Genomic DNA, 288358 nt, shown 5'->3' on the forward strand with positions numbered 1-288358 from the left:
ATTTTATTAGACCTTTAATTAAATGCATTTTTGTTTAGGTAGTTTGTTCCCTGCTGTAGGAAGCAGCTCTGGATACATTAAAACAACAACAACATTCAAAACAAACAGAAAGTGGTTTTTTTTAGGTCATTTCATTCCTTTGTGAATAAATGAAAAAGCTTTTACAGACTGGATTTGTGTGTATGTTCCAGGAATCGAATAATGAGGTTTAAATGTATTTGCAACATAAAGGAGAAACAGGCTTTTTCAAAATGAACTCTTTATTGGCATCGAACACGTCTCAGGAAGAATGAACCGTGTGTGTGTTGGTGTGTTTGTGAGACCAGCAGAAGGAGAGAGAGAGAGAGAGAGAGAGAGATGGCATATTAGGCCTGAGGGCACATCATTATTAGAGCCTGGGTTCCCTCCCTCTCTCCTCCTCCCTGCCTCTCTCTCTCTCTCTCTCTCTCTCTCTCTCTGTTCCTCTCCACCAGACTCTCTTCATCCAATCACAGGGCGGTCGAAGGACAAACAGAGCCAGCTGTTGTACAGCAGCTTCCGTATGGGGCAATGCTCTCTAATTACACCATGATACAATGCAATATTCCTCTGCAAATATTCCCACATAAATTCATTTCACAACCCATTAAAGATACAGCTAGTGAGATCATTTACATCGCTGTGTCCCAGTACAATACAGCACGACGCCGGCTTTTACAACGCTGCCAAATGTGGCATGTCCCCCTGGTTGAACGGCAACCTGGTAGGCATTAACTCAACATAATGTCTCACAAATTAAAGTATTGCTGGGGCTACCACCATGGCGTCAGATAAATGTGCTCTATTAGGAGGCCCCTAGCTGTGCGCAAAACAATTGATTGCTTGTTTGTGTTTTCATATGGCGTCGGTGAACACGCAGAGTGATGGATGGGAGCCCACCATCTCCAGTTGCTGTTAGTCGATTGCTGTTGGTGTTTTTCTTCCTTTGCTCTAATAGGAGTTGGTCACTTCACACACACACACACACACACACACACACACACACACACACACACACACACACACACCTTATATTGCTCTTTATTGAGGCTGCAGGAAGGCTGAGAAGGAGACACTGTGCAGAGGAGGCTGATGGGAGTTGCACCCAGGCCAATAAGAGCAGATGAGATTGTAGAGGTGTGAACTGCAGCTATGTTCACACTGCGGGACTTCATGTTCACTTTCTAATTGCAGCTTATGTTTTATTTTGCTGCTCATTGACAGTCAACATCTATTTTTATTATTGGAGTATGTTGTGGTAAAATGACCCCACGCTCAAACTGTCACAGTTGTTCTGTAGGTGAAGAGTGGCTTTATTAAAAATAAGCAGGAAATGCAACGGATAGTTTATTATTATTATTATTATTATTATTATTATTATTATTATTACTAATGCATATTTTTACATTTGTTTTTTGCTGATAAATATTCAACATAAGAATGAGACCAGTTATAAAAACCAAGCTGCGTTGGCCGCCTACAGTACTTGAGAAAGAATTGAACACAGTTTTACAATTTTATCCATTTATTTAATTTAGTAAGAGTTCAGATAGATGTTCAGTGTAGCCCTAAAACGCTGACTGGACAAAAGATAACCAGTGATTTTAAATAGGCAATTTGCTATTACCTTCCTAATGTTATAGTGTCTAATTGTGTCCACATCAGAGGATCCAACATTCAGTTTTCAATAACATCAAACTAAATGTCAGACCTGACTAGAATTTGACTCCTGTTGCAGATTTAATCAAGTGCCACACCACTTTCATGATTTTGGAGCCTAAATGCAACTGTCAGAAGTAAAAAGCTGTTAGACTTCAAATCTCCTGGCACTGGACCAAAAATAAATGTGGGATTTTGCAGAATCATTTATTGTCAACATTTATATCTAGTAACTGAGAATCAGTGACCAATAATCATGACACATGAAATCAAACCTGTATCCTCTGATTCTCAGGACAGTTGAACTAATGAGGAGGATCTGTCTTACAATACATGATCCAGTAATGAAAACCTGAAGCTGTGATCGTCCACTTAAACCATTTGAATTCACAAACAAGTAATGTGATCATAGGAAACTCATTTTCCATTGGGCTGCGTCATCCTCAGCGCTGAGAGCAAAATCATTTAGTGTTTTAGAGACACAGTTAATGTCATACAACACTTCCCTTTGAGTTTACCTAACAAAAACAAAAGTATTCTTATAATAAATGTAAGAATATTAATGACCTGTACAAAAACACCATCTTCCATCTGTGTCCCTTGGTTGATCATCGTCATTACTACAATCTGAAGGCTGCTGCTGAGTCCAGGTGAGAGAGTGAGCCGGGCCTCCCTGAGTATATTGCTGCATTAATTGATGTTTAGCTCGATCAGTCTCATAGGTGCTGATTGCAGGTGCAGTTGCAGAAATGATGAGAATGCCCTCCCTTTGCTCGGTGTCATTACTCACTTCCACCAACACTGTTATCCCCTCTAACCCTTCGCCTACCCCTCACACACCTCTAGCTTGTGGTAAAAACAACTGTGGGCAAACTATGACCTTGAGTACATGACCATCATTAGGTACATAAGAACCAAAATGAAGCAAATTCAATAAAATTTTAAGGCATTTCACATAAATTTTTAATATAACTCACCTGTTTTATTTGACTTATTACCTTTTTTTAATGAAAAATGCACCAATACACATCATCTACCTCCCCAAAACAAGGAAATAAAGATTTACCATACTGGTGAAATAAGGAAAAGGACCAGCTGTAGGTTTTCTGTACTAGAAACGGAGTCTCTTGTTGTAAACTGTGTGTTTTATCCTGGGGAAGCGATCAGCCAAGAGGAGGCCTGGCTCCAAAGCCAGCCAAGACGGCTAATTACATTTTCCATCTCGACAAGAATGGAGGATCCCTTCCTATGTTATTAATCATAATGAGGGGAATATAATAAGCTACCATACATCATGCTGTTGACAGTCATAGTTTGCCATTTGCAAGCCCAAGCATTCTTCTTCTTTTAATGGCCGTAAACTGAATTAATGTACAGTCAGTTCGATGCCCATAATCAATTGTGGAGGAGATTTAAGGCCTTTTAGCCTCACCCTCCACGATTTTGGATGGATATCAAGAACAACACTGTCCAGGAAATTGCTGTAGGTGTTTATATGTGTTGTACATGCATCAGTGTGTGTACGTGAACCAGTTCCTCCTGAGGAGAGTGTGCAAATCTCATGAGCATCCATTAACTGTAGTATTGACTAAAAGGTTTGTCTTTTTTAAAAAAACATATCAGACACAAGATATGGCCCGAAAAAAATTAACCAGGTGGCGGCGTCACACTGCACCATGTCCTCTGGATCTGCAACTGTTTGCTAACACATGTCAGAAGGTAATGTCTAGGATGTCCGTCATCAGAGATGTTTTATTTATTCCATTAGTGGCTAAAGAGCGAGTTAGCTAAAAGTTCATTATTCATTAAAAGTCCTGAAAACATTTACCTCATCAGATGTCGCATCGATCCGTCAAATCAGATGAAATTATCTCCATACATACTAAACTCTATTTGTCCAACCTTTAAAGGAACAGTTCAAACACTTCCTGAGATTCACATAAGAAGATTGATATCAATGTCGTGTATACTTTATCATAATGGCGGGAAACAGAAGAAAACATCGTTGACAGATTAACTTAATTTACTGGAAATCTCTGTTTGCATGCACGCCAGTTGACTTGACATCCACAAAAGTGCTTTTGTCTTATATCTGATGTTGAAGGCGACAGTGAAGTGCAGACAGCAGGCCATATTTCTTCCACTGTTGTCAACACAGGCATTTCTGAATCGACCGGGGGAAGCCGATTCTATCACTGTGTTTAATAACGGCACGAAAAATGAAAAGATCCTGAAGGTAGCTATACCTCCTGAATGGCTATCTGGAGAGAGAAACACCACTGCAATGTAATTTATCGTGACTGAGCTCATGGCCCTCGGGCTTCTCCTTCAAAAGAAGAAATTCTCAAAAACTAGCAAATAGGAAATAAAGGCGTTTCTCCTCTTAATCCTCCTCACCTCAAGGGTGAAAGACACAGGTTAAAGACTTCACAGCCGTATACAAGAGAGATAAGCACCAAGTCAGTCTGGTCAGTATTTCGATAACTTCATCAATCCTGGAAAATGCAATCAGATACAGTCCAACTCTAAGCTGCTGTTGCCCTCTGGGAAGCTGTGAGAGCCATTCATTTTAGAGGAGAGGGCACACAATCTCCCTTTTGTAATTAAGAGTGCCCAAATAAACTGTGTGTGTTACCCCTGAAGTGGAACAGTTAGAAACAAATAAAAGGCTAATGAAGAAATGATTGCTCTTTTACAGGAACGGGGAAGCGGAGGAATCTTAAGGCAGTGAGCTGCTTATATGCAGCGGCTCAAACCAGCTTTGCTCACGGTAGGAATCCATGAAAACAAATGAGGATGGGTGTGTGGAGGTACATGTGCATATGATAGTGCGTTAAGTAAGAGCCCATTGAGCTGAACTGTGATGAAAGCATTCATCTCTGTTTCTGTTTCTCCTAAAGAACCAATGATTATTTCTAGTGACTGATGATTTCAGTCTTTTCTACTGTTTATGTCACATTAAAGGGGAACTGCTGAGTACTGAGGGGATGCTGAACTATCCACACAAGGAAAGCTCCAAACGTTGTGTTGATCTTTTGTGTCTTTTATGAGTGAACAGAAGATGTTTTTTCAGTGAGAACAGTTGTGCTGTTGTTGTTTGTGTACAACCATTGTACTGACAATACATTAATACTGTGATGCTGAGCGTTTTCATTGTGTTGTTCCTACTTGTTGAAGGATTTTAATACTTCTTCAAGCACTGTCAGTGTCACCTCCCAGATTCATGAGCTGTGAATTGCTCGAACGCACAAGCGTCCAGAAACGTCCCATAATTAAAACATTTCTCTGCGTCTCTGATACTCTAGATTTCTTTAAGTCTTTTGTTTCGTGTTTACTTTTCTTGGCAGAAAACTGACGGCAGATCAAGATGTTGAGCCGTTTGCGATGAAAGGTTTTGACTGCAGAGATGAAAGTTTGTGAATTCCAAAGTACAACTACGTCTCCAGTTACAAAGCGAGGTCAATCCACTTGTGGTGACTAGATTTTTGTGGTGAGGGCACCATAGGTGAATAAAAACAAATAGCGACACCAGACATGTCAGCTATTTCAAGATTTCAGCTGTCTTGCCCTGTCCCCCTCATTTAAGGGTTTGTTTTTGGGGAGGACGCCCAGAGAAGAAGATGAACTTTATTAATGTGTCAGCAAAAATGTGATTGCCCCTGGAAAGTGTGGTGCATTCCTCTGTGCAGAGCTGTTGCAGAGGCTTGTTGGGGCTATTGGTGTATCAGCGTTCATCTGAAATGTGATCTTCCACATCTGCGTCTTTCCACCGTGGCCAGATTCTTGGCTACTGTAACTAAGGGGATTGTTTTGTTCCACTGCAGTGCAACGTCTACTCTCCTTCGACTGTCCACCCATAAAAGTGTCACGATTGAAATATCTGGATTAGGAATGAGTGAAGTGGTTGCTGTTTTCAGCAGCTTGTGTGAAATGCCTCTGTCGTCGGCAATGCAGCCTTCCAGCAGGAGGAAAATGCATTAGTCCCAACGGATGTAGTCCTCAGGAAACCAGATATGCTGCTTTTATAAAGAAGGACACAAGTTAATTTATGTCAGAGCTTAAAATGAGCCTGGTCTTATGTTAATCATGAAGCAGGTGTTGTGGGGTTTAACCTCAAGACAACAACTGGCAACTCTGATTCAAGGTTGTGTCTCAACCAAAACGTTCTCTTTCCAAACATTATTAGCAGTTCGCAAAGCTAATATCAATCAAAGCCATGACGTTTCTTTGGAACCAACCTCACAAACTATTTAGAAAAACAAATACAAGAACAAGCAGGCACAAGTTTTCATCACTCATAAGAGTTACTGAAGGAAACCATACACAAACATTACACAGCAGCAGTCAGACAAGGAGTGTGACACTATTGAACTCTGCAACAAGCCTGAGCTTGCTGCAGGCCTCTGCTAATATCGAAGCATTCCCATCTGCCATTGTCTTGCAAAAGCAAAAGCCTGAAGACCACAGTTTTGAAAAAAAAAAAAAAAACAGCAGCCCAACACCTCTCCCCCTCTCACACTGACTCGTGGACTGAACACTTGACAAAGGCAGAGAGGAGGTGTCTGGACAGCATCTCTTGCCTCGATCCTCTGAACTATCAAGCCTCTTGAAACGTGTTGTCGCCATGCTGTCCAGGCTGTGCCATTTTCATTCCAGTGCAGCCCTCTGCTCTTCCACCTGTCATCTGCACTCTGAGCTCCCTGCAGCCGACGTGCTGACAGCTTCTGAACGTGACGGGAGTCACAACACCAGCAGCACAGAAGAAGTGTATTTATATTGTGCCTGTCAACTGATGGTGCTCAGTGTTCCTGCACAATTAAAACCAACTTTGTGGGGCACAGTACATCAGCGATAAAAGTTATAGCTTAAGCCACAGATATTAGAATGAGGTGACAACTACCTAGCACATTATTTTATGTCAGTATTTAGCCACTAAAGAAAAACCAACTGGTGAAATGGAACTGTGTACATTAAGCACTAGTTTTGTGGCACTTGCGCGTTTTTTTATTATTATTCCAATAATTGGCAAAGTAAAATATTTTACATTTTGTTTGAATTATATTTTCCATACAGAATAAACAATCAACTTTACAAACATCAGTTATTTCACAGATGTGATAATATTTTTTATTTTTTTTTGCAGAACTCCAGTATAGGCACATTTTACTTTATATATTCTAAATTAATTTACCATGAACCTTTTTTTTTTTTTTTTTTTTTTTTTTGGTTCCACAGTGCAATGCTTAACTTACACTACTACTTAAATCACTACAGTGTGGTGCAGATTGTCTCTATGTCAAACAACAAAGATGCAAACAAGCATCATGCAAACAGATAAGATCCGTCTGGTTGGTTCATTCTTTATTTATTGTCTTTAACATATTTGACATGTTTAACGTCCAAAATGCACCAATTCTTAAAAATGTTCTTCTCCGTGTGAGCAAACTATTTAACAAAGCTGTTTTTGAGCTTATGATCCATTAGAATATTAGATGTGTCTATATAAGAATAAAATAAAAATTTCTTTTGACTTATTAAACCATTCCAGGATGATACGAACACCAGATTTTCCAGGCCAGGTCTTGTGGGCACTATGAACACTCATGCACTGCTGGAGACAATTTGTATTTCACTCTTAAATTTCAATTTGTTTCTTGCTGTTTTCTCAAGTGCCTATGCTTGATGCTATAATTACATTTGGGCAATAGGGTCTACAGTATTTCAATTAGCAAGAATGGGGCGCCTTTCGCTGTTGTAGCCCCACTTTGTGAATCTGGCTGACATGAATGCAGGGTTGTCATGTGATCACATGGTAAGGCCAACCAAGCAGGACACCCAGCTGGGTGTAATTTTACAGAAAAATATTGCCTACTTAAAGTCCTACAACAGCGAAATTTACCTTGGTGCAAAACTTTAGTAATGAAGAAACTGCATTACATGGCAGTCTTATTCCAAATGTTCCATGTAGGAATAATTAGTAATAGAATAAGCAAAAAATTAATGTCTGTCTCTCTGCAGGTGACAGTAAATTGTCTCTGCCATGGTTCCTCAGTGAAAACACAACATATAAAAGAAGAACCATTATAAACATAAAACAACTGCATAAAACATCTGTTTAAGCTTTCTCAAGCTCACCACACAGCATGTAAATCTGCAGGGGTCCAACATAAATTCAAGAATCTCATAAGAGTATATCTGATACATCATGAACAGGACAAGATTTACAGTCATTAACGTTAGCTTGGATCAACAGGGAAATAAGTTTGACCCGTTGCAGTTTTGCTACTTTTATAAAGCTTTGATACAGATCTCTGGGTTTCCACAGGATGTCTCTTCACAGCATGTGAGAACGCCCTCAGCCACCATCGCTGAACAGGTGATATATGGGGTTTACACCATTGATGTTAGCCCATAATAATCCCAGGACAAAGCTGAGCGTGTTCGGCGAAACACAAATACTACCACCATGGCTCTATTTTCAATAGGACCGGCCCAGATTCATTCATCAGCCTATCTCTGATCTTCTGCTTGAGTTGCATTACCCTCACCCCAAAGGATGCTGAGGGGAGATCAGGTTAATGGCCATTAACAGTAAAGACGGTTCTACTGATGTAATTCCTTGATGTTTCTTGATAAGGCAACGGATGACTGCTTCGGCTTTTCTTGTAAACGCCAGTGTAACAGCTGTGTTATATAATGAAGAAAATAGTTTACCAAGCTTCACAGACACCGAGGATTGTGACTCACCACGCTAATAAGAGGGAAATGTGTTTTTAACATGTTGACTGGAAACATTAGCTAATGTTGGCCTAGATGTTTGTTAAAGGTACAGTTGGACCTTTTATTTCTTCACGAGTTTTCAGTTTCAGCACACTGGGTTGCGGGTGAGTACCTTTGCCAAAGCTTTATTAGATACTAATGTTATTTGTCTTTTCACACCAGAGCTGTTTTGTGAAAAACATAAATGAGAGTTAAACTGTTTTCATTTTTGTGATGCTCCTTAGATAATTGCAACAAAGTTAGGGCTCTTAAATAGAAAGTATAAACAAGAAGGATTCAACTGTGAACTGGAAGTTAAAATGTATTTATATCACTCAGCCTAAGCTGCTGTGCTGGTCTTACCTGGTGCTCTCCCTTCTTAACATGTTTATATTGCACACTGATTAATCTGAAGAATCTACTGTAGATAAGGAGAAAAGCAATACTTAGAGAGGAAGTACCCTTATGCGATGATCAAACCAAGCAGCCAGCATCCACTGGCTCTCACATCTGCAAACCACTGTGGATCTAAAAACTGAGAGGAGATAGGGGTCAGAGGAAGGCAGATTCGTTGAATTACACATTTGACTTATGACTCGCCTGAAACCTGTGATCTACTGCGTGACTGATGGTGGTAAATGGGTTGTGGATGGTAGTTTCTCTCTAAGTGCCATCATTCATACATTTCAAGCCTCAGTGACTTTGCTTCAACTGTCAAAAATGAAATGCTTAATTGAAAAATGGTGAATGGATGGATGATGAGCCACATGGTGCTAGTGCTGCAAGTGCAAGTATTTTCAATCCTGAAGTAGAAGGTGAGTCCAAAGGATTGAAGTCAGCTTCCTCTTGAGCAATGCTGATCAATGAATGTGTGATCTAAAACTACCTTAAAATTATTTTAACATAGATAACGTCATGCACAAATTGTTCTTCTTTGTTTACCATTGTTATAAAAGGGATGCATACAAATGTATTGCTTTTAATGCTTATGATGTATATTAGTTAAATCCATTCTGTCATTTCCAGTCATTTTAAGACACTAAGGATAAAAAGTAACAGCTAGGAGCCTGAAAAACGAGCACACGTTTGCTGAATGGTAAAGAGTCGAGGTGGCAGTTTCCAGAGGGTATGAATGTGAAGTGAGTGTCGCTAGAAGTAATAATGCATAGTCAGCAAAGCATTCCTGAATAAATAAAGGTTAAATATACAGTAAGAAAGCAAAAAGGATTTTGTTCATTCATATTCCTCATATTGTTTTTTCTATATCTCTGCTGTTGCTGTAAAAAAAATGAAGCTTCAATTATAAAGTTTGTCGTCCTCCCTTTACTTGAATGAATGAATAAGTTTTGTCAGTCCTCAGCACAAAGGGCAGTACAAAACGCATTAAAGTGACAAACAACAATACCGTATTTCAAGTGCCGAAATCCATATAGAGCACTTGACTCACATTCAGGTGAAGGGAAATAAGACGACTGAGAACTGATTCAAAATAGACACCAATCACAGCAAATTACATTTATGGAAAGAAACCAATTACACCACTCTCATTCTTCATTGTCATTTTTTGTTTCACACTTTTTTATTTTTTTCTGTTTGGAAATGTTATCCACAGGAAAACTGTGGCATGTTTTTAACATTCTCGTTAAGATAAAAGTTTGACAAAAACACAGGGAAACAAACACAGGGATCTGTGCAAACATCTCATCAATCAAATTAACCTTTTTCACAGAATAAAACTTAGACAAAATAAAAAGTGACATTTAAAAAACAGAACTATTGTAATAAATTTCTTATTTAATAAAAACAAATATATATATAATATTGTTAACTACCATCTGATAAAAGCTGTGTCATGGCTCAATAATATTTGTTCTTAAAGCTACAGCATGTTTTCAATATGTGCTAAAACATAATTATACTGGAAAAGTCAGGTCGAAGTCTCCCATAAAGTCGGTCTTACAGAACATCACTGCAGCGGTGCTGAGATCTTTGCTTCTAAAGGGTTTTTGAGTGAGGCTCTCCCTTCCAAACAATCAGACAAATTCAACTATTTCTGCTTGATTAGTACATTTTGCAGCTTCTTATTTATTCTAATTTGATAGCGACTAATACATGATGATCTGTGCAGAGTGCGGCAGAGAGTAGCAGATGGTAGAAGCACATAGTGAAACAGGGAAAAGGAGGGAAGAGTGGATGGACTAATAGTTTAGTTACTTGACGAATGCAAATTTTTTTAATGCATCCCATTTTTGTATAATTGTGTAATTTAAACAACACATGTCTTTCACGGGAAAAACAACCATTCATTTTCCATTTGTTTCCCAGCAGCAGTAAGTACAGTTCACTCAAACCACATGATTATCTTCGAACAATCAAACTCATAACAAGGTAAGTAAAAGCAGCCGTCTACTCCCTCAGTTGACTCCCGCTCCCATCGCTCAGCATCCCATGTCCAATAATTGAAACAACAGCCAACTAACTTTTTTGTCAAAGTCAGCAATATGAGCACCAAACCAATTGCTGCGGTGGCGGGCTCATGCTGATAGGGGCTTCATGTTTAAATTGAACTCTGATTTTGGCTTCTTTCTTCTTCCTCGACTAAAGAGCTCTGCTACTCAAGAGATGTGCTTCAAGAAATGTTTGTGCGACTGACAGTTGATCTTTTTATCTTAAAGGATACAGTAGGTTCCATATTTATTGCATGCTCCTCATTTTTTGCAGCGTGTTCGATGGCGTACAGTTGCTGCCTAAGCAGGCAGATCCTCTAATGAAGCAGCGGGTATCAGCAGATGTGGGTCTATAACTTAATTTACCCCCTCAGCTATAGAGCAGATCCTATGGCGTGTAAGTGGTCTTGATGGATGAGCACCACAACTCATCATACCCCCACCACCGTCAGCACCAACCCCCATCATCCAGCATCCTTCATCTCCATCTCTACTGTCCCACAGTTATAATGTCACTGCATATTTTTTTCTTATTCATTTTAAAGTGTACCATTAATTATTTTTGCAAGGTCTTGAGACACCAAGTGAGCAAACTGTTACAGTCAGTGCTGTTTTACAGGTGAAAGTTTCACACAACACTATGTTGTAAATGCAGTTTTTTTTCAAAGTCAGGAATGAATATATGTGTTCAAGGATAATGTAAGGTCCCTTCAAGTGATATATACCCAAAGTTAAACACATTCCAACACATAATGAATATTTGGTTTTTGAGAGATTTGCAGCATTTGCATTACATTTCATTTAGTTCAACAGCCATGCGCACGTCAAGCATGTTTCTAGATGCAGTAGGCAACTGGTTTCTGCTAAAAGCTCTGATAAACCCACTTTACTATTACCTACCCACCCTATATGACAGGTTAGCAGCCAGTTAGCAACAAGGTGATAAATGTAGTGGGGCATTTAACAGCTGATAAGCCAAATATCTCTTCATCTTTACAGTGTACAAAAGCCAACAGGCCCTCCAACTTTACCATCCATACAGGTTGTTGTTATTTTTGCACTAAACTTACAAAAAAACACTGGACAACAATTGTACAAACAAAGCAATTTGGTTGGGATTGGGCGCCAACACATCTAGGTTAAAGTTAGGTTTAGACACTAAATACAAATATCAGCTTTTTAGCCTCATGGCTTTCATCACGTGACAAACATGATGCACTGGTCCCATTGGTCAATCGTAACAATAAAAGCAGTAGAAAGTTGTCTTATGACTCCAGTCTCCTTTGGGTAAGTCCTGTGTTTTGTTGCGCCCTCAGTCTCACAAAAAGACATAACTTTGCCTTTGTTGATATTTTGCTGCTTCAAACCTCAGACACACAAAGTTATTCAGATAGCATGGCAGCCTGCTGTGTGATTGTAGCCTGAGAGGTGGTAGACACACCAACACACCAACCAACCTACATATACACAACACACGAAAACCCAAACACACACGTCCTCTAAACAAATCCTGTGTCCCCCTCAAGGGCAGGGAGCTGTGGTTGCTGCTGGAGGCCCGATGGGACCATGTGGCGAGGCGTCCATATGGGGTAACTTGAGTAAAGGCAGGGTAAGGCCACCATGCGTCGGTGCACTCTGTTGACTGTTTCAACAGACATGTTTTCCCAAAGCAAGAAAAAAGTACACTAAGAGGGATGCCTCAAGTCATGGCTCAGTTCACCGAGCTATCTCGCTGTAGGAATCTGATCTCTCACACTTACAGACTGCAGCTTCCCCCCGCTGCACTTCTCAAAGCTGCTCAGTGCAGAATTTACCTTTAACTTTAAATGTGACAATACAAAAGAGATTTAGTTTAAATCAAGAGTTAAATCAAGAGTCACTGCAGGTTTGTAAAACAACAACAACAGCACATGTAGATTGAGCTGACGCTTTTTTTTTTTTTTCTAAATTTTTAACTCCATTTAATTCACCTGCGAATACAGTCTCAATCAAAAATGCTAATTACCCAAGTGGCTTAATCAACATTAGAATAATTACGCTATTAGAATACAAGCATGCTGCGACAAATGTAAGACAGTAAAGTCATGTAAAACACATGCTGTTTATTTGATTAACTTCAGGATACAAAGATGAATCCCCCACTAACAAAACAGGTGATTGACTAAGACAGAAAAAACAAACAGAGCAGATATTAAACTCCTGTAGAGTGAACAAAGTGGATTTTGTTCTATGTTCTTTAGTACAATTATATATGTTCTTTAAATTATTTCCTTCATGTTGTTTGACTTAGTAACACTGGACTCTTCCACCATTTAATGATTTAATGTTTCTGAGATTCTTTTATCTATTATTTCTTTCTAAATACTACAATATGCAACACTGGAAAAGAAGCCAGCCAATTTAAAATGCTTAGTAGAAGTGCATCATTGTAATAGCACAACATTATTGACATTAAAAGAACAGATATAAGCTGTAGATTGTAAAATTACTTTTCTCATCATCATAATTTTGACTTTAACCTGCTCTTAGTGCACCACATGCAATAAGGACATAAATTCTAGCCCCAAACTTTTATGACTTGAAGAATCAGATCTTTTCTAAAACTGCTTTTGATCTTCTAGACTTATGATTCTGCTTGGAGAGCTGCACGCTGAAGTGCTCCAGCTGTGACTCGTAAGATGTTTCATGATCAGACAAATTGGCTGTTCACCTCCCAAACCAAGTGATTTTGGAGAAAGGTATTTTTAAAGTAGAGAATATTTTTATATTGAACAGAAACTGTGTTAGGTTAATCTGAAAAACTGGTAATTACCCCCAAGTTACAAAATTAATGAGTCTCCTACTTCTCAGTTGTGCTAAGGAAGGTAAAAGAATTGATTTCCATTTGAATGAGACCTGGTCAGGGCCACTCAGAATAACATCAATATTTAAGTAACCAGTGAATAAGTGGAACTGTTTTGCTGATGTTTTGACCTTAAGTGTCTCATTTTGGAGATGAGGAGGAAGGCATTTTGGAGGGGGAAGATAGGTCAATAATGATACACACAGAAGTCAATTAATGCCATAAAGTGTCTTTTCTCCTCTTTCTCTGTTCTTCCCTAGTGACAGACTGAACTCCAAACACCATCTGCTAAAAAGTCTCCCTAAACTTGACCCCGTCGCCCCAGGGGCGTGCCTGACCTCCACTGCCACATCTTGCTCTCCGGACCATTCAGACAACCGAGGCCTGGACGTGAGTCGACTTGACGCGACGTTTCAGTGATTTATTGTGTCTCAGCCTGGAGAATCATAACCTGCATTCAGCACCGTCACAACAAAAGCAGCAGGAATACAGACGGTGAAGGGGGAAGACATTAACAGCCCATAAATCTGCCAGAGAGGTCCACAAGTGTTCTGTCTTTGTAGCTATTTAAGATGACGGACATGAGGGCTAGACAGCATGTTACCCAGAATGCATTCCACACAGGCGTCTGAGTAAGGTGCACTTTCACTGACTCGCAGAAGCGTTGTTGATTATGCAGGATCTGTTTTTCATCTTTTCTCACAGTTTGAGCTGATGTCTGAGATGCCCAGGGGCCGCAGACCAGCTTTTAATTATACAGGGAAATGTTTTATTTTTCTTTATTTAAAACAGGAAAATGATTCATTTTCTCTTCAATATTGTTTTAGAAACGGCAAAGATGACAGGATACTCATTAAATATACAAATATTTGCATATTTTCTCCTCTGGGGGGCCTGTGGGGCAGAGGTCTCATACAAACATTAATATACAATTCTTTTTATTACTTCTGTTGATGAAAAATGAGAGTTCCAATGTATTTCACGCTAAATCCTTGCTTATTGGGTGTGCCCTCAAAACGTTTGAATAAAGTTTCAACAAGCATTAAGCTCCTTGAAGTTTGTAGCACCAAATAAAGGAAACGTTGTTGTTTCCAAAGCAACAAGATGTCGTGGAGTGGCTTCTTAGAAAAGTGCTAATGTGTTTGGGATTTTAAGCCATTTTGGTTGATTGTTTAGGAATTTTTTAATATACAAGTGCTGCAATATGTGTTTCTACAAGTACTACTACAGCAATTTAGCAGGAAACTGCAACCACATCTGTAAGAGCCAGTCACTTACCCAAGAGTACGAGATTGTGTGCAGGCTCTGTTTGTGTATTAATGTACAAAAATGTGTGACCTACCAACTACTTAGGTAAACTGTTGACTGATTTAATTGTTTATCTGCATCCTTATCACTGCTCTGGTTAATATACTGGTCATGCACTTTTCTTTACGTTGTTGCTAGTCAGAGGTGACCATCGCGTTTGTTATGTGTGGACCATACATCTACAGAAATGTAGCATGACTGTCCAACAGCAAATGGAAACCATGACTTGGTCATCAGATTTTATTCACACAAACGAACATTTGTTCTGTGTTTATTTTGAAATCACAACCGAAGATGAAGCCACTCTGATGCAAACCACCCAAACCCTGCTTACTGTGTACATCAGACTGTTGTTAGAGTCCTACTCTGTGTAGGTGGGTATCTATCTTGCTGCAACACTGGGACCTTCTCCTGCTTCACAGACAATAGATAACATGTTGCAGTTATTGATCTCTGCTGGTATTTTAAGTTTTGGGTGAGGGAAGCTCTATCAGGTTTCCAGGCACAACTGCTCAGTCTGCCCGCTAGCTGCCCCATTTTTAGTGCTCCCTTATGTTCCCAGGGTGGAGCAACAGGAACCCAGGGGGAGTCCTGAGGAAGCAGTTTAACTCTAATTCTTCAGAGAATAAAGAAGAAAGTTGATTCACAAATAGCCCCATGCTCTATCGCACATTGTCATTGACAGTCTTGGAGTGTTAATGGAGTCCGTTTTCATTTGTTGTTCATTCATTTGTAGTCAGATTCCATCTATTGAATGGAGAAACACTGACAAAAACACAAATTATACCTAGATTTTTTTCACAAATAAGGATATTTCTCAAAGATGGCTCCATTTTGGGGCCCTGCATTGTGTTCTGCTATGGCATTTCGTCTTCTCAAGTACAATTACAATCAAGACAAAGGGAAGAACAGATGTAATGGCTAATTTGAACCCACCATATCAGCTACCATTATCACAGTAAGACACAGAGACCCTGGCAGCAGGGTGATTACAGATACTGTGGTGTTATTTGAGAAATTGCTCATTTGGCAAATGCTTATGTTGTCTGAAATCTAAATCCTCATTTTCATCGATGCGTTTCAGGGGATTTGTTTTTTAATTTAAAGAGACAAAAGAAAACTAAAAAAAAGACATATAGTGGGACACATAACCGTTGACACATAACCAGTAACAGTACAGTTGTGCCTCACATTCAACCTTGATAGACACATCCCTCAAAACAAAAACACGACTCACAAGGGAAATAAGCAAAAGCGAGCCTAATGATGGAAACAACTTAATGTGGCAGCAACATCGCCCAGACTCCTCCCCAACAGCACGGTTTGGTGTTGTGTGCATGCGTAATGTCCATTTGGGAAGGGAAAGCTAATTTACCGCGGCCGAGAACAACACCACAAGGCTTTAATGATTACCTAGCCGCCAATGTCGGCCCATATCGCAATCAAGCTCTGGTCCAGTCGCAAAGCAGGCACGAATTAATTTGACCAAAGTTGAAAAATGACCTTTCCCTGAGGTTATGCGTCAACTTGACGGGAAATATGTGGATGGCAAAGTGTCCTGACGCTAATAAGACACTTTGCAGTGGTGGGACAGGAGTTCTGCTTTATATTCTCTCTCAGTCTCTTTGACTCTTTCATTCACACATGTACGATACACAGTCACATGCAAATCCAAACTACTTCATGCACAAACCCCAAATCCAGTCCACATTGAGGACAGACATGACAAAAACCAAGATGTCTGCCAACAGCGAGCTAAATCACTGTCTCATCCATTGAACCATTTCAGAGGATACTGTTAGAGAAAGCATGACGCCTCCAAAATGAGCACTTTGCTAAGGTGATGTAACTGATCGTGTGAATAATGAACCCCAGGACTGGAGTCTAGGCTGGCGGTGGTGGTGTGTCTCCAAAAGCCTTCTCTGGGGAAACATCTTCTCCACCTCGTGCCACTGGCCTTCTTGGTAACGCTATATCCACATCAGAGAGACTTGCCCCATTGATTTAGCACTTAGCTCCATCGTCCCATATGAACAGTTATCATTTCTGGCTTGGGGCCATAGTCCAGGCGTCAAAGTTACCGATCAATTATCTAAACTTTGGAATGGGGGTGGAGTTTAGGATAGGGTATAGATTACAGAGTTGCATGGACGTGTGAGGGGACATTTAATGAGGTGACATGGATGAGTAGAGTAGTGAATAAGTAATTTTGAGGTAGTTAAGATGAAAAAACTAAAATAAATCAAAGATGATTCTGTTTTATTCGCTGCTACAACGTGCTGTGATGTCAACACCACCTTTTGTTGGAGCCAGAAGGACTTGAATAGCAGACTTGACTAGAACCTGTTCAACTTGTTTTGCTAATGTGTTCTGCACAACTTAAACTGAAGCCTTGTGTAATTCAACATGCAATCCTGGGAGAGTACATAAGCAGATATTCAGTGTTAGCAAGGTACACAAACATCTCCTTGGTCGTAAATGACAGAACACATGACAAAATAGTTTTGTTAAAATAAATCAAAATAAATATGTAGATTTTTTTACTCCACATGGACATTTTATTTTCTCTCAACACAAAAAGATCAATTTATTATGATTACAGTCAGTCGCAACTCTAGTATGGTTGAGGAAGAGACGATTTTAAAAGCTGAAGTAAATTTCCAATGGTTACTTAAAGAAAACATAAAGTAGCTCTACCTGAAATTTGAAAATCCAATATACAACATACTAATCCACTACCTTGTTCTCCACACACTTAGTTTCAGTTGTGGTTCTCCACTGAATTTTGATCATGATGTCACATCATCATTGGCACATTATGTATGTACGTGTATTCTGTGTCACATGAATATTTCCTGTGTTGTAATAAGGAAATCTTTGTGACTTATACTAACAATATCTGTTCAGCCTCAACTCACGTTTATTCATGCACTACGCTGCCAAGCACACATGGGCTGGGCACTCGTTATTTATCTGTTGTAATAGCGTCAGTTTAGAAACTGGTCTCTCACAATCAGATACGTTTCTCCTTCCTACTTGAAGTTGTGGTTGCACTCCTAATTTCTGGACAGTCTGTTTAAGCACTCTCTTGGGATTGAAGGGCAGCATGGCCAAGCAGATGGGACGTTTTGCTTAAAGATCATCTGCATGAGATTTGAGATCTGACCTCTTTCACAGGGGCCACAATTTGTCTACATGTTTTCACGTCTGAGTTACTGAGTCGCTCTGTGTGAGCAATACTCCCGTAGACAAAGCCATCTAACCCTAACCCTGCAACACAAGCTTCTCTTAACGAGTAATGAATTGGAGAAAACTGGTGAAGTTGGAGTGATGAAACAAGCATCATCAGAGACTTCTGGAGTATCTTTCTCTAAACACTAAACTACTAATGAGCATTTGTAGCAATGAAAAAGCAAATTTGATCCAAACAAAGACAAGATGTGTAACAGGCCTGTTTTGAAGAACATGATTATTCCCCTCTAATAGACCTCGTCACTGTCAGAGCAGACTTCATCCTTATTGAATGCTCAGACACAGAGAAGAAATACTGCAGGAGCCCATAGATATTAATGCCAGGCTCCAAAGTCTGCAGCGTTCGGCATCATTTGAAACACACTAGATTGAGTTACACAGGTTATTTTTAACTCTGCTTTATGGCACATTTATTATTCAAATGGTTCGCATTTAAAGCATCAAATTATAGTTCACGTGGTATATATTTTCCCGGTGTTAGTGCTTCAACAGTGGTTGGCTCAGTATTCAAGAGAAGAAGCCGGTACATAGCATTTTTCCCGCCTGGATAAATGTCTCCTTTTATTCAGTTTAAAAATAAACACATTTCTCAACCTAATATTTTTCTCCCCAAAGGAAGTACATCTTGCTTAATCAAACATTATTACCCTTTACTGGAAATACTATTAACAGATGAGTGGTTTCTGAGTGGAGTAATTTAGCATCTTCTTCCCACGTTGTCTAAAATTGGGATGGGTAAATGATGTTATCATTGCCTCGTTAATTCACCTAATAATTTCTCATTTATTTAGATGATGAGATCTATAACTCAGCTCACCCAGCTAATTGTCTACCTGTGGATTAAACAAATAACACTTTTGGAAATGCAATACTCCAGAAGTATTTTTTTGTTCTGTTAAGTAGCCTGCAATTTTTCAGGTGTCCCCAGCAACTCAGAGATGATGAATGAATTCATATATGAAAATTTAAATATTAATTATGTGCTTTTTCCTTTCAGCTGTTTCTCAGTGAACCCTGAACTGCTGCTAAAGATTTATGTTTCCACCTTTATCAAACTAAGTGCTTTGCATGTATAAAAGGGTCTGAATCACTCCCCCTCCAGCTGCATGGCGCTTACACTGTCTCCTCTGTGTCACAGTGACACAGCTGAAAACACTGCTGACGGTCCACTCGTACACTCTGGGCTAAGATACAGAGATCATATAATGTGTAAAATACTAAATGAGAAAGCAGATCACAGCATGCTGGCTGCTGAACCGGTTGAAGTCGGTGGAGCCGGTCCAAAAATCCTGTGGCTGGAGACTGCAGCTCATCAGTGGCCAGCTACAGGTGCAGCTAATTAAGTGGCCACTAAGTTTATCACCCTACACAAACCAAATTTTGACTAGGGTTATAACATCAACAAAGAGACTAATAGTGAGCAGCTGCACGCATTAGCTTATGCAACATATTCAGCAGCCGGAACACACATACTGTACTGTTTGTCTTGGTTTCTACTTTAAATACCTACTACAATGGCAGGAAGAAGCGCCTCAGTGAATATGACTAATAGCACTCTTTAAGTGGTGTTTGACTATGTTAGTTAGAGTTTAACAGTCTACAGGCCAGAATAAGCTGTGATCATTAGTCTTCTTGCTGTTGCCACCAGCAAATGTGCCAATCACAGTCGTGAGATCCGTTCTGTAGGCCACTTGGAAACTTTGTCATTTCACCTGTTGTCATATGTTTTTTACAGGCTGGCTTGTAATGTGTGTTTGTGTGTGTAATGTGTGTGTCTTTTTGTCAGTAAAAGAGGATATCCTTATATGAAGGTCAGGGTTGCAAAGACATCTTAACTGCTCTGAATGCAAAACAAATATTTGCTTTGCTGTATTTGCATAAATTTGACGGCTGAATTATGTTTCTGTTCCATGTTTGTCTTTGGTCTATGTTAGTAAATGCATCATCCCCTCATTCTTGTGTGTGGGTTTTCCCAGTAAGTGTGTTTGTGTGACAACTCAGCATCTGACCGATCTAAAACTTTTCCAGGAACTACATTTAATTATGCATGAAGTTTTCACTCAAGTGAAACATTTTTAACTGGCGCAAACACATTTCCTCCTTGGTTCACACCACCTAAAGCAAATTCTGAACTGTTAGCATCCACTCACATGTGTCAGTTAACTTTGTACCCAGTAATATCAACTCTTTCTTTCCTTTTCTAGTGACATCAGAACAAAATCTGCCTCTTAAAGTTTGCATTTAGGCAAGCTATAAATTCATTTTTGCACATATCCAATATAGTATAGCCTGCAGTTATGAACTAAAATGCATGCCATTTAATGTGAAACAAGTAATATGAGTAGTATGAGGCGACAGGAGGTGAACATCATTGTGCAGCACTTCTAAACTTGGGCCGTTCATCTCAGTTTAAGAGGTCTTTGTGCTGCAAGCCAGGACAAAATTGGGTGCCATTGCAACAAATGAATACCACCGTGTCTTGGAGGCAAATGAAAACCCCTCACTCTGAGTGGATCTGAGCAGCCAGGAGTCATCGGCGGTTCTCCCTGGTGTCACCTCTAGCCTATTAGTCTCTATAAAGGATGATGAATTAGAGAAAGAGGGGGAGGAAAGCCTCAGTACCGATGCCGAAGATGGGGGTCATAAGAATGATAAAGTGAACAGCATGAGTACTTTAATGGGCGACGCCAGCAGAGAGGGTGGAAAGAAGGAGGAACATGAAATCTTAAAGAGGGGATTTCCATGGAGCTCTCTCAGTTGTGGAGGCCAATATAAGCAGGTTGGGATTTCATAAGAGTTTTAAATCAGTTTTTCAGGTAGGACATCTAGAAATCCATTGGCCCAAGTTGAAATTGCTGTTAATGTTTTCTCTGAGTTGAAGTGCTGCTGACAGATTGAAAAATAAACACAGTTTATTATAAACATAAAGAAAGACAGGGGGTAATCCATCTTTGATGAGATCTAACAAAAAGAACAGTGACATATTTCAGAAGAGATATGTACTGATGAGCCTTTTCACTTATTATGTGTGAAAACAAATATTATTATTGTTGTTGTTGTTGTTGTTGTTGTTGTTGTTGTTGTTGTTGTTGTTGTTGTTGTTGTTATAATTCTGACATCAGGGACACACAGAATACCTCTACCAGAGGATCTCAGGCTACGTACAGGCCCACAAGGCTTTAACAGCCAGGAACAGGTCATGCAGGGCTTTAAAAGTTATTAATAAAATCCTAAAATCTATTCTAAAACATGCTGGGAGCCAGTGTAAGGAAGCTAAAACAGGAACTCTTAGTTTTTATTGATTAATTTTAAGTTCTAATCCTCAAGATTGTCATGAAATGAAATATCAGTTTGACCCAATTATACCAATCATATGATAGAAGAAACATTTAGTCTATTATGGCTGAATAAAACCCTGTGAAGGAGACTTGTCTTGATGAAGTGAGCTTCATGCTTGGCCTGGTCATTATCTTAACAACTGATGCTGACAGGTCAAAGCAGTCTTCAGAAATTCAACATTTGCCTCCTCAGCTGAGAATCAATCATTTGTTTACTGCTTGACACGGTGAAAACAAATGTAAAAATTTTCTGAATGACGAATCATTTAGTTTGAGATCATGACGAGTCTTTGTCTTACAAAACCATCCTCATCTAACACAGACAAATGAGGCACAGTTCTACTTTGAACATTACGTTAGTGATAATGACCACAGTGAATGACATTATGTGCTTTTATTTTCTTTTTATTAACGTTGCAGCTAATCTGCTAATCTGTGGACGTACAAAATACTTCTCATGTTTAAATTTGTATAAGGCTGAAATCTGCAGACATCACAATTAATCAACATATAAAGAGTTCAATAGATTCTGCATCATAAATCTGCAACTGTAATCAATACAATTAAATATTCAAACACGAGGACAGACTGTCAGTGGCTTTGATGGACGCTCGAAGATGCTAAATCATCTTCCTCTGACAGCTGATAAGAGCGTCGCTTTTTAACACAAATTCATCAATAAAAACTATGAGTTGCTGTAATTATATGTAGTTTATCATTGTCAGTGTTCTTCAAATCTGTGATTTGCATTTTTGCATTAATGTTTGCTTTTAATGATTCTTGCACTGCGAGGGAGAGTATCTCAAATGGACAGATGTGGTTAAAGTGGCATGTCCTCTTTGCCTGCGTATTAACCTCTGCTTCTGCTCCTCTGCCATGTGAACCTCCACTATCCTCTTCCCTGCATGCATCACTGACAGCTGAGAAGCTAAGTATTGTGTAATTGCAGGAGCCGTGGCAACATGCCGTGCAATAATACGCTAAGTGACTATTAATCATTTTGGTGACAAAATAAAGGGGAGACGTGGGAAGAGACCTGGGTTTGATTGATGGGCTGTAGAAAAAGTTCTCTGTGTAATTGCTGATGAGGCACTCTTCTTTAAAAAGTAAGTGTGTGTGTGTGTGTGTGTGTGTGTGTGTGTGTGTGTGTGTGTGTGTGTGTGTGTGTGTGTGTGTGTGTGTGTGTGTGTGTGTGTGTGTTGCTGTTTTTTTATCTGTTTTTGCAAATCCAGTCTTTGTCAAGTGTGACACACTTGACAATGTAATTGCGGCTATATTAAAAGTCATGATTGAAACAAGTACCTGCAGCTGATACTACCGTGTGTGGAAGTTGTTCCTAGTGTGTTAAATTGATATTTTGATAAAGTGTTGAAGCTCCGTTCATTTGTCATGTCAAGATTAGGAATCCGGTGCCAATCACCTCTGGAAATTAAATTGCTCAACTGTTTTCACCGCTGACAAGCAGGTGAGATTATAGCATCATCATTTATGTTTGACAATCAGAAACACTATCAGATGACCAGATATGGGATCCAAAATATTTCAGCTGCACCCGAACCCTGCACGACACAGAGTTGACATTAGTTCTATGTTTTACAGTGTAGCTTACAACAAATCTAGAAGATTGACCTGAAAACTCCTGATCTATAAGGCTTGGTACCCTAAAACCCATTACCTACAGTAGTCATGTGCACATCACTGACTACAGTCTCCAAAGCAAACCCCTCTATGTCCCATTAAATGTTCTCACTCTACACAGTATCATCATGACCTGTTACACTACAAACTGCATATCACCCTCATACACCCTTTACAGCTTCTGATTGCTCCTCTTAATATTTATGGCTCCGTTACGCAGCATGAAGACGCACAGACGAGACAAGAGGAAACAACTGATGATCTCCACAATTGTTACAAATCACTTCACTTCCTCAGACAATATTATTCCTGCGAGATGAGGGCTTAACTGTGCGATCTGCCATGCTGTGACAGATCATCTTTTCTCCACAAACCTCCTCTGGATAAATCAAGGTTGAGAAGAAAGTGGCTCACAGCAGACGGCTGAATTGCTTTTGTTGTGCCACAAACACATGTCTATCATCCAGAACTCTCTCTTCTTCCATCCTGTACATTCTCCATCACTGGGTGATTAGGGCTCGGGGATGATGGATGGGGGCAGAGACTAACACTTGGTGTGCTTCTGCTCAGACCGGTGTGTCACGGACACGCTCCCCGGCGGCCATCAATCTGGTTCCACGGGCTCTCAAACCTGCGCGCAATAACGCGACAGCACTTCAGACTAAAGGAGAAATAAGAAGCGTGATAGGGAGAGGGAACAAGTGAGGGAATCTGAGGGAGAAAAGGAAAACAAGCTGTTCACACTGACATCAAATGTACCTCAGAGGGTCGTCAAGAGGAAGCGCTGAGCGAGCGTCCCGGTATGAGCGCCCACAGACGGGAAGTGAGCTAATGCACCGGGGAGAAGGAGAGAAGCATCTCTTCATCCTCTTGATTCGACTTGATTTATGTGACAACTTTAAAAACAACATTAGGCACAAATGAAATCACTGCGGATCATTCTGATGGTAAATCAAAGACTGATTACTGGGATCCACGTGATGTGAAGATGCCAAGAAAGCAGTTTCCTTGTGGTCCCAGGCCATGAAGACACATGTGCATCAGAATTTACTAAATTCTCCCAGTGAAAATGTTGTTCAGATGATGCAGAGGGGTTGAAAACCTCGATGAAGCCTGAATATACTTCAAATGCATCATTTGGTACATGTCCACATATAATTACCATCTCAAAGAGATAATAAAGTCCATCTATTATTTTCACTTTGTTTTCTGCACATTGTAAAACTACACATATCAATTCTTTGCTATTTGACAACTTGATCTAGTTGATTATTTTCCATAATAAATACATGCACAAGATTCATTTGAGCTTCTTCCTCCTGATATAAAAGAGTAAGAAAATCTTTTCTCTGTAAAGTCACTTGAGCTGCACAGTCGATCATATTGAACATGAAGTCTCTGCGTTCATTTTGTCCGTGTTACACTTTCATTATGTGGTAACGACGTTTAAGAACTGATCTGATTTGATTTGAAACATCTGCACTGCATTACCTCATACTGATAATTTAACTTTGACAAAAAGGAAGTCTGTCCTGATATTCACTGTGATGGATGGGTTGTACATCTCATGCAAGTTTTAATGTCCATTAAATTTCTGCAAACAAATAGAAAAGAATGAATGAAACCAGTCTGTGTTTGGAGCAACTGAAAATTCAACAATGTTTCCAGAAGAGGAATAGTGAAGTTTAGGGTAAGATCTACAGGACCTACTTTACAGTTGGTTGTAAAATGAACTTAAACATCTGAGGGTTGACTCTTAAATGTCACCGATTTTGTTTCACGTCAAAAGCAACACGGTAGAAAACAACCAATCTTTTAATAGATTATTGAAAGTAACTCTGACACCTTTTCTCTCTGATTCCTTTAATCTAAAAGGCACGACACAGTGAGAGGAGAGGAGGAGACTAGCGACAGTTTGACCAGCACATATGTCATTATTGCCCTCATGTCGTGGATGTGCCTGTCACATTGTGTCACTCTGAAGACACCGTATTTAATTGTAAACTGTCATCTTTAGGTCAAAGTAATACTGAAACAACACTGACACACATCTGACAGCAATTACAGATGAATCCAACTCTACGCCAGTTTCATTGCTGATGTCTTCCATGTCAGATTGATTGTAATTATCAATCAAACTGTCGTTTGTAAAAAGATGTTAACATGATGAATGTTAGTCAGTCAAAGATTATCATTAGACAAGATAAACTTTATTAATTACTGAAGGGAAATTCAGGTCGTCTTGTAAATAAAAAAAGAGCAAAAATGAATTCAAATCAAATGGATAAATGATGATCTTCATCCCTGCTGCTGACTGGCAGAACACAACACAGATATAAACTCACCTTTTCCCTATAAACTGTCAGCTGGGAGAATGTTTTCCTACAGGGGAGGGACAGTTCGAGCAGCCGCAACACGTTTATTAGGATTAAAAAACAACAATAACTCCAGTGGTTAAGAAGACAACAAATAGAAAGGTAAGGAAAACAGGTTTTCAAGTGTATGTTAAATTTAGAGAGTCTTTTGAACTACTAATCATTTTGGACCTGCACTTATCAAACATATCCAGCCTCGGCGCTGACTAATAGAGAATAAACTCAGCAGACTGATTAAACACCTCTCCGGTGATGGCTGATCCCTGAGCCAGACGGCGGTGACGATAGCTAATATGCAAAGTGTTGGAGGAGTTGGATGGATTCAGTAATTGATGATCGGATGTGTTTTCCCACCGATAATGTGTCTTTGCTGTCATGGGGTTGCTGCTTTCCTTCCTCTTGCTCTGTCAGAGCCCTTACTGTCAAAACAGCACATGTGTCTCCCCAATGAAGATGGATGACTCTCTGTCGGGTGGCTACTGAGGGATGCCGAGGAGAAGAGGAGAGAGGAAGGGAGGGAGGCAAAAAGAGGGAAAGAGGACAAGCAGAGGAGGAGAAAGGAAGCCAGCAACAAAAAAATCAAAAATGATGAAGACAGAAAGAAAGGGAGACTAATGGGCAAAGGAAGGAGAGAGTGAGAGAGCAACATAAGGAGACAGAAGAAGAGTGACAGGAGATAAAATGATGGAGGAGGTTGGGGCACATACTGAGGCATTTCCTATGCAGACTGAGCCTTCAATATGCTGTGTTTCCTGTGTGGGTGCATTGGCCCTGGACCAAAACTAAAGAATGAGAACTTTTATTTTGATAGTCTCCCTAAACACAGGGCACAAAAAACACATCGGCTGTCAGCATTTATTATTCTTTTATGTTTAAACTATCTAATCATGCATCCTATTATTAATATGTCCGTCTTTATTTCATTTTATTACTACTTAATTTCAGTAATTAGAACTTCAGTGAGTTCAAAACAAAATATTTTTGAAATAAATTATATTATATTGATTATATCATAGCAAAAAAACATTATCTAACATGTAGTCCACATATTATCGTCTGACACACTTGAAAATGTTATTTTCACTTCCATGTGTTAAGTCACATGGAAGTATTATGAAAATAGAAATTTGTAAGTTAACACACACTGTAACTTTCAAAAAGATGTTTAATAGTATTTTCATGACAACACAAACCCTGCTTTGTTAGTTGATATACAACATATTAGAACACAGTTTATTTTAAGGAGTTTATTAGAAGGTGCAGAAAACCATGAAATTCCAAAGGGTTCACATACTTTTTCTTGCCACTGTATAAGGTGCTGTGTGTCAAACTAACTGCCACAACAGGAAACCTCCCTCAGCTTTTTAGAACAGTACAGCTTTAAAACTCCACTGCATCACATACTTAAACCCACACTCGCACCCTGACGTAAAGCTGCTTCCCTTGCTACACCATCCATTAGCATTGACCTTTGACCTGACCAGTTGTGATCATGTGATTGTGCAACACAGAGGTCACGTTAGCTTGTCAAAACACCAGAGCTGATGCGTGACAACGTGGTAACCTACGAGCCAATGTCTTTGAGGTGATGTTTTTGACGCACTCGCTCCTTCACTGCTTCTGTGGTTGTCGGTGGGTTTTTGTGTTTTTGAGACTGAGAGCCAGGAAAAGATTAAATGAGTGCAGTACTAGAACAGCAGAGAGGGTGTTTGCTTCTGCTATAATGGGAAATATAGTTATGCATAATGCAACCGAAGAACATTTTGGAAAGCTCTGAAGCATTTATAATACATCATTTTTGTCAAGTGATTTATGAGATTCTCAGCCTGCGTTTTCTGTGTGTTTATTGTTTTCTGCACCACTTCATTTTTATGTAGCACTGGACACTATGGCACAACAAATGGTTGGCAAATACACTGTTTCTATAAGAATTATTATTCACAAAGAGCAACTCACAAAGACTTTGTATTTATTTGTGTATTTTCTCAAAAACAAGAGTGTATGTGTGTAATGCGATTCACATGCATTGCCAATCTGTATTGTTTTCCAGTTCAAAACATTTTCATTTATTTTAGGATATGTAGCCATATGTTTGTTAAAACTGTGACTGCTTGATCATATTTCTAGGAATTAGTTTCTGCTGCAAGGAAGGATGGATTAGGAAGGATGTATGTATAACTCGACCCAGTTTATTTATATAGCACAAATCATGACTAAAGTTAGCTCAACGCATTCTACATCGTAAGGTAAGGTTAAGACCCAACAGAATTATATAGAAAATGTACAACTATATAAAATTATATGAAAAAAACAACAATAAATCCATATTAAACGAGACAAGATAAACTAACTTTACACAAAAAACCTGCAGCAGAACCAGGCTGAGGGTGGGCGGCCATCTGCCTCGACCGGTTAGGAAGAGTGGAAAGAGGAGAGAGAAAAGAGCAACAACAAGCAGCAGACAAAACACTGGACAGGTTGGTTTGGCAAGTAGCTGCTCTGTGGAAACATACATCGCCGTCTATAAGAGCATGACAAAGAGATGGTTCAGCATCAGCTGAATATAAGTTTTAGGCCTAGTCTTAAAAGTAGGGAGGGTGTCCGCCTCCTGAACCTAATAGCTGATGGCTCTCTGCAAACTCCAGGAAGAGCTGCACTCTGAAAGCAAAGTGTTCTGACAACATGTTAAACGATATGCTAGATGTTACAGGGAGTGGAGACACAACAGAAAATAAGAAAACAGATAAAAACTGAATTTTGCTCCATGCTTGCAGATCATTTTAATATTTTATGATGTAGAAGAGTAGATATGTGGCTTTTTACCCACCTGTGTGTTGTTTTATGTTAAAGTGCACACTGACCATCTTCCTGACTGCTGAAGATTGTACTGTAAGTGATCTGTCATTTACCCAGAGCATGCGTTGTTTACCTTGTCAGCCATGAAGGACAACAGGATTTGTTTGTGTACCAGCCGCGGTGATTCAGGTAGCGTATTAGTTTGCGGAGATTGGAAGCAGGGAATATTCCCTGACACTAATGAATATCAGTTTTATTAGGATATGATTGCGGCCATCAAAAAGGTTATTGCTTTCATAACATTGTATATTAAAAACAATTTAATCTCATCCTTGTAAACAGTAATTCAATCTCTTTCAAGCTGCATCTCTTGTGATTGATGGCAAAAGGAGAAGTATATCATCCATACGATGTCACTGGGAGACAGCTGCCTTATTTCAAGACGCTATCACTTGATGGTGGAAGTATCTTTTGACAACCAGAACAATATTTGGAGTATTTTTAGTTTCCTTTCTGTATGTTCTTTTTAGAGAATAATAATAAGTAATGTTAGGAAATATAAATAAGCCTCATCTTAGACAATGAATACAACTCATGTAGGGCCACAGATTATCTACAAGGGGTTTAATGTAGTTTTCCTGAGATGATCAGAAGATGGCCGTTGACCTCAGTTGTTCTCATTCTGACCACCGCCATGATAATGGGTCTTCCTGCCACGGCTGGCCTTAAAACTCTCATGATAAGAGTTTTATTGTAGCAACAGTGTCCCAAATTGACCAGAAACACGAACGAAGAAACAGACTGAGAGTCACAGAGAAAGAGAGAGATTAAGAGGAATGGAGAAAAAGAGACAGAGAGAGAGAGAGAGGGAGAGAGAGAGAGAAGCTTTTAAAAGGATTTTGTCGGTTATTGACTGGTTGCACTCTTCAGCTAATAGCCATTTAAAGATTATGGGCCTGCTGGTGGAAATCAAGGCCTCCATTGTTTGCCTTATTGCATTCTGGCAGATGGGGGCTGACACAACAACACGCAGCATCCCTCCGGGCACGCTCGGCAAGCACCGACCCTCCATCAGCAGATCTCCTATTGAACTGGCCCTAATAACTAGCCATGAATTATTAATCCACATACCATATTGAAGACAGAGAGGGAAGAGGAGAAAAAACAAGGGAGGATTGTGGGCCGGGTGCAGCGAGTGTGATTGGCGTACAGGTGCCAGTCGAAGGAAAAAAGGTTCGTTCGAAAGAGTCCCAGGGCAGCCATTTCTCGGAACGGGGAGGACATTCCGATAACTGGCACGGGAAGATAAAATATATATTCATTAAATGTCAGATTGCTGATGAAATGGGTCCGATCCATTAGTGGGTAGCGGAGCGGCCGGTTAATGTTTCCCGGTTGTTGTTGGGTTGGGTGGCTTTTAGTGTTGCTCTGGGTTACTGCTGGAAACAGAATCACTTGATCTGGAAAAAAGGAAAAGTTTGCAAGAGTAAGAGCAGGTGTTGTTCAAAAGAAAAGGAAACACTTTGGAAACATGAGTCAAATGCACCTGTTGGTGAAACCCAAGAACTTTGCTGTGTTTCAAGCAGACTGAACCTGATCACTGATTTACAGTCTATCTGTCTCCCTTCCTCCCGTCAGGTGATTTATTGGCAGGGATTGATTGCTAACTTTGGCTAGACTCCCCTCACTTTTCTTAAACTGCCACATAAAGGGCTGACAGGAAGATTTGGTCAAAGTATGCTTGGAGATAAAATATTTAGTATTTGCTATCATTCTACAGACAGCAAGAAAAGTCTCATATGATTTATTAAACTTCGTCAACCATCTGTTACTACACATGGAGCTTTATAAAGCTCTAGCTTGTGGGACTGAAGGCAAAAGGACAAATACATCACAAATTAAATGTCACTGGAAAACAATTGCTTTATTCCAGACATTGTCGCTGTTTCCTAGAGAATCAAACTGAAACAGCAATGACAACAAGACAAAAACCTCCTTCCCTTTGTTTCTATTTACGTGTGTTGAGAAAAAACAAACAAACAAAAAACATTACGTTGAAATGATCTGAGACTTCTTATGGTTATTAATTTAACTGCCACTGCCCTCCAAAAGTATTGGAAAAGTGAGGGTAGTTCCTTTATTTCTGCTGTAGACTTAAAATATTTGGGTTTGACAACAAAAGCTCAATATGAGTCAAAAGATTTCAGCTTTAGTGTTTACATCTGGATTCAATACAAAACTTAGAACTTAGCACCTTTTGTTAGTTAAACCTGTCACTTGGTGACTTAAAAGATAATAAGACTTAATATTTAGTTGCAAATTATTTGTTTGCAATAAGTGCATCGCGCCTGTGACTAACTGACATCAACAAACTTGTGTATTTTTCTTTTGTGATGCTTTTCCAGACCTTTACTGCAGGCCCTTTCAGTTGTTGTTTGTTCTGGGGGGTTGCTCCCTTCAGTCTCCTCTTTAGCAGGTAAAATGCTCTATAGGGTTACTTGGTTAATCTAAAACCTTCTGCTTCTTGCCCCTGATGAACTCCTTTATTGTTTTAACTGTGTGTTTTGGGGTCTCCCAATCACTGTGAATGCATCTTTCTTTAAATTGCAGACAAAATGTTTCCATAGGCGTCTGAGTCATCATGTGTTACATCATCAATGAAGATTATTGAATCTATCCCATGCAGCCCAAGCCTTAACATTACCTCCACTGTGTTTCACATGAGAGTTTGTATGTTAGTGGTCATGAGCAGATCCTTTCCTTCTCCAGACTTTAGCCTTTCCATAACTTTGGCAAAGGTTCATCTTTTTCTCATCAGTCCATAAAACTCTGTCAAAAACTTCGAGGCTCATTTCTGTACTAAATAAAGGAGCTGGCCTCACTGTTCCAAAGCTTTTGGAGGGGAGGAAGGTGGTATGAGAGAATGAGAGGGTACAAACACTTAGCATTAAAACATCAATAAACAAAAGGGAGGGCAGAGCTCATTCCTGTTTGTCCAGAGGTGGATCAACAAGGAGGCAGCTGCCCTCCCCTTTAAAGTAGTAGCTGTCCTCCCTACCTCCAGCCAGTAATACATGAAATATTCAATTTGTAATACTGTAACTGGACAACAGCATTATAAATAAGCTGTTCAAATCACTAAAATCAAATAACAGGGAGTCCTAACTCGTCCCACTCCCAGTCACCATGCCAAAACCCTGCAAACAATTTTTGCTGCTGTTACAAACTGTTAGTAACATGATATTTTACAAGAAATACAGTCTCATCAAAGCTAATAGAACCAACCCAAGTAATGTTGTTTTGTTTTGTTTTTTTATTAATAACTTTATTTAATTTAATTAATAACTCTACATAAACTAAATCAAGCATCAAGAAGAAGAACATGTGCCAAGAATATGTCAAATCAGCTGTTTACAGGTTAGAACACAAACCACAGTGACAGACACTCCTAAAGTCTCATTTGATCTTAACTAGCAAAAGTCTTGTTTTCAGTGAGATATCAAAGAACATGAACGTGAACAATAAGACTCAGCCCAGTGGCTCTGTAGCCCACATAGAACTGGTTAACATTTGGAATTTTTCCATCTCTGATTTTTTTTTTTTTTTTCTTGTTTGTTTCAGAGTGTGTCAGCCTCAAGCACCCAGCGAATTAAAAAGCCTTTGGCAGGGCTGTTCTCACTTCCCGTTGATTCAAAATGAAGTCTACCCGGAGCCTGATGAATTGAATTTCCTGTGTCAAAAGCCTGCGATTTCAAAGAAAATAATGAACAACGCCCGAAGAATCCCCTTTCAGATTTCATTATGAGGGAGAGGTTCTAATTGCGAGGAAATTAAATTTCCATTGCTTTCTCTCTCTCTCTATGAGTTACTCAGCTGTCGCTGATGATGTGGTGAGGGTTGTTTCGCTTTGACGCTTGGTATCCTTTTAAAGGTCATTCTCATCAGCTCATGTTAATCAAAACCACAACAGGAATAATACAATCAGCTTGTATCAAACAAACGATGAGTGTGTCATTCTTCAGCTGCTGACCAGTCAGTCAGAGAACAATGAAACTGCTGCAGGTTCACAAACATCAAAGAGACAGTGAGACGAGTCTTCCCTCATCTCTCTGCCTGAAAGCTGCTCTGTGGCTGAGTGCCCCCATTTCATCAGACACACAGACATGAAGAGCATGAAGGAAAACTGCAATAAGCACCTGAAAAAGAGCCAAGAGTGAAGACAAATAGACCTGGATCTTTTCCAGAGAGACGCTTCTGACACTTTCACTCAGACTTACTCACATTCTTCTTTGCTGGGTATATGTGAGTGTAGGTCACAGAACTTGTTAGCAGCACAAAAATGTATGGTGGCATTCACACTTTCTTTCTATGTAGACCGCAGCAAAAAAACAACAGCAGACACTGCTGTGCAAGAAAAACATTAAATGTGTCATTTCCTGTGTGGGTTTTCCTCAGGAAAGACACAACATGTGTAAAACTCGGTAGAATAGTTAATCTATCAACCATAAATACAGTACAGACAGCAGCTAATTCAACCTTTATTCACACAAACGTAGTTACCATCACACTCCCTGGATAAGTGTCAACTAATGTATAATGTAAGATGTAGATAAAATCCAAATCAAATTGAAAGAAAGCAGAAAAATCATCAGGCAAAACATGGTATTACCTTCTTTGTCCCTTATTGTATCTGTATCTTATCTTTATAATTTACAAAGACAGCTCTTCCTCCTGTCTTACGTCTCTCTACACTCTGTGAGTGGTGAATGTATTTGATGTAAAATAAATCTAATATCAACTTTTTATTTTTTTACTCTATATGTTTTAAAGCAAAGTGACTTTTACGTCATCAACATGGTGAAATAGTGAAAAAGTCATGATGTCATTTCCATACTAGGAGTGTTGCACTGTAAGATATGCAAAAGCCTTTGTCTTCGTCCACCTCTTCATTTTGCTGTTCACCTGCAGGCTGTCGACTACAGGAGGTCTGAGCAACTGTTGAACACGTTATTGAATATTCAGCACATCAGCATGAGTTTACTTTGGACATTCAGAAAATCTAATAATATTTGTGCAAATAAATCATCTGCACACAAACGTGAAAGAGCTCAAAAGAGTTTAATTGTGTGTTGAGACACAATTATGTGGGTAAACACGTGTGTGTGTGTGTGTGTGTGTGTGTGTGTGTGTGTGTGTGTGTGAGAGAGGCAGAGTCAGAGAAAAACGCCTGCAGACACAGAAAGAGGCGGGAAGGGGGGGGGCTGCAAACACAGAGCAGGTCAAAATGAACACCATCTGGGTACATGAAAGGGAGACGGGTGGGGGAGGCGGTGGGGGGGAAGCAAAACAAAAGCACCAGCTCTTCCAGCATGTAGCCAGCAACGCCACAACAACGCCACTTTCCCCGTTATAGCACCCCCCCCCCCCTCGCTCTCCGGTCAGGTGGAAAAGGAGCAGTACGAGTCACCATCACTCATCCAGCACCTCCCTCCCTCCTCCACCCTCTTCTCTTATCCCCCTGTGGGTTCAGATCATTGCCAAAGGAGCCACAGGCCACTTGCAGGCTGACAGTCAGCTCCTCTAATGGGCCTGGCTGTTTATTTTGTACCGCTTGGAAGTGGATTAGCTGGAGGTAATTATGGTTAATGATCTGCTCGCCTCACCCCGCTGATCTGTAGTCACCCGTTTGCTTGGCTAGTAGCAGCGTATAGCTGCCGGCACCATTAATATGAGATAATGTTACCTATTAGGGCTAAGAAAGGGAAAGGGGAGAGGGGGATTTGTCAGATGGATCACAGTGTGAAGGGCTTCAGAGCAAAAATGACATGGATCCATTTTGGTGCTTGGTGAGGTTCACAGAGCTTTTCAAATTACAATCTGATCACATCCTTTGACATGTTGTTTTGTAAAGAAAGGCCTCAGTGCAAAGACTATCAACTCTGCGATTAACTCTCAGAGTATTTCACAGCAGGATTTAGTTTGAAAGCAGCACTTTTTTAATTTATAGAGGGATGTTTTAATTTATTGAGGGTTTCATTTGTGAAAAGCCAGAACATTTACTTGGAGCTAATTACTTATATTCCATTAGGTCTGCTATGTGGCTGTCAGAGGGGTGAGCTTACTGAAGAAGTCACAAACTGTGTGATAATATCATATATTAGTATTTGAATGTGAAACCTAAACAGTGCAAAACGTCTGTGGGTTATATGACCTTAGCTACAGCATGCTAATGATGTGCTCTGTCAGGTTTACACCAGCTGACCAGGTGAAGCATTATTATTTCTTAATGTGTTGCCAAAACAGTCACCATTTCAGGTCATTTACAAATTATCTGCATGTGGAAATAACGTATCTGTTTGATTTATTTATATATAGATGTGATTCTCTGGATCTCCTCTGTTACAGTATTCTGCATCAGCACAGATGACCAAAAAACAGAAAGAGATTTACTGTCCAGGTAAATCTATGTCCTTTCAATAATGTCCATTTTTCATTAGCTAAGATGGAAACAACACTGATTTCTTTTAAATGATTTTTTTGTATATTTAGTTTTACTTTAAATAATAATAATAAAATTGTAAAAGTCATAACCGATAGGAACAGTTATTTTTCTTAACTCTAATTTTAAACAGATTTAGCTCTTACATTTAGATATACAATGAAATCAGGAAATGTTCCTCAGTTATGGTCTTTGTGATTCACAGTCATCCTAAACACTTTTATCTCATATTGCAACATTATGTATTATGGGAACGTGAGACTCTTTTAAAATGAGACACACACACACACACACACACACACACACACACACACACACACACACACACACACACACGAAAGTAAACCAGCTGATAGCGACATAAAAAAACGACATCTTGTGCAGCCCACTTTTTTTTTTTTTTTGCATTCATCCATCTTGAAAATGCACCCGTAATAGCAACAAAGTGGTTTTTCTCCCCAAAATGAAGTTTTACTTAATCAAATCAGGGGTCAGAGAAACATATCTTCACGTGAAAAGGACAGGACACATCAGGGTTAAACCGATTACGTCCTGTTAAACAGGCATTTCAGAGTCTCCATCTCAGACACATTTTCCTGCCTTTTCCAGTAATTTTTGAAAGCCTTCAAGCTGTAATAAAATATCACTTTTTGTGCATTTGTGCATTAAACACTCTTGGTCTCATTGCATTTTTCTGATGATAATCGCATTTCTCCCGAACCCTCCCCCTGGCCTATTCCCATCTCCCCTTTTAAAGCACTTTGCTCCTGTTTCAGTGAAGATGACACTGACTCAGGGGTGGAGGGGAGTGGGGTGGGAGGGGGTGCAGGAGGCTTTGGCTAACGGTTTCAAATGGAAAGCTTTAGCTGGGGCCTCGTTGTGCAGGTTACATGGCGTCACGTCTCGTTTTGACTGAGCTGCAGAACAGCCCCCACCATCACCACCATCACCCTCTCAGGGACCCTCATAAAGTGCTCTGATGCTTCATAATACAGATCATTACCCAGAATGCAGTGGAAGACCCCAAGTCCCCACTTAGATGCGAAGCCTCCCAGAGCCCCCGCCGTGTTATGTATCCCTGCAGATCCCCTGCAGACGCTCTGATTGTCCATTGCTGCCTGCCGTCGCCTTGCCAGCAGCAGGGTTTATTCACACTAAGTTGCCCCCACAAGGCAATGTTAATACACACGACAAAGACGTTTCTTTTCCTCTGTGTCATCCTGAAGGTGCTTACAAGCCGGAGGTTATTGAAACACGAAGCCATAAAGCTAACAGAGATATGACTTAAGATGTGATTGCACCAGGTGACAGATGCATGTGCACAATCAAGTCATAGGCAATGATTTCAAAGTGAGAACAAGGGGCTGTGAAGCAGGGAGGGCGCTAAAAGCCTTATGAGGCTGCTGACTGATGCAGACAGCAGGGGGAGGTGACTGAGCCACACAGACTCAGGTTGGACTCTGGCCTTCAAGACACTTTAATCTATGTAGACACTATAATCTGAGTCTGAGTCTCATTCAGATTATTTCCACATACTGGCCACAATTTGTCTGTTGCTATGTTGATGTTAGTAGCTACAGTAGGTAGATTACTAGCTATGTTTTCATTTTTAATACAAATCTCTGACCGGTCAATTCTCTGACTGGGCAAACAGCAATATTGGTTATTACACCTGCACATAAGAACTATTTCAGTTCTTTTCAGCAGTGGTTCACAGGCTACAGAACAATTCATTTGTATATTTTTATCATGATAGTTTTACTCTGATCCATTTCGTAAAATCTCTGATTGCACAGTAGCTTGTGTTCAGAAAGTTTGTCTACACTGAGTGATGCCTCATAATCGTATGAAAGCCACTGAAAATAACTAAACTTGCAGTGATAGCAATGTGATATGTTAAGTGAAACCATCTAAACATGGTACTGAACTATATGGAGCACAGAAGTAACACTTGATCTGAAGCGTCCGAATTGACAACGTTATAGAATCTATTAGGTTTCTGTAAGATATCTGATCTGAGCACACGGTTCCCTCGGCCTCCATCACATCGTCTTCGAGTAATCAGTTAATCATCCACACAATTAGAAACAACACAGCCACTTCTCTATTAACTGTTTCTTCACCTGGTCACTTTCAAGCAACACAAAGATGGGCTTCAGGTGTTCAGAGAGAGAGTGGGGGGGGGTGGATTTAATGAAAGCTCTGGCATCTGTATCTGATTCATCTTGTCAATGTTGCACCTCAATCTCTGCCCTAAACCAAACCCCCAGCATGCCTTGCCAGCCACTTTAATTACTTTTCCTTTTGCCTGTAATGGCGACCCGCAGAATTGACAGACAGGTGCAGCAATCCTGATTAATTAAAATAATAAAGACCGGGAGATGAGGAGGAGGGGGAATATCAATGTGTGGACAACTTCTCTTGATGGGCAAGCGGTGAGGGGACGTCAGACTGGGGCGGGAACATTGATTTACTTTGTGACAACAGGGTGGCCTTCGGGCTTGACAGGGATATGGAAGAAAAGGGGAAGAGTGGGCGGGGGTAGGAGGAGGTGGGATCTGTCCCATCCACATCCTCAGGGCCTCAGTTTGCCTCCTAGTAAAGGGACATGAAACCCCCGGTGGCTCGGCAGCTGCAGTGTCCCTCTCTGGAAGCACTGGTGCCATCACACCAATCAACATGAGATGGAGTTAATAAAAACCGTCCCCTGGGATTCATAAGCTCTAACAGCTATATTTTATTTCACCAGACAAAGGAAACATTTTTTTAATTATAAGCCCTCAGAGAGGGTAAACGCACTGTTCTGCTGGTTATCTGTTCTAGTGGACTCAAGAAAATGTAAATGACACCAGGCTGATTTTATTAACTTTATGAAGTGATGTTTGCAATTTTTAGAAAATAATTTCTAAAAGCAAGTCATTAAAAATAACTTATGGCTATGTCACAATCTGTAATCTCATCATCTTCCCAACAGTGACTTTTTAAAAGAAGCATCTACATATTCATCACGTCAGCATTTCATCTAGGGCCAGCGAAGGGACAGCAGTAACATCCACCCATATTGTGGGTTGAAACGTGAGCAGTGTAAGTTTGTGTGTGTGAAAGTCGACCTGCAGTGCTCACATCCTCAAGCTGACACTTTAGAGCTGCTCTGTCTCAGCTGAGCGTGTCAGAACAACAGAGATGTGGAAAAGGCCGGCATGTTTACCACCTCTCTGTGAAATCAAATACAAGCTGCTCGCAGCGCCCGGCCTTGTGAAAGCAACAGATTGAGTCACTCTTCAAGCTTCAAGGGTTGCTCTAATAAACTGTAGAAGTACACAGAAAAGCCTCTTTGATTTGTTTTTACAGGTTCTAAAGTACTAATGTACTCACAAATACTACAACACAGGCTACAACTAAATAAAGTAAAATAACCTCCACTGAAACCACCAGTATCTTTAGTTTGGCCCTGTTTTGAACTGGTACAGCATGGTACTGACATGCTCTAGCTCAAGGGCTTCTCACCCATGCTGCCAAAAAATGTATGGAATTCATGATTCTGTAGAAGCTGTTTGCAGTAGTTGGAAGTAAAAGAGTATATTTCTATTATTATTATTATTATATGTTTTCTTTGGTGTAATTATACATGATGTACACATTTGGTGGTTTATTATTCATTGTATGGTGATTTGAAGGCACATTCAAAATAAATGGACGCTTTTTGTGATTTTATTTTTTGAATTTCGGAAAGTAGACAAAGTTCTTTGTAATGTTGTATATAAGAAGTAACACTATAAATAGCTGGAAATAAAGTAAAACTATTTTAATTAAAAAGTATCTGCACTAATACAGATTAAACTAGCACAACATGGACTCGCTGCAATATTAAAAGCTGCTTGTCTCCTGATTCATTCTTTAGATTTTGATTCTTGAGTGTGTGATTAAAGTTCTTTACTTTAAGTTTAAATCTAGAGCTGTGAGCTGTGATGGAGTATTTTAACACATCTCTGAATGTGATTACTGCTTCTCCCCAAGTAAAGAATCCAAATACTTCTACCACCAGTCATCCTTTGGATAACTCTATCCACCAAATGGTATAAGTTGCTTGTCATTCATGCTCACAGCTGAAATCTCTGTTAGAAAGAAACGAATCTCTGTGGGCTTTGACAATCGAGAGCATGATACGCCACCTTATGGACAAATGATGCTGAGTAGTGATGCCACTCACAGTCACTCATGATCAGTGAGAGCAACTGTTCAGGATCATGATGACTGATGGTAACCAGTATGAGCTTTTCTGCTGAATGTGACTTTTAGGGATATGTATGAAGACCTTATTAGTAGAAATTATATGTTATTATATGTTTTCTCATTCTGTAGAAGGTGATTTTCTTTATAGACTGAAAATTGAAACTGAAATAGAAAAACTACCATTAAATTAGGTTTAAATAATTCATTTCCACATTTGTCATTCCTTAGCAAAGGGATACTACTAAAGAGAAGACATTGATTTTCTTTGCGCTTATTAATGCAGCAAAGTCAAAAGCTCTTGAAGCAGCTGGCTATTTGATATATTCATAATCAACTGCACTGATGTACTGTGCAACAGTCTTAAACCGCGATGGCTCGGGCAGGAAATGAAACAAATTCTATTGGATTTCTGCTACGTGTCTGAAGATTGGCTGCTTTGTTTCCTTTTGATTGGTCAATTAAAAGTGCGCTTCCATTTCAAAGCCAGGACCCATTATAGAAAGTAATTTCAAGAGCCAAGCTGTTTGGCCTGCGCTGTCTCTTACGAGGAATTCCCTCTCCACTTTGGCAAAGTCGGGCTAAGGGAGAGAGAGTTGGTAATATTAGCTCCCGTTTTATTGAGAGATCCATTAATCGTAGCCTTCTGCTGCTAAACCTTTGACCCCTTCCGACCCCTGGACATCATGTTACCAGCCGGGCAAACTAGAGTTAAAGCCAGCAGGGTTCTGCTCAGCTCAAAACAAAATCAAAAGCATTTCCAGCTTACTTGTAACATTCTTGTCTCTTTTGTTGTTATTATTATCTTTTTCCTTTACTGTATTTTTGTATTTTTAAGAATTTTTTAAAGAAATTTCACAAAAAACAACATGAATTAACAATTAATTCAACTATGAAAGATTAATATTTTTAAATATTGCATTGCTAGTTTTTAAAAGGTCAAATAGAACCATATGTGGGGAACCTTCATGACCACCTTCCTTGACACCTGAAGAAAGTGGAGGCCTTATTCTAAAGGACTTTGACAGTTTTACTGTGTCTGTTTGTTTTATTATTTTGGTTGGTGCCAAAATATATTCACATTGTAATATAAATAATTCCTGGGCTGGACTGAAGTTATTAATAGTACAAAGTTTTTTATCGCCTTCTTGTCTTCTTGTGTTCAAAAAGTTAACTCGCTGCAGCAGTCCTGTCTGCTTTAATTAACATATGCAACCTGTCAAGCACCTGGAAGATGGTAAATCATAACCCAGAGAGTTGTATGAGAGTAAAAGAAAAAAACATTAAGGCCGCTTACAAGCACATGCATTAGGCAGTGGAAAAACATCCATTCAGGTTGGTTGGGTGGGGCCATGTACCATAAAGCAATACACTCCCATTAAGTAACCTACTTATCTAATGCTACCATTAAGTATGTCATGTCTTTAGCAGGAGTGTAGAATTTCATTTAAATAATTCTGACACGACTTTGAGGATTGTGCAAATTATGCTAATAATATGTGTTGACAACGAGAGCATCTTACGTAAGGATAAGAGCGCTATTCCATTTCCTGTTCTTTGACAGGCTATTTTTGAAGATGATCACTGAATACATTTACTGCAGCTTTATGACGGGTCATTGAGGAAGTATCATTCCTGCAGTACTTTACAGAATCTCTTTATCAGCTGTTGAGCGTCACACAATAGAAGACTTGTGTAACTTTATATACGCCTTTTGTCTGATGGCTACATAAACTGCACTCTACCTGTTTTTCGACAGCTGAGGCCTGGGCTCAGGACGAGCATTGAAAGCAAATACCTGATTGTATTAGTGTCTCCCCTTTAAGCTGTTGTCACCTAGCTGGCCGATTATGGGCAATTACCTGCTCTGTCGGAATCCTAGCCGAATAGATTGAATTCAGATTGATTTTTGCCCAGGAAAGAGGAGGGAATTTAAAGCCTTTTTTAATTGGGTATTTGGTGTGTGCTGATCTGAACACCGTGGCCTTCCCGAGGGATCCTTTATGGGCCAATAATGGCATTGGAGTGGGGGGGTACTGCAGTCTCGTCTGCCGACTCCCTCCCAAGGCCATAACCCTGCATTTGCTCTGAGTGCTTTTCTATTATGCATTGATAGTTGAGCATCAATCAATAAGAGGGGAAACAGAAAACCCAGCGAAACCAACTTCTTAAGTGTAAAATGCCTCTTAATACCCGAGGCCTTTCAAACAACTTAACCTGGACGCTTTTTACCCTCGCCCTTCCTCCCTGTGCTCTTTTAGGGACACTTACCGGCGCCTGGCGACACAATGTTTTATTTAGGAGGGCTACAAATGTGCAGCTCTCAGGTGAAAATCTACCACAACCCTCTGGTTATAGTTCAGCAATACATCACAGAGTGTGTCCAGACACAGAAACAGACATACAGAAGCAAAATAGATCACTGTATTTCTAATATATTTACCTGTGTTGTTCTTGTCCTCTGTCAAAATACTTTAGTGGCTCTGGATACACGTCAGCAAAGAAAAATAGTCAGTGACCTTCCATTAACTGTATTTGTTTTATTTTGCAGCGAATTATAAAAATGTTGAGGGTTGAGAAGGTCAGCAGAAACCCAACTGATTATATTATAAATGTACTGTACAATAGCATGTCTTGAAATCAAATCCCACAAATGATTTGATGATACTGAAAAGATGGCTTCTTTACACGAAGTTTGCAGTTGGTTGAAATAGGAAAAAAAAGGCTAAAGAGTCACCTTTCCCATTGCCAATGCCACAGTTCACTAAACTGGGATGATTCCGGGAAGAAAAGAGGGAGAAATTAAGTCTCAACCGCAGATAAGAGAAGTAGTGGGGATCAGACCCCCTCAGTGGAAGAGATAAGAGCGAGACAGTCACAGCAATGGCCAGCCACATAATACACAAGCCCACCTCGGGCCGTCTAAATCTCCCATCCGCACCAATCCCCACAGGACCTCCTGTCACCACTAATGCACCTTTTCCTATAGGACGGAGCCCCAGATGCAGTAAGGTTATCTGGGGCTTTGCGGGATTTCTCGGAATTGGCAAGTTCACCTTTCCTTTAGTCGAGATGACAGGAGAAGATACAGTTGGGGGAGATCGATTGTTGCTTGCACTGTGTGTCTCCGTTCAACATGTTCGATCTTCATCAACCGCTGATTACTGTTTTTACACACAAACAGTTTAAGGTACAGTCCAGTGTTGAAGTGAATTTTACTGTAATCTGAAGAAGTATCATTTCCACATTGCCATTCTAACAGCAGAGTAGTGATTACCCAGAAAGCATTAGTCCTAGCCATCTTCAGTACTCCTTGATGACATCATAGCCCCAGCTACACCATTTCTGTGAGAATGATTAATTGTCCTAATAAAAAATGCCACATTCTAATGGCCAAATCATTTTGTAATCAGTGCTCAGCATATTAAAAGCCATCATTTCCTCCCTTTGAAAATGTCAACATCACCGCCATGAAGAGACAAAAATAATATGGGCTGGTCGGGGGAAGGCAGTGGTGGGAATAAGCTGAGAGAGGATGCCCCCAAACTACTTTGGTTACACAAACTTTGTTTTTGGGCTCAATGCATCAGAGCCCTCTCCCTCCGTCTGCCATCTGCTGCTGAAGAATCTGTTTCACTCGATGAGCCAAGCCCAGCCTTTATTGGTCCTAATGGCACTATCAGCTGAGCCGCCAAACCCAATTACCTTTTAAAAAGGGAGGCCACCCCAGCTAATCATGGCTGCCTAACCTGATTTGCCTGTGATGAAGAGACGGGATAAAGAGCAGTTAATGGAGGGAGAATGATCTCACAAATACAAAAAACTCAATTCATTTCTCCGGGAGAGCAATCTGTCCGATTCAGCTGTAATGGAGTGGAGATTCATTAGTCCTCGGGCCTTAGTAGTAGCACCGTCCCCTTATCAACTGAATGACAAAAGAACATTTAGTGTGCACCTCTTATAGACTTCATGATGATGAGGAGGGTATATATATATACTTATATAGGTTGGTGTGGGTGGTGTTTCTATATCTTTTCAGTTCCATATTACTTACCACGTACCACAAAGCACTGAAAAAAAGAAGCCAATGGTGCTATTTGACACGTCTTAAATGGTAAAGGCCTTGTAGTAATTGTGATTAATGTCAACTCCAAGTAGTATTACATTTTATATTTCTGTATTTTTCAAAGAAACAATAACTGGATTGGCACAATTCATAAATCTCCTCATTTACTGTCTGCGTCCGCCTTGTGTGAGAATGCTGCAAATGGTTGGCACATACATATTTAATAGGCTGTTTCCCAAACATTTAGTAAGCTAATATTACTGGTAATGTGACGTACTGTAAGCTTTTTATTATGTTGAAACAGAGTTTAGGCAAAGTAGCCACAATCATTAATGTCAGCTGTGTATTCTGCCATGGGAGATCACTGACTCTGGAACAAAACACGAGCTTCTGGGACAGAAGTGTCTGTTTGCCAAGTCTGAGTTATGTCCAGGCTGTCTCTCAAAAATCAGCGCTCTCTTAGGTCTTTTTCAGTTTCAACTTGAGCTACATGTGAACCAAGGACGTCCAACATCCGCTCCGTGCTCCAACAGACTCCAGTCTCAATCACACACATGTTCCCTTGATGATGTAAGTAACACGCATGAATGACCAATTGATGCCAAGAATGTCATGCAGGGGATTAGTCATTGAGAACATGGGACGAAAGGACTGCAATGACCTGACCCCCAACCCTGCCAAATCCAAACACCACTGCAGCTTCAGCTTGGCCAGGCCCAGATATGATCCAGAGGACGTCGACTAGATGGGGCATAGGGCCATAGCCAGGGTTTGCAGACGGACATTAGGCCAAAGCCAGAGTTAAAATCCTATTAGTTTGAGTTGGGAATCGGATTATCGTCGTCGAGAATCACTCGTCTGGCAACTAGGGTCTAATTTACGCCAATCAACGGCAATTATTGAGGGGAAGGGAGCCCCTATTAGAGAGCCTCATCCACTTAGTCTAATGAATGGGGAAGATTCAATCTTGGCTGTGGAGACGCAATGGAGAGCTGCAGCTGAATGCGACTGCACCAGCAGGATAAAGACGAGCTGCTGTTATTTATCAATGGTCGAGTGCTGTCAGACCAAACATGGGTTAGCCATGGGGTGTTAGCTTCTGATTTCTGATGGTCTGGGACAAGTCTGTGCAGTAAAGTGTTTAGTGCAGCTCTTTGCAGCCTATGTGTGTATATCATGCTCGTAAAGAAATGTGCCTATGTGTGCATCATACGTTTAAGCCTATAGAGGTAGATCTATTTCTTCAACAATAAACTTGAAACTTGGTTTACAATGTTCACTTATGTTCAGAGCCAGGCCCGGACTGCATTCACATAACAGGATAATATCTACAGTGAATACTGTCAATGGTGTATTAGAATCAAAAACAGTTCCTCAGTGGGAATTAACATGTCTTTACATTGTTTAACAGAAACCTAACTTAGATTTATAAATATGTCTTACGTGTTATGTGTTGGTGGCATTTGAGAATGTGGTGAACAATGAAAATATTAGCTGATATCATCCTTGGTGACACATCCACTGACATATCACGAAGGTCATAGTCACTACCCACCAATATGTGACAGTGCAAACTTCCTCTTATTTTACCCACATGATGTCAGGACATGTTGAGTTGGGTCCACAGACCTTTGCTTTATCTCCACTGTTACACTGCCCTCTTGTGTCAAAAAAGAAATCGCCATCAGTGGCAGCTGAGCTGTGGATAATGGATCAAAGAGGCCAGTCCCAAGCATGAGATTAGGTAGATTAACTTTTTTGGTAGTGTTTGTTAAATGTCATTCTAGAAATCCCATTATTAGTCTAATGACATAATTATTGTTGTGGGTGGAAGCTAAAAGAAGACTCCCACCATGGAAGATTCATTTACATATTAACCATGCATGTGCAAGTGTTTGTGGTTATCTCCAAATTACATCGGCTCCTGTGTGATATGACCTCTTATGTGTCGCTCTCATTCTTCAGTCTAGTGCTTTTTAAATATTAATTTATTCTAAACATTGGTCTTATTTTTGACAATGAACATATTGAAATGAATGTCTGAGTTCGATTAGATGGCGTGGTCCGGACAATCTCACTCAGTCGGGGAATTTCCGCTGCCTTTAATGGCTTTCTGTTGGGGTTCAGCTTTTCCAAACCAGTGAGAGGATGCAGATATGCACAAAGTTATTAATAACAGAAAATATTTTCAGTGTTGAGGTTTTCATTTCCGATCGAGGCTGTTGTGATTTTTCCGTGGTGAAAAGATAGATCAAATTTTCTAATTTCTCTGAGTGATTACGCCTTCATTGTTTATGTACATATGTCCCTTACAAAGATTGTGCTGTGGAAACATAGGTGTTCTCTCCAGTAGCAGCTATATGTGTTTCTGCAACCATGCAAATTCAAACTGAACAGAAGAAATTTTGAAAGATGAAGGATGAGGTTGTAATCTACAACATAAACGGTCTCTGTGGGAAGGATTTTCCCTCAAATGAGAAGAAAGACAAACACTAAGCTGTTTCTCTTCCAGCTGCATTAATGGGAAAACTGGGTTGTGGTTGAGGCCGCACACTCACAAATGAGTGACTCATAGTTTTTCCTTTATCTTAGTGGTTCATGGGAAGATTAACAGGAGGATGGAGCATACAAAGTCATTTCAGACCACGTCCTTTCCCTTTTCAAGTGTGACTGATTAGAGAAGTAAATTCAAACTTTGTCCCTAGATGCTGCGGGGGTGTAAAACCATAAGTGTTCCTGTGGTGACCTTCACAGCTACTGACTGTAGGCTGCTTGTTCCATTTTACTTTTACGTTCTTGTAATTGCTAATCGCTGTCCCCGATGAGGGCACTTCATGGATTCAAGGGGGTGAATTGAAACCACAGACACCAATAGCCTTCCATAACGACCCTTGACACATGAAAAGTTTCAATTCTGGCAATTGCCATTACCCAAGCAAAGTACCTAACCACAGGCATCACCTCAGACCTGCTTCACTGAGGTTACACTGCCATATTGCTAATGGTAGACAGCAATTAGAAGAACAAGATACACACTGTATGTACAAAACATACTCAAAACCACAGTGTAAAAATGAGATATTGCAGTTTTACTGTGGCTCATGCATGTGAGTATTTCTGGATGCAGGAACTGAAGCATCTGCTGGTTTCCTGGCAACGTTATGGTGTCAACAAACAGTTTAAGTTTTTAGTATCGGCTTTAGTTTAAACACACAGCTTTTACCCTTTACACTAAGGTAGAATAGCCAACAACTGGCAATGACTTCATTTATACAATTCAAGCGTGACAGTGGAATCTATTTTATTATCAAACTCAGAGCAACAATCAAACTAGTAGTTTCAATATGAAATAATGTGTTTAAAATAAGTCTAAGTTTCAATTGAGCACCAAATATAATCACATTTCTTTTTATACATAATACAAACAAGAAAGTGACCCCTCTCCAGTGCCCCTGCAGTGAGAAACAAGAAAAGAAACTCTGCACTGCCCACACGTTTGCTCACACGGGTGTATGATACTGAATGAAATGAAAGAAAAATTGAGAAAACATGACTGGGCTTTATGTTTTTATAAGTGGGAATAAGGGATGTATAGAAAAATATAACGTTTTGTTTTTGTGGATGTACCAGTTCAGCTCTTCAGTGCCAACAGGCATGACCCAGATCAGACATAAATATTAGTCATCTACTTAACTCGAAATGAACAATGAAAATGCAAGTATCCAGGTTAGCAGGGCACTAGGTCAGGATACAATTGTTATTTCACTTTATTGCCTTCAGGCAGTAAATGCTACTGTTCATTTAGGATTACTAGCTTTGTCAGTCCGTGATGTCAACAGAACCAAATACAATCATCCCCACAGCCGGATATTGAGTCTGGTGTTGCTACAGTGACAATACTAGGCCAAGTGTCCCGTGACTTGTCGTTTTTCTCATTTTTTTTTATCTGAAACTAAGCATCCTCTATAAATAACAAAGCAGGAGAGTGTGAAAACCCCCAAAACATTAGCAAGAGGTGACAAAACAGGCTAGTGCACACAAGCCATCCGGATGTAGGGAAATTCCTGTGCAGCAAAGGACACCTGAGTGATCATCTTTATTTAGTGAGGATGTATGAGAGCCTGCAGACAGTGGGAGTAGGAGTGTGATATCTGCCGTCAGCAGATGTGAGTCTGAGAGGAGGAGGAAGCTTCCCGTGTACCAATATATCACAACAGGCAGCACGTCAGCGGGGGGATGGTTATGAGAAAGGAAGCCCCTTTGCAATCACCACTCATTTAAAGGTTTCACCACTTGCACTTAGTTTCACTGGAACAAACTAGAACCTGTCACCATCTGAGTAGTGTCACATTTCTGTTGTTATCTTCAAGCGAATATTTAGGCCGCAGCTTTGTACAAGAATCATACACTTTTAGTGGATGACTTTTTCTTTTCTTAGATAATATAAGATAAGAACAAAATGTCATCTTTAGTTGTTTTAAATATCCCCTGACATTTACTAAAGATGGAGATTAGCAGCATCTCAACATCAGGGAACCCCCTGGGCTGTAACATGACAGTAGTCGAGATGTTTGGTGTAAATTTTAATAATGTTTAAATTATATTCTGAAGAAATAAAGTTTTTGAGGCAACGATTTGATTGAATCTTCTGCCTAACAAGGCCTGGACATTGGTGTGGCTTTTACTTGAGGAAAGATTTTCAAGTAGCACTGTAGTTAAATACTTTTTAGGCAAGTTTTCACTCTCATTTCAGTATTACATTGGTGTAATTGCTCCACCTGTGTGTGTGTGTGTGTGTGTGTGTGTGTGTTTTGGCAGAGGGTTAACATGTAACTTGTAGTTTTTCCAAATTTCCAAACCGTGTGGTTCACTGTGCCCAATAAACGATCTGTGGTCGCTGTCAATCAAACGACCTCTGCGTTTCACACACCTGTGTAACACAAGCTTCACCTAAACGGTAAGAGTCCATCCTGTTTCAAACGTTAATTCAGCTGACAGTATATGTTAGAATACGTTTTTATTGTTTATTTTTTTAATGCTTCCATACGCAGGGATTTTAAAGTTTAGAACTTGCGTTAGGCGTCTAGCTCAGGTAGCTAGGCTATGCGCTAAGCTAACCTTAACTTAACAATCAAAAGAAGCAATAACTCAAAAATTTCCACTCTGACTGAAGTAAATTGCTGCATTCACTCGACTCCACATGGCGTATTAGAAATTTAGGGACTTTTGGTAACGTAAACGCAGGAACTGTGACACTCATCATAGTAAATTCCTCCTTTAAAGGTGCAAGTTAAGCTAGCGCTAGCATGAGACTGTCCTGCAGCACCCCGCTCCCTCAGGCTCTGCTCGGTGCTTCAGGTAGACTTCATCTGAAATTACAATAAGTAAACACTTAAACGCCTAAAGATAAGTTTGGGAGCAATGATTTAGTTTAAGACTTTTGTCTTACATAACTTACATACTGTATCTGTAACTACCACATTATTGAACTCACTTTACTAGCTAGCGCTAACATGAATTAAATGTGAGCTAAAACACAGAAATTGTCGTGATTTGGAGTATTTTGATTTTGTAAACAGCTCAAGCCTACAGTATTCACATCAGGAACACTTGTTTGTATTATGAAGTAGTTTTGTTTCTTAACCAGAGTGGTTAAAGCTGATCAGATGAGGTTAGCCACTGGATGCTACAATTAGAAGTATTGGAAACCTATGTTAAACATACAGTAACCTTACAGTTTGATGGTCTTCTGTGAAGTTTGATGTTCTTCTGTTCTTTGTGACAGCGTTCAGGATGATTCCAGTCGGTGGATCATTTCGAGGCTCCAGAGGAGCCGGCTTTGCACAAATTCTAATGAAAAATGGTCCTGCAACACCAGGACTGACTGAATCATACGAACCTCAGTCTACCCTGTCTGTGTCAACTGATTATATCAAAGAAGCTTTGGTCCAACAAGTAAAAAGTACATACAATCCTGGTGAGTTTGAGAATTTTAGTTTGCATTAGCTTAAACTATCAGCAACCTTTATCACCAGAGTTAATGTACCAAACTAATCCATATAACAACTTTAAGAATACAGAATTCACTTAATGTTTTGCTTTTGTCTACTACCTAACAGACACCTATTTAATCTGGCCCTTTTCCTTCTTTCCCCACCTAAAGGCCCTGCTGTCAAACCAAAAACCTCACCTAAAATATTGATTGAGAAATACATGCGAGGCGAGACGCATGCCGTCTCTTTGCTACATCAGCTCGCCCAGACTTTGCAGTTCCACCTGGAAATAAGGGAGACAGTGACCACAGGTAGCCCAATTTCTTATAAATAAAATATCATTTTTGAATGAATGAATTAAATGGATTTTTATCAAATGTTACAATGATGAAAAGCCCCTAACACATTCCTAAAGCGCAGGGAGACATCAATGTAAACATTTCACCTGCTAAAGACCTGTAGTGGCTGAGAGAAGGCTGGACAGCTAAAGATGAGGATTTGGTTGTAATCAATTTCTCATCTCTTTGTCAGGTGACACACCAGGGCTTTATTTTGCCTTTTGTGTGGTGATTGATGGAGTCAAGTACAAGACTGGCATGGGAACAACCAAAAAGGATGCTCGGTTAAAAGCGGCAGAGCTTTCTCTTCAAGACCTTTTACCCACCTTGGGAAATCTGAAGTCTTTCCTCCCTGAGCCATCAGGTTTGTTGACATTCAAATTACAGGAAGTACCGGATAGACATTATTTCTGATGGTTATTCAAAACGGTCAACGCTGACAGGTAGTATCTTATAAGGCACCACTTACCTTTATTACTTTCCATGACTGTGTTTTTTTTCCCTTAGATGTCCCTCCACCACTGCCAGTAAAAGAGGAACTCTCCATATCTGACATCCATCCTCGGAGAGCTGTTCGTGGTAACTCTGGATTTCTATAAGATTCTCTCACACTGCTCTTCTTGCAGTATAGTAAGAAAAAAGACCATTTGATGATCTTCTGAAACATTAGTGATCTGTGATTTGTACAGTCAGTGCCTTGGCACCTCCTCGTCACAGAATGAAACCCTCCGCACAGAAACTCTGAAAACTCACTTACTCAGTTGCGTTTTCAGTCTGCTGTCAAAGTTACAGTAGTGCATATTAGCTAGATGGGTAACTGAAAACATAAGGCCTGTTCTCCTTGTGTGAGGGGAAAGAACCGAGCTAAGTTTGACTACTGTTGTATTTGTATGTGTTGAATGCGCTATAACTTCTCCACTCGCTGGATTGTGGTGTTGTTTGCCCACACAGAGGCGACACAGGAGGACGTAGCAGGACGAGTGGCCAAAATGATAATGTTCATTCTTATGTCAACAAACCTGCATGGAAACACAGTATGCAATAACTAGGTCAGATGTGTAAAGTAAAAACAGGAAGTGCAGGAAATATTGTACAGTGGAACATCTCCCTTTTCAACAAGCTCCTCTGGCTTTGAGAATTTTTCTTTTTTCTTTTCTTGCTGTTCAGAAAGGAAGAATTCTGTCAACCTCCAGATTCTACACGCTGTCAGGGATCAGCTTACTAAGCTGATGAGCATTCACCCAGAGTTCTCTGCGTGTGCAGGCACCACAGCAGCATTCATCATGCAGACTTGTGAGTTGGCTCTTACAAGCAAATGAGATTGCCTGTAATGTTCCCTGAAGCTTAGTTAGGTAGTTACATCTAACATTACCTTTGTGCGTGCTTGGCTTCCCTAGACAGTGTATTGCATAGACATTTACTTAATGTGTCTCTCAACATAATGTCGTTATCAGATGACTTAATTTATCATAAACAAAACTTTATCTGTGAAATATATGATTTGAGATATATATGTATATATATTTCTGTTGGGTGTTACGCTGTATTTCTAGGGTCATAACAATGAAAAGCACATATCTTATCATATCATAACTTTAGCTGGCTACATACTTTGTATTTACTCCTGTCTGTATTTTCTCTCTCTCCCTCTAGCCAGTGGATGTGAGGTGGTTGCACTTGGCACTGGAAACTACAATACAAAAGAAAATGCCTCAAGTGGGCGAGTTCTGCATGATTCGCATGCAGTTGTAACCGCCAGGAGGTCTCTAATGAGGTTACATTATATTTTGAAATATCAGTTGTAGAAACATATTTTCACCTTATTATCTAAGTCACTGTTGTGGAAATCACATTTTTATAAAACACTTGGCAAATATAAACGTATTTTATTTCCGTCCCCCCAACATCAACACCTTCAAATACCTTTCATAAAATGTGGTCACACAAATGACACATTTGTTGAATTTGTACCTTCTGCTAGTGGTACAAGTAAATGTTCTTCAGCACATTTGCAGACCACAGTAGCCTACATATGTCTAAGAATGACTGAGTTTGCATGTGGGTGCATCTTCCCCTGATGCCTGCACCACTATATACTGTAACTATGTGTCAAATGCAGGCAAGTCTCACCGTTAATCAATTAATGAATTAATTAATGCACTAGGAACCTAGATTAAAAATTATTACTATTATTTACTTAAATACAATGGATACATACTATATAAAGACATTTTGAAAATATAGACCAGATGTGGTCATTTATATAGATAAACTATGGAAGTTTAGTGCGAATGTGAATTCACAAACGGATATTAATAGAATATTAATAATAATGGATATGCATTGTTTCTCTGGGTTATTTAATAGATGAAGACATGATGGCTTATTGTCTTGTAATACTGTCCTTCTCCACCTGGAGTTGTCTTATCAAAGACTGCACATATTTTGGAAATGATAATATTAAAATGAACTGTTCCACTTGTGTTGTCAGGTTTTTGTACCGACACCTGCTGATGTTCTTCAGCAAAACAGCCAATCTGACAGACAGGTCAATCTTCCACCAGAACAGTGGCAGCAGCCTCCTCTCTCTCAAGAGCGGGATCACCCTTCACCTTTATGTGAACCAGCTCCCAAAGGGTGCAGCCCAGATCCCTTCCAAGCTGTGAGTGCTTCATTACCAGCTTCAACCCTTTTAACTGGAGAAATCTGTCCTGTTATTGTATAGTTTATTTATAATTTTGTAATTAAAGTAATAGCAACCAAATATTAGAAGTAATATCAGGAGGATTAGTGTCAACCTGTGTATGGAAGCATAACGTTTTTACAAATGGAAAGGTTTCAAGTGCTTCAGCTGAGTGCTTTATATCCAGACGTCTGAACCCGCTTTCCATTTCGGCATGGCAAGTCAACAGCGAGATCAGCCTACATCTGTCAGTGGAGGGCAAGGTATTGTACTGTTACGTTGTCTTATATGGGGGATTTAGTGTGGCTTGTGCAGCTTTTACCTTAATAACTAACTACAACTCGATTTGTTTCTTTTCAAAGGTGTTCTCAGTTTTCTCGTCAGCCTTCGATCAGTCTGCATCAAAGGTGGTCAGCATGTCCACCGCTGACAAGATCACTCAGTGGCAAGTGCTAGGATACCAGGGAGCCTTGCTCAGCCACTTTATCGAGCCAGTCTATGTCCAGAGCATCCTTATAGGCAAGTGAATAAGTCAAATCATTCTTCTTGGGCTAGGCTAATCAGGGATGGCGTTCAAAAAACAGAACTAGAATTACAATAGCAGAATCATTTCAGGTGAGGTAGTATAGCTAGGGTAATGGTGCAGAATCCTGGACGTCTTGAACTCGTGTTGGTGTTTATTTTTGGTTGTTGATTGTAGTGAAGCTTAAACCAACCACAACATTACATTCCCCTGTCAGTTTGAATTTTGTCATTGATTGGATATAAGGACACTCTGAACTTATTGACACCCGTCGATCTAAACAGGCATTACTTTTTTCACATGCTGACGGCTCACAAGGTTAAAACCACAAGTTGTCACATGTGGCCACCAGTCATTGTGTTCTGTAAACAGAAAGGTGTTCTTTTTTTTTTTGTTTTGTTTTGTTTTTTCTTTTTAATGGTGGTTGGTCATACACAGATATCACAACCAGCCAATAAATTCCCCAACATATATCATCTAATTATGAAATATCCTACTCAAGTTTCCATGATAGATTTTATAAAGGACATTTGTGTTATATTAAATTTTTCCATCTGACTGTGACCTCTCCTTTTTTCATAATCGTAATGACTCTATGACCTGCATTTGTCCAATTGATGATGAAGGGAAAGTCCAAAATTGGTTGTTTGATGTATGTAAAAATATAGCAAACTAGGTATTCTTCTCATAATCAATATCTTTATTTATAACTGTGTATGATTTTTGAATTTAATTCTTTCTTTGTGCATTTTTCCTACCATGTTTATATTATTAAATGACGTGTCATTTTTTAACATAAAAGCATGAAGAATGAAGACAGAAAGGTCTAACATGGTATGCTTCTACAAGGAGGCAAAAGCTAAAATCCCACAAATAAATGACAGAATGAAGGAATGATGATGATAATAGTAATATTATTCCATAATCAGAAGGTTGTGCACAGGTCAGACTGTTAAATCTTACAGGTGATTCCAGCTGCAGTGATATCCGTGGCATGGAGATCTCTGTGAACCAGCGCGTGGAGGGGATCACATCTCAACTGCCTATGTTCTACTGCATGATGAGGCCCCACATCAGTCTAGTGCCATCTGTGGCTACTAATAATATCTCCGACAGTGGCCACATGACTTACGGTATCAACTGGAGTGAAGGAGATGGTTCACTAGAGGTTGTGGATGGTCTGGACGGCAAAACGGTCGAGGAGTAAGGATGACTGGGCTGGAATTTGGCATTATGGTGTCATACAATTAGCTCCATAACTATTTGACACAATTTTATCAGTGAGGCTCTGCCTGTCACCACAGTGGATTTAAAATAAAATAACTGTCAGCTTTAATTTAAGGGTCGGGGTAATTAATTTGCGTGTTTATTAATATAAAGTAAGAGTCTTAACAATACAGCCACTGTGTTTTTAGTTAATTTCAGTTTCTTAATTGATGAACTAAGCCAGATTTAATTGCTCTTATTTGTTTCTAGCATTGTCTGTTTACTTGGCAGATATTTTCTAACACTATATGTTACAATATGTTGTTGTAGATCTCCTTTTAAGAGTGGCTCTGCTCTGGCAAGCCGTCTTTGCAAAGCAGCAATGCTGCACCGCTTCAAGCTGGTGGCCAAAGAGGCACAGAGGAAGGACCTTCTGACCACAATCTCCTACAGAGAAGCAAAGGTAACCTTTAAATCTCCTATAAACATTAAAAATGTCTGGTAATTCTATTACCTCTATTATTTACTGTTGTTTTGCCATTAAAGAGGATGGCGAAGCCGTACCAGGAGGCCAAGAACGTGTTGAGGGCATACCTGTTGCAGCAGGGTTTTGGTTCCTGGCTGGTCAAGCTGTCGGTTAGTGATAACTTCAACATGTAAATAAAACCAAGTATTGAATGGAGAAAAAGCTACATAATGGAAGAAATTGTGTTGAGATTTTTAAGTTTAGTTAGTTAGCACTTGTTAAACTATAGAACTATGTTAGTTATAGGATGTTTTTGTTGTGGTTTCTAAAGGGATTAAAATCAATCCCTGTTCATATCAGTTTTGAGACTTGCACTTAATACAAATAATAATAATTTGTATAGTAGACGTCTTTTGTAGAACAGTTTTGAGTTGTAGCCCACCACAGGCCTTTAACTGTGGTGACAGGTCTGCTTTCTGCAATTAACATACTGATGAATATGCCACATATTTGTTTGTAGTGAAGAACATTGTGTAATGAAAAGGAGCATTCACATTGTGCGGTGAAAGCCTCTTCTCTCAAACTTTTGATCTTTGCCTTTGTGGGGTGCGTATTTGATATAAAGTCGAAAGTGTGACAGAAGAATTATGTTACTATTGTTACATAAACAAGAGATTGGTCTCACTGAAGTTGCTGTTTGTTTTTTCATCTGTTGGAGAACGTTTTACAGTTTGATTCATTAATCCATATTTTAAAAGATTAGAGCTTTAGTAACCCATGGCAAACTAAAGAATATAAATCAGAAAAAATATTAAGAGGACACTACATGTTAATTTTTTCAATAAAAGCACTTGACACTTGTGACAGCTCTCAGAAGCTAAGGTAAGATGGCCACAAAGAATTTGATAGAATTCAATGCATAAATAAAATGGGAAAACCAAAACAGGACTCCCACGTAATAGTTGAGGCAGAAGTTTTGTGAACATGACGCGTGGTGAGTGTATAGTAAAATGACTGGACACTGCTCTCTGTTATCATCATTAAAAACCATGGCTCACTCAGCTGTACCACTACACTACCACTAATAGTTATGTTAAACTACCACTATTTGCCCGAGCACCTTTAATATATTCTTGGATTTTATAATTACCAGGAGTAGGGCAGAATGAACACTTTATAGTTTACCACACATGTTAATGTTATTAATGCTATCTGGAGAAATTACACTACATTAACTTTGCTGTTAGATGGCAAATGGCAGGAAGAAGCAGGCGAATTACAATCGATTTGACTTTCGATAGGTTGACCAGCAGAGAACTAATCACTGAATATTGTGCTGTACTTGCTGATGTACTGGGATAGTAGCTGCTGCTTTCATGAGTACTCTGCAAGTGCATTTGTGTGTTATGATGGCTCTACTTTTTGTTTTAATATGGCAGCCTTTTAAGGCTCTGAATGATGGACGTCTAAATGGACAGATCATCAATGAAATACCAGTATTGAAGGCAACAATATACATTCTGGTACAAGCAACATTCTTTCAGATTTTAAACTACTTTGTTTAGCTCCACAATGAGATTATACAAAGGGGGCAGTGGGTAGCAGCCTGTGGTGTATCTTGCTACATACTCTGAGGTGAAGCATTGGTAATTATAGAGAAAATATGTCAGCTGTGGTGATAACTAGAGCAATACCTTAACTACAATATTGTAACTAGACAGCTTTTCCACTAATTTGAAGTCGCCCCTGCATTTTCAGTCTTCGCAGGGATTTTACATGGTGCTTGAGGACCAGGATTGGACACCTAGTCCTCAGCAGTATAGCTGTTTTTTTATGGGATTGACCCCCATTGTTGATACAAACTGTTGATTTGCCTCACTGCTATAGCATCTACGCATACAGGAAATGCTTTGGTTTCCTGTGTATGTGATGCAGCAGATCATTTAATCTTAAGTGTTGAACAGTATTGTGAATGGAGTGGTATGTATACTTCCTACTGGTTTGCTCAGCAGAAGGAATTTCCAGTGCATTCAGGGAACTCGTGTCCAAGGATCAAGCTTTTCAGTAGTATGTATATGTCCAGGTTTCATACTTCTTTTACTTTTTCAGATGTTACTAGTTCTAAGTCATATATAGTGCTGTGTGATCTAAAAGCCTAATGCAATGCAATGCAGTATTACCTTTTGATAGAACCTCATACTGTTTAGTTTTATCAGTATAGCAGTGCTTTAAAATTACGTGCCGATTACATTAATTTTGAACAAGGATATCTTTGAGTGGTTACATTCTTCTCACATCTCATGGTTATGTCTTTGTTTTTGATCCTACCTAGACAGTTATGCTTATCTCCCACACTGCTTTAAACAATGACAAAGCGGGAAAATGTTTAGTACTCATGTGCTACATGCATACATGTAAATTGCATTTCCTACTCCTGTAGCTTGTACATTTTGTTGCAATAAATTTTTTTCACTTCACCAGGAATCTTTAGATAATCAAGACGATTAACTTCTGCAATGTAAATCAAAAGGAAAGTCTCCCAGAACGTAATAACTTAAAATAAATGATACCACCCACTTTTTAAGACTATATTAATGCTATTTTGCATTTGTCAAACATCAGTTTGCAAGCTCAAAGTTACCTTTTCTGTAGAATGGCACCATCCACAAAATTGTAGAATTGTAATCTTTACAGATTTTGAATGTCTCTGAATGTCCCATGTGAAATTAAACATTTTACTTTCTGCATTAATGTGTTAATGCAGAAAGGGAACTATAAGTAACATTTCTACACTTTTTAGGAAGTAAGACTTGTGAAAATATATTAAATAGCCTTTTTTTTCTCTTTTTCTTTTTTCTATTGGAGGGGGAACATGAATTCGCTGAGGTGATACTAGTAGGTTTAGAGATAAACAGGATATGCAACTCACTTGATGTGGTTACGCAGTGAAAACATTTGAGACCTGAGCTGTTAGAGGCTGTAGCACCTATACTGAGGTGCTGTGCAGGATGATGTGTAATATGTGCTGCATTCTTGTAAATTGTGGAACGTCATGTGTTCCAGGGTTCCAGGTTTATTTTTTATTTTAATTTTAAATTTTTTTGGTCAGCAAGATTTTAAATAAAAGATGAAATAAATAATTGTTTATACCCATGACAACGAGAAAGTGACATAACAGCAAATATAATAGTTCCATCTATAATATGGGCAAAAAACAAATTTAAAAACATGGAAAGATGCCATTTAAAAGAAAACACACTAACTGTAGCTTGAAACTATGTGTTTTCATAGTATATTTGACAAACCACTTTACATGGATGTAAATACAGTAGTGCAGTACCCATGCAATTTGGCAACCGTTGCAGTGGAAAAACCATTAGTCAGAATTGTAGCAAATTCATAACATAGTGTGTGTGTGAAGCTTCTCTATTAAGGCAAGACAGTGCAAATTCAGCAAAGAGAGCCACAGTGGTTTAAAACAATCCACAGAATGAACCAAGAGCTAAGTTGTGCCATCTTTAAAATTTTATTAAGAGAATTTTGCATTGGCCTACTGAGGGTGGTCAATGCCAGAGGCATTACTAAGCATGTCCTAACATTAACCAAATAGTTTGCCTGAACTTAAATTCAGATGTTGCATATTAAAACGTCTTTATTAGAAATTGTTTTTTTTTTTTAAATAATGGTCATATAGGTTGTTCAGCTCATACGTCATGAAGTTATCTACCTGTTGTTGTCCAAATATCTTTAAATATAGAAAATTGAAACAAATGGATAAATCTGTATAGTGAAAGACACGTTGCTTTGGCATGTGTTTTTATGCCAGATGCCCTTCTTAATGCAACCATCCCTTTTTATTTATTTATTTATTTATTTATTAAATCTGGGCTAGGGACAGGTCGATTGCAAACCTGTGGTCTTCTGTATCCCAACCCAATGCTCTACAACTGAGCCACCAGGGTCCCCTAAATTCATACGTCTGTATAACATACAAAAATAAAATAAATTGTGATGTAATAATTAAAGCATTGTTCTCTTAAGGTGAAATTTAAAGCCTAATGTCTTGGCTAACATTCTGCTTGATTGTGCTACCAAAAAAACGACTAACCCGCAAACATAAACACTGTCTACCAACTATTTGGGACAGACAGCTAGGCACTGTGGTGTTTTACATAATCTATATTTGTACCTCACTTTCAGGCTGACTTCACTATGACGTGACACTCCATATTCAAGCTTTTAATAGACGGCTTGACAATTGTATTTGCCCTTAACGTTGAGGAAATTCAGCGTCCTACAGCAGCCACGCATCTATTCTGCCACCACATTATTTGCATTTTTGCTAAAATTGATAAAATCTGCTTCTAAAACTTAATTTTTATATTATCTTGTGTGTCTTACACGTAAATCAGTTTAAAACATGATGTAGATTTGCATTTGCTTTGAAATCTCCATGAAAGCACATAAGCTAAAGTACAGTAACTATTTTTTTGTAGTCACTATAACTAGCTAGTTTTCAATAATTGAAAATAACGTGTTCTTAATGGCAATGCACAAACTCTTTATGATAACATTTATTAAATTAGGGCACCAGTATACACCATATTAAATAATAAATAAATATATAAATAGAAACTTGGCTTACATTCAATACATCATTGTTTGAAGTTGAGAACCATCAAAGTAATAATCACAGCTGTTGTACATCATTTAGAAGTCTTAACATAGTAATATTTAGTTACAAAATAAATAAACATTCAATGTGAATAGTTGCTTTAGCTGTACATTAGTTACATGCCTGCTAATGTTTCAGACCAGTGTTCACAGCATCACTAAAAATGATATACATTACATAAGTCCAACATGTCTTCATGTTGGTTGTACATACTGTATATTGCTTCAGATTTGGTGGTGACTGCAGTGTTTCGCAGCTGTTGGAGAAGCTGTGGCAAAATATGCTGCCCAAGTCTTATTTGACTGAAGCTACTTTTTTTAGCTTTTAGTAAGTGCGCTGTAAATGTGCTCACATAAATCTTCTGTTTTGTTCAGAAACTCTGAGAAAGAAGTTTCGGACCATCTCTCACAGGAACATTCAGAGCTGTTCAGTGCCTAGGGAGAAGATAATATGTCCCAATCAATTTGAGCAAATTTTATGCTTTCATCCATTGGCTTGGCAACATAATGTGGAGAAATACTCACATGGTTCTTTTCCTGTGTTTTCTTGATCATGATCTGCAAGACTTTAACTCCTTGGCCTATGTAGTCATTGTCGTCGTTACATTCAGCTTTAACTGTTCCATTAAGTTCCTTCTTTAGGCATTCCAGTGCTGTAGTAAAGCATTCCTCCTGTGTGCAAAAGAGATGTTTTAGCTTCCTTTTTGCTGCTCTGACTGTGGCAGACTTGTGGCTGCACACGGACAAGTCAGCAAGTAGAAACTGTTACAACTGTGACAGAAGCTGCGTATCAACACCTGGCAAGCTCATTTCCTGTACTAGAGAACCTTTTGCATGTGGTTTATAAAAGCTCAAATAAGCCCTGAAGCTTGATGCAGGGGAGTACCCAAATGTTGTTGGGTTTTTTTTTTTGTTTTTTGTTTTTTCTTTTTTGATGTGAATGTTGACAAGTAAAAAATGTCAAAGTAGTATTTTAAAGAAATGCCAATGTAAAAGTTTTACTATAAAATGTTCTCTTACCTTCACATTGTCTGGCGTATAGAATTTTGAATCTGCTGGCTGTATGGGCAGAAGAACACAGAATTTATTAGCAACTGATAGAAACTTAGCATAAGAATTCACAAAACATATTCAGCTCAAAATGACTTACGCAGGTGACGTTAATCCTCATTTTGTCAGTTTTTAAGTTTTTGCATCTAGGAATATCTACCGGATATGCGTAAAGGAAGCAATGAAGAGTAGCAATCCATAGGACAGTCTTCATTGAGAGCTCCATATTCAGCTTAAAGTCTTGTCCGTGTGATAAACAAGTTGCTTAGTGGAGGTATTTTATTGGTTTACTCTACCCTCTATGTTGTATTGAATTTATATAGCTGTGGGGTGGAAAGGGTGGGCTGAATTAGTTATATATCACCTAATGCATACAGCGTTGTTTTTCCTTTAGATGACTCTTGGAATTTTTTTTTCTCTCTCTTCATGATGCTACTAGAAAATGGTAAAATCCCTCAAGTGGCCTATTGCAGCACAGCATGTTACTTCGCTATTATGAAACTAGGTTGACTGTCCCTAGTTGTGGTGTGTGTGTGTGTGTGTGTGTGTGTGTGCGTGTGTGTGTGTGCTTGGTTTTTTTTTTTTTTTTCTTTTTTTGGTGTGTGATCTCAGTTGGGCAAATGTTTGTCATGACATACCTTTTTGCAATTTGAGAATGTTAAAATATATTTTAAATACCTGCCATTCACTGTCATTCTGATCAGATCTGATAACTTAGGCACAGATCATTGAAGAAAACATATTTTAAAATGTATTTTTTTAAATAAGTTATGTATTTAGGGTATCATCATCACAATTGTTGAACGTATCTAGTATTCCTATTTGTTTGCATCTTAAGCATGTATTGTCTACATCCAGATGTTCCAAGTAGATATTTAAATGTGTGATAAATCTTTTATTATTTTATTGGTTTATTTGCTTCCTTGTGCGACTAACAGTCTTTGCTGTTAGTTATCTTTCCACTCGGGGTTTCCACACAGTCTATTTCACTCTCTTATGTCAGTGTATCCCCACCGCCTCCACCTTGTGTTGGTGTATTCCTGCTGCATCCACTGCCACTTAACACTAGTCACTACGCTCTAAATAGAACATTAAATATTAATTACATTTATTTAGTTTAGATTGAAAACAAAGGTGTGGTGCTAGTTCATATCTGCGCTTTGCCATTGCTCGAGCCCCCCAGTTCAACTTATTGGTAAAGAGAACACCATTTTCAACTGTCTCTGCTTAACTAAAACAGATGTACAGAGAGATGAGAAATGTATTCTTCAGGGATCAGTTATGATTTTTGTTTTGTTCATGGTCTATAAATTATTGGACAAGTAGTAAAAGTATTTCCTTGTCTGGTTCCCCCCCCCCCCCCAATAAAGATTTAAAAGGCCCATCATCAGTGTAGCATTTCATCAGTCTAAAATTACTGTGATGACTCACACAGTTAATGTCATGTAGTGTGAAAGGACGCGGCCTTGTGGTATCTTCTTTTTTTGAATACAGGTAGTAGTAGTAGGATTACAATGAAAGACATTCTATTTATTTGTCAAGTAAATACTTTTTATGTCTTTTAAGTAAAGACTGTATTTCACATTTTTATTTATGCTTTTATTTTTTTTATTTATTTTTTTTTAACTTTATGTCCACCATTTTTTTTTTTTTTTAATGGACATAATTTTAGATTTGATCCCACTGTACAGTCTTGAGTTTGAGGTTCCACTTTGTCTTTTTATATTATTTAAATGTGTTTTCTTGGATCCAAGTAAGGGGGGAATACTTAACCAGGTCATAGTTTTGATTTTTTTATGTGAAAATTTGTTATTTTTCCATGTTTGGGATTTTTTTTTGTCATGTAGGAAAGTTCCTCTCTTGTCTTTCCCTTTGAGACTGGGAGTCATTGTTTTATTCAACATTTGGGTATGCATATTTATAGGGCAATTTATAAATGCCATTTCCCCTACACCGTTTGCACTCATGCAGCCCTGTATCAGCACACTCCCACTACAGTTTTTCATAGTTAACACTATGCAGTCATTGGGGTAGTTCTGACCCCATGTACACCAAACATGCTATCTGATCCCATTTATTTATGATAGTCTAATCTTACTACGGAATGCCCCACCAGTTTTTACTAGGCTTTTTTCCAGTCTTGAGCCCAGTCACTGAGGTGGTCTGATTACTGGTCACTAAGCCACCAGTTGTGCTAAGTCAGAACCACTTACCCATCTATTTTTCAGTGGAACATTGTGTAATTACATTGCTTCAAAAATAACTGAATAAATAAAAATAAATTAACAACTAAATCACAATGGATATTGATGAAGTACTCAATGAATGAAGTACTACTTCATTTGTTCCAAATAAAATTACATAACCAAAATCATCAACCCTTGTATTCAAAATCAAGATTTAAAAGTAAAGCTTCTTCCAAGTTTGGTGAATTTCATCACCTTTGCAAGTCCGTAATAGCTCCAAACAACACGTGGCCATGCTCATGCTGGCTCCTGGAAGAATAGGCCAAATTCCTCCTGAAGGTTTAAATGATCTACAGCTAGAAAAAGCACTTGTTGGCTTGAGTTGATATTTGTGACTTTGAAGATCAGATCAGAACAAATTTATGTAGAAAACCAGGAACAGTGTCATAACTAATTCTTGCAACTATATTAAGGTCAAGATACTAAAGAATTATCTCGAGACACCCAGAGAATCCCTTTTCGCAGCAGCACTAGGCGACAGTGGAGAGGAGGAACTCTCTTGAGCAGAAGAAACCTCCACCAGAACTAGGCTCAGGGTGGGTGGCCATCTCCCTTGACTGGTTTTGGTGAGTGAAAAGCAAAGGGAAAATGAGAGCAAAGAGACAAGTAGTTGTTGCAGAGTTAACTTTATACTTCCCAGATTGGGTATGTGTAGTATCTGTACAGTTTGTGATGTGGTAAAAATCTACTCAGACTGCTTGTGGATTACATTTGTGAGTCAAAAGTAGGACTTTCCACAAGATACTAAAAAGTATACCACCAGCCAACAGTTGGGGCATGCTGTCTTATTTCAGTGCTTTTTCTTTCTTTCTTTCCTTATCTATTATTTCAAAGTTGTAATATTGAAGACATCCAAACTATGAAAGAACACACATAGAAATGTGTTAAGCAACCCATAATGTGCTACATTTAGCACATTTATGACAGGTTGGCACCTTCGTGGCAGTCTCTCATCAGATTTACATGGTCGTAAAATGTTTTTGTGGCATTTCTTGCCTTTTTAATGTGCTTTAGATCATCAGTTTTGTTCAGATGAAAGTTGGGTCAATAGTCCTATTAGTAGTACTACAACTTCCACATTAACAGTTAAGAGAAAAGACGTCTATTGTTACTTTAAGAAATGAAATCCAACCTGCTGTTGAACGGATGTAGTAGATCTGTCTACTGTTGAAGACAGATAAGACAACAGGAAAAACTGTACACATATTGTGGTGATAATGATAAGGGTTGTAATATAAATAAACACTTTTCAAAACTAAGTTACAATGTGCTTTACATTAAAAACAAAACAGTGCACAGATAAAACACTTTAATGATGCTGTTTTTTAAAGTAAATCCAATCCCAGCAAGTCTTGATTTTAAGATACCTCATAGGTAATTGTATGATGTCTAGCTTCTGTTTAGCTTACAGTTCACTTTGAGCTACTGCAAGGGCTTGATGGTGGAAACCAGTCTCAATCTTTCCCAATTGTATTTCTCCAGTGTATTTTGAACACGGTTCAATATTTAATAGACCTGTTAATCCTTTTCTGATGGTAGTTTTCATACTTTTAAAGATATAAAGGATTTATCTCGTCTCTAGTTTCAAACCTGGTGAAGTTAATTACTGATAAGTATTTTTCTGTCAAACTCTGCTAAGTGTCCACATTGAGAGGGAATTGACAAAAAAGCGTTTACTAGTAGCTACCAATAATTTACCATTTACATGACCAATAAATGCAATAATACTTCAAGACAGTTGTGAATGATTTTTGCAGTTTACATTTTATTAGCCAAATTTCACATGGTGTATAAATAAAAGTGTAAAATAAATAACAACAAACAACAATAATCCCCTTGGGGGACATTCTTTTGGGCAGGCAGGCCCCTTAAGGCATCAATGGTTCATGTTTCAGTGTCTTGTCCTGGGACACTTGACATATGGTCAGGAATTAGGGGTAACTGTGAGTTGAACCACCAACCCTAGGGTTCATAGACAACTGCCTTACCAGCTGATCCACTGCCAATAAGAGAACTTCATTTCAGTGTTGTTGAACTTTTGGTTAGACAGCATCACATTTTAGTGCAATATGTAAATTAAGTAGAGGAAAAATCTGTAGACTCAGTGTAAATTAATCTTTAGCTGTACGCGGAGTTGCATTACTCATGAGAAGTTTGATGAAATCTTTAAAGTTATTCACAAATTCTGCAAACTGCTTGCGGGAACCCTCATCTTCCCACTTGCACTCTGCAGAGTTGGTCTGTGGCTGTGAAGAGAAGAGGTTTTGTTTTGGATCATGCATTTTTAGTAAGGGACTTCAAATAGTTTAAAAGGCATATACCAATAATACTTACATGTTGTGAGAACTGTATTTTTTGACAACAGTTGTTCAAAGCTTTTACTGTGTCATTAATACGCTCGTCATCATCATCATCACGACAGTTACATGCGGCATAGTCCAGTCCTTCTTTGAAGTGCTTCAATGCAGCAGTAAGACAGTGATTCTGACAAAGACAGCAATTCGTAGGATCACATTTGTGTATTAAATGAATTTAAAATGCTAAAATAGTTATTTTAAGGTAAAGTTGATAAGTATTAAGAGCACATGCAAACATTGACTTCAATTTTTTACTCCATCTTTACGAGAAACGCAAGCAGTGAAAAAATGACAAAAGCATTACAATGACGTAAATACAGAGGTACTGTAAAATCTTTTAGGACAACCTTGGTTGGTAAGTCATGCAGAAGGATCAACTTCTAAATAAATATTTAAACCTTATTTGTAAAATTCTCTTACCTGCACGTTTGTTGGAGAAATGAAAGTCACATTGTGTCCCTACAACAAGAGAGACAATGTACTTGAGTGCAATTCAGTTTAAATATTTCTTTCACTCAAATTAGTTGCAGACAAAAGAATAAAAGAAATAGAGTAGTAAAATCTATAATGAACTTACACATTCCACTTTATCTAGACGTCTGACATGCAGGCTGGGGCACACGACGGGGTTTGCTTGAAGATGCTCTGAGAAAGTGAGGAGACAAAACACCCAGAGGACCATTCTGAAGTACTGTTGCATTTTAAAGTTTGATTGTAGTTTTCTGTAAGGATCTACAATAGTTATGCTAACACCTTATGTCCCTCTTCTGTATAGTTTGCCAATTTATAGGGTATAGGGATGAGTGGGCTCTGATTCTTTCCTATTAATCATGCAGCACTTTCCCTTTATCAACTGCAAGGTAAAAACCCAAAGATTAAAAAAAAAAAAAAAAAAATTCAGGTGGCCACAGGATAACCATCCCTCTTGACGTAATTTTCTGGTGACATCAAATCCATGTGGTGACTTCATAGAGGGCAGTTGTGATTTGAATTGCTAAAACTATTTTTAACCGGTGGTAACTGGTTTCATTATTATTACTTTGTTCAGATTTATAAAATGGTGACATTTCCCGTGTAAAAGATACTTGCTGGACACCTATGTGCTCTTGTCTATGTGCTGGCTTCCTGTTTTCAAAGAAAGTGTGTTTTTTTTTTTTCAACATGAACAGCGTGCAAGACCACAAACTCATCTCTACTTTATTTAGTGGGAGTTGAATTCAGTTCTGTTCAGTTTTTACTTGTTCAGTGTCAAGTTAATGAACTTTGAGTGTTTTATCAGCTTAGAAATATTGATTTCTGACTTGTTGAGAAGTTGTTTTTATTTCAGGACCAGAAGACCAGAAAATTGCAAATAGTACACTTTTCCTAGCTGTTGTATATTGGGCAGACATTTTCTAGAAACTAGAAAAACGGCAAAAAAGACAACTTTCACGTAATTCAGCTTCATATTTCTTTAGTAAACTATTCCTCTGCATGTTTTGTTTTTGCATGTCAGAACAGTGGGTTTCAGTAAAAATAGACAGCATGGCTGGCTGCAAGTAGCAATGTATGTTTTGTGTATGCGTGTTACGTCACAGTCATACGCCTACGCTCTCACTGGGGATTCCCCACAAGAATCCCAGGTTACAGCCGTACCAGTGCCAACAATGCCTGCTTAATGAACCTAATCGCATTGGACATTGTCAGTGTTTTTTTTTTTTTTTCTTTCTTTCTTTCTTTTCTTTTTAGGCTATAGTAGTTTACTGGTTAGGTTTCAGTTTTGCAGTTGCATCAGGAGTCACCAAAAATAATATATGTGACAGGATTTTGACGTGAGTGAAGAGGGTGGGGAAATTTCTATCCATAGAATTTGTCATTATGTAGGGGCATCCCTGCTGTTTCCATGTCTTATTGACAAATCCTTGCCCACACTGAAGATTAAACATTGATAATAAGGTGCATGTGTCTACCAGGCAGGAAAGTAACATTTCACTGATTGCTGATGTGTATATTTTTTCTTAAATGCAGGTTATTGATGTCTTCCTCTGTGCATCAGTAGTATCATAAACCAAGCCTCTATTTGTTCGTTAAGCGTTGTTGCACGTGCCGAAGTCCAGCGTTTAACTCAAATTTGACCCTGTGCAGATTTCCTGTTTTTATGTTCCTTCATTTTCAGTGAGATTTAGTGTTGCAGGTTTTGTTTGAATTTTGGGACCACAATCTTGATGAAAATTAAAGATGCAGTTTGTTTACACCCTTTCTGTGAACTACCATGCTTTACGGTACGTTAGCATTATTAGTGCCTGTATTTAGTATAAGAATGAGTAACCACCTTAGTTTTCTGCATCCCTAACATGTTCTTTTGCTTTAATCTTCTTACTAGTTTTCTAGCACCAGTAGCTCACATTTCTTGCAGGCAGACAATTTTAATGAGTACATTATGTTTCCATCCCTTAGTGGAAGTATAACCAAGATTCGTGCTTAACATAAATTACTTGAAGGCCTTTGTGACAGCACTGTCTGTTTGTTCTTGGTGCAATCTCAAGGTCTCTAAAAATACTGAGTCATTTTTCCCACAAGCACACAAACGCCTACAGTAGTAAATCATGCATTCATATTTAGTAGCTTCGTACTGCATTTTTCCATTAATTATTTTGCATTTCCTTATCTGCAGATATCTTCCTTATCGTCACAAATAATAGAATAGAGCCCTGCGATATTCTGTGACAAAAGGAAACCATAGAAATTAAATTCTACCCAGAATTTAAAGGCATCTCAGCATTTTAGTGGTTATGTATTGAATTTTATTTGTAATCCAATGCTTCAGTGATGCAGTTCTTTGCAGTTGTTTGCAGCTTTGCATTTTTGCCAACAAAACAACAAAAACTGCAGTATTCATTAATTTAGGTTCATCATTCCAAACACAGTAGTTGTTAATGTTCACATTTTTTATACTTGCATGCTTTTCCAACTTAGATAAAAGTTGATATAATACTATGCCTCATAAAATTTTAGTAATTTCCACGTTTCACTTTCTGTGACGCTTTGTATGGGGGTGGCGTCATGTAAATTGCATGCTGACCAGAAAATACAGTTCATGTCCCAAAAACGAAATGTCACAGCTCACACTGATCTTCACCAGTCAAACAATGAAAAAGGAAATAAAATCTTCGGTTTCCGTGATAGTAGTGATGTCAGTGGAGACTGTGCATGTTTAGTTACCACAGGCCACAGTGTAGTATCACACCCATGTAGTGGCTTTGCTGAGTTACTATATTGTGCTTGAGTTAGTATTAACTAATACATAAATAAAAAAATAATGTCATTTTTTTCTACTTTTTAATTGTATGCTAAACATGAATTTGCATCAATAAATACCCTTATTATTTATTTATTTATTTATGTTAAAACTAGTTGAATTTTCAAACAAAAGTTGGGTGTTTTCTCTAGACCTCATCAGACCAGCTGGGGCCCCACCACCACTCTTCCTCCAACGCTGATTTCTCCTCCACGTATCTCTTCATCTCAGCAGATAAAATCTCCTAAATCTCAGTCTTCCCAGTCACCATCTCTAAAGATTGTTAATAATAAGGGATTTCATCATCGGTGATGTTCAGTTAAAGTCTGCAAAAGACATTCGTTTTTCAACCTAGACCAAGACCTCATCGACAAAATAGATGAAGAAGATATATAAACATGCATATAACTGTCATCAGTCACCCAAAAAGACAAATGCCTCATCGTCGATCTCGCGGTGCTGTCTGTAGTAAACGACCAGTTTTCTGAAATTGCTGATAAGTTGGTTCATACTGCAAGTGTTGGAATCTTCTCTGGTTTTGAGTATAATGCTGTATTTATGATGTCTGCCTTTTTTAGTAGTAACAATTCATAGACCCCCAAAATCCTGTCAACCTTTTTGACGTCCAAAAACGCTAGGTTAATCGGTCATTCTAAATTGTCTATAGGTGTAATTGTAAGTGTTTATGTTGTCTGTCTATCTCTGTATGTCAGCCCTGTAATAGACCTGTCCAGGGGGTACACTTTGTCTCAACCAATGACAGCTAAGATTGGCTCTAGGAGGACAAGCGGTTTGGAAAATGAATGAATTGTTGGATGATCTTTGAACGTCTATTGTGATCCAGTTTCTATTAATCATAAAACTGATATAGTCAGACACTCTTGTTAGACAATCTTTCTAATACAGCTGGAGCAGCCAGGTGTTGGTGTTCTACTCATTGGTGGTGCAGTGGTAATTGGGGGAAAAACCATGACTTGCATTTTCCACCACAATGTTGCTCGACCTGGCCAGGTGTTTGTCAGGCAACCCGACAGGCTGGGCCCATTGTTTCCCATATACATGCATATAATGAAAACACGTCTCGCATGGTGACATTTATTTTTCTTTTTGCATGTAGGCACTTAGGCTAAAGTAAAGGGGGCACGATGGCCACTGTGAGTGAGTCATGCATACAGCTTTCTCTGTGAGTATCCTGTAGTTAACACCTGTTACATTGACAGGCCTATTTTACACAGATAAAACGAGCTAATGGGTTCTTCAGTGCAGTCTACCACACCACATTTCTTGTGCTTCTAACCTGTTTTAGTTTTAAGATAAGAAAATCATGACGTTCAAGCAACACTTAAACATGTGCACACTGTACAATATTAAAGTCTCTTAGTATTTAAATTAAAGCTGAGGGAGATGTATCTTTTTAGTACATAGCGCTGAAATATCAGTATTATATTTACAGTAATATGTGTTTTTTTGGTGATAATGATGGGGTATCACCAGATACTTTATATCTTCCTTGGTGATTCTCTCCCGGACAGAGCTTGTGGTATACTTGATTTTCAGTAAAAATGAATACACGCAATCAGTTGACTGACTTGACTTGCTATGGTGGTATGTTTTAGATTGTTGTTTTGTCTGATGCGTAGTTAATGAATAGCAGTCTGGTCTTTCTGTTATTGGGGGGTTTGTAACTTGTGAAGAATCCACTGAAGTTATGGTCATGAATTCTTCTTTCAATAATTAACAGGGAAAAATGTAGGCAGTCATAAATGGGGGTTTTTCTTCACCATGCACAATTTCCACTCATCCACCAGCCTTGTGCTTCACTGCCTGCTGGGTATTTGCGATTTTCTCGTTTATGTTTGCTCACCTGCTTTTTTCCCCACATGTACCCAACTGCTGATTTTGTCAAACCAACTACCTTTGATACTTTTCTGATAGGGGTTGATTTAGTCTCACTGTTGTTGAAATAGTCACCTCTAAACTCTTTATACTGACTACTGCACCCTGATTTTCCTTTCGCAGACTTGCATTTCTTTTGATTCTTTTTACATATATTACACATTTTATGCTAACCACTGAGGAAAAACCCTCAGCCACTACCACATAACAAATGGGATTCACAAAGAAGACACTTGTGGACCACAGATGCAGCTGTTTGACAGCTGCACATCTGTTTGGCTGTGAACTCATGCTATTTTGTTTACATTCAGTGCATGTGGTTTTAGATGAAAAGAGATGGTAATTCCAGCCTGGTGTGCAATATTTTGCACCCAACATTTTACTTGCATCTTACTCTTTTGTGTTTGTGTGTGTGAGAGAGTGAAAGATCAAAAGAAATCATGTTTTGTAATGAATCAGCCTGCACTATGTTTTGCTTGAATTATTCCAGATTAGTTATGTTAACTGTTTCATTTACAATTAAACTGCATCAGATTTTAAAACCTGGAGATGTTGAGAAATTTAGAAAAATGTAGAAAAAAAAAAGATAAGGCATAAACAAAAATGTTTTGTGTGGTCGTAAATATTTATGTAACTTTTGCTCTCCTTATAGCATATTACAGAGGCAGTAGTTTCAGTTGTATACTGTATGAGAAGCAGCTTCAGCTTTTTTTACATTAACGCGAAGGGCAGTCTGTGGGGCAGTATATGCTAATGCTAGAACCAAGTCGTGTTATGTGTAAGCTGTGCTGTAAAACTTTTAACATTTCAAATATGGATGAGGCTGCCCTTGTTAGCCACATGAAGGGTGAAAAACCCGAAACATCAGCAGCTACTGCTAACACAACACACAACTCAGTGAGTTAGTGAACGCTGGTGCCTAAAATACAATGAATCTACCAATATATAATATACCAATGAATCTAGTGCAGTTTTGACAATGAAGAAGCAGACAATTAAGGATGTTTTTAATAAAAAAAACTATGCCTTTAGTGCAGAGGTACTATAGGTGCCGAAAATAATTAATGCGCAACTTTCAGGTCATCCGATGTTCCTGGAACGCAAGATTGCAGTAAGATTTGCCTGCGGTGAGGGAAAGTGTGCATACGTATCAACATTTGATCTTGCTCTGTATTTGAAGGAGCTTGTTTTGACAGAAGAGTCCCAACAAGTGGCTAAACTACTGAAATGTAGTGCTATTTGATGAAAGTCTTAGTTACTTTTGTTCATGGAGATTTGTGAAAGGTTATGGAGAAGTCATGTAAAAGTAATATAAAGTCAAAGGTGAAAATGTGTACCAACCCTGTCGTGTGCTTTTCTTTTTAAAGACGTTTTCCAAAAGCAAAAAGGTATTTGGGCGGGGAAAGTTTTCCTTATATGATTCGATTAAATTCAATTCAATTTTATTTGTATAGCGCCAATTCACAGCAGAAGTCATCTCAAGGCACTTTAAAGTGTAAGATTTAAGACTTACAGAGTATAATTATACAAAAAATGAAAACCCTACAATACCATTTGAGCAAGCTTTAGGCAACAGTGGAGAGGAAAAACTCCCTTTAGAGAAAGAAACCTCCAGCAGAACCAGGCTCATGGTGGGCGGTCATCTGCCTCGACAGGTTGGGGTGTGTGGCTTTGAGGCCATGGCTTCATGGAAAGCTTATCATTAATAGAACATTAGTAGAAAAACAGCAGCAGCTTTGGCCCTGCATGTGTCTACTTACAAGGTGGTTGGGTCAAATACAAAGTTTAGGTCACACACGTTGTGTGATGCAAATCGCCCCAGTGAATTTCTCTTGGAATTGTTGCTCTTGCATTGACATACAAACTTCTTCCAACCAATGTGGCTCTTTATCAGGAAGCACGTAGCTTGCAAATATATTAAGGTACGACATTGTGTGAAAGAGGAAGGAAAATGTAAGATAACTGTAGCTTGATATTCTTTGTTATTTAACGTTTTCCTTTCTTCAGAGTTTTAGAAGTGATGTTTTTTCTTACCCAAGGCAAACCTCAATGCATTAAGGTTTGTTCAGTGGATCAAGTCATCAGATTTATTGGGTGGTGCAGGATTCTGTATTCACAGGTGTGAAATACATTTTGATAATAAACTTTGACGAATCTGTTTGTGTGCTGAAATCCCCTCCTCTGGGAAGTCCACAGCAGCGGACATCTGCTTAAAAACATGTTGCACCTGTCATTGTGAGAGTGGTTCGTGGTATTTGGATTATGTGATGCTGCTCATTTGTGACACAAATGACAAGTGTTGTTTGTGGTAGTAGAAGCTAACCACAGAACTTAATCATACACTGCCTTTTGTAAATCCACCTGGTTTAAGGACGTAAGACCAGAGTGAAGAAAATATTTAAAATTTTGAAATTGCTGTAACTTTGATTTGATTTCTAGTGAGAGAAACCTGGTTTTTATTTTATTTATTGAACAACCAAGACACTGTGGGAATATAAAGCACAGCAGAACAATATTGACGTCTTAAGAGAAAAAGTTGAATTAGCAAAGTTCGTCTAGTTCCAGCCTTGTTCACATACTGTATAATATACACAGCACTGCCTAAAAGATGACTCAAACTTGGTGACCCCTGGCGGTGGGTGAGGAAAGTCTATAGATTGTTAACATCTATGCATGCTTCAACATTTTTCTAAAGGAACTTTCCTCTGTTAGATTCTCAGAAACCAAATAAACCAACTCCTACTCTTCTTTCTAGTTACTGGGCGTATTCATGGTTTTCGTAGTGTTTCTGGATCCTAAAAAAATGTATTTTTGAAAAGTGCAATACATAATTGGGACTTGAAAAACCTGGCATGGACATTGAATTTATGTGTGTATTTATGAAATATTAGTTGTTGTTTTTTTTTTATCTCCACATAAGTAGGTTGGAGGACAATAATAGAGTTGTATACAGACATGCACACTTTTTTCAGTGAAGTACATCAGCATAGGTTTTGAGTGTGGTGTCTTGTTCTATCAGATATGATTTCGAAATCGGATTTTCCATCCTGTAGTGTAAAGCTTTCATCAAGATCCACATACAAGACAAGCAATACAAAGTTGTGTTTACCATACTGTACTGTAGCTTTAATTGTCGGCCACGTCTTGCATTATTATGGCCAAATGCTTATAAAGTTGATGCAGTTTCTGGGCTACCTTTTCTCATTTGTAGTATAACATGTGACAACATAAATCTTGGTACACTGCCAGTGTACATCTTAAACATTACATCATCATGTGTCGAGTATCAGCTGGGATTCCTACTGCCACCTAATGGTGAAAATGGAGAAATATATGTTAATGATGTTATGCATTTGCTTGGTTTAACTGTGAAATGCACGCGCTAAAAGAAAAGTCCATGTTACAGTAGTTCTTTTATGGTAGAAATCCTTATAAGGGATGTTAAAAACAGCTCTCGCTCCCACCACTTAGTTTGCTCCATGGAGAAAAAATGGTGAAAAGGTCAGTTTTAGGCTTTAAGACAGATGGGTACTGTATTAGTGCATCAGAAATATGTATTTTATGATGAGTGAGTGGCTGAAACCAAAAGCACGCGCTAAAAGAAAAGTCCATGTTACAGTCGTTTTTTTGGTAAAAATCCTTATAAGGGGCGTTAAAAATGGCTCTCGCTCCAACCACTTAGTTTGCTCACTGGAGAAAAAGTGGTGGTCATAAAATTTTTATTTTAAGATGAGTGAGTGGCTGAAACCGAAAGTTTAGTAACTTTTGCTGTTAATGTGAACTTAAAGTGATGGGAGATCCACTTCTGCTGGAAGCTTTTACAGTGTTATCTTAAAAAAATAAGCAACAAAAAATGACTGTATTGTTAATTATTTAATATTTTCAGAAGACACATATATTGAAATTAAAGAATTCCTGTACTAAGAGATGTCATACATAGTATACATGTGGTTATATACTTTTTATTCTTTGAGAACTATAAGATATAAATTAACTTTCACCTTAAGTGAAAAACAAAAAAATATGTGAACCATCGAGTCCACTGGGTGGCAGCAAAAATACATTCCATAGCTTAAGTGGTTGAATCACCACTAACTAAATAAATAAATAAGTTAAATATATAGAAGGTTACAACATTTAGATTTTTCACTTTAGTGTCTTCTCTACATTCAGTCCTTCATCGCCCCCTCTTCTCAGTTGATGTTCAGTTTGCTTATAGTCTGAAGAAGAAGAAACGAGTATAAATAAATCATTGTTGGATAGACTCACATCATCACAGTCATCTTATGTGGGAACTATACACATTCAGGCAGCTATTCCTAATGTAATGATGAAAAAAAATTATATAAATATATGTTTTGTCAAATGTGTCGAATAAGAAATGAACACTTACCCTTTGGATCAGAGTCTCCAGTCTGTTGAAAAACTCCCTGCCATTTACCTTAGGATGCAGGTCACAGGCTTGGCAGGTAGACTAAAGGGCAAAAAGATGCACAACGTTAATGAAAAGCTATTTACAACAGGCACGGTTAATACATGTTATTGTGATCAATTATGTAACATATGCTCATTTATAACATTTTCACTTACGTTGCTTTCTGAATTACTGTCCAGAGCTTTTACCTGAAAAAGATCATAGAAATGGGCTTTTAGAAAACGCTCGGCACTGGAAACTTGAGATTATACTTGAGATGCGGAGTAGAAATGTGTATAATACTAAACCAGCCAACAGTTTACTTACAGTGAGTTGGTTCCTAAGGCTTTTGAACAGCTTTTTTAGTTTCCTGTTGGCACTGGTCTCAGCATTGAAATGCAGCTCTAGGTTAGACCGAAAACACTGCAACGCTGAAGCATAGCAGCAGTCCTGTAAAAGAAAAAGTTTGTGAATAAAACTTTTTCAACATAAAAACCGAGAAGAGCACATAAGAGATTAACTAAAAAAGGGGGAGTTAGAATGTTTGAAACCATAGGTTTAGTTCTCTAAAAGTCTATAACATCATTCTACATATCGGTCTATTTAAGGAAAGTGATCCTCTCATTGGTGCCATGAAAACATTTCCAAGAAAGATGCTGTTTCTAGTTTCATGTCATGACTTTACTACAGTTCACTTTCCTATCACATACACTCACACACAACACTTTTACCTAAACTGAAACTTTAGCAAATACAGTTTCCACTATTTTAAAGATAAGTTTGTCTTCCCTAAAGTGTTTTGGACATTTTTTCTCTAAATTGTTTTTCCCCACAAATGTTAATGAATATGTTGATGATATGACATACTTTTTCCAAGTGAAACTGTTTGTTTCTGTTTAGATACTCACACTACGACGTGTGATGCACATGAACCCAACTAGCCTGGGTCAAATTGGGTCAAGGTTAGAGTATTAAAATTGAACAGGAGGAAAAATAGCAGCAGCCGACTCAACACCTTATGAAATTCCTCACGATAACGTTTGCATTTGACAGGTCACATTTTGATCTAGTTATTGTCATGATTTTCTTTCTGATTTTTAGGCTCCTTTTTATAAAGGTGACCTTATACCCACTCGCACTGCTTATCATTATCTGTTAAAGTCAGCCGTAATCTGCCTGTTTTTGAACAAAAGATTGAGTCAGATGTATTCTAGCATGCTAATAAACTTGTCGAGCTTGTGCGGTAGGGTGAGGAAGTGTCATGGTTTTGTCTGCTCTGCATGATTACTCATCACATTTCACCATAGTGTAACGGAAGCTGTGAGAGAATAAACTAAGCTGAGTTGGGTTATGAGAACACCTTAAGCCTGACAAGAAATAAGCAGATCTGACTTTAGAAGTGATCCAGTGGATCTTAATAAACATTTCTTTGAAGTTGGTGCACATAATGCATGATGCACTATGGATGTTATGGAGACTTATTCTGGCCAGCTGCATTGCTTAACTTTGCAAAATGTAGCATTAGCTTTCCACAGAAGTAGAAATGGATGTGAACTCATGCTATTTTGTTTGAGCATGCACTACTCCTACTGGTGTAGTGCATGGTCTGTCTAAATATGAGTGTGGAAGTGGACATAAGTTTAAAACATATTTAAAATAAAATACTTTTGCCAATTTGTTATTATTTAAACCAGATGTTACATTTGCTTTGTCAAATACAAAATTAATTTGTTTTAAACTGGTGTATGCACATCTTTAGATTAATCTGTAAATTAACTGTGAGAAATGGTTTTAGGCTTTAATCTATTCATGTCTAACTGTTTCTCTGACTGTACAGTAAACAGAAAGTTTTCAGACAGATATAGTTTTTCTCATGTGTAAGAATAAAAAAGATAATATACTTCAAAATTCTGTAAACCTCAAAGGTGTAAGCAGTTCATTTAAAACCTTGAATGCTACGTACACAACACAAGTTTTGTGATTTCTCATATCATTTGATGTACTCCTACAGTAGCCGGCACATGAGAATTAGCAAGTACAGTAAGTGGGAGAACAATGATGACTAAGCAACCACAAATATAAAGTGGGACAGTGACCATACTGTCAACATTATTTTAAATATAAGTTAACTTTGCTTACCTCAATATCCTGTGGTGGAGTGTTGATCATCTTCTCAGTGTTCTGCATGACACAAACCAAGAACATTGCCTTTAGTAACAATAACTGCTGCGTTACATGGTCAAAGTTGGGAAATAAATGTAGTCGAACATACCTGCAGGATGTCTTTCACATCATTCAGTTCCCTCAGAACTTCACCTAATTTTCTCAGCTGCGTTGATTTAGCAGACACGGTTGTCATCGCGTTGACCAAAGACGAGCAGCAGACTGCAAAAAGGCAAAGAGCAACCAGCTTCATATTCTCAGTGTCAGCAGCAGGCAACAGAAAGTCACTTTTCAAAAGATTTACTGGAAATGCAAACAGTTGTGTTGCTTACCTTTTTATACTTATCCTAGGGGACACAGGAAAACCACTGATACTGTTGGAAAGCTGCAAAAACTGATGTGTGAGTAATGAATTTTCCTTCCACTGGCAGTCACCACGACGTGATTCGAGAGTGGCGTCAAGCCGCGCGTGCGTGGGGCCTATACGATAGTGTGAACGTAAACTTGTATGAGTGCACCCGACAGGAAACGGCAGGAAGACGGCACTTCCCATTTTCACTTTGAATCAGTGGAGCTATACCGTGTCATAGGTAGTCTTCGTAGGTGTGGTATTGACAACCTGTATGCATTCACCGCATTATGGCCACCTACACAAACTTTTTGCAACAACAGGAAACATTTTTAAAATATTAATGTTGGGCCAAGCCAAAAGGAGAAGTGAGGAGATGCTATGCTCTTGGTGTGGGAGGAAGTCCAGTATTACTGTACATCTGTGGCCATTGTAGGCTTTCAATTCTCGCCATATTGAGGAATATTTCTTACGAGCATTTCGGTGGACCTTAAATCTGCATGTCCGTTCATGAGCCAAATATGGCCTTTCTTCATGAAAAAGGTCCCGTCAAGTTTCAACTGTGTGGGAAATGCCCACTGATGGTCACATGCGTTCATGACAAATGGTGATGTATCAGTACCAGACTAATTTCACATGAAACTTATTCACAATAAAAGTCGATGAACCCCTTTAGTCTTGTGACACATGAAAGTTGCTAAGTATGTTTTGGGAAAATCAATCAGTAATGCTGTGCAGGAGGATGATTTATAGTTCCAAATAATAAAAAAGAGCAATAATCTGGGAGATTATGCAATTGTAAAAATATTGCTGTATCAAAGAGTTAAATAGGAATCAAATTTTTTTTGTTTGTTTTGCATTAAAGTAATTCTTGTTAAATATTTAAATAGTTGAATTACTTCTTATGTGTTGTAAAGAAATCCACATTACAAAGAAATAATACCAAAATTCCATGTGTTAGGTTATTAATGTCAAACGTAAAATGACAAATTGTGAATACTTTACATTGATTAATGCTTCATCTGTCCAGGTTGTGTATTGTGATTTGACAAGGTGAAACTCAACCAGTGCGTGTTGCGCACAAACCCGACACATCGAGAAAAAACAGCAGTCACATTTTTAACTCCCATTCTTACGCCTATACAATTATCTGTAGGTACTACTACAATTTTACAAAATCCTTTTCCTTTCATATCTTTTTACAAAACAGCCCACCCTGTAGCCACTGATAGCTGAACATTTGCTTATGGTTTGCAGGTTGCATGGGTTATGTCCCATGTTGCTACCATGTTTTTGGCTTAAACTGAAGGCAACATGCAAGTTTGTATGCAAATATGCAGAACTTCTCCAGTTATGGTCCTCTCCAGCATGCATCACCATTACACGTTTGGGAAATTTAGGATGCATCATATGTTAGTCAGTGCATCCATGTACCTGATTAGCTCAGTGTCTCTGTCCCGTCAGCGTTCACACATATGTTCCCTCCACACATAATCTCTACATCTAGCTTCTGCAACCAGAGGAGAGGAAGTGAGAGTGACACTGAAAGAGAAAACCCCTCTCGTCTGTTCTCTCTGTCAGCGTAAGGGAAAGGGTGGGTGGGGGCTTCGACTGGTCTGAGAGGTGCATCACCCTCAGACTCCTGTCTTATCAGGAGTCCCTTCTGTGATGCGCGCACACAAGGGAAAATGCGTCCACAGGTAGATTTATAGATTCAGAAGAATTTTCCTTGTCTGGCTGCCATCAAGGAACCCCTCCTAACCTACCTGTGGTCTGTGTGTATGTGTGCACATGTCAAAATCTTACTAAGCAGCTTTCTCAAAATGAGCACAATGTCTCAAAATGAAAATTCACAAAATGAGAAACATTACCTTCACCACCACAAAAACATAAAGTAGACGCACAAAGGACGAGACAACAGCACAGTGGAAGTTAAAGTGCTGCTGTAATCATTTTGCTTTTAGCATGAATTGTATTTCTATATCCTATGTACTTACATGGAAATTTCATTAACTATGAATTAGAGGAGTCTAAAACTGACAAGAACTAGTTGGTTGGACGCTGAGATAAACGGACATGATCCATCTCCAGCACCAGCAGGACACGTTTGTCTTTTTGGGTGTTCGTTTAATCATGAAGGTCTTAAGTATTCATAAGTGACCACTTGCTTTTGGTGGGGGAATACCAGTAGAACATCTGAACCAGATACCGTGAAGTGACGCAGTCCAAACATCACTCATCAATGTTATATAAAATACATTTTAATATATTTAGAAAATGTTGACGTAATGAAAGAGGGGAAAAAGAAGTTTTTCTGCTGTCACAACCAAACTCTAATGCACCCTGTCCTTCACTTAGCCTCATACACAAAAAAAGTTCTTTCGCGGTGGAGAAATGCAGTCGTCACAAATGTCTCATCTACATTTGAAAGTTCTTTCTTTTTCCACTAAATTTTGCTAACCGATGCTGTAGCGAGACATATATTTTGGCGATGACTAAAGCTTTCGGTCAGAGTTGAAGACACCACACTGTGAGAGTTGCTGTTTGTGGTCAGCCAGAGTGTTAAACGCAGTGAAACAAGTGTGACTTGAAGTGAGGCTGCATTTGGGATTAAAACTGACGGAGAACAGGTTGAAGAGTCGCACTGGTGGTTGCAACACAGTGAACAAGCCTTCTGTGCAAACAGTCGTATTGTTTTAAAATGTGCATTTATCCCACTTACAGATCTGAGCATACAGTATTTAATTTTTGAGTGTGAGTTGGAAAGTTGCAAAAGCCGTGACGACGACTTAAAATCAGGTTTATATGACGTTTATGTAAATTTACATTTACATTTACAAGTTTGTGCAACGCCTCATAGATTTCTCTTTTCTCAGATTCAGAAAAATGTTGAAAAACTATTAAAAACTATTTTGACTGTTAGTTTTAATTTTCTAAATAAAAAATAAAATGTTGAATAACATTTGTGTTTTTTAATGAAGAATAAGAAATACATAGTAAAAAAACATTTGACCGACTTCTCTGCAGAACTGTTAAGAAATGATTTTCATCCTATTTCTGATACGATTTCAATAAAAGCTAAGTATTGACTTGAGTAACACTTGAATTTTCTTACATTTATTACATCTTCAGGCGATGTTGGTAGGACCGGTTCTGTAAAACTGTAATATTTCAGATGTTTATCCCTCCGTCAGGAGAATTGAACGTTGTTGGTGCTATATTATTAGTGTTGCTTGGTTTTCCACTGCACTGTATTTCACTATTACGTGCAGATGTCTCAGTCACTTGTTGCTCATCAATATCATAATTTTGTTTGTTTTGTTTTGACTTGACTAGTCATAATGCAATGATGTCATTTTTGTTTTGTTTATTCTCTGCACGATGTCGCTGCACTGCCAAATAAAGTCATTTTAAAAAACAAGTGGACTGTTGCTGTGTATTTTGTCTAATTTTAAGTCTAAGTCTCTAAGTCTAAAGACTACTAACAGTTAAGTTAAAGTTAGGTACAGAGGTAGAAACGTATGTCATACAGTAACTTTGTGTAATGAAAACTATAACACAATCACACAAATGTATTTACTCCATCTTATTTTCTTTCTACTCCCACTTGCAGTAGTATAATTTCCGACACTGCGGTCTTCCCTTAGTGAACACTGTGCATTTCCGGGTTACGGGGCGAGTGGGCACAAGGTTGAAAGTTTGCATGAAACGTACACATGCAACATTAGAATATGCAGAATATTCTAAAGATAAAAAATAATAATACTAAGTGAAGTGAAGAGTCATCTGCTGTTATTGTGCAACAATGATAAAAACAGAACAAGTGTAAATAAAGTTGAACTTTAGCGATTGAGAAAACCGAGCATGATGTTACCGTAAGTCTACAGGAAGAATACAGAGAGGGTGTGGGTGGGGGATCTCCTGTTTTGGTCCTCTTCACCAGTACCACAAGAGGGATGACACAGCTTGTTGATAATGATTGAATTTTTTTTCACAGTCATGATTACTGAATTAAAAGACCTCACAAGTACTTATGTATAATAAAACACATACAGTGCAACTCTTGTTCACATTGTTAGTGTTAAATAGGCAAACACACTTTTATACTTAAAACAGAATAACTATGGGGGCAGAAACCTGCAAGATGGGAATTCACCACCAGTCAGATGCAGGTGAAATCTGCCTCTATCTGGTGCATTGTGTACATTAGGCTTCACTGTCTCTGCCAGTTTCCAGTTGTTGCATGGAGGTGTTGTACAAACTATCTTCTCTATTATATTAGGCTTCAAACTGACGCCACTGCCAGTGGGCAGAACTCGCTTCTCCCCTGTCGTGTTTATGACTTTATTTTTCCGAATTATACAACTTCAATTGCGATCAGATCGCACATAAAAGTGCTGAATTGATGGAGATTCTTTTTCAGTGGCTTTTCAACGTGATCCGATAAAACCCGTCAGAAAATTGTCCACATTTAGATTCTCGTCTGAACGTGTGATCACACCCATAGTTTCATTTCGTTGTTTAAATAACAACATAGAGGTTTACAACAATGCTCTTAAATAAGTTTGAATCAGCTGCATTTTAAAATGTTCTATTATTTGGAAAAAGAGTTTCTTGAAACGTGCAAAACAAAAAGATCTCTCATGTAGTTCAGTAGAAAAAGTGCTCTCTGATGGTTCAACACTTACTTTTTTAGGGCATTGAATCTCAGTGAAAATATAAAACATAGTTTTTAATGCAGTTAGTGCTGAACCAGTATCCTGGCCACATGTTACAGTACATCATGAAGACAAAAGAGCACTCTGAGCACCTAAAAAAAAATGTTATTGAAAAGCACAAGTTAGGGGAACGTATGGTGCGTGTAAATGTGCCTGCATCAGCTGTCTTTACAAACTGAGTGACCCAGCAGGAAGTGGACTAATGAGGGAGGTCACCAAGACGCCTGTGACTCCTCTGAAAGTGCTGCTGGTACTCAGGTGTCAAGGTGGATTTTGCAGTTATTTCTTTGTTTATGTCTTTAAAAAATAAATTCTCCCTTTTTCATGTTGATACTAAGACGACTCTAAAACACTGAGTTGTAAATTCTAGACATTTGTAAGTTTATGGACCAAATCTATAGAGTAATAATCATCCATCATATCATTTAAGGTTTGCACAGGTGCTGAGCCAAACCTAGAAGACAGGCCCCCAACACGTCGCCGGTCTGCATATACACAAATAAAACCATCGACACTTTGCGGGTCACCAGTTAACTTAAGGGCATTTATTTAGATTGTGGGAGGAAACCAGAGCACCAGGAGGAAATCCACGCAGCCATGTGGAGACCATGTAACCGCCTGGCTAAATTTGAACCAGGTGCTGTTGCTGCAGGCAGCAGCATTAACCCCTCCAGCACCGTGCTGCCCCTTTTATAGCTCAATGCAGAGTGAACAGTTATCAGCTGAGGCTGCAGCTGCTGACTGATCTCAGTCCTGTTGAATCACACTGTACAGTGAGATTCTTGGAAGAGGAGTGAGTCTGAAAATAATTCATCTTCTTGTAGATGCTTAATTTATTCTGCAGCTTCTTCGTGACCAACAGTATAATGACTCTATTACTGCTGAGCTCTGTCCACTGCTTCCTTTGGACACTGTGTATTATAAACTAACATATGTTAAAATAATAAAATACAGCCATGATACTATTAAACAGGATATGATGAATAAACACATTCCACTAATATACATACAGAAAACATCTAGAATATAATCTCTTGGCCCACTTTGCATGTAATATCTGATTTTATTTAAAGTACCACTTGACGCGAACTGCGTCGACTGAGGGTTTTTTCCCCCCTCGTAGTTTGGCTACACCTGATTGGCTAAGAAACAGCTCTTCCTAATCAGGTCTAGCATCAAAATCTGGGATGAGTCAGCTTGGCTGCCAAGGCTGATCTATTTTTTTTTCCTCTTGGAATAAAAAGGACACGAAACAATAAACAGACTCAGCTTCAGAAGCACTGTACAAAATAACAAAACACAGACTGTAGTATACTTTAGTGCTAACATACAACACATAGAAATGAAACATTTAATAATGATAATAAGCCTCTAATAAAGCAGAACTGATATCTAAGCTGTTTTACTGAAGATAAAAGTCAAACATACCACTGATGCAGTCCCTCTTTGCTTCTTCTAGACACAATGACAGTTATTAGTTTGTCTTCAGCAAGTTTTACTCAAAGGGGGCTTGTGAAAATAGGTTGCCTACATAACCGTGACACATTCTTGACCTTTAAAAGTTAATATTATAATCATCTTTTACCAGCAGCGACCAGGCTCGACACGCTTAGTTGTTTTGGAAATTGATCATTTTATGGGAAAAGACAAACGAGCAGCGGAGCAGTGGGAGTACTGAAGAGCCTGCGAGATGTAACTGCTCTTTAACCACAACAGTAGGGGAATAACAGTCAGCTGAGGGGCTGTGGGGATTTGAAAGGCCATGAAACTGTTATTGTACAAAAACACTGAGCTCCAACTGGAAAGTTTTCTTCAGAAATCAAACATCCAACATTTGAACAACACCCACTCTTCTAAACACGTCTGTTCAGACAACAAGAGCTCCGTCTCCTGTGACAAGTTCTGCATCTTTGTAGAAATCTTTATCTTCAACATTTGAGTTGTGTCTTAGTGATATGAACTGTGGTGGTTTTCACCTTTCACACCAGCTGAACCCGTCTTCAAGGTGGCTGGACACGGAGACCAGCAGGACACGCGGTGGTTCGCCGGTGTCCACTCAAACCGAATGTCGCTGCTGGATTTCAGCTCTCACCTGGCGCGTGGTGCACTTTGATCTCCCAGAAGGTGGATGGATTTGAGTCATAAGGGGTGACATAAAAGCAGCCTTTGCTTTTTGATCTAGCTCATCTATATCAATTTAAGTTTCAGCTCAAGAGATTAAAAAGAAAAAGATGCACTTTAATTTAGTATAATAGAAAAGAAGGCTTTCCAATGTGTTTCATCTTTTTTATTAATTAATTAATTTATTTATTTATTTTGAAAGGTTTATTGTTACTATTGTAAAAGCTACTACTGTTTAAATTTAGGAGTTTTCATGGGAAATTTAAAAAAAAAAAAAACTACTTGGCATAAGGAATTAAAAAGACAAAGAAATCTTATTCAGCTCCACTGACATCTTGACCTACCACCTAGTTCACTTGTGATTTTAGAAACCCACAGTACTTTCGACATGCTCATATTTTCATGCCATCAGACATTTTATATGTGGAATATTTTTCAAAAAAAAAAAAAGGACAGAACTTTTCATATTTTCCACCTGATGTTCCTTCGCCGTCTAGAACAGGTTATCACAACTTTCACAATCAGTGGCAAGCATCCTCAAAATAATAGACAACCGTTGACGGCTCGGAAAAACACGTCACTACAATATCCTGTTTATTTTAACAAGGTATGGTGTTTTGGCCAAAACCAGACTTCCGCTGTATATTACAATTAATCAGCAGGAGCATCTTTCCTCTAAGATGATCAGAGCATGTAGGTAGGACAGTGTTGTACAGTGTGTTGTGCAGACAGAGACTTGAGTTGAGTAACTCAAAGCATGAAGTGAGAGTGAATCTTTCTGAGTTATTCAAGTTCACGCTTGTCATTTCTGTCTACTGTAATAATTCTGGTTCATCGACATCGACTTAGTCATATAACTTTCACTGTCTGTTGCCTGACATCTGACCATTATTGGTGTGATGTGCTTTGCAGGATGCACTGCAGCGACCACAGTGTTCTGAAATTAACTTCACGGAGACATTCATAACCATAGCTTGTTTCTCTTTCTACAGATCAAATGCTCTGAGTTTGAATAAAGAGACATTGAATAGACATTATGAATCTGTAGGGGAATATTTTCTACATGAGTATCTCACCCATTAATTTTGATACAGAACGTTTACTCACTTTTTAAATATAAAACCAGGACAGTGTTTGGCTAAAGTGGAAACAACAACTGACACATCGACTGTGATGAAATATATTTATTTTTCTTGCATTGTAGAAAATTTTGTGCAAAGATATGGTATGTTAAAATACTTATGTACAAACAAAACAAATCTGTCCAAGTCCAGGAAAAGTTAATTCTAAACTACTGGGAAAGAATCCAAATATTAACAAGGTCCCGGGAACAAGGTTCAGTAAAGATTGGTCTTCTTCATTATCCGCAAGAACTCCTGCTCGTTGACCTCCCCGTCTCCGTCTCGGTCTGCCTCATCAATCATTTCCTAAACGAGGTGCGATTAAACACAAAAGGTTACAAGTGAATTCAGCACTCAAATGTGAAACAGCAGAACAACTCTCACTCGGCTGACAAAATGCGTCACACCGTGTTCCTCAGAAATAACGTATTTCAAAATCTATGGAAGAACATTGTATTACACACGTAATCATTCTACAACCCTGAAAACTGGTCGTAATGTTTAATGCATCTTCTCAGCTAAAATTACATCTATTCAGGTCACATTCTGGTAACTTCCCTGAAGCTTGGAAATGACCTGCAGCCATTTATCTGGATGTTTTTACATTGTCCTGCTTAAAATGTTTAACAGCTGCAGACAGAGACATGTAAAACATACTGTTAATTCCTTATGAGTGTTTGTAACATCATATTAGAAACGACTTTATCATCAGGCATTTGAGCAATAAAATCATTTTTCCCACTATGAGAAAAAACAGGTTTAATATTTGCCACAGGTTAAGAATTTATTTCTGGTCGTCTGTCTTGAGCAATGTATGATCATCAAGAGCCTCCAGCTGAAACCGATCCTCTAAGAAAGAAGACAGTGAATCGCAGGAGTTAACTCTGAGGCACAATTCACTGATCTGAAGCAAGCTGAAAAGGTGGCGTTCCACTCATTTCTGTTAATCTGCCTTAGCCTGAAAACACATCGTAATAATGTTCTGAAAAAATCCCACTGTAACACCTCAACATTATATTATTCATCATTCATAGAGGAAAACATAAAACAGCCCCTGGTTTCTTTTCAGCTCTGTAGCCAGACTGCGTCACAGATCTGTGGAGTCTAGTATCCCCTCAACTCTCAGTGACTCACTGACTTCATGAAATTCTTTAGAAATAACACTGTAACTACTACAGTGTCAAAAACAAAAGACTGATCTTCAAGTCCAACAGCTCTAGATTCATTTGTAAGACGACAGTCTTGCTTCTTTCCCGTAGATGATGCTGAACTCATTTCAACAAAGAATTCATCTAAACCATCAACATGTCTCTACCTTCAATCAGCACGTCCTTATTTTCAGATCAGATCAGTTTTACTAACGGGCCTCGTATCACAAGCTGTTAAAGTTATTGTAGTCTGTAGCTTTAGCAAATTAAAGACCATAATTCAATCTGACTTCCAATTTCTAAAACCCTCTAAATCAATTCTTTGACCACCTGCACATGAATAAACTGTATGCAGAGTTCTCTAGATGACACAGCACTGGGCTCAAGAACTACTGTGAGGAACCTTCACCAGGATATCTCCTTCAAGGAAAAGAAATCTCCACAGCAGAATTCTTTCATCTGAGGGAGCTCAGGAGCATCCTGTATCAAAGTGATGCTGAAAAACTAGTCCATGCATTTGTTACTTCTAGACTGGAGTATTGTAATTCACTATTAATAGGAAGTCCCAATAGGCCCTTAAAAAGCCTCCAGTTAATCCAAAATGCTGCAGCCAGAGTTCTGGCTGGGATTAGATAGAGAGATCATATTTCTCCTACTTTAGCTCTCGATTGGCTTCCTGTAAAATCCAGAATAGAATTAAAAGTCCTCCTCTTTATCTACAAAGCACTTGATGCTCCATCTATCTAGACCACCTCCCTTAATGCCCTGAGCTCCCCTCTCTTCTCCTATGCGCCTCCATTTCATGTCATTGTGTCTTCTCTTCTCCGGCCTCGGAGCTGCATGTTTCCAACGTACAGTTAATGGCCCGACCAACCAGCTTGTTGTTGTTGTTCTGTTCTCTCTCTATTTTCCATTCATCCCCCCAACGGGTCGCTGATAACCACCCACCCCGAGCCTGGGTCTGGTGAAGTTTTTCTTCTTCTCTGTCGCCTAGTGCTGTTCAGTGGGGATTTGTCGGCTTTCTACATAATTACATTTTTATAGGATTTTCAAATAATTCTATAAGGTCTCAACTTTACCTTCAGATGATTTGGCAATGAACTGAATCACAGCTGTTAACATGGTTGAAGTTTGATTCAATATATCAATGTTTTCACTCTAGGTCTCTTTAAATAATAACAACAATAATAATAATAAGGAGATACTTATTATTATATATATTAAATCTCTTGTATCGTCTTAAACTTGCACGTCCCCGTATTAGGTAGGTAAAATAACAGAAACAATAACCCAATGAAGAAATCAAAAAGTAAAGAAAAGAAAAGGTATGTGAACCCTGAAATGTTCCGATCATCTTCTAAGTGAAGAGTAACTACAGATATAACGTGCCTAAAACCCTATGTGAATTTTAGTCCATTCTTCAGGCAGAACTGCTTTAGCAGAGTGTGTGGTAGTGTTAAGGTCGTTCCATAGCATCTCTATTGAGTTGAGCTTCATTCGTGTTGTCCTGCTATAGACACTCTGCAGGCTCAATGTTTTACGTACTTATAAACACATATGTTAGCCAGTTCCAGTGATCCTTTTAAATCTTTGGCTGTCACTGTGGGTTGTTTCTTTAGGGGCTTCACATACTTTTTCCACTCGCACTATGAGAGTTTAATGGTTTTTCTCAATAAAGACATGAAAGAATTTTGTTGTGTTATTATTTTAGGCACTTTATATTTGTTAATACTTTTGACTTAGATGAAGATCAAATCACATTTTATGACAAATTAATGCAGAAAATCAAAAGATTCTAAAAAGGTTCCTATACTTATTCTTGCCATTGTAACTCACACATGAATGAGTGTGAATAACTAAAACTCAAAAAATCAGTAGGTTGACAGAACAGTCTAATGTTCACAACCTGCAGCCACAGTCTGAACCTGAGATCAGTCTAAAGTTCATTTATCCTCAGATACAATAAATGTTTGTGGAAAATATGTTCAGCATACACATAAAAAAAGGCTGCATGGCAACAGAATATATGAAAATCTGAACAAACATTTAGAAATATGTCTCTAGTGGTTCTAATAGACACTAAACACTCATTTAAAGACCTGTTATTGTTGAATTTAAAACCTTTTTAGAGTTCTTAGGAATTTATTAAGACTTTTTAAGGCCTAAAATACAGACCTGTTGAATTTTAGACTTTTTAAGGACATGCAGAAACCCTGTTATAGGTTCCACCTCTACGATAAACCTGCACACACACTCTCGCAACAGTGCATTCACAAGCTAATGAACAGCACATCAACACACAGGGACACTCAAACACCTTCCCACACGCCCTTGAAGACTGTCCTCTCTATTAAAGGTTTGTTGGACACCTGTCACCAGACTGTGAAATGTCTTTTTAAAGCAAGAAAAAAACAAAACTGAAAAAGCTGGAGAACCAAAAATAAATGATATAAAGGCAAATGGGAAACTTTTTGTCAACTACAATACCTGTAATTCTTCATCTGTGAGGTTTTCACCCAGCTCCTTGGCAACTCTCTTGAGATTTTTGAATGAGATTTTTCCTGTGCAGTCATCATCAAACAGTCGGAAAGCCTTCATTATTTCTTCTTTAGAGTCCTTTTCACTCTATTAACAATAAACCAAGACATGACAAACACATAATTACTTGCTAGATATTTGCATGGATACTATTTAACTGAGAGAAGATTCATTTACAAATGTCCTACATTATGAATTGTATTTTAGGAGCAATTTTTGCAAATTTCTAAAAAATCAAAGCTCCATCAAATTGCATGGAAAGTCTCTGTACACTTCCAACGTCATGCGTCTTCACAGATGTTCTGTGAGGGATGCCCCTAACCACACTTTGGAGTACCACAGCTAACTCTGACATACATAACACTCACCATTTTCAGAGTCATCATACTGAGAAAGTCACTGAAGTCGATTGTTCCAGAGCCCTCTTTATCAATGTCTGCAATCATCTTCTTGATTTCTTCTTTCTTTGGTTCAAACCCAAGAGCCCTCATTGCAACCTGTGGCACAAGTACACAACAAGTCAGAGCCTGCTGCAGCTCTAATGTAAGATTATTTGTTCCTTATAACCTAACGTTGTACTTCACTAGGTTTGATGCATGGTGCATTAAATCAGGAACTGACCTTTAACTCCTTCACGTCTATGGTTCCACTACCATCTGTATCAAAGAGATCAAAAGCCTCCTTGATTTCTTGCTTTTGCTCCTCTGTTAGTTCGATTTTGGGACCTGGCTTCTTTCTTTGGCTAGCCGAGGGAGCTGGTTTCCTGTAACTTGAAGCCTGAAAAACAAACATTAAAAGTTGGTTACTACTTCAAACATAGTACTTAGAGTTAAAATGAAGCACAAATAACTAACAGGTGATTTGTTTCAACGTCTTCGTCAACTATCATGCTAACTTAGCTTAGCTTCCATTGTGTTGATCGAGAGTAAAGATACGTTTTTAGGCTTAAATAAACAGGCTTTCACAGCAGATCTCGAAATTCTTTATAACGCCAATTCAGCGGCCAGTTCTTGCTAAAGGTTTGTTGAAGACATACCATTTAATTGAACAATTCCACAAGTGAAGCTTCAATGGTGTGTTTGATGTTCGGATGTCAACAAAACCGAGCAACGGCTGTACTTTTTTCCACTCGAATGACATGGAAACTGGCCAATGGCAGGCACGACAGCCCTGTGACGCAGACATAACAGCCTATGAGAAGAAGACAGGGGTGGGATTTAAAGGTGCCTGCCAATCGTTGAAATAGTTTCTTGTCTCCCAGCAACCAGGAAATGTGACGCATGCGCAATGCTTAATCCTTCGAGTCGCTGCAGCTGAACAGTGTGGACGGAGAGAAGCATCATATATTAATAAATTAAGGTAATATTGTATTCTTTGTGATATAAATAGTGTTTGTATTGCAGGAGCCACTTTCAGAGACACCCCTTGGGTATACTTCATGTTTACTTTGTTACAAACAAATATGTATGTTCTTAAGATGCTAGCTTATTAGCTTAGCCACAGGCTGCTGCTTGTTTGCTAACTTCAGTCAGTTGAACAGTTTCCTTCAATGTCACTTTCTTATTTTGATTCTGTGGCGAATAAAGTAGTTGTAATGCTAAGATATTTAAACTTTAGGTAGGGTAGAGACATGTGTATGCGAATTAATGCTTTGTTATTGTGAATAGCATTTAACACAATATTAACTTTACATCTTTACAGCCAAAAAATAAAAACCTTTCCTCCATTTCTTTTCCATTCAGGCACCTGAGGTAATGCTGGAAGGTACAATTATAAATCAACTGCAACATGTTGGACTGCAGAAGCTCTCAGCACTGGCAGGAATCACACATTCCTTGTTGGGCCCTAATAAAAAGTACAAGTTTATTCAAGATGACATGAGTGGAGATTCTGCTCTTGTGTGCTCGTGTTTTCGCATCTTTCAGAACGTGGAGCTGACCTGTGCAGTGGGACAGCTGGTTTATGAGACTATCCAAGCCCACCAGAATGTATATCATACAGGATCAGGATGCCTGTTGTTCCTTGCAGGAGCATGGGGCCGTGCTGCTCTGGAGTGCCTTCAGAGAGGAATTTCAGTATCGCACATCATCTTGGCCATGTCTGAAGGTATGGACATATGCTTGGATGTTTGCAGTAAATGCAGCATCTCAACAGAAGGCCTTGGTGAAGCTCAGTCAGGGAGATGTGCGGTGACACCTCATGGTTTAGAACTTCAGCTGTCAAAGAAACCCATCATGGAGGCTTCACAAGCATCATCCCTGCACCATGGAACAACAGAAGTTGGTCTTAAGACTCTAACCACAAGTGCACAAAGGAAAATAAAGCTCAGCAGACATTTTTGTGAGGCCAAGTCTGAAAATTTCACAAACTTATCACAGCTCTCTCAGACCAAACTTCCTGATATTGCACACATTGCTGAGGGATTGAGCCATGGTTCCACTGATGCAATGAATTTAGCTGTCAAAGTCAGCTATGTGCAGTCAAAAGACAGTGACTTCAACTTTGAAATTACCAAAGTAGTGACTTGTGTGCTACCTGGTTTACAAGAGGAGCATGCATGTGTTGTACCAGGCTGCATTGTTCTTTTATCTGATGAACAGGCTTCTGTTGCACATCACTTAAAAGAACAGCATTTAAAGATTGCTCTCATTACTGGAGATTTAACAAATAGCTATCGCCATCTTGGCTTTAGTAGGCCAGTAGGTATAAAACGGGTGTGTGACCAGGCAGCTTTATTACTTTCAAGCAAAGAGGAAGAATGGATTGTAAAGGTTGTGGCACTTCTTCTGAACTTGGAAGTGAATGTGATACTTGTCAGTGGGCTTGTGAGTGAGAAAATGATCCAACACTGTAGTAGACATCATATACTTGTGGTGGAAAAAGTGAGGGCTTCTGTTGTGAAGACATTGGCTGATGCAACAGGAGCTGTTCCAGTGACATATGCCACACAGTTGAGTAAGCAGTGTGTTGGCACTGGGGTGACAGTTATGATATGGAGGGACTTTAGCAACCATGAGACAAAGTCCTCCGTAGCTGTAAATATTTCCACTCATGGACACAGTGGGTTGGTCACCGTGATTCTCACAAGCTGTGTAGAGGGCAAGCTGCAGGCCCTGGAAGACCAGTTCTGGGCCTGTGCTTATCGTTTACACCATGCTTTGAAAGACAGAGCCCTCCTACCTGGTGCTGGAGTGACAGAACTGCTTTGTATTCATCACCTTCAAAAGCAAGCAGAGCACCATGCCAAACACTGCACAAAGAGGAAAGGTGACACTGTCCAACAAACCAGACCAGGCACTGCAACTAACCACTACAGGGGTGCAGTGTTGCAGCTCATGGCAGATGGTTTATTAGATTACATATGCACTATAATGGTTAACACTGGAAGGTTTTCAAAGGTCGAAGCCTGGACTGGAGTGCACCAACAACTGCAGGACTGTAATGGACATCCTGCAAAGTTCTCACAACCTTTCCCGAAGGGTGAGAAAGAAGAAAGTGCATTTTCCTCACCCATGGAATCTGATGAAGCAGCAGGAGTGAAAATCTATGATAATCTGAGTGTGAAGCAAGAAGCATGGAGGAAAGCCTTAGATGTGGTTTTCCTGGTCTTACAGACTGATGCAGAAGTCATCACAGGCATAGACCAAAAAACCGATACTGCACAGGAAAATCTGATGCTGCTTTGACCTTAATGCAGCATCTTGTGGAATTATTTCACTGCCCACAACTTTCTGAATGTTTTGTTGTTCTTGAATCAGTTGAAAGGTTTATTTATACTTAGATATAAAATATCTTTTGTCACTTATACAAAAGACAGTGGACAATATTTAAAGCAGGAATGGCAAATCCAACCATGCTTCACTTATGCCGTTCAGTTTGATGAACACACCTGATCCAGGTAATGAGCAGGGAGTAGGGAAAGTATAGTTAAAAAACAAGCAGGACAGTGGCCCTCAAGGTTCGGGGGTGGCCACTCCTTTATAGAAATAATAGTGAAATGTGTGAAATGATTCTACCTATTTTCTACCACATGAGGGCGACAGATTATTATTATCACTCTTCTCATCCAGGCTCATGCCTATAAAGTAAAGTAAGAAAACACAGTGCTATCATAAAGTGTAAAGTGCTATCATTTGATCTATTTTTCTTATTTAGGGAAACTGACAATTAAGCACAGGTTGTTTTTTGTACTGAAAGTTCAGTTCTTTTTTATTATTAACCAAGGCTGTCTCACCTGACGCTAGTTCTACATTAACTTCTACACACCTTCCTGCTCAGTTCAGTCAGGGAAAGCAAATGTTCAAAACCACAAAGTTATTTCTTTGTCAAAGTCCAGTGGTGCTGCCACGGTCAGAATGGGAGTAGTTAATGTAGAAGGAACACTTCCAGATAGATTCAAGTTAATTTTTTTAAAAGTTCATACAGCTTAAACATCATCAGCTTAAATATTTTTGAAATAATATTAAAATATTTTGTCAATCTGTTGCAACTTTAGAAATATCTACTACTCTGAAATAAATGTATGGTTTGCATTAGTACAACGCACCCTTTTTCCTATTGTGTGTACTGTATTTTGCAGGTGTTAGTTTCAGCAACACGTGAGACCTTCCATTTCCTCTCAGCGAAAAAGAGTTTCTTGTCACGTTGTAAAAATAGTCCACAGAAATAAAAAATGCTACGAAGGTGTTCTGGTGAAGCATAACAACCTTGACTCGTGTTGCAGTGGGAGGGTGGGGTATGACATAACAACTGCAATAGTCAGAAGGAAATTGGAATAGTAAAGCTGGTGACACATCTAAGAGGTCAGGCCATGCTCATGATGCCCTATGCATCATATTCACAGAGAAAACCATTGTCTGATGCATATACAAATTTATAGATTACCAGTAAATGTAAAATCCCTAGAACTAGATGAGATAATCAAATGTTATGTAATCACTACTGTCTGTCAGTATGTGCCATAAATTACATTTTCACAGTGTTATCATATTCAAAGTAATTATAAGAAGGAAAATGCCTGTAGATTATTTACATTTACATGTGGTCCTTAAACCACATTTTAGTTAAATTTCAAAATAAAAGTCTGAGGCACAATTTTAAATTATTTCTTTTTAAATGCCAGCAGAACTCCCAGCTAGAGAGTGCCAGGTGTCCTGAATGGTCACACTATTTTATTTTTAGAAAGCTGCCACTGACAAACCATAAATTTAGTTTTTTTACAGACACTGCTCTGCTAAATGTGAATTCATTTTCTGTAATGGCTCAGTTTGCCTTTTCTCACAATGTGATGGGCCATTTGTGAATGTGGCCAAAGCTGATGGTGATTTCATTTGATTATTATTTCTAAATATTGTTTCAGAATTCTCTACCAGGAGAATTTGTAATTATTAAAAAGAAATTCTACAGTATCTGAAAGATTAGTTTGAATCTAGTCCACAAAGTGTTAGTGTTTCCTCCATATATGTTTTTTATCAAGTCATCATCATTTTATTTATTTGTGAAATATCTCAATCAAGATGTAGTTTGTGAATGAGAAGCCCTGATCAGTCTAACGCTAATTGAAAATGCCTTGATTAACATTCTCACTTACACTAATTGTTGTGTCTTGTTTGAAATGTATACCTTCAAAACGGGACATTCTCAGCACAAGATTACCAAACAAGCATTGGGCCTCTAAAAGTTGCTGTGGGCCACCGGAGTACTTTCAAGGAAGTACAACTGGTTAAATGTGTAAAACCTGGTTGTGGAAAATGGAACCCTGCATTAAAAATAGATCAAACTGTCCTGCCTTATTAGGGGCTGATTGATATGGTCCCAGAAGTCCTAAACCCTCACAACCCTTCCTGTAGTTCTCTCCCCATTCACTACAAGTCTTTCAACTAGTCTCATCGTAGTCGCTGTAGTGTCCTGGTCAGATGTGTGACTGATCAGTTTCGGGGAGGTTTCCCGACATGACGTCAACCAAGAGCACAGCTGACTTTCTACTGTTCTAGCAGAGTTTCAGATGTGGTAACAGTTACCCGGAAACCCAGACCAGCGAGTGCCTATTTTGACAAATGCATGGTCCTGTTGGTCCAACGGAGAGGAGAAACAAATCCAGCTCTCAGCTGGTTCTGAGGAAGTTGAGAATAGCAATTAAAACGACTCACGATGAGAACGTTTTCATCTCACTCTGCTGGTATTTCTAATTCACTTTTTTTTACCTATGAATAGCACTAGATGAATCACCAACATGCTTTCTTTATATGTCTCCTTTCTTGCTATTGAACAGACTGGATGAATGAAACACTGGTTCTGTTCAAATGGTTGCTGCTGCTGCTGCTGCTGCTCTGAAGGGTCTAGGCGACACGGCCTAAGTTGTGCGTCCCCTTCTTTGCCCTCCTCTCCTTTCTCAACTTCTGCTGGGTTGGTTGCTTGAATCAGTGAGCATTAGTGGGCGTGAGCATGTGAATGTGTGTGTTGGTGCTTCTAAGGCGCATGCGAACTGAGGCCCAAAGGGGAAAGCCTTCCACACAGATCTAAGCCAGCTGCTCTGCTTTAAACAGTTCATTGCAAGAAGAGTGGAAGAGAGGGGGAACCTGCATGCATCCCCGCCACCAGTGTGTTCAAAGTACACTGGTAAAGAAGCTCCCAGCTCTACAAAGAGAAAACGAAGCAGCTACAAATAGTAGATTTCAACGTTTGCTGTTAGTAAAGGCTCATCGAAGAGGCCTTCTGCTTCAAATTTACAGGATACAAAGGGCACTTGCTGCCCTGAGAGGGGGGTTTTAAGCAACCTGACCTCCAGGGTTAAGTAGAATCAGTTTCTGTGAAGCTCTGTGGAGGAAGGGAGGAGGGAACAGTTAGTGGGAGGTAGGAGGCCACAGTGGGGCTTCGGCACTACTGAAGAAGGAGACGAAGCAGTCGCCAGGAAGCGGGAAAAGAGGAGGAGATGGCCACGGGAGAAATCACAACACTTCCCTCTACACCTGAAGACGGCGGCAGCGGCGGCTTTCCTCCTGGGGCCTTCAAGGATCCCAAAAGGCTGTATTGTAAAAACGGGGGCTTCTTTTTGAGAATAAGGTCTGACGGGGGAGTGGATGGAATCCGGGAGAAGAACGACCCCCATAGTAAGTACTTCCACCCTCTTCTTGCTCTGCACATCTCACAAAGCTTCTTCATGTTGTTTTTTAATATGCAACAGAAAAGTGAAAGTTTACCAAAAGAAGTCGTGGAGGTACGATGTGTCTGCAGCTTTCTGAAGTTTATTCTCCGTTTTGAATGTGCTTAAGTCTGTTCCTGGAAAATATTATAGTATACTTCACATTTTCTTAATCAGTGGGAACTTTGATGGAATATGCTTGATGTTTTTGATGTAGATCACCATGCTGAGTCACAGCCATTCACACTGCTCACTCTGCGGCTTACGTCACACAAGACAGCACAACATGGAGTTAAACTTCAGAAGAAGTGAATTCCTGATTTGATGTCCTGTCAGAGTTCAACGTAACTTAAATTAAGAAATAAAAATATTATTAATATAATAATTTGTATATAAGGAATCAGTTTATAGGTGAACACATTAGTACTTGTTTACCCTGGAAAACTGCAATACCCCTTGGTGCTTTGATACAACTGATTACTTTTAAGTGTGTGTCCTCAGTTGCATCAGTAAGTGGGAGGAGAGTAGGGGGAACATGAAATTGTGATTTTTCCTTGGAAAACATGTTTATTAGTACAGACTATTGCTGACGCTCCAAACAGGTGTGTCCAAAGAAATTCCTGGTATGGGATAAGTTCATGGAGAGAGGAGTTATTTTTAGAATAATTCAATTATCCTTTAATTGAAAGGTCTCCGTCAGACCAGTCTCAGTCATATCCTAAAATGTTAACATGTTAACTTTGTGGAGGTGATGTCAAAAAGTTGTAGTTTAACTTTGCATTAAAAAAACTACATAGTAGTTATATCATGGGTTCAGAAAGGAATGTATCCACAATGAGTCATAAAACAGGAATCGACTTTCATTAAGCTTTTTACCACAATGGTTTCTTACAGTTAATGTGACCTGAGCTGTGCTTCATCAATGGTCCTTTTGTTAAAGCTGTAATAGCTCTGCCAGCTTTGTAGACACCCAGATATACCTGCCAGTTAGAATTGGAAACATGCAAAAATGTTACCAAGTATAAGATCCTCAAACAGGGTGAAAAATCTCTATGTTCTTTTTCAGAGCATAGTCATTTTCAAATTGTACTGCCCTTACATCACTGACCCAGGACAGTTGCAGATAGGACCACACTGTACACAGAACAGTCGAGAGAATGTTTTTCAGTATTCACAATCACAGAAGGACGGAATATCCTTCGTAAACATCGATCACACCACAGCACACTGAGACCAATTATGCTTTTTTTTCAGGGGAGAACACTTTTTTGATCTGGGACCAACATTATTCAGGCATCAAGCTTAATTGTAGACAGATGTGTGTCTATCTGAAGTTTTAATGTTTGACAGATCCCCTAATTTACCTTATGCTGCTCCTGCTTCCTGTTTGTTGTTTTGACTTCATGCAAGGTCTGTTAGCAAGCTGCATGTCTCTACTCAACAATGGAGAGGTTTCTTATGTATCTGTAAGTTGATGCAACCAGTTGCTGATTCAAATGATCATGTAAAGTTTAAAGGGTCATTCAGAACATTAGAATCACAGATGGCTAACTCTTCTAATTTTTGTCTTTTTTAGCATGTTGTTTTGGTTTAGTTTGCTTTATCAGGAATTCTAAAAAGTGCTGATGAACCCACTACATACTATGAGCCCATCACCAAACAGCTAAAGGCCAGATACCTTCCTCAAGAGTTCCAAAGAGACCAAATTAGTGCTAAACGAGTAAATATTGGTCTTACAATAATTAGATGGCTAGAAAGAACCACTACAAAAGTATAATAATATGTACATCAGGTGTAAATGGGCAGTTGGTGCCAACATAAAAGCCTCAGACACAGTATAATCCAATGACATGATGAGGGCTGTGTAGGTCAATTTGTATTCAAGGTGCTGCCCCCTGTTGGCCTAAAATCAATGAATACAGCTTTAAACAGTGAGACAGCATGAAAATGTTTGCTCTGTTTGCTCTCAAAATGAATGCAGCAACTTAAAGACTTAAACTTAAAGAGTTATAAGAAACCAACCACAACACGCTGCACAATTACTTTAATAAAAATGACTACTTCATTGTGCAGGAATCTGGTCCTTAGATGTTTATGTACTTTAATTAAATATCCTACACTCAAACTAATAATGTTTTATGCTTGAGCTTATTTTAAATAAGATTTTATGTTGTTTTTTCTTCAGTAAAGCTTCAACTCCAGGCGACCTCAGTGGGAGAGGTGATCATCAAAGGAGTATGTTCCAACCGTTATCTGGCCATGAACAGAGACGGACGACTGTTTGGAGCGGTGAGTGAGCTGGATTTTCATGTTTCCATTAACATAAGAAGTTAGATAGTTTTTGTTCTGAAAAGAGTTTTTTTGTAAGTGCACAAGTGCAGTTCCACGAATAAAATCAAATAGCATTTACTGAAATACTGAAAGTTTTTTTTTCTACAGTAAAGGTTCTTGTAGGCAAAACAGCATACAGCTTACATACAGCTTCTAGCTATTTAACTATTTACCAGTCATTTGACAAAGGTTTAGGTTAGGTTAACACTGTCACAGTTAAAAACATTTGGTAGTCCCATGTCAAAAAGCTGTCCAGTATGTAAATGTGATGTGAGTGTGAATGAGTTTTAAAATGTTCCATATTTTGCTTTAACACTGTTACTCAGTCGCTGCGAGCAACAAAGTCCTGACACTCATCATGGCAATGGTTGTGTGTGGTTGCAAAAACAATTTGGTGATCTTGCTTCATTAACATGTAAAGTAGTTTGGACTCACAGAAATAGCGTTGGAGATAGACCAGGATTTCTTCAGAAGTATAGATGCTGGTCATGGAGAAAAGTAAGCTAGTGAATTATTAATAGGGATGGGATTTGGGATTCATTTGCATCTCTGTAGACAACCTGACTATTATGGGAGTGATATGAATTAGAAATAAAACACAAAACTCACTAACTTTACAGGGCTGCATCCCCCTATTGATTGGCTCATAAATGGGGGACAGATGTGACACAGTGTAAGATTCAAGATTCAAAACACCTAATTAATCCCAGAGGGAAATTGTTCTCGGAGGGTCTTTTTATTTTTGTCCTGCAACAGAACATCTGAAGAGAGAGAGAAATTAAAAAAACTTTTATCTGACAAACCAGGTTGTGAACATTAGAATGATTTTTTTGAGTTGTACTTATTTACAATGAATCATGCACATTGTGGTGCGTGAGATACAGTGACAACAAAAAGTATGTAAACCTTTTGTGCATTAATTTGTCAAAAAATGTAATCTGATCTTTATCTAAGTCAATAGTATTAACAAATATAATTTGCTAAAATAAGACAACAAAAGTCTGATCTTTCATGTCTTTATTGAGAACAACCATGAAAACCTCTTAGTGCTAGTGGAAAAAATATGTGAACCTTTACATGTGACTTATTGTGAATATGTTTCCAACCTAAACAATTTGAAAATTAACATTACAATAATATTTTTGATTTAATGTCTTGTTTCATCAAATAGCACCTCGCAAAACTGAACGTGAAAGAACGTGAAAGGTTGTAAGTGGCCTGGTAAACCTGTGATTCAGTTTTCTCAAAAATCATTGTTGTTTTCCTGCATATTTTTAGCAGAATCATTCTCTGTTGGAAGTTACGTATTTTGATTTGCAAATTGAAAGCAAATGTCCTCTAACTAATAGGTTTATAGCTGTACAGCCAAGGTCGCACACGGCATATAGAAACTAAAACAAAACCCTCGCTTGACAGGGTGTGGGGCAGAAACTCCCAGCTCGACAAAGAGATTTTGGCCACAAAACATAATGTTTTCTTCATGTCATTTACAACAGATAAGGTTAAGAAGAAGAGCTTGTTTGACCATTAAGATAGAAAGTGATCAATAACATGGCAGCAGAAGATGCTGTTAGTTTAGTTTGCACTTCAACCATTTACCCTGAAATCAGAGTTTATCTCTCAGTTACTTCTTTGACTTGTTGTCCGGCTGCTTTAAGGCTTCACAGTAATCAGGGTTTCGTCCGTTCATTTCTGTGTTTAATGTTTACTTATGATTCCAGGGAGCTGAACAAAGAATAAAAAGGGAAACCATGTCTGGTCAGACTTCATTAGTGTGAAACAGAGCTGAACGGTTTCTAAACCAGCAAGTCTTTCAAATAAAGGTAGCATTTAGTCCAGAGGTGTTTCATGTGGTTGTTTAATGTCATAAAAATGTCATCATTACAATTTTTCCTCTCTGCTACAGCAAACAGCAAATTAAACAGATTCAATCAAATGACATTGAAACTAAATAAATAATTTAATGAACGGACATGTGCAGTAACCAGATGGGCCTCATTTGGACTCCATACAGAAACTGAATATAAACAGGGAATTATTGGCGTTGTGGAAATACTTACACTTCTGTCTATAAGAAATACTGTATACAGACTTAATGACCTGACTTCAGTTTCCATTTGTTTAAGTATTGAATAGTATTAAATTGAATTGAAGTACTGTTCTCTGAGGAAGGACTGTACTTGCTGTAAAAACTAGAACCTGACAAAACAAAAGATTTCAGTGTTGTATCTTAAAAACTTAATTTTATGTTCTAAATATGAGCACATTAAGAGTTTGATGCCTGTGATACACTGGCTGGGACACATATTTAGATAGACCTGGACTACAGACAGACCGGTCAAACACATGCACTCTGTGTCTCTTTAGCCTTTACACAAAGATGGTGTGACTGACTGATAATAATCTCATGACGTGTTGAGCCACAGATGCTCCTTTTATAGCACATCATGACACCCTCAGCTCTTACCCCTTAATCTGTTAAATCAAAACCAACCAGAACAGTACTTTAATATTTTTTTATAATTATGAGTTTGTTGTTTTACACTTTTCTTGTATTTCTTCATTTTTCAAGCGGCATTGGAGCGACACCCACTCGTTCTTTGTTCTGTGACTAGTAGCCCTCTCTCAAATTCGCTCAACAGCAGATTAACTTAACATCTAATAAAACTCATTTGTGATACCTCTGTGTGTTTCTCTCTTTAGAGACGAGCAACAGATGAATGCTACTTCTTAGAGCGGCTTGAGAGCAACAACTACAACACCTACCGCTCCAGGAAGTACCCAACCATGTATGTGGCACTGAAGCGAACTGGCCAGTACAAGTCTGGAAACAAAACTGGACCGGGTCAGAAGGCCATTCTCTTTCTTCCAATGTCTGCCAAGTGCTAAGTCGTGATCTGGTCAAGAAATATCAACGTCTCGGCAGCAATGACGAAGAAGAAGATGTGACGGCAATGAAGATAAAGTGTCCCATCAACATTGCCCCAAATAGCTGTGACGCTTTCAGACTGTTATATATATTATATATTATAATTAACTTTCTTTAAATCCTTAACATGTCTTTTATTATTCAGCTTTACTTTCACAACAAATACAGACAATGCACACATTCACACCAGGCTGTCTCCAGGTAAAACCAGGATTTTAATGTGGACCAACAAGCGGCAGCCTTTTATTTTGCTGGTTCAGGATTCCCTGCCTTTACTTTTCACTAGTCAGGTGCCCTTAAGTAAGACATACAAAAGAAATGAAACACAGCATTTTCTGTTTATTTCAGCTGTTTAGTATAAGTCAGAGTTTAACAACAAAGAACCTATAAAAGGATGTCTCCTATATAATTAGGATTAAAAGAGCACCCTCAAATCTTAATTTAGTATAAATTAAAGATAAAAAAGGAGAATGGAGAGAACAAAGCAGCTGAACACACAGTTAACTGGTACATAGACATACATCATACATCAGATTTCATTCCCCATTTGTTCTTGCATAATTTGAGATTTTGTGCAACACTGCATGGCACTGAAACATCACGTATAAATCTAAGGTACTAGTGGTTGATAGGATTCAGTTCAGTGACAATTCAAAGGTAGTTATCTTGAGGAAAACAATATTAATATAAAGTTAAGATTAAGTTCAGATAAAACTAGTTTAACTCAACACTTTGATTGTTAAGTGAAAACGCAGCAGATCTCAGAACAAGTAGCTGCTCAAAGCTACTGCTGCCAAAGTTGTGGACCTCCAACATGGCTGCTCTGTGAGCCAGTTTCACAGGTACATAGAAGCACAACTCTGTACAAAGTGAATGTAGTTCACAGTCTACTGCACCAAGTCCCTTCAACAGTAACATTTAAAGTTGTGTGTGAACACTGCAAACATTCAATCTAGCTTAAATATAGTGATACTGACCTCTGTGTGTCAACTGAGTGAGGCATGATACTCCTCAACCTCATCAGGTTGATGATGTCGTGCTAGGATTTTAGTGTAGGAGGAAGCTGCCTGTGGTAGAGCTGGTAAAACATCCCCGAGTAGACGGCAGGTAGCTCCTCCATGGTGAGGTCGATCTCACCGAAGCCCTTCTCCAGGCCGTGAAGCAGCAGCCTGGCTACGCGCAAGGTGATGGGCGTGGTGTGGCTGGTCTCGGCCAGCTCAGTGAGGTCCAGCCACTCGCAGCGAAGACACTCCTGAGTGCAGAAGTTGATGTCGTAGGTGAGCGGCTTGAGGCGGCAGATGATGTACATGTCCGACATGCCAAAGGCGTTGGGGTGGTTGTGCTGCTGCCGGATGCTCAGCAGAGACTTGAACTCAGAGCGAATTCCAGTTTCCTCAAAGACTTCACGAACAGCCGTGGCCCCTGACAAGGATTCATTAAATTATATGTATACACTATATATGGAGGCATTCAATAGACCCTGGCAGAGGGAAATATATTCACGTTCCCTTTGCAGAGTCACCTTGTAGACTGTTTAGGATGAGTGACGAAGGGAACATCAATCTATCTTTTGTAAAGACATTTGACGCTGCTTTTTGAGTTGGATCTTGTAAGTAAAATTAAAGCTGCTTTATAAATTTAAGGATTCATTTGGAGAAACAGATTTAGTTCTTTGCATATATATTGTGCTCCTTATTTTGTATATTTCAAATGAATGTATATGTATCACCATGCATTATACTAAAACCTAATTGTTTTTAGCTAGATGTACTGTATTAGTTTCTTTTTTGCTCTGTTGAGCGTGACACTCACCAATATTTTCTCCTGGATCAGACAAACCACCGGGGAACTTCCAGGCATTCTTTGTCTGAAATTCAAGAGAAAATTTGACATTTAACAACAGGTGTGGTAAATGGCACTGCTGTAAATGTGTCTTGGAGTAATATCAATATGCACACTGCAAAGAAAATTACTTTTAAGTCTCGTATAACACTTATTTCTTCATGTTTGTGACAATATTTCAAAGTAAAACAATAACCATTATTCATCTTTAAAAAATGAGTGAGTAGTAGATCATACTTAGATTAACGTCTCACATTTTTACACTTGATGAAGTAAAGTGTGCATTTTCCAAAACTGTCTCACCACTTACTCTTGATATTTAATAACAGTATGCTGCTGGTTAAATTATGTCAGTGTTGTGTGTATATATATATTTTTGTAGTTACTTAAATGATTTTTTATGCTATGCTTGTTTTCAGAATGGCTTTTAAGTGTTAATTAAGCAGATCCTCTCTTTGTGAGGAACACAAATGCACTACAGCATTCATTTTCATGTATTGTCAGCAAAATGTATTATTTGTTATATTTTTGGAGTTGTTTTTAAAACGAGTTAGTAGAAAGAAATAAAGAGATGTTTTGGAACTCTAATGAGAGTTGTTTTTCAGGGGGACATTTATCATCCTCACAGAACTGTCAGAGCTAAATGTGAATATAATAATCCCAAAGATTTGCTGGAAGGACGCAAACTACTGGGAACAATTGTGTAATTGTCGCTGGACGAAGCGTACGTTTCTTACCATTACGTCATTCAGTCCACGGGGATCTGTCAGTTGTCTTTTTTAAGGATGGATGCATTATGAAAGCAATAATGTCCTGGTTCCTTTACAGGAAGTTCATAACCCTTCGTGAGGTCTGAACTGGCTCGGTCTGCCAGAGACGCGCGACTGCCAAGGGCCAGACTGTTACTGTATAAAGCCCGTTTCCCGTAAACAGCTTCATGGGGAGGAGGATAAGGGGAAGAGATAAAACACTACCCATATTTCCAGGCAGCTAAGTGTTTCACTCTGCTTCTGGACAACAGCCATCGAGATACATTATACCCCCTCAGGACCCCCGGCTGGGACACTGCTCCAATGAAAGGTCAGCAAGGAGGCCTGTTTAAATTGTGTGAATCGTAGTGGGAAGTGTATTTGTCATAAGATCCTTTTATTACAGTAATAACATGTCCCTCAAACTTTTGTTGTACTGAGACTGGTGAGAAACGAGTGAACAAAATTAGTGTTGTGTGATTTAAACTGCTTTATTAAATGAACATTACACGTTCTGAGTACCAGTTTTTGGTGGCTGCTGTCCAAGGTAAAAGAAAATACATAGATTTATATCAATGGCAGAGAGACTGAGGAAATATTTATTTTGCAATTCAGGAGACAATCTGCGACTTGGTTAAGATAAACAATACAAAACAAACTATTTCCAGCAAACACTTCAAATATGATCTTCCTCAGCCTCTTTTTTTTGCCAGTTTATGTTTCTCGTTTACAATAATTATTCCTATTTTGTGTGAAACAGATTCATACTAAGCTCTTTAGTTGTTGTTTTTTTCATATTATCTATGAAAGTATAAAATGTTTGGTAATTAGTTTATCAAAATTAGGAGAGAGTGAAAACCCAGATGTGCGGTTTCCACACTCGGGGCCTGTTCGTACGGGTTCACTTACCTGACACCTCTAAAAGAATTCTTGTTTTCCAAACGGCTGCATCATTGTGTAATCACACTTTTAAATGGTAGCAACCTCCTCCTGGCTGAGTGCAAACAAATCTGTGCGGAAAGGCTTTAAAAGAGGCTTGTTGTCAGCGAACCCAGACCCCGAACATGAGCACTACAACAGGGCTCTGTGAGAGCGGACGCAGCAGAAACACACGCTCTCCAAGTTGTTTGAGTGCATTCAGCTCATGTAAACACAGTTTGCTTGAGGTCAGCTAATGTTGTGTGGACGGGACGGGGGAGCGGGCTGAATGCCTGAGAGGATTTTCACCTATGTTTGGATCAACAGAGGCGACATACAAGTCACTAAATAAACACAACTAATCACTGACATTTTAGCAGCAGCTTCAGAACTGATGGTTAATTTTCCCCATGAAGACAGAAGGATCAGTGACGGATAATTTGTCCAACAGATGTCGCTTCACATGCTCGAGGAAACCAAAAACTGAACTTTCACTCATCACAACTCTCATTAGAGTCAACAGCAGCAAAAGATTCTGTTTTATTTACTACATTTAATGTTTTATATCAATTCAATTTAATTAGTGTAATAAGGGTTTTTACACTTTTACCTTGTTTCTGTCTTGGACAACCAGAACTTTTCCTCTGGACTCATCAACTACTGCACCTGAACAGAACGAAAACCAAAAAACAGACACTTCAATAATCACACAAGCACCTTAATCACTGGAACGTTTGCCTAACTCTGTCTTACAGTTAATTATCTGACTCAAAGTTAATTATTAGGTTTGACACAACAGGAAAAAGCCTCATGTCAGACCTCAGACAACACAACAGCTGCTTGGTCCATTTAATGTCTCATAACACGTCTCTGCAGGTGAAGAACGATCAGGTTTACAGACAAACCAGTCAGATAAAGGAGAATAAAACAGTTGGGCTCCTTCCCCATAATTTAAGAATCTAGGTTGACACCAGTCTGACCCCGACTCGGTGACTTGGTTATACTGAGGATTTAAAATTAACCCGACAATGATTCATTATTTGTGGCCGCCTGAGGGCAGCAGAAACAAGCTGTAAAGTCAACACTTGACTTTGGAGGTGTCCAACCAGTCAGTGAATTTAGTCTGAGTACATTTAATCTCTGTTATGTTGACTGTTGGAAATATCTGATGCTTCAGTAGCTAAACGCTCCACCTGTGTTCACCGGGTAGATGCTGGTGAGGTGTTATATGTAACATGGTGAACAGTGATGATGGAGGTGGTCGGAGTAGATTAAATACGTTTATAGGGAGTTTTCTGCTTTGAGTCTACACAGACTCTGAGTGACTCAGCTGTCCTTGTGAATGATGTGGACATCCCACTTCAGCATTTAACATTTTTCTCTACTGTTTGAGCACATTTTTTTCAGCAAATAGTGACTAAGAGGGGCAGCTATTTACTGCCCGGCAGCTCAGGAGGAGGATGAAGAGGAGGGAAAACAGGCCACTCTCCTTTCCGGTGCCTCCGTCTGACCGACCGGGACGGGCCTCCTTAAATGAATGTCACAGATGCATGAAGAGGGATGGGTTGTCTGAATAGCCTGACTTGGACTTCCAAGTGGAAATTGATGTCATCCCCAATCTCTGTGCCATATGGCACTTCACAGGAGGAGAACTGTTTGCTGCCAAAGGAGGCTATCATTATGTAGACTTCAGGCCAGGAAACAAACTGCTCAACAGGAGCAGCAGAAGAAACTGGACATTATGAGACAATTATGAGAAAGCACGAGGGCTGCGAGTTATTTTACTTTATGTTGGGTTAGTGGATTTGATGTCTCTTCATATTTCTCCTGTTTCACTACAATAACTACAGGTTATTAAAAACAGCACTTAGAGAGAGATTACAGCTTAGATTAGTGTCAGAATCAGGCCTGGTAGGTTTATGTTTTACACAGTAAGGTGGGCAGGAGGCTTTGAAAGAAAGAACCAAGCGTAGTTATTAACGGTTCCATGAATCATCGCGTGTTCCACTGAACCAAACCTGCCAAAGAGAATTCTCCTTATTTTCATTCTTGTTATGTTTCTTTGATGGGCAGCTTACTCCGTCTGTGTTTGGGCAGACGCAGGATATTTATATAGATACGGCTCTGCTGCTGACCCTGAGAGGTCAGAGGTCAGATAGAATGGGTGGTGTTTCCTGTTTAAGAACAGAGTATTAGTGACCTTCTACCTACTGTGACTGTTCTGTACTGTTATCGAGGGCGAATGTACAACCAGTGCTCCTCGTCTCCTAGAATGTGAATATCTTACTGTGGGTAAGGTGACGTGAGACCATGGGTCACGCCATAACTGGGGAAAAATGCAATGTGGGAACATAACTGAACTTTCTGAACCCCCTCCCTGACTGAAGGATGCTCTGGACATGTTCTGACATGACACCGTTTGAAAAAGGTCTTAATGACACTCTGCCCTCTGCTGGACCATCAGAACCATAACACACAACATCAGCTCTCATCACGTCGGTGATGTGGGTCAGAGTTGAAAAATCAAACAGCCCGAACGACCAACATGAGGCTCACACCGCTTCTATTTTTACTTCTATTTAAGTGTCTGTTGAGCAACAGGTTAATCAGTTCAAGTTGGTTAAATGTTGCATCATGTTTTTCACTTGGCTGTAATGTTTTTGTGTTTGCTTTATAATCCTCACAGACACAGATGATTATAACTTGTTGTTTAGTTTAACTGAAGATTTGTAGCTTTAACTCGTCTGTTTTAATACTGAAGAATGCTTGAACACAGACAGATCATTTACTTCTACTTTCCAGCTCAAGATAAAACCTCTCAGTGTAAGAGCTGCCTGTTCTTGCACATTAAAAAACTAAATATAGTATTGGTGGTTATGATTGTGGTTGTGTTGTGTGCTGCACAAGAATTCCAACATGCATGTTCAGCTGCATCTGTGCAAATAAAGTTCTTGGCTTCTGTGAGAGCTAGTTGAGAGGTACTAAAATTATTTTGTCAAACAACTGCTTCCCAAGTCCATAATGAACTTCTAGGCTACCTGCCACTCCAACTTGGTGAGTTGCAAACCCCGGCAGTCGGCTTTGCCCTTCTCCCAGCCAGAGCGCCAACACAGCGTGGTCGTGTTTGGCGTGGTGAAACTGGAATCCGTGAAAAGAGGCGGCGGCAGCGCATCGACTCAGAGAGATGGGCACTCGAAGCCACACTGCTACTTTCTGCTCTGCTTTCCACTGGACCAAAGAATCTGTCGAGTCAGAAATCAGATATTAACAAGTACCCACAACATTTTATCAGTTTTATCCATCGCAAACAGGAAATATGTGGAATGTAGGGTGTAATTGAAAGCTGGTTTTAAATTAGCCCCTTAATTAGACTAGAGAGAGACTGAATACTTTAAAAGATAAGAGAGAAAATAAAAAAACAACAGACTCAGTTTGAATAAGAATAAAATAGAATAGCCTTTATTGTCATTGTACATCATGTATACAATGACAATAAACAACCATCCTAAATAAAGAAGCTGTTAAATGTAATTAATTGTAGCCAATAATTTATGTTTTCAGTAATTTTAATACACATCCAAACCCTGATCACCTTATTTAATTTAACACTATTAACACAGTTTAGTTTAAACAGGTCTGTGTATTGTGCATTTCTAAGTTTGTCTGTTTGACAACAAACACACAGTAAACATATCGGTATTATAATGCAACTTCTTATTTAGGTACTGTGCTGAAATGATTGAATAATAGAAATTATACAACTGGATTCTAAGTTTTGATGGATTCATGCGTGCACATCAGAGGTGGATTCACAATAATACATCATGATTCATGATAAATCAATCATTTCTTTAGTTTAGCATGAATCTTCTGAATCTGCAGTTGAAGTATTATCGAACACTGATGGTGGAGTAAAAAGTGTAAAGTGATGTTTAATGGAAGCAGCTGTTCTTCAGTAGCCTGAGGTTTCTCTTCCACACCCTGGGTGCGTCTCAGTGACTCGGGATGACCTCTTATGGTGCAGCCACACTGGCTCCTATCCCACCTCACAGGTCACTGACCCACTGCTCAGGGGTTAAAGCAGGGTCACAGGAACCGGATTCTAAGGCAGCATACCTCGCAGTAATCTGCTGAACGCACTTTCGCTGATGTCCTCTGGTAGACCAGTGTCCGCCAGGTTCACCGTCACTCCCCCGAATCGGTCCTCGGTCCCCGTTAAACCCGTCCCGTCCTCCGTCCTGTGCAACTGGCAGCGAGCTGCTGTGCGTGACCACGCACGGACAGTTGTGCGTGCGGGAAAAGACGCGTGGCCACAAAACCTTCCTCTCAGCAGCGGTAACAGTTTGGAAAGTGAAGCACAGGTCGCCATGACGCGGCTCTCTCGTAAACAACCGGTTAACGGGAAAACTCCGTTTGCAGCCGGCTGCTGCAAACTTCCGGTAACGTAACACTCCGTCCTGGAAGTTGCGTAATACCGTAATGCTCTGATGAAACAACGATCTCAAGCAAGCTGACAAATGTAGATTAACAGCGTAAAACAAAGAGAAAACACAGCGTTTGGCTTATTAGATACACGACGAAGCGATTATTGCGGTTTAGTAATTGTTTATATGGTTTTACTGACATTAAATAACCTGTTTTTACTTCACGACAACAAAGAAAACCTTAAATTGTGCGATTTTTCTATAGAAATTGGCGTAACATTTTATCGATGAAAGATTGCTTCCAGGATGTTATAGGCAATAATTCAATAATACTAAACATCTAATTTCTTTGTTAACGAACATACTAAATAAATACACCGACATGTTTTTGAATGCATTAACAGCATTATTATAAAATATGACAACTTCCGGCACGACACTTCAGAACGCGAGGGTTTACGGTAAAGGGGGCGGGGTCAAATCTCAACCAGGAAGTTTACAACACCGCTCCGTGTTTACACATGTTAGCACTTTCACGTGGAGAAGATTTCCCCTGTTAACATGTCTTCAAAGAAGAATAAAGGCAAATCGAAAAAAGGGAGTGATGGAGATAGTTCTCTCGTGTTGAAGGAGGGATCCAGTGACTCCTCAAGTCTGCAAACATCTGGCCACGACGGGGGAAACAGCAAAAGTCCAAACGGCAACTCATTCACTGTCATTGATTTCATTGAGAAAGGTAAAAAGAAATGAGGCATGAATCTAAACGTTTTAACATTCATGACACAGAAATCACTTTCAGTGTGTGCAGATGTGTGGATTTCCCCCAGTGCCTGTTGCACTCGGTGCTGCTGCAGTTTTTATATCCCAAAGACCAACTTTGGAATATGTTTGCTTTATTTGCCTCATTCAGATTTGTTCAATTATGCACTGACCAGTACAGTGACCCATCAGTCAGACCCATATTAAAGCACCGTTGTGTTTTTAAACAGTTTCCCACAATCACAGCCTGCAAACCCTCGTTCATATCAGTTTACTTCAAGTTCTGAGATATTTGTTTGACAGTCTTACATGTTGAGGATGTTTAGGAAGCTCTACCCACAGATTGAATCATATTAAGATTCACTAACGTTCAGGACAGAGGACTGTGGAGGACCTTCCCACCCAAAAACCTTCTTGAAGTAGTTTGTGGTGGATTATATCCTGTTGTTGAAGTCTGCCTCTTTTCACCTTCACTGTCTTGAAACACTTAATTAGATTTTTATTCACAATTTAATGAAACCTACTAGGATTCATCCCCGTGTCTGCAGTGTGTCCTGTCACACAACTCTAAAGCAGAATAGTTTAACCTCTATTGCTTAACAGTTGCCCAAAGAGCTGCAGCCTTGATTTTCCAAACTATTGTACAAGATGAAAACATTCAAAGTAACAGTGCATTAACATTAGTGGTGATTTCTACGGTGCTGCAGTTATTTAATTTAACTAAAAACTGTACGTTAATATGGGAAATATTCACAGCAGGTATTAGACTGCACACCTGACTGTTTCTTTAGCACAAACAGAACGACACCATACATGTAAACAGGTCAGTTTTGTTCATAATTAGCTGTATTTAGTCACCTTACAGCACATTCCCATTATTCAAGGTTAGCATCAAAAGTTACCATTTGATTGCATTGACACAGGTTTGTAAAAGTTGAACAGTCGTTTTAGTTTTGGCTTGGTTTCCTGTCACAGCTGTGGAAAAGTTCAAACTTTGTTTACTTCAATGAAGGTTTGAAACATGTTTTTAACATTAACTGATTTCACATCATATTTTTCTCGCAGCTGATGACAAAACACCCAAAAGCTGCAGATTGACTTTAGCCCAACTCAGTCTGAATTCAATGAAGTCAGTCGGTGCAAGCATTGGGAGACCAGTTCTGCTCTCAAGTCGCACAGGACGTCAGGAGGTAACCTCTTCTCTCCTCTCCTCTTCTCTCCTCTCCTCCTCTCCTCTCCTCTCCTCTCCTCTCCTCTCCTCTCTCTCTCTCTCCTCTCCTCTTCTCTCCTCTTCTCTTCTCTTCTCTTCCTCCACTAACTAACATAACGATTGCGATCTGAATTAATTCACTCATCATACACCTGTTTACTCATCATACACCTGTTTTCTTCTGGGCTCCGTCAGGTGTGTCTCGGGTGGCCTGTGGCCTCCTTTCCCGGTGGTAAAGTTGGTCTTCAGAAATGTGCCCAAAACAACCTGAGAGTGAAGTCAGGCGATCAAGTGACGCTGCAATCTGTAACCGGCCCTGTGCTTCAGGCTGAAGAGGTGGTTTTATTTAACAGGTGAGGATAATTCGCTTCTCTTTATCACAGATAAGAGATAACACTTTATAGTAACCCACAGTATTTTTTCATTATTGCTGGATGCACTTTCTGTTTTAGTAACAAACTTTGTAACGTCAAACTTTTCTTATTATAACAAGATAAATTCATTATTTCCTACAAAATCATTCTAATACATATGAAAACATTTAGTTCTAAAACAAAACAAAACAAACCAAAGACCTGTTTACAGACTGGCTCTGTGGTATTAGTTCATCTTTATGTTGTTTTCAAATAAATGCTGCCACCTGCTGGTTCTCTTTGGGAACTACAGTATAATTGTCAGTAGTCAGTATACTGGATATCATCTACATTTAATTCAAGTTAATTAATTAAAAATAATTATCATATCATTCCTATTGTAGATGATTGAATGGTGTAAAGAGATATTTGTTCATATTTTTGAGGGACTCTCCTGGATGTATAGATTCCTTTATGTTATTATGATGTTATAAATTGATTAAAACATAACAATGTATTTAAAGTTTACTCAACACGCACTTGACTTGAATTCAGGTCAAAAGACAACACGCTTCAGACAGACGAGTTCAAGAACTTCTTCCTGAGATCTTTGGGTAAGTCACTGACAGTATGTCTCTATGTTGCTGCTTAATTTTACATTATACTGTTTTCTTGCAGCAAATACTTGTTTACTTTACTCCACTGTGCACAAAAGATACAAATAATTTCATTTTGGATTATTCTTCATTTACTCCTTTGTTACTGACCCGACCTGCTTCCTCCATCTGCAGTTTTTTTGAATTCTTATTATTTAATTTTAATCACTCCTTGTTTGCCTTGTGTCAGTCGGGAACATCGTTCTGCCAGGAAACGTCCTCTCGCTGAACTACTTTGGCCGATCGTGCAGTCTCAGGGTCGAGAGCGTGAGAGGGGAGGATGGCATCACCCTTGAGAGACCAGCTCCTCCCCCAGGACTGGGTCCTGACACAGAGGAGTCCTCTGTGATGAACTCCGTGCTGGACTCCACATCAACTGACCTCTCCCTGCAGCTCAGCTTACTCACTGTGGATGACGCCAATGCTGAGGAGTCACCAGGCACCCCTGGAGAGCCAGGTCCTGCAGTAAGCACCCCACGCCGGCCAATCCAGCTCCCCTCTCTCTCCTCTACCCCAGCTCCATGCAGCCCTTCCTACATCACCCAGAATCCTCCTGTGGGGTCAGTGGAGGATCCTGTCAGTCAGGAGAGCATGCTCAGCTCAGAGCAGGCGGGGAAAGAGCTCACAGCTCCACCTGGTGGCGTACTGAGTACTGACACCTTCTACTGCCTCTCCTGCTCCACTAAAGTCAGTTTCAGAGACAGAGCGGAGCAGGAGGATCCAGAGTCAGAAGCTAAAAGTTCAAAGGTCACATACAGCATGATTGGTGGGCTCAGCAGCCAGTTGGATGTCATCAGAGAGACCATCGAGCTTCCTCTGAAACACCCAGAGCTGTTCTCCAACTATGGTGAAAAAATACGAAAACTCAAAAACGTCTGTAAAGAATCAGTTTGAATATTATTTGTTCTTCAGTTGTTACAAGTAGTTTTCTGCGCAGGGATCCCACCTCCCCGAGGAGTGCTTCTGTATGGTCCCCCAGGCACGGGGAAGACTATGATTGGACGAGCCATTGCCAGTGAGGTCGGGGCTCACATGATAGTGATCAATGGCCCAGAGATCATGAGCAAGTATGACGACATCTGTCAAAAACCTCACAGCACAGTTTTCCCCATTATAATATAACATGTGAATGAATTCTACTTTGACAGTTTAACAGTTCTCACCATCATACAGCATGTTATCGGAAACCAAAGATGAAATAGTAGTTTTTAAATTAGTCTGTTTACATTTCTGCAGATTCTACGGAGAAACAGAAGCACGGTTGAGACAGATATTCACTGAAGCCTCTCAGAGGTAAACTCTGCCTCAATATCTTTTAATGTGTTTATTTAGGTTTTTTATATGTAGATGATGATGAGTTGTTTGGTTAAATTGTTTTTGTGAATTAAAAAACCTTCGCAGTGCACATGAAACCATCACATTAGCAGGACAAGACAAATATTTATGTGCTTAACGATGGTGTTGAACTCTGTTTGTTAGGCAACCTGCAATAATCTTCATTGATGAACTCGATGCTTTGTGCCCAAAACGAGATGGTGCTCAGAATGAGGTGGAGAAACGAGTGGTTGCTTCTCTCCTGACTCTGATGGACGGGATTGGTTCAGTAAGTGTCTCTACTCTTCTAATTAGTGTATTCTATCTCACAGAGGTTTGTTTTTTACAACACGATCTGTCCTCACAGCAGCTGCTTGTCTCGTCTTTATTTCATCAACTAACATCAGTTTGGTTAATGCAGACTTTTGACCTCTGAGTGTGACTTTGTGCATCACAGCGTGGCTCTGTCAGGATATGTCCTCAGTGAGAATGCAGATTGTCATGCAAAAACCATCTCTGCATGCTGGACACCCTTCAGACACTGTGAGTTGTATCTCAGGGGTGTCATTTGTCCACTGCACACTGTTTGAGAGTCTGATGAGAAAAAAGAAGACTGCCCCCACACACAGCGAATAGGAGCCTGGGAAAGAAATCACCTAATGTGGCCATGGCCTGCCAATTTACTATAACTTTATCAGCAAAGTACTACTCCATGTCCCCAGTTTGGATCTGGGATGTTCCACAGATAAACCAACTCCCTGCCTTCCACCAGTGTCTTTTCCAGACCAGGGGTTCCAAGGTCTTTGGCAGATTGGTTTGTGGAATGTGGAGAAAACACTTAGTGCTCGTCAGCATTATAGCTTACACTGTAATTAATCTGTTTCAATTGTCCCCGTGCTATCAAAAGGTGGAAAGGAAATATTTCTCATCTTGCAGGCAGACCACCCAAGGAAACACAAATTAGTTCAAGTTTAGCATCAAACATGGTCAAGAATTCTCTGAGGTTTCACATATGAATCACTGAAAACCAGTGGGATGGAATCACAAATGTGTGGTCATGAAGTCACTGTGTACACGAGGCTGGAAATTAGCATACCAAGTGCCTGGAAATTAGAAATGGATGACTCAAAAGCAACAGTTTGCACAACATTAGTTGTTTATAATCTCAGTTAGCACAGCGCCGAGAGGGAAAACAGCTCAACAAGTACACAGACAACACACAGAAAAATGACCACGATGACGAGAGAATACTAGTAACGTAAAGTCATAAAGTCGTTACTCGTATCGAGTGCCGTAGACGCTGGACAGTGTGTACATGTAGAATTAGAAAAGTGAGCACAGTAACAGGCAAAACGGATTTAAGCCTGAAATGTGTTTCAGGGTTCATCTAGTGTCTGTGTTGTGTTTCCAGGAGGGTCACTCAGGTCAGCTGTTGGTTCTGGGGGCCACAAACCGGCCCCATGCCCTCGATCCTGCTTTGCGTCGGCCAGGACGCTTTGACAAAGAGCTGGAGGTGGGTACTGTCCCATGTTTTCACAGGTTTCCTTTCTTACATCCACTTATGTTTTTATTCACCTTGATCAGTGTGATTTGGTAAAAAGTGTTGACTGAGTGTTTAAAATGTTCATATTTAAATGTATTTCTTTCATTGACCATTACTGAAAAAAATGTCATGAGCTGTGAAGTACCTACTACTCTGGTTCTTTAAAATGTTCCACCACAGTAAATTATGTGAGTACTTTATCGTTCTGTTAATTGAATTTTCACAGGTGGGTGTTCCTGGCGCAGCAGAGCGTGCAGATATTTTGCAGAAGCAGATGAGGTCGGTAAAGTGCAGTGCCACCACGGAGGAGCTGCTGCAGCTGGCAGACGCCGCTCACGGATATGTTGGAGCAGACCTCGCAGCTGTTTGCAAAGAAGCAGGCAAGTAAACGCTTTGATACTGTCACAAAGGAAGGTAAAGTGACATTATTAAACATACGTCCTAGTTGAAGGAGCCTGAACGTGAAGCGCAGTGTTTACATACTTTCCTTCTCTTCTCTTCTCAGTTTCAAATCAAAACATTTTTGATTATTATAGAATCTTCTTAGATTCCTGTCGCTCAGAAGGACGTGTCGCTATAGATTGCAATTAAGTTGTTAAGTTAAGTCTGTATCATAAAAATGCCTGAAAACCAACGAGCAGATCCACAGCTACTCGTAGCAGTTATGAAACATCTTTGCTTTGCATCACTTGCCTCTTTGCACTTCCCGAAACCAACATCATTTGGGAAACCAAAACAAAGTTGCACATGGCAGCCAGCCGAAAAATGTTCACTCACCATCTTTTAGTACTTTGGTTTGCCTCATGGGCGAAGGCATTCCACCAACAAACAAATGACATACAAATAACAGCTTTTAATTGAGCCTCAGCATTTTAGGTTTCATATTATTTTCCCTCTTGTGTTGACTCCACTCCTGCTCTGCTGCTTTGACCAAACCACAACTTCTACTGCCTTATTCCTTCCTAAATTAGATTTCACCAATTTTGTGAGATGTTTTCATGGACTCTCTGACATGCCAGCAGCCTCTTTGAACACTGAGGGTCAGAGCCATCCTTTGATATTTGCCAAAGAGGAAGTTGGGAGTTTCTGTGGTGTTCGGATCCCACTGAGAGAAACCACTGAAACCACCACTTGTTGTGAAATTCCTCTGCCCCCTCACCCCTAATGCCACAAACCAATCCACCTCACATCCTGAGGACAAACATATTGGCTTATGCATGTGTTTTTCTGCATCTGCTTCATTGTATGGATGTGTTTGTATGAGCACATGCACATTTGTTTTTCTGTGTGTGTGTGTGTGTGTGTGTGAGACCCCATACGCCTCCTGGGTGGTCCCAGCGCCTGGGGTATGTGGTCTATTGCATTTCCAGTTGAGGAGGGAGCTAGGGCTGCTGTGTGGAAGCAACTCTGGCGAGGAGCGCGATTTACTGTTCGCAGAGGGCCAGACGTGACTGGCAGTGTTTTCTGAGAAACCTCCTCGTGCCCCGGAGTGAGACAACAACCACCTCAACCCCGTTTGCCTCCCCCCAAAAATCTCGAAACCAGAATCACTACACAAACATTCGTGCTTCATTCTGTCTTTCTTTCTTCCTGTTTGCTTCTTAAGCCTTGAAGTAAAGTGCAAATAAAATCCCTGAGGTGAGACATACGGAGGAGAGCGATTCACTTTCCAAATAGTCTTCAGTCATATTTTTAACATGTTTTATTTTTACAACATGAATTGAGACCAGTAACTTTTTCAGTTTGTGCTTGGACAGATACCATACAGGAAGGTTTTTATAGCTTATTGGTAATGAGAGCACTGAGAGTGAACCACAAATGTAAGTTATGGGATGCAAAGGCTGAAGATACTGTAATAAGATGCTACAAACACATATAGACAGTTGGTCCCTTAGTGATTAAAGGTGTGAAGCAAAGATAAAAAGTTGCAAACAGGAGTTTCTGCTAAGTTTGTTTGTATGGAGTCTGATTTATGGGTAAGAATCCACCCTCACCAAGACCCCGCACCACCACTCGGTGCTTTGACACACACACACACACACACAGACACAGAGAGACACACAGTACACGCGCATGTACCCACAAGTTGATCTGTTTTTTCCTTCTCTGCTTGCATTGAAAGGAACTGTGCCGAAGAGGCACAGAAACACATCAAGTAGGAACTGCAGTTGTTTCCTTCTGCTGCTCAGGTAACAATGTGGGAATGTACAACCCGACCCAGCGCTTCCTGAAAAATAAAAATGGACTGGACGATGTAGCGTAGGCTGCGACACGCTAGGGTCACGCACAAGATCCCCCACCTTGCACAGCTGCAGAAAAGCATGCACACTTACACACTTATGTCCTCTGCTGAATTTTAGATCCATGCACAACAAAGCACTTTGTGGTGAGTTTTCATCCTTCCTGTTCAGATCAGTGAATGAGACTGGATCCGTTCTTCAGCTTCGGAGAAAACAGCAGACGACGAGGCCGTGTAGCTGTTTTCTGTGGGTGCACCATTTTCCCTCTGTGAGCGTGTTTGTGTGTGCAGAAGAAGAATGGATGGAAATCTTGATGTCATTAGGGAAGTTTTTGTTTGTCCACTCCAGAATTGTCCTGAACCCCAGAAAGAACTTCTTGACGACAGATGTGTTATATAATCAGCACTTAAATACAGTTGATCACAGATTGGGCAGTTTCATGTGTAATGTAATGCAAGAACACACTCATACCACATCTATTAAAGTCTGTTTCATCAAGGCCACCTCAAATCCCTTTAAGCCTCCAGTGAACACACTAATTATTAAGAAAATCCATGCTCTACATGATGTGCACTGACTGAAGGAATTCAGGTTGAATGGTGTAATCCTTTAAAGAAAGAAAGGATATTTAAACCTGGAGGGAAAACACAAGGATGTATCTTGTATTAAGAAGGCTCCAGCATGTTTACCTGATGGTTGTACACAAGAAAATGTAGGATATTATAGTACACAGGTTACTTACCTACTTTTTCCATTGAATGTATTATGAAGCAACAGTTTGTGACGGCTGAGAACTCAAGTCAGATCCAAAGTAAAGGTGGAATCTGCATTAAATATTGTAAAAAATTGACTTTAGTGGACTTTGGTCAGTGTTGGATCTAGTTAGTGATCCCAGTCATGCTGTATTAACATGTGAGGGCTGGCCTGTCTGTCTTACTGAGGGTTTGATGGAGGGTTGATATCAGTTCAACCTGTGTTCAGTGATCCAGGATATGGTTGAGTTGCTGAATAAGATTCAAGATGCTTTAATGTCGTAATGCAATGTTTTGCAACATGCATACATAAAAAAATAATGTAAGAACACAATAATAGAGATGGTAGAAATGAATCAAATTAGAATAATAAAGATCCAATAAAGCAAAAGATTAGAAATGTGAGTCTAGGAGATTCTAATGTTGTTCTTCTTAAGATTTGCGTGTCGTTGCATGGATCTGATGTGGGACACCACAGACACAAGTTTGCATATATACATTCAAGAGTCGAGTTGGACGTTGTGTAAGTGTGTTTCTGGGGAGCTGTGTGCAGTCACTGAGGCTAAGCTTGTTGCTGGGTGGTCAGTAAATCTCTCCAAATTGCAGCGTGGTCTGTTCAATGTCTTGTTTTCTGCTACATGTGTTAAATGCAAAGATGCACTTTGTGAGTGTTGAGGATTTTGAGTTGTTTAAATGCACCGTTGACAGAGCCGACAGCTGGGTTACAACAATGAAGCACTGACTACTTCTGCTGCTGATTGGTTAGTGACCTACTGTCCTCTCTTTTTGTTGTATTACAGTATTGTAGTATTGTTTGAGTATATATAATTTAAGATATCCATATTAGTATGATCACAGTTGATATCATAAGTGATTGATGATGTCATTGCTGTAGAAAAGATTGTTTGCAGTGGTACCAGTTGAATTCCAGCTGTGTAAGTCAGACACATTCAAACTGTGCTCTGCAGGTTATGTCGCTGCTCATTGTTGCAGAATAAAAGGTCGGTCTAAACCTGAACTGTTTTAATCCTACAGGAGAACCTCTAGTGGGCACATGTTGCATTGCTGAGGAGGAAAGTAGGTAAACTCTGTCACAACAGTTGAACCTCGGCCTTCATCAGACTTTACAGACACTCACTCTGAACTTCTTCCATCTCAGCCACTGTGTCTGAAGTGGACGTGGCTTTCATCATACGCTCTCACAGGTTGACAGATTAATGGACGCATTCAGGGGATCTGCTGGACTGTGTTAGTCACAGTAGAAAAATGTGCAGCCTGCACCGTGAGCTATTTCTAAGAGTTTGTTTCTGACAGTGTTTCTGTTGTATCTGATGTAGCTCCTTGTCAAGTCACTCTGACTGGACTTGATGTCACGTGTGTGTCGGCGTGCTCACTGTTACTGGATAGGCTGTTACAGATGGAGCCATTGTAGAAGTTTTATTGCTTGTCAGCTGCAGAACCGCAGTTGATCCAAATAGTGGAAATTCAGTGTAATGAAGGAGGTGCAAAGAACAGGTTGACGAGCTGTATCTGAAGTACAATATATAAAAAGCACAGACAGCCATTATTATTATATAAAGCACTTTATACATAGTATTATTCAAATATGTATGTTAAATGCTTGTTTGACTTTCTCTAGATAATTTTACCTTCTCAAGCCTCTAAGACGACATGAGTGAAACAGCCTGTGTGAGTCACACTATACTGATCTAACGCTCACAGCTCATGTCAACACTGAGGCCTAATCTGTGACTTAACTTACAGGGACACGCTGTTTCCTTTTGAGGGTAATAAGCAAACTGAGTTCGGATTTTACACAGAAGACAAAGCCACAGTTGGCTGCGAGTCTGTATATACAAGTATAGAAAATGAAAGACATTGGCGAATTAGGTGATGTGCTGATTTAAACAATAAAGACACAACCAGCTGAGAGTGTTGTATTTACAGGACGGTTTTCCACAGGATCCCTGAAAAGATTTCCTCCAGTTTAACCACACAGGCGCTGATTTCTTCTGATCTCTTTTCTCCAAATGTTGCATTGACCCCGTTCCCAGATCTGCACAGATGATACAAAACAGCTTTTCATAATGAATCCCTTTAGGTGTTTTGTGTGGTATTGGCAGCTATCATGTGGTCTTGCAGAGCCTCAGAGACTTTGGGCGTCTCTCTGTCATCCTGTTGCTGTTCAACTGATCCTGGTGCTAGCAGATGACTCATTTCCATAGTCTAAACAGTGCAAATTGTGTGTGTGTGTGCGCATTCTTGTTTGGTTTGTGCCACATCCGGACTCACTGTTTACAGGCCTCTCCAAACAGGGGAAGCCCATTGGAACAAAATGGACAAGTAAAATTGATTATGTGCAATAATAAACTCACAACTCTATACTGTGTCAGCTGAGAGCCCCAGTTTTCCTGGATTTGACAGCAAAGATCAGGCTCGATATTTAGCATCCACTTCTCCAACTTAGACGAGACGGCCTAAATGATTTACTTGGTAAATGTGCAAAGTGATTTGGCTAACGTGCTTGGTGAAAATCCCTCGAATGTAAACACTCAGTACTTGAACGTTTTTAACACAAACTATTGATCTAGTTGGCCGACAGATGCAGGAAATGAGGACTAGAGGTGACTCCTCTGGAGACGAGGACGGAGAACTGTGGCAAAAATGAGCCATGTTTTGTGCGTTTGACATAAATTCTGCAGTGGAAGACTAAATGGGCCAAACAGTGCTAAATGCCTGCTGATGTTTACAGCACGAGCCTTTCCTTATAAAGTGCTTTTCCCAAGTCGTCTCTCCTTTTAAAGACACTTCAGGAATTTCAGGACGGGTCACATAAATATCAGCCGGATTAGCATGTGACGTTTATTTGAGGCCTCTGTTTATAAAATACGGAAATGTGTTCCTTGTACTCCTAAATCCCAGCACTTACCTTTACTGGGTGACAGCTGCATGTGCGTGTGCCTGCACATGTTGTCTGCATGTTTGGAGTCGTGAGCATGTGTATTTGTCTTTGTCATCTCTGTGTGTTTGTGCACGTTAAGAGGACATATTATTGCGGTGTTTCAGCTCCGGGAACAGATGTCGGGTATTGTAAATACAGGTGCACTGAGTGTTCCGGAAGCCCCGGCGAGTAATGAAAACGTTCCTGCGGTTTTGTAATGGTGTAATGCCCAAAGCATTTCACAATTCATCTGAGGACAGCGTCGCTGGAGAGCTGTGGCTCAGCCTCGTGGGTGTTCAGTGCAGCACTACATTATCCAAAATAACACAAGTCGCAGTCCTGATTGTTCCCTGTTGAAATGCGGTGCTGAGGTGCAGATGGACTGGACTCGGTGGGTGATGATCTGCTGCTTCTGACAACGATGCTCTGAGGTTTCCGGTTTGAAACTGACAAGCATCCAAATGTTGCACTGAGATTTATTCAGTTTCTGAGTTGTGTGTGTGTGTGTGTGTGTGTGTGGACTATTCCTCAACTGATAGTAGACATTTGAGTAAAACCGTTCGTTATGTATTGATTGATTTGTTTACATAACCACATAATCAACAAAATATACTTTATAATTATAACTTTAAGTTGTCTGGAAGTCTCTTGAAGGGGTTCAGATCCAGCGACTGCTGACCGTAGCTCATCGTTGTCATTGTAGAAAAACTGTGATCATGCAGAGCAGCTGTGATTTACTGACTCTTTTCTTTAAGGGGTCAAATGGACCCAAACCATCAAAATGCCCCTCGCAGTATAATCAAGCTGCTGGATCCCCTCAGCTCAGGGTCAAGCATTCAGGGGATTTCCTTTCATTTGTCACCTGTCTATACATGTATTAGAAGCTGTTGGCTACTGTGCAGTTGGCTCAGGTGGGTGTTTTTGACAGTTGGAGCACCCAAATACAAATCCTTTGAAAACTGCCGGGATTTGCTCTTGTCCTTTTCCTGCCTGGGGAATTTTTAGTCTTTGTTACAAGGCTGTTATTATTGGATTCCAGTGCTGTGCCAGTGTTCCTACTGGTGTCATTATGAGTGTATAGCTGAAGGATACTTATAAATGTCAGTGGCTCTGTAGTTACTACAGCAGATACTCAGAGTTTGGTGTCATCACAGTTAGTTTAATGTTGTTGATTTTTAGGTAGAAAAACTGCTTCATTTGGAGAGGAGTCTTCATAATTAAGACCATCCGTGCTGCAAACTACACATACCTGTTCTCCTGTGTTCTCCCTGGCCAGCTTCAACTCTCCTTCCTCTCTTTCTTCTATATGTCGTTCGGGCCCTGCAGTGATGTTTTGCAAATGTGCATTCTTGTACATATACAGGGCCCCTTATTCTCTGAATTCCCACTAGATTTCTGGTGAATTTGAAGCATTTTGGAAAAGACGAGAGCAAGAAAGAAAAGAGAGGAAAATGAGTCCACATAAGGTTCCGATTAAATTGTGTTGTGTTGCCTCTTTTTTTTTTCTCTTCCCTTCCCATCGGATGTTTTCATAACTAAACCAAATGTGTGCTTGGAGTCAGCCAAAAGCAGTCAGGAGAGAGAGAATCCCTAAAGCAAAACGTTCAAGTCACATTGTTGAAGTAAGTTTCCGCTGCCCTCCGGGCGTCCAGGCTGTACTCCGAGCTCTGCGGCTGATAGACCCCATTTCCCCTATGGTCAGGGGTTCTCTGAAAGGCTTTTCATTACTGCTGGCAAAATGCTAGATCCACTCCAGACAGTTTCATATGATTCTTAGTGAAACATTTATTAAACATTTGTCAGCTGTGTTCTGTCCCCGAGGCTTGTATGCATCCATACTGTACTATTGACCCTTTAAACCTGAGCTGTCAGTCGGGCCCTGCTGCAGGAAAATCAGACTTGAGGTGCTGGATTTATGATTCATATCTAGAAACAAAACCTTTACACTAATGGAGAGTATGCAAGAATGTATGCTCCGGATTTGATATGGGAAAATACCAAAAACTTTTTTATCATCTGTCTCATTTATCTTAATAGAATAGATGTTTTATTCACATAAAACCTTCTTTCATATTTAGTTAAAAAAATTGTTTTTATTTGTTTAGTTTAAATGTTAAAATTTAAAAACAGATAACTACTTCACTAAAATAAGCTCAAACATTTGGTACAGTGTTTTTGCATTCTGCACAATTTTCCTTCTTCTTTGCTGAGTTTGGTTTAATTTCTGTTTTTCTCGTTAGGTTGCTTTTGTTTAGAAGGCTCAGTATAAATAGCAGTAAATAACAGTGAAGGAGGCTGAGGCCCTCCACCTTCACAGGGCAGGCAGCTGATGGTTTGGGGTTAGTGCATGTGGTGTTGTGGCTGGTGCTCCTCATCCCCTCCTTGCCCCAGCTTCCTTCCACATCCTGTCCTGTCTTGCCTTGTCCCTTCCACTCTAACCAGATGTTTTTGTGCAGTCTGAGTAGCCCTGGTCTGAAGCGTTAATGCAGATGAAGAAGTGAAGCAGCAGCCAGGTGGAATGATGGGATGTTTAGGCCTCCGAGATCGAGAGCAAGAAGGAGGGTGGGTGGACGGGGATAGAGTGTGAAAGATCGACTAAAAGACATCATACTCCAGGGAGCCAGCACTGGGGAACACATTGACCTCCCTGTGGTGTGCTCATGGAAGATAAACCTGCTTGCATTGATTGTGTTTCTCCTCCTCTTCTTCTCTTCTCTTCCTCTCGGTCCGTCCCTCGCCTCGTCGAATGGGTCCTGGAAAATATAAACAGGATGCAGTCTTGTCTGATCATAAATCCCTTCTTGTCTGCTCCCTGGCCCCCAGCCCTGGACCACGTCCGTTCCCCTCCAGCACTCTTCACCCCATCTCCTGCCCAGATCCTCCCCTTTAGCTCAGAAGAGGAAGCCAAGAGTTTCTGTGTGCTCGACTGTGTGATGTGTGCGCACATGTGCGTCGGGACTCGGCTGTGTCTAATATACTGTTACTGAACGCTGAGGTTGGAAACGTGGTTGTGGGCTAGTTTTGTAACTGCTAATCATTGCCCACATTTAGCGTGTAATTCATACAGATAAGTTCTGACTTTCCACCTGTAGGGGTTAGAACTGCACATCTTGGTGCAAGCTGACGTGCACATGCATCGTGCTTATTTGTCTTTATTTTTAGTAATGATTCCATGCACTGTTGCAGCCAGACCTACCTGTGAACCTTGTTATTTAGTTATGTAAATCGGAGGAAATTAGAGCTGTGTTCACTTGACTGGGACTTCTGTTGTGATCAGATCTATCTGTTTTCTAAAATAAAGCACAGATGTGAAGGAATATCCTCTTCACTGTCACAGAGAACAGGCCCTAGAACGGCCTTTAATCAATCTTCATTCCCCTGCCTGACAGAGTTAACAGCTTAAGTGGTTATTGAAATAGAAGTCCAATGACAGGAAGTTCCCACAGCCTTGCTTACACACGATAACTTCCTTTGAGCAAGGCACTTAACCACAGAACAGCTGGAATGTAAGTGAAAACTAAACACGGAGCCATAGTCGCTGAATTCATCCAAAACTGAAGAGTTTTACATTGGAGAACTGGCAGTTTATAAAAATCCATATTTGGTTTTCTCGATGGCCTTGATGATCTGAATAAATAAAATGTTGGTGCCTGCTTTATAGGAATGCCTTGTGTGTGTGTATTCACTCATCACCTCAGCAAATTGCAGAACTGTTTGTCTCCATCCCCTCATTTTGTCTTGAAATCTTTTCCAATACAACACAAAGCATTCTTGATATTAACACACCGCTGTTTGTTTTGCCGTTCAGATGCTGGAGTACCTGGAGCTGAGGGTATTCAGCTCTTAAGCACTTCAATTACACTTCCCTTCCCCTCGGCCTACTCTCTTTCCTGCCCAATAATACAAGCCCGATCATTTTTGCCTTCAAAAGGGGAATTAGTGTTCATTTTGAGATTTGCATTTGCTAGGTGTGGACCGTCAGAGCGTGTACAAGCCTGAATGTTTTCAGTATAAAGGACTGGATTCTTATGCGTTTGAAATAAAAACCCTCAAGCCACAACGACACAAACGTTCCTTCTTTAAACAAACACAGAAAAGTTTTCTGCTCTTTTGGATGCCTCATGGTTCATCGTCTCTAATGTCTTCTTTCTTTTTGGTTAAACTGACACCTCATCTGCATTTGTTGTTCTTTTTACATCACAACATTGTTGACAGACGTTCAGAATTAACCATTTGTAAATCTGCTCTCTGCAGGTTTGAGTGCACTGAGGCGAGCTCTGGGAGCTTCACAGCAACCCTCCGACCAGCAGCTGATGGGGGCAGTGACAGTCACTCTGCAGGACCTCCAGTGGGCCATGTCTGTAGTTAAGCCCAGTGCCATGAGGGAGGTTGCTATTGATGTCCCCAAGGTGCTGTAAACTCAGTTGCTAGTTCCCCTCTTTCTTTCATCCACACATGCTTTCTGTTCTTTTTTCTTTTTAGACTCGTTAAAAACTCACACTGAAAATTTATTTTGAAACTCAGTGAAAGTACAAGAAGACTTGAACTGCCCAAATATTGACCTCAAACTAATATTGACTTTCCAATTAATGGACGTGTCTGACTGCATGAATTAAGCTGTGCAGATGTTGTAGCAGTCACAGGTTTTGCATTTGCACCAGGAACTACGGCACAGTAACTACATTTAGCCGTGGTTTGTCTGGTCAATATGCAGGTAAGGTTGAACTGGTTCCTAGTCTCCTGGAAAAGTTCATGTGGTTGGAAACGGGCTATTCATTTTGAATGAAGGGATGTTTGCAGTTTGAGTGGTGAGAGAGCGAAGATAGAAAAGATTTAGCTCTAGTTTATTGTTGAGAGTCGTTGTTCTTGTTCAAAAGATGGAAACAAACAAATGAGAAAAGATTATTAGCATCTTTCCAGGAAAAAAACCAGTACAAAGAATATCACAATAAGAGACACTTAAACAATCTTAAGTCTAAAGAAACTGAGTTGGAGCCACAAACAGTTTTGAATTTCATTTTTCCCCCTGGACTCAAACAAGACACAGACTTACCTGCTACATGTCATATAGAACATGGATTGCAGAGAACCTGTGTTCATATGTTTCTAGTTTATGGCCTCACCATTAATGACACAGTGTGTATTGGATGTTATGTTTGTAATCATAATTAGTTGCGTCTTGCCTGCATTCAACCATATCGTGGCCCAAGGACAAAGCAAACTGGTTTATATCACTCAGTCTGTCTTAATTTACAGCTGTAGCCATAACAACATCACCACTTACTGGGACAAGAACAACTAGAAGGTCGTAAGCAGCAGTTTTATTTTCTACACATTAATAAAAGTCCTAAACTTGAATCTGGAATCGGCAGCACTTAAAAGATGGGGTCAAGCTCAAGAAGAGTGGGAATGACCCCGTGGCCATTTTACCCTCCACTGCAATGAAGATGAATCATCTTTGCTCTTAGTGGACAGGGGGTGAAAAGGGGAAAGAGAGCGAGAGAGGGGAAGGAGGGATGAGAGGACAGTGGTGAGACTCCAGGATGTTTTGGAGCTTGCATGTGCAAGACATAACGGACAGGAAGAGGGCTAACATCATGCTCCACCGGTAATTGAAAGCAGATCGGGTTGCTGACGGTTATTGCCAGCAACCAAAAAAAGAGAGAGGGAAGAAGAAGAAACGTCCTTCCTATGCTTTCACCCCCACCCGCCTCTCTCCGTCTCTCTCAGCGCTGTGCACTGAGCTCACCCAGAGACATTCAGTCCTTGCGGCCAGTTCCTGGAAACAAGAGAGACGAGTGACTTTGAGTTTGCTTTTTTTTTTTTATCTCCCAAGCGCAGCACAGCTGAAAGGCCAGCCACAGAGCCCCGGACTTGATTATATCCACATGAGTGCAAACATTTGTTTCTAATCCATTTTATATAAGAAACTTCCAGTGGTGCCGGATGAATACACGCCTCAAGTTACTCTGAAACCTTCTCAGATCATATATCTAGAGATTTGAATTTGAAAGATTATGCCTCTCGATTCAAGCACTTCTGACAGTCTATCTGTCCTCTATCTGGCAGCTCTCTTCTTTACCCAGCGTTGCTTTTTTTAACTAATCATCTTCCACTTTAATATTTTCATTTGGCAACTGTATAATAAGCCCATTTATTCTTCTATTTAAACTTATTCTGTGTCTCCCTTGAGATTTTTTTTGTCTGTGAAGTCCCCTGCACCCCCTTTTCACCCCATCAAAGAGCCTGAGAGGCCCCTTGTAAAGTTCGGAAAACAACAGTAAAAGATAATAACTGGGTCTCGTACAAAAAGAAACGGAGGGAAGAAGGGGGAAAAACACAGCACATCGAGGTGTGAGTCAAAACATTGCCTTCTAATTCCACAGACACTTCATTCGGGACATAAAGCACCTTGCAATTAATGCTGCTTTATATTGTTATATCTCACAATGACTCCAATATGTCTGCAGAGACGTGACCAAAAGTGCATCAAAGAGGGAGGCGACAACACTTCACAGTGTTCTGCTGCCTCGGTGGAAAGAGACGAGTAATTGAATGTATTCAGATGTTTGGCTGGAGGATGTCTCTAAAAGCCCCCAGAACACTGAATGTTGTTCAGATACGTAATAATACAGAAATAACTACTTAATGGTCTCCCACGACTTAGCACATAGAGAGTATTCCAGTAATATTGGGTCAATTGTAATGTGACAACAGTCACTGTTGTGTGGAAGTCGTGACACGAGGCTGCAACTCCTAAGGAGGTAACATTATCAGTTGTGTTGTTGTTTTAGCCTATTGATTACAGACAATATAAACTTTGCATAACGATGAACATTTTAAACATATTTTCTACTTGACTGACAGTGATTGTAATTAATTTCTATTCACTGTCAAATTGAAACAGCAGAGTCTCAGAACGCATTAATACTTAATAACATAACTCAAACTAATAGAGACATTTTAGTTGCGTTCAAGGACACTTCTGATAATGCAGCAATGGCAGCTGAACAGCAACAATCTTAGACAAAAATTCAACATTAGCACTGTGCTATTACCTTCTAAAGCTTCCAATTTGCAATTATTTTAAGTTAAATACATTAAGTTGTGATAATAAACCTTCTAAAATTGTGAACCAAACCCACCCTAGACTAGTTTGTAGCTATTGACAGAATCGTCTCAGCTCAAGGTCCACTGACTGACTCAGTCTGGAGCAGCTGTTATCATGTGGTGTTTGTCAGCTGATGGATTTTTCTCACTTGTCATGAGACTATTCAGAGCCTAGGACTTTATGTCCGTGTCGGCTTTACTCTGCCGTGTGGCAAACGCCACGTAAAATGGTTGAAAGGTTCAGAACAACCAAACACACCTATGACATTGGTCCACCTTCGTCTGTCAGACAGCCCCCCCTCCAATGTTGTTTGTGTCATATCAGCTGCTGTTTCCCAGGTCACTAGTGAACTCTTAACCTCCATATACATTTAACCGTGTCTGCGTGGTTTCATGTCATGAAACTTCGTGGAAAACCGTTACTTCTTGGAAAGTAATTGATCATGTCCCATCCAACAAAATCCTTTTTCAAGGGAGGAGCATCACATGAAGTAAATATATGAAGTTTCCTTTTTTGATGTCAGATTAGTTTATAGTGCTACGTTCCACTGTTCACTTTAATTTGTGGCATTAATATTCCAAAACCAGTTTAAAGTTTAGTCTTTTACGTGGATCTCTGTAATATGCTTCAGTGGGTTGAGACACAGAGCGTCTTTGTATGTCGTGTCTCTGTTCTCTTTGCTTTCCTGGTCTTTTTATTGCTCTCTTGGTTCCTCCATCTCTCTGTATAAGGCCTGTTTCAGAGTTTCTTTTATCTCACTCCACTCATTTATTTCATTTCATTCCTCTCCGGACTTTCAAATAAGCACGGTTTACTCGCCAGCTTCCGGCCTATCTCCTCATCTCTACAACACTCCTCTCTCTCACTCCCTTCCTACCCTCCCTCCACTCCTCTCCCCTCCATCCGTCCTTTCCTCTTTCTCGCTCGGCGCTGTCCATAAATCGTTCGGTATTTCTGTGGCCAGACGCCAGGTTTCCATTAGGTGCTTCGTTCCCCGGAGACGGCGCCGGTGGCCTGGGATGTGTTACCTCTGGATGGAGAGCAGAGGGAGGGTGAGGGGGGAAGGAGCATGAAAGAGAGGGAGAGAGAGAAGGAAGTCAAAAAAAGGGAAAGAGACAGCAGTATGCAGCAATATTCAAGGGGACAGAGCAAAAGATGGCACGATAATGAGAGAGTGAAGTGAGAGAAGAAAGAGGCTGGAGTAGATACGATGGATAAGAAACAAGATGTGTGGGAAATTGAAGTTAGATGAATAGAAGAGGTACATGCTCTTTACTGGAGGTAACCTAGTGACATTCAGCAGTAATGTGATAAGAGCTTCAACCAGTGCACAGAACAGTAGCTCATGACCTCTTCAAAAAAGTCAAGAACTCAATGATATTATAGAGAAAACTAGCAAAATACACACATTTCAGAACCTAGAAACAGGAAATATTTGACATTTTTACTTGATAAACAACTTACATGATCCATAAATCATCAAGATTAATGGCAGTTAATCCTCATGCTTGATCTAATTGCTTTGTCAGCATTTTTTTTCCTCAGCTCTCAACCTGATTGTTTTAATGTCATTTTTCAAGTCATGTGGGAATTAGAAAATAAATCCTGGTTATGTCAGAAAGAGATCTCTCATAAGGTTTTTAAATCAGCCTGTTTATCTGTTTTATCAAAAGCCTGAGATGAAATACATGAAATGTTTTAGTTTGAGGTTTGACAGGTTTTCTAGTAATTGTTCCACAGTTTTAGCACTGCCATCTTCATCTCCATATTGACATTAGCCAATACAATGGGTTGGATGTGCACATGCAGATATGGACAGTAGATGCACGATGCTCAGACACAGCACATTGTCTTGGATGTGCTCTTGTAGAATTTCCACATTTGAATATTTGTGAAATTCAGACACACTGTCTAAGAAAAACTCTACTCTTTCCAGAAGCTGTACTCTCGCTGTTCTGTCCTAAAATGTGCTAAAAACACATGCAGTGGTTTATGTAGGAATAGAAACGAAATAAAGTCGGGGTAGGGGGGTGGTTCTCATTACTGACCTGCTGCATGAAGACACAGGTTTTCCAGTTAAGCAGGTTACTACAGGGCATGCAAAGACATCACTAACATGATTGCATATGTGCATGTGAATGTAATCAAAGACAAAGTGCCAAGTGTGGGAAGAAAGAAAATGAGTGCAGTAGATAAGACAGATAAGGAACAGAAAGATAGGGAGAAGCCAGCATGAAGGTAGATTTAAGAAAAAGAGAGAGATGACATACAGAGTAAAAAAGATGGGCGAGATACAGAAGAGGAGGAGGAGGAGGAGGAGGAGGTTTGGATAGAACTGAGCTAAAAATGTGAGGAAGTGACAGAAGAAAGGATGGGCAATGAAAAAAGAGACAGGAAGGATGAGAGAGGGATTTGGATGAGGATTTCTCCTCCTTATCTGCTTTATCTCCTCCGGTTGTTCACTGCCGGTCTCTCTCCCTTCCTCCCTCACTCCATCTGTCAGACAGACAGCTGTTGGCCAACTCCCTCTGTTGTTGTTCGCTCCGTCCCGAGTCTCCCTGATTCAACCCAAGCCCTCCGCTCCCCTGTCTCCCTCCAAATATGCTTTTATATTACACTTCTCTCCTCTCCCCGCTGACCCCCGTCATCAGTCTGGAAGGACTCGCAGTTCTCTGCAATTTACGGACAGAAGGTTAAAAAGGGGTTACATGAGAACATCAGTGACATCAGCGTCCAGTCAGAGCTTGTTTGGTTTGTTGAATTTATCGTTGGTGATGTGTTTGTGTTTGACCTGACACAGATGAGAAGGAGGATACTTGAGAAGAAGAAGAAGCCGAGTGAGTGAGTGCAGGACATCCGAACAATGCTGATGATTCATTTGAACTTGGCCACTGTCAGTAGGATGCTAATAATGCATCGTGTTTGATCACGTCACATGTTGGTTACATTTATTGTGGGTTTGCGTCATACTGGATTCTATACTATTCTTCTATTACTTCCTCTTTATCTATATTCTCTTCTACTAAGCTGTAAATTTCTTAGTTTTACTTTTACTACTTTTTCTCATTACCAATTTCATGTTACATGAAAAGTCAAGATATGAGATACTGTTTTATGTGTATGGGGTAAAAGAATAAAGAGGCCTCACTGTTGGATGCAACATGAGTTTCCACAGCAGCTCAGTGTAAATTAAGAAATTGTTGACTCCTAGCTTGTTCTCATAATTCCAGGTTCGCTGGTCGGATGTAGGTGGGATGGAGGAGGTGAAGCTGAAACTGAAGCAAGCCGTAGAGTGGCCTCTGAGGCACGCTGAAGCATTCACCCGCATGGGAATCCAACCACCTAAAGGAGTGCTGCTCTACGGGCCCCCAGGCTGCTCCAAGACCATGATAGCCAAAGCTCTGGCTAATGAAAGTGGACTCAACTTTCTGGCTATTAAGGTTAGTTTTCATGCACAACTGAGTCATAAGATCTTGACCAGAAGAGCAAAAGTATTCAGTACTCCACCGGTGCATTACTCAACCAACTGAATGTACCAAACTCTAGCATGTTATCCCCATCTCACATACAAACAAACATCAGTTGTGGTTTATTGTGTTGGTAATTCTGTGTGTTTATATATTTTTAACTTTATGAGTCTTAGTCACACGTGAGTGAGATTTGCAGGATGATTTAAGGTTCGGGATCATTGTACATATGATTAAAACCAAATTGGAGTCATGACATGTCCGTCCACCACACTGACCTCCACCCTCGTATTTTCCACTACTCCTCCTCTGCACTAAATGTTGGATCAGATTCATCCACCAGGAATTGAATTCCTAGGATACTGGGTTGGATTGAAATGTGTTTCCTTAACGACCTGGAGGTGGTCTGACTGACTAACTTCCTCTGCAGAGAGCTTCCTTGTCTGCCCTTTGACCCTTCTCATCCATCACCCCATCCTCTCTGCCACCCCCACTGTCACCCTCTCCCACCCATCTAGGCCTGGTTGACGGAGATTGATTGATCAGCTTGCTGAATTGTTGATCAGTGAATATTTTCAAAGCCGTTGCCATGCAAGACAGAAAGCTGTGACAGAAGCTCTCAACAAGTGTCATTAAGCCATCAGCAAATGCTGCTGTGACCTGCTGGCAGCTTTTAAATTTAGCTTTGTCTGTGTTGTTTCAGCAGTCAGTAGCTAAGCTGAGGTTTTTCTTGAAATGCTTTCAAACTTTTGTTCCATACGTCGGACTACATACTCCTCGACACCGAACTTTGTACTTGATACAAAGGTAAGATTTACATCAGTACTACTGAAATCTCAAGATGCAGGTTTCAAGTCACGAGAAAGTGAATCTACTCTGTGAGAAGGGTTAGAAACATCCTGTCCTTCCCGCTGAAAGCTGCTCTCCAGCATCTGCAATAACAGTATCAGGTTTTTCCAGTGCAGCAGTTGCTTTGACATAGATACGTTATCCATATTTAAATGTGGATACTTTAAGGCTCACTCTGTTTCCTCTGTGTGAAAAAGCCCTATTATCATCTTGTCAATGTCAGTTTCCTCCCACTGCAGCCACTCAAACACACTCACATCCGCAGATGCATACGTGCACACAAACACACAGTCGGCACACACATGGCTCATATCTGTACAGTGTCACTGGTTTTTAAACTCACCATGTCCAGCCCTTGGCTCTGCCACAGAGAGAGGAACCTGGGATTAATGAGTCAGCCTCCACACTTACTACAGGAGACAAAAGGGCTGGGAGTTAAGTGTCGTCTCCTCCGTCAGCCCAGAGGTGTTGAAAGGGTGGATTGCAGGAGAGGAAGTTGCTCTGAGGGTTGAGTGGATGTTTATCTGCTTCTGAGCAAGAGAAAGAAGAGGGAGGGAAGAACTAAAAAGTTAAAAGAAGACGAAAGAAGGTATAGGAGGTTCAGCTGTTAAAGTGGACATGTGAGTGAAGTTAGTGATCCTGGCTGCACCTATACTCATAGGAGCCTCGGGTACATTATGTAACCTGCATTAGGTTTAGTAGCAGAAGTGTTTGTCACAGTATGTAACATGAAGCACATGAAGGTGACACACAGTGAAACACCCACCACCCAGAATCTGTTTTTCTAACTGCCTATATTCAGTATGGTCACAGTTCTGTCGTAGTAAGTTGTAAGCAGTGATAGTAACTATACACAAAAAGTTGCATTCCAGTCGAATGAGGCTCTGTTAAAGCTGGTAGGTCTTGTGAGTGACTGTGGGAGATGTAAGAGCTGCAGTAATTTAATCATGTTAGAGTGTAACAGCACCCTGCCTAGAGTTGGTAACAGAGCCGTCATTTAGTTTGAAGTGTAGAAACAGTAGCAGTAGTTAGGCTGTAAGAGCAGTGGTAGTACTCCTAGCAAACATGGTACTGCAATGACCAGACAGTGGGAAATCAATTTCCCAGCTAAACCACAGATTTTACCCATAAAACTAAAGCAGTACTCAGTTTACACTAAACCAGAAGAAACAGTCACGGCCTGCTCTGCTTCACTGACTTTCTCACACTGTGCTATCACTGTTTTACCATGTTGATCTTTTTAATCTCCAAACCGTGCAGTTCCCAGAATAACCAGTGTACTGAATGCCAGCTAATGCAGTACTTTACAAATCATAACCGTGATTAGTCACAACAGCGAATAATTAGAAATGTTTGAATCTGATACTTTAAATTCATTTCAAGTTGTCAACATGTTGAATCTGAACGCTCAAATCCCTTAAACTCTTTTCTGTCAGGGGCCAGAATTACTGAGCAAGTATGTTGGGGAGTCTGAAAGAGCTGTGAGAGAGGTAAGAACACTAGACGTCACTTGTTGGATTATAATACTCACATATCTTCCAATCTTTTCTAGTCACATCATCTTTACAAAACTGAGTTGTTAAAGTTGTTGATGCCTGAATATTTTTAGAGATGTATGTAATGAACGGATGACCTGAGCTGTAACGTATGACATTAATGAGCGCCCCATTTCCTGTGTATGTTTGTGTGCACTTCTGGCTGAGAATGATTCATTGGCCCTGTTAAATATTTGTTCTGTTTTTCTCTCCTCTATTGTTGCTGCTGCCGCTCGCAGGTGTTTCGGAAGGCGAGGGCCGTCGCTCCCTCCATAGTCTTCTTTGATGAGATTGATGCTCTCGCCAGCGAAAGAGGAAGGTACACTGTGTTCCTTCTTTTAATATCGACAGAGGCCTAGAATTAGAATAAGCATTCACACCTGATAAATATGGACTTCCTCCTTTAAAGTCTTTGGCTTATTGTTCACTGCTGACTGCTGCTACTGTCCAGTGTTTTCAGAGCCGTGGTCGTATATTGTCCTCGCTGTGGTCTACTTTAATTTACTGGCTGTAGCGTGTGTCCCCACACTTCTCACAAAGATTCACTTATGAACAGATCGAGCAAACATCCCAAAAAGTCTGCATCACTGCACTATCAAAGCCGGCCACTCGGTTCCCATGGAGTCCTCTTAGACTCTTGCGGCTTTTTGCTAGCGGCGCACACAGAACATAGTCTTGTCCGGAGGCGCTTTAGTGGGATGGCACTGGGAACATCTGTGGCTTAAAGGAAGGAGGATGGGGGGGCAGACAGAGGACACAGACCGGAGGCACACAAACACTTCATTGTGCCCTTCCACAGCAGATGGGGAGGCCAAATATGCAGCGTGCTTCCTGGTAAACCAGTCGATGAAACTAAATGTTGTAGGAAGAAACTCAGAAAGGCCAACGAGTCCTTATAACTTCTCTAAGTGGCATCTAACATGCAACACATTTTGGCCACTAATCTTTGCCACTAATTGTGATATTTTTTTTAGGTAAACAAAAGATAAATAGTATATTTACGTTTAACTCTCTATGAACATGCTTGTACGTCAGTACTAACTTTTCAATACTTGAGTGAGTTTTTGTGTGTTGCTTGTCCTCTTTTCCACCATTTGTCATTATTTTCTACCTTATATCCCATTTCACTTGCTTAAGTTGCTTCAATCAACAGACAGAATTTCGAATTTCCACAGAAATCAGAAACAGTTTGTTTTTTCACTTTGATGTTTCAGTGCAGTCCTGATTCATTTCCCGTGTTCACCATACGATTCTACTTCAACCTGTCGTCATTAATCAGTTTTTTGCCAGTGAGACTGTCAAGTTCTCTTTGCATTTACATTCACAGTATGAGTGAGCTTCCATCTCCTTATCTCCATGTGTAATTTTACAAATGTACTCTGTGACTCAGGCTCTCCACCCAGTTGCAGCTTGCTTTCACCAATAAAGCAGCACAGGGCCTGTGAGGCTGGACCCGTGCCTTGAGGCCACTCACCATTTTAAAAATGCACTCAGCGCTGATCAGTAAAGGTTATTTATTGGTCTTCACTTCCTGCCATGTTTAATCAATGAAGTGGCTCATGCACGCCAACAAGAATTCAAAACTGTTAACAAAACCAGGCAAAGTGTGCTATGTGTATTTTTCTCAAGGCAGGAAATGAGAAGCACCTGTAAATCAGTCAGCCTACCTGCCACGAGTCCAAACTGGTGGATTGAAATGACGGCAGGAGGAGATGAAGAATAGGGAGAGACTTATACAAACAGGCAACACAGAGGTTGTGATTGACAGATGATAAAACTGAAATGAAGAAGGATCATTTAGAGAAAATGATCATTAGATGTGGAACAAACACCATAAGTGAGAGAATATGAGATGTTTTCTTTCTCCATTTATTACCTCCCTCGCTCATTGTGTCTCTGTCTCTCCTCCTCCTCTTTCACTCGTGTCCCATCTTTCTTCATTTTCTCCCCGTCTGCCTCTTTGGTTTTCTCACATCCTCTCTCCTTTCATCTCACCCTCCATTGCTCTCTCGTACCCCACCCTCTATCACCACCTTTTTTCTTTCCTCACAGACTTTTTCACTTCTCTCTTTCCAACTCATCGCTCTGTCCTGCTCTCCCAAAGCCTCTTCCCCCTGTCCTTTTCCCTCCACCATCTCCCGTCCGCCAAACTTTCTTTCTCTATCCCCCTCTCTCTCCCTTCATATCTCAGTGACAGAGCTCCTTTGTGTTCGCCTGCAGCCTTGTCTCTGCTAATAATGTCTGGCACTTCCGCTGGCCCTGTCAACAGAGACTGTGTGTGTGTTTGAGCTGGGAAGGGTGGCTGTCTGCACTGCGCTATAGAAAATAACCGCCTTGTAATACAGGGTCTAACACACTGATGAGTTTCTTAAAGGACAAGGTGGTGATTTTCTATATTATATCCTGCTATGAACAACTTCTGCTGAAATTATCCTGGGTGTAGCCAAGACCTGATATACAGTAGCTTATTCCGCTGGGCTGTAGAGTTCACTTGGAGAAATTGTAAAACCCCAGTCAGTCTGAGATGGGTCAGTCACTCATCCAAATACAGGTGGGCTTGAGGTGATTCACCTTGTCTTAGTAATAAAAGCTGCTGCCTGACAGGACAGTACAGAACTGTGGTCGTGTACATTATTTGAAACACTCAGGTGATATTACACTTCAGTATTTTCACAGATGTGCAGCATTTATCCACATCATTCCAGACAAGCCGACATACAGTATGTGTTGGGTTTGTCGATAGAAGGCTGCTCTATTTGACAGGCCTGTTCTGTTTTCTGCTGACTTGTTTTGAATTCAGTTCAGTAGGATGTCATTGGCATGGAAAACTCACTTTTACTGCCAAAGTTGTTTTAAGAACAAAAAAAAAAAGAGTTAATGAAAGAATCTGCTAACAGAGTGGCTGAAACTATGCAGAAGTTCCCTGCAAGTATTCAAGAACTGGACAGTCGTTGTTGTTGTTGTGTAATTCTCCAAATATTAGTGATGAATAAGAAATCTTTAAAGCATGTGTTGTATCTAACTCCGGAGAGAAGTTGAGTTCCTCCAGTTATACATTCCTTACAATTATGTGTATTTTGTCTGTTATGTCTTTCATTTATTTTCCAGGGGTTTTATTCTTTTGTCAGTTTATTCCTTCACCGTACACACAGTGCAGTTTTTCCTCCCACCCATCTAACTGTAAATAATCTAACTGTGCCTACATACGTCCGTCCTACAGTCCAACCATCTATCTACACATCAGTCTGATCTCTGTTCTCCTCTTTATGTTCTCATCCAACCTGTCAGCTCCTCAGGCTCCGGTGGTGTAGGCGACCGGGTCCTGGCTCAGCTCCTGACGGAGATGGACGGCATCGAGCAGCTCCGAGACGTCACTGTGCTGGCCGCCACCAACCGGCCCGACATGATCGATAAGGTAAACAGACGCTGTCTCACTGTCTTTATCTCTCCTTCCTCCTCTTTGGTCTGTGATTGATAAGGTTGAGGAGATGGCGTGCGTGTGTTTCCCTTGTCTCCTCCTCTCCCTCCCTTTCTCTGTTGTGCATGATTGATAAGGTTAAAGGTCTCTAGCTCCAGTCCGTCCTCCTCGCCTCTCTTCTGTCTGTGTAGATGCTTCATCTGTGTTGTTATGTTGAGGTTGAATTCATTGAAAGATTTTACACTTGGTTTGATTTTAGGTGTATTTATATCATGTTTGTAGTGATTTAATGTTTAGCTTTTTGGCATAAAGGTATGGACCCATCATACTGACTACAAACATGACTCCACATAATAGGTTTGGTCTAAAACATCCACAGACTGGTTTGGTAGAGAGTTCAACCCACTAAGGTTGGAAGTACAACCATTGTTTCTGTCCGTGCTCCATTTTTTAATTTTTCTACCCTTTTATCTCTTCCTCTTTCCATCCACAAAAGCTTCTTTGGTCTCTTATCCACCCATCTCCGTCCTAATGAAATTTCCTGAGTGCTGATCAAAGATGGAGTCTGTGCCTTGTCAAAAAGGACACAGGAAAGGAAAATGTTGCAGCACCCCTTAAGCTCCTACTCAGACAGCCGTCTGTCTCTGTCTTTCTTCTGCTTTTTTCCTCTTTGGGCCTCCTCCTCTGAGTGGCCTAAGAATACTTTAATAACACAGATTCTCTCAGGATTCTGTGTGGTGTCCTCTCTGTCCACCATTAAAATCTAAGAATAACAGCACATATCTAAACTCATGTATTGATCGTCACAGTTTAGCAGTTCATGAACTGTTTGGACAGAATAATAATGATCGTGTGTCTTAAAGAATTGAGCACCGAGAGCACTGTGGTTGTGTTATACTGTATAAACTGGGGACTGTTTGAATACATACTCTACTCCACCCCCATCCCATTTCTGGCTCACTTGTGGAGTGGTGATCCATTGCTGCAGTGAGGGGGGAAGCAACTTCCTCCACCTCTGCAACTGGTTGTCATCTCATTTCAAACTCCATTAGCAGCAAATCAGCTAAGAAACAGCGTGAGTGTGGGTTTGTGTGGGAGGGGGGAAAAGATGCACCGTAGGTAATGGGTCAAGCCCCTGGGGAGACAGATGGGAAACCCCAGGTGTCCTTCCACGAGTTGGCCTCCCTCTCAGGAAGTAGTCTCCTGCACACACCCCCTACAGAGGGGTGTGTGTTGGTTTAAGTCATTTGAATGAGGAATCCATGAACTATATTGGGAAAGGAAGCTGCCAAATGGATAAGCACCCCCACCCCACTTACAGTCTTAACACCCTATCTGCCTTTACCACCCCTTCACCATCACCAACACTGTCAGCTCACTCCGGAGATGAGCAGGCATTTCCATACCAATAGCAGGATATGATAGGACAAATGAAGATTAATGGGACCCTTGAGTGTCAGTGAAGTCATTGTCAGCTGTTGGTGGAAGAGAGGAGGCTCCTAGGGGCCTCTACTGTTTGATGGACAGAGTGAGAGGAAAAGAGGGGAGTAAGTGGTGTTTGCTTTAGTTTGAAAGGAGCAGGCCTGCTGTCCGTCTTTCAACCGCTGCTGCAGGACAGCGTGGATTTCCTGTTCTTATCAAGTTGTTTCTCCAGGTCAGAATAATGTTGTTTTGAGTTGGACAACACGTTTTGTGGCATCAGTGTCAGATGAAAATGTATTTAGTAGATTTAATAACATTAATATTCTGTAGTCAGCTAATAATATTATTTAACAGACTTTAACATTTCTTTTTTTCTGAGCTCTTCTCTTCTATAATTTACATTTTATGGCCTTTATCATCTGGTAAATACTCCATTATACTTTTGTCAAAATGCCAAAGTCTTACTCAAGACATCGTGTGCTTTCACATGTGCACAGCTCGTGAACTTCCTTGTATTACATCTGTGACAAACATGATCAGTTTTGCAACAACATGTGGACATAATGACTAATGTGCCTGAATCATATCCTAACAAATAGCCAACAAATAGTTTTCACACAAGCACAAATGGTACCTCCCTCTGCCTTTGTAATAAATAAGTGACAAATATAATTCAAATTATTGCTTTGTCACAGCTGCAGACAAGCCAAAGTGATTTGTTTTTGTGTCCGACACGTGTGCATGTTCCTTTAACATCTACATCACCATCTGTTGTAAATGCTGTATACATGTCACCACACAACATCCCTTGAAGCCTCTTCTACGCCATCCAACCAATCACCCAGGCACGTCTCTGACTTGCTGTGACTGGTCTGTAGTAATTGATTAGCACCACCAGGAATATGTATCCACTGTTTGGTAGGAAGAACCCCCTGCTACTCTGTTTGCGAATCAGCTGTCTATCTAGCATGCTGTGCACACAAACACACACTCACACACATTTGCTCCAACAGGACGCCCCTTTCACCACCTACAGTTGGTCGAAAACCACACTTTCATGTTGTTATTTTCCATTTTTAGCTTGTTGTTGTGAATCCATAGGTGTTTTATTCCTGCGGAAAGACACTGTTGATTGGTTTGTTTGCTGTATGGCCCCTAACTATGCTTCACCCATAGGAGCCATGGCTACTTACAGTGGAGAAGATTACTAGCAGATGGGCTCTTATCAGATCAAATTAAAGATGATAGAAAGCACTTGGGGCCTATACATGCAGTTCATCTGGTTGCATTGGGCATAAGACAGTGATGTCGAATACGACTTATTTTACTTTGGACACTTTGGGCTTGTATCTAATTTCTACAGATTCAAAAAGCTGCCATTAATATTGTTATTTTATAAATGTAAATATTGTTCAAATGTAGGTTTATTGTCAGATCAAGCTCTGACAAATCTGAAAGCAGTGGCCCACCCACTTACAAACTTCCTCAGTGTTATCTGCTTATTTTACTCCGCTTGTTATGGGTTGAATTGTGCCAAGATGCCGTTTGACTCACCTACCAGCTCCCCAGGCATGTTAACATACTGGAAGAATGACAACAAATAAAAGGATGGTTCCTTCCTAAGTATACTGTTTGCTAAAGTTTTTCAAAAACCACTAAACTTTTTTTTTCTCATTACACAGTGTTGAAATCACGCATCTGGGTGCATACCTGTGAAAGAAATCGTAATATAGCCATTTTCAGCAGATTCATGTCTATATTATCAACATTTAAATATATATTTCTGATAAACAATGATATAAAACTAAGTTTGTGTCTCAACATGATTTTGACCATCTAAAGAGAATATTTGATAGAAGATAAAACATTGCACGGTTCATCATCTTCTAACAGTGTAAGGACACTGCTCTGTAGAAGCGTTTCTATCGTCTCTGTTTACAGACTCCTCCCTCCGAAAATCAGCCCATTGTGCTGTAGTGTGACTTCTGAACAGGAGATGGTGCCAAACTTGAAATGGATCAGTTCTTTTAAAAATTATGTTCAATGCTGCCCATTTCTAGAAATGAAAAAACGAATTACAAATGGTTAGAAAAACATGTGACCGTTTTGCTCAAATGGAAAAATAGGAGCTTCGGAATTTAGGGGTTCAGCACCCAATAAAATATTTAGAGTTATGTCTGCAAGAATAAAAGAAGATTATGGTATTTTTTACCACATGTACTGCATAGCAGCTGGTAGTCCAGTACAGTCGTCTTGCTTATTACGTCTGAAAAAATAAAATCTAATATATTCAAACAAGAATCATTCATCTTATAATGTTATGAAGCAGAAATGTTGCAAATTGACAATAAATATTTTTTCCACATTACACTAAAACTAGCTGTGAATACTGTGTAACACTGAAACACGAGGATAAAGCATAGAGCCTCGTGGGGTGTTTTATGTGCCTTACTGGTCTTGTGTCCTCACATTCTTCCAGTAACACAAGCTATAGTTGTAATAGTCAAAACCAGTCCAACAAGTGTGAGTGAGCGAGGCCTCCTTTCTAACCCAAGACCCACAAAATCCACCATTTATATCTTCTGGATTGAGTGGATTTTCCTCTCCTGTACATTTTAATTTTAAGTATAACTGCAGTGTATCTGACACCTTGCCTTCTTACTAACTACTAACTACTGTATATGGGGCATGTTAATAAAAGGTGCATTAATTCAGAAAGTCCTTTTGTAGCAGTGAATACCTGAGATCAGACCCGTTTTAAAAGCCTCAACATCTGCCAGTGTTTTCCTTGCTAGTCTGGACATTGCTAATTGTAATCACAGTTGAATTCCACCAGACTATAATTAGTGGACCTCTTGGTAAATATTCAGGCATTAGCTGAGACTAGCTTTGATTTTTTTTCCGTCTCCTCTCCTTCTCTTTTGTTTGCATTCACAGCTCACACCAGCATGCGTGTTTGTGGCTTTCTCTGCTTGTATGCTTGCATGCTGGTATCTCAGATCCTAATCAGTGGTGTTTCGCAAATGATTTATGCTTTTGTTATCACCTTCCTGGTGAACCAAAATGGTGAGGTTTCCCACCTCATGGCGAGTGAATATCAAATGAGTAATTATTCATATTAAAGAAGGTTAAATTAACTTTTATACTCAGTATAATCATTGGATCTCATTGCCATGTTTGATGTGATGATGATCCATTCCATGGTTCATTAATCCTGTGATTTATTATGTGTAAATACTTATTTTTGTTTGTTAAATGCCAAAAAATGCCCACTGTGTGATCAAACAGATTAAACAAAAAATGTTTTGATTGAATTTATTAGTTGTTCTGTAACTTTTGATTGTATCACACAGTAGATCAGAAACTTTTCCTCCACAGAGTGTTAAAAATTGATTTTGAAAGTTCATTTATACTCTTGTAAACAGCTGTTGACATCACAATATGTGTCAATTAATCTAATTTTGGTCGACTAATTAAAAGCTAGTGGTAACCCTAAATATGATTCCAGTGTAAAACAGCCTAAAGCACCACACGTGTGTGTATCTAAAGTACAGTGTGCCGAATACTCTTAATTCCTCCTTCCATAAAGACTGTGCATTATGATTTAAGTGAAGACAACCTTCCTTGAACACTCAAAGCATTTCACTCTTTGTTATGTGGCCTCACAAGAGGGCATCGGAGGATCCTCAGTTTCGCTCTTTGAATACCTTTTGTTTTGCCTTTTCTTTGGCAGAAACCTCCTCCTGAGCCTTGCCTCAACTCAACAGGAAACAACCCTTAGCTAAAAGAGAGACTATAAGCCAACCAGTCAAAACAGGCCATATTTTATTTTGTGTTAGACTGACGTTATCATCTCCCAAGCTTTGCTGGAATCTCTGTTGGTGCTGTCTTAAAGGATTAAAGCTTATTCATTGTTTTTTCCTGACTACACAGTTCTGAATAGGGCCCTGCTGCCACAGTACAGGACGTCCTGCTGAAGTCGAGCTGTGGATATTATCCACACTGTTACTAATGTTTTTCTGCTTAAATCCTGCTTTCTTCTCTCTAAATGTAGCTTTTTAAACAGTTTTCGTCCAAAGCACACCAGCCTAAATTGAGTTCTAAATATTAATCACTAGCGTAGTGTAGGTGTTATTCTCTGCTTAAATACTGTTCTTTCACTGTCCCATTTTGAGAGTATTCAAAGTATTTCCTGCCCTGATTATGTTTCTAAGATGCAGTAATGAGAAGGCACTAGTGAGAGTTTTGGCTTGTGGATTAGTGAAGCTACAGTGGCAAAAGAAAACAAAAAGTGTGTGTGTCTTTGCGAGGAAGTAACGGGATACCACCTGGGGATGGATGAGCTCTGGGAAGCTGTGTGCGTGTGTGTTTGTGAGCATTGGGGAGGCAGGATCCCCAGGCTAGTATCAAACTTCAAGGGCTATATTAGTATCAGTTTACACATGTGTGCATCCAAGAATACCATATCAAAAAGCCTAGAATCCAACCAAATGTAGAGGAAAAACGTTATGTAGCGTATAGAGCTTTCTACAACATTCAAGGAATTTAGTAGTAATGTGTGTATGTATCAAAGATAAACTTTTAAAGTCGTAGACATGGAAAGGAAGAAACAGCTTATAGGCTAAATGTTATCGTAGCTTGTAATAAAGTGGGTTGTGTGTTTTTATTTCTTGACAAAGTGCTCTTTATGTTGAGGGGTCCAGAAGAAGTAGAAGTTGCCATTTATAAATGAATCCACTCTGCACTTCTGTTAGCTATACTCTTCTGTTTTGGTGAGCGAGAGAGAGAAAGACATGAGGATGGTGTAGTGAGGTGTGTGTATGTGTTTGTGCGTGTGTGTGTGTGTGTAAAGGGGTTGGAGAAGAGTGAATGAGGGAGGGATAGGGAGGAAATGAGGGCTCTTTGTGCTCTGCTACCTGGCAGACATCTCCAGCATGTGTCGTCTTGCCTCTTGGCAAGCCGAGACCACCGGCGCCCTTGGAATGCTCTCAGTTCAGGAAATCTCGTTTATTCTCATAAATGCTACTAACCTCATCTTGCAATACTGCTGTAGAGCTAGTAGTGTGTTCTTCTTTTTGCATCTCACCATGTCTTTATTCTTTCTTTATCGTCTTGATATTAGAAATTACACACAGCATAGTAGCAGATCTGTTTTTATTACTCTTCAGTGCATAATTGTCTTGCAGTCACTGTCCGTAGAAATCAGTATATCCTAGTTTCCCTACAGATGATTGTAAGTCTGCTTGCTGTATATGTGCATATGCATATGGGTTAAATTTGGAGACCTTTGCATATGTGTTGCTGTTATACTTTTACAATAGACACGCATCTTCACTAGGGGCAGTGTTGTGTTTGGCAAAACTAAATACATTTTGGAGCAAAGATGTAGAATAAATCTGGAAACAGAACGTCCCACTGGTGACAAATGTGCCAGTGTTTTTGTAGAATTTGCTAATGTCACAAAGATTTGATGTTTGAATAATATTTTACCACATAATCTAAATTCATAGTTAGATATTAGTTGCGTAAGAGTAACATGTTCTTTCATAGGTAAATATATGTGGCACCTTAAAAGACAATAGCCAGGTGGCTTGACCATTCTCTAGGCTGTATACAAGCCAGTTAGAAAGGAGTGATCACTCACCACTATCAGGGTACAGGCAGACCCACATACAGAACAGAAGCTGGTAGGGGACCAACTGGGGGGTGAAACAAATAATACACTCTTTGTATGTTCCAAATATCCCCTGCTGAAACCCCCCACACCCCCTAGCCCCAGCCCAGCTCTCTGCTCTGTGGATCCCAACACCACATTAAGAGCTGCTTACAAGTGGATAAGGTGTAAGTTTTGGGGGGATTTGAAATGGGAGTTGGTAAAGGAGGGGTTCCATTTAATGTCGCAAAGGGAGCTACAGTGCGTATCCCATTTTTCCTGTGATAAAAAGCAGGTCTGTCCTCCAGTTTTTGTTAACTCCAACAAGGTCCAGTGCCATGTTTGGGGAATGGCTTAACAAATGGGCTATTATTCGCTGTAGTCATTTTGAAGCCATACTGAACGGGTCGAGGGAGTAACACTATCTAAATGTATATCCTCTACTGGCTTCAGTCGTCTTTATCAAGATATAAGTTACCTATTGTAGCTGAAATGAAATCAATTCCCCCTTGGCCCTTCTGTGAGAAGGACCATTTGGCTGTCAGAGCAGGAGTTGTATTTCCATGAACTGAGGTTATATAGAGAGTTTTATTTCTTTATATATATGTGTATGTGTTCAATACCAAAAATGTTGAGATGCTGAGTAAAATCCTTATAAAAACAGGATGCAAATCTCATAATTTGTTCACAATAGAACATAAAGAAAGCACATGAAATATTTAAACCTTCAAAAGTTTGATATTGTAAGAATTAAAAAAGTTCATTTTGAAATTGCTGATAGCAATCTCACAATAGTTGGTACAGAGGCAACAAAAGGCTGAAATAGACCTGGAAGAACATGTAGAAACAAATTAGTTCAGTTGGTGTCATATTAGTAACATGGTTAGGTATAGAAAGGGGCATATTTTCCTAAAAGTAAAGATGGGTAGAGATTCACCAGTCTGTGAATCTACATCTACAAACTGTCAGACAATTTCAGGATAATGTGCATTAGTGCCTATGGAAGGGGCAGTTGTACACCAGCAGTGAAGGAGGCCATGAGGAATATGAATATGGGGTGTAAGCCATCAGGTCTTTATACAACTAGAGTGAGAGTTGTGCCCACATTCTCTGCAAAAAATAAAATATGTTCTCAGTTAGCGTTGGGCTCTGCTAGAGGTTGTCCCTTGTCATCAGTCCTGTTTGTGGTTTTCATGTACAGGATTTCAATGCGCAGCTTGGGGGAGCAGAGGGGCCTATTTTAGACCTCTATGCTCTTTGCGGATGATGTGGTTCTGTTGATTTAAGAAAACGGTGCCCTTCAGCATGCATTTGGGCAGTTTGCAGCTCAGTGTGAAGTGGATGGTCATCCTAGCACACAGCAGACAGCACTTACATGTCTGAGGCCATGATTTTCTGCTGGAAAACGATGGATGAAAGTTTCACATTGTACTAATTTTGAGAAGCACATCCTCCCTTGAAGATACTTCAATAAATTGAGTCCATAACATGTCTGAGGTCGCAAAGTTAAAAGAATTTGGCACATGCACTGGAAAGAGGATGACTGAGTAATGTCACTTCATATCCTCTTTCACAAGCCACGCTTGATGAATGACCATGTCTGTGGAGGCTGTTTCTTCGGTTTGGGACTGCACCTCTGTGTTCGTGTGTGTGTGTGAAGGTGTTGGACCAGCTCTTCTTTTTTTCCCCCTGCTTGTCATCTCTGAAGTCAAAGTAATTAATGGCTGTCAAGAAGTCCCCGGAAGCGATCTCATCTAAAAAACAACCTTGACTGGAGTTACATGGGGGATGCAGGGAGTTGAGAGTGAGTGTCACACCCATGAAATGTATTTCTTGTGTCAAAGGGCCACAGGGAGGTCCCATACTAAATCCTGTTGTCTGAGAAATGAAAGAATTTTAGAGGTTGCCTTGTCCACTGTCCTCTGGGCCAGACCACAGACCTAATCTCTTTCATGTCCTCTTCATGCTGGCTGGGGGAGATGGGCGGATTGGGATGAGGGTATGCTGCAGTCTTTCTTTAAGGTTCTGCTGAACCTTAGCCTTAGGGAGTCGTGGCTGAGCCTACCTTCTCTATCGCCCTTCTTTGCTGTATTACTCCACTGATCCCTTTTGCTCTAAGCCTTCCCCCTTGCTCCCTCCCTCTTCTTCTTCCCCTTCTTCCCTCCCTGGGCCTCTGAGTTGGACTGCTTTCCTGTTGGCTTTCCCCTCTTCCTTCCTTCCTCAGTCCCTCCACTAATAGCTCCCTTGTTCCTGACTAGTTAGGGCTGCCAGTTGAGCGGTCATTCGTGGAAGATTCATTCGCAGCACAGTAATTGTAAACAGAGAGAGTGCGCGAGATGGACGTTTGATCCTTTAACCGACTGGTCACAGACAGAATAGTAAAATGGAATAAACCTCAGCTCTGTTTACTCTTTCCTAGATTTTTCATTACTGTGTCCCTCCTCTTTTTACTACTGTACTGTTTACTGTTTATATACCTATAGATTATCTGTGTGTTTTTTTTACAGCTAAATGATGCATAGAATTATGTTACACTCTCCTGTGCTTAACAGACCCCAGCTACAAGCTTGAGATACTTTGCTTTCCTAAAATTGAATCTTGTGATTGTGGCATTTGCATTTATTCCAGCTGCAGTGAGTTAAGTTTACAGAATCACACAACTAAGCATACTCCTAAGCCAACAGTAAAATAAAAATTAAAAATGACATTAAATTTAGATTAATTTAGTTTGTGTAAGCAGGTAAATAAAATGTAGATACTATAAAAAGTGGTGGGACACTGTCAAAATTAACTTAACGCAACTTAAATTATTATGTGTTGTCTCGAGGAGCAAAAGGAAATATCCAAGCAACACAACACAAGAACGAATATTCTTTAATACTTTGTACACATGAGTAGTTCTGTTCTGTCTGTAAAGTTCATCTTAAATTGCCAAAAATGAAAAAACAATCTATTACATTCCTGTAATGTCATGTCATTTGATGTAATGCGCTGGTCTAACACTGAATTCTTTCAGTTAAGGCTTGTCCTCTTCACGGCTGTGTGGAGAATGTGATTTCTCTGCAGGAGTGAGTTTCTTCAAGTTGCCCCAGTAACAAGGAAATGTGTTTGTTAGCTGGTGAAAACAGTAAACATAAGAGAGGATGACACAGGGAGTGTGTGTGTGTGTGTGTGTGTGTGTGTGTGTGTGTGTGTGTGTGTGTGTGTGTGTCTGTGTGTGAGAATCCAGTAGTGCTGGGCAACCAGACCTGTCCCTGACCTCAAATGATTGCTCTTGAAAACCTGTGCTGTGAGCCGTCAGCAGCCACTCAGTAGCTGTCTTTCCCCTGCTTTTCCAAGATTCAAAGATTACAAGAACTTTACTGTACCTAAAAGATATCCCAAAGGAAAATTGCTTTATTTTTTAATCTTGCTATTGTGTTGTTTTTTTGGTCCTTAACATTGCGCTTCTTGTTTCCGTATACTTATCTCTCCTGCTAACTTGAAGTACTTTTATGTTATCAAGCCAAAAGTATTTTGCTGCACTGCATCTTCATTTCATCCTTACCTGTTTCCACAGTTTTCAAATTTACACTTGTAAATTTGAACAGGGCAACTTACCAGGTACAAGGCAGCGTAAGCGTAAAAAAGGTCCTGCCTAAGGACACCTACTGGACCGATTTGAACGCTGGTCTTCCGTATGGAGGATGGAGATGTTACCAGAACACTATCCAGCTGCTCCTTTTCTCTACTTTGTTCTCATTCAAAGTCAGATCACCACATATAACAGCTGAGAGATGTCCATTATTGTGTCATCTATGTGTCCAACACCGTGCTCACACACCATGAATGAAAAGCTTCAGCGGGAGTGTTTACACGACTGCTCTCTGACAAAAGTACACTAAAACACCCATACCCAGCTATAAACATACCACACTAAGCATTAGCTTTGTGATCTCCTGTCTGTTTTCACTCACAGTTAGCTTTTGTTGCATGAAATAAACATGACTTGGTTGTTAGGTTATAGGTAAACATTTGATTCAGATAAAGCAGTTTCCACAAGCCATTATGAAGAGCGCTTTTTGCATAGGCAAATCCTGGCTTCTGTATGACTGGGGCATTATTTATTGTCCCAATTATGTTATAAACATTTTCTGCACATAATTAAAGTATAGACTTTTTTATAATGCTTTTCATTCAACAAGCAGAATTCCTCTTAATTTTCTACATGATCACTATACAATTTAAGTAATCCTATTTTGTTACATCATGCTGACCTGTGACCTCATGTAGGTAATCAAGGAGTTTATTTTTAATTACTGTCGCACTTAAATAATCCCCTTGTTCTTCTGCATTCTTAGATTAGCTTATGTTTAGAACAAAACACAAACCTTTTCCCATTGTTGCCCCCTTGATGTACACATGTACACATGTATGTCCATGAAGAATGGGCAAACCTAAAAAAGAAAAGGTTGGACTCTTGTGCAGTGATTTGGCTGTGCTGCCCTTGAAAATGTTCTTTTTGTGCCTTGATTACGGTGTACAGTTTCTCTTAAGACAAACAAAGCACACTAAATGCAGCATGGCCAATTGGTCCAATCCCGAATTGAGGCACAGTGAAATGGAGAGAAACCAATTAGAAGCCGGAAGCCACTAATTAAAAGCTGCATGCACTACAGATTGCATCAATTTTATTTTCTTTAGCAATGGCCAGGCCCATAATTTCAGAGCTTGCTTGTATGCCAGTGCACATTCCAGGACAGCTGCCTTCTGTGTTTGGCAAGTCCTTGTGGACAGAAGCAGCACTATCTACCCGTTTCCATTGTTGGTAGTTTGGAATGAGGAAAACAAAAAAGCACAAACTGGGGAAATTTGGAAAAATCCTGGAGACTCCACATAATTCAGAATACACGAGAAACCATTCATTATATGAGTTTTCAACAAGAGTCTGTTTGCAGAACTGTTTCCCTTTCCTGGATTAGGTTCAGTGGATTGCTGCCAATACATTTTGTGTGTTGTGAATCGGAGATTGCATTATGCTCAAGTGGTTTGGGTGGTTAACCAATACGCTTGCTTTGGAAAGCTGCAGGGAAACGTGGAACACCTGAGGAAAGCCACAGGGTTGCTCTGAACAGTGGGCTTACAAAGACTAGGTTCTAAAACATTCCAGAGGAAAGATGTTCATTTGGCAGTGTGACCAAAAGCACTTGTCTTTGCACTCTTATTGTGAAATGAGGACACAAGTTTTTTTTTGTTTTGTTTTTTTTTTTTACACCATATTTCCAGAAATTCAACAAAATGAGACAAGGTTCACAAAACTTTTCAAATATTTCCTCACGATGTTGCTGTGTGATTTAAGCACCTCTGAGGACATCGTTTGCCACATGAAAACCCAGGTTTTGTTATCGATGTTTGAGTAAAAAAAAAAGTTAGTGTGACATAAAATCTTATCAGCAAAAGCCATTTCCTGTTTTATATAAAGCTCAACTTCTTGATTCTATTTTGTGCTCATTGTTTTACAGGTGATTACCTAACACATCTTGGCAACTTTTCACCTCAAACTCTTGTGTAATCACTGTACATGAACCCTAATAATAGCCACACACACTTGATAAGATCTATATTTGGGAATTAATTGAAATTCCACCAGTTGTTTCAATTTTGATGCACAAACACACTAACCAATACACAACAGATAGACATTTTCTGAATGACCCCATGACCCTGGGGCACCAGGTGCACGAGTATTTTCCCTGTTTTTGCCACATCCTCTGGTCATTGCTTCCTTCCCCGAAGTGGCCACTGTGACACTCCAAGGAGAATTCAGCCCCCTGCAACTGCAACTTTTTTCTGAAATGATGGAGAGAAAAGAAAAAAAGAGAGGAAGCAACATAGACCTTGTCTCTTCCTTTCCATTCCACCTAATGGTTTTTCCAGACGTCGAACATTGAAGGCTGACCTTCCCTCTCAAACTGGATTTTTCCTGTACCCTACACCTTGGATTTCAGGAAATGTACAAAACAGGATAGCACTGTACAACATATTTCATGTGTCGGTGTTCTTTCTTTTTTTATTATTTTGAGAGAGAAAAAAACCCTTTAGAATCCAGTGACATCAGCAGCCAAGGCTGCATATTTCTCCGCTCTGTCGTCTTTTCTTCATCACATTTAAATCCAGGTCTAGCTCTTCATAAATGGATTGTTCAGCAATACCCAAACCTTACTCAGCAAGTGCTTCAATTGCTATATTTCAGTTGAAGCAGTCCTTAAATACAGTAATTGTAATAATTAAAATGCTGTTGAAATAGTAGTTAGAGTTGTAACCTAGACACCAACAATGTGCAAACGTAAAATCAGTATACAGAATATTTGGAAGTTTTTGCTTTGCATCTATGTTATTGATTTTTTTTATGACAAAGGGCACAAACAAATGCCAAGTAGATAGCTAGGACCACGTATTATTGCCCAAAGGGCCCAGCTGTCACTGTGTTGGATCTAATGTGTTGAAACAGTCAGGCGCCCTTAAGTCCCTTTTTAATTAGTGTTTAGAAAACCTTAGTATTGGCTTTGCCACACTGGACACTGTTGAAAGCGATAGACAGGAAGGTAGACAAAACTGCCCAGTTCCATGTTTGGCAGTTTCCACCGTGCAGCCCCCAGCCGATTCCCACATGTTTTCATTTCCATTTGCAATTTGCAACTATTTGTAAGCTTTACTTACTTTATTTCGCTGTTGATATTAACAGATATGCTTACCCTAAGGTACAAAAGACAAAGTGATGTCAGTACATACTTGCAACTTTTCTAGTGGACACAAAGCTTTCCCGTTTCTGCTGTAGTATATTTTTAGTATGAATGCATTTTTTTGGCAACTGCTGGTCACTGCACCTGTCACTATTTTTGTCGGCACCATAAATGTGTTGCGTCCATACTCTGGCCTCACCCACTCTCCACTTTCCTTACCATGTTTGCTTTCCCAATGTTTTTCCTTCTCCACAATCAAGGGGGAATTATCTGTCTTCCGGAAAAAAAGAGGCAGCCCGCTAATTTTAGATTGACTTGATTGAGCCTGGAGGCCAAAGGGATCAAACCCACATCCGTTGAAAACCAGGGATGCTAATTCTAACCATAACATAGCTAACATATGTTTTGCTCTCCCTAAGCACTGATTTGAGACCTGCCTGAAGCGGAGCTCCAGGGCTGCTGCCTTCTCCACTGCACCCGCTGCAAAGGCCCATTGCTTTTTTGTGGCATGTTTTGTGGGTATTGGCCCACCATGTATATTTATAGAGACCGGGTCATGACACATGTACATGGACTATTTTTTTAAGGACATGAGGCAGACACTTGACAGTATTCACTGACTATGTAAATGTGAAGGTAGCTATTTTATTGCTGTATAATTCCTTTTCAGAGTGTTTAACCTTATTTAGTTTAAACTGAATTTGTCAGTAATTATGTTATGAAAAGTTGCGCATAACCTTAAGTAATGAGAAGATATACTTCTAGAAGACTACTAACTCCTTTCCATGTCAACCCCCAGACACATACACAGAAACCTTACGCTGTAGAATTAAATAAAGAGAATGCCGTAGATACTAAAAGCATTGTACATTATACCCCACTCAGGAAAATTCCCAATTCTAGATCTTAACCCTTGTGTGGTGTTTATATTTTTGTTATTCAGCCAGTGTTTGTTGAAGTTCAGCTCTTCCTAAGTCTTTGTCTTATAGTTTATAGGTGAATTTGTTAAAGGTTCTGTGAATTCACACTGATTATTTTATGACCTGTTTCTAATAATTGCACTTTGGTACTTAACATACAATATGTGTTTCACATCAAACTATATCATTGTATTTTAATTATACCAAACAAACAAAGTGTGTATGCTGTATATATAACTGTTGCATGTCAAAGTCTGATACCTCAGGGAACTATCAAACATTATTAGAGGTTTGTCACCACCGGCAATACTGAAATGGTGTAGAGAGCGTAACGAATGGTCAGACTTTAGTCTTAGGCATCTTCAAAGGGAGCCTGGTAATGACAACGTTGCCAGCATTTTAGCCCTCAGGGTCCGCTATGGAGATGCTTAACCATGGCTAACTACCAGACCAATTACTTACAAAGACGACCCTCGGAAGAGACACTTGATGCTGCTGCCACAAAAACAATCCCAGCTCCCCCACATCCACCCGCCTGTTGAGTGTAATAGCTCTGACCTAAACCCTAATCCACTGTTGAATGAAGCCCCAAGGCCATTCTCAGCTCCAAATCGTGATTTGTGTCGCCACTTTTCCTGTCAAGACTTTGTTATTGCCATCTTTGTCTTGGGAAGCCGACATTTTACAATGTGTTTATTGGTGGAGGGGATTTGACAAATATAGTTTTCAGGGTCTTTTTTTTCTGTTTCATGTGAAAAATGGGAGGAAGTCATTGTATGTGTCCTATAAAGTTTGAACTCAGGAGCTCAGGGGAAGGCGGTAGTTCACAAATGGGAAATGGTTCCGTAAATGATACTTAAACATCCTATTTATATTTTCCTGAAACCATACGGCTGTTAAACAAGGATGTTTACCACAAAACTCATATTGGCTCTCAGTATGCTCCAGTCAGAGTTTTTACATCTGTATATTTATGGCCATCCAGACTGGAGACATTTAGGCATCTGATGTTTATTGTTTGCAAGGCACTATAAAACAATGACTGTTTGCACATCAGCAAAGTCAGGAAATGTACAGTATCCTTTCTGGAAAATACACGTAGCCCAATCACTTCATTTGTCTTCCCATGCACGGCCGTATGGGAGGGATTTAACACAATCATAGTCAATAAGGAAAGTGAACTAGCTTCGAGACTAGAGTACTATCCATCATTCTCTAAGCATGCTGCCAAGTCAATGGAGACTCAATTCAGTTGGTCGAGCCAACAGTCGTGTCTCATTCCTTGAGTCCTCTGCAATCCCTCTGGCTTAGTCCCCATCTGGCCAGCGGTTCTGTGCTAAAGCTGGGAGATGCGTAGGGTCTAATTCTTACACATTAAAGCATTACCGTCTGTCCAAGACCCACAGAGACAAGATGGTCGCCAGGTGTCTTCCTGCCTTCAAAGTGTCGGCATCGTTAATCATGCCCCCACCCCTTCTGCGTCGCTTCACATGTGTTTTATTTTCCTCAGCCCTCACCCCACATACACACCCTTACTCCCTGTGTTTCTGTCTCTCACTTTATTTTTGGGCAGTCTGTCACCCAGCTGCATTTCCTGCGGGGTTTATGTACAGTTTAGGCCCGATTGGAACCACATTGGCTAAACAGCGTGCCATCTTAATGCAGTCATTGTGATTCACATAGGTGGGTGGGTGATATGGAGGGGGATAATTCGAGAAGCCTGTCTGTATAGGCCCAGAGGATACAGCTAACCCTCCTAACCTTCCCTCTAGCCCCCAGCAGACTGCTGTTTTGCTCTTATGTGGCCACTTTTATTCTCAATTCCCCTCCTCCTTGGTTCATCCATTCCTTCAAAGGCAAATTTATCTTTCATCTATCTTTGCTAATAGTATTAACACAGCTCATGCTTGTGAACACAGCTTCCACAGCTGCAGTGCCTTAAAGTGCTTCAGAGAAGAAGTGCTAACAGACTTTTTTTTTTTCTTGTAGGAACAGAGAAGGGTATTTATGTCTTTCAAACCTTTGCCAAATATTTGCAGTTTACAAGCCCGGTGGTACGGCAAGGTATAGGTTTTCTTTTAACAAACAGGAAGTTGTGACTGCATTGTAAGATCATAAAACCTTATGATTTTAGTAACCCAGAACACATGCAGATAAATGAATCACCACAGGGTTTGTGTTTGTGAAGCTTTTTCTGTTCTTTTTAATCATAAACATACGCACATCCTTTTTGTGAACTTAACTGTTGTCTGTGGTTCATGTCAAGGTTGGGTCTCTCTATTTTGCTACTTTGGAAAGGCACATTTGATTTAATTTGGCAGGTTGGCTGCCGAGGTCCACTTTCATTAACAGTGTGAAGGATGCACTCTTGATGCCCTTGCTGACGCAAAACTAAGCAAGTAGAAAAAGAACTCTTTCCTCTGAAAAGCACCAGGGGGACTATTTCTGTAGTTTTAAATCGTTAAAGAGAGGATTGGGCTACAGAAAGGGGAGGGGGGGTGGTGTTCAGTTGTGAGCAGCAGACTGTTTCACGTGCCAGATCTGTAATGTGTTCCTCCGGGCTGGGAGCTCGCTGAACTCTTGGCTGTGGCGCTCCGGGAGAGGAAGTCCCTAGCCTAGGGAGTTTCATACATCCTGTTTTGGAGTGCCATTGGCCAGGATTGGGGTTGGGGTTGTCTGCCACCTGCAGACTGTAGAATCACATCTGCCAATAAACCAGGGACAGCAGCTAAACGGCACACACCTCCTGCAAAGCTTCTCTTTGTCTGACTACCTACTTCCAGTTCCAATTTATTCATGTTTAATGGCTACATCTAAATTTTGCTTTCCAAACAAACAGACAAACCCATTATTTAAAAAAAAGTGGATAAACTTGAATAATCAAAAAAATAATAATTCCAAATTACCTCACCCTTTCTCATGCGCTAATTTTGAAGCAACATCTTTTAAATCATCATGATCTCTTATTACATTTCTGAGCAGTCACTGGTTGGTAAATTGGTTTGCACGTTTGATGTGCACATTTTATACATTCAATGCACTTGCTGGTAAAAAAATAGGAAAATACTCCAAGAATGACTGTTTGTTGGGATTATCCTTGGGATTTAAAGATAGTCACTGACTTCCATTGCACTAGTACAGTGTTTGGTCTCTGAATAGGCCAGCACTCTGTGTTCTCAGAGTCCCCAGGAGCTGATAGAGCAGGAAGTTTGGTGGAGATAGCGCTCCCCTGGTTCTTGCTATTTTGGTCAACAGGAAAGGGTTTGTGTCTGTCTCAACCAACAACCCCCTTCAACCACCCCCTTCTTCCTTGATTGGCCTGGTCTGTTTATTCAGACTCATTCTCACCAGGCCAGCTGCATTTTTGTCTTCCCTGTCCAAATGGCCACACTGTGACCTTTTTAGCCTGTACACTATCAGCAGGGGTTATTCTCGACCCTGATAGATTTTCAGAACTGTGCGATCACAGTTATAAATGCGTCAGTACTGACACATTTTTCATTATTTGTCTGTCCACCACAACAATGAATTTAAAAATGAAATAATCAAGATGTGTTTTAAATGAAATCAATCTTTGATTTAAGTGTTTTCTAAGTTATGGTATGACCTTCGTAGGAATTAGTCATTCTATACATAAACCCCAATTTTAGGGTCTCAAAAATATCTGAACATTTGACAGCTCAGCTGTAAGGAGTTGAGTGTTATTGGACGATTTCTTGATTTGCCAAGATAAAGTCAGTGTGAACTCAAAAGAGCAGTGAATGCCAGTAGAGTACACCATGATAGTGCTAAAAAATGGAAATAAACCTGCATTGAGGTTGAAAACATGTAGTGAATAAATTAGCTATTTTATAAAAAATAAAACTAACAAACAACGAGACACTAATGAGCCCTGCTATGCTAAAAGTTTTGTAAGACCACAGAAGAAATGTTGCATGACAGAAGTAGTTCTAGACGACAGACGCCAAGATTTTGTAAATAAGCACTAAAACTGAAAATGTCATTTATAATCGTCTTAGGTTGATAATGTCTGAAACAGGAGGTCTGTGTATAAAGATGCTTGTAACTGCTACACTGTTCATGCAGTAAACATAAATTAAAGCTGGCAGGTTTGTAATGTAATGCAATAATAATGGTGAATAATGGTATCACTATACATGTCAAATAAATGTTTTTTTTTTTTTTTTTTTTTAAATAAATATTTACCTCAAATGTTATCTAAGACAGGGTTTTCCCTGTGACGTCCTCATATCTGCACAGTCTTTTTTGGTTGTTGTTGTACTTATAAATAGCATGCACTCCGGTGGCTCAGGCACAGATTCTCTCATTTATATCCAAACAAAAGTACTGCTGTTATGAGTCTGTAAGATGCTCATCTGGCATCCCTTAACTGCCCTGAAAAATCCTAAATGCTGTGGGGGCTCAACTTTTAACCCCAGGAAAGCACCAATAGACCTTGTAGGCCAACTTCAAAGGGCTAGCACATCAAACGAAACCAGGCACATAGATGGTCAGTTGGGATAAAAATGTGCATGAACCCTCTCCATTTGTCAGTCCAATGACTTATATCCATTTTGTCCCTATTAAAACCAGTGTTTGTTGAGGGAACACAGGGGTGGCCGTTGTAATGCAGAGACTTGGATGCATTACATTTAGTAACGAACACCAATGGTACTCATCATAGGCTGCGTGAGCTGCTGTGCCAGGAAGTGGTCATGCAGAATATGAAATGTTATGTCATAAATAAGGGCTTCCCCCCTCCGCAAAAAGAGAAGATAAAGAAAACATGTGTTTATCTGTTTTATTTCCTATCTTTTGACTCTGTCTGTCTCTGTGAAACCCCTACCCCCCACCCTCTAACCCTGACGCTAGCTTGTCTGAGTGGCCTTTTGCCATGCATTCCTCCCTTCCCTGTTTGGCCTCTGTCTCAGGAAGTGGCCCAATTAGTGGATAAACACTAGGGAGGAGAGGTTGGGGATTTTGGGGGGTAGTTGTGGTGGTCGTGGGTGGGGGCACCAATTAGGACTCTATGGGTTCTAGGATCAGGTCCTGCAACCATACTGAAACTCCCAGTTCTCCCCCTGTACATATGCCAGTACGCTGCCAGAAAATGAACCAAGGATCAATGATCAGGGAGAGGACGTTAGAGCTGCGGGACGCAAGTGGAATAGCAGCAAATACTCTATATGAAAAACTAAAGTCTTTAACACATTACATAACTTATAACATGTAAATTCTTAAAAGTAGAATGTTACAAAATGAAGAGCAACTTTTGAGATTAAAGTGTTGATGGCACTAAAGCAAGAAAACAGCTGTCCAGTTAGAGGAGAATAGTTAAAAAGATGCTTTTTTTAAAATCTGATACTGCAAACTAGACCTTAAAGCAAAATGCAACTTTAAACAATCAAGCCAGGAGAAGATGCAAAGTTGATCCACTCTGCTATAATCCGCTTGGCCTTCAGATATGTTCAGCTTATTGCTGGAAAAATATCTTCAGCTGGAAAAAAAAGGGGTAAAAATAGTAAAAAAATAATACATTATCTTTGCCAATTTGGATTTTCATTTTGAGCATGTCCTTATTAGTTGGGGGTTTGATGATGCTGATAACGTATTTGTGGTTTTAACTTTCCAAAAAATAAACTAGTGCAGAATGTCGACATAATAACCTCAGGACAGGAAATCTACAAATAGCACCTTTAATTAGCATGTATATGATAAACTAAAACCACATATTTTATAGTTTATTTCCTGCCACATTTGGTAGTAGTTGCCTTTTACCAAGAACGTCCGTGTTTGAATCATCTTTGTATTTTCAAACTATTTGACCAAGGTGATCACCACTGAGATCGCCATGGAGATAAACTATTTGCTTGTGCATTGTGAAGTTTCAGACTACAATATGCTGCTGGGAAAGAGGATCAGCTAAAGGGTACAGTCATATAATGGCATCATGTTTATATTCCCTTCTTCCCCCTGAGATTGCAATGGAATGCATTTTACCATTTAGTAAAATGTGATTTACCGGTGACACTGACTTGTTGTGTGCACATGGCTAACTTCAGGAAGCACTTACTTTGACATATGACACTCCCTTTACCTCAAGGTAAAAACCATTGAATCTGCCTAGCTTGTGAAAACTCAGGTTGCAGAGCTTGACTCAGTATCACTCCCTGCCAGGTATTGCTTGGTGATATTGTGACAAATAACAGAACTGTTCAGTCTGCTCACATACAGCACATTATACTCAAATAAATAAATAAAACCTTAGAAGAATAAAGTCAAGTGAGTGAATCATTCTGTTGTGAAGACAGCATAAATTCAGATATATTGTTTTCAATAGAAATTAAATTTGACTATTGTGAAACAAGATGCTATCAAGGTAAGTTCCTGCATTATATTTAAAAAGACAGATATTTGGTTTAGTAAAATTTAGGGGTAAATATCGTTACAGACGTTTCAGTTCTGTGTTTAGACTTTCCTCTTAGGATATGGTATGGTTACAGACTGTATGCAGAGTTCTACTTTACTTTATGTTGGTCTTTTTACTGTAAATACAATAGTTATCTGATTATCAGTACATGTTGGAAGGATGAAGATATGGAAGTGTTTGGGTCGGGGATCCCTACGACCATTGAAGACTTGCGTGCCAGCGCAAAGCAGAGTTTCAGTTATCGAGAAGGAGGCACCAGGCTATGATGATGTAATTGGGATGCCCGCAGGGCATTTCACCATTCTTGGCAGTAAGCATGAATCAGACCAGAACATGTTATAGAATAGCAAGAATTGAGATTTTTGTAGGCCAACTTACTTACTTACTAAAGATCCTTGCACTTAAAAGACACCCAGTTTTGTTGTCTTAAACACCCTGTAAAATTCAAATGGAGTAAAACAACCATGGTACTGCATCTAAAATAATATACTGGCTTTTGCTTGAGTCACAGTGTACCAAAGTAGTACATAACAATCATGTTAAGCTGCACCAAGTGGTTATAAAAACTGTAAGTGTACTGGGGTAGGAATGAATTCATGCTAAGTATGCTAATTTCTATTGAATTTTATCAACTTAATTGAACGAGTTGAGTAAACTCTAAGAAATTATTTTCATTTAACTCATAATTTTAAATTATGAGTATAATAATTTAACTTAAAATTATGAGTGAAGACATCAAGTCAGAACAACTAATGTTTATAAGTACTTACAATAAAAATTCAACATTTTAAGATTGATTAACTTGAAAATACAAAACTTAGATATTTAGTTTACCGTAATTCAAAAATACTTTTCACATTTCCACAAAAGTCTTGAATGAGAACAGTGTGGTACGGTTCTTGGCTTTAAAAAATGCAGTTTAAGTCTGAAGGTATATACCTTAAATAATTCTTCAGTGAAATGGGGTCGTCTCTGCACAAGTCATCCAGAATCACAAAGTTCAACTTTCAGCAAAACAACCTTTAGGCACAGCATGCCATCCAAATTGAATTAAACCAGTACTTCTGTTGTATGTCCTGTCTTACTGACTAAACTCAGTAATTTGATTGACTCAGCTATTCCCTTTCCATATTACAGTTATTTCAGCTGGCAAATATGTACTCTGCATTCCACCTCTGTCAGTGGTGGCATATGCTGCTCCATTTCCCCAAACAGTCACTTAACCAACAGTGCAATTACGGTCCCTATATGTCTGAACAGTTGGAAATGATGGCTAGATAAACAAATGTTACTCGATAGGTACAAATTATAGATGTATGGTCAAATTATAGATGCATGGTCCACTTTCAGTACAGGGTTTTAATATTGATGTGTGTTTTTTTGCCAGCATGTCTGAAAATGTTTGCATTCTTATTGAGATAGCAGGAAAGAGGCCCTATCAGGATATGTGTTTTCTTTTCCTCTTTTCCCTGGTTGGTGGCTCCACATTTTAAGAGTGTTTGTGGAACAGAGCAGTATACCATATGGCTGTCAGTGTGGATGAATTACAGTGAGCAGTTCCTAAGAGAAGTACTGAGATGCAGTAGATAACTGTAAAAGCAGTTTGCTTGGTTCTCTTTACACAGTGCACACATTTGACGGGATATGTTTTATTAAGATATAAAATGCAGTACGTATTTTTATAAGCTGTGTTTAGACATAGGCGCCTGGTACATAGGTCGAGGAAAACAGCACATAGTAGTCATTTAAATAAAATCCTCAGTTGCAGTTTCTTACATGAACAGCATGAGCTGTTGAAAGCTGACAGTCTTTAAATTGTGGGTTCAGAACTGAAAAGGCATGTGAGATAGAATATTATATTGAAAGCATTTGCACTAAGATGTACCTTGTGGTCTTTGGGGACAGAAGAAGAGAGGGTTAAAAAGAGAGAGATGGATGATGAAACTGAAAATCCCACAGGATATAAGACAGTAAGTATTGTATTATCTAAATAGAAAGAGTGCAAGGCTTGAAACAAGATCTTCCAAATTACACATCACAGTGTTTGGTACATAAATAGTCATTTCCGCACAGACCAAAAAAGAAAAAAACATGCCGCCCACTGAAAATGGGATTCCTAACTGTAAAAGTCAATCTATTTATGGTATGCACCACTTTCCACCCTTGAAATATCCAGTGCAGTCTTTTTTTCTCTTTTTCTATTTCTTGATGAACATTAAAAGCCACCTCCAGTCGAACAGCGGGCCAAGACTAACTCTGACAGGCAAATAGCCGCTCCTATGACTGTGATGTCTCGTCTGTTGTCATAGCAGGAGTTGGAACCTCATGCAGACACATTGTAGTCCCCTCTCTGAGAGATTTACAGGGCCTGAAGTGCTGTGGAATTACAGGACAGTGGGGGCCTGTAGTGGTGAGGGCCTCAGACAGAGAGAGGCAGGCCCGGTCCTGGGTTAGGGGCACTAAAAAGGTTGTAAGTTATAAATACTTGACAGCACAGTAAAAATGTCACAGCCTTCCTGAAGTAAATGCACTCATTTATGAACACTCATGTAAATACAGTACACACACACCCAGGTCCAGCCTCCAGCTCTGTCTATCCCTCCCCATTTGCCCTTTTGCCAGGTACTGGTTGCCTTCCTTTGTAAACAGGAAGTTGGATGGCAGACAGAGCATCTGACTGGCTTTACGTGCCATACTGCATATCAGTCTTCTTGTGTTGCACGTTTCAAACCATTTCTGAATGCATTTGCTGTTTTATCACTTTTTTATCTTTATTAGGTAAATGTGTCATTTATCTATAGTGCACAATACTATAGAGCGTGCTAAAGCTAAAAGTATTTACTTTTCAATAACTTTGAAAATGCTTTAATAATGCAAGTCAGAATGTTTTCATTTTTCGTTTTCATCGACTAATCAATTAGCAAGTATCCCCATGTGTTCACAAATATTTCCTTTTTAGCTGTCAGGTCACATCCATCCTCCAGTATTTGTTTTAAAAAATGTTTCAGTTGAGTTGTGAATTTCTGAGATTTACAAACAAATAAATGTCTGCATGTTTTAGTAATTACAGGCAAAAGTGTTTCCTATGTGAAAACAATAGTAGCCAGAGCAGCCAGATGAATGTCATATTGAGTTATTACATTGTCATTGAGTTATAACTATTTAGTAAAAAGTCACACATTAACTTCACCACCATTTATTTTAAAAGACCAAGCAGCGGATCAGAAACCAGAATATGTGCGTACACCCAAATGCTTGATTAAGACTTGTTTTAAAATCAAACAATGTCGGTCCTGTACGCCGGCCAAACTGCCTCTCGTGTTTTATCACTATAATGACAGAAAGCCATAACAAGCCATAGGCCTGAACTGATGTGTCAGCCAAATGCTGAAACCAAGAAGGCTTTTTGCTGTTGAAATGTCTAAAATAACAGGCCAAAACCAAGATATAAGCAAGATCTTCTGTTTTTCATTAGGTTATTTAATGCAAAGTTAGTTTGACCCTGTGCAGTGTGTGTTAAACCCTCAGGTTACATGAAACCCAGTCTAAACACAAAGGCAGCTTTGAAAAAAAAGAAAAAAAAACTAAATTATTATCATCAGAATATTTAACTTTTTGATTTTTGTCTGAATCTTATAAGATATATGGTAGTCATAATAAATAAGATGAAGGCGCAGTCCAAATGGTGACTTAACTTTTCTTAGGCTATTACAATGTCGGGCAAGAGCAGAGATAATGAAAATTTTATAGTTCAGTCTTTTTACGTTGTTCTTAAAATGAAATGTGGAAATTTGCCTTGCCTCTGCTTGTATTGCACATCTTGTGACCTCTGAGAATATTAAATGTAAAAGTTGAACACTGAGCAAGTTCACATGGTTTTTCAGGTTTTATCAGGACATGTTCTGTTTTTTCTCCTCTTATTCTATATGCATGCATATACATATGTGCAGTATAACATGTTCTCATTGAGTGAGAAGGAGAAAGAAGAGGTGTTACTGGTTGAATGGAACATGTACATGCAGCTCCTGGTCTGAATAGCACTTCCTGGCGTGTGAAAGGCAAGCTGGAGAGGGAGGGGAGGGATGGAGGGAGTAAGTAGTGCAGTAAGGTGGTGGCGCTATGGTAGTGGGGGGCACCTCCTCCTCTTCCCCCTTCCTTCTCCTGCTAAAAGCCTTGTTTGCCGTACTTGTGAGCACCCTTCAGAAAAGGGCGTCAACATGGGGAGGCAACGGGGGGAGGAGGAGGGGTGACAATGAGACGAGGAGGACCACATCCGTGTTTGCCAGGTGTTCCTTTTGTGATCCTTACCTTGCACTCAGGCATGGAAGGCGAAACAGAGAGACAGAGAGGAAGGAGTGCAGAGAAGGTGGGAAGAGATAGGAACGGGAGGGGGACGGTGAGAGAGTGTGTGTGGAGGCTGCATGGATACACAACACACATACAGAGAGAGGCAGGGAGAGGAAAAAAGCCCCTAGATCCCGCCATTCTTTCACTGAGATAATCTGCAGGAAAGGTGCTCCCAACACAAAGTGTGTATGTGCGTGCATGTGCACATTTGTCTTTCGGTGGGTGTGTGCAGCCTCATATTTATTCAGCGCAGGTTCATGGCTTTTATGCACGCTATTATGCTCCAGTGATAAAGCGCTTTTCCACAGCCCATCGACAATGCCTTATCAAAGCCCTAATCGCAACCCGGACTGCAACAGCTTGCTAAACCTGAACGCACACTGACTACATGCTAGCACCACTTTTCAGTCCTTTACATCCTGAAGACCCCCCAAGTCAAGTCAACTCAAAATGTATGTATTACTGTAAATGCCATTAGCAAACAGGTTTTTCACTAACAACTTCACTATAAAGGACATAAATATAGATAATGGGCACAAATGAGACCAGGGACCCTCATCTGAGAAAGTTTTTCCTTAATGATCTTTATCTCAGAAGACCTTTGCTCACAGAATGGATTTAACACAAAATTGCAAGCAGATGGCAGCCAGCAAAGAACTTTTTTTTTTTTTTTTGGATTGATGTACCGCTACAGCTCTGTTCTCACCATCCATAAGAGGAGTTGTTTGTGCAATCTTGTAGCAGTAATGTTGGGTAGTTGCTATAATAGGAGAACTGTTTAGTCCAAATTGGAGGTGTTCTCATGGGCTTCCAAATGATGCCAGAGGGGCACCTGGCAGGGGAAGGTTCTGCCTTTTGCTGACCACAGTTTGATACTCACTTCGAATGCCCAACCTGATCTTTCATGGCTAAAATCTAGAAGCAGTTGGGTCTTTACAACAACAAATTCTATGGAAACTTAGGTATAGGTTCTTCCTGAATTCTGCTGACAAAAACTAGGAGGAAATAACACAACTTGCTCTGATAATAATAATAAAGAATGATTTTTACGTGCAATTAACCTATAATACAGTAGTTTCCTGCTGCTTGTATAATACAGCTGCTCTGTTTATTAAGTTATTTGGGATACACACTTATCTGATCCAAATCCGACTAGAGAGTCAGGGACTTGTTGGAAAACCAGTGGCTTTCAGTTTGTAGCTTGTTAGTTTTGGGATTAAGCATTTGCCAACATGCAAAAAGACCACTGAATGAACACTTTACCTTGATGCACTTGCTAACATGGACTTTTACTGTATTATTTCTTTGGTGCTTTAAATGATGCATACACCTTTATTGCTACAGAAGGCCTACATATCAAGTAGTTTAGTAGGATTATCAATATAAAAAGCCATTTTCAAAGAGCTTATTTGTGAATGAGATGCAAAAATATCTAAATACAAAGTTTTTATATGGATCACCTGATTGCCAGTGTTGAAATACTTAACTCAGCATGTAAAGCCTCATAGTTGAAGTAATAAAAACAAACAAACAATAATTGGAGTCACACGACCTAAGCACTCTAGCCACAAGACTATGCCTTGTTCCTAACCACTGTGACTAAGTCTGAATGTGTTCGCAGCACCATTCATGTCTAGAAGTCCTGGAGAGCATGATTCAATTACCAGCAGCTTACTGTAAGACAAATACAGAAATAGACTGGTGGGCGGTGTTGTATTTCAGTCCGTGTACTCAAGGTCAGAATACTGTAAAATAATATCCCCTTGTAAAAGGAAGGATATATGTCTCTGCAAACAGGGCGTTGGTTAGTTGACTGAATAGATAGGAGTGAATGTAGTGAAATTATTACTTCAAGTTCTCTAAATGCCTGCTGTCGATTGGCTTGCTCTCTTTGATTGATTGATTTTTGTATTGGCATCATGTGCTCAAGGCTATAAAACACACGTACATCATGTTGGAGTGTTCCTCAATAGAGTTTGGTGCTACATAACACTGTTATAGGTTGTAGTTTATAGGTTGCAAGTGTTTCTGTCAGTTTCACTCATATAAGCCTCTATTGAGAAGGGCTCTTTGTAGTTTTTCTTTATTTTTGATTATTCTCACCCTGAGTATAATATGATAATAATTACATTTTTAATAATATAATTTGCCCTTTATAAAATACAGTCTGAGATTACCTTTCTTTATGAACGTAGTAGTAATAGTAATTAGTTATTGATCTTTTGTGCTGACAACGATACCAGTAGCTATTTTTTTCACAGTACCAACCTATTGTTGATGCAGAGACCTTACAAAGTGCACATGCCATTTGTTTCAGTTATCTTTAAGAAATTAAGTTGAAAAGTGTTGGGCTAATGGTCGACTGCAACTACAGTTGTGTAGCCATTGCTGCTTTTGTATATACAGTTTATCCCTGACTATGATGCTGCGTTGGCCCTTGATCCTTCCTTTAAACCCTCCTAATGAATCTTTGCCTGAGTGAAGGATGTCTGAGCTGCCTCCGTCCAGTGACCTTGTGGCTGCAGTGTGTTATATGGCTTGTGGAGCTGACCTGTCACTCCGTATCCATTTCCAGCATCCAATCTCATCCACGAAAAAGACAGAGCTCCCCCTCCCCCCCAACCGTCGCCATGGAGACAGCCAGTCTGACCTGAAATGCCGCTGTTCAGCACTACTGAGGGTTTTACTTCTCTTTCAGAAGAGCTGAAAGTATCAATTAAGGCAGTACCAACCTCTTCATACATACCCCCAGCCTCACCTCATCCCTCCCCGGTCACATAACTCATGCAAACGGAACTCGAGAGGACACCAATTTGACCAGATTCCACTTTCTCAAATTGCAGGAAAACACACTTAACTGATGGGCCCTCCCGACTTGACAGGGGCCTTTGTTGTCCGTCTTGACCCGCCCCTCCCTACCTCAAGCTCCTCCCCTCACCTTCCTGTAGCCTGTCTCCCCTTCGTGTCACATAACAAGCTAAGAGCACACCTTTTTCCACCAGCCAGCAGGCCCTCAACAGGCAACCCTTTGACAAGCACTGGGCCTCTTCGGGCATCTGAAAGGCCATTCTCTAGGGTCAGGGACCACAGGGGAAAGTGTGTAAATGATACCTGATGCCATGTAAAAAGATCATTTGATAGGTGTAGATAGACAGACATACCTGTCAGCACTACAGGACCACTGCACTGCACTAAGCTAAAGTAATCTGGAAAGCTGTGAGAGCCGCACAGTGGCTGGAAGCACAGCATAGTCCGACTAAGCTACAACATAAGCATGTTGGTTTGTGTTCACATGAACGAAACGATTCACCTGTGCAGATGAATCAGAATCAGAATCAGCTAATTAATCCTTTTAACAACATTAACACTGAATATTATCAGAACTTTCTCCGAACCATCCACTCACCTGGTGATTGCTTTTTCACCCAGTTGTCCATGGGCTCTTAGAGGGTAGGCACGTATGTTTTGTGAACATGAGGTGCATCACATGGGAAAACAGGCCTTAACAGGAACAAACATGCTAACGGATGCAATCAGTCAACACCTTTTAAGATACTCGTTCTTTTTTTTTCCTCTTTTTTTACGTTACTGCACAACCCCCTTGTTTAATCTGTGTTTGTTGTTAATCTACGCTGCCATGTCAACTTAGACACTAACATTTAGCTTTATCTATTTTCAACAAACTTTGAAACAGGAATAGTTAATAAGTGTGTAATCTTAACAACTGTACCCCACAATTATTTTCTTGGCCTGTGCGTGTTTATCTGAGGTGATTCAGTGCTGTGATACTGTGCCAGTGCATCCAGAAACCTTTGAGGTGTGTAACTGCATGTGCACTTATAGTTTGCTTTGGTTTTCAATCTCTCCATCATCACTGAGAGACATTCCTCAATGCACCAAGTAGGAAGCGCAGTATGTAATTTGCACTGTCTGAAAGAATTATTCAGCTCAGCTCAGCTGCTCCAAATTTGATGGGAAGTTCCTAAAAAAAGATCAGTGCTTTAGGAAAAGAGGTCAGTGATCACCACATAAATCACCTCACCACGGCAAAGGATTGCCCAGGAGCAGATGTGTCTTTGGCACTTGGCACAGGATTGCTCTACCGGATCAAAAAAAAAAGAAAAGGCCCAACCCTCAGACCATAAACATGTCCTTCCTCAACCCCAAACGGAGGCAACAGCAGCACAGCATGCCACCCTCCCTCCAGCTCTCCCTCTAGCCCTCCCTCATTCTCTCTGTTTCAACACATCCCTCTCTCAACTTCCTTCCTGCCCCACCCATTGAATTTTAATACCTGCCTGTCAAGTTTTCTTCTCTTTTTTTTTCTCCACCTACCCCCTCCTTCACCAGACCTTTGCTTCGTATCTAGTAATTACCAGAGCACTGAGAAAACCCTTTCATTTAAAGGATTGGCAATTATCTCAGTGGAACACAATAAAATGACTTCCCCTCAAGAGGAAGGGGAAGTTTGAGCTGCGGTACGCCACTGCATGTCGCACCGCCTTGCTCTTGAAGTGGGAGCAGAGGTGGAGGTCCTGTAGGAGGTGTGTTTTTTTTTTTTGTTTTTGGTTTTTTTTTTTGCCCAGTTTTATTTTTTTCCCTCATGTCCTCCAGCTCAGATATATGACAATCAAACAGAAGGCTGGGAAAGAAAAACGTGGGTCAAGTGGTGGGACTTTATTGCCAGAGATTTGTTCCCTCTTGTTGTTAAGTCGCCACTCTTAAAATATGAACGCAGTTTAAATTGAAAAGGGGTTGAAATAGCTACCTTTAACCAGCCTTGATTTAGAGCCGTGGCCTCCTGTTCACCTCCAGGGGAATCTATAAAGTTGTTCAGGCCATTGTAAATAACACTTTTATGGTGCTATGGGGAGAGTTTGATACTAACCAACACCACTGCTTGGGACCAACACCACTGCTAGGTAGATCAGTCAGTTTTTTTATAGAGCAGCAGTAAATGGTACTGTGACATAGCATACAAAAATGTAAATGAGCATAAAGTTGTAAAATCTACTATTTGGGAAGTGTGCAAAAGGGAGACTGTTATGTTTGGCTGAGAGAACTGTTTTTAGTGTTTCAGGCTGTCTAAATGTAGAACTTGTTTGAGTTAGATCATAGAAGACGTGCTATAAATGTGATCACTTAGACAGATGTGATAATATGAGTAGTTAGAAACAGTAGCAGCCTTCGCTGATCAGAGCAGCACTTTATCATATTGGCTGTCAGGAAGCCAACTCGTTTTCTATTAGAGACGCACCAATCCAACTTTTTCTCTCCTGACACTTAATCCACCGTTTAACTCAGACCATTTACTGGTACTGAGTACCTATCTATAGCCAGTGCTTCTTTACTCCACATTTAAATTCTGTACCCTTTGTGAAACTTATTAGAATCATATTTGTTTATCATAAAATAAGACCAAGGAATGCTGTAACACTAAAAATGAGTTGGCAGCTTGCTGTGACTGAATAAATGTAACTGTTAGCAGAAACAATTAATTTTTATAACACTCATACTATATTACAGCCAGTGACATTATGGCAAATATCCACCTAATAAAGCTTCACTACTGAATCACTAGTCAAAACGTCAGTCTCCACGTGTCCCTGGAGAATCAGGAATACACAGGGCATCTGATGCTTTTATCCAGAGTGACTTAGCAGTGAAGAAGGCACACACCAGGAGAAATGTAGGATTCTTGCCTAAGGGCACTTTAACATGTGAACCGGAGAGCCTGGGGTCAAACCGCAGACCCAATGACTGTTGGAAAGTATTACTCCAAGGAATCCAGCCCACGTCCTATGACAAGCAGAGTTGCCATCCATACTACTCACATACTGATGTGAACAATCCAAATAAAATGTCATTACACCTGAACATAAAATTGTGCAGATACCACTGGAGTTAAATGGCAAAATGTTGCTTAATGTTCACTTCCTGGTTCACACATCCAATGAACGCATCCTTGTGAACTTACGGAGAGTTCAGCAGCATTTTGCTTGCATGGCTGCTGGTGTTAAGTTCCTACCCCTGTGTTGTCTCAGCATTGAGCTAGCTTTGTGTTTTCACATGCTCCTCAGTACCCGCCTCGCAGCCCCACCTGTTGTTTTTGCCGCCGGCTTGGAGAGAGAGGCAAAGTTTGGCTGGAACAGCTGGTTGCCTTGGCAACACTTTGTGCCACTGCAGTGGATTGGAACAGGAACTGGCCTATCCATGTCAGTCTGCAGGCAGGATCTGGGCCATGCCTTGTGTTAACAGATTATCTGATTTCCATTCAGACGGCTTGGGTATCAGCCCCACTCCTCCGCTCTCTGGAAAAGCGACCCCAGCCAGCCTCTTTCTGAAAGCCCCCAGAGCCCTCCTCTCTTCTCCCATTTCCTGTCTTAATTACGCACTCTTTTGTGCCGTTGTTTTTTTTTTTCTTCCTTCCCTCCTCCTCTCCTGCCTCCCCTTCTTCTTCTCTTGATCCTTCATACCCTCCCTTCTCACTGTCTGTCTCTCACTCTCTTTTTTTGTAAAGAGATGAGGACCAAGATTTTGAAGTTTAAAGTCCATTGCAGGGACCGTCCTCGGCTCTCCCCCCACCACTACCACCTCCCACAACCCCGTTCTCCTTCTTCCTTCCATCGTCTCTCCACCTGAAAGGGAATACTGTGTTTTCGATGCATAAAAGGCTTGACTCTGTCAACAGGATGAATCCACCAGGGCCCATGGAAAACATTTCATACAGTTTCTCTGAAAGGGGAGAGAGGAGGAAGAAGAGGAGGGTGGATGGGTGAGTGAGGGAGGCAGCTGGAAGGGATTACTGTGCATTTTCATAGGCAGCACAATTACAAACATACCAAGTGTTAACTTGGCTGTGCAGCATAACACCAATGATGATGCTTTGGTTCTGGAATTGAGACAAGCCTTGTTTTTTCTTGTGTTTGTCGAGTGTTTGAAGAGGTGTTCACAGCTGTGCATAGTTACACACAACTCCTTGAATCCTTTCATACGTAAATTAAAGGTTCAGAGTGAAAGAAAACAAGCACAAAAAATACGAATGTTGAGGTGTCGCCAACACAATGGACATGTAAACCTAGTGGGCACCTCTTCTGTGACAAAAACAGGTTTGTCGCCATCCTGCACCAGATCCAGTTACCAAGCCAAGGCATTGAGGCGAGACCAGGAGGGGGTGACCTTGTCTGTGGCGAAATCTGACACAGGTTTTCACATGCTGGGTGGGGGACTTTTTTCTCTCCCTCGTACTCCCTCCCACTCTCGTTCTCTGTCTTGTTATCTCCTGTAGTAGGTGGCTAATTGCTGTGATGTTGTAGATTACATTTAGCATGCAGCTCATTGTTTGTGCGCCGTGCATTAGGACATAAAAGCAGATTTGACTGAACTCACACAGACTTTTCAGCTCATTCTTTGAAATAAGCCACAGAATTTTGGGTAATTTACAAAAATATACCAGAACGTATTTCCCATTAGATGTGGGTTTTCAGCTGTAGTAGTAATGTGGTAGAAAACAAGCAGAATAAAACAGCAATCCTCCTCTTTTTTAAAGATTAGCATTTTATTTTGTCAAATTCAAGAAACTTTTGAATCTTAATCATCAACTGATGCATAACGAGGCATTCCCACTCAGTGTGTTTCTGAAAATTCTGCTTTGTTGAAGTATTATCTCAAGTAATCAACAATGTTTTTATGGTTAACAAGTGTTGAAATTAGTGTGAATTCAGTGTTTTGTGTTGATCAACAATGACCAAATTATTCCAGCACTATTAACAGTTTGGGTCTACTGTGTACAAAGTAAGGTAGCTTATAGAACGATGGAGGATTTAACTAACTGCCTGTCCTTACTTCTTTCTCAGTTTTTCACCAGCCTTGGGTATTGTCTCTCTCTGCTGTCTCACTGAACACACACACACACACACACACACACACACCTACATGCACACTCCCCTGTCTCAGCTCAGGATGAGGGTAAACAAGCTAATGTTTAGATTTCACGGAAGTGGAAACTGATCTGGCCAAGTCAGAGCTGTCACTCAGCAACGTGCCTGTTTATGTTTGTCTCTCCGGTAAGTATCTGTGAGTTGCAGCATATGTGTGAGTGTGTGTGTGTGTGCTGGCACACATACCTTAATATGAAGCCTTGTTTAAGAAAGGAGACATATTGTTGGTGGCCTCTCGACAGTGACATGGGGCTCCTGATGGACATGTTGCTAAATGATGATGGCTGTAGAGATGATGGTGGAGGTGATAGCAGTACAGTTGATAACGGTGGTGGTGAAGGTGTTGATTTTGATTTCTAGTTGTATGGTACCAGAATGTTTCTCGGATTCAACGTTTGCTTCCATCATTTTACAGCCCGCGTGTTGCGCTGCATTGATCTGCATTGAAGGTCTGTAAAATATCATTTCAACAGGACGTTTGAGTTGTTTGAAAAGTGTCTCACAAGGTTTGATATTGTGCATATTCTGCACAACTAAACAAAGATGCTGTCCCCAAAACAACACATTGCAGCTTTAAAGGCACATGTTAATTTTATTCAGTAAACATAAAACTTTGGTAATGGTAAACTACTGACCATTGATGTCTTAAATATACAAACACACGTCATGACTGAGGAGGGCCATACTCAGCTGGTATGGAATTCATCACTGTCAAAACTGCAGTGTACATATAAATAAGTGAAGTATTTACTCCCTTATTTAGTAGATGCACCTTTGGCAGCAGTTATCCTGTGTGGAAAGGGTCTCAGTCAGCTTTGCACATCTGGACACTGCAGCTTTTGCTGCTCATTCTTCTTTGCAAAACTACTCAAGCTCTGCAGGCTACATGGGGATTGTGAGTGAACAGATCTTTTCAAGTTCAGCCACAAAATCTCTTTAGGATTGAGGTCTGGGCTCTGACTCAGAGACGCCTCTCTACATCAGCGTTGTTGCTTTTAAACTATTAGTGTGTGGATTTGGCTATCACTGTCTTGTTGGAAAACAAATCTTCTCTCTAGTGCCAGTTCTTTTGCAAACTGCATCAGATTTTCCTAATAACTCCTAATATATACTTTTATTAAGTAGCTTTGGGCGTTCTTTTGTCTTCATGGTGCAGACTTTGGCCATGATACTAATGCACAAATAATTTGACCTTCCAGATACAGGTGTATTTATATGTAATCACTTGAAACATGTTGGGGGATCTCAAGTTCAGTAATAATATAAAAAAAATGAGATAAGGAGTATGAATACATACATGACTACATGACATTTATGAAACTACATGTCTACATGTTCTGTTGATCAGTGTGAAAACCCTAACCACAATTTCCAAAGGGGTGAATAGTTTTTATAGGTAGCCTACTTTAAGTTGTGCACATGTTTCTTACACAGCAAATACACAGATGATTCCCTCCTCACAATATACTGTATGTGGAGAAGTCTATGAGTCCAGATTTTGTTAGTTTACATCTCTTGGCATAGTCCTTTGAAATTACCCTAAGTGCAAGGTGAATGTCACCCCTGTGGCTTTGTTAAATTCTTCAAAGCAATAATCCCTGAAGTCCTGCTTTCTTCTGTTTCTTCCACACTACTACATGAAGAGGATGACAAGGGCTGTCAGAGAAACACAAAGCATTCAGAGTTGCGTGTTAGGAGCCGCCTGAATGGCACCAGGCCTAACAAGAGCCCGGCGGGGACCCCGAGGTGGGCCTGGCACCTGCAGTCTGTCTCCAGGGGAAGGGGGTTTGTGTGTGTGTGTGTGTGTGTGTGTGCTGAGACTGTGTGTGTTCTCATACATATTAGTTTCTACATGGATGAAACGGCACTGTGCACAAACAGGTACGTAATGTGTGTAAGTCTGTGTTGTGATGATTACTTGTTGAAACAGAGGATACAGTACATCCATATCCATAAGGGTTTAAGCAGTATAAAATCTCAAAGTGTATGTGAGTATGTAGAACATTGAATATCATTTCATGTTCAAATAATACCAAGAAAACTAATATGTGAGAAATGAGGAATGAGGAGTTAGTTTGAAGTTCATAAAGTTTTAGTCTTGCAGTTTGCATAAGCAAATATAAATTAATATTTTTTCCTGTAAGTTCATTTTGAGCAATTTAGCACCTCTGAAATGTTTGACTTTTCATACCTCTGATATTAGTGCCCAGACAGAAATCATACTACGCAGCTGTAAAGTCATATTTTCTTTCCTGTAAAGTCTTCAGACACACACATACCAATGATTAGATTTGCTTGTTGTTGTTGGACTGTGCCTGTTAGATTAACTGCAGAGGCCTTTTTGCCTCATGCCCAACTTGTGCACTCTTGTATGTACATATGAGAAGATTAAAAGTCCTGTAGCGTGGGGTTACTGTAATTATGAGGTGATTGGTGATACAAATGAAAAAGCCTCAGACAAGCTTTTGCAGAAAAAAAAACAGTAATTGATTTGTCCAAGGGAATAACATGCCCAGGGAGTTTGTAGGGTGCCCACAGGCTCTGGAGCAGATTATGGAAACCAGACCTGGCGAATTTACACCGAATGCAAGACCCTGTAGATTTAAACTGCGAACTGTAGACAGCTCACAGGAACCGGCTCTTTGTAAAGCAAACATACATGTATTTTATGGCAGCCACTTTACTGCTTTTTTTTATTTTGTGCTCCAATGAGTTGATATTTCAACATGGCCTTGGTCTGATTTCCTCTGCCTTTCTTCACCTTGTTTTTTTTTTTCTGGTGGGTAAATCGTCCCACACACACTCAAGCTCTGCCTACCTGGGTCTATCAAAGTATTGCTATTTTTGAGAGGTGTACGGGCCAGTCAGTCTAGGCTATTTTGACAGATTCTGGGACTTTATTGCAGCCCCCTGGGCAGCACACCCTCTGCCTGAACCACGGCTGCTGCTGCCTCTTCTCCCTCCTCTGTCTTTCCTGGACCCTGTCGCTTCACCTGGTCTTCAAATGATGGTGACCTTTAAACAGACACACACATGCACACACACACCATAAAAGGTAAACCAGGTGTTAAATCTAATTGTGTGGTGACCTTATTCTCAGCAATAATGTGTATACACGCCCTCTCTCTCTCACACACATCTGTCTTTTCTCCAATTTTGACGTCTGACTCTTGCTTCCTTTTCCTTCACGACATTGTAGGACAAACCCAAAACAAACACAGATTAGTTATGTGTTAAGATGTTATTTTTGTGATCATTTCTATTAGCAAAAAGGTAATTTGTTGAATTAGAGTGAATTGTTTTTGTAGAGCAGAACTCTATATGGAAGCAATGCATAAAAGCTTTACAGAGAAAAAGGAAGGGAACTAGAAAAAATCCCACATTCCACAGTCCCCATTCACACATGCACACACAGACCTAATTAAAAGCTAGACAAAGCAAAAATGTCTTCAGGTTATTCTTTAAACAGTACAGTGTTGGTACAAACTCTAAATTAGCTTGTAGAGTGTTCCATGTATGTGCAGGGCATAAGCACTAAATACTCTGTCGAATGATTTTGAAATGAACTGTGTAGAGAATCTGGAGAGGCCTCTTCTGGTTGATAAAATTTCAAAAAGACTTCATATTCAGGGACCAGGCCATTCAGTGGTTTATAGACCATGTTTCTTGCTTTATGATTTATACAGAAACCATTCTTACATATACAGTTTTAGCATGTCATCCTTGATGGGTGTATCCATTCATACTGTCGTTCAGCAAGTTTCTTATTCTGGATAGCAAGTGAGAAAAAGCTAAAGTAATTAAAGAAATGAAAAAGTTTGAAATCAGTTCAGATGTTAAAATTAGATGTATTTGTTTTATGACACCTTGTAGGAAAAGACTTGAACACAGTGACTGTGAGGAAAATCCACCTGTTGGTTCAGACCCCATTTTGAAACCACATTTCTCGACTTCCCCTGAATATGGGACACTAGGGGGTTAAGAGCACCAGAGTTATTTGTTTCTTGGACACGGTGGCCTCGCCTGCCGGATGCAAGTTTGACTCAAGGGTAAAATCCAGAGTGAAAGCCTCTCATGTTTTTGAGTGGTTGCCAACTCTCTCTCTCTCTCTCTCTCTCTCTCTCTATCTCTCTCTCTCTCTCTCTCTCTGTCTCTCTCTTGCTCTCCCTCTCTCTTTCCCTGTCGTTCTCTGTGCTGTGTTGTACCCTCCCCTCGCTTTCTCTACTTCTGTTCCTCCTCTGATCCTCTCCCACATCAAAATTAGAACTGACATAAAGCAGGTCCAGTGTGCCTCTGAGCACAGTACTGACTCGTCCAAAATTATGTCATCCTCTTAGAAAGATGTGGTGTGCAAAACCCGTCAGCAGACAGTCTAATTCTGCTTTAGTTGAAAGTCAGTATATGTGGGATTTGGAGGAACTGAAAAATAGAGCAGGCTGGACAGCCTGTTTTCTGCTGAATGATGAACTGAAGCTCATACTTTAAGAACCTTTTCTGCAGTGAGGTCCAGGAGTTCAGTTTGGGGCTGCTGTCGAATCCAACGCAGTTTACAAAATTCTGAATCATCTCAAATGAATGGTTTAATGGTTTGCCTCCAAAAAGATCCCAGACGTAAAAGCCAGTAGCTGCACCTGAAGCAGAATAAACTATAAGTAATAACAATAGGCTGATCTTTATGGTGCAAAGTTGTTGACAGAGCACAGTACACGACTTTTTCTGTTGAAATGTTAAAAACCTCTTTAAAAAAGGGCTACTTAGTTATGCCATACACTCAGGCATGGCTGGATTCCTTTTGTTTGGTGGAAGGCCAGAAGTCATACAAATAGTCATGGAAGTGTTTTATGTTCATATCTAACAAAGAATATTTCACACAAGTGACATAGATACCATACATTCTTGCTACAGATTCATTTTGCAGTCAGAAGGACTCTCAGTTATGAAAACTAACTATATACACAGACCTGTATTTTCATTTAGGTCATTTGCACCAAGTGTGAAAAAAGCTCAAGAGTTGTGTCTTTGAAAGTGAGCTTCTCCTTAAAGAGGATGAGCTATCCATCACAGCACAAACCTGTTTTCTAGTGTCTGCTGCATTCTAGATTTTAGCTGCTTTCATTGAGTTACCAACACACCTACTATCATAACAACTATGATTCCTAGAGGACTTTGATTAATTAGACAACAGCCAACATTTGCTATTTACTAGTTGGTTTCTTTTAAAATTCCTAAATATGAACTCCACAATTAGACCTTTATGACCTTTCTGACCTTTCCGTTCCCATTACGCACTCTGCATTTTTTGTTTAGTGTGTGTTGTGCTTAAATCCAGGGTGGCCCTTCTCCGAGTTAGTATGACTCACCAAGGCCTCTGAGGATTGTAGACTGACAGGTTAGGAAACCACATACAGCAAATGCCTTCAGGCGGGGAACAAAGTCAACTCATGTCTCCTCAGGCAAGCCACTTCTTCACCCAAACAGCATGCTATTGTGCTGCATATAGGAAATAACACCAACATAAAGAGCTTTAAACTTGGTCACCAGATGTGCAGTGAAGAACTTAGTAATCATGTTTAATATCATGGACCCAGCCTTTCATTTTTCATTAGATCTGAAGGGAATGAAAGCAGTGGAGCAGATCTGATCTTAATTTAGCTGCACCGTGCCTAGGTGCGCTATCTAAGAATAAAACACCTGAATTGCGGGGGCGTCCATTTGTAAACAGTTTGTAGACATAGCTCAGAGCAGGTCAAATTGAAGTTGGCCAAGAATGTGCTCAGCAACAACGCTCCAAGGAGCAGATTCTCAGCATTCCTAACTGGTTAGGGAGAGGTACTGGCCTTCACAGATAGGAAGTCATCTGTCATTAGGGGGTAATCACTTCTTGAGGAGAATTGCAATGCCTGGAATGATTACTGTTGTTATCGGCAGTGAAACCTAGCGCACAAAGGGTGGATCTCTCTCTCTCTCTCTCTCTCTTATGTTTCTATGTTTTCTCTTTTTGCATGTTTGGATCAACTTGACTGGTCCTTGTAGGCCTCACATGTTTTTAGAAACATTCTCACTGTTGCACTGTGTTTGATTAAATTGTGTTTGCAGGTTAGTCTACAATACATATTCCCAGCTTCTCTTTCTCCTTCTTTAGTAGTGTATAAATGCTTCCATGTTGACTGAAAGCTAGTTAGCATTTGTGACCTAGGGGCATTTCTAATTACTAATGGCTCATGTGTAATGATGCCTATCATGTCAGTGGTGCAACAAGGTGGATGCAATTGGTCATGCTGACTCATGTTAGAACAACAGAGAATTTACCCAACTGAGTTTTGTCGATGGTGGTGCCACTTATCTGTGTTGTTTTGATGGGCTTTGGTTCTGTAGTCCTTTTCAAGTTGATGGTCTGAATCTCTTAGTCTTACTGTTTTGTCCTCTCTTCTCTAGTTTCCTTCCCTCTCTCCTTCTTCCTTTGCCTGTAGTCATTTACACTAAGACTTCAGGTGTAGTGATGCTGTTACAAAAAGAGTCCTTTAATGTCTGCCTGGCATGCCAAGCCAAGGATTTTGGGGTCCCCTTACCTTCTCCTCTACTCCCCCTCCTACCCCTGCACCTATTCTCCTACCCCCACCCCGGATCCTTGAGAACAGGAAGTGTATCTTGTTAAGTGATGGATGGGCCCCCTGCTCTTGCTGAGAGGAAAGGGAAAAAAGCCTTTCTTTCCCCCCAGGGCAGTCAGATGAGTTTAGCAGTCTCAAAGCTGAGGCTCGGCCCTTCGTTTTGGGAGCGCCTTAGAACCCTTGACGCCTGAGCGCCTGGAAGCCATTGGCACTTCTCCATTATGTGTGGGGAGAGAATTTAACTGCTGATAAAGTAGCAGGTATCCTGTTTGCACTAGAAACATTTATCCAAATCTAAAAAGCTAAGTAGCATTTCTGTGATTTGCACATTTATGCGTGCTTACATACATTCTTGCATACTGTACTTGTGTTTGTTTATCAGTGTGCATGGGAGTGTCTGTCTGTGTGAGTTATTTAGCTGGGGTCAGCAGGTTTGTGTTGGCATATAGCCACCAGATATTTCCAGGGAGAGCAACTCAGGAAGTGTCCCTGGCACATCCTCTGCATAATGCAATACACACTGCCGCAACTTGCTCGACCTGATGTGACAAACAACCATAGACTGCGATCCCTACTGCACCCCTCTCGCCTATTGCACGTTCACAAACTTACAAAATTTTATAATGTGTGGGAAAAGTCTTCTCAACAGCCTCCCATGTTATTTTACAGTTGTTATTCAAACACATCTTATCATAGTCTCTTAAGTCCCTATGACTTTAATTTAATGCTGTAGCACTCAGATCTTCCATCGAGCCGCCTGCCAGCACGTCTCTCCAACAGTTACCATTTACATGCTTTGAATCCCAATAATGTTATCCCTCTCTAGCTGTTTTATGGTGTGTCATCAACTACAGCAAGACAATCTTCTGAAATTTGTGGAAGAATTCATAAAACACTTTTTACTCATGATCAATTAGTCCTTTGCCAACCAAGTCTCTGTTGTTGTTATCTAAGAGTAGCTACTGACATTCTTCTCCAGTTTCCATTGTCTCATATTCTATAAACAGGAACACAAAAAGGCAACAGATAAAAGCCAAGAAAGTTATCCAGTAATTTCCACATCAGTGAATGGGAATTGATTATCCAGTGGGGAAATAACAAAAAAAAAGCGAACACTTAAATTTTGAAAACAGGTAGGTTTGAAATGTAACATGCAAAGACTTGATGGTTTCTGTCAAAGTACCTTGGTAATGGGGATGCAACAAACACTTTTATGGTTGAGGTTCAAGAGTTCATTATTGACCTTGGAGACAGCAAAAACAGTGTCTCCGTAAGGTCCACGTGTTGGCTGGAACTCTTGATCATAGTACTCAATCATTGCTCAGTTGTTACAGAGTTGTAGATCATTTACTTCAGATTTCAATTTTTTGAGCACTTTACGGACGTCTCAATTATTTTAATGGTCATATCTGGGAAACAACATTGAATGTTTGGTTGATTGTGTTACATAAAATAGGGGAAGCATTTGTTAATAATTAAAAGCTCATTAAATGGTTTCTGACTAATAATCTAAAGACATTCAGTGTACATCTTCAATCTGGACACTGAGAAGCCGGCACAAGCACAGTGTAGCATTTCTGATTGATAGATGACTATTCAATAACATTTTCAAACTTTAACCAGAAAAGTTCTCAATTTGACGAGAGGCTGTCAAACTTGAGAGTGAGATACGTGGTGCATGTAGAGTAGGTGATGACTGTGTAAACAAGGGTTCAAAGGCTGCTGTTCCCGTCCCTCCAACCTTCACTGATCACTCCTGACGTGACCTCCCACATGGCTAGTGTCTGCATATGTCTCCTGCCTTGTCTCCGCTGGCCGGGGTTTAGCCCCGCTGTGGCCTTTCTGGCCCAAAGCCATAGACTCCACTGTGTTTACAACCAGGCCTCTGTGAGTCTTGTGAGAAAAAGAGCAGCAGAACTGTCAGCTTCAGTTGATGTTTGTTATTGATTCTTCATTCTACTGCTAAAATTATATGTGAATTCTCAGTGATGGAAATGCATTTTGTTATATTCCATACCATGCCACAGCTTGTCACGGCCTGGTTAAAGAGCATGAATGGATACAGCGCATATTTGTCGGCCTGTCTGTGTTTGAGAGGCACTTGCCACTTAATGACATCTGACAAGTGTGACAGTCGGCTTTGGGTACTCAAGGACTGTTTTGGGCTCACCGTGATGTGGTCTGTAGGAAATGGGGGGGGGGGTGGGTGTTATCTGATAACGTCAACACTGTCGCCACTCTGACTACTAGAAGTGGAAATCAAAATGTCACAGTTTGGTTTTTAGGAATTTGAGTCACAGTTCTGTCTAAAGAAGCGTGCCGTCAATGGCAAGTGTGGTTTTTGTGCAAGTTTTAATTCCTGTCTCCACCACAACAAGCAAGCAGTAAGGAGGTTAAAGGTCAGAGCTATAATATCTTGGCAGTATTTTGTGATGCCAGAGTGATCAAAGGAAAATACGAATGAAAGCTTTAGACGTCCACTGAATCTGACATGCCAAGACAATGTCACCGATGCTCAATATTAATGTGTAAGCATTAACCTGACAGAGGGTTGTTTGAGTGTGTGTGTCCATTTTTGAAATATGATGGTTAAAAACGGATGTTGACTGTCTTCTTTCTGTCCCATAGGCTCTGATGCGTCCAGGTCGCCTTGACCGAATCGTCTATGTGCCTCTTCCAGATGCTCCAACCCGTCGGGAGATCTTTTCTCTCCAGTTCCGTAACATGCCTGTGGCCCAGAATGTGTCTCTTGATGACTTGGTGGCTCAGTCCAACAAGTATTCTGGAGCTGAGGTGAGTTTTCTTTGATTTATTTACTGTCTAGTGAGTGGAATAAAAAAAAATACATCAAACCAGTAGAGATCGCTACCAAGCAGATATGGCTACGTCAGCCAGACACTCTGGTTTCTTCAAATTAATGTGAGTTATAATATAAAACTTTTTAAACAGTCTACATCAAGCAACATTTCTGTTTTCTTTAAACTGAAGCTAAAGGCATCTTAATAGCTACTGATATGCACGCACAAAAAAACTCTGACTATGTCCTGCACTGCAGAGTGATGTTACTGTGTTTTTCCACGACGTCTGTGTCGTGTCTGTACTGTGTCACAGAGCACCCTCGTGATGTCACAGCTGACTGGGAGTGATCGTATGAACACTCCTGTGTGTGACAGATTTCTCTTTCATCATGTGTCTGCCGCGTGTTTCACATTGTCTTGGTCAGAGAAACGGCTGCAGCCATCCGGGACACTAAGAAACATCCAGCATACTAAGAAAGTCTAAGAAATAGTGCACAGTTGTAGAATTAGCCGCCTTTTGGCCAAATAAACTTTGTAACAACGTGAAGCTTGAGAGATTTTAGTGTGTATTTAACTCATTATGGTGCAGACTATAAGGGTTTGGGGTATTTTGTATACTGCATTTGGTTCTCTATATCTACGTCTTGTTCTTTGTCAGAGAAATTGTGTTTGTCTTTCACATTCAACATGACTCATAGTTCATACTGCACTTGACAGGAAGAAAAAACATTCCCATAAGATCTACGGTGTATCTTTTCCCTTGACTGCTGTGTATTTAGACTTAAAGAGTTACAGACATGATAGAAATGTGCTGCTGGTGATCTGACATACTGTGAAAACATCCATTTTTAAGTGATGCAGATGCCGGTGTGCATTGGCAGGGCGTGAAAACACAGATTTCATTGTTGCCCCAGTCGTGCCTGCTGTGTGACAAGTTTGTTAGTATCTCTGCACACGGGAGAATTTATCACGTGTTTCTTTTATTGAACTGGCAGAGAAAGTGGTTCATACTGTAAGCGATCAGAACTTACATCAAACCTTCAATCATCATCATTTATATTTGTGTTTATTTCTGTTAACACATTTGCACAAGACCTGCCTGAATTTTAAATCTATTACTACTCATACAGTACTAACACGCTGACCCAAGACCCACTGGAGCACTATGGGACCCTGTGCAACTCAGATCAGGGGTTGGGTCTCAGTTACAGGGACCCAAGTAGACCTGTGAAGGGCTAAAGTTTGTGGTTACCTTAGTTTGTTTTTAAACTAGAAAACAGTTTATCAGTTTTAAAATCAGTGATGTTTCTGTCTCTTGACATTATGATCCTCTTGAGGGCAAATTGAGGTTATCCATAGGGCCTCCTCATATCCTGAAAGTACATGCTCTTCCCTGATTCCTGACTGCTGTCCCCGCTCAAAAAGGCAGCCTAAAGCAGACGTACACCTGGAGGAGGTATGCAGTAGGAAACCAATCCCCCGCTATCAGGTGTTAGGTTTGACATCGGGGTTTCTGGTATAGTATCTCATCTGTGGAATGAAGGTTTGCAGTCACTTGCCATAGAGTTCTCTAAACCCTGCAAAAATTCAAAGGCATGCCACAGTGAAGCAGATAAGAGTTCATAGGTGGAAAAAAGCCCAGTCTCACCTGTGTGCTTATTGTATTTTACATACCAGCGCTATAGATCAAATTAGATTAGATGAAACTTTATGCTCCCCTGTTCACTGAGGGGAAGTTTGAGAGAAAACAGGATGCAGATAACAGAGCAGCACAGTGCTGAAGATAATGCTGTGTTTAGAGAAAAAAGACCATCAAGGGACAAATGCAACAAATCAACAAGTAAATAAACACACGCATGTCCGAACACACATTGACTGACTATTAGAAGGAGGTTAGAAGTTTTAACGCCAAAAGACTTCCTGCACCATGTCATTTTAACTTTACAGGCTTAACGTTTTCTCTTTTGTACTGAGCAAAAAGTTGTTTATGAATCAGATCCTCTTGTAATGTCGACCTGTCAGAAAATATTTTATGGTAGAAGGGATGGAAAAGAGATGAGACACATGAACATGAGTTCAGTTATACTGTCTGCCGAGTTTTCAAAAAAGTGGTGAAAACTACTGTTTATCGTGCAAATTGTGATTTTTATGTTATCTGCTTTCTGTTTTTTTATTTCCAAACTGAAAGCAACACACCCACTCATGCACTGTGTATGCACTTGTAAATGCCCTGGAGTTGACAATATAACATTAAAACCGTATCATGACCAATAATAGAAGCTCAAATTGGACGCAGAGATAAACAATTACAGTTAGTTACACGTTACTGTATCAAAGTAGATTTTTATTATATATAAGATGTACAGTATATTTCAAGTATTAGGAATGTGGTGTAAAGTTAAATATAATGTTGCCTGCTTTGCCAGGAAGAGGTTCTAGAGCTGTGGTTCCCAACTGGCCCAGCTTCGGGGAACATGGCATAGTCATTAAAATAAAAGTAAATTAACACATGTTCAAATTTATTTTACAACAACATACTGTCATATGACAGTTCAGCAGTTTGATGCTCTCTGTGTCAATCCCTTTCGTCTAATCATCCCTTTGTTTCTAAAGTTTGGTCGTATTGTGGCGCTTGCCAGCGTTCTCTGTCAAGTAACTGCACCTATAATGAAAATAAATAACAGATTATACCTACCAGAGATAAAGTTTTACTTCTACCCAGTTACGCTAGTGGAGAAAAAGAAGTATCTTAATAATTTACTCAAACTACATGTAAAGACAGAAAACTACTGTACCACACATCCACTGGCAAAGCTTTAAACTTATATAACTGTGAGGAATGAGTGGTCTGCCTTGGTGTGGACATAGAGAGTAGCTGGAACTCTCCATTTCTGTGACAGAGCACTGAGCCATTATATTTAACTTGGCACGCTAAATGGCAATGCAGTAGGCAGCTGAGTGAGCCAGAGCCGACTAGCGTCGGTTAACCGTGCGTCAAGCCCACGCTGCCAGGGAGCGAGCTAGATGAAGGGAGGCCTCATAAATCAACAGCATGATGCTTATTGAAGCTGGAGGCCACTAAGCAGACTCGTGTTTCAGTTGTCATATCATCTACACCGTCTTGTTCCTGTTCTCTCTTCTTACCATTCTCACTTACTTAGATTGTATTCTCATCTCTCTCTGCCTGTCAGCTGGTTGTATGAAGGCTTTGCAGTTGCGTGACAAATCTTTTGTCAACTGCAGCGGGTGTCATCATGAAGATTAAACAGATTTGGTGTGTGTTTCTGTGTTACAGCCTCAACTTGTTTACTTTATATTTAACATGTTAAATCATAATCCATTGTAATATTCTGGAGATTTGTTTTTCCTTTCCTCCTCTATTAGTTTTCATTGCTTGATTTAAAGCCATCTTGGAGCCTGATGATACATGATATGAAAGGGATATGAAGGTAGTATGAAGGTAGCACGCTCAAAATGTTGACATTTGGTGAACTATAGTGCTGCTTACAAAGCCAAACATGCTTTGCCTGTAAAAACACAGGCTTTTTTCAGGTGTATTCATCTATTATTCTTATTAGTCTTGGTGTCGCCACATTCTTGGCTTTGCTGTTGGTGCACAGCAACTTGTTGGTATGTAGTGACAAGGTTCAAGTGAGTCTGGAAACTCCTTTTTAAAATAGAAAAAATAATTCATTTGCAACTAAGTTACAAATGCAATAAAGAAGCATAGTCAGTGGGTGAATTATGTTTCAGTGCATCATTTTTTATAAACCGATGAAGTGCCACATTTATTAACAAAGCCAATAGGATATGGTTGGGGTGGATAGCGAGCTTACAGAGTGCAGGACCCAAGTTCCACAGTCCCATGTGTGGTTAAATTTAGGCAATAAAAGAACTTTGGTGTCAGACCACAATTAAGCTAGACTGCAATCTTTCCCTAACCCTAACCAAGTGTTATGTGAGTCTAAACACAACCATAAAAACTTTAACAATGCTGTAATCTGATCATCTATTTGGGCAAAAGACTGTGAACTGTGAACATTTACCTGATTCTTTCATTATTTATCAACATATACTCACTATTTTATCAGAAAAATCTTTACTTTCCCTGCAAAAATGTATTTTAATTTGCAGGTTGTATAGAAACATTGTCGGCAGACAAGCTTGACTGTGGAGGTGATGCACGAATGGGCGCATTGAGCACATTTAAGTCCTCAGTTGTGGCAGTCTGACTACCTGAAGCTTTGACTTTAATTGCATTCCTGGGATTTCAGACTTGTTTGAAAGGAGAGGAAGGTAGGGTCAGGAGGAGGGGGAGAAGGTCACGGGTCACAAGGATGATGCAGTTATTGTCAGCTTGGAGCTACAAGCTTGTAAAAATCACCTGTCTTCCTACCTGCCTAGAGTGACATCTGGTTTTCCAACCCTCGCCTTCCCACCCAACCCTCCAACGGCAACACACAGACACACACCTTTAACTCAACACTTAACACAACACTCATCCCAGAAAATTGCTGCCGGCTCTCCTTCCTTGCCGCTGCCATTTCTCCTCCAAACAGAAGCAACATTTGATACTGTAATCGCAGTGTTGTCACAAAGACAAAGAAGAGCTTAACTTGCTTGTGAAGAAAGGTTTGATGCTACTCCACATCTCGCTTTTTTTCTGTTTATGATCAAGCCCTGACAGGAAAAGACCTGGGGGATTTATTGCACCCTGTCACAAGCATGGAATCAGTTCCAGGACGTGTTCCAGGACCCTGCTGGGTTGTTCTTGCTAACATACATTGTGTAAACACATTTTAGAAAGTGAAGGCAAAATAACCACACAAGTACTTATTGAAATGACAAATATTTTATGTAGCCAAGCTACCAGGGAGTACATGATGAAATGTACTCTTACTCTTCTCATTTTCATTGGCCCGACCCTGCTTCAATTCAGATCCTTTAATATTAGATATCTCTCAATCTTAATTTGATCCAGTACTTAGCCTTTGCTCAGCTACGGTAAATGGTGATTTAATATGTGTCTGACACATTGATAATAATAAGAGAAGTATCAGCAACAGGATCCAGATACTAGAGGCCCTGGTTATAAATATTAAAATTTTAAGCTTAAATTAACTAAACACTAAATTCCATTGCTTAAGGCCTGTGTAAAAAGAAAGTTGCCTGCTTCTCTGCAGCTTCCATGTTGAAAGTGATGTCAGGGAGAGAGACCACTTATTTATGATTGACTAGAGAAAGGTAAACCCCTTACAGCATAGAAAACAACAAACATGAACATGATATCAGAAAGAGTCATGACATAGAGCAAAATAGCAATTCTGTCTAATTAATCTGTGAGAACAGAAAAAGTGACTCAGTGAGAGACATTCAAATTCCTAAAGGTTTAGTTCAGGTCGTGAGTCTTTTGCACAGAGAAGTAAAAATGATGCGTGCAAGGGGCTTGAAAAGACCTCACCATTAGGTAATCACCTGATGTATTAATTTTTAAAAATCTAATCTCATTAGAAGATGGTTGAGTACATACACAGTTGGAGCAAACTATGTTGGTTTGCTGCCTTTATAAACCCTCAGACTCTCAGGATAGATGTTTTCCGCTGGTTTGTTCACAATAAACAGGAAATGAACTGAGTCATTAAAACAAGGAATGACACTTGTAATGTCACTGTGTATTTAAATTGCATACACTCAATCTTAATTCATGTTACAGACCTCCCTGTGGTGTTTGATTGACAAGTGACTCCAGGAAGTGCATTGTTAAATCAGCACAGCAAACATGCTGACAAGTTGTTGACATCAAAAAAAAAAAAAAAGATGAAATCTGGATTTCCCTGTACGAACACAGCAAGAGCAGAACTGGAAGATGCTGTTTAGATGCAGAACGCGTGGAGGTGACGACAACTGACAGGCAGTGCCAACCCTGGTGCCTGCCCTCCCTTAAGATTTCACAGTGTCGTAACAGCCGTCTCCAGAGACAGAGAGGGTGGTTGTTGAAGCATTTTAATAAAACCTCAAGCAGCGGCATTCAGACGTAGCAGAATAACTTGGTGTTCAGTCACAGATGCTTTTGACCGACCTCAACCTCTATAGCGGTGGGTCTTTTCCCTCCAACAGACAGAGAGCTGTTTGGTCCGTGGCCAGGTGTCAGAGACGCTTGGCTGACAGCCATTCAAACTCACTGGCGCAATTGTTTTCTTAACTGTGTGTTGGTTTTTTTACACTGGAAGGAGCAAGTCTGTTCCAATGCAGGCTGTCCAAATCAGGCAGATCACCAGACTGTCTTGACATCGATGTGTTGTCAGAGATGCTTAATATTCCCCTTTCCCCAATTCCTGAGCACATCTGCAGCTTCAAGTCCACCAGTCAATACGTTAGGTTGTAACTTGATTAAGTGCTGGTGCATGTTTGTATAAATTAAAAGACCTTTAAGTCGTTTTGTAACGATTATTAGGTTTATTGTTGAATTCACATCTTAAGCAGACATGCTGGAGATGTTTGTTTCAGTGATTAAAAGGCAGAAAGAACTTGATCACAAATACGGCTTTGTTTAATGACGCACACACATACACACACTTGCAGAGCAAAACCACCCTCACAGGAAGACAAATGGTTTCCTCTTAACACCTGTTGTGGTTGTAGCTGTTCCTCCTCTGACTCTGTGTGTCGTCTGTCTGGATTTATGACCAAGTATTTGTTGTTGCAAAGATTTTTATCACCAAGGACACAGGAGCAAAAAAGAAAGGCATCAGCAAGACGTGTTGTTGTTGAAAGAGTAGTTAAAGTAACAAGAAAAAGTATGTGAACCTTTTGCAGTTTTCTGCATTGATTTGTGATACTACCATGATCTCAAGTATTTACAATATGCTGTGCCTAAAATAACAAAGCAAAGAAAATTCAGATCTTTCATGTCTTTATTGAGAACAATAAAAATAAAAAAAACCTCAGTGCTACTAGAAAAAGTGTTTGAACTCTTGGAATCATGACCTTAAAGATGTTTCACATAGTTTTTCTTGCCACTGTATATTACACAATGTACAAGGCTGATGTAAACCATCTATCTGGAAGAAGGAAAGATCAGTAATCACCATCAGCGTCAGCTTTTTCAGCTTTGAGGGATTGTGTGTCTGAAGTTGGCAGTGGTTTTACAAAATACGGTTTAACCTCCAGTCTTTTATGTCTGTTTTATTTTCTATGTGACTGACCACAGAATCAGTCTCAGTGCCTCAGTGCCTCTCAGAAAAACACAGCCAACAGCTCAACAAAGGCAGTGAGAAAAAAGCCTTTCACACCTCTGTAACTCTGTGTGACTGCGAAACACCTTGCCTCACTTCCTTCCAACAAACCTTTTGCCTCTCCAATTGTGAATATGTTGTTCTAAGGCACCTCTGCAGGTTAAACAAAGGTTAGAAAGAATTTCTCTCACCCTTCAGCCAGCAAGCTGTTGTGACTTGCAAAAGACCAACGATATCTGAGAGCAAAATAAATCCAATCTGCCCCAGTTTTATATTTGATCTATAAAACCATCGGGTTTTTGAAAAACAATAAATTTTGTTTTTGCTCTGCGCTAAGAACCCTCAGGCACATTAGTTTGCATTGTGTCTTTTGGCCAGGCAGGATGACAGAATGTTGATTGCAAACAAAAGAAGTAGAGCAAGAAAGGAAGAGTACAAACATAGGAGCAGAAGAAGACAGAGAGAGGTTAAGAGAATGACACTAAAGTAGAGTAGAGACAGTAGAGAAACCTGAAAATAACAACTAAAACTAGAAAAGAACAGTGGAGCCACAAAGGAAACATACAGCAACAAGTCCACACTATGAACAACTTTTTAATTTTTTTAATCCAAATTAGTTTCTAAGACTTGAAATGTTGAATGAAAAGGTCTTCAGCTTAATCAAGTGTCTGAAATGTTTTTATAGCTTGATGAAGCGTATGAAGGTTTGGTCATAAATAATGTGCCATTTAAATTCAGACTATGTGACCTCTGAAGGAATAATAGGATCGTTAGTTTTTATTATTAATATTTGATGGGTAATGTTTTTTACATGTACAAACATAGTATGATAAATAGATACTTGGTTGCAAGTGTTAGCAAATGTTATATCTGTGCTGTGAAACACATTAACAGGTAAACTGACATATGCACCTGTAACACTACTTTTTATCAAAGTGTTAACATCAATCCCAAAACTCTGGAGGAGATTCTGGTGCAAAGTGAAGTAAATTTTCCATAGAGATGCACCTAAATTTTAACTGAACCTAAGCAGTGACTGCAATCAATGAAGCACATCCACAGCGAGTTTTGTTAATTTAAAATCTCCGTCTGTATTATAAGCTATTAACACTTGTATCGCAACTACATGCGAACATTCACTGCATGCAGACACATTCCCCCGCATGGAAGGCTATGAATCGCATCATACAGGTGGAGTTTTACTTACCTTGACTTTACCGCGCTCACACAGAACTGAGTCTCTCGGTCACTCCGGTGTGGGTGTGTTTGGTAAATATGCCATCTCTGCCTTCTCAGGTCCAGGGAAAATGTGGTGTTTTCATTCGTCTGATTAAGAGGCGAGGACAAATATGCCCTTAGCTATATTCCCCTACACACACACACACACACACACACACACACACACACACACACACACACACACAGCCTAAACACTGTAGTACCAACACAGGTGCTATCCCACATGGGCCTTTCCAAAACATGAGGTGGGTAGAGGCCCAAGTCGCCTGACATGGAAGTTATTTGGTAGCTTTTGTAGGAGGTTTCCATCAGAAAGTCGCCCTGGCACTTTATTTATATTATCAGTGAGTCATGCAACAACACGAGCATCCCCCACTTTCATGACAAACATTTCCTGCGTGGCTAGAAAACATTTCTCACACTGAGTTTTACTATCAGAACGTTTGACATTTTCATTTCCTAAAGGCTTTTACTTTATCTTATTATTGAGAAACGCTAGATATGTAACTGTAGAGTTGTATTTAGGTTTTGTTAAGAATCTAAATAACGAGACATTTCTAATTAGCTCAGGATTCATTAAAAAATAAGAAAATGAAAAGAATATGCATTTAAAGGTACTGTAGCACTGGAAATCAATCTGCTCTGTCCAACCCATCCTTATCCTGCTCTGCTGTGCTCTGCTACACTCTGCCATGCTCTGTCCAGTGCTTCAGGTAGTCAGGCTTTATCTTTCATCAAGAAAATAATGAATATTAATCAATAATGAAAATGAAAATACACAAATTAGTCGTACAGTCACCGGTCCATGTGCTCTGAAAACAGAAATATTTTGCATTATTATACTCCCCCATCTATTTTATTTTATTTAATTTAGGCCAAGATGTGGAGAATTTAAACAGCTCTGTGAACCTGATACTAAAGTATAGCACAGTAATATTAAAGATAATTGCAGATAATTTCTTCAGCCCTGCATTTTCCTCCTCTCGCATGCAAAGGTTTCTGACGGCTGGAACTCTCTTGTAATATCTTCCCCTCGTCTCTATTGTCTCAGCTGTTTCGCACGGTGAGGAAAAGCCCACACGATCGCGCTTTCATCATCAGTTTTTCAGTGAAATCTAAATTCCTCTGCTCAGAGCACAAGCATGTGCATGTTCATCCACGGCTCACACACAAATACACACTCCACTCTGCTATTTATGATCATGTGCCATGTTTCCGTCCTCCCCACGTGACGCTCCTCCCTCTCTAAAACCCTCTTTCTCTCGCTCGTTCTCTCGCCTTGTAATCTTAAATAGGTTTCACATGGAGCTGTGGTGAGGCCTTGTTTCTTTTGGTGGATGCATGTCAGTGCAGACACTTCCTCTTTGCCTTTTTGTATGATGATACCCCCCCACACACACCAACATCGTGTGATTTATGTATTATTTAATTTCCTCTCTAAAAATGTGATGCAGTGTGGCTTCTTGGTTTCCTTTTTTATTTCTTGGTGACAGATTTTCTCTCTGAATTTGCACCTTTTTGCATTTTACATTAATTGTCTTATAATTAAATTATGAAAATAAAAGCTCAGCTGTTTCTGTTAGTGCTGACCTCTTAAGGGTTAAATTGCTGTAAAACCATTCATTAAGCAAAAATGCTTAATTAATAGTTAAAAATGATTGTGCACATATGTTGTACATGAATCTATTCCTGCACATGCATGTGTTTGTGCATCGGCAAGTGTGTCGCATATGTGCATGCCCATGTCTACTCAGTGTATTATGTGAGCAAGTGCAGTGTGTTAGATGTTTGTATGTGCCTGGTCTGATAGAAAGATGGAGGAGAGGTTTTGTGGGAGGTAGGGAGTGGATGGATGATGGGGGTGGTGACTTGCTCCTGTAAATGTGGCTATTTGTATGTAAGGGAGGGGGTGATGCAGGAGGGAGGTGGGAAGGACTGGATGTAGCTCTTGTAGACACAAGGGTGGATTGATAGTAAACACACACTCCAGGTTTAGTGGATCTGCTGCCGGTAGCCCGGCTAACAAGCCCTTCATTAAGGCCGTCTGATACACTGACTGAGCACCTTTGTTGAAGTAGGAAGCGAAAAGTACACCAGACAGATTTGACCTGAGTAACTTGGTATGCGCTGCCAGCAGTTGCAAGGTTTTTTTCAACCCCTTCCTACTTTTTGGGCAGGGTTTATTTTCGTCGTCCTGAACAGGTTGGCTCATGGCACGCGCCCCTTCTCACCTTTTCCCTGTAAATACTGTAGAGAAAAATATGGGTTTGCAGAGTTATTTGCTTGTGAACGTATAGGCTGCATGTATTTTTAAATATCACAGGTTCCTTTTTGAGTTTTTGCATTTTTACAGTCCACAGTGTACAGTATTTATAGCATGCATACTTTGAGTTCAGCAGTCATTAGATGTTTTAACTGCAGGACTCATGCAGCAACAAGTTGTGCATTATTTTTTAGGAAGCCACTAGTTACTGTACTCTGCTTTTGTTCCTCTGTAGACCTGATAATATGAATCCAAGCACCTATTTTCCTGCACCTCATTTTCATGTTGCTGCTTCAGTTTCATTTCCATGAACACAACAAAACTGTCACTGCCACTGTTTTGAATCTTAACATAAAGGTTACTATGCCTGATTATTTGTTTTTTTATTCCACTCATATATTCTTTCTTGACATGTTCTAGTGCTAAAACGTGTCAGATGTGTTTGTGTAACCCCCACTTTGCTGTGTTCCTATTTATATTCTTATTCTTTGCTGTATCTTGTTACAATTTGCTGCCTTTCGCTGCCTAATATTCTCTCTGGGGTGATTAACATTTGGTGTTGTCTTATCTTACAAGGACAACAGGACTTCACATACAGTGCTGGACATGCTGTAGTATATCACTCGACATACAGTAAATACATCCACCGTGGTATGACTTGTGTGCATTCAAGCAGCATGATATAGGGTGTAGCTGTGGCTACACAGGGAAGAGCAGCACTGTGACCAATTGAGCATAAAGGCCGCTGTTGTATGCAGGGTTTCATGTTGTGGCACCCTAATGCCCGGGAGCATGAGATGCGAGCGAGGTCCTGCTGCCCAGAGCTCTACATGTGCCCTTCATGTCAGAACCGCATTAAAATAAAATGGCTTCACTGACCAAGTACTGTTATATTTTTATGTCATTTTCTAAGAATGTTCCAATGTCTTTAGTAATAGTTAATAATTAATTTGCTAACATTTCAAAGATCACTAATTAGACTGTAACTGTAATGACGGTGTCTGCAGTCGACGACTTATTGGCAGCCTGAACCCATTAGCCTTTAATAATTATTAACTACATTTTATAGTAGTACACTTGTTGACTTACTTTAGAAAGTGAAACCATCATGTTTGCTTAATAAATAAATTCACATAAATAAGTACCCATGGGTGTCTCACTTAAAATCATCCATAAAAATGTTTAAATCGCTAAGAAAGTGTTAATTTGTTTAGAAGAAATGTCTAAATATTAATTAATTAGCAAGTACAGAGTAGCCACAAGGGGTAATAAGTTCCTAATAAATGTTTTTTTAGTATGAGTGAGCAGTTAGTGTTAATAAGTTGTTACGATATTTATGAACTTTGATCTAGATGCTCTGCAGTTATTTATTGGGAGCTAAGTGTTTAAAGAGTTTCACAACCAAAAGTCTCTGTTTACTGATACTTAAACATATAACACGTAAAGATTTCACTGAAGAGAAGAGAAACAACAGAAACCACCAAACACTCCCTCAGACAAAGCAGCTTGACTTTAGTATTAATGTCAGTGTCTTCTCTTCATATTGAGCAGAGATGAATAAAAGTGCTGCGGCTTCATGTGACTCACTGAGTTCCTTTATTAACTTTCTTATGTTTCCACTTCCTTTAAACTTTCACAACATTGTAAAACTTTAATATGGTGGTTTTGAAATGTGCAACTCTCCGTTCAGTTCTATCAAACACTGAACCAGGACCCAAGTCTAGACCTGACTGACTGTTTGGGCCTCGTTGGTTTTCCAGGACTTTCCAGGAAGCCAGTCTTTATCTGATCCAGACCACACTCTTCTTCTTCTTCTGCTGCTCTAAACTGTTCCGCTCATCACGACGCCCCCCTGAGGAGGATGTTGGGAATGAACACTTTTTAATTCAGGCTTCATCAGTTTGACACAGCATCACTGCCTCTGTCCCTTTTCATTTTCTGAGGAACAGTGGACCTGTCGACCACTTGAACATCAAAAGGAGATCTCAATGACTTTTCCTGTCTGTATGCAAAGACCAACAGACAGTGGAGGTGAATGTCACTGCCAGCATCCACTAAACGTGTCATTATGCGTCTCACCACTGCAGTTGACTCGTATTGACAGTACCTCTGACTTATGAACGTCCTTGCATACATTTTAGTGTTTGACAGTATGTGTTTGTAAGTTGATGCATTTAAGGGTTGGTTTTCAGAGGAGTTCGAGAACCACCAGGGGAAACTTGTCATTAGAGGAATATGTGGAAACAAGGATGTGGTTGGCACTCCGACTGAGTATCTATCACTTTTCCAGCAACCATCTAAAGCTGTGGTTAAAGAGGCTCTGCTGACGTTTTATTATGGTGGAATGACTGACACAAGGACTCACAACGCTGCTGCTGCTGCTGCTGCTGCTGCTGCTGCTGCTGCTGCTGCTGCTGCTTCTGTTGCTGGTGATGGTGGTACTGATACTGTACGTGAAAGGGCTATAAGCTCAAAGCATCAAGTAGAGGTTTATGGCAACTTGTTGGGACAGATCCAAAACCTTGAACATAGTAATTGAGTGATGATTATGATGCGTCACATGATCCAGGCTGATAGATTTGCATAAGGAGGATGTTTGTTCAATCTGTCAGATGAATAGATTAGAAACCATGATTCAGTGACTGTTTTGGAAGTTGGTCGCAGGCGTCACTGTTTAACTAGAAACAGTTGCAGTAGAAGAATTTCCTGTAAAAAAAAAAAAAAAAAAAATACTTTGAGCAGTTTTTGCTTCGTCATCAAAAGCCCCCTCTTCGATTCACTATCAGGCCAACTTCTGGGTCATCTTGAGTCAGCATGTTTTCGCCCGTTTCCAAACTGAGAGGCTCTTGATGATTGCCTTTTTTTCTCTTTTCGTTTGCTTTGCCTTCGCGACTGGCTGCGTGCCACCTTCAGGAACTCTGAGCTCACCCCACATCACCAGAGAGCAGCCCACTGCAATGCATCAGCTTAACCCTCTCCATATATTTAAGTGATTGCTGACATAATTTATGAAGGGAATGAAAAATAAAGCATGCGTTGCAATAAAAAATATAAAAAAAAGGAGCCGGATCTATAATTTATTTGGCCTGCCACACGTCAGCACTCTTTGCCACCGGCACCCCCTCACACACACTCACATCTCATTTGTGTGCATTTGCAATTTTCTCCTTCCTCCTTTTCCCCTTTAGAAGTGCAGGAGGCCCATCTTTAGGGGGTGGTAGGCTGCTTTTTGGAGGGATTTAGGGGTATCGAGGTGGTGCTGCTCTCTGGCTCTGGTCTAGGAATGCCTTCACGTTAACAAACTGGCTCTTTCGCTCGCCTTGTTTGCCTTTGTGGCTTTATTTTTATTTATTTATTTTTTTCAAAGCCTGGACAGGCAAACACACCGCGGGAAACACTGGCTTGTTGATCGCCTTCACAGAGCAGCTCATAAAACAAGCAAGCATGAATGTAGGGGCCTGTGTGCGTGTCGTTTGTGTACTTCGGAGCAGCTCCGGACATTTCCTCCCCCCCAACTTAAAAAAAAAGCCCGAAGGGTGTTGAAGACATAAACAACCAAATAATTATTAACCGTTGAATCATGAGATTGAGGCACAAGGAGGCTGATGCTTCACTTCCTGGAAGTCGAGTATCAACATCAATAAGAAATTACACTTTGATTGCGCTGCGACGTCTGCCTGTTCCTGTTTATGGATGTTGCTTAGAAACGACACTGGATCAACATGTGGCATCTCTCTCGCCCTGTCTCTCTAACTCCATTCCTTATACGCTCACTCTCACTCGTTTGTAAACAGGGAACCAGGATACATGGCCTCATTATTACTGACAGACCAAAATGACTTGAATGATGGGAAACCCTCATACAAAATGAACCCGGCCCGCGTGTTTACCCTGCTTAAATCATGTTGCACATTGGCTTGAAACGGGAAAAAGGGGGAAAATAGGCCTCACATCCTGACATCTGCAAAGCACCTGTCCTGAGCTGTGCATGCTGGCTGAGCCAGAGCACATTCAAACAACTATCTCCCCTCATTTTACTCTCTGGCCTTGAAAAACACCATGACCATCATGTGCTCTAACAGTTGACAACCTCCTGTGTGTTTTTTCCTGTCTCCACAAAGTCTGTGGGTTTAGGATGATGTTACCATGGTGACATTTATGAACACATTTTACAGATATTGAGTCTAGTTATATCTAGTACTAAAAAGTACTTATCAACATGTCAACATGTCAAACATGAAACGTACGTAGTCTAAACTCTGCAAGGTTTTACTTTCTGTCTCTTCTCTCACACTGTTGTTGTAGGTCCAGTACTTTCATAGTAACCCTGCAAGGATTATTGCATTTGTTTTATAAAGATAATTCAGAACAGCAGTTGTAACAGACAGTGTATCTCTCCATTATCAGGAGTGGCTTCCATGTTGAACACAGCTATAGATGGAAGGGCGGTGACCGCTATCGCTTCGGTCCGGTGAACAATTAAGTCAGACCCACATTGCTATACATAAATACTGTCTACTGCTCTTCTGCATCACATGGCTGCCTGTCCCACTAACCCCTACCAGACATTATCAGTGGCTGTACGTGGGAATAGCTTCCTGCAAGGCTCTTGTTGTGTGAGCTGCCTTGACTCAAAGCTGTGCACATAGAAAGGGAACAGGGTGGCACCGCTGGGAAAGGTGCCTGGCGTTCATCAGCCACCGCCACTGATTCGGAAGTGAGTCACTTCTCTGGCGTGTGCAGAATCTCTCCCAAAGGTCACCTGCTCTGCCTGCAGCACTCCTCCATGTCAACCATTGCATAACTCCATCAGGAGGCTGCAGGAGGAGGACTACTGTATCTGCGCTTTAGACATGGCACATCGGAAATGTTGGTTAAACAGTCAAGGAGCTGTTTGTTAGTTGAGTTCAATCTTAAAGAGTGAGTGTAACTCAGTTCTAAAATGTATCAGACTGATTTAGAAAACCATCGTGCTTCCACATACTTACCTTAAATCACTAATGTTCTTTGTTACTTTGCAAGTTAGGTAACTCAAAGATAAAATGACCAATATAATAACGAAGGTGACTAAAACCTCATTAAACTCCTGTCGTGTCAGTGTTTTTATGATGCACCTGAACATTAGCTGATTGTCATCGCTGGAGCATTAGGCAGTCGTCCTCTCCCCTCTCTGTTAGTGTCTACTATCTCTGCCTTATGACTTTACTATGAAACTTTTGCAGGGTGCACTTGGTAACTAACACATAATTTATATCACACAGAAACACATATAAAACAAAGACTCAGTATAAAGTGTCATGACGTCCAGAGAGAGTGAGATTCTTACTTTGTGACACTGTGAGAACAGAATAATTGATGTTTACTACAGATATAAATGGTCAGATTATGTTCAGTTGCATTCTGCACAGTTTTTGATGTTTTTATGTGCTTTTAAAGTGCTTCCTCAAGTTGATCTTGTTGGGCTACATGTGTTTCTTGTCTGTCTTGTGAAGCACTTTGTAACATATGTTTAGAAAAGTGCTCTATAAATAAATGTATTATTATTATTTATGAGAGAAGCATTTTTAGTGATATAGTAATGAATAGGGAACTGTACTGTTACCGTAACACATGTACAGTGGAGCGACCTCTAACTGTGCACGCTCACGTGATTCGGTGTTCAGTGGTTGGACGCTCCGCCTGACAGCTGAATATCTGTCTGTTTCCTGTCCTAGATAACAGCAGTATGCAGAGAGGCTGCCCTCCTGGCCCTGCAAGAGGACATCAAAGCTCAGCACATTGAGCCCAGACACTTTGAAAGTGCCTTGAACACTGTGAAGCCCCGGATCCCGGACTCTCTCATCCAGTCGTATATCAGCTATCAGCAGCAACACAGCAGCCTGTGCTTCTTTTGACCACACTCCTACGGACAAAGTCAAAACTGAGGATATTATTTTAAAAAGTGTTGATTTCTAACTGCTCTGTTCTGTTGGACGTGTAACTAACATGATAGGAAGTAAACACAACATCTAACCGTGTACTTGGCAAATGGATTTTGACAAAAGGAAGATTTCTTATTGTGCCAATTAGCTGTTGTTAAAGCTTTTGTTTATTAGCTAGAAAAACATTTTTGACTTTGTTTAGTGGGAGTGTTCATGTGTGTTTTATCATATAAAATATATGTATTAAATGCATTATTTATGTATTGTTGTCACTGGTTGTTGTGTCTTTTTCTGAGCAAAACAACATCACAGCAAAAGCAAATTCACACATTCGTTCATAAGCTCTAAAAATCTATAAATAGAGTTTAAATCTATTCTGTAAAAGAAGTTAAAAAGTTTACTGGGAGCATCACCTTCCTGCACTTTGTGTTATTTGGGAAACATCAGTGTTTCTTTAAGACTGGAAACATTTACAGTTCACAGCTTGTTAGATGTTTTCTGAATGATTAATTCAACTTCAGGCCCGTTTTGACAAATATGGCATTAAATTATAAATTAACACAAAATATCAAGGTGGAGAGTTTGAACCCTGTCATCAGAATCCACGCTCACATCTTTGGGACTAAATAGTGGATTTAGACTCGTGTCTGGGGACCTTCTGGACCCCCTTCAAGGACCCCTGATGGCTCCTAAACCCCTAGTTTAAGCAACCACCGCTCAATATCCACGGGGAGAGAAGCAGCCGCGTCTGGTTTATTCATCACTTCCATCCATGGAAAATCTGTTAATTGCTGTAATCGGGAGATTTCCGTCCGCACTTCCGACCACTAAGAGCCGGGATCCAGGCGGCCATCTGTCGGTCTAGCAGGATTTGTTTTCTCACCAAGAAGCTGAATTTTAACATCCAGCTTAAACCCCTGAGTCATGACTGCGCTCCACAGTCACTTTAACAGTCCGTTAGCTCTAATGGGGCTTTTTTCGTCCTCTTTCTGAAGCATTTGCTGACCCGAGATGGCGCAGGGGGTCATTCATCTATTGATTTTTCCATTTGAATGGGATAAATTGACTTTGTATTGAACTTCCTTTTCTCATGGATCCGGATGTAGCGCATCCGCGACACCAATCAAACCAGACAGTCAGGAACAGAGAGAAGGGGGTGGCAGGAGTGCGGGGGGAGTCTTTCCCCTGGCTGCAGGGCTGCTTTTTTCTTAAGGTGGTCCGACGCTTCGCTGCCCCCTTCCTCCACCTCCACTTCCCCCATCCACCAACTTCTACCCATGAAACTCATCGAATGATGGGAACGTTTCCAGATCTGATAGTTACGCGAGCTGCAGACTCTTCGCTGCGTTTTATTTCCTCTGATGACATGAACAAGTGCGTAATGGGAACATTCCAGAGAGGAGAGAGGACATCCTGTTGATGTCTCTGCACAATGCAGACTGGGCTTTCCAAAGAGCTCTTTTAATGGAGTCAAAGTTAAGAATAGACTCTAACAATAAGGTTAAGTTTGTTTTCAAATGTCTGCTGCTGTTCAGCTCTCTGAAAGTCCTGTTCAGGAACCATTAAACGTCTTCTGCCTTCTTCTAAAGCTCTCTGTCAGTCAGGCTTCTAGTCATCACGTTACCAAACACGTCTGAACTCCTCTTTGAAGACGTTCAGCAGACTTTATTTCCCACCCACAAGCTAAGAAATGATTCAATGTCTCTGCTGCTTTGTTGTTTGTGTGACTTATCTTTTAACGTGGAGTAAAATCGCCACAGGATTAAATGTGCTGGGTTTTTATTTGTCACTGCGTTCCGTGAATGTTTGGCCTGAAATGACGAATCAGCGAGAAAATAAATACATGGCGCGTTTATTACAGCACGTTTAGTCACTTCACCTTATTCACATCATTATTCATAGACCACAAGAACGGAACCTAGCAGCTTTTTCCTTCCCTGAGCCCCCTCGTCGCAGTCGAGGGGAAATAAAAAGCAGTTCCACCTTAACTAGTGCACACATCTCTATCGCCCGGCCTTCTCCATCTGCCCAATGAATCAGGAGCGGATGCGATGTATCCTTTTTCAGTGGAGTGAATGGCCAATGGGAGTTGGCTTATCGAGCAAACACTGAGCTCTGCATTCCCATTCATTCAGTGCTGAACAGGCCCGCAGAGCTGAAGAGAGCGCGCCGCTGTCTGCGGCCACACGACGCTTTATGCACCAGAGCGCAGATTCTGTGCAACATTAAGCAAGAGCCGCAACTCCAACTCAACTTCTACACAAGCTCACAGAAGAGAGACACTTGGATTTAAGCTGAACCGTGTTTGGTTTCTTTTGCTTTTGCGCTGTTTTTGATTTTACAACTATTCCTACGGGACCTCTATAACTGGGTTCCCGTGCCTAAAGATCGGCCTCCCAAGTGCGCAGCAGCTCTCCTGGTGATTTCCCTCCCATCTCCATCAGAGCTCCACCGTGGATTTACTTTGTTGTATCCTGGGACCAATGCACATGTAACCCGCGCTGAACTTGTCTTTGAACCAAACCAAGAAAGGGAAATAACGCAAAGGGATTCAGTCGCACTTGGATTATCAGGCTGTGAATGTTATGCAGTAGACCTCTCAGTCTACGTGTGGACATTGCCCCTTCCTACTGGATGGAGTTTTTGTAGGCTGTTTGGTTGATGGATTCGAAGTCATGGATGGTTGCATATAGGTACGTCTCTGCTAATTTACACTTGTTATTTGGGTTTGTTTGGTGTCTGTGGCCCGATAGTAGCGCTCGTAGCGCCCTGGTGTGCTGCTCTGCAGCGACACTAATGTTTTCTTACACTGATGCACAATGTCCCAAACTTTCTGTGTTTGTTTTCTATGTGTTTTGACATAAAAACATCCGCAGCGGCTTCAGCTCATCGTGACTAGCTGATGAAATTGATGGATTTCCATGCCCGTGCCTCTCCGTGGCTCTGCTGGAACAAACACCCCTCCCCCACCGCGGTTGTTTTCATTCATAAGTTTTCTCCGTGTGTTTGGATGCGCCCTCTAATGTGTCTTGATCTGCGGCTCTGTCGGGTTTAAATGATCCTGCTTTTTTATTACTGCGCACGACGTCTCCTCTGAACGCGCTCCGTGAGGAGAATCCTATTTATAGTGCGTCCTGTGACGCACAGGCTGAGAAATAAGAAGAGTTTGTTCATCTGCAGAGCGTGAAAACGCTGCTTGCGGACTTTTGTCCATGTGAGTTAGGATTTGTACAGACAGGCTTTAGGCTTTGGCCTCGTGCACAGGTCGGTGTCGTTTCATAACATCACAGCAGGATCAACCCCCGAACTCCTGATGGAGTTTATGACATGAACACATGAGACGTTCACTGCTTCAAATAAACGTGAACAAGCTGCGTCGCGCAGGTGAAGTTCTGTCTTTTTCCGGAACTCGATCTGACTTTGGTGCTTTTATTTTTCCTTTTTCTTTTTCTCTCCACTTTCCCCTGAAATCCCTTTGGTGTAGTAATAGAATACTAAGTGAGGCAGCTCATTTAGTTCCTTGGATCGTGTCCTCATTTCGTGGCCGCGGTGCATTTAAATGTTAACTAGTCATACAAATGTAAATGAGGAGGGGAAGTATTTGTAGGGTCTACTGAAGTTTAGATGTGTGCCCAAAGCGGAGGCAGGTACAAAAAGTCTTGTTAATAGTCAACTTTTTCTGGGTTGCCTCACTTCACGGGATCAAAAGTGACATATTGTCATGTTGACAGGATGAAAACATCAAGTCTCTATTAGCTGTAAATAACACACACAGTTTATTTCACTTAAAGTAGCAGCTGCAGAGCAGTTGTTACTGTTCAGGAGTAATGACAGTGATATGGTGATGTTTGGTTTTCACTGGTTTTCTAAATGAATCCGCTTTAGAGCCACTAAACCCCTCTTCCTTCAGAGCAGTTTGTTTGCCAGTTATGCCATGTTTTGGCTGCTCATGTCCCCTCCCTCCCTGCCTCTCCTTTGTCTCTCATCAACCTCTCTTCCCCCCTCTGGCAGGTTTTCCGATGCATGCCAAGTCCACGGTGAATGTCGGAAGTGGTGATCCCCCCAGATGGAGCTCCAAAGTCAACATGGCCCCGGCGGTTCATTAGTGGTGATCCAGCAGCCTTCCCTAGAGAGCCGGCAGAGGTCGGATTACGAGCGGGAGCTCCAGCATGCTGCCATTCTCTCCCTGGACCAAATCAAGGCCATCCGCTCCAGCAATGAGTACACCGAGGGGCCCTCAATTGTACGGAGGCCCCCTGCACCCCGCACGGTCCCCAGGCCCCAGGACAAGCAGGAGAGGACTCACGAGGTCATCCTCGTCAATGTGAACAACAATTATGAGCACCGACCATCAGGTCAACACCATCATGTTGGGGGTGGCATGGTGGTTGTGGCAGGGGGACAGCAGTATGGTGGGTCCCGGGCACCAGGACTCAGCCGCTCCACAAGCACAGGAAGTGCTGCAAGTTCAGGGAGCAACAGCAGTGCCTCTTCTGAGCAGGGACTCTTGGCACGCTCGCCCCCCACCAGGCCCGGCATGAGCTTACATCACCACCACAGAGCAGAGCGGCCTGTTCGGACTCAGCCCAAGCCCAAGGCCCTTTTACCGCCCCAGCAGGGATCTCACATCCACCAGCCTCCACTAGAGGCTCCACTTAAGCCCCATGGCAAAGGGAAATCAGACCTTTCTGGTTCTGGCAAAGGGGTGGTGGCTACTGCTGGGCACCAGTTCATCTGTGAGCGTTGTGGGAAGTGCAAATGCAGTGACTGCACGGCTCCCAGGAGCCTGCCTTCATGTCTGGCCTGTAATGGCCAGTGTCTCTGCTCTGCTGAGAGCGCACTGGAGCATGGCACGTGCATGTGCCTGGTAAAGGGCATCTTCTACCACTGCTCCAATGACGATGAGGGGGACTCGTGTGCTGACCACCCCTGCTCGCTGTCACGTTCCCACTGCTGCTCTCGTTTCCTGTGCATGGGATTAATGTCGGTACTCTTCCCCTGTCTGCTATGCTACCCGCCTGTCAAGGGGTGTCTGAAGGCATGCCAGAGCTGCTACGACCGGGTTAACAGACCTGGCTGTCGCTGCAAGAACTCCAACACTGTCTATTGTAAACTGGAGAACTGGGCCCAACAGACCCAGGAAAAACCTTCCTGATCGCCCCTGTGTGTTTCTGATTCCGTGTGCACGGGAGACTGATGTGGATCTTATTATGACAATGATAATGATGACGATAGTCACAAATTAATGTTTATCAAACATTCTAAGCACCTCCCGCCCGCCTCCTCTCCTCGCTGCGGAACCCTAAGGAGCTAAGCAAAGGAGTAATGAAAACCACTCTATTATTTTTATTTTTTCTGGATCAGGACCATGTTTTTACAGACCAGTGTTTGCCTTAACTGTTTCTATGTCTATCCTCAGCTCCTCATTAACACAATTTTTTTTTATATATATATATATATATGAAAAAGTTATTCTTCCGTTTTAGGTAGGCAGCTTCCTGTGGGTCTGCGTGCCCGGTGGGAAGCTGCCTCTCACCAAATCTGTGAAGGACGATCTACTATAGGGCAAATATGTAGCTGTTACCTGGTATTCATAGCAAGCAGGTATATTTGAATTTATTGTTTGCTACCACACTAAAACCGTGGTTCCTATGCTCGTGTTGCATTAACGAAAGCACATCCATCTCATAGTATTTTTTTTTTTCCACTTGGATATGTTTCTCTCCTTCCACCCATCTGAACTCTTCATACACATTCTGTGGCATTCTCCCTTTTTTTTTTTTTTTAAATGTCTTTATTTTGTGTAAATTGTATGCTCAAAATCCATAAGAGGAATTCTGGCTATTTTTTAAAAGAAATGTCTGTTTAAACATTTTTTTGTTGTAAAAAATATTTATTATGTGAAGCTCTATTATTTTATGATATTTATTGCAAGAGACAGTCTTAAATTTACTCATGTCTGAATATAACAAAATATCAAATACTTACTGAAAAATTAAAGGGTGGCACAAAAGAAAACTATGTTAACTTTAATGCAGAAAATATATTAATTAATGAAAAAATGGCAGTGTCTGGTGTCTTGATTGAGCTGTTGATTGAGAAAAACCGAGGAATGAAAGACTAACGGGTGATTTTAAGGGAATGCAAGTCTGTTTTCTGGACTTTGAGTTCACCGGCGAACAGCAAATCACTGTTTTCCATGTGCGTATGTGTCCATGCTGGGTGTGGAATTCCTGGTAAAAATTTTCAACAGTGAGTAGAAACAGCTTGTGGCTCGAAATGTGACTGTTTACATTCTTGGAAGGCCTCTTTGCTGCGATTCTCCTCAGTAACCTTGAAAGCTAAACAATACAGGTCATTGACATGATTAGCCCCGAAGCTGCTAGCATCAACAGAGCCTCCACGTTTCCATGAGTTGAGCTCGCAGGAAGTAACTCTTCTCCTAAACCCGCCAGTCAACAAGTCACCACAAAACTATGCACTGTAGTTTGTTCCCTGGGCTTTAACACGGCCAGATCAAGATGTTCACAAATGGGCTGAGCACTGCAAAGCCCAACCGTGGGTGCCCTGAGAAATGGGAGCGACCATTACGAGTAGCCGGGGCCACCTGTTCAAAGATAATAAAGCAGAGCTATCAATGCTGAGCTTTTATGGCATGGTAAAGGGAACGACAGGGGCAAATCCAGCCCCCACCCTGACCCACACTCCCCCATTTGGTCATGTCTTTTTGTCAGTGAATTTATCACTTGGGAAGTCCGCCGAACCCCCACCCCCAACATTGACACCCACCCGCCCCTCCACGTCTGGGCCCCTAGGGGATGAGATCATCACTTTGAAAGTTGGTTGGTCAGCCAGAAATGCCAGCAGTTGGGGAAACACAGTTGTGTGACCAGGAAATTCCCTGAGACAAAGGAAAACGTATACTGCAGCTTTGGTTCGGGAAACTGCAGCATTAGCAGGAAAACAACACAACAGTGTTTATAATGAGCTCCATGTGAAGGTGGTGCCCTCCTCCGGTGCTGTATGCAACAGGTCTGGGATCACGTGATTCAGATTTCTGCTAAACAGAATCATCATCACTTCAATTTAACATAAAGTAGAACTGCTAATGCTGCAGCAGTTTTGAAGAGTAACAGGTTGAATTAAAACATCTCCCACAGAAAACAGTAATGGTAAGTGTGAACAAAAGGAAGTATCCTGTTGTCATTTAACAGGTTTTCACTAACATTCAGTGTTAGGATCAAATGAACGACCCCTCCAAATGGGCCTTCTGTGTTTAATGTGCTCTTCTTTCCCTTTTAGGTGGAATGTACCTTTTGTTGGCCTCAATAGTTAAGAGTGGATTAGTGATTTGTCAATTTCCTGTTACCTTTCAGAGCTGCAATTCGAGCCCCGTTTGCTTCTGGTTCCTGCATGATGGCAAACAATAGGAGGCCTCTTTTTTCAGGTTTCACTATAGTCCTCCTGTATGGATGCTGGGGGCAGGAGAGGTCTAAACTGTGTTCAGGAGGCGGTGAACAGGAAGACAGTGTTTACATGATATTTTCCAGCCTAAGCTAAATAAGGAAACATGTTCTACTCCCACCATTTCTAGAACGTGGCTGTGTTACATTTCTTGACATCTCTGATTTTATCAGCAGAGGTGTCTGAAATAACATTTTACGGCCCATGAATCATTTCTTTCACTTTTCCCTGCCACGTGAGCGGCTCTCCAGCTGCGTCACGTTTTACTCATCACAGGAACGACGAGTCCACTGCAGAAAAAAGAAAAACAGTGGAACCTGAGTCATTATTAAGTAATATAATGGCACAAATGGTCACAGCCTCTCCCCCTCTTTCTCCACTTTGCCCTTGTTTCAGAGTAAATTTAGCTGCTCCCCACACCCACGTAATACTATTTGGAGTTGTCAGCCTTGGTGGGTCCCTTGCTACAGCTTTGGGTTTTTTGGGGCCATACACAGTGCAAACACGCATGACTACCAAGTGAGTCATGGCGGAACCTCCAACCCACACACCCTACCGGGGCAGTCCTTTTCTTAGCCAGGGCGCTGCTGCCGGCACAGCCGCCGTGGAGCAGGATACTCCATAACCAGTCATCCTCCTCCGCAGCAGCATTCATCAGCAAAAGGCCTGCTTCAGCTTTCCTCCGCCTCCTCATCTGGTTTTTATTATTTCCCCACATGGCATATAAATAGAAATTAGCAATCAGGGAAACATGGGGGTGGTGCACTTTGGAGATGAAGGCAGCTTTTTGGACTTCAATGTAATGACCAAAGTTTATGGAAGTTATCTCATCAGATGTTTTGGATGATCTCGGTCGACTGAAGCGACTTGTGAGAGCGTGAGTGTTTAGAAACTGCTCCAAAATCCACACTCTGCCTCCGTAGGATTAAAGTGAGATTAAAAATACTATTAGAAGGCAATATAACATTAAAGTACAAATCCTAAAAGTCACAATGCCTGAAATATGAGAAAAATGGTGCTGTTGATAAGAACAAACCTCATATTTCCAAAAAGTAAACATCTTAGCGAATAAAAAGGCAGACTTGTGTTTGCCTCAACCACCAAAGCGTTTCAGAGTTTATGTGACAGGTTTTCAAAGGGTTTGGTTCAGAGCATTTTCTCATCCCACAGAGGAACATGTAGTTCTTCACTTCTCGACATGAAAATCTCCTTAACGTGAAAATGGGATATTTTCACCAAACAGAGACGCTGTTGAAAAACACCAACACATTTTGCAGCTCTCACAAAGATCCAAGATGCCATTTACAGCAGAAGGTAAACAGGATTTAAACTGCTTGTCATCTACAGAACTGGTTTGTGTAGAAAGTTGAAAGTCTCCTGGGGGATGTCCTGAAAGACGAGATCACTGCTTTAAAGTACAAATTAGCTTGTCAGTAGCAATCACTCATTAGAAAAACCATATATTTTCTTACTTTTCACTACCAGTAGCACTACCTTGAATAACTCTGTAAGTGGACAAACAGAACTAATTATCATACTGTGTTTTTAGAAGCTACTAGATGCTGCTTCCTGTTTGTGAGACAACTTCTGTTTCAGAGGACAGATCGTCATTTAACAGCCTCTTTCCTCCTCACGAGCCATAAAGGGCCGGTAGGGACGACCCAGTGTTTTATCAGGTGTCGAAGCCCATTCACCGTGGAGGTGATTCATGGGGCTTGAGCCTCTTAAGGCTCCTGGATACACACCCACAGGAACATAGTGTAAAACTTTCACACCCCTTCTTAAGCTGTTATGCGTCTATGCAGCGTTACTCGCCATCTGATACCATATTCTTCTTCAAGTGCCCTTCCTGTCTCTTGTCTGTCATTTTACAGACAAAGACCAGTTGGAGGAGATGATGATGAGAAGAGGGAGGAGGCCAGTGGATCAATACAATACTTTACTCCTGGCAATCATTAAGTGGGCTTCCTTTGTAATTAATAGCCAGGCATTAGTTTGCCTACAGACGAGATTAATTCATGATCAATGGCTTTTATTTCATCAGCATAATTGATTCATCAGTATTCAGAGTGCCACTTCCTTACTGCAAAATTTGTGCAAAAGCCTTTGCCAGCTCTCCCAGGCCCCAATAGTCTAGCCTGTGATTTTGTATTCTGCCCGCTAATTAAATCAGCAGGGTTTGTCTCAGCGTTGCTCTTATTGGGTACTGTTGCTGGAAACAGCCCCTTGTCAAGAGTCATTAGATTTGATTCACAAATATGCTCAGAGTGGTTCAAGAGATATCAAAAGGCTGCAGTTTACAGAGGGGGAAACTGCAAAATGACAACACAATGGAATGACGAGAAGCAGAGTCGGCCTTACATGAAAATATCCTCTACAAATTAAAGAAAGGTTGTCAGGGGCCCAGTCTCAGTGTCTTATACAAACAGCCGTTTTTCTGGTTAGCCGAGAGCTGCTTTAACTTCTCTCACATAGCCTAACTCTGACAAGATCACATCCCCGTTCCTCTTTTAACAGCCTCGGGGGGACAGTTTTGTGTGTTTGCTGCATTCCAGGCCCCCTACAACCACTTTTGTTCTGTTTTCCCTTTTGATATCTCAACCAAGGACGACAACAAGCATCAGAAAAGCACATTCGATGGATCAGCAGACAGATATTGATAGATGGATTGATAGATTCATGTGTGTGTTTGAGGGACGCTGGCTCTTTCTTTATCCTCCTTTCCTCCCCCCTCATTCCCTCTTTTTTTCAGATTAGACTATGCATCCAGACAGATGGTTCCCGTCTGCTGGCTTTTTTCAATTCACTTCCTCTCTTCACAGACAGCTACCCTCCCCCCCTCTACTCTCTCCCTCCCTCCCTCCCCCCTTGTCCCCTCCCTCTCTTTCTTTTCTCCCCTCCTCCCCCTCCAACGTCTCCTCTCTTATGTGGCTGGAAATAATCTTTTATTGCCCAGTTGTTCGGAAGTGACCTCCTGCCCTTGATTAGATAGGGCCAAGTCCTATCACACGATTGTGTTTGAGCTGGCAACCCCCCCCCCCCCCCCCCAAACACACACACACCAAGCTCACCCTCTCCCACACCAGCCCCATCCTTTCTCCAACCCCCTGTCCCTCTCTCACTGCCGGGGCTTTGGTGATCCTGTGTGAGGGGACAACAATGGGGGGCTTTAGTCCCGTCCGGCTCTTCTCAGCTGGGGGGCAACAGGGTGGGGGTCATGAAGGACTTTCTTTTTTTTCCATCAGTCAGCCAGTCACTGGGTGGAAGTTGCGACCCTCCCTCCCCCCAAAACCTCTGTCCAATCTCCAGTACGATAGTTAACCTCCCAGTTGCCGGTTTGCTCACCCTTCGACCCTCCGAGCCCTCCTTCTCCTTACTTTCCAGATGACCCCCCACACTTAAGCGCCTCCCCAGACACAGATAAATGGGCTTTAATCTTCTACATTATCAGTGGACCTTTGAGTGTGGTCGGCTGACATGTGGGCCCTGAGATATTTCATTCTTTGTGGAGCTTTGGATCCAGCTGGTTTTGGTCCTGTTAAAGGTCCATGTTCATGGTCTGAGAGACGTGCAGACTCCTTCTTTTCCTTCTGTCTTCTAAATGTTTAGGGCGGTGCAGCTCAAATACTGGTGATGAACAAATTAGTGAGCCTAACACTTAAACCCGAGTTACGACAGGAAGTGAAAGCAATCAGGGAAACATGGGGGTGGGAGTGAAGAAATATGTGAACTAGATGCTAAATTGGCAGATTTGAGCTGCAAACACACTAATCAACTGTAACCTGCTCCAGTCAGTCACAGAAGCCCCTTGTGTCCTGATCCCTGCCTGTCCTTGTCCCAGTTTTACTATTTTCCTGTTCCTGATCTCGCTGTCTCTTTTTCTACCTTCTGTCTCTCATTTCCTGTCTCTGCCGTTCTCCTCTTCATGTTTTCTCCTCCTGTCTCCAACTTCTTCTGTCATCTTCCTTTCAGCCGTTTTCCGTCCCTGCCACATATGGTCCATTTCCTGTTCTCTGGTCTGGTTCACCTGTCCACTCTCTGTTCCACCTGTGTTCTCCCTTTTTAGTTAGACACCTCCCTGGCGTCACTCCTCTGCCAGATTGTGACGTTTTGTTCCCACAGAAACCACTCTCCTGACCAGCCTGCTTCGTTTACCAGACTCTGGACCCGAACCAGACCTTTGCCTTAACTTCTGGGTTTGTAAGTCTGCTTAGACCTGTGACTCTGACCCTGTTCGGTCTCTGACTCTGATCTTAGGATTCTGGACTGTGCTTTCCCCCTGTTGACCAGTTTTTTTGCACCTGACCCCTGTTTAGGATTTTGGTTTGTATTACATCGTTACTGCGTTTCCCAGAACCTCCTGCTCACCAGTTCTTGTTCTGTTTCCTGTTTGGTTTTCTGTTCTTCTTAAGTCCTAAGTCTCTTAAAATAAACCTGTTTTAACATTTGTAGTATTGTGATGTCCTTGACAGCTGGTCGAGGTAGCGATACCTGGGATACTGAACCACCAACAAACAGGAGACAAACTGTGAAGCTAATTAGTAAGAATACACATGAATTAAAGTTTTAAATTAGTATTTTAGGTTTTTAAAAATGGACAACCTAAAGAAACAGGTGCTGACAGTTTGACCTTGTACGCCACGCCTGGTTGTTTAACTGTGCTTGTATTTGAAGAACATTTGCATTTAGCTTATTTATTTCAGTCTTTCTTTGCTTTAACTCATAGGTGATATTTCACTGACTTGCTCCTGAAGTGCACAGAGCCCTCTGTTTCCACTACAGTTCTACTCATTAGATGCACAACCTTACAAACTAGTATAAGTTTAAACACACGACTCGTGACCCTGGAACTGTCTTTATCTAAAGAACCACACTCACAAAATGTCAAGTTTAACTTTGGATGTAAACTATTTTTCTAACTTTAGTGTCAGTTTTACAGCGGTGCCACAACTCCGGGGGAAACACAGGCTTTTTCCTTTTTTCTCTGGTGTCTTGTGTGTCTCCTCGTCCTTTAGAGCTGTAAACCCATAACAAAACCCTTGGTGTCCAGTTTCACTTTGGGAATGAGGGGCAGGCAGTGTGAATAGACAGGAAGACAACTCTGATTACCTCCATAAAGGATCTGACCTCATGTTGCTCCCTCTTCTACTTGTTCATCTCTGCCTTAAAAAAAAAAGCGTTTTACACTAGAGCTATATAATGTTTACACATGAGCAGGAAATATTAGTTTTAAACCTTATACATAAGGAATATTTTAATATTAAAACATGTTTAAACATTAAACCAGTAATGTTAGAGTGTTATGAAAAACACTAATGAGAGCTTGTCTGAAAATATATGGATCTTTTATTACTCATTCATTGTGACTATAATGCTTAAAAACATTACAGATTAAAATAATTTCTCAGCTTAAATAAATCTAAACTGGCCAGAACTACAGCATCTCTACATTGAGATCTTCGAATACTTTAAACAAGTATCTTACTTGCTGTTTACAGTCTGTGTTTTACAGTAAACTATTCAGGACATCTGCTCAGCAGGGGCCCCGCTCTCCTCCCTCCAGTGTCCTTAGCCCCAAATCCAGAGCAGGGGGTTGCAGAACAGGAAGCTTAGGAATACCCCCCACCTCCGTCCTCTTATCCCACCCATTCCATGCTGGAAGGGGGGACCTCCAGATCAAAGAGAGAGGACACAGAAAAGGCTTATCTGGTGTTGATTTTAGGTTTATGCTCAAGCACAGGGTTCTAGAAATGTGTCAAGGAATTACAGAGTTGGATCATCAAATCCGCCTTTTCATCTTTTCTCTTTTGATGCATTTGTTCTTTCAGGACTTTGAAACCGAGGGATGAGCTCGTACAGTGTTGAGGGTGAAAGTAACAGCAGATAATGAAAAAAGTTGTTGTAGTTTATTGAAAGTGAATAGAAATCTGTGTCCAAACTGACAGGTTTGAAGTTTCTGTCATGGCATTTTTTCAACTTTGCTTCCTTTCTCCAAAAAAAAACCCCAAAACAAAACATAAAATTCAATCATTTCTATTCCCACCCTGCTTGGTCTTTAACATTTCAATTTCAAACTCTGCAAGAGGTACAATTCTATCTCCATTTACTTCAATGGCAGCATTATGCCAAAAGGGAAATTGGACCTTAAGGGCAGGCACTTTCCCTGCTGTAGGTCTTATTAAGTATGGCCCTCCATAATACAACCCAGCTTGACACTCTGAGACCACACCTCTCCATAGAATCAGACCTGTCAGTCACAGCTCTGGGTAAGGGCTCTGACATGGTCAACTCTGGCATGATTGGCACCTCATAGGATGTGTGCAGGCTCTAAGGGAGTATATAGAAATGCTGGTGTACCACCGGGAGAAATTCTTTTCCACATCACTGCTCAGCCAGAGTGTTGTGTGTGCACGTGTTAAGTTGCTGAGGTCTGTAGGCGGCTATTTGCCACACAAAGCAGTTTCAGTGTAGAGAAGCAAGGCTGGATGTTGACCATTATATATTCAGAGGTAGATATGCAATCCTGCACACCATCCTGTGGAACAGATACAACGCTTCAGTGGTTTCCAAACTCCCTCAGTGGGCCCAAATTTCCAAAGTAATTTTCCTTGCAACCCGAAATTGTCATTGTACACTATTGTGGAGGCTGGTCTAATCTTTCCAGTTTTTAGAGGAATAAATCAACAGCAGATAAAATGTTTCATTTGTTCTTCCTGACAGCTCCGGACCTCAGCAACGTTTGGCATCATAAAAAAAAAATGTCTTTCAACTTTCAAGTTTTTTGTACCAGGACTTTTTCAGCACACCTATTCCCAGAACTTTTTACAATGCAGTCTTCCCACAACTCCTCTGTCATGTTCTGACCTATACACTGGACTCATCTGTAATAATTTTTGATGTGTTTTCAAATAAAAGATATACACACACACATAGCCTGGAATATGGAAGTATCCTACACACACTACCTGAATCTGCACTAATGGTAATTCCTGCTCATTGCTTCGGCTCCAACAGTACTGCAAAGCAGATGGAAAAGATAGCTGTCACGCAGGGGCCTACAGCTTTTCGTCTGCATCTGTTCCAGTGTCCTGCTCAGGAGACAGCCAGCTGTAGAGGCTGTGTGAGAAGTTGAAAGGAAACTTCAGCTGCCCTGCGAATCTCACACCATTACTCAGGATGAATCAAAAGGGGAACACTTTGGTTGAACAAAAGGAAAGTGGGAGAGTGAACGAAAAAATGAAACCAGCTGTCTGGAAGCGCCTCGTCGTTACGATGGTGCAGCGGCGCATGCTCATAACTCACTTCAAGTTTGGCCACAATCAAATGCTCAATTTGCCTTTACAGGAATATCAAATATGTTGCTGCCAAGGTAGATTCAGGGTTTCAGGCTGCTCTCTTGTATTTGTGCCTTTAAAATATATATGAGGTGTAGCTAGTGAAGACAACAAAGAACCCCTAATTCTTTCCTTTCCTGAGGGGGTAGAGAACACACAGCGCCCACATCAAGCCTCCAGACTAACCCCCACCATGCGACACAGGTGCAACTTTAAAGAGCTCCCACTGAAGGCGGGCTGGACGCCTGCAGTTAAAAAAAAAAACAACAACAAAAAAACATGTCTATGTCTCTGCCTTCATTTTTTCCCCCATTTCTACTTTCTCTCATGTGATCATTTAAAGTCAAGGAAAGAACACTCTGCATCTGATGCCAAGAAACAATGATTGACTTTTGCACTTTGTACTAATGTTTGCATGTCATCACAGTGACTGAGGAGTGAAGCTCTCTTTGTGTGAGAGCTGTGCGTTTGTCGAACTTTTCATTTAATCATAAAAAATTAAAGATCCAATTGTTTGGAACCAAAGGAAATTTAGTTTAGACATACGCCAACAGTCAATTGCAACATGGCTCTGGAATACTGCTGCCAGTTGGAGACCAAAAAAAAAAGAAAGATTGATCAAATGAATATTTTATAAGTCATGTAAGCCGGAGCTGTCATTCTTCAACTGTGTGCTCAGCTGCACAAGAAGCGCGGAACGGCGTCTGCACTACAGAGCTGTCAGTGCGCTCCTGCTTCTTCTCTCGTGCCTGTTGTTTAGAATATTTTACAAGTTCTTGAACATCAAATTCAGGATGTACTCTGGAAATGCCTGAAAATTTCCCTTGTAGCTGAGAACAGGTCAAAGTTGTCAGTCATACTGCTCTAAAGTATTCTTTGGACCCCATGACTTTCTGAAAGCAATCTACAATCCAAGTGACAGATAATAAAAGTTGTCAGGATGCCATTAAAACTGCAGTAAATTATCCGGATTGGGCCAAATTGTAACATGTCTTGCTAAGGTTGCTGATTTTCTCCAACCCTGTAGCAGACATGTTGATCTAGTGTTGACCTGAATAGCTCCATAAAAAAGATAAGGGTATCTTGCATCCTCAGGAAGTAGATCCCATAAACACTGTAAGAGTTTACAATCCCTAAAAGTGAATAGCAAACTTGCAGAGGTCATGAATTGTTGAGTTTGGCTTCAAAGCGGAGATAATGTGTGTTTTTAATCAGACAGGACGATTCACTGAGAAAGGCGAGAAAGTGTTTGTGTAATTTTATAATGTGCTAGCTCATAATTATTAAAGCCTGTTTAACGTTAACTATTATTATTTAACTACTAGTTGAAGAACAGATTCCCTTTTTAAACCTTACTTCTTACTACTTTTCCCCTTCAAATGATGCCTCTTAAACATTTTTAGGCTGATGTTTGTTAAAGAATTTAATGAAAAAGTTCACCACATTTAATGTGCATGTTTCAGCAGGAAGGTTTTAACAAACAAGTTATTTTGTGAAGGACAAATCATTCAATAAAAAACAGTAATTCTACGGTTTCATCACCAAGTTCAACCGCTAAATATAACAAAAACAAAACAAAAATGTTGTCCTGTGTCTTATTTTGTACCTCTAGCTGAATTTGATAATTTAACAATTCATCATTTTCCAGACTGGAAACACAAAAGCACGGACACTAGTCTTGAATGTTAATGCCACAGGCTAATCAATGGTCAGCTATTATTCAAGGAGAGGTCGTGCTCCCTGCAGAGGAAGTGCACCGCTATCATCAATCTGGTCATCAGGCCCTGCATGAGAAAGGAGCTGGGGGTCGTGGGCGGGGTTAAAAGTTTAGTGCACTGTAGGTGCCAAACAGTACATTCAATACCTTCACACCCCGCCACAACCGCTATCTACATGTCAATGGAACCTGCTTGTTGACTTGGTATGTTCCACTTCCACAGAATCCTCTTGTACCTCTGTTGTCATTGATCATTTCTTCTTTGTCATCTCGCTTTTTCCTTCCTCTCCTTAGTTTTGACCAACTTGGCTGTTTAATTCAGGAGAGAGGGAGGGAGGTCTGCTGCATGGGAGTGGAATGGGTGATGGTGGTGGTGGGGTGAAGGGGGTGGGGGGGTGTAAGACACATTGAGTTTGCCAAGTCAGGCAGAACGTTCGACAGGAAGCCAGGCAGGAAGGAAGACGAGCCTCTCCCCGTGAAGTGCCATTGTTTATGTGACGTGACTTGAAGCAGCCAAAAGTGACTGGTGGTGGGTCCTCTGCTGCTCTGACCCACTTCTCAGAGTGGCACAAAACACTCAGCCTGCAGATGGAAAATACAAAAGAGGAGCTCAGTCTTTTCTTCTCAAAACACCGCAATTCAAATTTGGTCCAATTATACTGAATTGAGTAACCCGACCACTTCAGGTTTCCCTAGAGGATTTTTTTTATCCAACTTTTAGGTCAATATAGAAAATCACAATGAGTTGATAATAATAATACAGCTAATTGTAATAAAACAAAAAAGAAGTAGTAAAACAAAATGAAAACTAAATACTGAGCAAGAGCTCAACATGTACCCAACTGTAACCTTGCACTTTAAAGCAATATTAACCATATCCTACAAATCTTAACCGAGTACTGCCTGAGGTGCCACGCAATTAATACTGAAATACTGTGGAACAGTGCAATGGTTCTGTTTTGCTGAATACACTTTGCTTGTGTGGGGATGTAGCTCAGTGGTGGAGCGCATGCTTTGCATGTATGAGGTCCCGGGTTCAATCCCCGGCATCTCCATGGTTTTAGGACAGCTGTAGTTCAGGTGGTACCCCATCTACAAACCCCAGGGTGAGTGGTTTGATTCCCGGTTCCTCCTGGCTACTTGCTGAGGTGTTCTTGGATAAGAAACCCAAACCCTGTTGTAGCACTGACGTGTGCTGTCTGGCAGCTGTCCAGTTTCCCCAAGATGATCAATAAAGTATTCATTATTATATATATTGATTATACATTTTGTCGTTATGTTGGTCCTGGTGCAAGGTTAATTACAAAACCTCAAATAAAGTGTAATTTAAGTGTAAAATGACTGTATACGTATATTAACAGCTTAGGTCAAAGACACAAATGGCTTTTGGCAATGATTTGGCAAATGTTTAGTAAAGTAAAATGTACAAACACACATTGACACTGAAAATGTAAAAATTAATTTACATATGGGAGTAAACAAAATGTTCATTATTTATGTCAGTTTCCATGAGTTAATGTTTTGTTTTTGTTTTACCCTTAAAATCCATTGAAATTGAATCTACAACTTAAAGACTGTCGTCCCAACACAAATTTCATAAACAAATGAAGCATCATTAATGTTTAAGCTGTTTGTTTGCATCTATCAAATCAGTCTATTTTTCCTGAAGAGATCTCATTCTGAATCTGTTTGAATCCATGGATCTGCTGGGTGCCGCTCTGTGCAGAGTTTGCATGTTCTTCCCGTGTCTGTGTGGGTTCTACCTGCGACCTGTCCAGTGTGTACCCCAATGACAGCTGGGATTGGCTGCAGTACTCCTGCAACCCTTCAGACAACAAGTGGTTAAGATTATGGATGGATGGATGGATCTCACTGGTTTACAGTGATCCTTCTCTGTGTTATGTCCCACCTCCCAACATCCTGTTTCAACAGGAAATACATCACATTCAGGAAGCAGAAATTTTTCAAATCTGGTGCTAAAACCAAATCAAACATTTTGATCACACGTCCAAGGAGCATGGAATTAATAGTGGACACTATCAACAAGCTTTTTACTTGAAAGAAACAGAACTCTGTTTCTTATCTAACAACATCCAACTGGATTTGTATGTTTTCTAGGTGATATGGTTTCATGGGCAACACTTGCACCTGTTAATGATTTGAAAATGGACAAGAAATTGATTCCATATTTTCAAATCCTCCCAGATTTTCTTTTCTTTTCTTTTGTTTTGTTTTTTTTTGGTGGATTTAAATCAGTTTGGAAAACTGGAAACAGGACAGCAAGTAAGCTCGAAAGTCAGTTGAACATGTTAGATGTCTTGTTTTTACTTATTCTAGTAAAGGGTTCTTTGCACCTTTAGCTACAGCTAAACACAAAAATAAGAATTAAATCCAGCGTATGTGCTTTGTGCTTCTAATATTGCCGGCTTTAGGGGGGTGAGGCAGTTCACTTGGACCTCCACCTGCACCACAGGGAGAAAGATGAACTCTCCTGGTCTCCATCTGCTCAGCAGTCCATCTTTAGAAGGCTCTTCTGGCCCCGTTGAGCATTTGGCCCCATCTTCCCTGACTGAAGATCAGCCAGATAACATTATCTCCAGACCAATCAGATGCTTGGATCCATACCTTATCCCACAGGTAGGCTTTCCAACAGACGAGACCATAGAAAGAACGTTGCTTTTATTAGAAGCCAACCAATAAGAACGAGGAGATGTGATCCAGGGCTAAAACGGGGCCAACCTGTGTTTTGTGGTGCTTGTTGAGGTAATGTTGAGCAGGGATAGTATGTCAACCTTAGTGTGCATACAGCTGCTGTGTTTAGTTCCCAGCGGCGTGGCTGTGCTTCTAGAGTATCCAGATACTGCTTGGTATGAGAAGCTATTTCTGTTGTATGTGTTTATTTTAAATTATTCACTTTATAAGTTTCACTGAAGCTTAATATGATACAGTTGAATATTGTTGGCATCTGTAATTTCTACATCAGAAAGTAGCACCAGTGAGTAGTGTGTCTTCTGGTTTTGATAAAGATGTGATACTATATTCACTCAGTTCTGTTGAACGGTTAAAATGCCATGTTATCATATGAGCACCAAACATAATTCCATTCGCCTCAGTTGTGTTGGGTTGGAGTTAGCTATAAAATTAGATCCTGCTACAGTTACTGATTGTTTTTGTAATTTAAGTGATGCTTTTGAAGCTTGCCTGTCATTGGTGATAGCTGACCTTTTACTCTTAGCCTGTGTGTGTCTGTTGAAAACTGAGAAACTTAGTAGTTCTTTTTTTTTTTTTCTAAAAGATTTTAGAAACATTCACTTTTCTGTGCATGCACTCCTTATATAGTCCAGTTTAGTGCGCCTTCTCCATCTGGCACCTAAGCAATATACAACACATCATAAAAAGTATTTGCCAATATTATTTGACCCAGGTCAGTCTTGCGAAACACTAATCTTGCAGTTTGCTGTTAAATATTGGACTCTACTCTTTGGAACTGTAGTGAGAGCCCCCATTTCCCCTCCTTCCTCTTCACCACCTCTGCCACCTTTCCCTCCCTCCTCCTCCTCCTCCCTATGTCCAGCACGGACTAAACAGACAGCCTGTGTTTGTTTCCCCTCTGGTCTTTCCTGATTGCACGACCAGGCAAATTCCGGTTGACTCTAATCTAGCTGTTCGACAGCCACCGAATTAACGAGAAAACCCATTTGACACACACATGCTTCCACTTTTGTGTTTGTTGCCTCCTCCCCCGGAGTCTGCTGAACTTGTACAATTTCACCTTCATTAGGCTGCATTTTAAGCTGCAGGGCAGAGGTAATGCAAAGCATTTCCCTCTTCAAATTGTAGGCCTGAGCCTTGGTTGCTAGGAAGTGGAAGAGCCTCAATTGCAGCCATTTCCTCAACAGTGTACCAAGAGGTCCTATTACAGCGTTTAGGTCAGGGCAATTGGTGTCATTACAGGCAGCCAACTTCCCTCCACCAAAGTAATGAATTGCTCGAGCTATTTGGGCTGTATGATTGCAGTTGCCAGGGGAGATGAGTATGAAGTGGGGGATAATTATGGTATGTATCCCTGAGCGGATGTGTGCCGGTGTGGGCCAGCCACGGGGGCGGTTTCCACACTTGTGTAATGGCTTAATGTAGCTGCTGACAGGCAGCCGGGCAACATGGAAAGGTGCTACTGTGCTCTGCTTGTGGACTGTGACTGACATGCCAAACCATGCCAACCTGTTTTAACCCCGTAGCTCATTTACGTCAAATGACTCAGTCCAATGTCCAAGAGTCATGTCTGCTGACAAATGTTCATAAGGGAAGAATGAAGCTGGTTGAATGTCATTGTTTACAGAAACCTCTTAAAGTCATTTCTATGGTAATAGAGTCTAACTTTATGTTATCAGTTTACTATAAATTGTGCTCAAACTTCATTTAGAGCTCTAGTTTTTTACGAGTTGTTGAGACAGGCAAGGAAACCATTAACTCCTGGAAGACTGATAAATTACCCCAACAATAAAACAATAGTGAACTTTGATTGCATGGGCCATTCATAAAAAGCAGTGAAGACAATAACCAGGAGGTGCTACTTCGTTTATACCATTTATACTGTCGACTTCTGGAGGGGGTCAAGCCCTTTAATAAAAGTAACAGTGATATATATGTGGGTGAGGTGTTTGGCACATGATGCCTTAAAAATGAAACAAATACAACCTGAACAAACAAGGACCGACTAATTTGTTGAAGAAAATGAGGAGGCCAAAAGCCTGGGGTTTGCAGCTCAGAGCTGAATTGCGTGTACCATGCTCGGTGGTGACTGCAGGGTGGCGTTGAGGAGGGGGGGGGGGGCTTGTTTTCTCAATAGGAAGTCGAGCGCTGCAATAGGAACCCTGCCAAAAAAAGGCTTCACCAAACAAAGAGGCCGGTAGGAAATAATGCTGGTTGAGGCTTGTTGGGCCATCTATGGGCTTCTTTCCAAGCTGCTGTAACCAGCTATAAGTCTTTTTATGGGGACACCCCCGAACAGGGGGCCCCAGCAAGGACAGGGACTTTTACATTTCTGCTTGAATGGGACCTCTGCCAGAGCCTGAGTTCAAAGTGCACTTTCCAGGCATTCAATTTAACCACTTTGTGTGTTTGATAGGCTGGCCTGAAGTAATATTCCCCGAGTTTCAATCTTTTTTTCAGTTTAGTTTGAAAGAAAACGGAACAAAACCTCATATTCCGCGATACTCTCTTTGTGTGCAAACACACAAACACACACACATTTAATTTCTGGCACTCAACCGTTCCCTCTGCTTTTCCTCTGCATCCTGCAGATCATATCTCATGTCAGTAAGAGCAGAAAAAAACACAGCCTGATTATTTCTCAATGCAAACACCATGTGTCTGCTGCATCCATGTCTGTCAGGGTCTCTTACTACAGCTGCTTTCTGCTTCACTTTTCATAGAATTGTCCTACTTTTTGCAAAAGATCCATTCTTTTGCATGCTTTTTCAAAAACATCATTGTGAACTCTACTATCTTCATTATATCTATCCACTTGACAAATTCACCTCCTTAGTTAGAGTGAGTTTACAGAGAATTCCAACTTTATCCACAAAATCCTTTGAAAAGAAAGACGGTCTTTTTTACTCAGCCTCCTCATATCACAAGCCCACCAGGGTTTTGATCATCAGATGAAAGAAACCTGGTTCAGTAAAAAAGCAGCTTCATGCTGTGGTGTAGTTGCTGTAGTTTTCCTCTGTAGAACGGGTCATTTCCAAAGCATCTTGCCAGCTATCAGCACTGAACCAAACTTTCATCCTACCTCTGCTGGTAAGAAACTGTTGGTGGGATCTTGCCAAATGGCACAAGAGGCAGCGGATCTGCATAACGCCACCTAGTGGTACTTGAACGGCTCAATCTTGTTTCACAGATCACCAAAGCTGTTTACTGCTTGTCTTGTGTGCACCAGCCAGTGTATATTTGTGCATGTGCCACATTAGACCTATTAACAGACAAATATCAGACATTTGGATTAATAAATACACTTTTTTTTGTTAGGTGCTCCCTGGTTTGTAAATGTTCACATTGTTCTCTCCATGTCGCTGGTATATAACAGTGGCGTTCTGTTAGAAATTTGCAGTAATAAGCCCTGGATGAGATAACCTTGATGACATTATCATGGTTATTTACTCAGATTTTAGAAGGTTCTTTTTGAGCCACAGCAGACATCACGCTGCTCTCATGGGCAAAACAGTACTCTGAATAAGTAAACCGATCTTCACATATGACTATAACATATTGCAGTTGCATTAAATACTGCTCGTAATTCACTTTTGTGGTTTCTCCATTTAATTAGACTTTTGAAATACTGGCCTTTGGGCTGTTTTCTTCATTTCTTGCATAATGTACATGCAGTGTTTTCAATTCACCAACGTGATTTGCTTGTAATGGAGTCATATTATTTGTATATTCAGATGCAGAGGATATAGAGATACTGTCAAAACACATCAGACCTTATGCATAAGGTCTGATATATCTGATTACATGCATGAAAAACACCATTTAAACCAGAGCTGGTTCAAAGGGTACGTCCAAATAATTCTTGCCTTTTGTTTTGAGCTATGCACAGCACCAGATGGAGTGAGTTTTTTTCCACATTGGCATATACAACAAGTACCAGTAAGTTCAGCCAGTCTGAACATCAAATCATTGTGCTCTCCTGTGGCTGACAGCATATTTGGACCAAATCAAGTTATGCTGATGTAATAAAACCCACCCATCCGGTGCACCGACTGGATAAAAACAAACCAAATTATTTGATTCAAGTCTGACTTTGTGTCTTCTTGAACTGTGGCCTGTAATGAATGGATGAAGTCAGACTTCTCAGTGTGTGAGAGTTCCACTTCCTACCTTTGGAAGAGAATGAGGGTAGCATGACAGCTTGATGGATGGTGTCTCTTGTACGTGCTGCTTGTGGAATCAGATGATTTCATGTGGTTGCAAGGCCGCACTGTTCTTGTTGCTTCAGAGCACTGCAGCAATTAGTGTAGTCACCCATTACATCCACTGTATGATAGGGCTGCAATGTGTCTAAGTGGGCGTCTGCATGTGAAATACAGAGCTACAGTATGAGTGTGTTTGTAGATGTGAACGTCAAACCTCACGGGACATAATTTAAAACCACATTTGTAGTTTCATAAGACTGCTTTGGCAAATGTTTGCAGTGACAAGTGAAATATGCATTTAAACTTTGCCAGTAAACAATTCAGAGCTGCTCAGTGCTGGAAAGAAAACAATATCCCATGAATTATTGGATTTCATTTTGCTGAATGAAATTAAGAAATGGAACTGCTAACTCCCATAATCAATCAAACTAGAAGAGGATTATTCCATCTCAACTTTTTCAAATCTACCAGTATTGTGTGACGTTTAACAGCTTCGTTAACCTACATTAAGTAGCAAAACAGGAAGTTATGGAGGGAAGTTTTGTGGACATAAAGTGTCTTAAACACTGTTGTTTGTGTTCATGTTGTATGGACCATCTACATGTAGCCTAACATGTGACTGCTTGGAACGTGCTTGCATAAAACCCAGAGTCAAGTAGAACCTTGTGTGAAGCAGATTAAAATATCTCAGTAACTATTTAAATGGATTGTGATGACCTTTTGTCAACATTCATGGTCCCCAGAGTATGAATCCCAACCTGACATTTGTGATTGTCTGATTTTCTTCTTTACTGCCATCAGTTGGTCAAATTTTTCCACTTGTCCTGTAAATTATGTCTTTGTTTTCAACGAAATCCATCAAATACGTTCAGAGGAACTAGAGTGAAAATTAGTGCATAAAGTCATATTCTCCTCAGGACAGATTTAAGGATCCTTCAAGTTGTTTTCTAGCACCATTAGTATGTCACCATCTTTCTTGTCTGCACAACCTTGCAAAACTTGTCCAATACCTTAGTTTGTGACCAATTATCTGCAAACACAACATTTTAATCAGCCTCAGCTGGACTAACTCTGTCATGGTAGCATGCTAACACAACAAACATAACAAATACATATTATTTAAGTACGAGGACTTGATTTAATTAATGGCATTGAAGAAATTGACAAAACACATTTTCAATCAAAGAACTAGCAGCAACCAACGGGGTCCTTAGACAAAACCTCCTTACGCTTACTCTGCCTTTGCCTTGTACCTTGTAAGTTGCTTTGGATAAAAGTGCCAAATAACTAAATGTAAATTAATGGCATGTTGCACTAATACAGCTCCATGATGATTGTATGTACGTCTGAATGAAGCCACAGGGCACAATAAAACAGAAGCTACTAATGCCTAAATGGTTAGGGTTAGGATATGGAGACTGGAAAAACAGGTCGATACTTCATAGAAATACAGATTCTCAAATCCACTACTTCCTCTGATTCATCTTTTTCTTCCTCTCTCTCTTCTTCCCGGGCCCTTGAACCATTCCACCTATCCTTTCGTTATTTGACACTGCAGGAGACGCCAGGCATTCAGGGCATTCTTTGTCTTTGGAGAAAGGAGGAGGGAGATGGGGGTGAGGCAGTGAGGGGCTGCTGCGCAGGAGGGGAGACAATGAGAGAGGTTCCACTCCATTGGGCTTCAATAAGAGCCCCCCACTTTCAACACACACACACACACACACACACACACACACACACACACACACTCCTCGATTGCCTCCCGGCTCACGGAAGGGGCGGAGTTGAGGGCAGCGAGACGGTGTGGGACACCCCACCACCACCACCTCCACCTCCATCCGCCCCCTTTCAGTGATTCGTGGGATGCCAGCATGTTCTGAGCCCCTTTTATTCCCATTGGGAGAAAAGAAGAAAAAGACTCCCACCTCCCATCTCCATGCTTCAGTGACCGAATTTGACTTTGGCATCAGAAGCCACTTGATCGGACTTGTTGTGATTTATTATTATCCCCACCGGCCCTGCTTTTTTTTTTTTTTTTTTAACCCCACAGATTGGTGCTAAAGCTGGGAATGTGAGGAATATTTAGCACTTTTGTTTTTACCTCCACATACAGGGGTTTAGACATGTCTAAACTGCCATGACGTTTGGCACAGGCAGGAACTGGCACATTCAGATGCTGGATGTCTTGTTTATTAACATCTTGTGGCAATAGCTTTGAATCACAGCAACAATAGTGGCAAAAAACTTATTGAGCTTTTCCACAACTACCCACATCTACATTCTCACCATTTCTGTTTATTTCTGCTGTGATTTCAACACAAATCTCTGTTGACATGGCATCTGCTTGTGTTGTGCAATGGCGGAAGTTCACAAGGAAGAAATTAAATTTTTGGTCAGAGATGATTAGGCCTGCTCCCTCGTGGCGAGGGAGTGTGTAAACAACGGTGCCCATAAAAGACACTGCTGATATTGATGCATATTTTAAAGAAGCATTCTTAGTTTCAAATCTTGGGTATTCTAGAGACTTGTACTTTTCAAGATTGGGCCACAAAGTGTATAAGGCACTACCTTTACAAAGGAAAGTCCCAGTAATTACATGGGGCCATCTTGGTTATTTACACAGGTCTGAGGGCTGAGGTAATGCAATTTGTCACTATATATTAAACTGGACTTGGAGGCAGATGCCCACACTTATTACAATGAAAGCAGAGCAGAAACCACAAAGTCCTTGTGAAAAGTACAGGAAAATGAATAAGTCGGCTACATTTAGCTCTGCAACATGACAAAAAGCCAAAGTAGAATGCAAAAATAATCCAGTATAAAATAATTCCATCCCAAATGGTCTTTTAAAGATATGTTACAGGCGGTAATCATGCATGTAAGGGACATCAGTCAACCTCAGCCATTAACTGGGACATCCAGCGTTAGTTTGCGGCGTAAAAAAATTACAGTCGTGGTGAGAAATCAGGAGCTACGTTTTTTTATTTTTTTTATTTATCTGACCCAAATATTAACATTCTTCCAGACTTGATGGGTGAAGCCTGTGTTTAAGAAATAGCTGTGCTGTCATGGAAAATCCATCCATCTGCAAAATGTGTTTTTCAGGAATGAAGAATGGAATGCTTGTTAATGCATTTCTCCCATTACACAATGCAATTGTTAATCGTTCAACAGCATACACAAAATTATGTCTACTCACCTGCTGACCTTGGTGACAACATGCACTGCTATTGAGGCATATACCTGGCATTGCATGAAATGCATGAACACTTTTTTCCAATGAAAAAATGTTTTCCTAGTCTCTCGCAGGTTGGACGCATTATCAAATTTTTTCTCAGGCAACTGTGACTCAGTTGGTCGGGCAGTCATCCATGAACCCCAGGACTGGTAGTCTGACTCCAGGTTCCTCCTGTCCACATGTAGAAGTGTCCCTGGACAAGACACTCAACCCTGAATGATCGACACCTTAAATACAGCTGCTTGTCCACAAGCATGAGTAGAGTAGATTAATAAATTAGCAGTTATTAATTATCAATTCATTTTCAGTAAGTAGTAAAACTTTTACTTTATGGAAGTGTGATGAGAAGACAGATTTGTAAAGGTGACATTTGCTTCTTTCAGGTCTTGTGCTATGCTAATCACCTGCTTAGCTATATACCTCTGGGACACATCTGCCCTGACATGATAGTAGGTTTAACTTCTCCTTATACTGCATTTCCCATTGGACGTAGCTCAACATTACAAAATCCAAAGGTCAAATGATTCAGTCCATTTTTTATGTATAAGTTTAACAGATCCAATAAGTAGAGAAAAACTAGATCAAAATGTTTTTGTAGTTTTGCTATGTAACAGCAATTTTTGGCAACTGTTGGATACTGAACTTCCTCCTTTTTTATCAGCATGATTGATGGATCTATAAAGTCAAGTAATAAAATCAGTGGCAGTAAATGTATTTTATGTTGCTTCGTTACTTAAAGGCGTCCGAGGGGGAAGCAATTTGAACCTGTATTGCAAGTTGTTTAGATATGAGGATTCATTCAGTGACGGACACTTGGTTCTTTCAACACTTGGTTGACAGACCATCACCCACAGTCCCAAACCTGACTGCATTATAGCTTCAGTTCTAACATCTTCATCTACAAGTGTGAATTTGTGTGCAGTGGTTTGTCAAAATATTGAATTTCCATCTCTAAAGAGCTCTGTATTGAGTTAAAACAGCTCTCCAAATGTTGGCTTCAACATGCTTTTAGTTTGGTTGTATCATCTCTATATTTAAGATGTGTGTATGGTTTTCTCTGTGTGTTTGTTGCAAAAGGCAGAGAGGGAGTGAGTCCCAGAGGCCTGTAGATAATAATAATGTTACAGGAGGAGGATTGTGGTCTGCATTCTGGAACAGTTTATTAGGGGGAAGTCTGCAATTACATATTTTCTGGGTAAACATTAACTTTTCTCTATTGCAGACCTTCACAATAACAGCAGCTTGGACTGTTAACATGCTTATGCAGTGTTACAGTGTATATTTGCATGATTCACTTTGCCACAACAGGGGCTGAGCACAACAGTCTGCTTTATTTTAGCAAGCTATTAATCTAATTCTGGTAGTTTTGTTATATTATGTTAATCAAGACAACCCGCACACTTCAGACACTACAAAGGTACGGTATTGCAGGTTCTGCAGATAGTTTTTATACTATAAATTTGTATTTAAATTATTTTTTTCCATAATAATCTCAATATTATTTCTCAACATACAGGATTATTTACCCATTCTTTTATGAAAAAAATTGTTTTCAGTGGTCCAACATCTGTAAAGCTCAGCGGCTGTTGGTATGAGGCCAGCTGCAGACGTGAATGAGAGCTTTCGAAAATGCAGCTTCAGTGTTGCAATTAGCAACAGAACTTTATTAACTTTAACCCAAAACGTGAAATCATTTTAGCAAAAAATGTGTGAAGTGATTTAACCAGAGTAATTAAGTGGAAATTATATTTTCAGTGACTGGATCTGCTGGTGCCAACAGTAGAGTTCTGCGTCTCTAGCTGGTTTAGTAATTATAACACAAACACCTGACCTGAGAGCTGGGACTTCCCCACAGGATACTAACGTTTGGGTCCAGTGTGAAACATTGTGCGTCTTTAACCCTCATCGTTAAAAGTTGTCTGCTTCTTGTTACGTTAAGGACCTAACAACTGTAGTTTCTGGGCCTAAACTTAACCAAGTTGTTTTTGTGCGTCAACATAAACAATGTCTCTTTTTAAACACATTGTTAAATTAAGTTTCATGTCAATCTAATGATCACCCAGCGTCATCAATTGGGGAAAGAACAGTGACAATTTTTAGTTACTTATAGTGGTGATACTAATACTGATGCTAGTTAGCATAGTAACCCTAAAATTCCTAGCTAGGCGAAAACTGTAATATAATAATAATAATAGTGCATTTTTGGAATTCACTTGGGTCAAAAACATACAGCACACACAAATATACATAATGTTTGCATAGACAATCCTAGATAAGATGAAGGAAAGTCATAATAGCTTACAAATGTTCCCTCTCTCTGTGTGTGTGCCCATCTGAGGGCAATTTCCAGTTGTGATGGATCTCTGCCTTTCAGGTGTAATTATTTTAAGAGAGATTGAGCTGTTAAGCACTTGAAAAACATTACAGAGGCTCAGTGAGTGTTTATGCTTTCCATCTAGCCTCTGAGGTTCCAACTGGGGGGCACACAGACTGCTTCAACCAGTCCTCCCCCCCACAGATGTAGTGTATTAATACATACCAATCAGCCGGCAACATTAAAGGTACCTGACGGTTTAATGTAAGGTTGGGATGGACAGGGGTCAGCTGGGAAAAAGTTAATGATGACTATGATTGACAAGAGTCGGAACACACTGGATCACAGTTGCTCAAATATCAGCACATGGAAACATGAAGGCAACAGGCTGTGTAGTTACATATACAACAAACCAACGATAGTACAGGCAAAGAATGTGTAATTCATATATGCATTACAAAGCTAGTCCTCAGTCATCTCAGGCCCCCAGCTGCACTAACACCCCCCACAGTTACCATGGAGCTGTTCTGTGCTCTTTTCAGCAGTGGGTCACCCTGGGCCTCAGGACGAGGTAAAGAAGGGAAAGAAAAAACATGCTGCTGTTGGTGCCTAAGTTACTCTCAGTCCAGCCAACATATTAACCCCCTCCCGCCCCCACTCAAGCTTTCATTTGACTGATCTTATCTCAACAGAAAAGGAAATTGGCTTTGATGACTTCCATAACTGGATGAAAGTGCAGAATAAATATTTTGTTCTTTTTCTTCTTTTCTCTTTACCATTAACCCCCCCACCTCCACTTCCACTTTCCCTGCTGTGACCCCCTCCTCCTCTTGTCTTTACTTTAGTTCTTCACTTCCCCACTCCTCCTCTTCTCCCTTTCTGCTCATGTTTTCAGTATTTTAGCTTCTTCAGTCTGAAAATAGTTGGTTAGAGACCACAGGTTTATCCTCCAGGTTGGTTCACACCTGGCCTGAATAGGCTTGTTGGGTGAAGCAATGGAAGGGGGGTGTGTGTGAAAAGATGTAATAGTCACATCTCTGCCAGCGCCTCCTACCCCCTTAAGTGGGTTGTTAGGTGTGTTCAACTCGGTGGATGTGTGAATTGGGCCTGATCTTTCATGATAAACAGAACAAACAGTACAACTGACGTGGCAAACAAATGGCAGATAAACCGCTAGGTCACTCAATCTAAGGTTTCCCATTATGTAAAACTACTATTACTTTTAAAAAAAAAGTAATAATGAAACACAAAAGTGGAGCAAACTACTTAATATCTACCAGAATTACAACAAAAAGAGAAAACGCAGAATTAAAATAGAAAAAGTCACAGCTCCAAGTGGTTAATCTGAAACTTTGTGATCTGACAGACGCACCTACTGCGAACTATGATTAACCAGCTGTGCAGAGATGAGAAAGGAACCAGAGACTGAACTTCTTTTTAGATTTTTAGACTACAATTGAGAGTTTAAAAAAATAAATAAAAATCACATCTCCACCTCTCTGTGCTGGTTTTTGACTTCTCACTTCACATCCAAGCATCACTCACTGGACACAAGTCATTTGTTTATGATACTGAAGGACTGTTGAAGGGAAAATGAATAGTTTAGGTTGTAAAAGAGGTCAGAGGTCAGGTTCGGTTACAAAACGGTAACAGCCTAAAAACAACAACCCTGCTGTTGTTGAGCCATTGTTATCCTGCTCAAAGACACTTCAACAGATTTGGAGTTTGTTCCCAAGCAATCCAGAGGAAGAAGGAACTCTCTGAACAGTGCAGCGTACCGATCTGTTGAGCAGAAATAGAACTCGGCTCTTCAACTGAATCCTATAAAAAAGAGACGCAGTACGGTGGAATAGTACTAGCATTTTGATGATTGATTCGAAAGCTGCAAGAGCTTGTTTCCTTTAGAGATACAACCCATCTGTTGAGAGGTTTTGCCTCGGGGAGAACAGAGAGGAAAGGAGGTGCGATTTGTCAAGGAGCTAAATTTAGAGGTTTGTTTACAGTGTGGCATCAAACCACTTCTTTTTTGGGTGGTGTCAGTACTATAGGATAGTTCAGATATTGTCAACTGCCAATCATGCTTTCATATTATTGTGAAAACGTCCTGACAGTCAGTGCATTGTCCTGTTGTTTGTGACAAACTCCACCCATCTGGCACCTTGGGAAGCTAAAACAAGCTGTAAAAAGTTTTTGCAAATGCTTTCTGAAACAGGTCTGTGCAGTGCAGCACAAAATAACTCACTGACAACATGTTGCGTGATTTTAAAGCATGGTCAGTCATTCTTTAAGTCCAACTCCACGGCAGAGCTTTTAAATAATAAGCTAATTACAACGCGTGACTGGAGGAGGTCAGTAGCATGGGCCAAAATGCAGAAGCATGGAGAACCTGGAAAAAATAAGACTTATTTTTCAGATTATGATCCACTGAGTCAACATTTACAGGAAAGATATGACCATTATGTGGTAATCTGGTGTCCAGATTCTCCGCACATCTGTGGTTGAAGAGCATACAGTAGTTAGCAGTGGTGGTTTATTTTGTTAATTAGTTTTGTCCATTTGTTTTTGTTAACATGCAGCGCATTGAGCCCTCAGGGCCAGGATGTAGTTATCGCTGTGTGTGAATGTGTTATGTCTGTGGATGTAACTCACTCAAGACGTCTGACAGGCTTTGCACAATTAGAAAAATGCTGACGGATCAATTTATCCGTTTTTAAACTGACACACTTCAGGTATGAGTCTTTTTAAAACATACACAAATAGATCTTAATAAAATCATGAAATCTTTCATGTTTACTTGCCTGTTGATGCATCAAGCCTGGATGTGCACACACACCTTTCTTTGTGCTTCCAAAGTGGCCTTTTCTACTTAGACTGGAAACACCTTTCCTCCTCTTTCACCCTGGACAAAAGCAAAGTGAACCAAAGAATTCCTATTTGTCTGCATCTTTTGTCACATCGCATTAGTGTTTTCCAACAACCTGAGCCCATCACACTTGATCAAGGGCCATCTGTACACACAAGTCAAAATCATTCCATTAATAAGTCACCTCCGTGGTATTTAAGTGAGGCTTGGGATTTAAGACTTCCTCTTTGCTTGGTGGAATTTGCCTGGCCTTTCGGAGCTACCTTTGTGTGACTTATGTGCCTCCGGTGGATTAGGAGTACTCAAAAGCCATTTAAATCACAGTCCTTTGCGTTCCAAAGCAATGCTGGAAGGACAATGTAGTATAGTGGAAAAAAAGGCCCAACAAGTACTAGGCTGATAGTTATAAAGCAGCCATATTCCAAAGAAGGGCCATGAATAAAAGTGCAAACCCCTCTATTAGGGGGACGTGCCTGAACTTGAGCTGAAAGGAATGTTTTGGATTCACAAGGATCCTGTGTGTGAGACTCTGTGTGTGTGTCTGTTTGTGTGTGACTGTGAGGGTTAAGTGCATGTGTGTGTGGCTGAGTGTGCAGTAAAGCTCTGCATGAATAGATTAATTGGCCCATGTTAGCATGAACTGTTTACATTCAGGAATTCCATACTTTACTAAATTCTTTCAGTATGAAAAGGAAATTTTGTGCACAGCTGTCGTTTGCTTCCACCACGGTTTCATCTGCTCTTCACGTATCTGATACAGTCATGAAGGATGGTGTACAAAACGTCTGTGTTAGAAATTATGCATACTTTCAGCCAGTTACAGCCATGCTGTAGCTCTAGCTGTATCTGTTTTTACTATGAGAGACAGTTAATGTGCCTCTTGACAAGCCTGTGTCTCCGCGATACGTGTGGTCAGAAAACGAAAGGCAGCTTCCTTCAATACCTCCTCAGCTGCCAGTAGGATGTCGTGGAGACCTTAAGGCTAGCAGCTCTAGGATGGACACAAACCTCAATTGTGGAATCCAAGGAGAACATGTTCTGGGTTCTGTTGGATGCTTAAATCGAGGCCAGGAAGTGTGTGTGCCTGAGCACACTTGGCCTCTCTCACAACGTGTATGTGTCTTTTTGTGAAAGTGTTGGTGGATTTGTACATGTGTGACTGCACAATCAGAGTTTTAGTGTGTGTGTGTGTAGACTCCTCTGAAAATGCCTTCCCAGGCTCCTCTCTTCTGGGGTGGAAACGGGGCAATAAATAGCAGGGTATCTCCTGGCAGTGGTCCAGCAACAGAGGCCCTGGCAAGGAAGTGACTCATTTCAGTGGAGAGAAAAGGAGGGGGGATAAGAGGATTTTTGTGTCTCTTATTATCAGTCAGCCAAGGCAAACCACACTGGCAGGCCAAAGAGGGAAGAGGAGGAGGTGGGAGGAAGTGGGAGGAGGAGGGGGGTGGAGGGTTACTAAAGGTGGTCGGGGAGGACGAGAAGGGGGGGAGGCGCTGCCAGTCCGATGGGGCCTTCGCTGTTGGGATTTCGCTCTTTTTAGGAATTGACTCCTGACCTTCCCTGTGCTCGGAGCCAAGGAGCATGCTGGGACAGTTTGTTTGCCAACACCTGAGCTATGAGTGATCGCCCTACATATTCTGTGTGTGTTTCAATTAATGTAGAAAATCCTTGGTTAAGGAAAGTGTCTCTCTTTCTTTAAGATTTCAGTTTACATTTTTAGCTGGGGAAAAAAAAAGCTCTGACTGAGCTTCCTCTGTTTTCCAAGCCAAAGTGTTTCAGGTAGGTAAGTAAAACACCTGAGTAGACAGAGAATGCTACTTTATGTGTTTGTGGGCGTCCATACATGTGAATGTGTGGCAAGAGTTGAAGGACTCAAACCTCAGGCTGGTGCTAAAGTCAGCAAATAGGTCTTAATGTACTAATTTAATGTTCGTATAAAGTAGTGTACATTTTACATTTGATTTCATTGTTTTGGTCATTATTCAGCTCAGACAATTTTACAACAGGCATCAATGTTCTTCTATCCCGGTGCCTGTTGGACTCTCCCAGGTTGATTTTGAGGGTTATATTCCTCTCCTTGCAGTACGTGCTGAAGTGGACGCTGACATGTTGAAAAAATCACTAGACGGTGTCTTTACAACCAGTTTTTTTGTACACAATATACGGGTTAATGAAAGCTTCTATAGCTGCTGTTTTTAATATTCAGCTCTGGGGGAAAAAGACACAGGAACTGAATTTGTTTGTCTGTGGGATAAACTGAATAAGAAATGGCTGTGCAGCAGCGATAGACTTCCTGAGCAGTCAAAGAAAACAGCACCACCTACAGAAATTCAAATCATCCTCTGAAAATAAAGAGAAAAGCAGAACACAGCAGTGGCACGGCAGCCAAATGCTGAGCAACAAAGATGGAGAGAGGGCATTGAAAAAATGAAAATCTTGCACATTTCCGAGGTATTTATCTGGCTATTATAGCCACAGAAGCTACAGAATGAGCCTCCTGTTCCCATTATCAACATTACACATCCGGCCTCAGGGGGCCTTTCAACTGCATAATCATAAGTCACACAATGAAAAGCCACCACTGTTAAGCAATGAACACCTACCTCCAGTCTGTCCCATCTGAGTTCCCAGGTGGGTGTGCAGTATGGCAGACCTTTGTTCTGTGTGTGTGGAAAAGCACACACTGTCAACACGGTAGAGAAAAGCTAATATTTACCACGTATGGCCCTGGCTTTAATATTAGCTAGAGGCGCTAGCTGAGGGAAAACAGAGGTCTCACTCTGGTCTCACTTCCTACCAGAAAGCAATATCCAGAGATTTATTTTTTGAGGCTTTATTGCTTTATTAGACAAGATAGAGAGTAAAGTATCAGACTGGAAAGAAGGAGGAAGGAGTAACAAATGTGATGAGGCAGGATCAGACCCACAGCCTTGTGCACGTTGTACACGCTGAAATCCACAGATTCACCAGGAACTCCTGTGTTTTCATCTTTTTTAAAATGTTTCATCACACGTATTCAAGTTTTTGTTCCATATTTGTTCCAGTATTTTAGCTTTTCCTCACACTGCTGTGAGGTCATGTCAAATTAAACAGAAAAAATATAATGAATTTCATAAAAACATCAACTACAAATGAATAAAAAATACTCTTGTCTTCACAGTACATACAGCCTTACAATAGCCGTGTAGTAATTGCCACAGTGATCTCCTCCAATCCACACAGCAAATGTTCTGTGCATATTTTTCCTTCTATGCTCCTGATCCAGTAGAGTTCCGTACAGGAAATGATCTCTGCGCCATTCCTATCCTCGTGGCCCAGACCAGCAGAGTGCATATTCAAGACATACTGGCTATGTCCCCCGTCTCAGGAAAGAACTCCAGACAAATTCTTGTCCAAGCATTTCGGCTAAATACTGCATGAAATCGCCAGAGGATTTCAAATGACTCAAGCTGTGGGGCTCTGGCGCGGGACCCACATCAATATCCTACTTATGCCGGTGGCCAGGTGTTGAGGGGAAATTCTCAATTGAATATTGTATCCAGCTTTCTGGGAGCTCTGGGAGCTGAATCTTGTGTGGATATTCGTTTCTCCACCTCGCTATGCGCTCCGTCTCCTCTCCTTCCGTCTTGTTTTTGGCATTCCTAAGATACGAGCTGAGTGCAGTTTGCTGTGGCTCCCACTTGCACACCTGCCATGAAGAAACAGCTGTGGTCCGGCACAACATCATTAGTGCAGCTGAAAGAGAAGGAAAGGCCTGCGTAGCTGTTCTCCCTCTGTTTATTCTCCCTAAAAGTTCAACTCCAGGCCATCTGTACAGTGGACAAACATTTTCACGGTACAGACGTGCAAAAGTTGCCTCCCTACACACGTTCTTACTGCAGGAACATGTAACACGATCGTGATGAAACCTGTGGGAGAGCAGGGGTGCTGAAAGAAAATTTTATACCTCATGATAAATGTGTCCTTTTGGGGTGTTCGTAACCCTCCAGCTGTACAATGGGCGGATTTCAGGGCAACCCTTTTGCATTTCTGACTGTACAAGTATGAATGACCCAAAGCAATGAGATTTTAATAAAGCACAAAAAGATGGTCTCCTAAACTGCAGATTTGACCCTCATAGGCAGGACCTCACCGCTTAACACTGAACCAAAAATCCCTCAAACAGCTACACATTTACAAGCGGTAAAGAAACGTGGGAGCGTGCAGCATTATGCCGTAATCAATGTGTCCTTAGAGCATGCAGAGGACAAGGAGACAGGGAATGCTTCCATTGATTTGTAAAGATACTGGAGCAAAGGCCTCTCCTAACAGGCTCTGTTCTTCCAGAAACTGAGGAGCGAGATTTGACCCCTGTGGGTACCAAGGGCTCCTCTGGAGAGCAGATGCCAAGCCACAGACCCAAGACTCCACTGTAAAAAATATCCACTTTAACAAGTCCTGAAAACACAGAGTCAGATTTCCACAGCATCTAACTGCTGCAAATATCACAAGAGATTAGGTGCTGTTGTTGGTAGTGACTATGCAGTGTGTCATCTATTCATGATGCAGCCTTAAGCTCTAGATCCTAATGGTTTCCACTGTGTGAACTGACCATTGACCTTTCAGTGATCAGCAATTATTTTAATTTTTCAATTATTTCTTAGTATTTTAAGGATTTCTTGTGCTGGGGAAGGTTTAAAATTCCAACCTAAGACTAATTCCTGGTTTGGAAACAGCAGATTTCTCACTGTAGGGTCCAGTTAGCAGCTGTTTTGTATTGTTCAAGTTTTAAACTCTAAATCAGGACATTGTGTGTGTTCAAATTAATAAAGATGACAAAACATCCAACACTGTTACTCCCTCTTGTCATCAGTGATCATGTCGGTAAACAGCCAGTGAGTTTACTTAACTGAAAATGTGCATGGTACAGTTGTAATTGGCTGTGGCATCTTTAACCAGGTAACTGCAACTCAACAAAACCGACAATTAACAATTTGAAATTTCGAAGTAGGAGAGTTTCTTCAAACATGACGAAGGTGTCCTTACTGGTGTTACGCTCCAGATGGTTATGATAATATATAATTAGGAATAAAAACAACAGTATAGTACATTACTAATTCCAACTTTAAATTAATTTAGCAATTTCACAGTTGCCATTTGAGGTCAATTAAAGTTATAGATGACTTTATTCCACTTCAAAATAATTTCATTAACTCATGTAGTTTGGCAGTATGACATAATGCTGTTACTATTCCAGTGCAACTTTCCTTATTAAAGAAATACTAAATTACTGGAAAAAGCGATAACAAAGTTGATCACTGCACTTATTTTAAGATTACGTCACTTGGCAGAGGAGTTGTCTGGAAAGAAACTTTCTTTCTGCTTTTCTTACTCCATGAAGCAGAAAGAAAATGCAATTTGAAGACCGAACAGTAGATTAAATAACCTGTTTAGATGAGTATTTTTTGCAGTGGATCCCTACCGGAGAAAATCAATCTGTCACCACGCGCACAGGAAGGAAGCCTAGGCTGGAGAGAGATACTGCTCTAAATGACATGTCTCTGTGTGCCTGAACCAGAGGGGGGAAGTAACCGGATATTTAAACAGAGATAAGAGTGTGTGCCAAAGGGGCCAGGATTGGATATGACTGAAACCCCATGGCAACCAGCCGGGGCTATCGGATATGGAAAGGTAAATAGTAATGCAGTTGTAGTGTGTGTTAATACTGTAAATTAAAAGCTCATGTAACATTCATGCAACAGTGCTATATAGGTGCTTAACGTCTGCCAAGTTTTCATTAGTGATTTCCTCCATGCTTTTAGCAGTGCACTTGTTCCAAATCAAGTTTTGGAACATGCAGTTTGGCTCATCAGAGTCCGTAAGCAGAAATCAGATGTGCTATGATGAAAGAGATGAAAGTATCTTTTACTAAACCCTCTTAGACAACAAGAAAAAAAAGATGAAGAAAGTGTGTGTTGGCAAATACTGGGAAAGACAAATCTCGGAGCAAAAGAAAGTTGAAAGTTGTGTGTTTACCTAACCAATCTCTGTGGCACTTAAAAGTTCACTCAATTACTCTTGTTTTTCTATACATAAACCGATGGAATCTACGGCTACATTTCCTTGAGTGGTTTTGACATCTCTTGTAGAGCGTGCCCGAACTTGTTTCAACCAGCTGCAGGTTATAGAAATTTCTCAAAGCTCTATTAAACCATGTAGCAGCATTGCATTGCGGTCTGTTGAAGCAACTGTGGATGGAGGAAGTGGTCTTTGTCTCCTATCCTGCTGTCTGACTAGCACAGTCACTGTAGTGTAGTATTTCCAGTTTGTATTGTTTCATACTTTTACTCCACTTCATTTGGCAGATATTGTGCTTTTTACTTTGCTGCTAAGTTGCAGACAGAGTAGGAACAAAATGAATCGGATGAATTTCACTTACGTGTATAGTCACCTTCTCTTGTTACTTCCCATGCATACAATGACCATGCATGAGAAAATTATTCTACTTTGTCACAAGTACAGTGGCTAATTCTTGACTCTTTTGGTGCTAGTACAGATGCAGGCAGCAAATGCAGGGAGAGATTGGACTGATGTGCCTCCCAGCTGGAATTCAGTTGCAGATGTTGCAGTTATTTGGTCTGTTAATGCCAAAAATGTTGCAGTTCTATCATTCACCTTACAATTGCACAATTGCGAGTTGCACAATCTGGACACGCCACATTATATGTTGCTTGGCAGTGTTTTGGAATCTGATGAGCCCTCAGATTTATGGATGTGTGGCTCAAATTGGACTTACAGGAAGAGGAGGATGAAGCGTTTTGAAGGTCAGCTGCAGAACAGAAGCAACTACAGAGCTATAGTGTCTCTTCTAGTGTGTAGTTCAACATGCTACCTCATTGAAACACTCTTTAAATGAAGTAGAGTTTATTTTGTTTCTTTTAGTCACTCATGCTTATCCTCCTGTTAAGGAACATTTTTAAAATGTCAGTCACATACTCTCCTTTAAATCTTATATTAGTAGTCAGCTAGCTGCCAACTGCTCCAGGCCTCCACAAGGGATGGGAAAACCAAAGCATGTATCACAGATCAGCAAGACTTCACTCTCTTCTCTCTTCACCACTATCACTGAGATGCACTTACTGTTTTATTGGCCAGGAGGAAAACCTGTCACGATTGTGGGAAGTTCCCAGAAACATGAGGGGAGCCAAAAAAGAAAGGTTCTAAAAGGGCAAAGCCGCAGTGTCATCTTTGGCTTTTAACCCCCACACTGAGCCCTGTATCATTCGACTTTGTTCAGTGTTGGCTCTGCATCACCAGATCAGATTCCCTCTCCAAGTTACTGCTCAAAAAGACTCTTGAAATTGGAGCACACTGGTGTTGCAGATACAAAAATATTTTATTTTTTTTTGTTTTTCTGCCCTCTTCATGGGTTGAACTAAGCAGCAAGATGTATTTCGCAAGTTTTACGTTGTATCAGTGTATACTACTTTATATGTTGTATAAATCCAGCTGACACCTTTGTGACTAACTGGGAGTCTGATAATAGAGTAAGCTTAAATTCCAACATTAAAAACAGTCTGATGGTACACAGTGTAAGGCTAATAGCAACCACACCTTGCCAACAGTAACAAAATATTCCTGTGATGCTGCAAGGATCATGCATGACAGAAATTCCAGGAAAGGTAACAAGAGCTCAAAGACAAGAGCATAATTAGAGGAAGCAGTGGTGGATGTGAGTATCATGAAAACATTTGTTTAACAAATTGGTTATGAGGTATTACTGACTTTGTTGTCTCCCACATACTCATCCATGTTCTAAGCATTTCCAACTATTGCAAGGCTGTAGTGTTCACCTCCGCCGGCTTCGGGATCAGGTGATGGTCCGCAAAAGGATTAGCCGCAACTGGATCCTTTTGGCACAGGCACAGGAATTTTGATTACAATGATCTTGGGTGTGGTGGGCTAGGAATGCATCCTCAATAGGAAAGGAGGGGAATACATCGAGGCAAAGTGCAAGGGAGTGGTAAGCTTGGGGGTAATGGTGGGAGTTTTGGTGGGTCATGTTTCCTCCCAGTCCACTATCTTGTCTCTTGTTCCTGGTTTTTATATCTTTGTATCTGTGCAAGTTAAATATGGTCAGAAGATTAAAGTCTTTAAGGGTCAGCTCGAAATTTCAGTCGGCATCTACACTGTAAATGTACAGATTCCACATGATGGCGAGGGGCAAATCTGACATAAGTTGACATCGGCACTCTGCTCACTCGTTGGACCCAAATGACGTGTTGGTGGTCTGTGGTGGGGGTTGAGGCAGTGACACATTTCAGCCACAGTCACTGAATTCAGCTTTTTATTGGATGGCGCTCACACTGCTACTACTTCTCTATTTAACTCTTGAAATCATCATATCCCTTGTGTAAACAGAAGTCGTGGCTCCTAAATGAGAGGGAATGACACATTTCTTCTTATTTAAGCTACCTCGACCTAACACCTAAGTCACGTCTTGTGATATGTTCGGCCCATATCTCAAGAAATAGCTTGATCACTTTATTTTTTAAAGTGCTGGCAAAACGCAATCAAAATTTGATCTTCATGTCATCCAGCAGGCCTCAACATGTTTGTGTAATTTGTTCACACTGCACGTAGGATTTGTGAATCAGTATTTTATCTAATCTCCACTTGAGTAATCAAGCAGGTGTCTGGTGTTTAATCTGGCAACTGAACCTGCATTTAACAAGTTTTTCCACCCCTGTCCCACTGCATTGCAAATTCAATCTCTTTGTTTAGTAATGTAATACTATCATCGAGCTGTGCACTCATGGGGAACTGACGACCAGGCGACCATGGCTGAAAGGTCTTTCTGATTGCAGGTCACGATTTTGGCAAGGGGGGGAGAGAGGAAAAAAACTTATGGGGCACAGCTCTGGAATTACCTTCACAATTGCAAAGTGAAAGCCATTCTTAGAGGGGGGCAACAAAGAGCTCTCTGTCTGGGCAGCGCCTTTTGGCCCAGGAGAAATACTATCTGCTGCCGCTGCCCCCCCATCCTGCCTCTTGGGCTGATTACGACAGAGTCCTGCACCAGTGCCACGTCCCACAGCTCCATTCACAATTGTTGCTGTTGGTTTCTTCCATGTACAGCTAATATAAAATCTTTGGGGTCCATGAATGAACCATGAAGTGTATCTCAGCCTGTATTCATAATATTCTGTAACATTTCCAGAATCTGAATAAGGAACTAACTTATTACTCATAACATACAAAAGCACAGTGCACATAGTGTATGGAAGGTATCTGGATAAAATAAAACATGTAGCTGTGCACGAACGTCCAATAATAACTGTAATTTAAAAAAACACAGCAGCACAGCGAGTTGGCAGCATTTCAACATTTGCTCTAATGAGGATTTTAAACACCAGGATCCAAATATGTTACTGCTAGTTAATAAATTAAACCACTTTAAGGTATTTTACACTGTAAAATATTTTGTTCCTGTATTAATACTATTTTGAAGGGAAACTCAGCAATTTGCTGTTGCATCTGTATAAACTTCGAGAGCTTTAAAGGTTCAATATTCAAAAGATTTTATTAATCCCAGAGGGAAATTGCTTTAATAATTACAAGGCAAAGCAATTTCCCTCTGGGATTAATGAGGATTTGTAAATCTTGAATGGCTTGTTACAAAGCAATTTTCTTTTCAAAACAGTATTAATACAGGAAAGAAAAGATTTCAGAGTATAAAAAAAAATCAACATTGACATCCAGAATCAGTTGTTCCTACATTTCCCATAATGCAGCTCGGTGTTGTCTTGATGATATCATCTGATCCTCAGATTTTCCTTGCCTCCCTGAATGCTCAGTTCTTCAAAAGCCCTCACCTCCAGTTTTGAATGAAAAGGCCAAGTCGAGATAATTCTTGATGACATCATCATCCTTAAATGGCCAGATTACGTGTTCTGCACCGGTGAAAAGTGCAATATATGTCACTGGCTCCATTTAATCCAATTAGTAATCCTCAACCTCACTTTCAAAGGCCTTAGTTGAAGAAAAAAGAAGTTGCTCCTAATCGCCGTGGAATCTGCAAAGATCCAGCAAAACATCTCCTCCCCCCTTTCCAGCCCAAGCTTTTCCTCTTTCCAAATGTGCAGATGGCAACAGCTGTCTGTTGAGGAGCTTGAGAAATTACAGCAACTGGAAAAGCATTTTAATTTCTGCTATGTAAAGTGACACGTTGTCTATGGGATAAAGGACGCAAACCCTGGAAAACAATTCCAGACCCATGAGTTTACTCGTTTTGACATTGGTTTCAAATGAATCCTTTGGGCATGTTAGAATATTTTCAAACTTTCATACAGAGTAATGAGGATGGAGTAGGAAAAAATATTTGGTGGAAGTGACGATGCAAAAATCTGTGCCATATTACCTATTGCAGTGTCCTATTGCCTGTGTGTGGTGCATACTGTGTATTCAATTTGCAAAGCTCTCTTTGCCTGTAGGAGACAACATCAGCATGTCGACATCTTTGCTCTTGCTAGTTTTCTTTCTTAAAATTGTGCCCACTGGGCAAAAATTGAACAGATTACAAGATAACATCCCATTAATTTTTATAAAATGTAATCACTGTGTGTTCAGACCACTCATCTGCCTTTTCTTGCTTTACACCATGTACTTGGCCGAGTCAAACCAGCTGACTTCCTGTCTGACTCTCAAACAGCTGATGATCTAACATATCCCTCTTGTGGAGCCTTTGCAGCCTGCAAATTATGGAAATTTTATTAACATTTGAGTTTCTAAGGAACCAGCTTTATTGACCTCCCGTTTAAATATTTTACTAACATCCCGATTGTGCTCTTCAATATGTTCTCATTCACAGAACGCACTGAATTTATTGTACGTGTGAATGGATACTTGGGAGAGTTCTGCTTGGCCACTCCTTGTCCTGCTTGAGGTTAAATAAAAAAACAAAAACAAGGAGATATAATGCTGAGAGCAGGGTTGCAGTGGAGCAGAGGGCAGTAGAAGAAGAAGAGGAGGAGAAGAAAACCACAGAGAGCAGAGGATCATGGGGGTGAATCTCCACCTCACCTTTCTCCCACTGCACCTCACCACGCATCCCTCTGTATTGAATCATGTCCAAATCTTATACATTCGCAGGCCGGGGCTGGCCAACTTTCACAGCTGTCACACATTTTCAACAGATTCCACCAGCCCTAGATGAGGCTGGGGAGAAGACATTCCTGCACCATTACACATTGGCTAAAAGGAATTACCGTTAACATCTGATATTGTGGAAGTGGGAAATTTGCCACCCCGACCTTGCCCAAAGCACTCCGGAACTCAGGGTCATGGATTTATTATCTCAGATGGCCCTCAGAGGTCACCGGGGGCCGTTTCCCCCCCCACTCGCTGTTCCGGCTAAAACCCCTGCAGCCCCAAGTGTGCTATTCATTAAGTACACTGTGCAGCTTTGTGTGTATGTGTGTGTGTGTGTGTGTGTGTGTGTGTGTGTGTGTGTGGGGGGGGGGGGTAAGGGGGGGGATAGTCGGGGGCTTGACTCGCAGGGGTGGGAGACACATGTTACTGTTGCTCTATGAGTATTTGTCATAGGAACGGCATGTCTTGTCAGAGTGAGAGGCCATTCCCAGCTGTTGGGCCGTAGCACTGTGATGCGGCCTGAGCCAATCCCCCCGAGCAGCTATGGCCACATAAACAGGATGCCTCCGATGTACAATTGCACAAGTGTGAGAGACAAATCCCAGTTACCCCATCCCACCAATCTTCTTTTTTTTTTCCAAATGAGACTCACATTTCATTTCCACTACAAACATGTTTTTTTTACAGTTTTTATTTAGATTTCTTACTTTTGTCTTCGTGCGATACTTTGTCGCTGTGAGCACATTTAGTTCTCCGCCCTAACGTAGACTGTGACTGACTTTAACCTTGCATTAAAAAACAAAAAAAACAGCCTTTGATTAATCTTTTGCTAAGACAAAAGAGTTCAGCCGGGTTCAGCTTCTGCTAGACCACAATGCAATGCAACATCATGCTGAGGCCAATCAAATTATTCTGAAACATGAACTTCTGCTGTTTACCACACGATTGTCAAGATGAGAGTTGTATTGTATTTAGTCCCTGATAAACCTTAAATAACCACAGTAAACCTAATATTTGCAGATCTATTACTCAAACTGTGTTTGCCTGCATGCCTGGGCTTTAAAATAAATTCTAACGTCCCAATTAGCAATGTGCTTATCAGGTACTATGTTAACCATATTCAACCACTGTCTGAAAACCAGTGGGCTTCATATTCAAGACACCATGAAGTCTGTTCAAACTCCTGTGCTAATTTTTTCACAGCTTGCTGAGATACAGTATTTCGGTCTGCACCAAATTGGGGAGCAGAGAAAATGAGTGTTGCATTCGAGAACAGGCCCTCAGCTTTCATCCAATGTCTGTGGTCTTGACACAGTTTTGCAGACAGACAGACAAGATGTGAAGTAAGCTGTGTCTCATTGTTGCACAAAGTGAACGGTAAAAGGCTATGACAAAACTCACTCAAGCAACTTTACAGGCAACCTAGGAGAAAGAGCTCACATGCAAAATCTAAATTCTCAACGTTGGACCTTGTTTCCAAGCACCTGCACTTTTGGCACATTAAAAATCCCTTCTCTCCTAAAACGTCTTTTTCTGAATGCTCATAACTTCTAAATATTTATAAAAAGTCATGGTCCCAAAGTAACCCGCCACATCTTCTAAATACGACTTATTCCAGATGTTTTACATTTTTACTGCACGGTGCAAACGGCTGTGAGGAGTCAGTGTGAGTTTTCACCATTTCCATGACTTGGGAGTGCGATGATGGCTGTCTTAGTAATTTCAAGGCAACCCCAGTGCTCAACTTCCAGGAAGTAAAACAAAACTATGCCGGAGCCTGCGTCATCCACTGAGTCAACTAAACAGTCTGGAAGCATATCTGTGAGAGAGTCCAGACACAGTCATCCCTCCTTCCTCTCAATACTATGACTGTTCAATTTCCTCACTGGCAGGACTCAAAAGCATGCAAAAGCGCTTCCACCACATTTCAAAGTTGTATTTCAGCACCTGTTACTGGATTTGTCAGATGAACAGCACGTCCTCTTGTGACTGGAAAGTCAGATGAACAGAACATCTTCTAGGAGGGAGGATGTTCATGTTACTGGATTTGTCAGTTGAACAGTACACTCCATCCTTTCCATGGCAGCATTTTATCACAGGATAACTCCCAGGAATTGGCCCTGTTGAGCAGAAAATAACAGAGATTATTATTATTTTAACTTTCATTAATCTAGTTCAGTCCCCCAGATCACAGCTTCTGCCAAGAAAACCTGGTCAACAACTTCAGAAAGATTTAAACAGACCTTGTTTTCAGTGCTATTCTCATTGTAACAATAACATTTTGGATTTCAGTGACACGTTGTGCAGACCTTTGTGTTTCTCTGCATGTAGCTAAAAGACTTTAGTGATCAACTGACTTTTGTTTTTGCACTATGAAGCTCACATGTGAATTTTAGGACAGAGTTTTGACAACTACTGGACTCTGGTCATAACGTCTGGTAAATATTCGGACCTATACCCCCTATATATTATTTTTGTTTTACTCCTACACTTTTATTCACATTTTATTTATCTGGTAACCTGGTCCATGGCTGAATACCTGCAGAGCTAATGACATTCCTCTTGTTCTCAACTGTGTTTTTTTTATTGCTACAACTAGTAAATATTTTTAGGGATGGAAGCAACAAACGACATTTGTTTGCTTTCCTTTTTTGCTTACTGAAAACTTACTTCCACGCCATAGATTGAAGAATAGAAAAGACAAATCGATGTCTGTGAAACAAGTTTTACTGTGTCAGATTTGAGTGAGAGCCCAGTCGTTAATTTAAGGTTTCAGCAGCTCCATCACATCCACCCTGCACCCGGTGAGAGAGAACAAAAAACATTACTGGATATTTTATTTTCCAACAATGTTCTCCAGCAGTTCCACCACCCTCTCACAGACCACTTGCCAAATATCATGTATATACCTATAACATTTAGGTAAACTACTTTTACAGGGGGGTTAGGACATTTAACCCACATATGATAAAAGTTGGAATCACTAATGGTGATTTATTATTAATATAATTATCATTTTCCTGTTTTAATAAGGTCACATTTGTATCACTGCCATTAACTTTCACCTCCATATAAACAGTTCCTGAGTGTTTTCCTCAGTACAGACTAAACACAGACACTCCTGGAAGGATGGGTTAACGTAAATACACACAAAGCCAAATCCAAGCTTTGAAGCCAGCCTTGCTGATATCGATATCCCATCACTGCAGCACCTGATATTAAAAGGATCCCTGCCAGATGACTGAGAAAGGGGGGGAGGAACTTGTCAAGTCGCTCTCACTCTGCTGTGCCTGCAGGGCTGGGTTCTTAGTTTTCCTTTTGTCTGAATGAAGATATGGAGTCTGTCATTTGACCGTCTCCCTCTGCTGTGTACACTTCAGATCTAGCCCTGACAGTCTATGAATCATCTGTTAGGAAACTAGGTTAGAGCACAATGGGCTCTTCATAAACTAAGGCAAGGCCAGGTAGTAAAGCAGGAGAGAACATATGAGTAGCAGCCATCTTGGAACTCAGGTCTGAGGAAACATTGGATAAGGGGTTAGTTTGTTTTGCCCTTTGCCCGTAACTTTTAAATCCCTTTTACAGTAAGATTCATTTCAAGGTGAAGCAATAAAATCTTTGCAAAGGAGGCTGGGCAGGCAGTTTAATGAGAACTTCAATATTAAAAATGTCCACCGTTTTTCTGTATTAATAAATGCTGCACAAGAAAAATATGGCTTTTTATGCCATGCATTATTAAAAATACCATAAATATTGACATTGTGGGATTATAGTCCAGTGAGGCTGGGAATTTTGCCTAAATATTTTAACAACCTCTCTTCAGTTAATACTTTTTTTTCTCCCCACAAGTCCTCACCTACATGTTTCAGGCTCTATAATATGGAGTTGCTGGCTGTGTTCCGTGTCCGGTCTACCTTACAGCAAGGAAATTAAATGTTAAATATTTACCATTCCCCTGGTATGTGACCCTGCAGATTCCAGCTGTGATGGGTAGCAGCCACATTCCTCCCACAGGAAGCTAACTCTCTCCCCCCCACCCCTCCTCACTGTCCTGACAGTGCTTTTGAATGTGGCCGGTGGTTTTGGTATCAGCTTAAATCTCTGTCATGAAACACACTAACATGTTTCAGGATACATAGAGGTATGCTGAGTGGGGCGCTTGGAAGTCTCACATGGAGCCGTTTTAACCGATTTAAGAACATAAATCATAAAGTATATTTCAAAAGGGTTTGTGGATGGAGAACATGTCTTCATTTTGTCATATTTTGGATTTATGTCCACATTCTTCGGCTACTGGTTCACTGTTGTGAGTTTTGTTCACTTTTATTTTTTTGGGCAACTGATTTTTCAGTGCTAATTAGGTTTTTACAGAAAATTGATTTCAGTGTGAAATGATTGGAAATAACTTATAAATGTAATAATAATAATTTGCAGTGATAACTGAATGATTATTTGTTTCCTGTCTGTGAGTTCAGTGGGCTGATTGGTTGAGGATGTGTTAACCGTGAGCTGGACACAGTTAGCTTTTAATAAACAAAGAGAAACAGGCCTATATGTGAGATAGTTGTGCTGTCATGCACACCTGGCTAATGCTAGCCATCGGGAAGCTGACCTTTGGGAATCCGAGCGTCTTCATGGCCACAGCAGTAACCACATGACCACTGTCACTGAGTAAAGACAGTTCTTCGTGAGTCTACATGACAAGTGATTGCCGTTTAATGTTCTTGTTGTTTCATGCTTCAGTCTTTTATAGGACATCTACACCTCTTGTTAATTCTGCATGAAATGACCATGATAGGTTTGCACAGAGGACCCATAAATAAATCTAAGCTTTGATTGATACACTGCATACATGCACTAAACTGCACAAAAGAAAGCATGTAAAGGAGAGGTTTACTTTGTCTTATTTTGTTTTCACAATGCAAGATGATTCAGCTGATTTCGTGTTAGAAGAAACGTCATGGAAAAGTAAGCTCCTCAGTGTTTCCAGGCTTCATGAGTAGGTAGGTCCACATGGACAACATCTGTTAAATTTAAGTCATTGTTTTTTTTGCAGTTATAATCAACTGATCTATTAAAACTGCATCTTGGGTTTAATCCTTCAATGGGAAAACTGCACTTTTGTCACGGCAAAGAATACGACCAAATTTTGAACATAGCTTGACTGAAAAGAAATGGGAGTTGTCTGATTTCACAATATCCTCAGCACAAAGCTTTTCTTTACCCCTAAGACCCCAGGCACCCCACCCCCTCCGATGTAGTCTTTTGTTGTGTGCATGTGACTGTAGAAATGGCTTGGTAGGAAATGCCAGACACCCACAAAAAAAGCAAGAGAAAAATAGTTGTGGGAGCCACCCTCTGCATCAATTCAGCTGCAACAAGAAGCATTTTACAGCTGGTTTATTGTTATTCCTCTGCTGTTTAAGCTGTCTTTCATGTCAGAAGTCTTTTCCTGCTTACAAATCACCAGGAAGCAATCCCCTTGGCCGCACTGCTGTGCCCTAAGCCCCTTCCTAGGGTCCTTTGATCACCTGTAACGGTGGCCATCAAGTTTAAAAAAGAAACGGGCTGCTAGGATAAGCTTGTGTTCTTGTCTAGGACGGAGGAACCCTCCTCCTCGTTTTTTTTTTTTTTAGCAATTCCTTTATTCTTGTCTCTGCTCTCTCGATGAGCCTGGGAACAAAATCTCAGCAAGTCGTTGGGGGGGGTGGAGGGGTGGGCACTTGCAGTTGCTGAATTGTTTGGAAAATGATTATTCTTTGGCTGCATTAACGAGGAGCGCTCACAGTAAACAAATTGATTAACTAATTAGCTTAGAAATGCAGTACTTTGTCTCAGAGAGAGACCTACAAGCTGTTCTGACCTTTGACCCAACGCTTTAGATTCAGGGTTACATGCGCTGCCGTGTACTCTGGGAGAACACCACTGTCACATCGTGACCCTCAACTAGAGGCCCGGTTGTCATCGCTCCTGAGTTTTAAGACGGGCTTAATTGGCTTCCCTGAGTGCCTGAGGAGAGGAAAGAGAGCGAGAGAGGGAGAGAGCTTGTTATGAGCCCTTCTGTTCCAGAGAAGGCGGGAGTGGGGGGGTGGGGATGAGGGTCCCTTATCAGCCATCGTTGGACACCTCCGGTGGCTATTAATCAGAGCCAGAGGCTGCCTGGAGCCAGAAGAGGATCCATGGAGAGGGAGTGGGAAGCTGAGCCTGGAGCCTTCCCTGGGCCTCACCGACACCCTCACGTAGGGAACCTCAACACTCCTTCCTCCCTTCCTCCTCAAGTCTGGGGGCATACACTGGTATACACTGGCTCCCTGCATGCTCTTGTCCACTCTCTAACCTCCTCACTCAAATTGATTTAGGTCAGGTTTAGCCCCCTCTGGCCAGGACCCATCCATTTTAGCTGGTGTGACAGGTTTATGTCGCCCACTTACTGTGTTATTATATTGGATTGGTGCTGTGCTGCCAGTTACTATTGTGCTAATGAAAATTTAGCACCAGACATAATATTCTTTTTCACAGGATGTGCACTCAGCATGCAAAATATCTTGAACGCATTTATAGGATTGAGAGTGCTCATTATTTTTAACGTTCGCGACAGACTGAGCTAAAAACAGTTTTATGGGCAGGAAAACAACTATTAGGTGTTGTCAGTGTTGGGGTTTTTGTGTTGAATGAATTTAATCTTCTGTATACGTCCGTGGCCTTTGACTTTTCTGTGTTCAAATTTACACAGATATTCAGTGCACAGAAAAAAAAGTGAGTAGTACGTAGGCACACTAGAGCTAACAACCTGTTAGCATGGTTATATTTGCAAATAATTAGCGCTACACAAAAAGTAACAATGAATAATGGTAATGGTTAATTCTAAAGGGAACATGAGTTTGGTATATCAATGTCATGACAGTCTATTCAGTAGTCATCAAGGAATTGTATTTCTGACCACAAATGACAACCTTGCAGCGGCACTAACACCACAGGATTAACTGGAAATCATGGCTCTCTATCCTATAGTTAGGAGGTTATTAGAGATATTTCTTAATCAAGCAAGTGACCGACATTCAGAGATGCACCCTCGCTACTGGTGTGGTCAAAGAGGTCACACGTTCAGTTCATGTAATGAGTCATTCTACATCGACTGGAGGTCCTAATCTGCAAAAAAGGAGTCTGAGTGCGGCACAATTTCCTTTTAAAACATCAACCAGTGTTCAAACATGAACACATGTTTGTAGATTTGGTATGCAGACCTTGAAATGTGTTAATGACCAAGTATGCTCCCATCCCGCCCAGAGTTTCAAAAGAAACTACCAATCACCACAGCAGCGAGTATGGTGCGACATTCATTATTACAGTGGTTCCCACAAGATGAGAGACGCAGGGGAACCTTCTGATGAATTTCAAGTTTAAATGGAAAGCTTCTGTGGAGTGCACTACAAAGCACCATGTGTAAATATTGAATAATGAGCCGCTTTCAAGTCCCCCACTTTGTATCTGCCACGAAAAAACGGCATTAATGACAGCTTTTGGTGTGGTTTACATCACACAGATTCATGAGACGCAATCGCCAAAGATAAATTTGTTGTTATTAGTCTCCAAAGGCACAAGATTTACAAGCCTTCGTGCATTTGCACTCAAGATGTGCTGACACAATTTCTTCGAGACGCATGTGACAAAATGAAAGAGGAGCTCATTTGCCGCTAATGCGTGACACTCACAATTAGTCATCGCTTGGCACAGGAGCAAAATTTCCCTCAAAAGAATGTGATTATGATCACCATCGCTTTACATGCTGCAGATTGTGTACACGATCACATTCATCACATTTACATCAGTCAGCTGAGTGACTCTGTTTGAGCATAGGAGATGAACTAGAGTCACTATAACGGTTTAACAAACAATTTACATTAAGATAAAAGTCAGTGACTCTAAGTTGTCGTATTACACAAGTAATAAGAGCAGAATCTTCTAAAAGGATTAAATCTTGCTACTTTAATTTTTTGGGAAACTGTGAATTCTGCATTTTTTCTGCCTGAGTCACACGAAAAACATTTGAATTAATGTAACTTGAGGTCAGGATTTCTCATGAGTAAAAGAAAAGAGTCATGTAAACAACCAAGTGCTTTTACACTACGGTCATTTTGGGTTTTGCTCTTGTTGCCATGGAAGTTGACTCAGCGTTGCTCGGCACCAGCGTTATTCACCAGAACTCTTGGAAAGAAAGTTTGTGTAAAGCTTTTTCAGTTACAGAGCCTTTACACTGATTGTTTTGTCTCATCTCATGGTCAAAAGAATTCACATGAGTCATAAACTAACTACTACAATACACTTTGGATTTGTGAGTAACACAAACACTCGCTCCTGACAGCTCCTTATGTCTAAACGGGGCAGATCTCACATCTGAAAGAAAAGTGTGCCAAATAAAACACGGTGTGAATATGGTGTCTGTTACTGTTTCACAAAGTCATAACTTGCTGTGCCAGTTTGAAGTGAGCTGGCAGACTGCAGTCAGCTTTGTTATTTCACCTTAGAGTTGGAATAACAAAAAGAAAATTCAAAACAAGTGCAAAAGTACTATCCTATGATACTTTGTACTTAGTGCTGTACTTATTTATTATATTTGGATACTGTAATATATATTTTGTATTTCCTGAGACACTTTCGTCCTGTCACTTGCTGTGACATGTGAATCTCTCTCCGCTGTGCGATCAGTAAAATATTATCTTATCTTGGCAGCTTTAGTTACTGCTAACATTCAAAGTCATTCAGTGCTGTAAGTTACACTTTTCAAGCTCAACCAACAGCAGTAATCTATTACTTAAGGTGTGGCTACGATATACGCACCACCTTACGCAGAAGACCGCGCTCCACTGTTTGGCCTACTGTTGAGGTTTAGACTGTTTTTATAAGTCAAGCTGCCGTTACGTCCAGGTGTTTCTTAATTTTGCTCCAGACTTCCTCCTTTTTCTATTCGTCTCTGTAGATTTATGAAGCGGAGTCATCGAGTTCAGGATGTTTTAACCTGAGCTAATTTTTCACTAATGTTGAAACATTAAACATCTCTGTTTCTACTAAGGCTGCCTGGAACAAACTCGTCTGTTTCTATTTCTGTTAACTTTCTAAATACACCGTCATCCTTTTCTCATATTATGAACAAATCAAACACTTAGTTTTCCTTATTGTTTGTCTTTCACAACTTACTTTTTCAGACAGTTCTTTCTTTATAAACATACATTATGGCTTGTTTATGACAATGAATTCCACTCAAATATACTCACATGAGCTTCCCTCCCAGTGAAAGCTAATATTGTGACAGATATCGATCACACTAACAAATACCTACCATGGGTGAATGCTTCAGTACATCACTCTGAGGATCTGCCAGATGACACACTAACTTCAATCTGCATGATTCAGTCTCCATAAGCCGTTACTCTAATGATAATCATAACAAATCTCCAATGAACCTAAACATTAGTCAAACTATAACCAAATTAGACCTTTAACAGTGGACGAAATGTCTTCTCAATGTTAAAAAGTTTGTGCAAACCCAAACATAAAAAGTACACACTCACAATATAATGTGTAACGACACACACACAAATCTAATTATTTGTGTATTTCATTTATGATTAACACGACTGAATAACGTGCACAAAGGGTGTGGTTTGTTTTTTAATTTGATTTATTTATTTTTTTTCCATGTGGAGCTATACAAATCTGTCCTGGCTAATACAAAGGTGTCCTTCAGGTCATGTCAGTTTTATTTTTTCTGCACGTTTCATACACAGTGGCCATTGAAAGCGTTTCACAGAAAAACAAATTCACTAAAAGACCCATTAAAATTAACACACAATGTCACATGTGGACTTCACCTCAGTGGCTTTTACAGCTGCTCCACAATGACACCCTCTGTCCTTAAAGCCTTAAATTGGATAAGGAAAAACTCTTAAACAAAGTTTAATAATAAAACTCAGCTTAAGTACATTTTTAAGTTTTTTTTTTTTTCTCCTTCCAACTACTCGCTCCTCATTTGCATCCAGCATGTTCGACTTGTGTCGTGTCCAAACAAGTAATTCAGAGTCACTTGTGCCACAGCGTTCTCAGAGGTATACCTACTCCTTTGAATAAATATCTCATTTCACAAACAGGCTGCTGGTTCCAATACTGTCTGACAAATGCCCTGCAGCTAGTGTTCATTCCAGGAAAAAAAGGGAAGCGGCTATTAACTTTGGCCATGGTACAGCAATAACTGCAGGGCAATGGTTACACAATCGGCTCCCTCGCTAGATAAGGTCATTGTGTTGGCTCGGGGTCGGAAGTAAACCTGAAAGGCCTGTATGACAAGCAAACAACAGGAAGGAAATAATCAATTTGGTGCTTTTAATGAACAACTTCATATCTGGCCTCTTTGTCAGTGCAAAATTGCCACACGCTGGTTAAACATTATTCCTGTGATAGTACAGTTCTGAGTTAGTGGCGAGCAGCCGGGCGAGTCAGCACACAGGAACTTCATGTGAGTGCCTCGTCTTGTTTGTGCTGTGAACTTGTGGTGAATACTGAAGCCAGGATGAACTAAAAGCAAATATGACCCAGGGACGAGGCTGCATTCAATAACAGCTGAATCAGTATTTATTTTTGCAGAACAGAAACACATTTTATCCGTGCACCTGCCACTATGCAGTAATGTAGTGTCCACAACAGCTGAATTAGTGAACATTTAAAAAGATGCATGGTGGAAAAGTTTGTGTAAAAGTGATCAAGAGTTGGACAAACCCAGAGCTTAAAGCTAGCTTAAGCACTTACTGTGCACTTAAGCTGTCTAATTCTTTAATTTAACTTTACTTACTCAGACAGATTTTTAATTTACGAATTTCACAGAAACACTCCAGTCACTTCGACTTGAGTGGAGGAGAGTCGGGGTATAAATCTGATTTAACTGAGAGTCCTGCATGTCATGGCAGGGGAGACGTGGCTGCACGGATGTTGTGAGGGCACCATGAGGGGTCACAAATCCATCAAGCGTCCATGAAAGGAGAAGCATTTGATGTGAGGGGAAGAATGGAGGAAAAAGAAAGTAGCTCAAATGTTGATGCCGACATGGTCCTCCAGTTCAGTTCTGTTGTTCTAACTGCTTTGTTCTCGATTATGGCTGTTTCCAATGAAAAGAGAAGAAATAGACATCATAGGTTTGTAGACTGAATAAAGAATTCCTACAAAGATACAGAAGGAAAATAGCAACAAACAAATACAGGCTGGTGAAACTCGCTTTTAGCAGTTAACTCTGTGTTTTTCGTGATTAAAACACTAGTGAAACAAACACTTTTTCCAAACAGAATTTGGTTGACATGAAATGCAGTCAGACTGAATGATTAACAGGTTAACGTAGCGGGATGCATCGGGCAGCTCATAGAAAAGTGAATTACAGCTCAGCCTGGAATTTGTGGAACACCATAAATTCATGTCAAACAGTGAAAGAGAATAAGGTGTGGAGGCTGTTTGTGGATGATCATTATGTTTGAGTAACGACTATATAACCACATTTTTATGTCCTATAGTAGATTTGCCTTATAGTAAGTTGACAGGTGGAGCACTGACTCACTGATCTGTTTACTGCTAGTTTTCTTTTATTCCAAGAAAGAAAAAAATCATCCTCAATATTGGCGTTACGTTTTAAAACATTTTAAAAGAATTTCCTCTACTCCGTTTTGAAGGCTTAAAAATCTTTTAATGTCTTTGTGTCATATATCACTATGTACATTATAATATTGTATAGAATTTTTAATACTAACTCTAACTCTGAGAATATTGCTCTCTTAAAAATCAAAATCCTGCTCAATCAGCCGACATTGAACTGAACCTTCAGTTCAATCTGTTTAGTCTCACGTTGGTACAATTAACGGTACAGTCGACACCAAGCTTCGCGTCAGTTAAGTGAACTAGCCAGGAAGTGTGTTAGAACTGTACACTCTGACACCCTGGATTATTTGAAGTCGTGGAGAAAGAGCCTCATTACCGCAAAGGCCCACATGGGGGGTTTACTCCCAGACGCAGTTTAATGGCAGTAAAAAGGAAAAGGCTTCAAGGTTACAAGACGCTGAATAGCTTTGGAGGAGACAGCCTGCTCTCCTTTTGCCCTATATCCTACGTCACTGGAGCCAGTGGAGTCATAAATGGCTGCTAACACTAACAGTAAACAGATATAAAAAGACTCCTGGTTTCCTTTATATGAACCATGCCCCATTGCTCAGGGGCTTTGTTGATAGGAGCCAGGGGTGTTGTGAATAAAAAGGGACGGATGGAGAGTGTAAAAGAAGGAAGAGAAGTGCTCTTACTGAGGATATGAGTGGTGTTTGAGAGGAAATTTAGAGGACAGTCGTGCTGCCTTGGCAATCGACTGTCCACCAAAAAAGAAAAATTCAAATCATTATTTTTTTGGATTCATTCGAGAAGTTTGAAGCCTCCTAATCACTATATCTGTCTGCTTTACATTACGCCCACCCATCAAATTAGCATGACTGCAGTTAATACAGTATGAGATGATGTCAAGAGTAATTATTGTGACATAAATGGAAAGATCTGACTCATTTAAAACTAATGAAAGTAATTCATCCCAAATGTAGATTTTTAAAAGTCTTTGAGAGGATTACGAAGAAAAGAGACTTTAAGAGTAAATAAAAGATCAAAGGTCTTGTGATCATGCAAATTTGTAGAAGGGAGAAGAGTCGCCTCCTAATTCCTGTCATCTGGTGTGGACGGTTGGGAAAACCGGAAAGCGTAAACTGGTATGAACGAATATGAACTGTAGATACGAAGGCGTGGTGATAAAGCCTGCAGTTAAACGCATGTTGAACCCGGTGCGTTTGGAGCACAAGTAACGTCGCTAAAAAGATACAAGTTTCCACTTAGTGACATTATATGACTGAAAAATAAGAGCAAAAGGACACCTTTCTAACCTGACAGCGCCATATAATACACCGAAAACAAGAACAAAAGACACAATGAACTCTTAACTCTTTACAAGAGAAATCTTTCTCAAGTGCATAACAGCTTTATCTCTTTAGGGTATTCAAATGAAGCAACCTGAGATCTAAATGTCTATCAGGCTGCCGAGATGTTGTTTAGTATATGTGGGTCTTAAGAAAAATAAAGTTATCTTACACATTAACAATTAAACGTGCAATTCTGACCTAAATGTGGAAAATTATAATTAAAGCTTTGTTATGAATGTTTTTCAATAATTAATTTCGGGAAAGTATAACTGCACACACACAGTTTACTCTATACCAGAGACCCACACAAACTACTGCGATATGTGGACACTACATTTTTTGGGGGAAACTACTGAGTTTGTCACATGATCTTGAACAGAAAGTATCTCTTCTTATCTCAAAACGAACACACCCAGAACCCTAAGACCACATTCAGTCTTCCAGCACCAGAGATTAGTTTGCCTTTAGGTGGTGCTTAGTGTAGCCCTGAAAATTGATATGCATCAGCTCTGTAATTTAAAGGTAGTTTCCAAGGAGGGGGACTGCTGCTCCTGCTCCACCGGTAATGACCATAATGACCATAATGCCTTGTTAACCCCTTCACCAGAGGTTACATACCCCTATGACATTGGCCTTAAGTCATCCAAATGGTTGTGTATCAGGAGGGCGATGTTTTTCTGTCTTTATCTGGTTCCTAGTCACGTCTTATTCTTTCCTGAACAGTGTCTAAAACACACAGAGGTTTGAGATTAGTCATCTTCGAAACGTTATGACAACTCTAGATAGTGCATAATCATAGCTTTTAAAGCATAAGTATGGTAACAAGTCATTTAGGTAATTTAGAGAATCCTGACTGATTCTTTAACTTTACTTCTTCCTTTTCCTTGTCAATGTTACAGGATTCAGAGAGTTTATCCGAAACCAAACAGGTAGACGTAAAGGGATAACGTATCGCAATATACTTTCTCTCTGACCTTTTCATGCACTTTATGTTCAAGCTGTCACCCTCACCTCTCTCCACCCAGCTCATTTTGGAGGCCCCAGGCCTGTTCTATGAACTCTGACCCCCTGAATTTGAAAGGGAGAGCCTTACGCTAGCTAGCTCGACTGATGGGAAACCCAACACCAGCATCCTTTGATACAGTTTTCAAGCTTTGCATTCACTTTCCCTCCCTTGGTGTTCACTTATCCACTCATCCACCAAATCCTACTATCATCAAGACTTTGGGTCCAGTGAGAGGACTACGTATTTCTATTTTTGACTACATCTTTTTTGTCAGAATACATGTCATTTTCTGAACCTTTGGGTCCCTGAAATGAAACTTTGCCTTAAAGCATTTTGGCAGCCTCTCTCTAACCTTATTCAAAGTGCTCGTCTTGCCTGATGTCTCTCTTGACTCTGACCCAAAGTTCACAAGCTACTGTACGTGCATGACGTGAAACTTGAATGCAGCCATGGTTACAGCTGCAGGACAGTGGTTTTCTAATTGCAACATGACAATGAGGTCATGGGGCACAGTATCATAGTTGGCTTCACATTTGTACTCTGTACCAACAAAGGAGAAGAGAACACCTGCAATCCAGCATGGGAACTGCCTCCTACGGCTGAGGCATCATTTTTATTAAAAGGCTATGGAGCATGTCTCTGTTTCCAAGTGTATCCACAAAATTACATATTTTCACAATGAAGAAAGGAAGGCTTTTTTGCTGCAGCAGCAGACACGTTATGCTTGAAAGAATTAGCTTTGTTAGAAGTTTCAGTGGACCATGGGTTGTAAAACATCACAAAAAGATGAATCAAAGCCTAAATTAAGAAAGATTTTCCACAACGACAGTGTATGAACTGGTGGTGAACTGGTGCCACTGGAGCTGCGATACCTGTTAAACCACCTAATATGTGCATTATAATTCCACATACGATGTGGCCCCCTCCTCTCTTGTCTCCTTCTCACTAACACATGGCACACATACCCAGACGTCAACCAATTGTTCTGTTCTTTTTCATTTCTTCATAGCTTTTATGGCCCGTTTTCATGCTTTGCCACACATGCACTGATGTTTGACAGACTTTATGGGCCAAATATTTCCAGTATAATTTGTCTTTAGAGCAAAAGTGACGTTGGCATGACATTCAGAGCCTGAAAGCCTCATAAACAATTGTCCTTCTATTTCTAACCATAATCACGTCCTGATGTCCATTAGCCCCCGCAACCAAGCCTGATTACCAACAATCCCTTCAATTGCAATGGCAATCATAATTATTCATACTTCACCAATTAAATAACACTTTTATCCAGAATGACTAGCAGTGAACAAAACAAAATTATTATTTGCTAAACTTACAGTTTACATTTAACCTTACTGTTTAGGCTTCATTTAAAATTTTCAACAATTAACAATTACCCAGCATCCTTTCATCTGAACCTTGATAAACAACCACAGGATTTTCCAGCTCTAGCAGGACCCTAGCATCCACACTAAAAGCCCGGCTAAGCACTGGGTCACACTTAAAGCCCTTTTACAATAAATCCGGTTTCGGAACAAACTGCTCAAAATACTCAATACTCCCAATACTACGTTTGATTTCCAGAGATTTTAATTCAAAAGAAAATACAGTTGGAGTACACAGTGGTGTCGGGCTGCACATTTCTTATTAATACATTCTTTTTCAAAAATTTTGCTCTCAAAATGGTTGAACTATTTCCCTTTCAACTTTCAAACTTGAAGAAGAAAAAAGACACTTGGATCCCACTGCTTGCTTCACCTTGGAGCCTCCTGTTCCTATAGTCCTGGCAGCTCACGTCAACCAGCAGGATTCCTGCAAGTAGGAATCTTGTTAACATTTGAAATAAAGCTCTGTCAAAATACAGAAATGAAAGGTATGTTGGAGGAGTGAGATGAGATGGGATATGGGATGCAGTGGTGCAGGGCAGGGTTGGAATGTCAGGAGAGGAACCCGCCTGTCAGCATCAGGAAGTGGGAGTGCAGGGTTAGGGGGAGCGCATAGCGAGCCGGGAGAGAGCAGTTGAAGCACAGTTTTGATGGCACTAATTTAGTATTTCCTGTATCAGTTTTGCCACCAACACTTTGAACTCTAAAGGCGGATGTCATCTTAAATTGTACAGCACCGCCAGGCACTGAAACCCTACTTAAACCTGCAATATGAATGATGATGTGTTTATATACTTGGAGAGAGAATATTTTCCACTTTTTAAATTTTAAATCCACAAAAAATGTCCACATGTAGATTCATATAAATAAGGTTTTTCCAGTATTAAGTATAGTCACTGTTCCAGCACTTCCAGTGTAGTTACACAGAAATAAAAGCCTTTCAAAGATTTCTAGCTGGAAAACATTACTTTATCTGAAGTAAAGTTCAGTTTTAAAAAAAGCACTCTGGTACATGACTTCATTATAGAACTGACTGTGTGGTTGAAGAGCCCAACTTATCAGTTGGGTGATGAAAGTGTACAAATAAAACTCATGTTGTGCAACACAATTATTGAATGAAGCTCTTAAAAAATGATGCATGCTGCTTAGTTACCAATTTTCAGTTTATCACAACATTGGCAAATCAGTGAATGATCACACAACAATCAGAGTCGAGATACAGGGTAGAACGGCCACAGTACAAAATCCTTCTAGTTAGATTAGCTCAGCAAAGCCAGTTAGTTATTACTGTTATACTAGTGACTTCATAGCAATGAGAGGTGTAGAAAGTGGTGAAATGTATACATGAAGTGTGTGTCTGGTGAATGTTACTATTGCTTTTCTTCAGCCTTTTTAGATCATGTGATGTGTTTACAGGGATGTCGGTTACATCAGTCTCGGGTACCGTTTCAGGCGTCTCTCTCATTGTGAAGAGTTACAAAGAGAATATTTAAAAAAATAAAAGTTAAAATAAAAAAAATGAATAAATGTTGATGTTTCTAGTGTTTTAAAAGTGAGCACCAAGTAAGTGAACTGTAGTCCAGTAAGGAGAAGCACAAACAAAGAACAGATAGGAGTAAATACAGAGGAATAATGAGACTGACTGTACTCTTCAGTGGAGGGCTTTAGAGGAGAGCCTCGCTGCTTTTTAATGCAAAACATCTGGTTCAATTTGGGGGGAGCTTTGGTTTTTGTGTGTCTGTTAGCGTGCGTGCACATACATGCTGTGTGATGTAGAAGGAAAGAAAAAGAGAAGCAAAGAGGGAAAGATGAAGGTTGTAAAAGCCCGGGATAAAGAGTGTGTGTGTGTGTGTGTGTGTGTGTGTGTGTGTGTGTGTGTGTGTGTGTGTGTGTGTGTGTGTGTGTGTGTGTGTGTGTGTGTGTGTGTGTGTGTGTGTGTGTGTGTGAGTGAGGGTCCGGTCAGGAACTATGAATCAGGAACTGAGAGCACTCCTGGAACGCTTCCCTCTCACTCTGTCAAGAGAAAACATTCCACATGGTGGCTAATTTCTCTAATTACCTTCATGTGAAATGCCTGCCAGATGACAACAGGAAATCAACACTCACCCGGCTGTATTATCACTTCGATGTACTGTATCCAGTTTCACGTCTGTGGTAACACTGTGAGGTCAGAACTCAATTATAACTGCATTAAGTGTATTTACATACAACCTACTACTACATTTTGAAACGTTAGCTCTCTGAATTCTCATGCACGTAAGTACTGTGCATGAAATTAAAATGAAACGAGAGCAACCTCAAACCTTACCCGAAGCACCTGCAATTTTCTGTGAAGGTGTCTTAGATATGTACAAATAGGAAAAAGAACTAACGGGATTTTCCTTTAACATTTATCTGGATCTGCAGCAGACACAAAGGAATGCCTGTTTGCTGAAAATAACTCAAAGAAAACACTGAAAACACTCAGCGAGAAGACAGGTGCCTTTCCCAACCAAAGGCGCCAAAATGCATTCACTGTGGGGTCGAGACCTTCCGAGGGTCAGAGCAATGTTTTTCAAATGTGCTTGCCTGGACTGAAGAAGGGTTTTGGATTGTTAATTCTCCGTTGCAGGCCCTGTCTGCTAAGCAGCTGTTTGGGATCAGATGCGAGGCCCGTGTGTCCATGCGAGGCTCAGCAAACTCCTCCGATTAGTCCCAGTAGAACCGAGACTGCTGGTGCATACCAGCAACTTGATCTCATGTGATTTCATCACCATGTGGGGCAGACAAACGTCAGAGGGGTCTCACCAAGAAAAATCTAATTGTTTATCTGCCTTCGCATTAGCTTTTACATTTATATGAGCTCATTTAATATGCAATTGGAAGTGACGAGCCTACAAAGACTCACCGCCCTGCTTTACTTAATAACAGAAGAAATATACACAACAACAAGAGTCTTACCAACAATTTGAAATCAAACAGAGAATTCAAGGATAGAAGATAAACAGTAATATCAGAGTCCAGCAGAAGTTATAATAGTATTAAGCAGAGAGGTCACTATAATCTAAATATCATACTTTGCCTGTTTTTCTGCCTTTTCTCATCATCTTCAAACCAATAGTTTGTTCTGTCCACCCTGATGAAAACAGTGAGTTTGTATCTTCAGCATGTGTTGGCATCACTCTGTAAAACGTGATAATTGCTTAAGTATCATCTAAACTTTCTCAGATTGTGTTTTCCATCTGGTCTCAGGTTTAAACAACAGAAGCAAAACCATTTAAGAAGCCTTCTGAGCTTTCAGGATCACAAATGCATCATCAAAGTTTATTAAAGACATGTGTATTTACTGTAATAGTTAATACCTCCGTTTAACATTTATCATTTAAACATTTCATTCATCTAACTTTTAAATCCTCCGTTGTGTCATTCTGCCAACAAGACAATTTCTCTCTGTCAGCAGCTGTGACAGGCTCCAACAAAAATGTAAATACCTCAATTCAATTCAGCAGTTAAACTATCTGTGGTTCCATGAAGAACAACTCACATAAGCACTTGTGTAGAAAGTTCATTTTGCACTTTTCACTTGGTGTTTATCACATTTGTAGCAGCATGCATGGTGCAACTACAGCACGGAAGATTTATAGCTGCAAACATGTGGAGCAGGTGGTGCCTTGACCCCACTTCACTTCCCCTCTTCTCTCGCTTTCTCCCCTTTTTCACTTGCCCTCTCGTCCTTTCTAATAATTTGTCTGACATCCAATTTGTTCAACTATAATCAGGCTAAAAGAAAGTGAAGATTGAGATCATAGAATGGGACGAGAACACTTCTGCAGTAATATGACATTATATTCTGAGACTTTTTGTGGAAAGTATCTGTCATTTTTCACATTGCTGATGTTCTTTAGTTACTTAAAGTTTAAAGATAAAATATTTAAGGATGAAGGATGAAGGATGAAGAAATAGTCATAGAAAGAAATGAACATATGAAAGTAAAAGACACACGATCGGCGAGGAAAGAAGAGCGAATAGAGGGGAGAAAAATGAGAATCCAAAAGCACTTGAATGCCGTGTGCAGCTGCAGAATGGCATTTCATTGGGATCTGTCAGCCCAGTTCTGATTGGCCTGACATTGCTAATCCCTCCAGATGTTCAGCATTAACTGATGAGTGCGTGACTGTGTCGCGCGGGAGAAAGCAGGGAGGGGATCTGAGGCTGCCGTGGCCGGCAGGCCCACAGTAAACGAGGCCTCTCAGGGACCACTGTCTGTGGGATTTGGAAAGATTTGGAGGATGGGATGATCTGGCATCTGGGAATTAGGTGGCACAGAGCGCACATTGTGTCAACAATTTCAGACATAGTCTGCACATGTGACTTCCCATTTCCCCCATCCGCATTTTAGAGATGTTTGTTTGCTCTTGTAAAATGATGCCAGGCTCATTTTAACCCTATGAGGGAGCAAATTCAGAACAGTTCCTACATTGCATTTAAAATGAGGCAACAAAAGCACACAACACTGGCTCTGTTGTTCCACCTGTATAACCTTAAATATTTGTAACACTAAATTATATTTGTGTTTTTATCATGAATCCTTTAATTACAATTGACTGGGTGTTGGGGGCTAAGGTCTGCTCTTTCAGGGGTGTGTGTGAAAAGTCAGTCATAAGATAGTACTGAATAAATACTTACACTTACACTCACACACATACTGTACATAATAATAAATTATATATATATCTCTTATACTGTGTGTAGACTGCTGCTGTTGCAAATTTCTAAACTTATCACTCAGTCAGGATGTGGATAGAGGCAGCAGGACATACTGTGGATAAGCTGTGAGTTTAAAATATGTTGTCTTCATGTTGGATTCAGGGTGAAAAGTGGAGGTCAGCAGAAAGTGGTGTGGTTATTGTTCTGGAGACGTAACCTTTAAGCAACAGACTTTATATGGCTGCCACAACAGGCCTCCCTGCCTGCCTTTCTCTCTCCAAAATAGAAGAGCAGAATGGAAGCAGCTGCACTTGGGCCCCTCTGGGATCCATGCCGAAATGAAACTATCAAATGCCTCCGGACCGAGGACAGATTTCTTAATGTGTGAAAGCTGTGCTGTGTTCACAGACGTGTTTTGTCTGCACTTGTGGACTTGTCAATACAAAGGCTTTTTTTCTTCATATTGGTGTGAGGTTATTAAGCAAAGGGAGCTGAAGTGGTGTCTTGGTCGTTCTGTTGGGAAATCAACTGGTTAAAATAACTCTGCAAGCCCTTGGCAAGGCTGATGGGGAAGGCTGTTTGTTGGATGGTGAGACGTGGGTATGGTGTGAAACGAGGGGAACTCTTGGGCTTCCGGCCCTCATCTGAAATCCTGCCACAATTACTCTATTAGCATGCTCAGCTTGGCCTCTGTTTTTCTTTATTCAAGCAACATATCACAACCGACAACACACATGAGGCCATCAGAAAAGGAGCCTGTCAGAAGCCCCATTGTTTCTCCAGCCCTCAGCCTCCCTGCCTTCACCCAGCCATTGAAAGGGAAAAGCCAGAGGCATCATGGGAGCCACAAGTGCACTTGTGCCACTGTTTGTGATTGACAAAACTTTGGCTAAGGGAATAAATCACCACTGAAGAATGGAAGCTGCACTTCTGGTAAAATGGAGGGCAGGAAAAAAAGAACACGTTATTTGAATGTAGATGACACCTACCATCGATGCTGTGGATGTTTTGATTTTTCTGGAGGAGGCACTGAGTCAAAAGTTAACAGTTATTTTATTCTGTTTATCAAAATTATCATCAAATATCATATTTGTTGCCTGATAATGGATGTGTGAACAATGAAGATTCATGACTCTCTCCACTATCAAGTCACTGGGCAGCTTTTATTGTGCAATTTCCTTTGCAGAACGAGTCCAAATTGTAAAGTTAATGAAATGTTGACAGTGTCTTTTACAACATACAAGGCAAAAATATATTCATCTTCTGTCAGCAACCAATGTTGGTTAATTGTCAGTTTACACAGAAATATTTTTCCATGGGTTTTTTGCTTGTTCCACAGTGGCATCCAAACAATTCACTGTGATGAACTGTATTTGTCTCCTGCTGTACAAGCTCCTGAAGTAAATCCAGTAAATTAATCGGTTAGATTGGGAGCGTCCACCACATTTTTATCCATGAGGCTAGACCACATAACACACGTTTCTTTGTATAGTGCAATATGAATTCTACAGTTCAATAAACATTTCCCTAATTTGTGTTTCCAAAAGAATAATGGCAGATGGCCGCCCACCCAGAGCCTGGTTCTGCTGGAGGTTTCCTCCAGTGAAGCAGATTTTTCCTCTCCACTGATTGCTCATGAGGACTGTTGAGTTTCTCTCTCCTTCTGTAGCCGTTTTCTGGTCTGGACATTGTGCAGAGTCGTACTTGTAGCACACAGCAGGTGCTTGCCCGAGTCAGACATGTTCTCACATGTGAAGATGGTCTGCTTGATTTCAGTGACGAGCAGGGGTGTGTAGAGCGTGCATGAGGCACAACATCGCACAATGTGGATCACTTTAATAAAATCAGAGTAAGTTCCAGAGGGTATGACTCGTACATTTCCATTCTCACATGCAGCTCACCTGGGTAAAGTCCAGATATGTTTGCAGCTTGAAGTTCTGTCAAATGTAAAGCACATTGAAATGATTCAGTGGTCATTTGGTGCCATATAAATAAATGTTCATAAAAGTTCAAATGAGCATAGTCATCATTGAGGAGGGAGGAATTGTTGATAGTTTACTGTACCGGGCAGCATGAGTATTTGTTGGGACTGACAAACTGAAGACTACAGTCCAGAATCCCTGTGTGAGGTTGGGTTTGGGCAAGAAGGCACCTTGGATTGGTATTATTTTTTATATATATATATACAGTACATACTATATACTTTTTTTTTACAATTTTTCTTCTTCTTTCTAGTTTGTTTTCATGCTATGTATGCGTGTGAGTGTGTATGCTTAGGGGTGTGTGCAACTTTATATTTCCATGGTGATGACAGCGGATGAAAGCAGCTGATGAGACATGTTGGATCTCTTTGGTTGTTATGGAGAGGAGTGTACACTGGTGTGTTATCAGTGTAAAACGAGTTTGTCTCTGCACAGTAGGAAATGCTTCTGACATTTACAGAGCCCGAAGGAAGAAACTGAACACCAACACAAGTAGCTGCACAGAAGCAATCCATGATGGGCTTCTTTATTTAGGAGTAATAATAGGACCAGTGGCATGACATGACTTGTAAATGTTCAGAGCAGAGAGAGACAGGAGGCAGTCAGATAAATACAGGCTTTAGTTCAGATCAACCATCACAGGTCAGAGAATAAAAAAGCACATTGTACACTGACTTTGTAATTCTATCATGACAAGAGCTACTCAACTATAAGTATTTCTATGTTATTGTATGACAGCTTTTGTTGTTTTGTCACTGTAAACCTGTAAAAGTTAGTTTTATGCATAAAAATAAATGTGAAAAAAATCTGTTATCTTATTGTTTTAAGGTGTTTGAGTAGAAAAACATTTGGGTGTTTAAAATCTCCTTTTCATTTTTCTTTGAACTGGGTAGCCTGTGTGATGGCATTAGAGAGAACTACATTCTTGACCAGTCACTAAAAGCATAAGGGAGATGTGTAGGTGCAGCCGAGTCCCACACCGATCTGGTTCCACCCTGCTACTGATTGTTCATGATTGATGACGATGACGAGAGGTCTGACAGGCAGCCACCATCATCCCCAGTATTACATGTAAGTAATATGCTATATGCTGCTTTTGATAGGTAAAAACATAAATCTGCAACTTATTCACTCATAATGTACGAGCTCCAAAGTATGGTAGCAAATTGAATTCACTCACTCCGATTTCGTAAGATAAATGCAGTGTTAAGCCCTGTCTCGCGAGCAATAGCTCCCTCTTAACCTTATATGTACATGCATTTCAGAAACTTCAAAACAGGATCAGAGCGTGTTGGTGGTTTTTGTTGCAGCCTCTCAGTGACTTTAATGCTCGATTTAACTCTTACATCATTAGCTGGAGCCAGACAGAGTTTAAAAGTTGAAATGGAAATTGAGCAATCTCGACATGCACCGTATTTCATTAATGTGACAAGTTGACAAAATGCCAACGGGCATGCGCTTGGGCTGACAAGCAACACTAGTTACATTCCAACTGCATTAATTAACCCTGCCCGCAACAGAGGCTGATCACAGTGCACAATAGTGAAGCCAATCGCTGCAGAAAAGCCACAGTGTGGCATGTGAAGCACTATGAACACCTCCCTAAGTACAACCTCTAACTAAGAAATAAATAACATGGCTGTCTTTCCTGATGGCAGGGCCAAACATGCTGGTTTTGGCCAGGGTTCAATAAGGCTTTGATTCTGGAGAAAAAAAAACATTGGGAAGTGTAACAAAATCACCATTTACAGCCTCCGACAGCTGGCAGCTTGTTTTTTTGCTCACCACTCCAGTAAAAAGCTCTAGTTGGGCAACTGTCATCTTGAGCCTTAAAGCAGTGCTAGTGTCAGGGCACATCAAACTGGCTCCCACCACTGACATGTGTTACCTCTGAGCCATGTAACAAGTTTAGCAGAGGAAGAGAAGCAGAGGCCTGAGGAGAGATACCTGCAGAGATTACCTGAGTATATAGGGGTAAAAACATCAGCAAACACAACTCTCTTATCAGAACGATGCATTTTGGCTTGTGGGTCTCATTAATAAAACACATTTCACAGTGAGAACATTAAATTGAGTTGGCTAAGACGTAAAACACTAAAAAATAATTAAATATCAATCAAGTTATGTGCATATACACAGGAAATATGACAAGTCGACCACAATCTATTAGATAAGCAAAGGGGGCACCCAGATATTTATGTGGCTAATAGAAGATAACCTAAACCTTACCGAGTCTGAACCGAACCAAGCCCTTTTGGAGTCTGTACCTTGAACATGTGCATGACAACATCCTGCTGAGCTGACTGGGAGTTGCAGTGGTTTCCTACTAACCCACATCTATGGTCCCGATAACAACTGACAACTGCCACTGAATGACTCGAGTACATTGGAAGCAGGTGGATGAAGAGTGAAAAGAGCAGGTCAACAGCTCCAGTAACTAACTGCTGTTGACAGTTCAGTGAAACACAGTGGAACAGCTTTCACCAGCTTGTCGTCAGTGTCCCAATCCTGCCGCACGGCTGATGATCTCAGTGACATCAAGTCATATGCACACTATGGATCCTACATACAGTACTGTACACTCAGACTTTGTCTTTGAGACCTTTTTATTTGACATTTTCGATCTGTGTTCTGCGTTTTCAGATATATCTACCTCAGTTTGGACACATTGCTTTTCTTTTATGAGCTATAAAGCCTCAAATTAAATTCCACTCTATTCCTGTTAAGATGGAGACGTAATTCCAGAATCAACAGTATTTGTTGGATACTTCCAGTGGGCTTCCCCGTTTCTCTCTGAGCATAAACTTTCCTACTTTCACGTGCAGTCTCCTTCGCTCTTCATCTGAGAACTTCTCATTTATCTTCAGCAGTGGTGACACAATGAAAACAGCAACATGCGGTGCAGCCTGCCACACACAGCAAGAGCGCCTAGCCAGTTTATTGGGAGAGGTGCTCTATTGAATTAACCAGCCGCTTTTGTTCCTAAACCAATATTGCAAGACTATAAAGGGGTCGAGGGACAGCAGGCACACACAAAAGCCTGCTGTGGAGGTAGAAGGGCCTGCAGGCAGCTCTCCATGAAAGCCCAGAGTTTGGTTTAATTCAAAAGAGAACTCCTGATCTGGAAATAACACAGCATTCCGGAAGAACACAGCTGTCCCACCCAGCCTCCCAGCTGCTCTCGCTCTATCTGTCTCTCTCGATGCCTGTCTCACTCTCTTTTTGGCTTGGCATGTTTATTTTGTTGGTCTTTATGTCCTGCTTGAATTTTGATTGACAAGAGTTTATGAAGGCCAGTGTTGGTACTGTAACCTGCAGTAGGGTAAGAAGGAACGGTTCAATGACGCCATTAATTACTCGTTAAAGGGTTGGTTGGGCATTTACATGAGAAGCAGTTTGAGTATCTCTCTTCTATTATTGTGCATGTGGTCCATTGTTACAGTTGAAATTTGTTAAACTATGACTAAAAAAGTATGTATGGCTAAAAAATACAGATGGAGGACATAATAAATATTGATACCTGCAGAGATCACCTGTGTATAGGGGTAAAAACATCAGCAAACACAACTTTCTTACCATCACCACTTTGTGGGTCTCATTAGAGCCATAATAAAACACATTTCATAGTAAGAACATCAAATTGAGTTGGCTAAGAGAGAAGCAAAACACTTAAAATATGACAGTCACTCAGATGGCTTCCAGGCAACCACATTCACAATCTATAAGATAAGCAAAGGGGGCACCCAGATATTTATATGGGTAATAGAAGATAACCTAAACCTAACCAAGTCTGAACCGAACCAAGCACTTTGGTGCATGTGCATTATAACATCCTGCTGAGCTGACTGGGAGTTGCAGTGTTTCCTACTAACCCACATCGATGGTGGGTTAGTTAATAAATCATGATCACATTCAGGCCGAAGTAAAATGTTTTCGGAAGTGTCTAATTTTTCCTGTATGCTTGAAATATAAATATCGAGTTTGTAGCATAAACACTGGAAGCAGGTTGAAACAGTTCATCTGTGTGGCTTGTGTGTTATCTTAGTTTACCTGCCTGTGAGGAATCTATGTCCCCACACTTGGAGCGTCACATCTGCAAGAACACGCAGATAAACTTCACTGTGAAACGTAATGTTGTGACGAGGGATTAGTTTAGTGTTTAACCAACTGGTGACTACATCTACATCATAGGTATGTCAGGTAGTGCAGGCAGCCAGAATACATTCATAGAGAAGTTGTTATAACTCATGTCAAACTCACAACGTGACGCAGACAGCCCCCGGACCTGTCAACTGCACAGAATAATTGGAAAACTAGTTAATGTCTAATGGCTGCAAAAGGAGAACTTTCACTTGTCATACTTATTAATATTTTATATTTTTGCTTGCGAAACCTTTTGAATGCCAGTGATGACATTTTACTGTTTTACTTAAGGGTTATTAATAGGTCGGTCATCCATGGAGACAAATAAAATTCAATTCTCAAACTAAATTCTTTCTAAAAAATAAAGTTCTGCACAGGTTTATAGATATTTTAGATAGATTAGATATTTTATAGACTTTTTAAAAAAAATGATATTTACATTTTATCCTAAACTGTTTACAGAGTGAGACCAACTTGTCTAGTTTATTTGGTAGTGAATGTTAAATGTCACGTGGACCAAGAGAAACAGAGCAAAGAAATGGGTGTAGTAGCCTCAGGGATTCACACTGCACATGATTTGTTAACTTCCAAAACATCATCATATATCAGTTCTGAGAAAGGCGATGACTGAAGTTCATGTCATTTTCATATGTCTTGTTTTACTGCAAGGTTTTTTTTTATTAGTCCTTTTCCTGTGATAAGTCAGATCATCAGCCACTTTCCTTTGATGTTGTCTTGTCCTTTAATTAAAGGAAGGGATTACTTCACCTCTCCAACTGGGGGTCTTATTATGTGCACCCCTCTGTGTTTTCCTGTAGGTGGCATGTTGGACATGAACTCGATCACACTCCGAGTAACACCCCGCACGCCTGGACACGCTTTGGCATGTTTATGTGTCCCATGAACTTTATGTGCATTATGCAAGAGCCAAGTGATGAGATCCAAACAAAGTGAAGGATATTCACTTCACTTAGAGCTTTTGATAAAAGCCAAATGTGTCTCATTATATCACATGATTGGTATTTGTGTGTCTGTGCTTCCCCAGTGCATAATTGCTAAATTCTTAACAACACTACGGACGCATCTCTCTCTGCAGAACCACAGCGTGTCAATTCTCCAGCTCTACACCATGAACAAAAGGATGTTAATTAATGATTTGATCTCAGCGATGGTCCCACATCACACATCTGAAGAGACGTTTTGAGACGGAAGGCCCGGAGGCACTTGTGGGTTTCCCCCTTGTTTAGAGCTGTCAGAAGGGCAAAAGCATCAAAGTATCAGAGCCAGGCTGTTATCTCGACCTCAGCGAGGAGCTGTCGCTGACATAGGTGGAAGTGGATGAAGTGATCTGAGGGGACTGTGTTCCTCCTCAATATCCACTACACACAGTTCCAGTAGGGCACAGGTGCATGCATGTGTTGGTGTGTGTGCGTAAATTGTTACACACACACACTTGTGCTCTTTCGGGTGGGCTATCTTTAGACGAACGCAGTGTTAGTGAACTAAATGCTGATATGCTCATAACAGCCACCTGCTTCTCCTGAGAAGAGGTAGATATGTATCATCTTCCCAGGCTTTACAGACAATAACAATACCGGCAAGATTTTAACAGCAGTGAACACCTAAAGAGGAAAAAACAAAACAAGAAACTACATATTATCTTTAATAATGTAGCACATTTAAACCAGATACATCCAAATGTCAGAATAAATAAACACATTTTTCTATTATACCTTTAGAAATAAATTTATAAAGTCTAAATTTATAAAGTGCTTCTTTATAACTCTGGTGCCCATCTTCTCTTCATTCATTTGTGACACCACTGGGTTCTACAACCTGAAATCTCCTTTGCATTGTCCTGGTACATGTGCTGCTGTTTGTGTTGTGGTGTAGCATCATGGATTAGCTGGGGATTGGATTGTCACATTGATTAAGGAAGGGATACAACATTTCACAGTAAATCAAGCAGGATGTGGTAAAACGGTGCTTACTGATATAAGAGAGAAGAGACTAGATAAAAGAAAGAGGTGAACGTAATAAAGTAATTCTTTATACACAACATTTCTTCCTCTGGGTGGGTGTGGTGGAGTTGACCAGTATTGTGTAAAAGCATCAGTGCAGAAATGTATGAGCATTTTGTGCTGTTAATCTTCCCCCGATTAGAATATAAATGTATTATTTTTAAAATGTTGTTTATTCATCAGATTTTCTTCAAGTTGGAGTAATTAGATTAAGCACACTGACAAATAATCATTGATTCATAAAAGAGGGAAGGCCGTCGGCATGCACCATGAAAAGTAACTTGGATTTATGGTGAGGCGGCTCGGCTTTACGTTAAGCTGACTGCCCGGGAAGCAGCATCCCTGAAGAGGGAGAATGAAATAAGGGGATTTATCCACAGACACTAATCATTCCCAACTTAGAGCATTGGCACAAAAAGGAAAGAATGTGTAAAGAGCCCAGGGACACAAAGACTTCTAGGTGATCAAAAGGAGAATTAAGGGTGACTTCTTCCACTGAGCTATTGTCCGTGTGTTTCATGAAGTATCACTCTCGGCAGAGGGAGGGGGAGATCAAGGATTTCTTGAATTAAAGAGCCTCTGCACTTTTCTCTATCACCTTTTAATCCAGCACCTCGCTCTAGCCATCGTTCACCACTTTTTTCATTTCCCTTTTCCATGAATAGATCCCTCCGAGCTGCAAAGTTGGCACGATAACACAGGTCTGTGTGTGTTGCAGAGATTTCCTAATTCAAAAAGCTACGGACGTGGGGAGGACTGGGTGGGCGACCGGCAGATTTGTGTATCTGGCTGAAGGCGTGTTTCATGTGTGAGGGAGGGGATTCAGAGCCATCAGGATAATGACCATGACAGCCACCCAACAGACTCACCCCCCACTGTCCTTTTAAGTCCTTGTTTAAAGTTTGGCTTCGGCACCTGCTTTGAACTATGACAATGATTCTCGTTTGCTGCAGGACTCCCAGGATTCTTCATCCTTTGGTCCTTTGGACATGTGCACGGCTTTTGGCTTCACAAAGTCCTGTCCTTCTGACCAGTGAACAATAAAGTTAATTATGTCTGCACTTGATTAAAGAGTGCAGATGACAACAACACACACTCATAATTAATTGCACAAGAGCAGCTCCAGATACTTAAGGCCGTCTCCTCTGCATTGTTCAAATACTGTGTACTATACTGTAGTGACTCATAGTGTAATCATTTGTGAGCAGAGATGTAGGAAATCCCCAACATTGCTGCTTCTAGTCATCTAACAAATTGGCCTAATTGTCATTGTGGTTGAATAAAAATTGTGGGTAGGCAAACTACTTTTTTAAACAACTTTTTTTTTCCTGTGGCAGTGCCATGCCCGTACGCTGCTTCTCAAACAAACACTTGTCTCTGTGGCGAGTTTCATTTTGCAAGAAAAACTTGAATTCAAATTGTCACTGCAAAACCCCCAGAGCAAGTGGAAGATGGTCTACCCCTGAGAAGCAACGAGTGTGTGTGGTGTAATTTTTCACCACTTAAATATAACAAATAGATCCCAGTAAAGTTTAAGGTCCTCTGCGAAGCAGCGAGGAGACCGTGTCATTGCTGCTTCTGACGGCTGAAGCCAAATGAATTCAGAGCTGCACAGAATCAGTTTGTCTGCCACTTGAGAGAAAAGGATCAGAATTAATTTAGAGGACCTCATTTTGATCTTAAATACAGGTGTCTTCAGTGGATGGCAAACAGAAACTTCTAGTCTCGCTATTCTGATACTTTTGTAGAGGTTTAAGTTAGAATTACTTCAGAGGTCATGAGCATCCTGTAAAATGAGGAATATAAATATTAAATTCCCTTTTACTGCTCGTCACCTATTGATTGTTGCCTGAATTCACCACAACACATGTTAATACAACACATAACCACAAAGCAACCGTCTGCACCAAGTGGAGTACAAACACATCACCAGGACGCTTGATGAAATTAAACGAGACCTTTTTTGTGCTAGTAGCACTCAGACTGTAATCTGCTCTTAATCTTTGTGTTTTCCAACAACAGGGTAAAAGGAACCTGTCTCACAGCCAGTCCTGCCAATTTGAAGGGTTAACTTGCACTTCCTCCTGATCCCATCTCTTCGGAGGAATTCACAACCCGCAGTACATTACATTAGCAGTAGCCTTTCCTCTCAGCCAGTCACTTCCTGCCCTTAGGAGAACTTGAGATAAGAGCAGACTTTCTCAAACACACTTGTGTAGATACAGACTGAACAAATTTCCCTTCTGAGCTCTGTCTGAAAAACAAAATCCACAACTAACAAAAGATAGCGGTTCAAAAAACAAACAGTCGTGGCGGTAGGGGAGGGCGGTTGCTCCAGGCAGTGTGTGGAGGAGATCTGTGACCAAACAGTTTGGGGAAGTGGAGATAAACAAAACAGACAATATTCAGTTATCTCCAAGAACTCCATAAAACAAAACAATCTTCTCCACCGCTGTGTCCTTGAAAGGATCCAGAGAGATGTCCTGAGGAAATGCCATTTCCTTTTTGCTGGGAACAGCCTGGGAGCGTTAAGCGACCAGCAGGCCACTCTGGAGTGGAAGGATGAGAGAAGTGCTCCTGATGCTGGAGGAACTAACGCCCCAAGGACGACAGGAGCTGGAGAAGTTTGTCTGAAAAGTTTACAACACATCCACCTGAGGTGACGAGTCCCCGTGTATTAACAGCAGCTCTCAACAATAGTTCACTAAAGAAATCTTAAGTCACTTTTCCTCATGTTACCACGAAACTTGAGATGCAGTTTAAAAACTCCCTCAGTGTGTGAGTTTAATGTTTAAGATGAACTTTATTCAACAATATTTTTTATTAAAGGAATAAAAAGATCTGACACATAAATGGACCACTTCTAGAAATAGAGTATATGTAATAATAGAACACACGGGTAGAGGTTTGAAAAAATTAAAAAGCAGATTTGGGGCATTTATTTATCCCTCTAGTTTTGTGGTTGTGGTTCATGGTTGGCATCATGACTGCCAGGCCACCAGATGTCCCCTTGTGGGTCGGCCTTCTTTTTAAAATAATACTAATAATAGTTTGTAATAAGCAACTTGTGCTCGTTTTAAATTTACTTACAGAACAGTTTCTCCATTTTCTCACACACTTGCAGGACTCAGAACTTCAGTTTAAACAGCCGCTGTTTAGTTCATACAGACTATTATTATTCTTTCTATTACATGCTGCTGAATGAAGTTCAAATGTTATTTCTTTAACTGGGAGAGTTTGCTGAGTAGAGTATTTTAGTAGTAGTAGTTTTTTTTTTTGAGCTTTCAGTCTCAGTCTTCCTCAGCAGGTGGAGTTTACTCAGTTGCCACAGTTTTCTAATTTTCTTTTAACATGCTGTCAATTTTAAAACAGCATCATAATGTAACAGCAGAAACTTACTGTTGTTTTATAATGAGAGCAGAGGTCTAAACTATCTCACCTCATCAGAACTAAACCTCTGCAGTAAGTGAGGCTCTCTCCTGCTTGTAGTTTGATAAAAGCACCATCGGGGGGCGCATCTCTCAGCGCTTCTGTGCAAAGAGACTTGATGACGTTAAATTCGGGGATAGAGTGTCACACTGTTTGTTTGCCTCAAATGTTTGTCGGCTTCTTTGTGAATATGAGTGAATAGCCACACGTTGGTGTGCAGGAAGGAGCTCATTTGTCTTTGTGCGAATCTTTCTGTTGGGTGTGGGGGGGTGAAATGTGCTGCTTGTCTGTGCATGTGGACACAAGTGACTCCATCTGTGTGTGTGTGTGCAGCTGGTTGTATTTTGTGTCTGTTTTGTGTGTGTGTGCTGGGCATTAAGCCCTATCTATTTACAGAATGGGTATGTTTGGCCAATATTTCCTGACTTCCTTGCTCTTGGCAAACAGACAGACAGCTACAGTTTGTGTATTGTTTTAGAACGGTGGAGATTGTTGGTACTTGAAAGAGATTCGGGCCTGCTTGTGTTTGATTTATGCGGTGTGTCTGTTTGATATCGATCATAAACGATAACACAGCTGAAGGAAGGAAAACGCATCTCCTGTTGAAGCTCTGCTCTTTGATGTCAAGGTTGAAAAGAACAATGCTCTAAGGTACAGGAGCCTTTTCTCCATTACACTCCCACATTTCTCTCATGTGTCACATAGAAGAGTAAAAGGAGGTCGTTGTCCAGACGCTGATGATGCACATCTATGTCATTAGACAGAATGAGACAAGGGGGAAATATCTGTTTCCAGTTCGTCTGAAACTATAAATGAGTGCGTTTACATTTTATAACTGACTCTAAAAAAACGAGAATATGTTTCTTTCCCATTTGCACGAGCCCTCGCTATCCCAAAACAAGTGTAACTGTCTTTGTGGAACTTGGAACTCACTCAATCCCACTGAAATGAGGCTGAAAAGAAGTTCACCATCCTCAAACCGGCCACTAGTTTCTCCAGTGCTTAGTTAGAAAGTGTTGACTCTGAATGTACTAAACAAATGTTGAACACGTGTGTCCGAGAGCACGTGAGAGCTGAGTCTTTGTTCACATTTACTGTTACCATACTGGCCTCTGCTGGCGCTCACTGACTTTGCATGTTCAGCACAGAACAGTTCAGTAAAGTCATTAAACACGTCTCACACTATATGAGTTCTTTACTTTGAGAATATGTGGTATTTTGAGCCAAATGTGAACAAGACTGAGTCTAGCGTATCTTTTTAGGTTTGATAAGCCATTAAAAATAGAAATAGAACCGTACTGACACTACATTAAGCAGATTATTCTTTTTTAATAAAAAGAGCAAGTTCAATAATTTTTAACATTTGTCCAGTGGTGAATTTTGTATTAGAAGTAAAAAAAAAATGGAACCCACACTTTAAAGTATGCAAAGTAAGACCAGAAATGTACGTTCATGCACATAATGCACAGATTGAAGTGCAAGTAATCTTTCATCATACACATAATAATGTTTAAACTGTGCGTTCACATCCTATTTCCAAAATATATTATATAACTTAACCTCCTAATGTCTAAGCCTCTGGCCTCACTGTATTAGAATAGCTCTTGGCTTCTAGCTGCTCATAGGTCTTGGTCAAACTGCCCCTCGATTGTTGGGGAACTTTGAATCTTCTACAACCCAACAGTTGTCAGCAAATACTTTTCATTCTAATTTTCATTGACTCTTATTTCTGGGCAGGTTGCAGCATTTCACCATGAGGACACATGGCAGCTGTCACGTATTGCCTGTTATGTGATCTGTTTATTGGAAAGTGGCAGTGCACATAAGGCAATAGGTGGGGAGTACACGGCGTCCTGTGCCCTCCCAACAGACTAATGCAAACATGCAAAGATTTACAATCCTGTGAAAGCTTTCACATCCGAGTATAATCAATAATCCATAAGTAAACAGCTTCTAACTCAGGAATGACTGCTGCAAAGGCTACAGTGTTTGAAATAACATATTCCTCCTGTTAAACCCAAATGAAAGACACCTCAGTTTGTTCAGATAGATTATAGGATATTTGGAGTGTGTTTGCCTTTAAGCTGCGAGGCCATAGACGAAGGACAGGAAATGAAATGTTTTACATAGTGCAGTTAAAATTTATGACATGGAATTTGTGGCACGACAGTCGTGTTCTGGGCTCGTTGTGGACACGCGCTTTGCCTTACTTGAGAGATGGTGTAAATTTCCAAATAGGGATTTTTCTTTTCAAAGATATAATCTTAGAAGACTTTCTGACTTTCAACCTCAGTGCAGTGGAGCAAGAAAATGATGAATCATCTTAAGATGCTTAGTAAATACTGTAACTGCTGCTGAGGATGGACGTGTGTTTGCTTTTATAATAGTGACTGATGAATTTAAAGGAGAACGTTTTCCCAAAAAGGCCACAGAGTTTTTTTTTTCCTGTTCTGCATGCGTGGTTTGTAGCAGACATAGTTTAGACAACACATTTTTTATATCAACCATAGGACAGAAGAAGACTCTGTAACTGTGTTAGCATTTGATCTGCATTCTTCGTGCTCCGTGCTGTTCTGCTATGCTCTCTAGTAGTTATCAATCTTAAAAATGCCAACAAAAATCTGAAGAATTTCTCCAGGGGCACTGTGTGTTTCCGTGTGTGGATGTGCATGAGTGTGTGTGCTTGGTCACCCCCACCCCCATCTCCATCTCACAGTGTCTCAACCTGCTCACTAGCTAATGCTTGAACTCATGGTTGTTGCACCTTAAAAATGGAGCTATGGAAACTATTGAAATTGATTTAATAATTAAAAAATAATTAAGAGGCTAAGTGAAGATCCTAAAACATATTCTAAAGGAAAAGTAATGGTGGTGTTCAACAACAAGCACAATATAATAATGACAGGGATGATCTCTCTTGTCTTTATTGAACCCACCCAACCCAACCGTGTTGATAGAACCTATAGCTGAGGAATTAGACCTGCACACTGTCCAGGAGGAACTTTGGACCGTTCACCTTCACAGAACCACTTCAGCTCAGACAGATTCCCAGGACATCTGCGGTGAACTGCTGTCTTGAGGTCAATCCACAACAGAAGAAGGTGGGTGCTGCAGCAAGACAATACCACTAAACATCAAAGTACATCAACTAGGGAACGGCTTCAGGTACAAAAAAGTCACCTTTTGAAGTGGGATGATCCAAAGTTCCTCCTGGATGCTGTGCAGGTCTAATCCACAGCTGCAAAAAGAGCTTGTTGAGGTTATTGCTGCCAAAGGTGGTTTAACTAGTCATTAAATCATTGTTAGCGTTACTGTCACCATCACTCTGTATGTTGGGTTCAGTAAAGACATGACAGATCATGTCTGTGTGTTTCATAAGCTCTATTGTTTGTTCTTATTTGAAAACCAGGACATTACAAACGGTGCCATTACTTTTTCTTTCCACTGTACATTGGATGTGCACATATCTGTGTAGAAAACCAATGAAGCATAGTGACCGAATGTTATGAGCAGTAAAAGTAGTAACATCAAACTAACACATCTTACAGGATTACAGGATCTTCTTTAGGATTATAATGTTAAAATGTATCATCAATATTTTATATAAATATACATGGATAATCTGCAGTTTCAGTAAGAAAACATGTAGAAATAGACAGATGCAGAACATCCTGACTTGTCCACATTAACACTGCACCAAGATTTTAATCCAAGTTCATTTGAAAAGAACCCACCTTCTGTCTGCTGGGCGAAGAATGTGAAGTCAAAGAAAGGTCCTGATGATGTTTTGGCTGCAGACTATCCAACTTACTGCACATCAATCCTGCAGGCAGCTCCGCTGAGTTTAGACTGGACAGCAGACCCCAGACTCACCCCAGTGGGAATGCTGAGGGTCTGGCCGGCTCTGACATCCAGGTTACCCCATGCCGCTGAGGCCTGGAAGCTGTAATTAGGGAGAAGCAGAGAGAGAGAGAGAGAGAGAGAGAGAGAGAGAGAGAGAGAGAGAGAGAGAGAGAGAGAGAGAGAGAATGTCTTGCACACACAAACACAGAAACTGACATAAATGGACAGAGACTAATGCCGGAGCAGAGGCACACACTCACGTATGTTTAATTCAGACATGTAGAGGCAGAAACACACACATGCTTGGACAGAAACGTGCACACATGTACACAAACACCCAGCTCTTTAAAGTCAGACACTTTGGTGCAGACTTGCCTGCACACAAGACACATGCATAGACAAACAAGAATGTAGGAGCACACAGAGACACTCACAGAGATTTAAACCTACACTCACAGGTACACACACATGCTGAGTAGCTGCCAGCGCTGTCACAAATATGTCAGCTCAATTAATCAAGTGGTTCCCCTGGGGGGCTGCTGGAGCCAGCCTCAAACCCTGCTGATGTGCCCACAGTGCCGCAGAGCACTCCCACAGGGCTTTAGAGCTGGCTGCTCCCTGGAGAATGACAGGAGGAAATAACTGTTTCATCTGCAGAATGCGACCAGACTCCCATGTGTGACCTTTCTGCTGTGTGATTTGGGAGCACAGAGAGACTGAGTGATGGGCTGAGTACAGAATCCACTTTAGCTTCTTCACAGTCAGTGAGGTAGAAGCAGAGTTACTCAGGAGCATGTGTGTAGTATTCAGGCCTAAGTGAAATCTGCTTCTTTAAAAATATGATAAATACCAGTATACATTACATGAATATAACTGTTGTTTGTGCATCGTTGGCACTGTAATAAACTGATATATTAGTTTATAACTGTATTATAAACTAATATTACGATATTGTAACTGGATTATAGGTAACACTATACACTGCTACACTATGAACAGAATGTCAGGATGTCAAGGTGCTATTCTGACTTTACTTCTACTTTTCCTTTCTTCTGTTCCCTGTCCTCTGCATCCTCTTCTCTCTCTACATCCATAAATCTCCTCTTTGGTCTCCTCTACACCTCCTACCTCTCAGCTCCAACCTCAGCATCTGTTTACTGATATGTTCACAATCTCTCCTCTGAACGTGTCCAAACCACCTCAATCTGACGTCTATGACTTTATCTCCAAAACATCTGACATGTCCCTCTGATGGACTCATTCCTGAGAGAACCTCAACATCTCCAGCTCTGCTACCTTCGTTTTTTCTTCAGAGCCTTACAGCATCTCTGGTCTCTCCACCGTCTTGAACACCTTCCATTTCATTCTCAATGATCCTCTTTAATCACACAACTCACCTGACACTTTTCTCCACCAGCTCTGCACATCGCATTTGTTCTTAGAAATTGGCACCAGTGTGAATACAGGTATGTCATCAGGACCAACTGCCTTTCCACTCTTCATCCTCTTCAATGCCCTCCTCACTTTATTCTTGCTTCTCCAACAGTCTCCTCTTCTATTCTTTGTTCTCTTTCATTTTCCTCACTCACCAACTCTTCAATGTACTCCTTCCATCTTCCCATCACACTCCTGGCACCATCAATACATTGATCACTGTAACCTGCTGCACATCCTTCCCATCTATAGCTCTTTGATTCACCAACTTGTGTAAATCCACCTCTCCCTCCTTACTGTCCATCCTAACACACATATACCCATTGTTTGGACTTCACCACCTTCACCTTGCGCTGCGTCTCCCTGTACTCTTGTCCACTCTCTTCAGTCCTCTGTGTCCCACTTCTTCTTGGGTAACATCTTTCTCTGTGTATACCCGGTATTCCACCACCAAGTCTCCATTCCAGTCTGACATTCTGGCTGTACTTGGAGATCACAGTATTTTTTGGTTTAGTGGTTTGTACTGTAACTGGCTCCCTTTGCTCCTGTAGTTTTTTTTTCCAAAATCATTAGATTATTTCCACATATTTTGTTCAAGCAAAGAAGCACTAGTAGCAACAAGCAATGTAAAAATACTAGAATAAAATAAAATGCCTTGATTGTCATTGCATGTCAACATGCAACAATAGTAAAAGCAAAACATTTAAAAATTAAAAAATGCTGCTGAGTGGCATATGATTCTACTTAACATCAAATATTTATTTTGTGTGATTAGTAGAGTAGCTACAGTTGCAGTTAACACACATGAGTAAAACCAACACAAGTTATGTGGAAGAACCTGAATGTTTCAGGGAAACTTGTCATATTACTAAAGATGAATTATTGTCAGGAGCCCCATAAACTGCAGTGGGACCATTTACCCCCCAGCTAGAAGGCAAAACACTGACTGGTATGTTCTATTGGTCCCAAGGTTACTGACTGACCTATTAGTAGATGAGTCAATGATATTTTCTGACAGTGTAAAAGACCAAACACTACTTTATGACTTTATCTTCTGTGATTAATCTTTAATTACCATCAAATCAAATCTGCAGCAAGTTTGAAAAAAGTAAAAAAAGTGAAAAAGCAAAAACATCCATGAAAAGAAGGAACAAAAAGCCAGAGGGTGCTGTTAGGCTGGTTTTATTGCAGTGCTCACAGAAAAATAACAGAAAACAACTATTTATAACTTTTTCTGTAAATTAATAAGAACTTTTTGTAAATTATTATAATAGACCTTTATAAATGAAGTCAGATTTTGATCAGGTTTACGTGTGGTGTTTCTCTTTTTTTAAGTATTACAATTCATTAGATACTCTGGTGGCCTGGGCCAGTTAGGAACCATGCCACAATTTAGTTTTAGGTGCAAATGAAAATGCTTGAAATGTAAAAAAACGCACTAATTCCTTTGCATATGAAAGAGTCTAATGGATTCCACATGGGGAAATCATCTTGAAGCACATACAGTTTAATACAAGAAATAGTCCCACCGTCCCCTGAAGTAAGGCATTTAACCTTTGGCAGTACACGGTCGAGGTTGGACACAGCAGGTGGATTGGAGAGTGGGAGAGACAAATGCCTCAGAGAGAAACTACAGCAAATCTAACTGCTGAGCCAAGAAGATGTTCTGACCTTTTCTGACATTTGTGTATGGCCAAGTGGTCAGAAGCTGTCAGTCGGCCATGTGCGAGGTTCATTTTCACAGTGAACCAGCAGGTGGCAGGAGTGCACTGCTCTGACTTGTGCCGATTTCCTGTCTTGAAGGATGTGGGCGCTGTGCCTGACTGCCAACTCAGGCATTATCTCACCCCAGTTTGATTCCATTACACAGGCAGAGGAGGAAAATAAGGCTGACTCACAGCGCTGCTGCTCTCTGTCAAAGAATTAAACATTCTCTAAGACTGAATGAGACGGGGCTTCACTAAGTTCTCACTTAGCGTCTCATTACAATCAGCAGTGCTTTTTGAATATGATGAATAAGATAATAATAGCAGGCAGGCTGAAATTCATTAATACAAGGTCATGGTTGCTTTGTACGACAACCTGATGACAGTAATCATACTGGTTGTGGAAACGCTGGTGCGACTCAGAGTATATTCAGGGATCTAGCTTTTTATCATTTCATGCAAATGTAACAAGCCTCAGCTGATGTAATCACTACTGATTTCAGGGGTTAAACATGAAGTCCACTGAGTAAAGGGAATGACGACGCCTCCGAGTGGGTACAAAGAAATAAAAGGAGTCGAGATAAACCTCCAGATAATCCTTCATATCTTCAAGTGAAGCTATCACTCAGTGAAAGGCCAAACTAATCCTAACAGTGTAGAATCATGGTTATTGACGGCCAATACTTTCATCATCAGATGTTATCAGACAATTTTCACATCAAACACTTGATGTGTTGAATAATTTCCTCTGCTTTGCAAACAAACCTTAACATACTGTGTTTTATCTGAAGCCAATAAAACTCACTACATCTGGTCAAACACCAACTGTAATTGAACAAGCATTTTATTAAAGCTAAATAGGTAGATTACCTGTGAAGGCAGAGAGGATTGATGTAGTGGACAGTGCAGGTGAAATCCAACTCCCATTATGACATAATTCAACCAATAATGTGGTTTAATGTAATAATCCTTTTTTCTGATGGCTGTCTTATTATATCTGACACCTTCCGTATCACACAGATGATTAACCTCGCCCATCTTGTGCTCAGCACAAACGATTTCACCCAGGTCTGTCATCCTCAGCTGTCATTTCTTTCTCGTTTTGTGCAATATGCGTGGTCTCTGGAGAAACCGAGCAATTCACTGCACACTGGACTGTGTGCTGTATGTGTGATGAATAAATCCTTCACCTAGAATCTCCCCTCAACCCTCGATTCAGATGAGGAAAACCTCCCTTAAAATGCTTTAATGGGGAGAAAAACTTTAGTATAAAACAGATTTTTTGTACATAAATATGAATGATCCACACCGTTGCAGTGACATGTTTCTTTTATCACCATGAAAACTATAGTTAACTCTAAATCAACTCCACATTCAGTCCGACTGCTCTAAATGCTCACTAGCAAAAATAATGTTGGAAGCTAGTTGCATAATTTAGTCTTTAAAAGAAGTACAAAGATTCTCCACACTCACTCTCTAAATTACACATTTAGTGGTGTCTGTAGCGCCTCCCTGAGGATAAATGCTGAAAGGACTGGAACATTTGAAGATGTTTTTGTTTTTCATTTTTTATTCATGTTTCTTACTTGCGGTGCTGAACTTTATTTCCAAGAAATCATTCAGTCAGTTCTTTTTCCTATAACCACCACTTCTTTCCTCTCAAGCTATTCAAGTCCAAAATGGAATCATTCCAATACAACGCATCATTATCAACCAACACACCAGAGCAGCACATACTGCTTCAAAAAGTCAGCAACAAACAAGTGGTCTGTTGTGAAGAAACCAGTTCTTAGTACTTGGAAACCAGAGATGGGGGCAGCCATCAGAGAGTATGTGGCATTACCTGACCAGTGGGGTGCTCAACCAATCAGGTGACGTATAAATAATAAAAAATGAATTACACTGCCTGTCAAAACAATAGTCACCACCTGGATTTAACTAAGCAAACAGGTAAGAGCATCCCACTGGATAATTACTGAATGGATGATTATGTTTCAGCTGCCAACAAGTTATTTAACTCTGATGCAGTGAATAGCTTCTCGTTTCTTAAACAACCATGTCTGAAGACACATCCTGTAGTCGTGGAAAAGATTCAAATTAAGTCAAATTATTGGCATCAATCAATCAAAGAGAACATCTAAGGAGATTGATGAAACTTATAAAACTGGGTCCAGATTTAGAGACTTTATCATTAAGGTATCATCGATACAAAATCTTGGCAAAAACAAGTATAAATGTTGTGACACTGCAGAAGCTAAAAACAATGATGCCATGGTGAATGTGTGCTGTCATCATAGCTAAAAACCGTCCAACAAAATATTAGTGGTTTATTTTGGTTGGATAGTGTATGTGGTAATGATGGTCTTGATGCCTGTTGAGCAACAGAACACCATGCATTAAAAATAAAATAAAACTAATGTCATAAAATAAAGAAACAAACAGGTTAAAAATAATAAATGAACAAAAAAGTTCTTCAAAAATGAAAACAAAGCTTGAGATTACATTCCTACCCTTCCTGCAAGAGTGAGATCACCAAATATTTTCCATCCCTAAAACAGTTATGGCAAGAAAACACTATATAATTAGAAACAGATACCCAGATCACTCTACCGCTGCTCTGATTAATTTCAATGTGTCAGACCATCCATTAATCTTCAGTGTTTGTGGCTCTTTACAGTCCAGCAGTTGTACAGCTGCACACAGAGAGGAGCCCGTGTAAGGTTTACGATCACTCCAGTGATGTCTCCCACTCTCCTGCACAATACCCTGAATCACTAATCCTGTGTGATGACACTGTAGCCTACGGCTTTTTTCTTTTTTATAAATGGCAGCGGAGCAGTTGAACATCGGGGCTGTCGCTTCACAGTTACACAGCGTGACACAGTGTCGGTGGTACCGTTTACCTCCATACGCTAATATGGCTGTGTGTGAGAGGATGTCAAGCTTCTACAACAATGTCAAACAAGTGTGAGTCCCCGAGTGAAATATCACATATGAGTCATCGCTTCCTCTGCTATTTTCTATCTGACTAATGTTTACATGATATTAGGAAGCTGGTAGCGGGATTGCTTCCTGAAATCAACCAGACCGCAGTGAAATAATTCCCCCTTTTGAAATCAGATATTAACAGTGTTGGTAATTCAGGATTACATACCCAGTGACATCTCTTTGACACCTGAACTGCAAAATCTACATCTGACCTAATTTAGAATATTTACATTTGGAGACATTTGACTGATGCTGGGCCAAAGAAAACAGTTCACTGTCTGTCATTAATATATCAACCACCAGTAAACACTGTAGGTGTCAGAGTCACAGTTGATCTTAACTCAACAAGAAACTAACAATTCAAGTACGTGATAAGGAATTGCCTCACGTATTGTTTTTATGGATACTTCACTAGTGCATTGGCACCTAAATAGAGGCTGGTTTAAAACAACTGTGCAAACAAATCAGTTTGGTTGGCACTGAGAAATCATAGTTAGGTTTAGGCTCTAGATAAATAAATGTTTATTAAATTACTGTGTAACGCATAACTTCACATAACATTTGTCAAGTAACTTGAATCACACGACTGAATTACAACTCTGCAAACCATTCAAACCAATTTCCTCTTTGCTGAGGGAAACAGTTTGGGGTCTTCTTTCAAACTAATTGAAAGTGGCTCCACCTCCCAACTTATAACTTGTATATTTGTTTATAAATGTCTCCAAGAGACATTCCTGACTGTGTAATCTACCATCCTCCTTTTCAGAGCTGCACTGATCTCATTGGACTTTCCCGTTGTGTGTGTTGCTCAATCCAATAAGTGCTGTCAGTACTGCAGAATTAATAAACTATCTTTGCGTCTGTGCACAAACCTTCTATGTATGCTGAGCACGAAAAACAAAGGTAAAAAATATTTAAAATCAAATGATGTTCATGTCCATCACGAGTAAACGCACCCCTCTGGTGAACTCTGAGCTGCAGAAGACAAAGACTAACAGAGTGGAACTTGTACAGTAGTCATGCCACAGGTATTTCCTTTAAAGCCCTTTGTGTTGTTCCGTGCAGTACAAAGTAGTACTTAGTATGTAGTATATTTTAGGCAAGCACTTGCAGGTACTTTTACTACGAGTATTGAGCTTATCTACTTCTACCACCTCTGGTTGCTTTTGCTCGAGTTTCCTCACAGTGTACTGCAACAAATGAAGAGATTTAGTAATCAGGCCATCTAACCATTTCCATGTGATGTTACAATTACTTTATTACTTCAGAGTAACCCAGTGGTGGTTCAAGCTTATGCAATTCCAGTGTGACCGATTTTATTGGAGTAAAAACGTTAGCATGAAGTTTTTGATTGAGTCTCCCACCCCCCAGCTCCAATCCAGTTTCCAATTGAGAGACCTGAGCGAGTGTGCAATTGCCTCATTCTCCTCTTCATCTAGTACTGTACTTCTGAGTGGGGGACCTTCCCCTGCAGGCTCGTGACCAGCGCACAAACTGGAATTAGAGCACCCACTCCAACAAGGTAAATCACGGTGGCATGATATCATCGATATGACCTGCAAACATGCATAGATACTCCATGTGTTCTATCTGCTCTCACAAAGCTTTTATCAAAGGAAGAAGAGTGTTTAAAAGAGGCTGTGAGACTTCAGTCCTCATTGAAAATACTGGACCGGTGTCAAGAGAAGCCTGTGAGGTCTTCTCAGGTGCTGCTGGGCGACATTTATTTTAGTAAATGTACTGTGTTACAAACGATTTCTCATTTCCCAGGTGTTACTCTGCATTCGATGGTGTATCAGCTGTTGTAGGCCAGAAATAAAAGAAAAGTCGTCTATGAACCCGAGGGTCAGCTACATGTCAAGGTGTCCTTGTACAAGACACTGAAACGCCAAAGTAGTGTTGACATGTCGGCCAGTCTGGCTCCTGTCTAACAACAATTTCCCCAAAGGGGATCAACAAAGTATGTAATTATTATTATAGTGAAGAGGAACAAGCTAACAAACACCTTGTTTTACTGACCTCCAGTGGTTCCACTTGCTGCTGTAGCTGCTGGGTGTGATTACAGCTGCAGCAGAGGAGGCTGTTTGCCACACCTGAGACACGAACCCCTAAACCAAAGAGGGCAGCAAAACACTGCGTATCAGCCCGGTCTATTCTGATATTTTACTAAAATATGTCTTTACTGAAAAAGTCCCACAATTTTCAGATCAATCTACACATGATAATGAGATCTAATCAAGTTTTAGAATGATCTCAAGGATAATAATAAGTAACTGAATGCATCTGACTATACATTGTATGTCCCAGCACAGGGTTTGCAGAGCTCTTGCACATGAGAGATTTTCAGTGTTTTTTGATAAAGTGCTTTTACTTTGTCATTCTAGGTGAATACATGTAGATTGAGGAGTGGAATGCTACTCTTATCATTTCAGAATTAAATCTACATCACAATAAAATGTGCAAAGTGAAAAGATTGGAGAACTTTGTGAAGCCGTAGCTTCACTGAGCTCCTATCGAGGCCTGAATGTGACAACTCTGCCACTTTACTACTTTAGTGCAACAAGCGGAACCATTTACCCGACAGACCTCATTATTTTAGATCAAGTATCCCAGGATACCTAAAAGATTGAAATAAGATAAATGGGTATTGTGCTACATTTGAAACCCGTTAAAATACATCTTTGTGATGTTTCCATCAGGTTCTATTTCTTTTGAGTATCGGTCTGAGTAAATTGAACCTTCTGAGCTGCTGAAATCCATTGTGAGTTATCTGAGTGATGGACTGTGCATGCTTAAGAAAGTTTAAGTGGTTTCTGCAAATAAATACAGCGCAGGTCAGGCTTCGACCTTGTAAATTTAAGAGCAGCGATTTTATCCACAGAGCGCCAGGTCTTTTATATCTGCAGTCCCTTTAATAAAGGCAAACCCTTAAGGAAACAGTTGTAACAGATCCAATATGTGTAATTAGAAGCTATATTTTTATACTTAATGGATACTGTGGAAGTTTAATGAAACAAGCAATAACACTTTCCTAAGAAATGACTTTTAACCCGTGTTATCAGCAAGTCAGCGTGTCTTTCAGCTGGCCCTGACACCCCCATCGTTTGTCAAGCTGTATTGATTGTACGTCTGTCCGCAACCAGCATCTGATGACGCCTGAAGAGATGAGGCATGTCACCATCTTCCTTGTGCCTTCTCTGCAGGGAGCGAGGTGTTGACCTGTCACTTTGCACCATGTGCCTGTCATTATGTCTGAGTGGGAAACTGCCACACGTCTGCTGGTCTGACCAGCTCTGCTGAGGTTCAAAGGCTTCAGGGAATAAGTCATTTCAGTCTACCAAATGGATTTTTATAATAGAATTTTCAAGGGCAGTGGAATAGTGAATAGAGTGTGCGGCTGTATGAGTGTTTGATGTGAGCTGATCATAACTCTAACCACAATCACAAAACTGCCCGGTCTAATGAAAGGTATTGAAATCAGCAGTGTCCTAAAATATAAATCTTACAATATAAGTTTGGTGCATGCCAAGTGGGTAAGGGCATTTTCATTTTCTTACATGCATAAATAATATAAATAATATTGAATCAGGACTGGTTGAGTGTTGAGGCACCGTAGACAAGTTTCCACAACAACTTCCTGAAAACAGAGAGGTACCAGCCAACCACCAGGTTTAAGTGCAGATACTTGTCTGCACTGCTACATGATGTTAACGATATGAAATCTGTTTACGTAAACTCAGGCCAAAAAGCTAGTTACAAAAATAATTATTATTATTTAAATTCCAAAAGTGCTATCTGCGATTCAGAGTCTCATTAATTTCAATAAAAACCAACCCACAGCAAAATAGCACTGGTTTCATTACAAAACTCGACTTTAATTAGCCGAAGCCTGAACTGAAAATGTGTTTTACCATTATTTACTTTTACCAAAACTCTACTGTGACAAGCTTTTGGTAATAATTACCTTCATGAACCCTGAATAACTGAACCTAATTCGCCTTCTCCAAATCAGTCATATTAATACAAATGACAATATTTCTGTCCCCCTCTCCAAAGATTATTAATCAGACAAGTACTAGGTGTATTTCAATATCCTAGAAAAGTCTCCACCCTGACTCAGGAAATAAGCTGCATGCTGAGCTCAGTCCTTGAGTTTTTCTAATTACCTTAATGCACATCCAAGCACAAGACAAAGCCTTGACGATGCAGTCTCGCCTGGTGTATTTCTGAGAAGCAGGAGAAACAGAACCATATAAATATACACTTACCCAATAGTAAAGGTTGGACCGGCTGTCAGCAGTACATCATCCTGGGAGTTGAACAATGGAAGTTCACTTGGCAACGAATCCTTCCAGCTTCTGTTTTTGAACGTTACAATTAACTGTGTTCATTTAAATGGGTTTACAACACAAATCACAAACTCCCTCCACGACGACAGACACTAAGACCGTTCACCTCCACCACATATTGCTAGTTTAATCCCTCAGCATAGAAAGTGACATGAGCGACTTTGACACCAGTCTTTATATCACTTGCACAGAAAGAGACACTTTGCCAGGCACATCATCACATGTCGGCCTGAATCACTTTCCTCTCACTCCATTTCCCACTGTGCCCAGATCAGCTCTCCATCTTGACACTTGCTAATGTCCCCTCTATCCTCACTGAGGCCGTCCTCCCTCGGTGGGGGAAGGATTGTCCCCCTGAGGCATAAAAGCGGCTCTCCAGCTCATGTCAGCTGCTGAAGTTAAGGCCCTGTGGCTGCTGTAGTGTCAGTGTCGCCCTGAGTTAGCCAGGTCTGTAAGAAGGTCCTGGGGGTTTTTCCTCTGCCTCTGTGGGCGACAGCACAGCTAGGTGTGAATTTGCACTGGGTGATGTGAAATCAAGTGAGTCTGCAACTGCAGTAGTTAGAAATTAATCTCAAGACTCTGTGACTTTAGATGAACAGATATGGATCAGCTGGTAGAGCAGGTTGGTGGATCAATCCCAGCTTCTCTATCCACATGTTGGCAAGACGCTAAAGCTCAAATGGCTCCTGATAATCAGGCAAATGCTGCGATGAGTTTATGAGTGTGCGAATATAAACATGGAGTTAATGTAGTCCATTTATAAAACCATCCTGCAGTCAAATGCTGAAACTAGCAACTGCAGCAAGCACAATTCCTATGATTATCCAGCCGGTGGTTAAACTGTTAACCATAACTATGCTTGAATTTTTGTTGCGACGAGACCCAAACATACATAGAAACATACAGTGACCCAAGTGATGAGTCAGCAAGTCTGCGATGATTTAGTGAAGCAGTGAAGCACTTTAGTCAGAATATACTTAACTACTGGTCTGAAAGGCTAACTGTATATCTTATTTTATGCTTGACTACTTCTCTGTTCACCTACAGCTACACTTCATGATCTACTGTTAAATCACCCTCAGCTTCAGACTGCTGAGTGCCCTGGATGAGGAGTGAAATACGCTGCACATTATCATTACACACTGCTTTCAACAAATTCCCATACTACCACGGTCAGTTGCTGCTCTTTTACTCAAAATATTCATTATACTGTGTGTGGAGATCCGATTTAATATCCCAGACACCAGTGTCTTTGCTTTTCTATTATTTATACTTTTCTATAACTTTTTTTTTTTTGCCGGGTTGCTTTCCCATTAGTCTTTCTACTTTTAATTCTGTTCACATGCACTAAGGCAAGTCGCCATGCACAAATCTAGCTAAGGGCTCGGTTTGATAAGTGATGGCACGAGGAGTTAATGATCTCATAACAGTAAGTTCTTCTGGTTTATCCTGCAGTCATACTGCCCTCCATTTTTTAAATGGGACGTAATACCTGCTCCTTCACCAAGTAACACTCACCACTAAATCTCAGAGACTTTAGAAGCACTAACATCTAACTCTCTGTTGCCATGTTTTATGTGCTGCCTTTAACCAAATATGTTAATAAGGTCTATTAGTATGCTCAGTCAGTTTTGCTGGAAGAGTTCAAAGACAAAAGAACCCCAATCCATCAGTATGCATTATGAACTACTGCTCAGCAGCCCTTCCACGGCGAAGACACAGAGTTCATCTAGAGATTGTTTATGAATGTTTTATATCACTTTTTAATACAATGAATATTTTGTGAACCACATCCATGTGGTGAGGGTAAAGGGGGCCTCACACAGTCAGCTGAAGAACTGAAAACCTAAAAGGGCAGACTGTCTGACGTTTAACTAAAAAATTGAAAAGTGGTAATTTCCCTAATTGAAGTATTTTAAATTTTAACACTCGTTTGTGACGTGCAGTGTCACTTCAGTCTATGAACAACCTTGGAGACAGAGTGCAGTTTTTCAAACCAGGCCACCCTGTCACTGGATTTCTTTCTTTCTTTCTTTCTGTCTTCTGTCAATATTTATGATACAGTATATTGGGCCACACCCCAAACTGCCACACAAAAATGTTCCACATCTAATGCAGTGTTTTATCCCTAATCCAGTTTAGTGCCTCAGTGTCAGCCTCTGTGGGCCCTTGCTCTTTTTTCTTCTGTTGAAAGACATGGCTTTGTTGTGTGGAAGGTCCAGCTCCTTGTGTGGTTGCACCAAATGGAGCAACATGATACACTCCTACACTTTTCTGCACAATGACAAAACATCAAGATATAATCACACACAAGCTATTGGCCATAATTGCTTCCCACAACTACTGTACACATCCTCTTTTGCTGCATATCCATGCATTGTAAACAGAGCCCTGCCTTTGTGGATGGGCCTGTGGTGCCTTGTGGGACTGGATCAGTGCCACGCTGTAATGGAAAAGGAGAGTCAAAGACCACTCCGACCGTCTGCAAGGTCTTTGTTCCTGCTATTGTCAGCAAACGCCTGCCAATGATTCTAGGGCCACATGCAGTAATCATTTCTGTCTCTCAGGGACATGACATTGTGGCAGTTCGTTTGAATGATGATGAGTTTTTTCTTCTGTTGCCATTTCATCCTAAGGCAAAGCACGGGCTCCTTGCTACTGCCACAGATTGTTTATGAGTTTTCACCCGTTCGAAAGTAATATTTCATTCTGAGTTCGGATTACGATGATGCAAATTTATCTTTACCCCCTTTTGACTGTGTCTCTTTGTGGTGACCCACTTTATTAAGTCATGTCAGTCAGTGATGGCGACCATGTCACAGCCTGCCTCCTCCCATGAACATAAATTATTAATTTATTCTAAGTGTCTTAAATCCAGTTCCTGCCACTCATGTTGTAACTGTCTCTAGGATAACAACGAATAAAGGGCTTTGTT

At 40.4% G+C, this 288358-nt stretch overlaps 8 protein-coding genes and 1 non-coding gene across 12 annotated transcripts; 6 read left to right on the forward strand and 3 right to left on the reverse strand.

The window, feature by feature from the left end:
* Positions 1-48112: 48112 nt before the first annotated feature.
* On the forward strand, positions 48113-55073 carry adad1 (adenosine deaminase domain containing 1 (testis-specific)). The gene is made up of 13 exons (XM_026358080.1): positions 48113-48184; positions 49013-49204; positions 49391-49531; positions 49752-49922; positions 50066-50137; positions 50726-50851; positions 51212-51332; positions 52050-52220; positions 52429-52504; positions 52604-52760; positions 53730-53967; positions 54301-54433; positions 54517-55073. The coding sequence occupies exons 2-13, from the start codon at positions 49021-49023 to the stop codon at positions 54628-54630; spliced, it is 1704 nt and encodes a 567-aa protein (XP_026213865.1). The 5' UTR covers positions 48113-48184; positions 49013-49020; the 3' UTR covers positions 54631-55073.
* A 16458-nt stretch (positions 55074-71531) lies between these two features.
* il21 (interleukin 21) lies at positions 71532-79739 on the reverse strand. Of its 3 annotated transcripts, none has more exons than XM_026358613.1 (6): positions 76846-79739; positions 76623-76735; positions 76490-76531; positions 74678-74800; positions 74527-74559; positions 71532-74410 (listed from the first exon to the last, which is right to left on the reverse strand). In XM_026358613.1, the coding sequence occupies exons 2-6, from the start codon at positions 76707-76709 to the stop codon at positions 74216-74218; spliced, it is 480 nt and encodes a 159-aa protein (XP_026214398.1). In that variant the 5' UTR covers positions 76710-76735; positions 76846-79739; the 3' UTR covers positions 71532-74215. The 3 variants fall into 3 exon arrangements, with proteins under 3 accessions (XP_026214398.1, XP_026214399.1, XP_026214397.1); XM_026358614.1 differs by having other exon boundaries at positions 71532-74156; positions 74330-74410; positions 76623-79739; XM_026358612.1 differs by having other exon boundaries at positions 76623-79739.
* A 5137-nt stretch (positions 79740-84876) lies between these two features.
* On the reverse strand, positions 84877-89654 carry cetn4 (centrin 4). Its single transcript, XM_026357458.1, has 5 exons — positions 89545-89654; positions 89130-89285; positions 88877-89005; positions 88458-88595; positions 84877-85128 (listed from the first exon to the last, which is right to left on the reverse strand). The coding sequence occupies exons 1-5, from the start codon at positions 89545-89547 to the stop codon at positions 85039-85041; spliced, it is 516 nt and encodes a 171-aa protein (XP_026213243.1). The 5' UTR covers positions 89548-89654; the 3' UTR covers positions 84877-85038.
* Positions 89655-89796: 142 nt separating this feature from the next.
* On the forward strand, positions 89797-93307 carry bbs12 (Bardet-Biedl syndrome 12). The gene is made up of 2 exons (XM_026357455.1): positions 89797-89867; positions 90251-93307. The coding sequence occupies exon 2, from the start codon at positions 90263-90265 to the stop codon at positions 92192-92194; it is 1932 nt and encodes a 643-aa protein (XP_026213240.1). The 5' UTR covers positions 89797-89867; positions 90251-90262; the 3' UTR covers positions 92195-93307.
* A 1434-nt stretch (positions 93308-94741) lies between these two features.
* On the forward strand, positions 94742-100907 carry fgf2 (fibroblast growth factor 2). Its single transcript, XM_026357459.1, has 3 exons — positions 94742-95617; positions 97835-97938; positions 100684-100907. The coding sequence occupies exons 1-3, from the start codon at positions 95440-95442 to the stop codon at positions 100867-100869; spliced, it is 468 nt and encodes a 155-aa protein (XP_026213244.1). The 5' UTR covers positions 94742-95439; the 3' UTR covers positions 100870-100907.
* Positions 100908-101914: 1007 nt separating this feature from the next.
* nudt6 (nudix (nucleoside diphosphate linked moiety X)-type motif 6) lies at positions 101915-108872 on the reverse strand. Of its 2 annotated transcripts, none has more exons than XM_026357457.1 (5): positions 108559-108872; positions 107457-107660; positions 105029-105084; positions 102722-102776; positions 101915-102331 (listed from the first exon to the last, which is right to left on the reverse strand). In XM_026357457.1, exons 1-5 carry the CDS (start codon positions 108785-108787, stop codon positions 101949-101951), a joined length of 927 nt encoding a protein of 308 aa, XP_026213242.1. In that variant the 5' UTR covers positions 108788-108872; the 3' UTR covers positions 101915-101948. The 2 variants fall into 2 exon arrangements, with proteins under 2 accessions (XP_026213242.1, XP_026213241.1); XM_026357456.1 differs by having other exon boundaries at positions 108535-108872.
* Positions 108873-109270: 398 nt separating this feature from the next.
* Positions 109271-196700, forward strand: spata5 (spermatogenesis associated 5). The gene is made up of 17 exons (XM_026356999.1): positions 109271-109578; positions 110667-110791; positions 111007-111164; positions 111720-111778; positions 112011-112667; positions 112758-112887; positions 113057-113113; positions 113300-113423; positions 114546-114647; positions 114904-115057; positions 124865-125019; positions 130952-131161; positions 133474-133527; positions 133812-133891; positions 136861-136987; positions 179661-179825; positions 196282-196700. Exons 1-17 carry the CDS (start codon positions 109404-109406, stop codon positions 196459-196461), a joined length of 2712 nt encoding a protein of 903 aa, XP_026212784.1. The 5' UTR covers positions 109271-109403; the 3' UTR covers positions 196462-196700.
* A 1856-nt stretch (positions 196701-198556) lies between these two features.
* Positions 198557-202544, forward strand: spry1 (sprouty homolog 1, antagonist of FGF signaling (Drosophila)). The gene is made up of 2 exons (XM_026358476.1): positions 198557-199181; positions 200500-202544. The coding sequence occupies exon 2, from the start codon at positions 200555-200557 to the stop codon at positions 201641-201643; it is 1089 nt and encodes a 362-aa protein (XP_026214261.1). The 5' UTR covers positions 198557-199181; positions 200500-200554; the 3' UTR covers positions 201644-202544.
* Positions 202545-213986: 11442 nt separating this feature from the next.
* Positions 213987-214058, forward strand: trnaa-ugc. The gene has a single exon. It is a non-coding gene; the product is annotated as a tRNA-Ala (tRNA).
* The last annotated feature ends 74300 nt before the right edge of the window (positions 214059-288358 follow it).

The sequence above is a fragment of the Anabas testudineus genome, chromosome 10 (assembly GCF_900324465.2).
Source record: "Anabas testudineus chromosome 10, fAnaTes1.2, whole genome shotgun sequence".
NCBI lineage: Eukaryota > Metazoa > Chordata > Actinopteri > Anabantiformes > Anabantidae > Anabas > Anabas testudineus.

Excerpts from the sequence above, each read along its gene's own strand:
- adad1 (XM_026358080.1), top strand. The coding sequence starts at position 49,021 with ATGATTCCAGTCGGTGGATCATTTCGAGGCTCCAGAGGAGCCGGCTTT. Across the intron at positions 49,205-49,390 it reads AAAAAGTACATACAATCCTG|GCCCTGCTGTCAAACCAAAA; the intron begins GTGAGTTTGAGA and ends CCCCACCTAAAG. Across the intron at positions 51,333-52,049 it reads GCCAGGAGGTCTCTAATGAG|GTTTTTGTACCGACACCTGC; the intron begins GTTACATTATAT and ends TTGTGTTGTCAG.
- il21 (XM_026358612.1), bottom strand. The coding sequence starts at position 76,766 with ATGAAGCTGGTTGCTCTTTGCCTTTTTGCAGTCTGCTGCTCGTCTTTG. Across the intron at positions 74,801-76,489 it reads CTCCACCACAGGATATTGAG|GACTGCTGCTATGCTTCAGC; the intron begins GTAAGCAAAGTT and ends TTTCTTTTACAG. Across the intron at positions 74,411-74,526 it reads ACAGTAATTCAGAAAGCAAC|TCTACCTGCCAAGCCTGTGA; the intron begins GTAAGTGAAAAT and ends TTTGCCCTTTAG.
- cetn4 (XM_026357458.1), bottom strand. Across the intron at positions 88,596-88,876 it reads GTATGATGACTCTGAAAATG|AGTGAAAAGGACTCTAAAGA; the intron begins GTGAGTGTTATG and ends TATTGTTAATAG. Across the intron at positions 85,129-88,457 it reads TCACAGATGAAGAATTACAG|GAAATGATTGATGAGGCAGA; the intron begins GTATTGTAGTTG and ends CACCTCGTTTAG.
- bbs12 (XM_026357455.1), top strand. The coding sequence starts at position 90,263 with ATGCTGGAAGGTACAATTATAAATCAACTGCAACATGTTGGACTGCAG.
- fgf2 (XM_026357459.1), top strand. The coding sequence starts at position 95,440 with ATGGCCACGGGAGAAATCACAACACTTCCCTCTACACCTGAAGACGGC. Across the intron at positions 95,618-97,834 it reads GGAGAAGAACGACCCCCATA|TAAAGCTTCAACTCCAGGCG; the intron begins GTAAGTACTTCC and ends TTTTTTCTTCAG. Across the intron at positions 97,939-100,683 it reads ACGGACGACTGTTTGGAGCG|AGACGAGCAACAGATGAATG; the intron begins GTGAGTGAGCTG and ends TTCTCTCTTTAG.
- nudt6 (XM_026357456.1), bottom strand. The coding sequence starts at position 108,787 with ATGGCGACCTGTGCTTCACTTTCCAAACTGTTACCGCTGCTGAGAGGA. Across the intron at positions 105,085-107,456 it reads TCACCAAGTTGGAGTGGCAG|GTGCAGTAGTTGATGAGTCC; the intron begins GTAGCCTAGAAG and ends CGTTCTGTTCAG. Across the intron at positions 102,777-105,028 it reads TTGTCCAAGACAGAAACAAG|ACAAAGAATGCCTGGAAGTT; the intron begins GTAAAAGTGTAA and ends CTTGAATTTCAG.
- spata5 (XM_026356999.1), top strand. The coding sequence starts at position 109,404 with ATGTCTTCAAAGAAGAATAAAGGCAAATCGAAAAAAGGGAGTGATGGA. Across the intron at positions 109,579-110,666 it reads CATTGATTTCATTGAGAAAG|CTGATGACAAAACACCCAAA; the intron begins GTAAAAAGAAAT and ends TTTTTCTCGCAG. Across the intron at positions 110,792-111,006 it reads GTCGCACAGGACGTCAGGAG|GTGTGTCTCGGGTGGCCTGT; the intron begins GTAACCTCTTCT and ends GGGCTCCGTCAG.
- spry1 (XM_026358476.1), top strand. The coding sequence starts at position 200,555 with ATGGAGCTCCAAAGTCAACATGGCCCCGGCGGTTCATTAGTGGTGATC.